General features: G+C 42.4%; 4 protein-coding genes, 1 non-coding gene and 1 pseudogene across 11 annotated transcripts in view; 5 read left to right on the top strand and 1 right to left on the bottom strand.

Moving 5' to 3' along the window:
• Window positions 1-6,730, top strand: part of LOC127206330 (calcium-activated chloride channel regulator 3A-1-like) — a 22,994-nt gene extending 16,264 nt beyond the window's left edge. Inside the window, exons 11-13 of the mRNA XM_051165612.1 lie at window positions 2,476-2,643; window positions 3,197-3,433; window positions 6,073-6,730. Of these exons, the coding sequence (XP_051021569.1) occupies window positions 2,476-2,643; window positions 3,197-3,433; window positions 6,073-6,395 (728 nt within the window). The 3' untranslated portion in view covers window positions 6,396-6,730. The remainder of the gene's footprint in view (window positions 1-2,475; window positions 2,644-3,196; window positions 3,434-6,072) is intronic.
• Window positions 3,938-4,015, top strand: Trnaa-agc (transfer RNA alanine (anticodon AGC)). Its single transcript has one exon. It is a non-coding gene; the product is annotated as a tRNA-Ala (tRNA).
• Window positions 6,731-15,074: 8,344 nt separating the features above from the next.
• Sh3glb1 (SH3 domain containing GRB2 like, endophilin B1) lies at window positions 15,075-43,382 on the top strand. Of its 5 annotated transcripts, none has more exons than XM_051165997.1 (11): window positions 15,075-15,242; window positions 22,205-22,346; window positions 24,847-24,975; window positions 27,414-27,547; window positions 29,112-29,204; window positions 32,980-33,018; window positions 34,876-34,899; window positions 37,606-37,695; window positions 38,125-38,225; window positions 41,897-42,122; window positions 42,457-43,382. In XM_051165997.1, the coding sequence occupies exons 1-11, from the start codon at window positions 15,171-15,173 to the stop codon at window positions 42,562-42,564; spliced, it is 1,158 nt and encodes a 385-aa protein (XP_051021954.1). In that variant the 5' UTR covers window positions 15,075-15,170; the 3' UTR covers window positions 42,565-43,382. The 5 variants fall into 5 exon arrangements, with proteins under 5 accessions (XP_051021954.1, XP_051021953.1, XP_051021955.1 ...); XM_051165996.1 differs by having other exon boundaries at window positions 32,980-33,066; XM_051166000.1 differs by lacking the exon at window positions 15,075-15,242 and adding an exon at window positions 15,726-15,748 and having other exon boundaries at window positions 32,980-33,066.
• A 65,598-nt stretch (window positions 43,383-108,980) lies between these two features.
• Selenof (selenoprotein F) lies at window positions 108,981-133,719 on the bottom strand. 2 transcript variants are annotated; one of them, XM_051165485.1, is made up of 5 exons: window positions 133,404-133,700; window positions 125,526-125,693; window positions 116,076-116,139; window positions 111,502-111,551; window positions 108,981-109,811 (listed from the first exon to the last, which is right to left on the bottom strand). In XM_051165485.1, exons 1-5 carry the CDS (start codon window positions 133,476-133,478, stop codon window positions 109,680-109,682), a joined length of 489 nt encoding a protein of 162 aa, XP_051021442.1. In that variant the 5' UTR covers window positions 133,479-133,700; the 3' UTR covers window positions 108,981-109,679. The 2 variants fall into 2 exon arrangements, with proteins under 2 accessions (XP_051021442.1, XP_051021443.1); XM_051165486.1 differs by lacking the exon at window positions 111,502-111,551 and having other exon boundaries at window positions 109,753-109,811; window positions 133,404-133,719.
• Window positions 133,720-134,043: 324 nt separating this feature from the next.
• Window positions 134,044-269,627, top strand: Hs2st1 (heparan sulfate 2-O-sulfotransferase 1). Of its 2 annotated transcripts, none has more exons than XM_051165987.1 (7): window positions 134,044-134,468; window positions 241,618-241,856; window positions 253,786-253,871; window positions 261,382-261,520; window positions 267,291-267,388; window positions 268,491-268,648; window positions 269,367-269,627. In XM_051165987.1, exons 1-7 carry the CDS (start codon window positions 134,345-134,347, stop codon window positions 269,594-269,596), a joined length of 1,074 nt encoding a protein of 357 aa, XP_051021944.1. In that variant the 5' UTR covers window positions 134,044-134,344; the 3' UTR covers window positions 269,597-269,627. The 2 variants fall into 2 exon arrangements, with proteins under 2 accessions (XP_051021944.1, XP_051021945.1); XM_051165988.1 differs by having other exon boundaries at window positions 134,048-134,468; window positions 269,370-269,627.
• On the top strand, window positions 143,120-143,474 carry LOC127206647 (cytochrome c oxidase subunit 6C-2-like; annotated as a pseudogene).
• Window positions 269,628-288,358: the final 18,731 nt, after the last annotated feature.

The following is a 288,358-nucleotide window of genomic DNA, read 5'->3' as shown; positions in this document are numbered from 1 at the left end:
TGAATGGTGCTGCAGTCAACATCAGCATTTAATGAAGTCCTTTGTGTATATGCCTAGGAGTGCTATGGCGGGAATATGCTGTTCTTCTACTTTTAATTTTCTGAAGAACTTTCATACTGATTTCTACGAGTACTGACCTAATTTACATCTCCAAAAACATTGTGTGAGAGTTTTCTCTGATCCTTACACACACACACACACACACACACACACACGTGTTTTGTCAACATTTTTTATTAGTTGTTTGCCTAATAACAAACATTCTGACTGTGATGAGAAAAAGAAAAATGGAGTGTCAATGTACTTTAATGTACTTTAGATTTGCATTTTCCTGATGACTAAGGATATTGGACACTCTTCATGTGGTCATTGACAATTCTCAATAAATGTTAGTACTTCAGCTTTGAAAATAACCCATTAATTGAGTTGTTCACTTTGGTAGTTCGTTATTTAGTTATTTATACACTCGCGATCTTTATCCTATCAGCTCTATAGCTAGCAAATATTTTTTTCTGTATGACAGGCTTTGTTTGGTTGCTTACATGTTTTTTAATTTCGTGTTCCACTTGTCGGTTCTTAGATTTATCACCAAGTTATTTGTGGCCTTCAAGAAAGTCCTTTCGCCAATGCCTATATTCTGAAGTGTTTTCTTCCAACAGATTTAGATTTTCAGATCACACACACTAAGGTTTCATTCTTCTACATGTTTCTGTTCAGTTTCCCCAGTACTATTGGTTGACAAGGCTTATGGTACAGGAATTTTAACTCAGAACATGGCTGCTCTGGCAAAAGATCATATTGAAAGACCTTCTAAGTCTGTGTGATCCAGCTGGAATACAAACATGCCTTTAATCCAGGAGACAGAGGCAAGCAGATCTGAGTTCAAAGCCAGCCTGCTATAGAGCAAATTTTAGCGGGGGGTGGGGGGGGAGCTTAGGTATAGGCATGGTGGAACACACCTTTAATCCCAAACAATGAAGGTGAAGTTAGTTTGTAGAAGGAAGCACCCATGTTTGAAAGTGATGTCTAATTGAGTGGCGGAAAAAAAGAAAGTGATGAATCAGAGATGACCTAATAGGACACGCTCAACTCTCATGAGAAGAGAGAGGAAAGGGAAGCTAATTAAGGGGCAATGCAGAGAGAGAGAAGGCAGTTTCACCAGGACAGTAGTAAACGGGTTTCAGAGAGAGAACTCAGATGCAGACAGAAGGAGCCAGAGAATGAGAAGGAGCCAGGAGATTAGAGCAGACTGCTGAGTAAGTTTGAGGCCAAGCAGAGCAATTCAGAGGCTGAGAGAAAAGCCACATTGAATAAATTACCTGGGGGAGGAGTTTGAGTCAGAACAGCTGAGTTGAACCAGGCAGCCCAGAGCTCAGGAAAAACAAGAAAGGGGTGAGCTTATCAAGCCATAAGTATCAGGCTGAAAACACTCTAGGCCTAGGTTAGATTGTACGGAAGCTAGAAGCTTCCAGGACTAGGCCTAGGTTAGCAGACAGAGGCAGTGAGCCTAAGAAACAATAACTGAAGCAGGCAAATAAAGGTTCATTTTATAGCCTATCTTTCTTCAGCTTTGTCATCTTTGTCAAAAAAAAAAAAAAATCACATGGTTTTACTATGTGTAATGCTAGGTTCTCTGTTCTGTTGCACTGGGCTGCATTTCTCTCTTATGGCAGTACCACGTTACATGGTGACACCGCCAGGATTGTTCATTTTATTCAGCATGGATTTGGCTATTCTGGGTCCTTTGTGTTTCCATGAGGATTTTCTAATTGTTTGTTGTTGTTGTTTTTCTATTCCCGTGAAGAATGTCATTGAACTTTTTATTGGGATTGAATGAATCTGCAGATTGCTTTTGGCTATGCTGCCATTTTCACAGTACTAATCCTGCTGATGTGTAAGCACGAAAGAACTTTCCACCTTGAAGTGTCCTTTTTTTTAATTTCCTTCTTCAGTGTTTTAAATCTCTTATTGAAGAAGTCTTTCACTTCCTTGATTAAGGTTATTCCTGGGTATTTTAAAAGGTGTTATCACTTTCCTGTTTTTTTCTTTTCTCTCAGCATGTTCATTATTGGTATATGGGGAAAGCTACTGACTTTTTAATCGGTAATAATTGCACATCAGATAAGCTTCATTGGTTACACTACTGTCATTGCACAAAAGTTGGCTGCTTTTTTTATATTGGTTTTACATCCTGCTTCTTTGCTAAATGTCTCTGTCTGTTCTGAGAGTTTTTTGGATACGTTTCTATTGTGAAATAAACGTAAGTGCTAATGTTAACTGAATGCCTACTGTAAGTTATATCTTCTAAGACAACAGCATTTGCACGTAGTCAACTCAGGCTTTGTAACAAGGCACTATGATCCAGCATTTAAACTATGCTATACTCTCTGTCAAACTCGTCTCACCAATGCTCACAAACAGTTCAACTTTCATTTTAATTTACTATGTGATGAATTTCTGTGTTTCGTGATCAAGGTGCTGACACTGTTAAAAATGATGGCATCTACACAAGATATTTTGTAGATGATCGTGGAAACGGTAGACACAGTTTAAAAGTGCGAGCCCAAGCAAGAAAAAATACAGCCAGGCTAAGCTTAAGACAACAGAACAAGTCTTTATATCTACCTGGCTATGTTGACAATGGTAAGTATCATTAAAATAGATACTCATTACCGGCTTCCATACATATATGCATGCATATGTATATATGTGTATATATGCATTATGTAGCAAATATACTATAACATATATCAAACCCTGAAAAGGGTAACATACATGGTAAACCCAAGTATGAAATTATGGAGTCATTCGTGTGATTCAAAATAATATCCATGTCAGTGGACCCAGCATAAATCACATTTCCACATATTTTGTTAACATCTTCCTCGGTTTGTTTCATTTCCAATGAAAAATACATTTCCCGACCTCATGAAAGAAGCCTTATAATAAATACTACAGCCAGGGAGTTGAATGAAACCCCATCATTGTCACCACAGAACTCACACGGCGAAGACGGTGGGTTAAACGGGGTTAAAAGTTAGTTTGAACTTACATTTCCAAATGATGTTTAAGCAAGCTTTTCTTCCTCTTTTCATGCCTGTGGTCAAGCTACATGAGTCCTGAACGGATGTAAGGTCAGCAAACGATAAAGGGCAGACAACATGAGAGTCATAAATACCTGGCGGTGTTTTTATAGGTAAAATTATACTGAACCCACCGAGACCGGAAATCCAAGAAGCAGCAGAAGCTACAGTGGAGGACTTCCGTAGACTAACCTCTGGAGGGTCGTTTACTGTGTCTGGAGCGCCCCCTGATGGTGACCACGCTCAGCGGTTCCCACCCTGTAAAATCAGAGACCTGGAGGCTGAGTTTATAGGCGGTCTTGTTCACCTTACATGGACGGCCCCTGGCAAGGTCCTCGATACAGGAAGAGGTAAGTTTGATAGTGAGTTATAAAGCATTCTAAATGAAATCACATGGGTATGTTTTCTTAAAGTTTTCCAAGTGTCTCATTTATAAATATTATTTATGGAGTGGCTACTATAGGCCATTATTCATTTGTTTTTAAATGTAAAAACTGAACTTCAAGAAAGATAGAATTGGCCAACATAATTCCTGTAATTGTAATTTAAAATTCTAGACCCGTCTTTAAGATTAAGTACCCCCAATCTCTACTCTCTGTCTGATTGACGTTAAAATAGATGAGTGAGACAGACAGACAGTTGATAGACAAATCAAGGCAGCCATACTGACCACAAGGCATGTGTGGGGAGCAGCAGATAGAGAGATACAGCTTATCAATGGGCAAACTAACTGTTAAGCAGGAGGCTTTAGCTAGGCCCAGGGCAGCAGTGCGGATTGACACAAAAAAATGAAAGCTTCTCACCACATACCTAAAATATCTTCACATTTCCCGAAAACATAAAAAATAAACTCTTGTGAACAGGGTGTAGCTCAGTGGTAGAGTGCTTGCCTAGCGTGCACAAGGCCCTGAGTTCAATTCTCAGCACCACATATAGGTAAGAAATAAGCAAATAAGCTTACTTAAATAATTAAGTCCACACCAAGAGAGGCCACTCGATGTTTTCCTCTCACATTTCAAAACGTGAGATATTTTAAATTAATTTATTTATTCACTTTACATGCCAATGGTAGCCCTCTCCCTCTCTCTTCCCCATCCCCCCCTTTCCTCAGAGCAGGGGAGATCCCCCACTACCATCCCACCCTGCTCTCTCATCAACTAACATCAGGACTGAGCACTTTGCCTGTGGCCTGGTGAGGCAGCACAGAAACTAGAGAGGACGCCCTCTAACTAGACAGGACTCCCAGTGCAGAGAGGGAAAAAAACATTTTTATATCAATGACTTTGGTAGATTGCTAAAAATCAGTGTGTAAAGCCTCCTGCTTTCCCTTCCTGATAAAATAATAGTGTTTTTTAAAGAGGAGATAAAATCATTTCAGACTGTCATTAACTACTACTTATTAAATAGCAAAAGCACTTTCATGCATTTATCACTTATAATTCTCACCACTTAAATAGTAGGCATTCCAAAGGGCTTGCCAAGTGGATTAAATTACTAAATCTGTTTTATACATTTAAAAACTGAAGCTGGGGGGATAGGCTAAAGAGGTGGTCCAGCAAGTAAGAGCACAGCTGTACCCCACAGAGAGCCGGGGCGCAGAGCAAGGCATCTGGGGGATGGTTGTCACTGCACAGGTATTAGAGCTAAAATAACTAGTTCTAGGTGCGATTTTTTTTTTTTTTAATTCAAGCGAAAAACTTAAAACATAGGAAACGCACCAAGTTCTACCTTGCAATTCAAGCCAACAAACTTTTAAGAAGTATAGAACAATGGAGGAAGATGTCCAAAGTCAGTCTCTCACCTACACACAAACACACAAACACACACACACACACACACACACACACACACACACACTGAAACTGGAGATGAGAAACATTAAAGAATAGGAGAGGGGCTGTAGAGATGGCTCAACAGCGAAGAACACTGGTTGTTCTTCCAGAGGACCCAGGTTCAATTCCCAGCATGCACAAGGCAGCTGACAGTCAGTAGTCACCTGTTACTCCAGCCCCAAGGGACTCTCTTCTGACCTTCTTCACACCAGACGTGCACACGGAGCACAGGCATTACATGCAGGCAAAGCACCCACACACATAATAAAATAAAATACTAAAAATAAATGGAAAAAGCAATAGTGGGGTAGGACTAAGGTGCTGGTCGAGGTCGGACTAGGTCCTGAGCACATGGTTAGTGCTCAGCAGGCTTCTGCCCTTTAACTCACCCTCATCTGTTCTCCCCTGTCTTTCACTGAGTGCTCTGTCCTTCAACATAGAGACCGTTATCATTAAGAAGGAGATGCCACGCAACAGATATGAAATGGAGAGATTTATCTGGGGGAGGGAAAGGAGAAAGGAGTTGGGGCCTGAGTGGGCTATCAGACAGAGGATAGACAGATAGACAGACAGACAGACAGACAGACAGGAGGAAGGGGGGTTCCCCTTAGGGAAATAGACAGAGAGTGGGAAGCTGAGGAAGTGAGAGTGCAAGAGAGAGACCAGGTTGTTCCTTTTATAGCCTGGCACACACCTAGTGGCAAGTAATGATGTATGAGGTTGCTAAGCAACCTAGGGCAGGCTAGTGGATCTGCTTGTGAACACATACACACACACACACACACACACACGGTGGGGGAGAGAGGGGGAATAGGATACCATGGTCTTTACTGCACATGAATATTATGTTCCTTGTTCTAATTAAGACTCAGTTTTGCTTTTTCTGCCTTTCTAAAAGGAAACCTGGATTCTGCGTGGAGGACTGCTAATATATGATACTGAATTAAGTTTCCTGTGATTTTGAAACTGGACATTTTAAAATAACTGTTCATATACTTGTCTTTACAGGCAGTGACATAGGATAATCAAACACAAAGTGTATCTGGGCTCTCAGGCACTAAAGCTCGCATGCGCTTCTCATAACTCCCGCGCAGGCGCAGTGCAGTGCCGGAGAACAACCTCATGACTCTAATAAACATGATGTCTCTCTTTTCCAGCCCGTAGCTATGTCATCAGAATGAGTCAATTCTTCCAAGAAGATTTTAGCAATGCCGCTTTAGTGACTACTTCTGGTCTGATCCCTAAAGAGGCTGGCTTAAAAGAAACATTTAAATTCAAGCCAGAAACTTTAAGCATAGGACGTGGCACCGTGCTCTACTTTGTAATTCAGGCCAGAAATGAAGCAGGTCTCACCTCCGATGTCTCCAACATCGCACAAGCTGTCAACTTTATTGCTCCAGACAGTATCTCTGCACTGGGTCCTGACATCTCTGCAATCTGTCTGACAATTTGGGGGTTAACTGTTTTTTTCTTTTTTTAAACTTTATTTTAAACTAGAAAATATATTAGAACTAAAAGCCAATCTTGTATATACTTGTTAAGTGTTTCTTTAGAATGAATTTACTAAACCCAGTGTCTGCTAATCAGCAATTATAATATAGAAGTTCATATTCAAAGGTGAAAATTCCCTGAGTTAACTAACACCACTTTTCTTGCTTTATATAAGTCAAGATTAACATTGCCTCAATCGGTTTGTTAATTGTTCCATTTACTATGGAAATAAGATATCTGTTCCGTTTTCACTGCGTGATACAAAATTCCTTTTGCATATTAAGAAAATAAAAATCCATACAAGCCACTTGAAAGTAATTATACATATATGATAGCAAATTATTTTTTAGTTGAGTTATTTGTAAGAGAGATGGTGGAAAAAATAGTTTCTGTTTACACAACTGAAATCAAAAGAGACTATGGAAGCAATTTGTAAAGAAAAATGGTCTAAAGTGGTCATAAACTCAAATGCCCTTTGTCATCGACTAAAGGTGTTTTAGCAGTACAAGGCACAAAACGCCTACCAAGAGTGCCTTTGCCTACGAATTGAGGGCATCACGATAATAGTTTGTTTCATTTCTGGAACCATCCTTTGATCTTAAGAGCATCACCAAGATGTGCAACTAGAGCAGGGCAAAACTCGATATGTAGTAGATATCCAATAAATATTTACTAAATAATTAATACTTTTACACTTTCAAAGAAAAAACAAATTGGCCCAATCACATCAACAACACACCTACAATATTATGTGAATGTGATAATGTGAGGACTTAAAGAAATACAAAGTATCTACTTTATAGCATTAATCTTAAAGCGTAAAGTTTCAGAACAGTATTATAAGCTAATACAATGAAAATTAAGCTAGTAATGTTGTTATGGTATTACCTTCCTGAAAGAAAGCTTTATTAGAGGAAGCCCCTTTTTATTGGTTTTTATTTTATGTACATTGGTGTTTTGTTTGCATGCATATCTGTGTGAGGGTGTCAGGTCCCCCAGAACTGGAGCTACAGATAGCTGTGAGCTGCCATGTGGGTGCTGGGAATTGAACCTGGGTCCTCTGAAAGAGCACCCAGTGCTCTTAACCCCTGAGCCATCTCTGTAGCCTCTTGAAAGCCCTTTCTGTAGAGGCAAGATTTCAAGAACTTTTTAACTAAAAGAAGGACCATGAAATCATGAAATACCAACAAGGCAAATTCAAAAGCACATATGAAAAAACAATAGTACCGAGTAGACTTCATGCCATAATCCAAAAATGAGTTAATATTTTAAAAAATCTGTACATGACCACATTAATCACTGAAAAAAAATGTGTCAAGTTTTGATTTAAAAAAAAAAAAAAAGAACAGGAACTTTCTGGTGGAGGAAATTTGGTTGTATTTGGTAAGTATGAGAGCATGCACACTGCTTACAGGTATGTGTGTGTGTGTGTCTGTGTGTCTGTGTGTGTGTGTGTGTGTGTGTATGTGTGTGTGTGTTTGGATTTGTGTTCCGGAATCTGTTAAGGAAAGTACTCACTAGATCTGGATATGATGGCAGATGCCTGTAATCCCAATACTCAAAAGGCTAACGAAGGAGGATCACAAGATGAAGACCAGTGCGGGCTCCACTTGAGTGATGGCAAAAACATCATCTTAAACATCAAATAGACAAATTGCAGATTGGTTTTAAGAATCGGGACCAGAAGGCTGGAGAACTGCAGCTAAGAGCACTGGGTAGGTCTTGCAGAGACCAAGGTTCAGTTTGCAGCACCCACATGGAGGCTCATGGCCTTAGGAGCTCCAGCTTTCGGGAATACAGCACCCTTTTCCCACTGCTGTGGGCAGTGTACACATGAGCTGCACAGACATCCGTGTAGGCAAAATATCAGTGCACATGACTTTTTTTTTTCTGAGATAGGATTTCTTTTCGCCTTGGCTGTCCTAGACTCACTTTGTAGACCAACCTGGCATGGAACTTACAGAGATCCACCTGCCTTTACCTCCATGAGAGTGGGGATTACAGGTGTGTGCCACTATGTCTGGCTTACATTTAATAATTTATATCTCTTCTGGTGTATCAACTTGGCTGGGCTACCATACCTAGTCTCTTCAAACACAAGACGTGGCTACTGAGGAACTTTCTTGATGTGATTAGCATTTATAAAATGACCTCCATAATGTAGGTAATGACCTTAAAATGATTGATAAGCTTAGCACAAAATGCAGAGAAGAGAAGAGGCGTCTCTACCAGGAGAGTTTTACAGAGAGAGGCTAAATGTAAGAACAAGCTAGACACGGGTGAAGACAGAACAAGCCAGAGCACAGGGAGGATCCAGAAGATTAAAAATGATTGCTGGAGTTAGTCTGAGGCCAAGGAGAGCAATTCGGGGGCTGAGAGAGAAACCAGATTGAGGAAGTCAGCTGGGAGAGGAGTTTGAGCCAAAACAGCTGAGTTGAACCAACTAGCCCAGAGCTCAGGAAGAACAAGAAAGGCTTATTAAGCAGTAAGTCTCACAGGCTAAAAATAGTCAAGGCCTAAGTTAGACTATGTGGCAACTAGAAGCTTCCAGGACTAGGCCTAAGTCTTCAAGACAACAAACAAAACAGGCAAATAAAAGTCCCTTTACATATGGTGCAGGCCTTTAAACCCAGCACTTGAGGAAGCAGAGGCAGGTGGATCTCTGTGAGTTCAAGGCCCACCTGGTCTACAAAGTGACTCCAGGACATCAAAGGCTACACAGAAACCCTGACACACACACACACACACACACACACACACACACACACACAAGATGTGCACCCTAGCCACACATGGCATTTTAAAATTAAGAATCAAAACCAAAACCAACTCTAAATGTCAGAAGGAACTCAACAAGTAAGATGGGAACTCATTGACCAACTCTTATACTGCCCTGGTTACTTTCTGTGGCTATAATGAAACATTGACAAAAACCAACCCTGAGGGAAGGAAGGAAAGGGCTTAGTTGGCTGACATGTGCCCTTCCCAGTCTAGCACTGAGAGAACCCAGGGCGGGGACCATGGAGAAAAGCTCCTTACTGACTTGCTTGTTCTGACATGCTCAGCTATACAAGACAGAACCACCTGCCTATAAGTGACGCCATCCTCAGGGGATATGGGCCCTCCCACATCTATCATCAGTCAAGAAAACGCCCTCAAAGACAGCTCAAAGGCCAGTGTGAAAGAGGCAAGTCTTCAGTTGAGTCCTCCTCTTCACAGGGGACACTAGTTTGTATCAAGTTGACAACAAACAAACAAAAGCACCTTACCAGCAAAAGCAAAATTGAAGGAAATACACTGAACATTTCAAACGTATAATTCTGAGTAAGGAAAACTGAAGAAAGACAGGCGATTTGTTATATAACATACAGAGATTAAATACAAATGGTACTATATTTGTTTGTGACTAGAAATAAGGAAGAAACATACTAAATTCTTCATCAAGATGCTTTGCATGGGGACAAGAAGGTGATTTAAGCTAACAGTATTGGAGGTTTTTTTTAAGTTTTATTTTTTTTAATTGTGTGCATGGGGCAGGGGGTTATACGCACTAGAGTTCAGGTGCCAACAAAGGCCAGAAGAGGATGTCTGATCTCTTGAAGCTGGACTTGCAGAAGGCTGAGAATCACCTGATAGGGGAGCCGAGATTCGAACTATGGTCCTCTGTAAGAGCAACAAATGCTCTTAACTGCTGAACCATCTCTCCCACTAAAAATGATATCGGTTTTGTTTCCTTGACTTAAACAGATGTTGGTTGAGTGTAAAATAAGTTATTGTAATTCTTAGCTTTCAATGGAAGCATGGTTGTTTGTTTTGTAAAATTAAATATTAGTTTTTATATGTAAGCTGTCTATTGAAACACTCAGACATGCATGGGCACAGACACTAGGTCAGCTACCATAACTCAAATAGTAGGGGTTTTAATCCATAGTAATTTTGCTTTGCTCTCAGAGTCACAAAAATAATACACAGACCTACTAAACTATAAATGACCACTACAGTAGGTAGTATACATTTTCTTATTTAACCTTATTTCATCTTCACAGAGCAGACGTTAGGCCGTATCTCCACTTTATTAATAAGAGAACTAAAAATCAGGCGTATGAAATGACTTGCTCAAATCAGATGCAGGCTACAAATGGTGTTGCTGACAATCAGGGTCTGTCTAATTACAAACACGATGCTCATATGCCACAAGTCAACAGCATCATCTGCCTGACACAAACACAATCCTGAGTATTAACAAGTCTCGCATTATTAAGATATCTTCAGTTTTTATAAATATGTATCCATTTTTATAAATAATCACAACAATAGGTTAAAGTTTCTAAGACTAGTTATTTGACATCTTTAAAATCTAGTTTTCAAAATAAATTATCTCACCCAGAATATTTTATTGAGATTTACTGTGTGTGTGTGTGTGCACGCGTGCATGCGCACACACACACACACACACACACACACACACACACACACACAAATTTGCTTGCAAGCAAACATAAAGGTTAGAGAGCACCTTACAGAAACTGGTTCTCTCCTTTCACCCACGTGGGTCTTAGGAATCAGGGTCAGGTCATCAGGCATGGCAGCAAGCACCCTTACCCACTGAGCCATCTTGCCAGCCTTTGAGATGCTTTTAATTATTACCATGACTTGAGGATAAATTATGACACAACATTAAAATATTAGTAAAGTATCTGGCTTGTATTGGGTACTCAATAAGATGTTAATAGCTTTCATGTTTCATAGCCATCTTACAGTTGAGAGTTCAAGGCTTAGTGAAAACCCCACAATATATATAACACAGGAGAACAATAACGTCCATACTCAGAATACAACCATAAAACATGTACAACCTCAGATTCCGAGGCATTGACAAAAGAAGTCTCTCTCTTCATTAAACTAACAGAAACGTACCCAATAGCCTAACTGCAATCTCACTCAATACTTTCATTGTATAGCAATTAACTTTTTAAGCTACTCTGACATCTAGTGGAATGATTACAGCCACTCAAAAGATAGAAGATACGCACTTTTTTTTTTTAACTAATAGCGTTCTAAGACTAATCATTTAATCACTAATGATATTTTGCTTGGCTGTTTGTTGTTATTGCCGCTGCTGCTGCTGTCATTGTTGCTGTTTGAGACAGTTTCACCGTATCACACTGGCTAGCCTGGAACTTTCTGTGTAGACCAGGCTAGCCTTAAACCAACAGAGATCCACCTACCTCTGCCTCGCAACTGCTGGGATTAAAGGAATGTGCCACAACACCTGGCCTATGAAAATTTTAATACTATAGATTGTATATCAACTCAAGATAATATGATATATCACTTAAGATTCTTATGTTCCATTCCATTGATATGAGTGAGTGGCTAAGCCTTTAAATAAAATATGGATGGCCTTCAGTCAGGTACCAGATTTTGTTCTTTATCCTAAGACTAGTGAGAAGACATTAGTGGTTCAAAGCACAAGATTAACTTGATAAGAACATCAGTTGTTTAAATTTGGAAGGATTTTGTTAGGAGATAGTTGGAAAGTTGCCTTCTGGTGGGCTATTTGCTAACACTGAGTAGCAGTTGTTAATCTTCTTTAGGTGTACTGATGGCATTACAGTAATACTTAACAAGGAAGTTCATATCTTCTAAAGATTTCATGGATAATATGAGAGAAAATGTTATAAGCTCTGTGTATAAACAGACACTTGAATGGAAGCAATAGTGTTACAGAAAAGAAAGGTGACAAGTGAGATCTTGAGAAAGTCCATCAAAGTCCAGAAAACACACATGTGGAGGGAATCAGAGGCCCTGCTTGAGATGGAGAGGGCTGTCAGTAGACGGCTGTATCATGCCGGCAAAGCAAGAGAGGGTCTAAAGCAAATACTGCACAGAAAGGTAACACACCAACGCCGCATCCGATAAATTCTCAACACGTGTGGTTCTTATGGTAATGACCAAAATGGAACAGTGGAGAAAAAAATCACTGCTAACCTAAAAACAAACAAACAAACAGTTCTTGGAAATAGTGGTAGAAGGACCCCATTAAAGAGATCCAGGGTAAATGGAATATAATAGGCACAGAGGCAGTATTGGTAAAATCTTTCTTTCAGGGTTTTTGGCCACTATGGGAAGGAAGGAGACAAGAGTGGGCCAGGGTCGTGACGGTGAATATGAGCAGTATTTGAGACTGTGACAGTGGAGGGAGATGGGGTTAGAATCAGGAGATCCTGAAGTATAGTTAAATTCTGGTAAGGATTCTGTGGAAAATGAAAATATGGATATGTTTGTAAGCTCTAAAGTGGGAGAGGTAGAATTCAGGCCACTCAAGGAAAGGACTGATTGGGACAGATGACAGAAGGAAGTTTTTATTATGACAAGAGAGGATAAGCCATAGGATCAAATGTAAGCAAGATGGAAAGGATGTTTACACTCCCTTCCTTGGGAATAAACAGAACGGTTGTCTGAGCTGAGAATATGGTAAAAAATTACTTGATGAACAAGTCCTGCATCCTGAGCGTGCATGCCAAACCACAGCTAGGCATGGCCACAGCTAGGCATGGCCACAGCTAGGCATGGCTACAGCTGGGCATGGCCACAGCTGGGCATGGCTATTTGCTCCTATAATGCCAGCACTGGGTACAGAGACAAGAGGATCCCTGTGGCTCACTGCATATTCCTATGGCCTTGTCATGCATGAGCATGGGTTCATGTACCCACACATACACAGGTACACACATGCATGGGCTCATGTACCCACAAATACACAGGCACACACATGCATGAGCTCATGTACCCACACATACACAGGTACACACATGCATGGGCTCATGTACCCACACATACACAGGTACACACATGCATATGCCACACACAAAAAAAAGTTCATTTTTAAAAAAAGAATCCTTGTTTCTCTACTTCTTCCAATAACACTGAACTCACATAACATTTTTTATATACACACACGCCCATCGTAGATGTACAGAAATTGAAAACACCTGCAGTATAGAAAGACACAGATGCAAAGTCAAAGCTCCCTGCCCGTTCTACTCCCCATCCCTGCACTCTCTACCCACAGCCACCACGGCACATATTCTTTCTTTCTTTCTTTTTCTTTCTCTTCCTTCCTTCCTTTTGTTCTTTTTTTCATTAAGAGAAGCTGAAGAGCTGGCTCAGGGCCAGAGTTTAGTTCTCAGCGCTCCAGTGTAGGCAGTAACTGGGGGTTACAGCGTCTGTCCCTCCGGAGGGTCTCTCCTCTGGCTTCTGGGTGCACCAGGCACACGTGTGGTCCATGGACGTGCGTGCAGGCAAAACACCCATATACACACATATTTTTCAGTCCTTCTACACCATAACTTACCAGATACATTTGTGTGCTATTGTTCTTTATTAATATATAGTGTAAAATTCACACAAATAATTTACCTTTTCAGTTTTTGTTTAGAATGGCATTAAATAGCAAATTTTAGAAATACTACCACAAGTCAAAAGATAAACAACAGAAGAAATTACAGTTTGTCCTGTTGCCTTTTAACAGGGTTCCCTTGCAGCCCCCACCCCCGGTAAGTTTTGCTTTCAACTATATAACTGGCCTAAAACCTGAAGCAAAGTTCCGGGGAGCATAAGACCCTTTAGTTCTTGCCCGGCAACAGCAGAGCAGATGTTAACGGTTGCCTGTCCTGCGACTACTCGCTCCTTCTTTGCTTAGCACAAGCTCTATTTTGTTCAAGATGACAATATGTACTGTTAGAAATAAGAGCTACTATTCTCTCACAAATGCTCGTCGTTTTTTAACAGGGCACATTACATTTATTAGATTGAATTGCCATTGTGAAGAACCAATGGGCCCGGTTCTAGCTAATGACATGAAAATCAATGTTTGCCAGCTGTGGGAATGGAAATGCTTGACGTCAGAAAGAGAAAGAGCACTGAGCTGGTGTGTGTAGCCCTCGACACCGAACCCTACCCAGGAAATCCGGGCCAATGATTCTATAGTGGCGGCTCTGCATCTCCTCTTACGGAACTTTTCGTCCACGTTTTCCTGTCAGAGATAACTCACTGAGGCTCCCTAGGAGAATCGCAGGTGAACCTCAGCCCAGGAGCCTCCCCGGGTCCTGTAAGAACTTCCACTGACGCTCTGACCCTGGGCTGGGACTTAGTGGCGCCTCCAGGGGTCGCTGTTCCCAGGACAGCCTCTGCAGGGACTCCACCCATCCACCAGGGGTCGCTGTTCCCAAGACAGCCTCTGCAGGGACTCCACCCACCCGCCAGGGGTCGCTGTATCCGCGAGGCCATCCCCGCCCACACACCCACCCCCACACCCCCACACCCACCCACCCACCCACCCACACACACACACACACACACACACACACACACACACACACACACGCACACCAACCCGCGCTGAGGCCACGCCCCCCGCGCCCGGCTGTTTTCCGCCACGGGCGAGCCGGCTCCACACCGCGGGGCGGCCGGGCCTCGGAGGGCGTCTTCCGGGGCGACCAGCATCCCGGCGGCGGCGGTGGCGGCGGCTACTCCGCGACGCGCACGCTCGCTCGGAGGCGCCCGCCCTCCTCCTCCTCCTCCTCCCCCGCCACGCCCTCCGCCCCCCCTTCAGGAAACGACAGCTGCGCGGGGCTGGCGCCGCCTCCCGCCGCCTTCCACGTCCGCCCCGCCGGCGCCCCAGCCCCAGCCCCGGCCCCGCCGCGGCGCTCTCCGCCTCCCCGCTAGCACAGCCGGCGGCTCCGCCCGGCTGCCGCCCGGCATGAACATCATGGATTTCAACGTGAAGAAGCTGGCGGCCGACGCAGGCACCTTCCTCAGCCGGGCCGTGCAGGTACGGCGATGGAGAACGGGTCGGTGGCGGCGTGGCGAAGGGGAGGGCCGGCCGGCTGGTCGGGCGACGGCGGCGCCCCCCCGCTGGGTACCCGGCCTGCCGATGGGCGCGGCCCGGAGCCCCAGCCCCGCCGGCCGGCCGGCCGTTTCCGCCTCGCTCCGCCCAACCGCCGCTGCGCGCGGAGCGAGGCGAGTCGGGACGCGGCCTGCGGCGTCCTCCACCCCGGGGACACCTTGGGTTCACCCCGGGGCCGAGGCCTCGGTGTCCGAGCCGGCGGGGCAGGGGGTCCCCGAGCACCTCTGCGCCACCCCAACTCCCACCCCAAGCCTTCCCTCTGGCCGCCCTCGCTCTTGCAGCCGAGTCCAAGAAGGGAGGTTCCCTTTCCTGCCCCTCATCCCTGAGGAGCGGCCAGCTCGGTTCCCACCAGCCGTCTCTGCCCCGGGAAGGGCGGGTTGCCCAGGAGCTTAGCAACCCGTGGGGGAAGTGGGGATCGCCGATCCCTGTAGGTGACCAAACTTTACCAAGGACGCTGGACGCCTGGGATTAGGGGTGCTCTGACCCATTCCCCAAATGGGCTATAGGGCAGGGGTGAGAGAGAGGAGGGCAGGATTCGTGGTGTTGTGGCCGTGGTCACATTGGTATGCTTCAGGCGCACTTGGAGGGGAGGGGGGAAAGTTCACTGCGTCTCCTCATTCTGTAATCAAGGAAGTGTCAGCAACAGGGAACTTGGACAGATTTTTACAGTCAACACCCATATTATGCAAACTCAGTTAAATCTATGGACAGATGTTAAGTTTCACAACGTGTCTTTATAAACAGTCTGGTATTTAAGTTAGCTACATAGGGTAACAACAGCATTGTCTTCCGTACGGAGAAAACAAAAAACATCCCATGTGCCACAATTACACCGAACTATATTTTTAAAAAATGTCATGTGTTGCTTCATTTCTGGTTTCCTTTAGTTTTATTGGCACCGTTGATATCATGTTGCATTCTCCTTGGCAAAAGACTCGAGAGTTCCCCCCAAGGAATGAGTGCCTATCATATGAAAAATTAGTGCGGTGAGCAGTTTGCTGTACATTTGACTTTGGCTGCAGCCCTCTCTGTCACTCTGCCAGAAAGACATTGTTAGCCCTCTCTTATAAATAAGGAAGCAGCCTCCCGAGTGGGTAAATAACTCCTTTGACTTGGCGAGCTGCTAGTAGGAACGTAGTTGCCCTCTGACCTACTACACTAGACGCTGACTCTTCTCCCAGAATGAGCTCCGCAGGTTCTAAGATCTGTAGAGAGCAATACGATGTGGCCCGGAAAGGACCGAAAGATCATTTGGTAAACTCTGAACATTTTATTATCAACAGCGAGTACCTCTTAGACATGGGAAATATCATCTAGCTTTTGATTTTCTGGACCGATGGCATGAGTGACAAGCTAGCTGCCATACTTAGCCCCTTATCCACCGTCCTCCCCCGAAATGTGTGGTTAAATATTTGGGGGACGGGATAAAAATTTTTTAGACTTAACATTGACTTCAATAGAGGACCACAGACTGTGGTGGTTTTGTTTAGTGCTGTGTAGCGCTTAACTCTGGTAAGAATTTAATACAGTCAGCTAGGTTTTGGACATAATACATTCGGCCTCAATGGGGCACATTTACAGAATTCAATCTAAATTTTTGAAAGACTCAATTTTAAAAAGTAAACCTAGAAAATTTTGTAAAAGTTGCACTTCCCAAATGAATTTTAATTGTTTGTTTCCAGTGCTTTCTAAAAAGGTTTTTAAGTTGTACCCTAATGTGTGAGTCGGCAAATGATTTTCTCTTCAGTCAGTCAAGACCGTGTTCCATGGTTAGCTTCAGTGTTAGGAACACCACTGATTGGCAGTGGGTAAAGTCAGTGCTTCTCCGCATGAGGCTTACCATCCGGCAGAATGCAGACTGTGACTGTCCAGGTGGTGGTAGGTCGCCATGTTGCAGCAGCTCCAGCAGAGTTAGACATGCCATTGTAATGGGATGAGGTCCCAGGAGGCCTTAGTGAAGTCATGGAGACACAAGTATGTGTCATTTTTGCTGTTTGGTTGGTTTTTATTTTTGAAAGAAAGGTATTCCAGACAAAAGAAACAAGTCCAAACATTCTGGGTGCATAAAGTACTGGGAAGAGCGGACAAGCGAGAGCTGTGGCCCAGGGACTTAGTTGGCAGTGTCAGCTGTCAAATTAGCCCTGGAGTATGAGAAAAATGACTCCTTGGATTGTAGCTTCACCATTTATTAAGGAGGAAATTAAAACTGAGATTTTAATTGTGTCCTTCAGTGTTAAGTCTGTCAACATTACATAGGGAAAAGATATGGTGAAACTATAGTTTTTCAGAAGAAAAGACCAGGTAGTTAAAAGCAGATTAGCAGAATGTTGGTATTTGTTGAAGCTGAATTTGAATTCTGGGTCAGGGCTTAGGAAATTTCGTTACACTGCTTTTCACTATACTGTTAGTCTTTTGTTTGCTTAATGTGTTCCACAGTGCTTTTTAATTAAATTTATGAAGAAGAAAAAAGGGGTGTTTCTAAAATACAACATGAAATCCAGAATGCTAGTGTATTAGTTTACAAAAAAAAACCACTATTTTCTTATTCCAGCATTTAGTCAGTAACTGAGTTACTACTCTGAGCTGTGGTGCTACAGTGCCAAAGTGCCAAGTTTCACACTAAGAATAGGTTAAGAGCTGTGCCAGTGACTCCTTAGAGGCAAAAATAGTAGAGAGAATTAAGCTTTCTCATTTCTAAATAATTTCCTTTCAAATCAACTTGTACTTTTAAAAATGGGTAATTCTCTGGTTAACTTCCATAAGTGCTTTCATTTTACTTAGATGTTTTTATTAGAAATTATTTTTTGTTTTAAAAAAGAAACACGAGTTCAAAAGCATTAAGTATATAAATAGATAGGGAAGTCTGGGCACTTAAAAATATTAGGTTAGAATATATAAGTGACTGGATTTTATTAACTCCTCCAATGCCTAGGGTAACGTTCTCATCTCAGACCATCCCTTCCTTAAAGCAGTGTTTAGAGGGACTATATAAGGGATTACACTTTCTAACCTTGTGCCATTGCGCTGGGCTGCAGATGAAACAGTATGAAAAACTGTGCTTATACTTTTTGAGAAGGTGGACCCCTAAATGTAAGTTTATGGAAAACACTCTATTTGTTTTATAAGTTTACATCTTGGTAAAGACATTTATTTCAATTTAGAAATAAACCATTAGCAGTGTTACTATTTATCGGCCCCAGTCCCTCCCTGTCTCCCCCCCCCCTCTCTAATAATTCAGGATAGCAATTAAGCCATCCTTAATTCGGTAATTAACTGAGTGTCCTGTAAGAAGCAGAGATAGGTCTACAATAACATAAGCAAATACACAGCACAAGGAACCACAGAGTATGGTATATTTGGATAATGGGAGTAAATGAAAAATAACTAACTTGTCGAAGTCAGCATAAATCAAACACGTGATTATTCAGTCCCCGTACTTAAACATAGTATTTAATCATTCCAATCCTTGAATTTATTTATCACTAGAACTATTGTTCTAACCTGTTTTTATTTAAATATCTGATATAAATAAGATACATACATTAGTATATGGAATTTTTTAAGACAAACTAAGCCCTGACATTAGGAAGTTCATAAGCATGACAAACATGCATTATCTTCTTTTGGGGTTGGGGAAAACATTTTAGAAGTAAGCTGGGTATGGTTGACTGAACTCAGGGAGGAAAGGCAGGAAAATTGAATTGAAGGCCAGTCTAGGTGCATATAGTATGGCTGTCTGCCTCTCCATGGTGGTTCAGGTAGTAAATAAATGTGTTAAACCTTGAAAACTGAATAGCAACAGTATGTTCACTGAGATGTGAGGCACAGGTGTGCGTATAGTCGAAACAACGATGAATGTGAGCATGAAGTAGAGTTTTCTGCTGGTTCTTAAATACCTTGCTCATATGGGCCTCCCCCACCCCCACCCCCACCCCGAACCGTTTCCTAAACAGGTTTGTACATTCACACTCCTGTGGACAGTTTCCTATTAACTAGGAGGAGTTTGCTGTTACTGTCTTTGAGGGTTTGTTTGTTTGTTTGTTTGCTTGTTTGTTTGTTTGGTTTGTTCATAGTAACTGAACTAAAAAGTAAAAACCTACTCATTTGTGTAGATTCTTTATTGTGTAAGGCACTGCTCTAGTTTGCTTTCAGTTTCTGTGATAAACACCATAATCAAAACCAACTTGGGAAAGAGGGCTTATTATCTTAGAGCTCACAGTCCGTCAGCAGCTCTTCTTAATGATTAGCTCTGAAATACTGTCACATAACTTGCCTGAGTCCTAACTTGTCTCAGTGCACTCAGAGACTGTTTCTTGAGTGACTGCCATAAACATGTTTTAATAGTTTCTAATCTGTACCTTTAAGTCTAGTACTCAAAAATATGTTAGAGAAAACTGACGTTCTACCTTCTAAGAGTTAGAAGAGTACCTCACTCAAAGACTGGCCTAGTCATGAGTGCTGAATTAATGATGTTGATTTCTCTGGCATTAATCTCTTCTTTGAAAGTCTATCCTTAATTATAATAGAGATTTCTATAAGGAAATTCATGGTTAATATGTATGCATAAACATGGTAATAATAAACCTATAGAAAGAGCACCTGGAAATCATCAGAAAAATAGCATTGTATGCCCTTCCCCCACTTAGATCTTTGCTTAGCTCACTTCACTGGCAGATGAGCTGTTCTTCACTCAGGCTATTCGCCATCCAGACTCCCCAACCCAGGCTGGTATCCCTGCTGCTTCCAGGCCCACTCTTTCCCCAGTGAAGACAGTCCCTGAGTCTCCTGATCCCTCCTCTTCCAAATGACTACACTTCTGGACTTAGGCTTATTATGTCACTCCAGAAAAAATAGAATCACCTATGTTGGTCTCTGTTCAACATCTTTAAACCTTTGCGCCCTTATTCTTGAATACTTAGGTTTCGTGTCTTCCCTATAAAATTTTAGATTCTTAAGAACAGAAATTTTGCCTGGTTTGTTGGAAATGCAAATGCTTATCCTAGTACTAGCACATATATAGTTCCTTGATGTTGTTGAGGACCAGAGAGATGGCTCAGCCAGTAAAGCACCTGTCAGCAAGCTGATGATTGAGTTCTGACCCCCAGACCCACATGGTAGAAGGAGAGAAGCTATGTCTGCAAGTCGTCCCCTGACTGCCTCTTACATGCATATGCATACACACACATGCACACACTAAATAAAACATAATTTTAAAGAAAAACAAATGCTTGTTGGAGTGAATGGAATAAAGAAACAAATGGCATGTATTTTACAAGCTAGGAGAAGTGTTTCTTGATCTTTTCATTGTGTTTCCTGCCCCTCTTGTGCTTTCTGAGGCTTACCTAACACTGAAGGGAAAGTTTAGTGTGTAAGATTCTAACATCTGCATGCCCCTACAAAAGGTTTGCTGCTTAGAACCCTTAAGAACAAGTAAAGAGCGGGGCTCCAGCCTAGCAATGAGATTGCAGTTCACATGACTAACCTTGGGGCATGGGTTTGCCATCATTGCTGCCCCTCAGTTACAGTGCATGGCCTGTGGATAGTATATGGCAAGTTTGGGAGTCTTGAGGCTGTAGCTTTGGAACTGCTGTTCTCAGCTAACTCACTGAGTTCATCTCTGGCCCTACATGGGGCCTTTGATGAACGATATGACTAGGGCCCTTCAGCTAAGAGTGCTAATAATCCTTTGAAAGTATTAAGCCGAGGAGAAGGAGGTCCAAAGAGATGGACACAAAGGAAAGGACTGTAAGAAATGAGAGAAGGGGAGTATATTCTAGAAAAAAAACTACATGTGACTCAGAGCCTCAGCTATCACATCTGTAGTTTAACTGGATGTATCCAGAAGGCTCCATATGATCAGAGACACCCCCCCCCCTTTCTCTATTATGTAGACATACCTTCTTTTCCTTAGCCACCAGCACAGCATATATAATAAAAATGGCTAAGTTCAATGTATTCAACTACATTTTCTAGCCTTTAAAGAGAACACCTCCACTTTAGGGCTGGAGAAATGCCTCTGCAGATAAAGGTGCATGCACTCTTACAGACAGAGGACCTGAGGTCAGTTCCCAACTCGTGTCTGGTGCCTGACAACCCCCTCAACTCTAGCTTCGGGGGGTCCAGTGCCCTCTTCTGGAATCTGTGGGCACCTACACTCTCACATGCACATATACACACTTAAATTCTTTTTTTAAAATCTTAGGAAAAAAATACTTTTCCTGTATGAACAACGTAGCAAAAAGTAGCCTATAAACAGAGTGTTAGAGCACACCCTGAAGAGACAACCCAAGTGGTACTTGCTAGACAATCCCGTGAGTGTGCAGCTTGAGTGTGCTTAAACTGACAAATATGTAAGTTGTGAAAAATTAAAATATATTTAATTTGAATAATAATTACCAAGCCCTAAGCAGAGAGATTTGTGTCTATAGACTGTCTTACTTCATTTTCAAAACATACATTGTTCGGGAATCTAAGGCAGGAAAAAGAGCAAGTCTCTGACAAGGATAAGTCTATTCTGTCACTTTTATGAAAGAGGGTATGAAACGAAAAAATACTGAAAAGCTTGCCCCTGTCAGTTAGCATACATTCAGGATATTTAATCCCCAGTCTTTTTGTTGGAAATATTTATATACCATGAAATACAGAATTCACAGCATGCTACTTAGCAGAGGACATAAGAAAGTCGTAAGTGCTGGTAGGTTGTAGGAGGATGGATAATTAGTACAGGCACAAAACAACATTCGTAAGCTATGACTTACAAAGAAACATGGACTATAATCATTTACATGTTTGGGGTTTGGATTTGAATTTGATGTTTACTCACTGATAGTTTCCTATGTATGTGAGGTGTGTTTATATATTTATGTATTTGTTTTAAATAATCACAGTTCACAGAAGAAAAGCTTGGCCAAGCAGAGAAGACAGAATTGGATGCCCACTTGGAAAACCTCCTTAGCAAAGCTGAATGTACCAAAATATGGACAGAAAAAATAATGAAACAGACTGAAGTGTTATTGCAGCCAAATCCAAGTAAGCCGCTTTACTCTCCTCTGCCCTAAGTACTGCTCCTCAGTGCTTTTCAGCTTGGAAGCGGAATATTTGTGTCTTCAGGGTCTATGCTTTTTTTATGTATGTGTGATTTAGCTTAAAAGAGATGATGAACACAATGTACTCCTCCAAATGCACTTACAAATAACATTCTGAGGGCCTTTTTAGAGACCTGAAATGTAAAGTTTTATATTTTCCCTAAGTTATTACACTTGATTTTCAGACATCCACAAAGTGTTGAGGACACGCACACAGAAGCCCTGCAGACGTGCACTCATTCTTACTGCTGAGTGGGCCTCTTATGCAACACAGCAAGCTAGCTGAAGTGGAGCTTCACCTAGAACCAAGTATCCTTACATCTAGTCTTTTAAAGGTCCTCTGTAAATATCTGTGCTAAAGGGAAAAGGGAAGAATGCACACTGTCCTTCCCTAGGGCTATCATGAGCACATTGTAAAAATGCCATAATCTAAAATTCAAGTATTATAGGAATACTACTAATCGTGTGTCGTTGTAGCCTGGGGTGAGGCTTGTTGTGGACACAAGGCAATGTTTCTTGCTCATTAAATGACATTTAAATCATACACAACTAGACTTTACAACTACTTCTTGTTCTTATTCTACCCCGGGGTCCCACGTGTGGAGAGCAGTCTACATACAGTTGGCTTTTCTGAATGGCCAGGAAGGCCAGTGACTGGCAAGTAGAGGAGGACAGCACAGTGTCTGCATTATCTTTCTCTTCATTGTTTTCCAAAAGCAAATCAGGTTGATTGTTTTGTGCTCAGTTATAAAACTATGTGGACTTAAGTAACCTTTTATTTTTTCCTGAAAGTCCTATAAATTAGATATTTTAATGAAATATGCATAAATTTATAATGTTATCGAAGAATACCTGCATATTTTCAGATCTAGTAAGTGACCTAATGAAATGACGCAGTATTTACTAATATATATTTACTTACTGAATCAAATCAATGTAAGATTCACCTTTAACTCTTAACCACATAGGTAAAAAGCAATTAAAGCTGAAAATCTCAATCAGAAATTTGAACCCTGGTCAGCATTTCATGGACATTTACTTCAAAATTACTCATTTTGGTTTTTCATCGAGGTTTTGGAGTTTTTGTTTTTGTGGCAGGGTCTTACTATGTAGCTCTGGCTGTCTTGGAGCTAAGTATATTGGCTTGCCTCAAACTCACAGATATTCTCCTGCCTCTGCCTCCACAGTTCTGAGGCTGAAGGCATGCACCTCCCTAATTAAAGGTTTTTTAAGCTCTGCTTTAAAATTATTGTGGCTTTGCAGCAGACTGCCAAAAATGCAAATATTTTGAAATCTTCTAATTCATATATTTTGTGTATATCAAACTAACCCTCTTCTGTATTATAATTAACATTTTAACCAACTTTTAGACCATTTTCATTACCAGTTTTTAGAACTTTTATAAAAAAAACACACACACAAAAAAAGACTGTACTATAATTTAGAAAAACACCAACCATCAACCTCTGACTACCACATGCATGTGTGTGTGTGTGTGTGTCTGTGTGTGTGTGTGTGTGTGTGTGTGTGTGTCTGTGTGTGTGTCTGTGTGTGTCTCAAACAAAGGTTTTAGGTTTCACACTGCTGTTGATCTAAAGACTATTGCAAACCAGGATTGTTGTACCCCTTAAGCTCTATCTATGTTTAGACTTATAAGAGAGAATTACTTGTTCCTGCCAAAAGGTGACTGTTCCACCTTAGATACTTTGTGTCCAGATTTCCCTAGTTCAATATCTCTGATTTTAACATCATAAACATAACTTCAGAATAGATTAAATGTACCTTCACTAAATATTAAGTTTATAATTTCTCTTCTAAAACTTAAAATCTCAAAGAATACCCAAATAACAAGTTTAACTTTAGAATCTTTTCTTCTTCTTCTTCTTCTTCTTCTCCTCCTCCTCCTCCTCCTCCTCCTCCTCCTCCTCCTCCTCCTCCTCCTTCTTCTTCTTCTTCTTTTTTGGTTTTTCAAGACAGGGATTCTCTGTATAGCCTTGGCTGTCCTGAACTCACTTTGTAGACCAGGCTGGTCTCAAGCTCACAGAGTTCCACCTGCCTCTGCCTCCTGAGTGCTGCAATTAATGTTGTTGTGCCAAGATACATTCCCAGATTTCTGAACTATAAACTTTTAGAGATTATATAATAGTCAATATATAATTTTACATAGTTAGGCTTAAAGATACATATTTTAATAAATGCTAGTTCTGTGTTTTTAAGAGATAGTAAAAGACTGGAAGATGAAAAAACTATTAAACAACTTCGGTCATTTGAAATAATTGCTAATTTATTTAAAATTGTTTTCATAATTTGGGTTTCAGGAGTCAAGGTCTTCACTGTGTAGTGGAGTATGGCCGTGGACTCCTCAGAGCCAAAGGCACAGGCAGTGTCACCATGCCTGGCTCTTTACTCTTTGGAAACACTGATATTTCTAACCTCTCTCCTAGATGCCAGGATAGAAGAGTTTGTTTATGAGAAACTGGATAGGAAAGCACCAAGTCGCATAAACAACCCAGAACTATTGGGACAGTATATGATTGACGCAGGGACTGAGTTTGGCCCGGGGACAGCTTACGGTAAGTGAGAGTGAAAGGTTCTGAAACCTATAGTAGAATCAGGGTTAACATCAAATTTATTATGTGGAAATGTTGATGAGAAAATATATACTTTTTAAGAGTAATCACATCTTTCTTAGATTTAAAAAATAAATGAATTCCTGTTCTTATTGGTCTTCTATTATCTCTGTTGTGGTACTAATTGTTAAGGCTTACATTACAACTTTAATTGCTTATTTATTTTATATTAAAAGTACTTCGCACATAGTTAATGTTTGGCCAGACCACGTTGCCTTTGTTTCACCTTTGCGGTGCCAGCACCCAGAGTATGTTAGTAGTCGTCCTCTCTGGATCCATAGAGTGCATTGCATTTCTAGCTCATGTTTTCTATCATGTGTTTACAGGTAAACTGTACTGTTTACCATATTTCTTTTCTTTTTTGCTCTGTGTACTAGTGTGTGAGTGTGTGCTCCTATATGAACGTGTGCTTGCCACAGTGCTCACGCACAGGTCAGAAAACAACGTGCAGGAATTAGGTCTCTTCTTCTTGCAAGGGTCAAACTCGGGCTGTCAGGCTTGGTAGCAAGCACCTTTACCTATTGAGCCATCCCTGGCCCTACATGGACCTCAACTTGTTTCTATTACCAGACCTAATTTTCTTATGACATAGGACTACTTGAGGTTGCTATGGCTAGTAGTCTCTATGTCAGAAGGAAATAAACCTAAATATCATTTAATGCCATTAATCAAATTAAAGAGCTGTGTGTGTATGTGTGTGTATAAAACATTAAATTATTTACAGTATATTCTTTATAACTCTTGAGAAATCTGAAATGATTACATTTGAAATTAAATTGTAACTGCTAATTTAAGGAAGACTTCATGATTTATATGTGATGTATTGCTGTCTTGTTATGCCCCCCCCCTTTTTTTTTAACCTATCAGAGATCTACTAAAATATAAATACTAAAATATTATAGATTTTTCTCTTTTTCTTAGTCTATTTGCATGTCTAGTAATTCTGGTGAGCGTATCTGGTATTTGGAACTAGACTTTGAGAATCTATTACTAGAAAATAGTGGCTAAAATGGCTAGCCCAGGCATTAGGCTAAGCACAATATAATACATTTATTTGTTATTTTGGTATGTCCTTGGTTTATTTTGTTTTAGTAATTTTTGGAGTTTTGAGACCGGGTCTTGCTATGTAATGTTGTTAGTAGTAGAAAGTCTGCAGTGCTCCCTTTAAAAACAAGGAAGTTTAGGTTGAAGAGACTAAATAATCTGTGTCCATACTGCTAACAGATGTCTGTAGCCAGAGACAGGAATTCTTAACTCCGTACCAATCTGGACCTAATAAAAGGATTACGATCTACAGAGCCCAGGCTTATTGGAGGTGGAACTGGAAATAGAATCCTGATTGCATGTCCCTTTCTGTCTGCTCTAATCTCTAAGTCTTTAACTGTTAAATATGAGGGCTTACGTCATCATGTGAAACATGAGGTCACTCGTTCGTTTGTCCATCCTTCCTTTTCAGGGCGAAAGGGTTTCTTTTGGCTCACACTTGCAGATTACAGTGGGGTCATGGCAGGAAGTTGCAGCAGCAGACTCCTAAGAGAGATGGAACATTGCATCTGCATTAAAAGCAGAGATGAATCCTAGTATTTAGCTCATTCTGTTTCAGAGCCTCAAGTCCCTACCCAGAGAAGAGTTCCACGCCTCCCCAGGCGTGCCCAGAGGCCTCCTCCCAGGCACTTACAGATTCTGTCATGTTGATAACTAACACTAACCATCACTCTAGCATATGATAACAAAATGTAATGGATCTCACATAAAGCTTTATAAATGTCTTCAAGCTTTCCAGATTTGATGTATAGGGTTTCCTTTGAGCCCTGTGACAATCTAGTGAGTCCAAAAAGGTAGAAATAACCCCTTGATTTGAGAAAAACAAACCAAAACAGAGGCCTATGAGTGCATATTGCCCATGGGCACATGCCTAGTGAAGGGGTCCGAGAGCTATATTCTGCCCTCATTTTGTAGCACCTCCAGGCTGCCCCCCTGGTGCCCAATATGAGCTTTTTTAGGTGCAAACTCTTAGTTATGGAATTTGAGATGTGTATAGATATAGAAACAAGACAGATTGTGACTTGAGGTACTAGTTACAGTACTCTGTTTTGTATTGGGTTATATCCCCTGCCAGCTTTGTGTCTTCCATTATCTGTCCTCTTTAATCTCATTGTTAAAAATTATAACTATTATTGGCAGAAAGTTTATCATTTTTGTTTAGATATTTACCTTAAATTTACTTTTAAGTAAGTGTACCTATCACATAATCTGTTTGATTCTGTTGAGGTAAACAGGCTCACAATTAACTTTTAAGCAGATAAAGTAGGTAAGTTGTACGATTCATTTTATGATATTACTAGACCACTAAAAAGGCACAATTTTTTGTTCATCTGCAGGCAATGCCCTTATTAAGTGTGGAGAAACACAGAAGCGAATCGGAACAGCTGACAGAGAGCTAATTCAGACATCAGCCTTAAATTTCCTCACTCCTTTAAGAAACTTTATAGAAGGGGATTACAAAACAATTGCAGTGAGTTGGAAAATGTTCCTTTTGTCACATAATTTAGATTTATGCTTCATTTTAAATGGATAATCTACCTTCTTAGTGATGGTGAATGTTGCAGATTAAAATGTTTAAATATTCTAAACAGGTGCATATTCATCAGAACACAAACTAAGCCTCAAGAAAGGGCTGTTAGTAACGTAAGCCCCAGTTTCTACTCCTACCTTGCTCGTATGCCTATGCATTGATTTTTCATGTTTTACCAACACTCAGATCTATGGAGAAATTCCTGGAATAATTAGGAAAATAAAATGTCACTGTAGTATACTTGCATGTTAATTTAAACTGGAACTAGAAATCTAATTATTGAAAATTGTATTTCTGCTCCTCTGCTTTAGGAATATATTCCAAGAACTGTATTGTTTTTTAAATGCTATTTATTGCTGAAACATTATCATTTATGTTGTCACTTTCTTTGTACACTTAATCTGTTAGTCCAGAAAGCTTTTCTTATTACTGACAGAGAATGAAGCTCTTAATGAATATTTCTCCATAAGACTTTCTTGGTGCTACTCACTGTTATACACACAACCCCCAGCTCTAATTTGTGTTTTCCCTACTACAGAAGGTCCTAGGAAGTTTCATGTGCTTACCAGGGTTTCATCTCTGTGTACATAAGTAGTTTGGGCTTTACTTAAATTGAAATAACTAGCTTAAGCCAACCAAGACTGTGGCTCAGTGGTAGGGTGATGGCCAGCAAGATGAAATAATAATAATAGTATGTCAGGAGGATGAAGTCTGATATATGAAATATAAAAATTTAAAAAACTATTACAGTTAGTATAAAGCATTATATAGTAACTTGAATCACTATTAGGAACAATATGTTTATGTGTTATTTCGTCTGTAAACTTGAAGTTGTGTTTTGGAGGAGCTGAGGTACATTTGCTGCTGAGACATACTAAGAACAGCCTGCCCAGTCTGTATGGGAGATCACACAGGACTCCACAGAACCATGTCCTCGGCCTCTAACAGCCTGAAGTAGCCTGTCAGCCTGGCCGCCTCTGACACTGGAGGCCGCGGGACTCTTGGGTGTGGGAGCTGGACTGCATTGTAGGCTGGTTCGCAGCATCCCTGCCTTCTGCCCAGTAAATGCTTTTAACACCCCCTAGTGTGACCACCGAAGATACTGTCAAATGTTCCCCAGAGGGAAAGCTGGTGGCAGGGGAACATGGCAAGATACTAAAACTAATACACCTTTGTTTCTGAAACATCTTTTCCATATTTCTCCAATTCGGAATCTGGAATGTTTTTGAGTAGTTTTAAAGGGGGAAGGGAAAATGGGAAGTATAATGTGCCTATAATCCTAGCATTTGGAGACCAGAGGCAGGAGCCACAAGTTCAGGGCCATCCTGGTCTGGTCTAGGTAGTGAATACCCCATTTCAAACAAGAAAAGGAAAGGTGCCTGTGGGGTCCCTGCACAGCCCTTGTCAGCTGACACCAGAGTCCACGTGAGGTGTTCTTCAAGTGTGGATGGTCTTGTGGGGTTTAGCATCTTAGCTTCACGTTGTGCTTTTTGATTATTTGTAGAAAGAAAGGAAACTATTACAGAATAAGAGACTGGATTTGGATGCTGCAAAAACAAGACTAAAAAAAGCAAAAGCTGCAGAAACTAAAAGTTCAGTAAGTAGTGCCTGTTTATCTATGTCTACTATAGAAACATTTCAGCTTAACAGCTTCAGAGATGGGGCATATTTTACTGCTGCACTGTGTAAGATACAGACTGCAGAATAGGGTGTGGCGTTCAGGGTGTGTTTCCATCTTGAAACAGTTTGGTCAGAACTGAATGCATCCAGCTCATTATCAACAGGGGTTCACACCAACACAGAGGTGGCCCCTAAAGCTGCTCTGTGCTTTATTCTTAGTGTGCATGGATAATATGCTTTTTTTTTACAAGATAAATTTATTATGGTAGGAAATGGGAAAAGTGTTTTTTTTTTTTTTTTTGGAAAAAGATTTTTTTAATTAACGTGAAAATGAATCAAGTTTGAGAATATTTGCCTATGGCTTAAAAAAATAAATGAATTTTCTTTTCACATCTAACTCAAAGGAATTGTCACCAAAAATAGTTCCAAAAAGATTAAATAGTATTAATATGCTCTCCCAGGTGGCTCTTTTGAAGAGGAAAAAACCTGTATGGATAAATAAATTTTTGGTATATTTTTTAGAAACCAGCCTTAAGATAGTTTGGTTTTTTTTTAACCCCACTTAGATGTAGCCAATAAGCAGCTCTGTCTGTATATGGGTCCCCTATTAAGGAAAGCAGGGGGTGTCCCTGCCATGGACTCTGTTGCCTGCTCTGTGATCACTTCCCCCTGGTGGGCAGCCTTGCCAGGCCACAGAGGAAGAGGATGCAGGCAGTCCAGATGAGACTTGGTAGGCTGGGGTCAGCTGGTGGAGAGCATAGGAGAGAGGGAAGGAGGGGGGAACTGGGAGGAGACGAGAGGGGGCTATGATTAGGATGTAAAGTGAATAAATTTAAAGAAAAAATAGGGTTTTTTTTCAATTGCCTGTGTATTAAATGTGATAGTACAGTGTTTGATGTGTAACTTTTGTTGAAAGGCTTTAGTTTTAAACTTTAATTGATATGCTGTCTGTATTTTCATTCCATTGTGTACAATACTTAAATCGGACTTGAATTGTAACAGTTTGGAAATAGTATAATATAAACATTTTGTTAAAGGAAGCTGATATCTCAGTTAGCATAGGGATGTGTGTTATTAAGAGGCATGGTATCAGGACTCCCCACCACAGCCACGACCATTGCATGATTAGCACACAGCTTACAATGCCAGTGGTGTCCTTTACAGCCACGACCATTGCACGACGAGCACACAGCGTACAATGCCAGTGGTACCCTTTACAGCCACGACCACTGCATGACGAGCACACAGCTTACAATGCCAGTGGTACCCTTTACAGCCACGACCATTGCATGATTAGCACACAGCTTACAATGCCAGTGGAGAAAGAAAGGTTGAGAATTACTGTATAGTGAAATAGATACTTTGTATTAGCTACTGCTGGGGAAGGGCTAACTTTGATAAGATATTAATTGCAATTTCACTTTATTTTCACTTCTCATTTTATCATGGCGTGCTTTTCATTAAACAAATTCTCTGATAATTAAAATTGTATAAATGAATTGCTTAAATGAAATGCCAAAAGACTCTAAATTAATTTACTGGTTTCTAGTTGTTATGATAAATTAGTATGGATTGACTTTTAAGATACTAATTTTTTAATTAGGAAAATCTTAACAAAGATCACTATTCTGTTAACAAAGTGAAAAAATATTTGGAGTAGAGAAAAATCTTTGATGATTGTGGCATAAGGTTCTAATACAAACACTTATTAAACAAGCATCATGAGGATGCTCTGCTTTTTAGCCTAGAAAGTGCTAGGAAGCACACATTTAATAACTGCCCTGTGACTATGCTGTTTAAAGTTATACTATATGAAATACTGTAGCCCTGCTCTTAATACATAGAAATTAAATGTAGTTGACACCTCCTCAAAAACGATTCTTCTTGATACATCCGGGAGAGTTGTTGGCGGTTGTTACAGCCGTGAAAATGCAAGTTCAAATTTAAAAGATGATAAAAGCAGTATAATCCACCAATCTGATTTATGTAAAGTGTCTAGAATTACGGCATTACACAAAATTTATATGTAGCCAAATAATAAAAATATTAGCCCAAACAAAATTTATATTTTTATTCTTTTTGCTACGTGATTTATTCTTCAGACTTTATTGCCACATGTCTGAATAACTTTAGGTAAGAAAAGTCCGCTTAGTTAACTACTGCGAGCAGCCTTGAGGGGCGCTGTGTGCTGTTCTTGGTGAGCCTTTGGGTTTTGCCCTCTTTGTCTTTCAGGTAAATAAAAGTGATAGAGACCACTGGAACTTTAGGGGTTTTTTTTTTTGTTTTGTTTTGTTTTTTCTTTTCCTTTCTGATATATTTCTTGCTTTTTAATTGGCAAGAAAAGAGGGTATTTCTTATCCTAAATATTGTTTAATTTCACTTTTTGTTTGTTTGCATGTGTGTTTGCTTGTTTTCTTTTTAACGTGAGTTATTTTGTGACTGCTTATAAGGTGATGAGGTTTGAGAGTAGTTCTAAAATACTTCATTCACTGTTTTCCTGGATTTGTCCTTTAACTTCCATTTGTATTGATTGCTAATTCTGTGAAATGTACTCTAATAGACTCAAATAAGCAAAACATCTGCTACCCTTAAACCCTCAATTCACAAATTAGTAGACTAGACTTTTTAGTGATTTAGCCCTATCAGTTAAAAAAGAATTTATCTATATCCAGTATTGTCTACCTTCTGTTTGCTGGTTAGCGTAGTAAAGAAAGGTAAAACACCAAAGGCATTTCCCAACAATGTAGCACCAGCTCAGTGAAAAAGAGAAAACGTAATAGCTTTTGATACAATAAGACTTCTACTGAGAGTGTGGCTCAGCCATAAAATACTTTCCCTGGACTCTGTTCCCAGCATCACAAAATAAAGAAATAAATAATAATTAAATAAACAAAACCAGACATAGATAGACCTGTAATCACAGCCCTTGAGAGTTAAGCGCCCCTCAGCTACATGGTGAGTTGAGGAGAGGCCAGCATGGGGTGAATGAGAAACTGCTTCAAACACAAAACAAAGAAAATCAGTAAACAGTCGTGTCAGAAGCAAGGAGAAAATGGAATTAGTGCATTTAAATTATAAGGTACCTATATTTGTTAACTTAATCATAATATTAGCTTTTTATAATGTATGTTTAATGAGAAGAAAAATGTTTTCTAGCATTTAAAGGTATCTGAGGGGGAAAAAATGGTCCTTCAAATAACTCCTGTAGCTTCTGTTCTGTGTGTGGATGTAAGTATTTCCACAGCAGTCTGGATCTTTAACCTGTAACCCCAGTAGGTTAGAGCACCGTCATGGAACCTTCACTCTACCTGTGCACATTTGCATTTGCAGCTAATTAGAAATACAGGGATTACGTGTCTTTAATATCTGTAAGCAAGATCTGGCTGAGAACTGAACCAGAAGATGGCTGGAGGTGCCAAAAATTCGCAGGACAGAAACAAGCTTTAAATAGGAAATGTGTTGGTATAAAGTAGGGTTACATAGATTAAAATTTAATAGTGTTACTTAAAAGAGGTGTGTTTCCCTAAATGAGTGTTAAATATCGACTGGTTCTTGTTTTGAAAATTCTATATCTTTGGGTAGGCATTGTTACATGAAATATATAGAAGAACAAATGATTTGTTGGTTTTTTTAAGTAGAAGAAACATGGGCTTTTAGTGCCTGTGGAGCGTGTGCTTTGTTGTGCAGAAGTAACTGCTTTCAGTGTGCTCATAAGTATAATATGTTCTCTGTCTCTCACCTGTGCGCTTAAGCAACTAAACTCCGCCCGCCTTGAAGGAGATAACATTATGGTAAATTTCTCTTACATGCTCAACTTCCTGCATGTAAAATGGCTGAAGGTTTGTTGGCCTACTGTGTTTTCTACATCTTACATAAAATGTCTTCTCTTGCTATTAGCTGCATGTAAAGTCTAAATGGCTGACGTTAAGCATTGGTAATGGCTGAGCACACATGCCAGTTGAAGTGACACTGAAACTTAAAGAAGAGCTAATACATTATAATAGCCACATTTATTGGTCATACCAAAAAACAGATTTTAAAATCATGAGTAAAACATCTAGTAAAAGATGTTCATTTAGTGTTAGCTTAGGCTAAATTTTCATATATTATTACTTTTAGCAAAGAAAAATAACAAGACTTACCTTACTTGGACTTCAGGGATTTTTGTTTTGTTTTCCTTTGTTTCATTATTTATTGTGTTGTTAATGAAAGTCAACATAGGATTTTTTTCCTGCCATTCCAGGGTGAGACAGATTCCAGTGGCCAGGCCTATTCCATATCCAGTGCTAACTCACTTAGAATTTAAGAATGATGGTAGCCTGGAATAAGAGAGTAAAAATCACTTCTTATAGCTAATATACATATTGAGCTCAAATTGAAGACATGTGAGATACTACAGTTTGTTTAATGAAATGATGGTGTGACTACAAGCAGCTCATTCATGTTAGCCTGTAGCAGTTGATGATGGTTGCGGCTGAGAACATGGTTCAGTCAGCACAGTGCTTGCCATGCAAGCGTGGGGAGCCGACTTCGCATTCCCAGCACCCACATAAAAATCCAGGTACTGCGGTGGAGACAGGGTAGAGGCAGGAAGATCCTGGGGCCATTTCATAAGCTCCAGGTTCAATGAGAGACCCTGGCCAAAAAATAGGGTGGAGAGTAGTCAAGGAGGACATGTGGAGTCAGTCTCTGCCCTCTACATGTATGTACCACCACACACAGGCACAAACACACACACACACACACAAGTACATGTACTGCATACACACACATAGATAATTCTTGGAATTATATTCTAAGTAAATTATTCCTGTTAAAAGTGGCAAGAAATTGACAGCATACTTAATAATTAATGGGCCGTTGATTGATTACTTTTATACTATAGCATTGAACTAAAAGCAGGAAAAACATAGCTGAGATTTTGGTATTAAGCGTTGTTTCCAGCTATGAACTTTTACAGGCTAATGGTACTTCTCTTTACATAGCAAGAGAATGCATTTCTTTAACTTCCATTGTCTTATCTATAGGTAAATGAGAAGGGTGAGACTATTTCAGTCACTCTTAATTTTGTATAAATCATAGGTTTCCTTCTGTCTATAGTAAAAAAAAAAAAAATCCTAAACAATTAGCAGGACTTTGTTTGATTTATTAAAGCATTTGTATTACAGCTGTTTATCATCTACCTACAATAAGAAATTTAGCTGGCAATCTTAAATTTATTCTATTTAAAATTGTTTCTCAAAAAAAAACAAAAAAAGGTTGTATCAGTAGCATTCAGTGTCTATATATCCTTGTTTTGTTTTTATTTTCTGAAGTTTTAGAATTTATACTGAAATTAAAAATCATTTAGTTCAGACCTCTCATTTTACATGAGAGACTGTAGGTTCTCTGTGATATGTCAGATACTCTCAACTTGAGAAAGCTGTTGTTCCTGTTTGTAGAGTTATACAGTTTTTAACTTGGTGGTAAAACAGATTTCATAATGTATTCAGCAATGCTGATTTAGATTACTAGTGTTCAGCTTGTAAGGGAGAAAATATGCCATTTAAATTAAAGCACATTTTTCTATACTAGTAAGTTGTAGGAAATGTTAAATTCCAACTTTATTTCATGTTCTATATTTCTCTCTAATTTTTAATGCTGCTTAGATTTGGGCAGAGGAAGTGACAAAAGTAAGTAAAATTTTAAACTACTGAATCGTGAAATAAGCATTTGTCATTCATTCATTCATTCAGTAAACATTAGATGGGCATCAGCCTTGGAGACACTCATAATTATGTTACAACTCTTTTAAAATCTGAAAACGAAGGAAATTACCAAGTCTGTTTACTAACAGCAGTTCCATATGGCAGTGGAATTATGCTCCAGAATCTATGTACACCATGAGGTTAAACAAGGGCTGCTCATACAGTGCCTTGCTGGGAGACAGGCGAGCTACTTCATTTGTTCACTGACAGCTCAGTGATATTCTACATTTAAAGACTACTGAATACTCTGACCTCTTATCTTTAGAGAACTGAGTTTCAGGGAACTAAAGGTGGTTCTCATGAGAACCAAATGGGTTCTTTCTGTCACTTTATAGGAAATTCCCATAAAATATGTAGCTTACAGCTGCATAAAACACAGCATAGTAAATATTTTATAGCCAGTGCCATAATTACAGATATCCAGCATTATACAGTGTGACAGTTGGGTCTTTGGATTTTTGTTTTTTCCCCTTAGTGTCATACTGCTTCCTGTAAAGCTTATCCATGTGCCTGTCATCAGCCTCTGTTACCGTCTTTCACTTTGTCTTGGCTGGGAATCAAGTTGTAACTCAAGAATTTAAAGAAGAAAATTGTGATTTTAGTGCAGATTCATTTCATTTTGTTGTTGTTTGGTTTTTTTGTTTTGTTTTGTTTTTGTTTTGTTGTTGTTGTTTTGTTTTGGTGGGGTTTTTTGTGGGGGTTGGTTTTGGGATTTTCTTGTATTTTGTATTTTGAATTTTTTGTTTGTTTGTTTTTTTGTTTTTGTTTTTTTAAGACAAGGCTTCTTTGTGTAACCCTTTTTAGATTATTTTCAGACATTTGTTGTTTACTCCCCATTCTCAGGCCTACCAAAGTTTGCATTTCAAATGACAGTAATATTAGTAATTGAAGGCAGGTACAAACCATGGCCTCAGATATTTAAATAGCTTTATGAGCCTTAACATTTATTGTATGACTTAGAAAATTGCTGATTCTACAGTGTGTTTCCTGCATAATTTATCAAACTGTTGGTTGTGTTTGTCAGCACAGTATGAAATGCTTGACTAAGGTCTCAGCCTCCTGTGTGGTCCCACGCTGGCTTCTCATTTCTTTTGAACCTCTAGCATGAAAAGAAGGCAGAGCACCATGTGAGAGAATGTAGGTTAAACCACAGAATCAAGAGGTAGTAATAAGAACACCACGGCCAAAAGCAACTTAAGGTAGAAAGTCATTTTGGCTTGTGACTAGAGGGAGAGTCTGTCACGCAGGAAGCTGGCTGATCACATTTTCATCCATACATAGGAAACAGAGAAAGAGAACAGGAAGTTGCACTGCTAACAGTAGGATGTTAGAGCAGCTGGTCATTCACTTCCTTGTCAACTGGCTCATGGGGGGCGCTTTTGTCACCAAAGAGTGAAAGAGATAAAGAAGGCTATGAAAGGAAAGTTCTTGGTCTGGCTTTATTACGCCTTGGGAGTGATGTCAGTTGTCTGCAAATGGGTGATTACTTAAGGTAGAGTCTTACTTGCAGTGATTTCCAGTAGTGGGGTTAATAAGCTCCTTATTTCAAATAAGCTGTGAAGTTTTCTTTTTCCTCCTCATTTTCCTACCAACTACTTACAACCAAAGTTTTGAGTGTTTAATGCCAGTTTTTAGTATGTTTAGATTTTGTTAATTTTTCAGTGAACTATTTTGTTCCAGCAGTAAACAGAAGCCGATAGTGCTGCCTACTTCTCATTTTCGAAGTCAGTGACTTCATCTTGGTAACTTGAAACCAACCGCAGCAAGTATTTATATCATGCAAATCAGGATGTTAGAGCACTTCCTTTTTCCTTTGAAATCTGTGTACAAGCAGCACACTGAAGACCAGCTGTAACTGGTGGAAAAACTCTTTAGCCCTAAGCTTTCCCCCGTTTGGTTTTTCAAGACAGAGTTTCTCTGTGCAATAGCCCTGGCTGTCATGGAACTCCCTTTGTAGACCAGGCTGGCCTTGAACTCACAGAGATCTACCTCCCAAACACCAGGATTAAAAGCATGCACCACCACACCTGCCGTAAGCCCTAAACTTAATGATGCTAATGTCTAAAGCCTATTATGCACAATTTAGGGAGAAATTACAAAAGAAAGTTAAGGTGTAGGAGGAAGAATCCCATGAAGGAAACCAAGATCCTGTTGTAGCAACAAGGAACTAAGCACAGAGATGGACATCTACGACTTCAGACTGTTGTTAACTAAGTGCGAAAGAAAAGCACACAGTAATAATTTGAAGGGTTTTGAAAGTAATATTGCTTTATTCTTATAAAACTATGGTACTCTTATGATTTTATAAAACACTCAATTTAGTAAAATACTAGGAAAGGTGTACAGATAATCTTGACTGCCATAATATGTCTTTGGTATGAGTCAAGTGTTGGTAAGGCATCAGTTGTGTCGGTTGTGTTTGGTGCCATAGAAAGGACTAGAAAGTAAAAACCAATTATGACATATGCACAAAATGATTAGGGTGTCATCAGATCTAATTTCGGGTACATTGGTGGGGAGATGACTCTTTTTTCTTTTTTCTTTTCTTTTTTTTTTTTTTTTTTTTTTTTTTGTATATATAAAATGGACTGAGTCTTCTAATGAGAGCCTAAAAGTGTGTTCTAATTTCAGTCTGAACAGGAATTAAGAATAACTCAAAGTGAATTTGATCGTCAAGCAGAGATTACCCGACTCCTGCTAGAGGGAATCAGCAGTACACACGTGAGTGTTCAGTCATTTCCAGCAAAGACACTGAGACAGCATGAGGCGGCTGAGGAGGAGCTTGTGAGTTGAAGGCGCACTGAACTGCTTAACAGACGCTGCCTTTGAACAGAGCTTCTTGTGTCAGTTTTCTGTCAAGGAGAGCTAAGGGTCATAGTTTACATGGGATCTGAAGAAATATTTTAAATTTTCTCTTACATCTCATCGCTCATTTTTCCCACCTCATAAATCCTTATGTTGGTTCCTGTTGGCTAAACAAAGTTTGTCAATATATTGTTAACCAGTAACTAGTCTTAATAAGCCTGATAGGAGTGTCAGTATTAGCACACATCAGGTTACTCTCCCTCGTGACAGTGCTGTCCTTTATTCTCCTTTGGCCTGTGCCACTTGAAGAACTTCTGAGAACTGACTGTAACTTTTCCATTACAGGCCCATCATCTCCGCTGTCTGAATGACTTTGTAGAAGCCCAGATGACTTATTATGCACAGTGTTACCAGTACATGTTAGACCTACAAAAACAACTGGGAAGGTAGCAGTTTCCTCTCTATTTATGAAAGTCATGGTAAAGAAGGGTGGAGTCCGGAGAGAGGGCTCAGTGGGTAGCACGGGCACACAAGCATGATGACCCAAGTAAATCAGACACAGTAGCCTGTGTCCGTAATCACAGCATGTGACAGCGAGATGGGAGGCAAAGACAAGAAATCCCCACTTCCTAGGCCAGCTAGCAGGAACATGAGGAGAGCATTAGAGAAGAGAAATGAAGGAAAACAAAGCATGACACATGTATGAAAATGCTGGGATAAAAGTGATGAAATATGAAATATGTTCACATTTTTTATATGTGGTGGCTGCTGACATGGCTCAGCCGAGTTCAATTCCCAGGACCCACATAGTAAGAGGAAAGAACTGACTCCTGAAAGGTGTCCTCTGACCTCCACATGCCCACCTTGGCACATGTACGTGCAAATACACAGAAAATCAATTAAATTTAAATACCCCAAAGACCTCAAGCTCTTTACATAATTATTTTGAATTTGGTAATGTACTCTTAAACAAAATAGTATACAATGCACATAACTACATTAATTACCAAATACTTATGGAATACCTGCCTTAGGTCCCAAATATGTTCTGGACTTAAATCAGCAAACAAAACAAGCTAGGGTACTTGCCTTGATGCAGTTCATATTACAAGGTGGCATTGGCAGTAAAGCCTGCAGCAGACAGTTGAAGTCTGTGATCAGCCATGTAAAAAGGTAAGAGGAGCAGGGTGTTGCGAGGACATCTAATTATGGTCCAGCTGAATCCAGCAGAGATTCCCAGGTGGTTATTTTAGTGAGAGCCTTCTAGGTGAAGAACAGGGCAAGCATGGATGTTGCAGGCAAACCAGGATACAGGAGAAAGAGAAGCAGCAAGTTTGGGTAACTGACAGTATTTCATGCTAGTGAAAGCATAGTGTTTTAGTGGAGAAAGGAATCGTTTGTGAGACTAGAGGAATTGACAGGGTTGCACCATGAATGATCTTGAAAGTAAGTCATAATAAGGAGTTTGGCTTAAGTAAGAGGAATGATAAGTGACATTTGAAGGAAAAACATGAAAATACTTTTTCAAGAAATACAATTTAGAAAGAGTCACTGCAGTGTTCATTCTGCAAATTTATCCTTCTGATTTAGGCCCAGACTAAAGTTAGGCAACGTGACAAAGCTAATTTTGGATCTTCAAAATAAACTGCAGCCTGTTAGTCTTCTGGTAGATGGGCCTGGCTCATATTTCTACGTACTTGGTGTTTTGTTAGTACTGTCTAAAGGCAAAACACTTTAAGCCTGAGAAACTTTGACCCTTCCTCCCACTTCGCCTGGACAGACACTCTGCAAGTGCAGCAGCAGGTGGGCTGGGCTTACCTTGGCACTCAGCCATTGAGACAAAGCATCACTAGTCTCTTCAAGGGAAGCACCTTACACAGTAAAGCCAGTGCCGCCTAGGGAAGAAAGACTTGCCTCTCTACCTTCAGTAACTCCTGTTACTGCCACAGGAGTGGGGAAATATTAACCCTTCAGTGTATTTCAAGACAGAGAGAGTCGGATGGCACATGGCCTACCATCCTTGCACTTGGGTTCAGGCAGGCCAACATGGCCTACAGACAAAACACTATATCCTTTTATGTACATAGGCTTTTATATGCAGCCCTTAACAGTAAGAAGGAAAGTGCTTGGCCTGGCTTTATTACACCTTGGGAGTGATGTCAGTTGTCTGCGTATGGGTCTGCATATGGGTGATTACTTAGGGTAAGGAGTTTTACCAGCAGTGATTTCCAGTAATAAGGTTAAGCTCCTTATTTCAAATAGCTGTGAAGTATTGTATTTCCTCCTCATTTTCCTACCTCAGTCTCCTGACACAGTAGCTACACTACTACTGAGTCCATGTATTTCTCCTGACAAGTGGCAACACTACTCCGTGGATTGGGGCGATTTTGCCCAAATGAATATAGCGGTGTAAAAGAATGTGCAAGCACAGTGTGCTTACAGTACTTGGCATGAAGAAAGAATGGTATGTATTGGCCGGCTGCTTTAAGTGGAATTATTACAGGAAAAAGTGATCAAAGAGTAGAGGCTGGAAACTGCTTAACTGCCTTACAGGTCCTGAAAATAAGGTCTAGATGTGAGTGTGAGTACGGATAGCAGCTGGGGTCTGGTGTAAAGCTCATGGATATAAGGGGCTAAAGTTCTGGAAGATTGTCCATATAGCTATTAAAATCACCAAGAATTATGATGTTTAGTCATGAGTTATGTTTTAAAAATGAAACACCTTCAGATGTTGGCAACAAAAGATGATGAACAGTACATAGCTGAGTAATGTGAAGATCTGCAGTCAGTGAGAGGCAGTAGGATGAGGCGCACAGGTCCCTGCGCTGTTCGCCTTAGCGTCAGCCATGAGAGCAGTGCAGGACAAAAACGAGACATAAGGAGGTAAGAGTAATACACAGAGTGTTACTTGCAATTGCTGGTTTTAGATGGCACAGTGGTCATAAAGAAAATTTCATCAGGCTATAGTGATGGCTCAGTGGTTAAGAGACCTTGCCCTTGAGTGGACCTGGGTTCAGTTCCCAGCACCCATGTGGTAGCTCACAACCATCTGTAACTTCAGTTCCAGGGGATCCAGCAGGAATGTGTGGTGCACATGCATGCATGCAGGTAAAACATCCTTACACCTGATGTAAAATAAAAATGGAAATTTAAGAACAAATGTTATTTTCCAGAGGCATGAATTTCATACATCTTACCAGATGGAAGGCCTTACATGTTTTACTTAATAGATGGATTAAAGTGTACATATGGGGCAAGATGTGTGGCTTGGGAGGAAGAGCATCTGCTTAGCATGCACAGGCCTGCTGGTTCAGTACAGAGTATCGCTGCACACAGTCTTAAAGTGCATTGGAAACTCTACACCGTCACTTTTCTATAGTAGGACTTTTATTTTTCCTTTAAAAATAATAGAAAACTTAGCTTGTGAAATCTGCTGTATTCTCCTGTTGGGTCTTATATTTCATCGTAATTATCACTCATAATAAGTTAATTTGAATGTTTTATCTCTAAGTTTGTGTGTCCTTTAAAGTAACTGTGACACCAGTTCATCTTACGTCTTGAGCTTAAAGTAGCAATGCATGGTAGATAGTTTGTTACTTGGCTCATAGGAAAATGTGATATATTGATTTTATGAAAAAGGCAACCAAACAATTGCCAAAATATTAAGGAAACGTCACTTTTACAGTATTATCTACTATTTAGCTTTTCTTTGTTTTTATTTAGCAAATCATAGAGAGGAAAAAAGATTACTATTACACACTATCTCATGCATATATACATATGTATATATGTGTGTGTGATAATATATTATATATTATGACAATATATATATTGGCATATATATTCTTGGCAGCATTTAAGAATAAACATCCACACACATACATTCCAGGGATGAATGATAGCCAAAATGTTCTTTAAATTTAAATCAATAGAGAGAGACAGCTTTGAGGTAAACCTTTAAGGATTTTACATTGGCACACCACTAAAACCTGAGTGTCTCTAGATCTTTCCAATGGGGAAGCTGGTAAAAGGTGCCACCAAGTGGTGATAGTGAGGAACCTTTAATCGCTTAAAAAGAATAATAATTGAGGTTTGCTTTATTTTGTTTTTTCAACAGTTTTCCATCCAATTATCTTTCTAACAACAATCAGAGTTCTGGGACACCTGTGCCATCTGCGCTGTCAAATGCAACTGGTCCCTCTCTGGCCCCAGTGGGTAGCCTAATAATGTCCTCTCCTTCCAACCTCAATGACCTTAAAGAATCAAACAGCAGCAGAAAGGCCAGGGTTCTCTATGATTATGATGCTGCAAATAGTACTGAGCTGTCACTTCTGGCCGATGAGGTGAGTGATGTCTGTACAGGAAAAAAATTACACACCTACTCTAATATTTCTCACTACTGACTTAGAATAGTTTTTTATTTCATGAATTTCAGTTGTTAATATTGGCACTTTAAAATATTTATGTTATATAGTAGATAATAGAAATAATATTTAAAATTTTTAGTTTTACTTATGTATGAAACTGCCACTGATAAAAATCTGTAATTTTTCAGCTAAATGGATGTTTATAAAGTCCTTAAATAGTGAATAATTTAAACATTTAATGCAAATCTGGTTTGCTTGCTATACACTTATTTTTGATATAGTTAATAATTGGAAATATTATATTTTGTAGGTAATCACTGTGTTCAGTGTCATCGGAATGGATTCAGACTGGCTCATGGGGGAGAGAGGAAATCAGAAGGGCAAGGTGCCGATTACCTACTTAGAGCTTCTCAATTAACCAGGGAGGCCGCGGAAGATTACCATCGTGACGCCATATTTATATCGAGTAACTCTGAAACAGGTTCAAGTATCTTTCATGTAATGTTATAAGAGACTGAAAAAGAAATATTAGAAGCCATCAGAAACTGGCCATTCTGCCAATAAAATTGCATGGTTAATACTTCATTACAGAATCTATGTTAGCAATTTCATGACAAGACTCTTTTCTTATACAATTCTTTCTACTGAGGTTTCACTAACAACTTCTACTTTTGAACCCAAACTTAAAAGCAAAAGGATTGTTTTCTACTGAATTTTTCATTAACGGCAAGCTTTTTCTTTTATGCAAATAAATTTATCGTGCATGATACCAGTGACTCATTTATTAGGTACAATAGCCAAAGAATGAAGTAAAATCTCATTTTTACCTTGCTGCTCAGTAGGAATCGGATGACTTAAACACTATGCTTTAGTAGGGTCTCTTGGCTTTGGAGTTTTGGGTTGAGTTGGATTGAGTTCAGTTTATTTATGTTTTAAACACTACTGGATATTTTCTTTTTAAACCTGAGTCCTTGAAAAGTATTACCTTATTTCATAATGTTAAGGTTACAGAACACTGGGGACAAATTCATTCACTCAGAATACTCTTAAGATTATTCAGTTGCCACAGTTTGATGCATAATTAGAATTGCAGCCATTAAAAACATACTACACTACGGTAAAGATTTGTTGTTGAACAAGAAATGTGTGAATATGTATAAAAATACGGATTAACACAACAGCATTCATTACAGGGGAAATCACAGGCAGTGAATGTAGTTTATATTCATCAGGATCTCTGGTTGTGAAATAACATCTTCTGAAAATTATCAGTGACACATTTCAAACCAGAGAATGCTGTGAGGACCATGCTGTGTGTCAGCAGAAGTTGCCATGAATTGCCAACTGAGAAATGCTCTTGTTAGGCCGTCAGTCTCATCCATTCATCATCCATCCATCCATTCAAAAGACATTGTTGAGCGCTGGGTCCTTTGTTGATCAACCAAGTATACTGCTGTGAACAAGATGCTCCTAAAGGGGGGAAAAATGACCTGTGACAGGATTAATACTGTGAAGAAATCCAAAGTACTGAATTACCAGTTCAGATCTGAGAAGTCAGAGTTGTACTAGGCCTGGAACCAAGAGAGCATAAGTTTGTTCAGAGTAGCAGAGCAGTGAAGTACAAAGGTGTAGCTCATACAGTCAGATTCCTGAATTGTAAACTTTTGAGCTCTAAAAAGGTGGATGTTTAAATAGCACTTTAAAAGATCCATTTGTCTTAAGAGCTCCTAAGAGCTTGGTATACATGGAAAACATAGTCCTTGGTCCCAGCATTAAGAGCCCCTTTATTCCTGTGCTGTAAGAGAAATTCCTCTGCAGGTTCTTAGTTGTGTAAGGCTCTGACTCACAGCTGAATTATATACTTAAAGAACTCCAAAGACAGCTTGAGATGGCTAGTGTTCTGGAGAATCAAGTGAATAAAGTTTTGGTTTTCCTCCCTCAGAAAGTTTTATAGCCTCAAGTGCCATCTGTTACATTTGTCCAAATTTAGGTTTTGAGGGACTGAAAATCTGGGTGAATTTAAACAGCAGCTTTAGTTCTGCAGATTAAGTGTATGGGAAATTGAACAGTACAGGAGAAAGTATAACCATGGGCTGAGTTGATCCTGTGTTCGTACCCTCACATATTGGGCTCCTTGGGATTCAGCTCAGATTTAGAGCTGCCATTTTTTATCAGTAAAATGGGATATGTATGCCACCTACCAGGAAACTATTCCACAAGTGTCACTTTGTGTTTTGTGCTCTTAGGCAAAGACCTGGCACATACAAACATTTTGAAAACACAGATGCCCTTTTCAACGCTCCTGACCCTGTGCTGTGTGGGCTGTGACTGGGCGGGGGGGAACATGTCCTGTGTCTGCTGTCCTTACTTCTGCAACCCATTCTCCACCGTGGTCGGTGCAGGCTCTGCAGCAGGAGTGCTGGTTCCTGAAGCCACACCCACCTACTGCATACTGTGGTATTAATAGGAGCAAAGGCTGCTTGTACCTTTGTCTATCACAGATCCAGCACAACCCTTATGCATGTTCTTTTGTTTAATTTTGTTGTTGTTTTAATGAGGTTTTATTGTTTGTTTGGGTATTTTGTTTAACTTAGGTTTTGACTTAAAGTTATGTGTTTAGGTTTTGCTCAGGTAAAGGCCCAAGGAGATTGTTAAGCATGGAAGAAAACTCTTGTGAAGCCTATTAATTCTTGGTGCAATTCAAAGTTATTTAAATAAACCCTTGACCCTGAGCATAATTCAATAGCACAGTAATGTGTGAAGGTGCATCTATTCATGAAATACTAAACAAGGAGGTATTTATAGGCTCTCCACAAACTGAAAAATAAATGGGTTTTATCTACCTTTGTCTTTAAAGGAATCTAACCCACAAGGTTTAGTTAAAACATTTTTCATGGTGCTAACCAAAAAAAAAAAAAAATCATATTGCAGGAGATGAGGTTCCTAAAATGAGAATGTACCTCACTCTGGGGAGCAAGGAAAATCAACCTCGAGCAGCATCCCCGCGAGCCACAGCCCATCCTCCCAGTCGGTTAAACCTCACAATAAAGGAATAAAAGAAAGCTGGTGTTAGAAGGGTGTGTCCGAGGTAAAGGTGATAGGATGGGACAGTCTTCTTTATGCAGGGAGGTCTCACAATGAGCTGCCTACGTGCACAAGCCAGAGTGAAGAGCTGTCAAGGGGAGAGTGCCTGGCATCTGGATTTGCTCTAAGTCCTCTGTGTCACTGTGTGGCACCTGTCTCATCATAAAACTATGAAGCTAGAGAAAGTTTCAGACTTGCCCTTCTTCCACTTTATCCTAATTTGAAATGTTGTCTAAGTACGAGACTTTAAACTAGCATTGCCTGCAAACTCATTGAAAATGTTAATTAAACTGTTTTCAAATATTCTACCTTATTTATACTTTCGTCTACATGGCCCTGTGGAATTAGTAGTGTTAATCTTCCATGTGACAGCTTTTTAAATACTCACTTTCTTTACAATGTTCTATTAATTGTAATTATGTTATTTTTATAATTTATTTATTTAGCATGTACCTGTCACACTAGAATGTAGCCTTTCTAAGATAGAGACTATAATTCTGTTAATCATAAATTACTCTCATCACACAGCTTGGCTCTTGTTGGGTAAAAGAAAAAAAAATGCTAATACCTGTGTCTTAACCCACAAGACCTACTGAGCCAAATTCTGGAATCAGGGCCCCACAGTTGTACAGTAAACCATAAGGTCTGAGAACCACTACAGAGCTACCAGAGCTGGCTTTCTCCCTCAGGCGCCTGTGATTGGCAACACTTGAACATTTCCCCTTGCCTTCTGTAAGCCTTCCCACCACTCTAACTGGCTGAGGTACTGAGAGACAAGTCTAAGAAGTGGATATGAAGGTAAAAATGTCACCAAGTGTCAGTAAGAAAAGTATTGTTTAAAATGCCAGGGCCTGGGTAACATAGAAGGTTTCTAGGAATGTGGACCCATCATCTAAAGCAGTGGTTCTCAACTTGTGCATGACCCTTTCACAGGGGTCACCTAAGACCATCAGGAAACACAAATATTTACAATATAATTCATAACAGTAGCAAAATTACAATAACAGCAACAATAATTTTATAGTTAGGGCCACCACAGCATGAGGGGCTGTACTAAAGCGTCACAGCCTTAGGAGGGGTGAGAACCACTGGGCTAAAGATGCGCTCTAACCACCATATCCATACAGTGCCTTTGACCTGGTGTTTAGCATCAGAACACCTGACACACCACTGGAGCAGGATCAGACTAACGTCTGTACATCTCTGTACCTCAGGTTGCTAAGCTCTACTTAATCCTACGTCAGAGTAGCCTTTTTAAGAATTGTTAATGCTTTTTTATTAATACAAGTCATAATATGCTGACAAAAAAAACTTCAGCAGTAAAAACACAGTGGCCTACAGTTCTACCATCTGAGGAAAAGTGCTATAACTGAGGTGTGTGGCCTCCAGATTCTGTACATTTATAGATTCTTTTTCAAATGGGATCAAATTGTACATGCTGTTTTGTAACTTTTTTCCCTCGACAGTACCATGACTATCTTGCTGTGTCATATGTATTTCTACATCTTTTTTAATGGCTGCATGATATGTCTTCATATGTGCCACATTAGACTACTGTTGAACTTTTAGGTTTCCAGTTTTTTCACTAATAAACTGCTTTGAAAAACACTGTGCTGCTAACCCTTTGTGTTCCTAATTATTTCCTTGAGTGCTATAGAATGGGATGCTGGTAGAAACAGTATACCAGCCTCTAAACACTTCTGCCACTGCCATTGCCCCCTCGAAGACGCTTAGCACTTTAGACTCTTCATCAGCATTGTATGAAGGAGTAATGTAGTTAGAGATGGGAGGAGCCTTCCAACTGGATGATCTTTGGTTTGAAAAGGAAAACTGAAACTCAACAATACTCATTCTTCCTTTTTCTCTCTCTTCTGGTATGAGCTTTGTGATACTTTGGAAGTGTTTACACTACTAACCTGCCTGTAGCTTCTACTCAGCCCCCTGGAAGTTACCTCTCTCTCTCTCTCTCTCTCTCTCTCTCTCTCTCTCTCTCTCTCTCTCTCTCTCTCTCTCTCTCTCTCTCTTTCTCTCTCTCTCCTTTTTGCTGGGGTGATACTGGAATCCTCTGGTGGTTTTGAGACAGACCTGATGTTTTAGAAACACCACCCAGTGCACTTGGGGAAGCAGGTGGAGTGCTGCCTCTTCCCCTTGGTTACCTGAGGTGGTGTTAGTCATTGCACCTCTTGGTGCCCTTGTCTCTGGAATGAAAGTGATATAAACTGGCAGAATTGAAAAGGTCAGCTATATTCTAAGTAGAGTAGGTGGTACCCAATATGTAATGGATAACTTAGGTTACCAGATAAGCTTATCAGAACAACTGCTGTTGCCAACCTCTGGAGTATCAGTCACTGAAAAGAAAACGTGTGAAAGTTGTCACAATGACTGAACATTGTCTTGTATGTCCTACGATACCTACCACGTCTGTTTACACACCCTGTCTTGTTTTGCCAGTCAAGGTTCAGAGTAGTCTCAAGTGTATAGTGGGACCTCCAACTCCGATGCCTCTGCAGCAGTGGGTTAGAGTGGTCGTGGGCTTTGTAAGGGGAGGGGAGGGCATCAGCCTGCCAAACTCCCTGCAGCTGCCCTTCGTGTGTGCTGGGGAAGGCTGGGCCTCTGAACACACCTGAAGGTAATTAAGAATGCATAACTGAGTAGTCCGTACTGAGAGAAGTGGATGAACTTAGCTTACTGGCAGTGTTTCCAGAAAGGTACCCGTTCTGGGGTTAGAGCGTCAGTACAAATGAAGCCCAGAGAAGCAGCTCATTTTAACAGTTGGGTGGATCCCAGTGCACTTAAATTACCCTTCTGGTTTGTTGATTATGAGCCAAACTGCTCAGCTGATGAGGGCCAGTAAGAGACATGTTGGGCTTGGAGAGAAGGGAAGCTGTGAGAGGCTTGAGGCTCATGAGGACAAGACAAATGACTGGGCTGGGACTGGACTGATGTTTCTAGTGGGCTTTATTTTATTAGAGCCCGCCTCCCAGAGCTTTAGGGCAACTACATCCTCCTGGTCTCATTTCCTAGTGAAATGTCTGAACTGAGCTGTACCGGGAAGTTCCCAGCAGTGTGTATGTTAAAGCCTGTTGCCTTTTGCATGTAATTTCTTCTGTCAGTCTCCACTTAAAACTGCATTGTCAAGGGTAAGTTCAAACACTTTATGAAGATATTCTGGATTCTCTCCCAGAATTATATGCACAAACACGATTGTGGCACACGCTGCCTTAAGTTACTTGCAAACTTAGCTGAATCTTAAGGACAAGAACTTTGCATACCCTAGCAACTAGTACACCCATAATTCCTTACTCTTCCAATTTACATAAAAGGTCTATTGATTCTGGTTAGGCGCTATTATATCTATTTGGCTTAAAAAACAGGCCGTGTGTGTGTGTGTGCGCGCGTGGGTGTGTAACATACATATTGCTATTTATGGCTATTTGGCTTAAGAAACAGGCCCTGTGTGTGTGTGTGTGTGTGTGTGTGTGTGTGTGTGTGTGTGTGTGTCCAGTATATACTTTTTAAAGAATCAAACCCCACTATCCACATTCCCATTGACTTGCCTATTTTTACATGCTTATCACTAACTTAAACGTTGCAAACAAAGTATTTAAAAATGTCTTTGTGGGGGCTGGAGAGATGGCTCAGAGGTTAAGAGCACTGGCTGCTCTTCCAGAGGTCCTGAGTTCAATTCCCAGCAACCATATGGTGGCTCACAACCACCTATAACATGATCTGATGCCCTCTTCTGGCCTGCAGGTGTGCATACAGGTAAAGCACTCATATACATAAATAAACCAAGGAGGGGGGGGGGCGAGTGAAGGCAGGGCTGGTGAAATGTCTGTGCAGGCCCAAGGGCCTGAGTTTGGATCCCCAGAATCACTCAGAGCCAAATATGGTATCAATCATCTGTAATCGCAGTGTCCAGAGTGAGATGGAAGGTGAAGACGAGAGGTTAGCAGGTGCCTGCCGACCTGCCAGATGCAGCAGCCAACAGCAAAATAACCTAGTCCCAAAGTAAACTGTAAAATCCTCTGGGCTCCGCACAGTCACTGTGACACACCTCCCACACAAAAACACAGGCACATAAGTATATACGTTGTGTGTCTGCATGCACACGCATGCATGCATACTTACACACTAATGGGAGCCCTCTGCCTTAGCACTCTCATGGTGACAGAGACTTTGCCCACACACTGCTTCTTACTGACCCAGCCCCTCGCTCACCCTTATATGGCCCCCGGTGCCTGCTCATTACAGCCTCAGACTGGTTGAGGTCAGAGCCACAGTTCTCCTTTGCTCAACCAAGGGTTCTCATACTTCGTAAGTACAGAAGCACTTAAGTTTTACACACACAAAGCTAGTTCTCCCAGGAGAGCACCTTCACAACAATGGCTAGTAAAGATAAGTGCCATAGCACATCTACAAAGCACTCCCACACCTAAGACTCAAGGAGCATTGCAGAAGAGGCAGGAAGACAATGGCATTTTTTTTAAAGGTTTATTATTTAAAGTGTTCTGGCTGCATGTACACCTGCAGGCCAGAAGAGGGCATCATATCTCATTACAGATGGTTGTGAGCCACCATGTGGTTGCTGGGAATTGAACTCAGGACCTCTGGAGGAGCACTCGATGCCCTTAACCTCTGAGCCATCTCTCCATCCTGACAATGGCATTTTTCAGAAGAAAAAAAAAGTGATAGTATCCTAGTTAGTGTTCTAATGCTGTGAAGAGACACCGTGCCCATGGCAGCTCGTATAAAAGAAAACATTTCATTGGGGCCGGCTTACACTCAGAAGTTTATAGTCTATTGAATTGTCACAGTGGGAAATATGGCAGCACACAGGCAGACATGGTGCTGGACAGGCAGCTGAAAGTTCAACATCTCGATCAGCAGGCAGCAGGAAGAGAAAGACTGGGCCTGGATTGAGCATTTGAAACCCCAAAGCTTACCCCCAAAAACACACTTCCTCCTCCAAAAAAGCCAAACCTACTCTAACTAGGCCACACCTCCTAATCTCTGTCAAGTAATACCATTCCCCCTAATGGCCAAGCATTCAAATATATGAGCCTACAAGGGCCAGTCCTATTGAGACCACCATAGAGATCTATATAGAAAATCCTACCTCCTTAAAGGGGAAATACTAGAGAAAGTTTGAGATTTTTCTCAGAAAACAGTCCAGAATTTGCTCCTACACAGGGGAAAAAAAAAAATTGGGAGATGTTAAACTTTAGCTTCAACATGCTAAATCATAGCTTGCAAACATGATCAGGTTAGCTTGGAATTGCTCAAATGACACATAATTGCAAGGTGTTTTGTAAAGCAATCTCATCATGTATGCATGACAGGACGAACAGTATTCCATGAACCCTCCTGACAAAATTCATAATGCAACGCTAGAAAAACGAATTTACCTTCAACACTGGGTGTCTGAATATAAACCAGTTACATGTTGCAGGGGATTAAAATGATTGTGAGTTTAGAACAGTTTGTCATAAGCCATTCTTTTAGAGAGTATTGGACAACAAGTCCAGCAGGAAATCTGTGGTTATGTAACCAAAGGCAAATTATTCACTTAACCTCATAGGCCCTAGGATTTCTCACTGGTAAAAGAAAAATAGTAAACCTCAGAACGCTAAGGTCTTTCTAGCTCCTGTGCCCCAAGATGCTTGAGAAAAGCCAAAGTTGTTCAGGTTTCATAATAACTAAACTAAGCCAACTTACACACTCCAACAGTATGCACTGTGCCAGCGGCTGCAGTTGGGTGGAGTTATTTCCCTTATCTGTTTAATTACAAAGCTGCTCTGTCACATGTTCGCTGGCAAGTAACCTGTGGTAAGAGACACTTGAAAATCCCTCTCTACCAGACCTCACCTCAGAGGAATAGGACACCCTCCATGCTCAGACTTTGTAGTGGTCCTAATGGGCCCTTGTGAACAGTGGCAGTGGTCATCGTATGTACTCAGGGCCTTCTGGATCCCCTTAGAAAACATGGGTACTACATCCTATGCTCCTAACATCTGACCCACTGCTAATGAACACGATCTTCTCTAAAGCTTGTCACAGGAAGGCGTGCCTGCCCCTGTTCTGCACTGAATGAGAAGGCAGGCAGCAGAGATAGGTCTTGTTTCCCAGCTCAAGAGCCCAGTCGTCATTGTCTTTCTTTTTCTTCTTCTTCTTCTTCTTCTTCTTCTTCTTCTTCTTCTTCTTCTTCTTCTTCTTCTTCTTCTTCTTCTTCTTCTTCTTCTTCTTCTTCTTCTTCTTCTTCTTCTTCTTCTTCTTCTTCTTCTTCTTCTTCTTCTCCTTCTTCCATGTGTGCACACATAAAGAAATAGTCATGTCATGACACATGCATGTGGAGGTCAGAGGACAACCTGCAGGAGTCAATTTCTCCTGTCTGTGGTTCTGGGGATGGAACATCCTCAGGATTGGTACAAGCACCTCTTCCCACTGAGCCGTCTCGCTGGCTCAAGAGCCCCAGCTTTAATCAAGGTATAACATAATGGTTTGTGATGTATTAACCCCAAACATGGCCAGTATCCCCTTATTTCCTAAGCTTCTGGCTTAGAAATGTTTTATGAGGCAGAAAATGTGATGCTTTTAGCTATGAACTAAATTAAAAATACCTGTGGTTCATCAAGCCAAGTGGGGACCTGCCAGCCTCACTAACTACCACATCTGAGAGAGCAGAGAAAGCAGCTGGTTTGAGTTAGAGATTCTCTAAATACTATCCCAAGAATCACGGGTCACGGTGAATCCCAAGGTCACGGGTACCCGCCCCTAGCCCATAAGCATGACTGTATGTTTAATATTCTAAACTCCATATTCAATTAAACACCAAACACATCAGGGCTATAAGCCAATAATAGTAATGTGCTCAGGCATCCCTGTGTTATCTTACATACACCATTTTAGTCAAATCCTTCCTCTTCTAATTGACCATCTCTTTCCCTATTGGTCCTTTCATCTACCCTCCTCCATGAAACCAACAAGTGCCCCCCCCCCGAGGCCTTCTTCTCACTTTGGGTCTATTAAACTCGGGGGCAGCTAATGTGAAACTTTATCAGACATCTGGTTCTTACTTCAGGACAATTAACTGTGTCATCACCCATATGTTCTCCTTAAAAAAGGCATCTCAATGGTATTGGGCGGAATCATCCCGTGCCCAGCACAACTGTAGCATCACACGTCTGATTTTTTTTTTTTTTTTTTTTTTTTTTAATTTTTAGGATGCTGTGACTCAGCATAGCTGTCAAGGCATGAAGGACAAATTATCATGTAGCTGGACTTTGGGTTTCATATCATTAGTACACATGCCGATGACTGATAGAGTGTATGTTCAATGCTGGAATGTTCTTCTGTGTCGTTTCGAGAACTACTTGTTCAAATAAGGATGTGGAATGAAAGCTTCCTTTCTGTCTCTTCTTTAAAACTGCTTCACCTGAAAGAAAAATCACCTCAAGCTATTAAAGGGAGATGCAGTAATACCCATTTACTGGCCCTATCAATCATATAGATGGAGTTATAGTGCTAATGAGTAACTTGTTGAGTAAGTGGGAGTACACACACATTACAATTTTGCCAGAAGAGGGGAAAGAGTTCACTCCAACAGAATAGAAGTTCATTTAAGCAAAATAGAAGAGTGTTCTATCTGCCTATTATGAAAACATGGAATCTGTGTGATTTTTTTAATTAGGATTTTGTGTGTTGGGGTGCTGTCCCAGGTCTGGGTCCCACGCCCAGCAGGTTGGTCTGGCACTTCTTGCTTCCAGATGCAAACAGAAGGCCCTCCAGATCAGAGGCCCCGGCTTCCACTCAGGGGTGCCCAGAGTGCTTTAGGGGTGAGGCTTGGGCACAAAGCCAGGTTCTCAGACTCTCTGGGGAAGGTGAAAAAATGAGTTCCCACGCCAGGTGTTACAATCAACTCTCTTCAGAATGAGACCGCTGGCCTCTACAGGAAGTGGAGACTCAGGAACTCCACAAGATCTAAATATCACAGCCCTTTGATTTGCCTACCACGCCAGGCACAGCAGGGGAGGCGGGCAAATGCCTGAAATCTGCTGGCAGACAGGATGAGACACGTTCTCCATGGGTGCTTTCCCAGCTGTCAGCACCGGTCTTGCCATGATGGCATGGAGTGGGTATTCTGAGCGCTGGCAAGAGGTAAGAAGTCTTGGGAGCACTGCACGTCCCGCAAGAGCCTTTCTTTTTCCAAAATGATGAGTCTGAGCCAGTTATGGTGGAATGAGAAAACAAGCAAAACTTCACTTGTAAATCAGGGATGTATAAGCCCTGGACAGTGGGGGTGACATTAGAGTGAATGTGCCTGATTCTGTTTCACTAGGGCTAAGGATGCCAGGATACTTCAACATACAGTGCCACTGGGTCCCAGCACAAGAAGGAGAAAACGGTGCTTGATTATCCTATGTGTGAGGTACAGTTAAGGCCATGTGCTGGAGGCTAGGGTCTCAGCACAGGGTGGGGTGCTTCTCGGGACTCCCTGTGCTTGTTAAAATTCCCTGTCAGAAAGGGGTCAGGCCTGTATTTTTCTCTTCGGACTATATAACACCCCTTACAAAATCTGGAATTACCAGAGCAGACAGAATGAGGACCCCCCCTAAGAAAAGGAGTCCATTCTTCATAGACCTAGCACGGAAGTCAGACTTGGACCTTACTCAGCAGAGTCCCACATTGGGGGAATTTTGTTTGTTTCTTCGTTCATTGCCAGTATGTGGTAAGGCACTTCACTGCCCCTGCTCAGTGGGATAGGAGTATATCATTTAAAATAAAATAGTCATGTCACATGGCATGAACCAGGCGCCAGCCAGTGCTGGAGCACTTCGCACACACCATCCCACCACATCCCCGTAACACACAGCACTGTGTGCTGGAGACTGCTGTCTTCCTTAAGATGCAAACTGCAGCTAAGAAAGAGCCACTCTGCTCAGCTCCCCCAAGTCTCCTGATGCTGCAGTGTCCTGCACTGGCCATCCCTCCCTCCATCTCTCTTCTTGAGATGCTAAGTCCTCTCATTGCTTTTCCCTCCGATGCACAGTTAGCACTCTAGACCTCCCTTCAGGGCCCATTCCCACTGTTCCTTTAATTACCAACACTACACCCACCCTGGATAACTTTAATTTCTACAAACTTGAGCTCAGGAATGGCCAGAGAGCCTCCCTAAGGGGGAGGGAGGGTTGTTGCTGAGACTCAAGGATGCATGGGGACTAAGGGACAAAAATGTCCCTGAGAGGGAAAAGGAAGATAAGCCACAGTGTAAAAGGGTGACTTAAAAAGATGTGAGAAAGGGCTCAATGGAAAATACTGGCCATGACAGAGAACACCTAGAAGAGAAGACAATGGAAGTTAGCAAACTGCAGTCAGCTTTGAAGAGATCTGAGTGTTTCTGCTTCACTCTTCTATGTGGCAATTAGCATACAACTCAGTAGATGATTATGTTTGAGTTGGATCGACCTTGTGGGTTTAAATAACTTTGAGGTTCAGTCCTCATTTTCTCGTCTGTATGTGTGCAGAGGCCGGAGGACAGCTTTTAGGAGTTGGTTCTCATCCCTCCCAGGGGAGCTGAGTGCGATCACCTGTCCTGCCCGGCAAGCGCTTTTGCCCACTGAGCCATCACACTGGCCTGTTTTGTTGAAACAGTGACTTCCTCACTACTCTAACTGTGCTACACTGCAGAGCTTGTTGACCTCACAGCAATCATATGCTCACTACTTCCAAGTTGCAAAGACCATTGATGATTTCCGGATCAAAGAACAACTACTTAAAATGTCCTGTACGTTCTAATGCAAAAGCTTTCCATTTTATTGACTTATTTGGAGTGTGTGTGTGTGTGTGTGTGTGTGTGTGTGTGTGTGTGTGTGTGTGTGTATAGCCACATGTGTGTGCAAGTGTATAGAAACCAGAAAGAGATCTCTAGTGTCCCACTCAATCATACTCTGCCTCATTCCATTGTGACAGGGTCTCTCACTGAACCTGAGGCTAACGAATGGCCATTGAACCCCAGAATCCTGCTTTCTCTGTCCTCCCACAGTCCTGGACTTGCAGACATGTGTCACCACACCCGGCCTGTCATGTGGGCTTCGGGGATGTGAACTTAATCCTTCCACTCGTGCATCGTGAGCTCTTTACCCATGGAGCCATCACCTCCCTAACTCCCAAAGAGGGTCAACGTGGTTTTCTGTTTTGTATGTTTGTTTGTTTGTTTCTTTTACGTGCAAGGTACCCTACTACTAAGTGTGTCCCTAGTCTCCAAACGCTTTCTTAAAAACTCCTTTAGTGTTGTAGAGAACCAATAGTACTGACCCAGAACTTACAAAGCTCTCAGCAGACCTGTGTCCACATTAGCAAGGCAGCAAGCTGCGACAGAAGCCTCTTCCATTTGTGGTCATCCCAGGGACCACAGGAAGGGTCGATGTCCAGACAAAACTTCCTTTGCCTGTCTCCCCTACCCTTCTCTCAAAAGCATCACATCAGCAGAAACCTTGCACGTCAAGAGAAGTGAAATGATTTAAGCTTTAACTGCAATGCGGCAGTGGGCTAAAGGTGATTACACTCATCTCATTTACCTCTCTGGGGGAGGGCGTCCTCTTATCTGAGCCCCACAGAAGGGGAAATGACTCTTCACTCACACAGCCTAGGACAAAGGCAGAGACTGGGCTCTGGCCCAGGTCTCCTCATTTCCAAGGCATTACCCTAGAGAGCTCAGCAGTGGACTCTTAGATCAGTCAGCGAGGGTTAGAACTACAGGGACAGTGACTAATCGCATCAGCAATGCAACTGACAGATGACTCACGCAGTCTGCTGTCTGCGATCCAGGGAAGCTCCTTCCATTTCCTCTCATTCCTTAGCTTGTATTTGTTCCGTCAGGAACCTGCAACACGTAAACAGGTTGCCTCTTGGATGAAACTTCACCATAATAACCTAGTACAGTAATACCAGCATGGTAATTCACTATAGAGATTTCAATATGGTAACTTCAGTACAGTAACTCAGAATAGAAGTGTCAAAATAGAAATTTCACTATGGTAGCTCAGTATAGAAATTTGAGTATAGTAACTCAGGATAGTAATTTAGTATAGAACCTAGCATAGTAACCCATATGGAAAATCAGTATGGTAACTTGAGAATAGTAACTCAGAATAGAAATTTCAATATACTAACATCAGTATCCCAACTCAGTATAGTAACTCAGTATATTAAGTTTAGTATAGTAACTCAGTATAGTAAGTTGACTATAGCAACTTAGTATAGTAAGTTTACTATAGTAACTCACTATAGTAGCTCAGAATAAGTAACTCACTATAGTAACTCAGAATACTAACTTCAGTGTAGTAACTCTGTATACCAGGAAAAACTCTTGTCTCCTTTCTTGTGTGCTCAGCTCAACTTAGTTGTTTGTGCAGAGTCCCTTGAGGGTCAATTACTTAAAGCACAGAGCAAACTACAAGTGTTGATGAGACTCCTAGGCGAGCGCACCAAAATCTATTGACTCTATAATGCTCCTCAAAATTGATAGGACAGCCAAGTAAGAATAATGTTGTGCCGGGCATGGTGTTACATGCCTTTAATCCCAGCACTCGGGAGGCAGAGGCAGGTGGATCACTGTGAGTTCGAAGCCAGCCTGGTCTACAAAGTGAGTCCAGGACAGCCAAGGCTACGAAGAGAAACCCTGTCTCGAAAAAAAAATGTTGTAATGTTTTTTCTCTTAAACTCTTTTATGGGTATTTAGGCCTCAACCTCCCTTCTTATCTGTAACCCTACATAGGAGAAAGAACATTAGTGGGGAGAGGAAGCCCCTCTAGTTCTCCAGTCTCTTTAGAGTCAATTGGGTTTTTTTGGCCATGCCTGTTTCTGTCAACAGCAGATGCAACCAACAGTCTCCTCCAAGCTGCTGGTCTGTTCATCCCCATCCCCTAAGGCAGCCAGGTACTCGAACACCAGGTGCATGGAGCAGGCCAGGGCGGCGAGAGTGGGGACTCCCGTTTTGAGTTACCACCAGGTCTGAGCACTTTTTCTCCCTTGATGCTATTTGTTTCCCAAGTGCTTCCATCTCGACCAGTAAACTGCCTTTGTGGACCACCATCTCTGAAATCCTTTCCAGAACTGGAGACTTGAGCGACACTTCTGACTTTTCCTATCTCATCAGTTATTCTCCCAGTCTATTTTAAAAGAGAGTACAGAAAGAAGACAAAGCAAAAAAAAAAAAAAAAAAAAAAAACCTGAAAATTCCCACTGGGAGCAACTCTGGAGATACCCCAGCGGCAGCCGCTGCTATAAGCCTTTTACCAACATCTGGGAACAGTACATTCTTTCCTTCATAACCTGCCCTCTCCTGTTTAGCATTAAAGCCAAGTTCCCCATTATTTATAAGCCATGTCTGGGTGTCACTTGTTAGCCCTTTTTTATCTTACAAACCATGTTGGGCGCCACCTGTAGAGCTCTTTCTTTTAAACTCTACTTTATTTGGGGTGTTTAGGCCTCAGCCTTCCTTCCAACTTCCCAACTCTACATAGGGGAGAGAAAGTTAGTAGAGAGAGGGAGCCCCTTTACTCCTTCTGATTATTTAGAGTCAAAGGGTCTTTTGGGCTATAACTGTCTCTGTCCACAGCAGGCTCAACCAGCAGTCTCCTCCGAGCTGCTGAGCCCCAAAGCGTTCCTCTCCCTCTGTCTGCTTCAAAGCAGGACACCTTGCATCTCTTTCTCTTTCAAACTGCTACACACCACATGCCACACACCAACACAGCAAGCCACGGGATGCTCTCTCTGTGATCTTATTTATATCCTCAGAGCCCTACACCATGCCCCTCTCTGTGCTGCACAAGGAAGGCCTTATCAGCTGGCAAAAGCCGCATCCCTCAGGAGACAATTCACACGTGTGGACAGGCTAAAGCTCAAACTAAAATCCCACGCTTGGCATTAGAACAAAAAGATATTGTCATAACACAACTGAGTTTACAAAGAAATCAAAACTTCCCTTACACAATGTAGCATTCTGGAGAAGCCTTCAATTCCTCTGAACCTTTTCACACTCCTTAAATCTATGCAAAGACAATATAGTAGGCAACGGTAACATCTTTGTAATTTTTATTTAACTTTTTTCACAATTTCACCCATGTACATAGCGCACTCTGATTACTGTCACCCCCATATTATACTGTCTTTCTCCTAATCCTATTACCCCACCGCCACCATCACCCACAAAGCCTTTCTCACACTAATGTCTTTTGTAGTTATTTTCTCACCCAGGGGATTTAACCAGGGCCACCTGAGCGAACATGGATTTGGAGCTATTCATTAACCCTGGTGAATTCGCCTAGACCATAGTTAATGAATACTTCACAAATGCTCAACAGCATTCCACACACACTGTTGCAGCTAGGTAGGTAGATGCTGGCCAGCACCTAGGCACACACCAGCATAAAGTGGGCTGTACACAGGTGGGCACAGGCACGCATGCAGGCTGGCACATAGGCTTAAAGCACAGACAGGCAAAGGAAAAGAGTGAAAGTGAAGGCACGCCCTTCTGACCTCAAGGCCGTATTTATACAGAACTACACAGAAGTAGCACTTTACCAGGAATAGTTATATAACAGATTGCATCACTGTTTACTTTTGGGTCCCCCAGACGTCTGATGTCAGTCACTGTGTACTGACTCATAACCGCAAGGTGTCTAGCATCTGCCATTTTGCACCGTTGTACATATCCTTATCAGTGCTATGCTGTCTAAACCAACTTCCTTGAGCAGCCCTCTGCTCCCTTCAGATGGTAAAGAGGGTAATGCTCGCCACACGAGCTGAAGACTACTTATGGCAATGAAATGAGACGTCTGAAGTAACTAGCCCTGTCTGGTGCTCTATCCCTGTCCCCACTCCCCGTGTGTGCCCTCCTGTGACTACTCTCTCTATAATTGTGCCAATTCCTTTGACTCTAAAAAAAACAAAAACAAAAACAAAAACAAAAACAAAAAAAAACAAGGAAAAAGTCGAAAGCCGGGGAAAACCCTTCTCAGATGACATGACTACAGCAAACTGGAGCAAAGAAACTTTTTACTTTTGCTTCTGAACTTCAAGGCAGAACTTCCACTGCCTCTGTCAGTCCCAAAGATGGGAGGTGAAGGACCACCATCCCAAGGCACCATGGCCAAACCAACCAAAGCAAGCTTTTCTATTCTCATACATGGGCTGCCTCCACCTAAGGCAGGTTCAGACATCAGCCTTGGATGTGAGGAAGACAAGGCTTCTATGGAGCTCAAGGGTAGGAGTTTTCCAAAGAGCAGAAATAAGCGGAGTTTAAAAAAATAGACTATAACAGGTGGTCAAAACAAGGTAATCACAACAGGTAATCATAATAAGGTCAAAGGTCAAATATAACCCTTTGAAATAAACGTAGAGTTGCAAGATGGTTATTTTAAAAACTTTTTTTTTTTTCCGAGACAGGGTTTCTCTGTGTAGTCCTGGCTGTCCTGAAACTCACTCAGTAGACTCAAAGAGATGTCACCTGCCTCTGCTGAGATTAAAGGCATGCACCACTACAAGCCAGCTATAAATAACTTTTTGAAACAAAACCATGATTGTCATTTCTGGAACAGGCAGTGCGGAGCCATTTGTAGTTGAAGTTACAGGCGGGGCATAGCTCAATCCTTGAGAAACAAGTTCAATCAATAACAAGAACAAACCTAGTTTTTTGGTTTGGTTTGGTTTGGTTTGGTTTTTAACTACAAGATGGCTCTTCAGCCTAAAATGGAGGCAGCTGGTTCTTCACCTCCACTGAGGTAGAACTAATTCCAGGCAGCCTCACCAATGGGAGACATGACAAACAGACTCCACCCTCCCTTGTTTCTGCTTTGGTGTAATCAAAAGTTAAGGCTATGATGTTGAGAAATGGAAGGAAGCAGTTGGCCAAGGCAGGTTGCAGGGGGGGTGGGGGTAGGGCGGTGCTGAAGACTGCCAACCCAAGCAGGCCCTGAGTGGTTAGAATTGAGAGCAGAATTCACTGTGAGACGGTCTCTGATAGGTGTCGGGGGAGGGGCTGGGACAAAATCAAAACAAAAGAGAGGAGCTAAAATAGATGCCCTTTCAGGGTTCTTGTTAAAAATCCAATGGCCCATACTTTGTGGATGCAATAGCGTTTACAAACTAAGCTACAATGCTCCATGCTGTCTAGCACCAGAGCCTCTCTTTTCCATCCCACAGCCAAGAGACGCACTGCTATCTTTACCACCACCCATGTTCTTACTTGATTGGCTTTTTTTGTTTGGTGGTGGTAGTGGCGGCGACGGTGGTGGTTCTGGTGGTGGTGATGGTGGTGGTGGTGACGGTGGTGGTGGTGATGGTGGTGGTGGTGGTGATGGTGGTGATGGTGGTGGTGATGGTGGTAGTTTTTAAAGTAGAACCCCGAGGAATGGAGCCTAAGCTTGACAGCTGGTTTCCTCCTCCCTTGATGTATAGAAGCTGCAGAGGTTTCGGGAAGACACAACAGCAAGATGATATGTACATCAATAACAATTTTTCTTTTGTGCCCAAACCCTGAGTACAGGCTATCTGGGTTTCATGACGTAAGATAAGTGAGTTTTATGACCCTGTTCCAATTCAATTATTCTTCAATGTTTTAATTAGCCTAAATGATTTTACTTTTTCTCCATAGATTTTATTTTTTGCCAGATCCCTACATTTTCATCAGACTGTCTTGTCACAGCTCAGTGCAAACAGCGGAGACAGCTAGGCACCGTGGAATGAGGCAGACAAATGGAGAACTGGGTAAGGATAGGACTGACCAGGATCCGTGGACACAGTTGGAAAGGCAGGGGAGCAGACCCAACCCAAGTGGGGGAACAGTTGGCCAGGGATAATACAGAAAAGCAACAGACAGATAAAACACAAACACGGGGCAGCAGTTATAATAGCTGAGGGTATACTAAATTGGATTTCCCCCCAAGGAACACAGGATCATCCAGGAAAAGGGAGTGGCTAAAATCTCCAGGAAAAATCTTTATGTTTTGTTTTGGTTTGTTTGTTGTTTGTTTTTCAAGACAGGGTTTCTCTGAGTAGCCTTGGCTGTCCTGGACTCACTTTGTAGAGCAGGCTAGCCTCAAACTCACAGAGATCTGCCTGCCTCTGCCTCCCACTGCACCTGGCTCAGGGCTAATTCTTAATCCAAGGTAAATGAGAACCACTAGACAAATGCCCTGTGGGTGGATTACTCCGGAAACCATCATTCAAGACTGGGTGATACAAACAGTCCAAGGTGGTGGTCCAATAATTTAGCTTAATTAGCTGCTTCCTTCTCTCTGCTTTCTCCCTGTTCCTTCACACGTGCTTCGGACCACCTTGCAAATAATGGCGTCCGTCTGTACATCCTTTTCTTGAATGCTGTTTTTGGATAAACTTAAACTAAGAGGTTAATGCTTTGGTGAGGTAACAAAATTCTGAATATGTCTTAGTTGTGCAGAAATTATCACCAGGTGTAGTAGGCACAGAAGGCAGGTTAACTACGATACATAGAAAGCATGCCTAGTTGAATGCCTGACCATCATAGATGCTTACTCAGTTATCCCTTTATCCATCTGAAGGCACACCTTGTCTTTCCCATTTTAACTTTTCTAGCAATAAGAAAAAGCTCAGCCAAATACTTAGATCGCTGACTCCAAGTGAAGGTTGGTGGACTTGTACTTTTGCTTGTTGTGGGAGGTTTCTGAGGAGGAGTAGATGGTGAAAGGAAAGGAATTCTCACAACAGACATAATGAATCCGAATGTTACTCCTGGCATGAAGAAAAGACCGGGGGACCGGAAGGTGCTGGGACACCCAGCTCATAAAACATTTTGGTTTTCACGTGTCTGTAGTACATGCATTCTAGGCTCAAGATAGAACCTGGTCAAGGCTTATTCATGCAGTGTGTGAGATGCAAAAGTGTTCTGTCCTGGAAGTACATAGAGGAAGTGAAACATCCAGAGCAAAGACAGAGGGGAGGGCAGCGGGGAACGTCTTTAGAATTTCAAGAACATGGGCAATTCTTGGCCAACTGAGGAGCTTGAGTGAGCCCTTCAGAACAGTCCCTCGCTTCCAGCTTCAGGTGTGAGGAAACAGGTAACCTAGCAACCGCTGTATGGCCATCCTCTTCCTTCACTTTCTGGGGCTGGGAGTGCTTCCTTTTTCTCCTCCCAGAATGTAGCCTTTTCCTCTCACAGTCTGGCTCACTCCTGGCATACCTTAAAACCTGCCCATCACCTCGTTTCTCTCCAAAACTTAATATCTCTACTTTTCCTCTCTTTAGGCTTAGCCCACTCTCCAACAAACCAGATGGATGCATCTGGCATTCAGGGCTGACGATAAGTTATCCCTGTTAAGGACCATTTGTGTTGTAATAGCACTCTATGCCTCAAGCCTTGGAGAATGAGCAGACGCTAAGCATTTGCTAATGAACTCACAAGGGTACTTTGGGCGTATTTTTAAAATTCCAAGGGAAACACAGAGGCATCTGTCAGACTGTGTACAAATTACTACTATTAAGTTATTTGGATTCACCTACTTAACAAACACAACTGTCAGAAATGTCTTTTGGCTTAGAGCAGGCCTGGGGGCAGATGTAAATGTTCTGAGAACAGGAAGTCTGGACACCATAAACCTCAAGCCTAAGCAGTGGGGAGGAGTGCGTGTGAGGTGATAAACGCTCTTGGCAGAGTCTACAGAACAGAGCACTCCTTCAAGTGTCCCAGATCACACATCCTGGTGAGTCCATCCTTCCTATAGGTCAAAATGCCCAGTTCTGACACCAGACTCCGGGTATCTTCCTAGGAACGACTTCAAACCTATCTATTCTGAAGCTCTTCTTGACCATGACCCCACGGATGGAGAGATGTACACAATGATCATGAAGAGCAGAAAATAGCTAGGTCCTGGACCATTTCCTCCCTTTCTAGTAGGTTGGTCCCATCTTTTCTACAATATTTATGGATAGAGCTTTTTTTTGTTTTTTGTTTTTTGTTTTTTGTTTTTTGTTTTTTGTTTTTTGTTTTTTTTTTTTTTTTTTTTTTTTTTTTGACACAGGGTTTCTCTGTATAGCCTTGGCTGTCCTGGACTCTTTTTGTAGACCAGGTTGGCTTTGAACTCAGAGAGATCCACCTGCCTCTGCCTCTCAAGTGCTGGGATTAAAGGCGTGCACCACCACGCCCCGCTTTGGATAGAACATTTAAAGGGGGAAAAAACTATTTATATTAAAGTCTTCATTAGAATGTAAGTTCCATTAAAGCATGGTTTCACATGTACACTACTGTATAACCGGTACCTATAAGAGTACCTGAATATGATAGGCACGCAAGAAATATATTGAATAAATTAACTAGGGCTCCAGGGAAGAACTAAGCCCGAACACCCTAACATCCACCACGTGCATTATTTTCTCTCCTATGCATCAAGAATGGCGCGGACTGTGCACCTCGGAGGGACAAAGAACATGGTCGCTCAAAGTAATGTCTGTGCACTTTGGTTCAGAGAAGAAAAGGCTGCGTCCAAGAGCAGATCAACGGCTGGAGATTCCTACTCCTCTCAGCAGCCTACTTTGACTACCCAATCCAGTCTTCCTGCCTCACTAAATACTTCTGGGTTGGAAATGGTTAAGAGCCAAAAACTCCTGCTTCCAGGAGTGAGCACTTAGGGGTGATGCTCCCCATCCCTGGAAGGTGCTTGTGGGACCCCACAGCTAATGGCTCTGTAAGCAGATCCAGCCTTTTAAAGGCCTCACAAAAGAGGACGCGCACAATTGAGGCTGCAGTCTGAGTACCGTCTGGTACTGATAAGGCTGCCTGGGAACTCCCTGTCCAATCCCTGCCCCAAACCAAAGGCTCTTTGAGAGGCAGCCAAGCATGTGAGACCAGCCAAGCAGTACTAAGTGCATTATCTTGTCTAAGCAAAGCATAAAAAGTAAATTAAGGTCCTCAGTGACCTCGCTGACTTCACATTTTACAAAAAGAAGAAAACAACCCCTCTGCTTTTACCTAATGCATGACCATCACCCTCAATAGAACTGCCCCCCCCCACTTCCTTTAAAACTGTATTTAGCCTTTTAAAAAAATAAATAAATATATCTGGCTGGCCACTTCTGCCATCCCATTTTGTAAAGAACCTTCTAGCTCATCTTCCTCTAGTCATCACTAAACCAATTACTAGAAATGGGCATGGGGTCGCCATAATTAGCTTAGACCCATAAGATCTCCCCTGCCGCTAGAAAGTAAGGGTGCAGACCCCTAGGCTTAGGAACGACAAGTAGGGAACAGAAAAGAAAATTGGGGTTCTCTAAGGTTAGAGACCAAGAAGAAGCACTGGTGTGCAGCCAGCACTGTGCACAGCTAGCACCTCACAGCCAGGGCAGGGCGGACCTTTACAGAGACTGCACTAAGTGTTACTATTGTTGGTCTGATGTCTCAAATGCCCTCCCAGCAGCTGCAATGGTCAAGTGGTTTAAAGGAAATAAAAAGACACCACACAAATAGCTGTTTCCTGAAAGTGCTGCATTGTCACTTCCGCACGTTATTTATGTGTGAGTCACACAGATGAGCCGGGCTGGAAATCACCTGAGGGCGTGGTGGAAATCCGTGGAAGATCCCACACCAGGGGGGAAATGATTGAGCAAAGCTTAAGAGGCTGGCTAGAGCACCATTTTCTTCCCACTGGGGGAACTTAAGTGAGGCCACTAAGTGGCTCTGAGGCTGAGCTTTGATAACAGGCATACCAGCAAGACTGGAAAGCATTCAGACCCTGAGGGTAAGAGGAACAAGACACACAAGGGAGACACAGGAGTGAGGACACTGTGTTGGTTTTCTCTTGCTCTGTAACAAGTGACCATAAACTTGGTGGCTTAACAAAATGGGTCAGAAGTCTGACCTGCTTGTCGCTGCGCTAAAACTAAGGACTAACAGGACTGTATCCATTCCTGAATGCTCTAAAGGAGAAACTGCTGCCGCTTCATGGCCTGATCTTGCACTGTTGACACCCTCTCTTCTTTCATTAAAATCAGCAGGAGTTGGGTGGGTCCTTTTAATGCTGCCATCTCTGGTTCCATTTCTAAAGACTCGTGTGGCTAGACAGGACCCTGGACAATCTGGCATGATTGTCCCATCTCAATTCCTGTCCTTAATATTTGCAAAATGCCTCTACAGTGAAAAGATACCCTATCGCAGGTAGATTAGACATGAACATAGGTAGGTGGGGGGCAGGCAATGCTACTTAACACAGTGCCCCAGCTGAGAGAGGAGTGGAGAGGGAGGCAGGAGGAAATCCCTATTTATTTGTGACAATTTTAGCTCTAATGATACTGAATAATGGATTTTTCTTCCTTGCTTCTCAATTTATAGTCACTTCACTCCATAGATCTTGCTCACTAGCCAGGAGCTTCTTCAGAAGCTAACTGAGAACAGTGTATTTGCCCTTTCTGGTTTGGTGAGGATGCTACCACCTCTCAGTTAGCCTAGGATGCATTTGCTATGGCGATCAGCAATCTCCAGGTCTCGGATGCCGAAGACAGTTTCTCTCTTGCTGGTCCAAAATGATCACCAAAGGCTGCCCAGGGGGCCCTGACCCCAAATCCCCTCAGAGCTCAGACTCACAGAAAAAAAAAAAAATGGTACTTTAAACCTTTCCAGAGTCCACACACACAAAAAAAGGAATGAGACTTTTAAAAGGTCTTGTACCAGACACTCGAGTCTAAAAGAGACACGCGTCCATTCTGCCCATGGTTCAGTGGCCCAAGCTCTTCACATAAGGCCACCTGCACAGACGATCAGGCAGAGAAGCCCACAGTGGCCACCAGCAAACAGATGGAAGCATGTGACAAAATGGCTAATTCAATTTGGCAAGCATTGGACCAATATGCTTCAACATTTTCTGTGCTGAGGCATGGCGAGATCTTGACCTTAGGCAATCAGATGCCAAGTCCCTCTAACACTTGCTTTCACAACTGTCCTGTCGCCGTCAGCTGTCCTGGCTTGCCATGCCTGTCATCTCTGTTGCTACCAGGCAGCAAACTGTGCCCCAGCGTGGCTAAAACTTGTCACTGTGACCCACCGTTAGAAACCCACTTTTCGTTCAGAGCAAATACAAGTGCATAACTATACATGTGTATACGCACGTGTGCATGTTAACTGAAAACAGATGTCCATCTCATCCACTCACACGCCCTCTTTTCACAGTGATGATTCTGTCCTAAGGTGTTGACTTCACGAACTACTTTGTTCCGTTACCAAGAGTCCCCTGGTCCCTGGGAAAATGCAACGCTGGTTAGCTCTTTTCTTATGCCATCCTTCTTCATCTTCCTTTTGGATTTCTTTTGTTCATCCCTCCATCATTAATCAAAACTTTATTAAGACCGCGTCACCGAGGGGAGATTGCTACAGACTAAAATTACGAAGATGGATAAGACAGAGCCCACGCTCTTAAGGAGTTTATAGACGAGAAGAGACTGACATATAAACGAACAGTTGTCACAGCACGGGAGGCATCCTATAATTAAAGAATGGAAATAGTCCCATGAGAATTCAGAGAAAGAGCAACATATTCTACTTAGAAATGCGGAGAGAAGTTGATTAAATCCACGTGACTCCCTGGGGTTTCAAAGTCTTTTTTTTTTTTAAGTCTCTTCACCACCCATTCAGTTGTCACATTTGCCTTCCCTTTGCTTCTGAACAAGTAGGATATTATCTCTTAGCAGGCTTAGACAGGTGCCGGAGTTAATGCCCTTGACATATGATCTCTTCTTGCCCCAAGATGAGGCTGGTCACCACCTTGTCCCTCAGTGGGCAATGCTGGTACAACCTGAACAACAGCACATGCTCTGGACATTGGACCAGGTGGCCTCCCCTGCCCACCCCCAACTACCTTTTTTAAAAATAAGAAACCAACCCTATTTTTCTTTAATATGAATCTCAATCTTACTACTTCAAGAACCTTCCCCAGGTTGTTTCAGCCTAGCCTATTCCCTTACAAACCCCTAGGACAGTTTTCTCCAATTTTTTTTTTTTGCATACTCTTTATTTTATGTACACTATACAGAATTTTAAAGTATATCTAAAAATGTTCATTGTAAGTCTAATTTTCAACATATATCAGAGTCTCTATTGGATCCGAATGTGTTTTTAATTGTTAGACATATATACTTAGATATTCAGTTTATAGAGGATATCAACTATAAACGTGGCAAATCCACTTTTCCTTGGAAACCAATCATCAAAATCAGACTTATTTTCTGTCAGAAAGTCTAACTTCACTTTTCCACTCAGATGAGCATATTAATGAGCGTCCTGAAGACAGTCGTCTCACTTTTCAATATAAATCAAAGATGAGTGGGTGGGTGGGCACAGAGGCAAGTCCTCCCTTGGCCTTGCCAAAACTTAACCTCTGGGATAACAAAGGGGAGGCTCCCATCTGAGCTTCCTGCTGGGACCGGCCCTGCGTTGGAAGTAAGGCATCCATGCTATAGTTGCCCCTCTTTGCCGCCTGGAGCAGGCCACATCAATGAACTTTTAAGATGGGAGAGAGACAGTTCTTCACCAAAGGGAATTAAAAGACTGGGAAGAACCAGCTAACCGCCTGCTTGGCATATCAGTTTTAGGAAAGGGTGCAGTTGGAATTGAAAATCTAGAAATTAACTCCCTTCAAATTAACTAAGGGCTTCATAGGGAAGCCGTTGGTTTCCCTCTAAGAGGCCAGCATCCCATTTGTGTTGAAGACCCCACTTGGAGCCCACAGGAACCAGAAGTGGAGATGGTGTTGGAATACTGGAGTTTACCAGCTCTCTGGTACACATTCCAGTTGTATAAGATCCCCTCGAGACCATAAACTCGGTTTCTCTTAGTTCCATAGCATCAGAACCTGAGTTTGATCCCTAGAACTCACATGGAACGCTAACATTAATGCCAGGCAGTGGTAGCACATGCCTTTAATCTCAGCACTCAGGAGGCAGAGGCAGGCAAATCTCTGAGTTTCAGGACAGCCTGGTCTACAGAGTGAGTTCCAGAACAGCCAGGGCTACACAGGGAAACCCTGTCTCGAAAAACCAACCAACCAAACACATGAAAAAGAAATAAAGAAAAGCTGACACTGGCAGCAGTTGCTTATAATTCAAGCACTGCGGACATGGGCACAAGGAGGATCCATGTGGCTCACTGGCCACGCTGCCTAGTCTAACGTGAGGCTCAGGTCCCAGAAAGAGAGTAAGAGGTCCTGTCTTTAAAACACATGGAGGATGGCTGTTATGAGCAAGAGACCCAAGGCTGATCTCTGGCCTCCACATGTACACACACACAGACACACAGACACAGACACACACAGACATGCATTGTAAAGAAATGGTGAATAAACCATCTTCTATTTCCATCCAAAAACATGTTATTAGGAGTTATAGCTCAGTGGTAGAGCATTTGATTGCAAATACATGTTTAAGTACGATAGTCATAGTGCAAAGATTAACACATCAGCCTTTATGAGCATAACTATGACATGTTTGTACCCAGAAGGTCTGACTCAGATGACTTGGCACTTTAGCTTTTCTTGAGATTTTTTTATTGCTTAGCGTTTGATAGGCATCTCAAGGTAAATCTTACCTGATTCAAACCAAAACAAAACCATGTGCTACCTGGCAAAGATATCAGCATTCAACCACATTCAGTCTAAAAGCAGAAGGGGCTTTGCTTACTCTTTGAAAACAAATATGTAACCAAGAGAAAACATTAAAACACTTTCCTCACCAGCTCAGCAGGCTGAGAAAGAGCCAGGTGCAGACTCCCTTCCCTCCCCACCCCCCCCCCACTGCCGTCTTTCCCTAGCTTCTGTACCTGATGCGAGCCTCTCCCCTCCCAACCCTACAGAAAATAAACAAAAACTTTGCTACAATTAAAGGCTACAGAGCGAGGGCAGGTGTGTAATTTATACACTTGACCTGTAGAGCAGATTGAAAGCCGTTCAACACCCTCCTATTTCCCTTCTGAGGCATCTAGCAAAGTCTCCCTACAGCCAGGATTGCAGAAGGACCCCGGCCTTGCTCTCTCCCAGGGCTGGGGGACCACGCCTGGCTTCTGGTGGCAGTTTCTGCAGGAGCAGCTGCTGAGCCCGGTGTCCTCCCTCACCAGGTCACATTCCGTTGCACATTCCCAGGCAATATTTCAGAAGCTTACTCATGCTGCCGCGCACTTCCCCCACCCCTGCTCCCAAACAAGACATTAGGAAGGAAACATGAGAGATTGTAGTTTAGCCTAATTGAACAATAGCCCTTATTTCGTCTTGAGTAAGATAAATGGGCTGTCCAAGTTCACTTCTCACTTTATCTGTAATGAGGTTTCTCTCCCAACTGTTTACTAAAGTATTAAAAAGCACTTTGCAGTGCCTGCTGGTATATTCCATCAAAGAGAGTCAATAGAACAGATGAAGACATATGAGAAAGCCAAGGAGATAAGGTGCCTTTTATGAAAGTTCAGATTCCAAAACCATTAGAAAGAACAACCTCTCAGTGATGAATTCGGAGGAGGGGGGAGAATAGGCTTTTTTCTCTCTCTTTGGCAACAATGTGGCTGTTTTATAAGGCAGGACAGCACCTCACAGGCTTTTTCAGGGTCAGACCAAGGTGGATAACTAATTGCAATCATTAACAAGGTAAGAAGCTGCCAGAACTGTGGGGTCCTAATAGGCCATCAGTGTCTCCGTGGAGCACAGGCTTCTTTGGACCATTAGCATCTCTGCAGTGGAGACATTTCTGTGGACTCCTCTCTCACAGTGATGCGATGCATTTCTGTGCTCGCTCTGGCTGTCTATGACTGTTCTTGGGCCACATTCAGATATGGGATGCTACAAGAGCGAGCCCAGAGAACAGACTGCTTGAGGATTTTGACACCGGGTGTGCTGAGCTTACCCAGTTCATTCACCTTTACTGCAGCCCAATGTCTTCCCTTACAATGTGGAAAGCAAATGCTTCATACTGGTAAATATCACGGTATGGAGGCTGATCGCCGATCTGTTTGATGGATTGAAGTTTTATGAACAAGTTAAGCATGGATTCTTTTGCATTGTGCTATTTAACAGTTTCTCCTAAGATTAGAACACTCCATTCCGCAGGAAAGCTCCTTAGGCAGAAAGGTAAACAACTCAAAGTAGTTTCAGGAAGTCCCTGAAGCTGGCCAGATTCACTAAGCCCCTCCCCTCCAGAGTAAGCTACAGAAGCTGAGCATCTGGGACTAGTGGAACGCAGTTGCCAAGACGACGCTCAGAGGAGAAAGGTAGAAAAGACTCTGAGACCAGTTCAGCCGTCTGGAAGAAGCAGAAACCAGCTGAGCTGCCTTGAAGGAGTTTAGAGCGAAATCAACTGAAAGGAGCTTCAGATTAAGGGACACCATACCAAGGTCCAAGCATCTAACCTGTCGTTCTGTAAAGGTCTTACTTGGCAGTGGGGTTGGATTCATGTTGGCAGCCACCGCGTAGTGCTGTAGGTTCAACCTGAGCCTGTGATGTGGGCTAGAACAACACCCCTGTTTTTCAATGTAAGCTAAGTCAGGAGCTGTTTAACAACAGGAAAGTGCAATGAACTATTTTAAGCCTACACTAAGGTACAATTTGGAATGAACTGATTCCAATCTTTTAGTTAGGGCCTCCAGATTCTGTCAGCTAAAACCATGATTGTTTTCCTTCTGTCTCTGTGGTGGTTTGCATGAAAAATACTAAACTCTATATTTCCCCCCTCCCCGACCTCCACCTCTGGAGTGAGGGGCTGGGGAGATGGCTCAGTCTGTAACTCGTTTGCTGTGTAAATGTGAGGACCTGAGCTTGCATCCCTAGATCCAAGGAGTAAGATCCCAGGAGCAGAAGTGCGCATCTGTAGCCCCAGAGCTGCTGGGGTGAGGTAGGGAGTGGAGGCAGGAGATTCCCCCAAAAACTTGATAGCTGGCTGCCCTGGCCTGAGGAGTGTAACACTCAATAACAAGATGGAAGGCAAGAATCAACACCCTCCAGGCCGTCGCACCAGCGTGGTGGCACACCCGTACCCCCAGCCAATCTATGGACTCTTGATTTCTCATAAGTCTGACATTTTGTTACAATCCCAGGCATGAATAACATACGGCATATGAAGAAAAGACAATTTTGTTTGGAAATATTTTTTAAATGGTGCTGTATTAATACTTGTTTTCTTTTATAATGTGACTTTTCAATTTCTTCCATAATGTGGCTTTGTTTCTTCAAACTGAAATCTCATGTAATATGAAAGCAATAGGCCAAATGAAATTAATGGTCAGTGAGAGTTAAACTAGCTTATGTATTAAAAAACCAATCTTCTTTAAGATTAGAACCAGTCCCTCCATATGAGGTTATAACTATGGAACAAGCTGGCCAAAAGAAAATATAAAATTAAAACAACAATAAATGATTTCAAATACTCCAAACATCAATATTTCATAAAGAAGGCCTAAGGAGAAAACATGCAGTCAATCTGGCCGAGAAGCATGTGATCACACACAGTGTTTCTTGTGGTTTCCTACCGCTTTCCTCATCTTTTCCTCTACTTTCCTTGGTCATACTGTGTCCTTGGTCATTGTAAATATAATGCTCCTAGCACATTAATGTTTCTGTTAGATGCAAAAGGTAGGAATGGAGACACAGTTAGCCCTGGGTGGTGATGGCTAACGAGACTGATACCATCCAGGGACTTTCCGTTCTTGGTACCATGGAGTAAAACATCTGGACTCTGCCTACCCAGATGTAAGGTGAGACATGAGGAATCCTAAGCCAAACTTCCTAGGGAAAGGCTACGCCTGTGATGAAGATTTCTACAAGGCTGAATGATAGATTAAAGCTCCACGATCCTCAAGGGCTGCTTGCATGGGGCTGGCAAGATGGCTCAGTGGGTAAAGGCGCTTGCCATCAAGCTTAAAGATGAGAGTTCAATCCTTGGGATCCACATGGTGAAAACAAACAAACAAAAACAATTCTTGCGTGTTGTTCTCTGACCTACAAACATGCACCATGGCACAGACGCTCCCACACAAATGCACACACACACAAGATAAATAAAAATGTAATTTAAAAAAAATTTAAAGCTTTGCTTGCAGATCCCAAACCAAGTTACCCTAAATGATTCTAGTCACCTTCACTGACATTAATGGCTTTCTCATGCCAAACTAACTAGCTACTGGGTGTAAGACTTGGAATGCATTCGTGTGGGGCTAGGGAGATGGCCCAGTGATTAAGAGCACTTACAGCCTGGTCTACAGCGAGTTCCAGGGTGGCCAAGTCTACACAGAGAAACTCTCTCTCACTTATGTTCCCATGAAGAAACCTGGTTCAGTTCCCATCACCGACATGTGCTTCGCAACCAACTGTACTTGCAGCTCCAGGCGTGGTCTATGCTCTCTTCCAGCCTCCATGGACACCAGGACACATACAAACACATGCTAACAAACATATACGTAGGCAAATGCTCATGCACATAATAAATACATACATCTTAAAATAAATAAATCATTTTTTTCTTTCTTTTCTCCCCCCACCTCCCAAGACAGGGTTTCTCTATGTACCCTTGGCTGTCCTAGACTCGCTTTGTAGATCAGGCTGGCCTTGAACTCACAGAGATCCACCTGCTTCTGCCTCTCAAGTGCTGGGATTAAAGGCATGCACCGCCACCACCCGGCTTAAATTTTTTTTCTTTTTAATAAACCATTTTTTTAAGATGTGGTGGTAGCGCACCCCTCTAATCCCAGCACTTGGGAGGCAGATGCAGGTGGATCGCTGTGAGTTCGAGGCCAGCCTGATATACAAAGTGAGTTCAGGACAGTCAAGGCTACACAGAGAGACCCTGTCTCAAAAAAAAAAGATTTACTTATTTATTTTTATGTAGTGTTCTGCCTGCACATACACTAGCAGGCCAGAAGAGGGCACCAGACCTCATTATAGATGGTTGTGAGTTAGCCATGGTGTGGTTGCTGGGAATTGAACTCAGGATCTTTGAAGAGCTGCCAGTGCTCTTAGCCTCTGAGTCATCTCTCCAGACCCAAGAAATAAATCTTTACAAACAAAATTTATTCTTTTCAGACACTAGCTTCCACAGACCCATGTATACATAGTCTTGTAAAACCTACACAAATATTCCGTTTCTCTGCAGTCTATCTTCCTGTCATCACCAGGAACCGTTTGGTAAATTCCTTGATTAATGACTTTGTGTGTCTTGTAACTAATAAAAACCTTGTAACTGCTCTCTCAGTGTATTTTGTAACTAATAAAATACCTTGTAACTGCTTGCACAGTAGAACATATCTTTCCTGGCAACCTGAATCTGTTCCCAGGCCATGGAATTCATGTTTGCTTCAAAGATGAAGTCTCTCTTCTCCCCTTTGAGATGAGGGCAAGGCTTTAATTAGCAGTGCTGCTGCGACCAGGACAGGTCTATTTCAGCACTAGCCATGCCACTTACACTAGGGATTACAAAACATCAAAAGGAAGCTTTGGGAAGTTGTAATCCTGACTGAGTTAGTACCACATTTTTATTAGTGTTAAAAAACTAAACTAAATTAAACTAAAATCAACCAACCAAACAAAAACCCAGGCTTTATATTTAACACAGTTTTAGGTTCTCATAAAAATCAAGAAGGTCCAAAGAGTCCCATATGCACATGCGTGACCGCCCCCATAACCATATACTCCAGCAGGCGGCACATTTGTTGTTATAACTCGTGGATATGTATCGGCCATCATTTGGTGAGGACTTCTTCACAAATGTATGTATCAGAACTTCTCAGACTGTGCTCTTTAACCATATACAGCTCACCAGACACCAGATACAAAGCTGCTTTTTTAAAAAGAAAAATTAGGGCTGGAGAGATGGTTCAGCAGGTAAGAACACTGTCTGCTCTTCCAGAGGTCCTGGGTTCAATTCCCAGGAACCACATGGTGGCTCACAACCATCTACCCTGGGATCTGATACCCTCTTCTGGCATGCAGATGTACATGCAGACAGAGAACTCATATACATGAAAGAAATAATTAAAATCTAAAAGAAAAAAGAAAAATTAGCAGGGGTATTACACTGTTTCAAAATGAGAATGGCAGTCACTTTGTTTACTGTGCCCCTTAGGCAGACGTCAGCACTGTATGTTCTGGTGTTGACCTCCATGACCGGTAATCAGTATTCTGGACATCTGTTGTACCGTCAGGGTACACTTCAACAGCTGCTAGTAGGTGGTACCCACGCAGGCCCATCAGCAACTGTTCCAACAGCTGAGGAATGCTGGAGGGGTGGGCAGGAGTCTATGAGAGCTTTGGCCTGCAAAAGTGGCACCCACCTGCCACAGGAAACCTTATCCCTCAGTTGGGGGATCAGAAAAGGATGCCTTAACCAGGATAATAATGTCTGGTGGGCGGTTCTGTTCCTCTCTCATTTCCTATTGACCTCTCAGGCTGTAAAGCATTTGGGAAGCTGGCTGTATTGTCTGTCTGTCATTAACGTACATTATATTTACAGACACGGGCTGTTTAGCAGGCCCATGCCTTTGCTCCTAAGAGCGAGGAGAGTCTTTGACCCCCCGCTTCTGAGCATAGTAAACTGGCTCCTGTGGCTGCCAGCAAGCTCCAAATGCTCATGAAGCAACAAGGGTTCCGGCCAGTAGCTGGGTGACAGCATGGTCCCTCCTGGATCCAACTAGACATAGAAGTCAGGTCATTCCATTTATAAGGAGCCAATGCTCCCTTCCCCTGCCTGCTTCAGGCAGGGCTTGCTGGTCTTCCAGAGAGATCAGCGAGAGGGGGCTGTCTGAACCTGCACTTTGAGAGCATCTCTTACACGGACTGTCTTAATGCCCAGAGATATGTAAGTCATCTCGCTCCAAGTGGCTGTGTCAGAGAGAGCAGGGGCACTCCCCTCTTCCAATTCCTGACTCTTCAAATTATGCACTTAACAAGCCGTGGCAGCGGCAGATAGGCCTTATTAGTTAGCGCCGAGACAACCCTTCACGTTCACTAACACAGTACAAGAGGAAGGAAAGAAATGCTCTTTTTCATCTTTTAACACCATTGATCGCAATATGATGAGAGGGAGAAAAAGACACTAGAGTCTTAAAGAGGTCCACTCAAATTTCTTTAAGATGAAACAAACAAACAAAAGAACAATTTTCAGAGACCACTGATCTAAAGTCTGTCTGTGTTCTTTTTTCTTTTCCTTTTCTTCCTGAAGTTTTCAAAAGGATTCTTTTTTTTTCATGCCAGTTTTTTCTTTTTACATTTTTATTAAATATTTTTACATATGCATTTATATTATTACACATATATACAATAAACTACATAAACAAGAAGAACCACAAAACAATCAGAAATTATATAAATGTTACTTTAATAGTGTTTTGGCTATTTGTATTTGGCAACCTTGAAGAAAACATCTTTCCTATCTTGGTGAGTCTAAAATTCTGAATGTAAATCAATATCTATCATATCTCATCATTATCAACTTAAAATATCTATCTAGACCTAAAAATATCTTAACCTCTGAATAACTAAGTTTAATTGTAAAACTATCTGGGGTCTTCAACCCCATCAGAGACTTGAGAAGGAATAAAATTAATTACCTGAGCATGTAGGGATTCTTTAGGGTTTAACATTACCTGACTTATGAATACTAACTATCAGAGGCCTAGATCTTCTCTGAGTCTAAAAAATTAGTTTATGTGATGGCATTTGTTCCTATAAGTGATAATATAATTTAAAAGTTATGATTGTTTTTGGCAGGTTTCTATTACTATAACAAATAATTTGAGATGATCAGGGATTTTTTGCTTTTGTTTTAATTTTGTTTTTGTTTTGTTTTTCAAGACAGGGTTTCTCTATGTAGCCTTGGCTGTCCTAGACTAGCTTTGTAGAATAGGCTGGCTTCAAACTCACAACAATTCACCAGCCTCTGTCTCCCAAGTGCTAGGATTAAAGGTGTCTATCACCATACCCGGCCTTAAGATGGTGGGCTTTTTAAAGGGTAAACTTCTGTAATTTTCTGCCCTTGGTCAGTTGGTTCTTTGCACGGGAGACTATACAGAGAGCACATATCCATCTTCTTTTATGGCTAGGAAGCAAGAAGAAAGGAGCATGTTGGGCACATTCTAGTGACCCAGCCCTCTGTGGTGGCTAATCTAGTCAGCTTGGCTGAATCTGGAATGAACTAAGAAAATCATCTCTGGGTATGTGGGGGGGGGGGGGAGCTGTTTTCACAAAGGTTTAACAGAGTTGAGATGCCTCACCCTCAACTTGGGCAGCATCTGTAATGATGAAAAACAAGATGCCACGCAACCGATATGAATATGGAGAGAGTTATTTAGGGAAAAGAAGAGGAGAGGAGATAGGTTCTGACTGGGTCATGAGGGTAGAGAGATAGCAAGAGACAGAGAGACAGTGGGGGTGGGGGTGGGGAATGCTCCTTAGAGAAAGTGCAAGAGAGCTAAGAGAGCAAGAGAAGAGAGAGTAGGTTTGCCCTTTCTATCCTGAGCAGGGGCACACACCTAGAGGCACACAGCCTGTAATGATGTCAAAGGTCTAGGCAGCCTGGGGGCAGCCTTGTGAAGCTGCTTATACACCAACAGTACCACCCTATTGGCCCCCATCCCAGACTGAAAAAAAAAAAAAAAAAAAAGAACAGAATTGAAGGCCAGGGTTCAACTTTCTGCTTCCTGACTGTGGACACATGTGGTCAGCTGCCTCATACGCCTATCACTGTGCCTTCCCCACTAGCCGGACCCTCAAACTGTGAGCCAAATAAAACTACGTTTCCCTGAAGGCACTTCTCAAAAGGTGTTTGGCCCAAGCAATAAGAAAAAGTGCATAACACAACCTCCCACTCCAGCCACCACTTCCCAATAGCACCTGAAACAGAACGTAAGCCTTCCATGTACCTTTGGGGTACACTCAGATGCAAGCCATAGCAACGATGCTGTCACCTTGTAGATTATGATCTGGTCTTCCGTAGGATTTAATGATCTTACCTCAACACTCCTTAAATCAACAACTGTACACATTGATTGAGTCAGCTCTGTCATCTACCAGTTCTCTCCTAAATGATTTGAATAAGCCCTTGCCATGTGCTGTCTATTTATCTAGTCTAAGAACTAGAGATAATAGTTTGGACATTCTGCTTTGACACGCTACCAGCATTTAACGTTACAAACTTGAAATAGCAGGTGATCCTTATTTTGAACAAATTGATCAATATTAGTTTGGTTTCCCTAGAAGTAAATACTAAGACAGAGACTTGAGAATACTATCATATTTTGGAGGCCCAGAGACTCCTGGAAAGCATGTAAGAAAGTGACGCAGGAAGGAAAGGCAGCTAGCCCAGCCTACTGGCATGGTAGGTGACGTGCAGTTCAGTTCCACAGGTAACAGCAGCTGTAAACACACAGGGAACTGGGATGATTAGATGCTATAGAGAGCGATGATGTGACCAAAGGTATGGTGGAGGGGGAGGAGGGTCTTTATTATGCATAGACAGAAGGGAGAGTAGAGCCAGAGACATCGAGAGAGGCCAGAGCAGGGAGAGCAAATAGTAGGTTAAACACGCCCAGTATGAGAGGAGAGAGGAGAGGGAGGGGAAAAGCTAGAGAGGAAAAAACAGAAAGTCACTCGGGAGGCAGAGGCAGGCAGATCACTGTGAGTTCGAGGCCAGCCTGGTTTACTAAGTGAGTCCAGGACAGCCAAAGCCGACACAGAGAAACCCTGTCTCAAAAAACCAAAGAAGAAGAAGAGGAGGAGGAGAAAAGAAAAAGAAGAAGAGGAGGAGGAGAAGAAGAAGAAAGTACGGACAAAGGAGGCCAAGAGATGGGGCCAGAAGCAAGAAAAGAGGGGGCAAAGAGAGAGCAAAGAGGACCAGGAGGACACATGGCCACAATGGCAGGGTTATATAGGTCCGAGCAGCTGGGGGAAGGAGGTGTCTAAGCTGGAGATGTTTAGGGTATAGGGTAGGGTGAGGAAAGTCAGGAAGACCCAGGAGGTCAGTAGGGACTCTGTAATTGGTACTTGTGATGCAGAGAGAGCTGGAGGCCAGCGTGAGCTTTGGTATGCTAATAGGCGCCACGGTTAGCCATTTGTCCTGAGTTTTTTTCTTTCAGGCCTGACACATACCAATTGTGCAGTCAGTCTTTGAGAACTGTTCCTGGGTGGTTCAAATCTTCCAGGGTCTCCTGCCGGATAAATGCTAGCTCTTCCCAGAACCACAGTACCTTCTAAAACACCAAGACCAGGCGACTGCAAAGCCTAAGATTACTGATGGCTCAACGGGTGTGAGCAGGGTGCTCAATGTGTATTTTAAAATCAAACAAAGCAAAATGTTCCCATTTATTAGGAAATGACGTCATCCTTAAGATAACAGAATGCAACTTGAATGCACTGACTTCCGCCTAGAGCAGACAAACTCTTTTTCTCTGCAGCCAAAGGATACCAAAGGATATTTCTTCCAAAGTAGTCTCAAGTGCAGCATTCCCAAAGCACAATAAAGTTAGCTTTCTAAAGGAAAATCTATCTGCTGACCCTGGGAGGCTTCTATTTTGTACACTTGCCATCAGAAACAAGCTTATCAGCTACAGGTGATGGTAAATGGTCTTATGCAACTTGAGTAGAAATTGATGGTCAATTATTTCAACATCTGGCTTTTCTCATATCTGGGATTTCTTACAAATTTATCAATTACAATTTGTCTTTTACAAAATTGCAAATTTTCCTAAATTACTACAAGGCCACACAATCAGGTTTATTAAAAAGAAAACCTAGATTTTCCTGGCTTTTAAAAAACACTACTAGCTGGGCATGGTAACACATGCCTTTAATCCTAGCACTTGGGAGGCAGAAGCAGGTGGATCACCGTGAATTCAAGGCTAGCCTGGTCTACAAAGTGAGTCCAAGACAGCCAAGGCTACACAGAGAAACCCTGTCTCGAAAAACCAAACCAAACAAACAAACAAAACAAAACAAAAACACCACTGCAAATCTCAGGAAGTTTTATCAGCGATCCAGATCTTACATGGTGCTCTGGGGCATTTGGGGCCATTCTGGGGCCATGTAGGTATGGTTAGATCGTGTCTTGTGTACCCAGAGAATGAGCACAAATAAGGGCCAGAAAAATGTTTGCTTCATGCGTTCTCCTTTGGTCTCTGACACAGGGTTACTCTAAAGACCAGCCCTTCACCCTAGAACTTGAACGTGAGTGTTGTTTGCATGTGTCCAAAGTACAATGGCGTGAATCTTTATCCAACCCTTCCTGCTCATATACACCACACACACACACACATACACGGGTGGGGGTGGGGCACGGGGCGGGAGGGAAGGAATTCAGTATTCTCCCTTAACTCTTTCTTCTGCCTCCAGGCATTCCTAAAAGGGGATGATCGCCAATGTGCCCATGAAACACTACCAGCTTCAGGCACCCACAACAGCTACCATGACTTTCCCTTCCAGTGTGGCTCCCACTTGCACCTTCTCCTATGAGCGGTTCTCAGCCCGCCTTCATCTTTCATCCAAGCCCCATAGAGACGTGCTAGAAAATAATGCCTTAGATTTCCTTTTAGTATGGGGCCAACTAGGAAGGAAACTGGGCAATCCATCAGTCACTCCTTCTCCTACCTTCCTACCTTCCTTCCATGTGCTCTCTGCCTTAACTCTTCTCTTCTTTTGAGCTACCAGGTGAATGTTCCCTGACACACCTAGAGACACAAACAGCCGCAAACGGCCATGGGAGAAAATGTCTCCGGCACATGTGTCAGTGACGCTGACCTGCTGCTAGAGTTTACTCACTAACACCTCTGATCACCAAAGCAGCAAGAAACACACCAATTAATGCCCGGGTGATACTAGCTTATCTGGCTTCTGTGCCATCATTCAGCTGAGCATCCTAAATAAATCAGGCTCCATACTAAGACGGAAGTCCCACACAACTGCCCCTTCAGTTCTTACTGCTACTCCCTTGCTTCCAGCTACTCCACCTCGAAGAACCCGACAGTCAGTTTTCCCAGACCCAGGAATTCTCCATATTATTGCTAGGACAAAATTTCCAATACAGCACCTCATCCTGACCCTCACCTCTCTTTAAACAGTCTTCAGGACCAGGGGCTGGAGAGATGGCTCGGTGAAGTGTTTGCCTGGCATGCACAGGGCCTGAGACCAAACCCAGAACCCACACAAATCTTCAAAACGTCAGTTACAGCGCTGTGCACAGTGCGAAAGAGGCGGAGGCAGACAGGTTTCCCGGCTCACTGCTCAGCTAGCCTAGACTAATTGCTGAGTTCCAGGCAGGTGAGAGGAACCCTGTCTAAAGTGAGACAGAAAGGAAAAGGGGAAGAGAGGAAAGGAAGGGCTGGGCACCTAGGAAACAACAATCAAGGTTTCTGTCTTTCTTTCACATGTACATTCATATTGGTACATGACTGCTCTTGACTGCGCACACGCACACACTCACACACACATACACACACACACATGCACGCACGCACGCACACAGGCACGCACGCAGGCACACACATATGTGCACACACATGCACGAACACACATACACACACTTGCACGCACAGGCACACACAATTTTAATGCTTTCCCTAAGAACTCAAAGTGAAGACCAAACTGTTAGGTCCTGCTGCAGGGCGTGGCTGGCATAGCCCGCCCTCTACCAAGGGGCACGGCTTCCCCTCTCCCAGAGACTCACTTATATAAACCAGACATTTTGGTTACAGTCCCCTCCCCCTTCTCCCCCACCTCTCTACCCCCTCTCCCCTCCACCCCCAGCTCGCACTCCTCCTTCCCTTCCCCCTCCCCTGCCGCTTCCAATAAATCTGTGTTTATATAGTATAGCTTTGTCGCCAATTAACTCAGTCTGTTTATTTAGCCCATCACAAACAACGAGGCCTACAAGACTCTGGTCTGTACTCTCTGCTTCTCTAAGCATCTTGCGGGCTTCCCTGACATCTCCAAAAGTGCCACAATCTACGTCCCTATGACAAGGGGGACATCCCCGTCCATCCCATCACCCATCACTCTCACTACACTTCAGATTTCCAACCAGACATGATGTCCTAGGGCCTGTCCTCTGACTCCCGGCGAGGCAAGCTACTTTGCCTTAAAAATCTCAAGTTCCATCTCTTTTAGGGTTCTCCAGTCAGCACGTGAGATACATTGTGTGGGAACCGAGTGTCTTTTGCTCCTTTCTCACAGTTCAGTCTCCACACTCCACCAGAAACCATATTTCCACTGTGACCGTGTCAGTCTGAGCAGGGATGCACCAAGGAACTAATCTGCCTCCTTCACCTAGAAGTCTGGCATAAGAAATTAAAGACAGCCATCGAGCCTCTTGCTCAGTGAAAAAAAAACAAAACAAAACAGGGGGCGTGGTCATATTCCCTTGGGGGTGGCTGGGGCCTAGTTCACAGAAGGCACAAGCAGCAGCAGCAGCCAAGGAGCAAAGAAAGGGTGTCTGAGGCACGTTGGGAGCATTCCAGGGCCTGGTGTTAGCCCCACTCTGTCACGTGTCTATATCCTTATTCTTCCAAATCTTTTCCCTTAAGAAATCTCACTTATCTTTTATTTCTAATAAGAAAAGGCCAGAAGAGGATGCTGGGTGTTCCCGCTCTGTCACTTTCCACTGCATTCCTTTGAGACAGGCCCCTCACTGAACCTGGGAAAGACCAGTGGCCAGCACGCCCCAGGGATGCTCCTCTGTCCCTCTTCCACACAGCACTGAGATTACAGGTGCACACGCAGCCATGCCAAGTTTTTTAACACGGGTGCTAAGGATTTGAACTCATGTCCTCATGCTTGTGTCGTATGCATTCTTTCCCAGGGAGCCACCTCCCCGACCCATAATGTTATTAATTCTTATGTGGCAATGTCCAAAGGTAGGTGCTTCTCGTTTATAGATATTTTATTGCTGTTTCCTACCTCTCTACCTCCCTTCACCCCAATCCCTTCCAACACTCCAACATCAGGTAGGAAAGAAAGAAGGTTAGCCTCCTTTGGAATTCATAACCTGGATTGTTTCTTCAGGAAGCACGTTCTTCAGAAAGTCCCTGTGCTTAAGCTCAGGCAGGAAGTTGGGTAGGTTGCTGGCTCATGAGTTTTCCCAGCGGCACAGCTTCACTTTGTCCGTCTCCACCAAGCAGCTTCTCTCGCTGTTTTGGGGAGTCTAATTCTACCCTCGCACCTTTAGCCTTTGAGCACCTGAGCTAGCTTTCATTTCTCGTTATTTCTCACAACGCCACGCTCTGCAAGGCTGCTAATACTTCCTGAGCACTGTCTGTGGAGAGGTCACAGCTTGGGGCTTCCACTTCCCCATCTGTGAGGGACTGACTCTAAGCCCAGCTGATGAAAGAATACCTGTTCATCCGGAATCTCAGAGAGAGGGTCCACAGTTTGTCCCTCGGCGTCTAGGCCCCTATGTCTGCTGCAGCAGCAGGCTTCCGCTCGTGGCTCGTCTCTCTTGCTCACGCATGTCAGGTGTGGAGAAACAGTTAACTGCATGTTTACTGTGACTGGCTGAAACCTGACTTCTCATTAACTAAGTGCTTGAGAACAGGTGCCGAGGAATACTGTTGACAATGTTGGTCATACGTTAGGCTGCAGTAATGGATCCCAGAGCAGTGGCTTAAACAGCAAACATCTACTTCTCACAGTTCTAAAGGCTGCAAGTCCAAGACCAAGGGACTGCCATAAACACTGTAAAGCCCACTTCTGGTTTGCACACAAGACTTCTCCTTGTAGCTTCACCCAAGAGGTAGGTGATACAAACTGTTGTTTGTATTGTTGTTGTTGTTTACTTTCTGAGGTGGCTGGCCTTGAACTTACAGTCCCTCAGCTTCACCTTCCCAAGTACCATCCCGTGTAACTGTCACGCTTCCTCTTACAAAGGGACTGATCTCATTCATGGTGATTCCTCCCTAAACACACGGTCTATAATACTGTCTAATGATGTCTTGCCATTCATTTCACTCTCTACCCAACCTGACAAGCGTTTATGCTTTTATATAACACCTGTGCTTTCCACCAGACTATTCTATGTCTGATTCACAGATGAGAACACCAAATCTTGGCCACATGTCTCCAATCTCCCCTTTCTCAGTTGATCCTGCAATAGAAATGACTCTCCAGTCATATAAATAAAGTGTGTGCATGTGTGTAGATGTGTATACATATGTGTGAAGGTACAATTTAAATAGTAGCTACCATCAGGCATGGTGGCACAAGCCTTTAATCCTAGCACTCGGGAGGCAGAGGCAGAGGCAGGTGGACCTCTGTGAGTTTGAGGCCAGCCTGGTCTACAAAGTGAGTCCAGGACAGCGAGGGCTACACAGAGAAACCCTGTCTCAAAACAAAACAAAACAAAACAAACAAACAGAAGAAGTAGTTACCATGGGTCACATCTGTGGTTTTAAGCTGATATCTGTTCCTGAGGTAGATGCCATTGCTTCCCTTAGCTGTAATGGAACCAGAGACTCAGGAGTCTTGTCATCCTTGAAGCTGCTCAACTGAACTGGATAGAGGCCATCCTGACCCACAGCACTCGGGAGGCAGAGGCAGGCAGATCGCTGTGAGTTCGAGGCCAGCCTGGTCTACAAAGTGTGTCTAGGACAGCCAAGGCTACACAGAGAAACCCTGTCTCGAAAACAAACAAACAAAAAAGTATGTGCATGGATGCACCTCTGTGTGTGTATGCAGTTACGAGTTCCCCTGAAGGCCACAGGGCACCAAGCCCACTGGAAGGTCCAAACACTGCCAGCCACCATGGTACCGAGTTAAGGGCAAGGAACTGTGGATTTAACTCACACACACACACACACACACACACACAATAACACAGCAGTTCCTTCATGCTAAGAGGGCAGCGGCAGCCTCAACCTTTATTCAGCGTTCAAAGAGCCTTCTTATAGGCAGCAAAACAGGAATGCCACTCGCAGGTGAAATCCCTCAAGAGGTGATTGCGCACAGGAGGAAAAGTCCCTAGGAGGGGAGGGGTGTGTTCTCAGAGCAGTAAACATGACCAGCTGACCAACACGGAAGCTGCTAGAAACAGGACATGAAACAACAAGACAGGCAGGCAGCCCAGTCGGGCCTGGGTCTCACACCAGTCTGCAGGCAAAAGATGAATCACGTGGTCCAGAGTTCTGCTTCCCTCAGGAATATCAGGCTTGGGGGTGGCTAGTGGGGGATAGGGTTGGGGGTGGGCAGGTGTGGATCAAGAAACAAGGTCTGTGCCACAGGATTTCTAGTCAGCTGGAGAAAAAGATTTCCCCATAACAAAGTGTTAGCGGCTCTTTTAGTTGGACTCCTGACACCAGAAGACAGCAGAGGCCAGCCAGACCTGATTCAGGTGAATAGAACTGCTGCTTCGGGAACAGCAGAGTTATGGCTTGGCTAACCAGCTGCTTTAGCCGCAGACGGGGTGCAAGCGAATGTAGTTCACCTGCGCGTGATCAGGTTCCAGCTGGAATGTGGATTGCAGCACTGAGCCAAGCGGCAGCAGCAATCCGTGTGGACTCACTGATGAACAGCAGATGCCCAAGGTGGTTGGGCGAGCTTCTTCGGTGGTCCCTCAGCGACAGCCTGGCTGGCAGTCAAGTCTGGCGTTCCAGTGATGAGTCCTGTGGCGAGAAGGGGGCCCTTTCTTTCCCCAATGTTACAGCTCAGAATAAAGCAGCCGGTCTCAGACGATCTTCGGTGAAAAGTTGGTACGTGTGCTTTATTTCCTGTGAAACAGGGACTTTGGGCAGTGGGAGGGGTTTTGAGGATGGATGTGTTTCCTGGCTGGAACTAGGATGCTGACAATGTTCTGTTTACATGGGGAAAGATAACAGGTGACAAGTTCACGCGACTGACCACTTGTAGGCGCCTTGGAGTTATGTCACGTGTTCCTGAGGCACACCTGGAAACAGAAAACACGCTTTGTCCCACACCTTCCTTCTCAGAATGAGATTTTAAATCTCAAACTTGAGATTTCTGGGGTTTAAACATGCTCCATCGCCAACAGTTCCATGCCAGTCCCTCTGGAAACAAGGTCCATGAGCTCCACATGTCCATAACCCCACACGTGTGTGGGGACCAAGGAGCTGGAGTCATAAGACGCTGTGAGCTGTGGGTTGTGGAAAGCAAACTTGGGTCATCATCAAGTGGTCTTACTGGCCAAGCTACCTTTCTAGCCCCCCCCCCAATTTTATTTTTAATGAGGACAATAAATAAACCTGCACTACAGGGTTTCCTCACAAGCTTGCTGTAAGGGTTAACAGAAACCAAATTGATAGAACACAGAGAAACATTCAATGTGTAAAAGCATCAAATGATAGCTTTATATTATTATTATCATCATCATCATTATTAGTATCATTATCATTATGTCTTTGATAGTTGGTGATTCCAGGAGAAATGAACATAGACTAACAAGAGCCCTGGGATCATCCAGGGGAACTCAGGGCTGTTGCTCAATTTTTTCTTTTTTTCTTTCTGTTTTCTTTTCTTTTCTTCCACCCCGCCCCCCTTTTTTGGTGTTTTGAGACAGGGTTTCTCTGTGTAGCCTTGGCTGTCCTGGACTCGCTTTGTAGACCAGGCTGGCCTTGAACTCACAATGATCCATCTGCCTCTGCCTCCGAGTGGGATTAAAGGTGTGCGCCAACACGCCCGGCTCTCAATTTTCATCTAGAGAAAAGAAGGCTCTGTACAGGACAGGCCTGTCTCTGCAAGACGTCAGCTCATGAGGAACAGCTACTTTCGCTTACACTGCCAGAGGTTTCATTTAGGGAGCAGGTCATCACAGTAAAGAGTGATTGTTAGTGCAAGGGTGCTCACCTCCCGGCAACCAGGAATCAAAGGAGAACAGGAAGGAGTTGGGGTCCCCATGTCTCCTTTAGGCATGCAGCCCCAATAACCTACCTTTCTTCAACTAAGTACTGGCCTCTTCAGAGATCTACCGCTGTGCCACAGGCTATCAAGCCCTCGGAGGGATAGTCACGCTTCAAGAATATGCACAGAGCCCAGGGAGTCATCTACAGACAGAGAAGCATCAGTGGCTGTGACCACAGGCCGCTGTCACCACCATCCTTGCCTGGGACAGGCAAGGGTAAGGGAGTGATGTTTCTAAAAACCCATTAGTGGCTGAAGTTCAGGAAGAAATGCTGAGCTAACGGAGAATTCAGGTAGCGCCCCAAAATTCCAGCACAGTGAGGGAGGAGGCCACAATCTGTGGGGTCTTCTCTTAAGAGAGAAACCTTCTCAGAAGAGTCACTTTCCCTTTTGTGTCACAAAGCCAAAGCACAGAACTGAGCCTTGACAACAGTAATGCAGGTTTCGTGGTGGCCAGAGGAAGAGGTGGGGGGGCAGAGAAAAGATATGGGGAAGGACAGGCTATCGAATGGAGGAATATTTATACCCGGTCCTGAAATAAGCAGGTGTTTCCCAGAACACTTTCACGGTCTGAGGTTTCCTGTGATGGTGATGGTGGCTGGTGGGCACGTCACTTAGCATGATGAATGAAGTCTGAGGTCTTCTAGAAATCATTTGAGTGTCCATTTTGGATCTAGGTGGGTTTCAAACCTTGTGACTGTGAAGAGCAACTTCTGGCCTCCAGGCATCCTGTTCTCAACATAAACACAGTTAGGGTAGGTGGGCAGCCAGGCAGGGTGTGCAGACAGCAGACTGGGTGCTAGAATAGGGTCCCAGCCCATCTCTCCTCCTGACCACTCATTTCCTGCTGGTGTGTTGCTAGCTAAATCTACCAGAAATGATATGGCCAGGAAGCCAGTGTACCACACGGGGCTGTGGAGGATGAGGCGGGCAGAGTAACCAGCCCAGCAAATAGACATCCGCACGTGTTTCAGAAGCTCTGCCACTTTGCTGGGAGGCTCCACCCAGATGGATGCTGTGTTAGGAAAGTTCAGTCATTTGGTGATAGCACCCTAATTTCTTTTAGGGAAAAGAGAGTGAATGAAAAAAAAAAAAAAAAGAAATAAAAAGGGAGGACACGGCTGCTCCTAGGTCTGGTGGAGGAGAAAGTTTATTGTAGATAAAAGGGAGAGCATAGCCAGAGGCAGGGACATCTGGGAGGGTCCAGAGTGGACATGACCCTGAGCCAAGCTATGAGGGGAAAGAGAAAAGGATAGAGGGGAGAGGGGAAGGAAAGAAGACAGAGGCGGCCGAGAGGGTAAAGGGTAGACCAAAAGGCAAAAGGGCTGGGTGACCAAAATGGCTGGATTATATATCGAAGGGCAGCTGGGAGGAAGAGCAGCCTGGCTCTTGGGCTTGAGAAGTTTAGAGTAGGGGATGGGGTATGCCAACCATACCCAGTAGGAACTGGGGGATGCTGGGGGAACCTGGTGGACAGGTCTGCTTTGATATGTTAAATAGGCACCTCAGTGGTTTGTTCCAGGTTTGGGACCTCACAGGGAAGCCTAGAAACGGAGACACGCCCAATCCAGATGAGCCTTGGGATGTGAATGCTTCTAAGACTTTCAGAAGCAGACGGAAGAGCAAGAGCCAGCCAGATGCAATGGTGTACTCCTGTAAACGCACTGGGAGGCTTATCTGGGAGGCTCACTTTGTTCCAAAAGCCTTTCAAAACATAAAAGAAGAAACAACCCCCCTGTTTTAATTAGGGTTTCTATTGCTGCAACAAAACATCATGACCAAAAAGCAAGTTGGGGAGAAAAGGGCTTATTTGGCTTACACTTCCACATCTCTGTTCATCACCAAAGGAATCAGGCAAGAACTCAAGCAGGGCAGGAACCTGGAGGCAGGAACTGATGCAGAGGCCATGGAGGGGTGCTGCTTACTGGCTTGCTCAGCCTGCTTTCTTATAGAACCTGGGGCCACCAGCAATGGGCTGGGTCCTCCCCCACAGATCACTAATTAAGAAAATGCCCAACAGCTGGGTCTTATGGAGGCATTTTCTCAATTATGGCTCTTTCCTCTCTGAGGACTCTAGCTTGTGCCAAGTTGACATAAAACCAGGTTTTACAGATATCTCGGTCAGCAAATCATGAATGGTTAAAAAGAAGAAAATTCAGAGCTGTGTCCTTCACTACAAGCCAAGCACTCCAAGAGGGCTGCTAAGTCATTCATTCATTATTATTTGGGTTGTTGACACAGGTCTTAGTGTGTAGCTAAAACCAGTCCTCAAACTCATAATCTTTTTGCCTCAGCCTCTCAAGCGCTGTGATTACAAGAGAGGACCACCATACCAGGCTTAAATGATCCATTTAAAACCACCTGAGGCACTCAGCTATTAAACACAAGGAAATCATGACATTTGCAGGCAAATGGATGGAACTAGAAAAGACCATCCTAAGTGAGGTAACCCAGACTAGTAAGACACAAATGGTATATACTCAGTTAGATGTGGATTTTAGCCATATAGAACAGGATAAACATCCCACAGTGCACAGACCCAAAGAAGATAAGTAACAAGGAGGATCCGAGGGAGAATGATTGACTCTTACTCAGAAGGAGAAATAGAATAGACAGAGGTAGTGGCTGAAGAGAGAGAACAAAGCAGGAGAGGAGGCTCAGAGAGATCAGACCTGGGGAGAGCAGGGGTGGGAGGGCAGAAGGCCTGCAGAGAACAGAGAAACTGTGGGTGGGGGCATCTCGGTGACAAGCCGGAGACCTAAGTCAGGGTGGGCTCCCAGTGGGATATGAGGGGGACTCTAGCAGAGACTCCTAAACAGCAGGGGCCATGGAGACTGAAAGGGACACTCGCTAATTAGACAAGTCTCCTAGTAGAGGGAGGGGAACACCAAACACCTCAACTCAAAATTCACCCTGCCTACAAGATGTGCAGGGATAAAGATAGAGCAAATACAGCAGAGATTGAGGGAATGTCGAACCACGCCCGGCCCATCCCAAGACACACCCCATGGGAGAGAACCAACCCCTGACATTATTAAGGATACTCTGCTAGGCTTGCAGATAGAAGGCTGGTACCGTTCTCCTCTGAGAGGCTCCACCAAGCAGTGCCTCAAAACAGATGCTGAGACTCACAGCCAAACATTGGGCAAGGCATAGGGAGTCTAGTGGAAAAGTGGGGGGAAGGAGAAAATGACCTGGAGGTGACAGGAGCTTCACAAGAAGACCAACAGAGCCAACGAACCAGGGCCCAGAGGGGCCTGCTGAGACCAAGGCACCAACCAAGCACCTTGCATGGACTGGACCTAGGCTCTGGCCTCTGCTGTGTATGAATTCTTGGCCAGCCAGGCTCCCTGACTCCAGCAGGCAGAAGAAGCAGCAGCACTTTGCCTCTGTGACTCTCCAGACGGGGTTTCTGAGGGAGGGAAAAGGCTGGTGCTTTGTGCTGAGCAAACGCTTTCATCCTCAGTGGCAGCTGCTCTTCTGAGCGCTCCATCACTTCCTAATGCGTCCTCTGAAAGGGCCCAGCTGTTCCTTTCCACCAGGCCCTAAAAAGCATGGCTTTCATTTGAGGAAAGCACGCATGCATTAGGACTCTATGTTTTGGGGTGGGCGTGGGGGGTGGGGCGCAAAGACCGATTTTGACATTTGCTGCCGGAAATTAGGACCAAATAATTATACCTATTAGAGAAAAAATGTGAGCACAGGAGTGCCGAGGCAGGCCTGGAAGCCAGCCCGCCGCTGAATACAGCAGCCATTCTTTTTCACTGTAAAGCTCAGAAATACTCCATTTTCTTAGCCGCGTGACTGCTAGAGTCTGAGTATTTGTACCCCAGATGCAGATGTTGGAATCTAATCCCCAGGCTGGTGGCACCAAGAGGTGGGCTTCTCAAAGATCGAAGGGCTTTGCCCAGCCTGGATAGGCAGCCCAATGGTTAGAAGCTCTTGCTCTTTGCAGAGGGCCCTGGTTTGTTTCTGAGCACCCTTGTGGTGGTGGTGGCCCACAACCACCTGTAACGCCAGCTCCAGGGCATCCTATGCCTCTTTCTGGCTTCCATGAGTTCTTGCAAGCATGTGGTGTGTGTGTGTGTGTGTGTGTGTGTGTGTGTGTGTGTGTGTGTGTGTGCGCGCGCACACGCGCATGCGCGCACATATTCAGGCATGCACACATACACATTTAATAAAATAATTTTAAAAAAATGAAGTCTTTGCTCTCATGAAGAGAACTTAAGCCATTATAAGAGGATTGAAAGGGCTGGCTTGACCCTTTCAATACACGAGGAGCCCCCCAGGAAGTGTTGTCTACAGTGCAAAGAGGCCACATTACACAGAGTCTGATACAGCATCACTTTCCGCTCTCTAAGTCACAAAATAACTAAGCCAATTCCCCAGCACACACATAAACCAATAAATGATTACAAATAAACTCTGGGATGGGGTGATAGCTCATTGGTATGAGGTCCTCGGTTCAGACCCGAGAACCCACAGAAGCAGGCTTTCTAGTCTGTCTCTGTAGTCTTGGTGCTCTGGTGGGAAGACAGGAAGTGGAGCAGCCATTGTCTTAGGCCCTGGGGCCTCAATGCCCAGCGAGCAAGGCAGGTCCTGACCTTCTTCCTGAAGTGTGAACTTCCATGGAGAACATGCCTTTAATAATTCATAGCAAGGGTGGTAAGAATGAGTATCTTTTTCTTTCCTTACAAAACGGTATTTCCCCCCCCCCCCCTTCTTCTCTCTCCTCTACCCCTATCCTAACCTTCTGAAAAAGGCATCAGGTGAGGCCAAGCAGAAGAGGGAGCGGCCCAGCAGGACCATAAGCTATGGGAGACTGATGTCCTAGTCAGCCTCAATGGTCAATGTGACACAGCCTAGAGTCAGCGGGGAAGAAACTCTCACCTGAGGGTCTGGGTTATTGCCTGGATCAGACTGGCCTGTGGACATGTATGGGGGCCATCGTCTCAATTGGTAACTGATGTTGGAGAGCCCACTGTCTGACACGGTATTCCCCTGGCAGGTAGCCCTGGGCTCTATTTTAAAAAGCAAGCTGGTAGGGCCAGCGCATGGCTCAGTGAGTGGTTAAAAGCACTGACTGCTTTTCCATGTGACCCAGGGTTCAATTCCCAGCACCCACATGGTGGCTCACAGCCATCTGTAGCCCCAGTTCCAGGGGATCCGGCAAAGTCTTCTGACCTCCCAGGGTTTCAGGCATGCAAATGGCATTCACAGATACATGGACAATCATCAAAGTGATCCAAACCCATAGCATCAGAAACACAGTGTGTCACCAGAGTCAATGCAGTGAAATGATCCCGGGTCTGTTACATTTTAGCCAGTAACGCATACATCTGGCTAGACAACATCAGACTGACGGAAAGCATTCTGTAGCATGGCCTGCGATTGCTTACAACGTTAACACCGAACATCGCATCTATGTGGAAGACACTAAGACCAACAAGAGAAGAAGAAGAACGCGTGACCCTGGCTTGAATCCAATGCTTGTAAAAAGCTGCTGATTCCGCTGGAAAAACAGAAGTGGGCTTGGCTGGACGAGGCTGCGGAGGAATCCTTTGTACTCTTCTTGTAACTTTTCCATAGGAAACTATTTCCAAGAAAATCGTAAGCAGCATGTGGCTGAAGAACGGCAGGTGCCACTGGATGGCAGGTGAGCTGGGGATGAGAAACAGGTGGCTTTGGACAAGAGAGCATGCTTGTCAGGTAGGGGCAGGATTCATGGTTTGGGTTTCCCTGGTTTGAGTTGTGGAGGGACTCCTTCCCAGCTATGTTTGCCTGAGGACCTTGAAACTCTCCTGTTGGCCTGCCTGCTGGTACGGTCTGTCGTTGAAGATGCCTACGAGGTGAGAGGAGGCTCCTGTAGAAACTTAGAAGTCAGTGTGATGACCGCCTTAACATCATATGGCCAGCAGATGGCAGCAGGCAATTCTGGGAAAGAAAGTTCTCCTGGAGCAAGGGAGGTCTAGAGAGGTCAGGGCCAGGCTTGCTCTGCTGTTGGCTCTCTGTGAATTACAGGCCCCTGCCAGGCAACAGAACTGTCCTACAGCCCAACCGCACTCTCTATGGGAGCGAGGAGGAGGAGGAGGAGAGCTGAAAGAAAAGTCTTCATTGTGTTTTTAAAGAAAGATGCTTTTATTTCTTTCAATACTGTGGGAGAGAAAAAGAGAAACCATCATTTCACAGAACTTGAATGAAATGCCTCGAGAGTCCTAGAAGTTAATAAAAAGAGTTGGATTGAGGCATGCACCATCAGTATTTGTGAGGAAAAATTAAGCACTAAAAATTTTTTTAAAAAGAAAGAAAGAAAAGGAAGAGAGAAATAGCTGCAATTGTTGCTACTTACTGGTCACATATTAACAGCAAGTAAATAAGCAGTAGCGCCAAGCCGAGTGTTCAGTGTATGCAGCATCGGCATTTACAATTTCTGCCTCACATTTAAAACTTCAGGCTTAGACAGTTTAAGTCATTGACATGAATTTGTTAAAGTGTTTACTGTGTGCCTACTGGGGACACAGTGACTACAGCAGGGTTAAAGGCACATATGATCCCTCTCTTCCTGTAATGTACTGTCTGGCTGGGAATCCAAGGGCTGAGAACAGGAACTTGATATCAGTTGGTCTGATTAAAAAGTCTTACTTCTAGGCCAGGAGGAAGTGGTACACGCCTTTAATCCCAGCACTTTGGAGGCAGAGATAGATGGATCTCTGTGAGTTCAAGGCCAGCCTGGTCTACAAAGAGAGTCCAGGGCTACACAGAGAAATGCTGTCTTGAAACACCCCCCTCCCAAGTCTTACTTCTACTGTGTTTAATAATAACAACAATGTCATGTGTGGCGGTGCACACCTTTAATCCCAGCATTTAGGAGGCAAAGGCAAGCAGATCTCTGTGAGTTCAAGGCCAGCTGGGTGGACAAAGCGAGTCCAGGACACCCAAGGCTACACAGAGAGACCCTGTCTTGAAAAGACAAAAATAATAAATCATAATAACAACAAGAACAATACCCACAATAAAGCTGTGCTGTTACTCATTGTTTTACATCCCACTTTTTCAGAACAAGTTTTTTTTTTATTAAACCTCTCATTTATAAAGTAGGAATTAAAAATGTGTCACTTATAATTGTTTGGAGAATAAACAAGATAATGCCTAATTAAGTGCTTGGTGTACTCTGACATGAACACTTGTCAATAGCAGGTCATTGTCATAAAGAGGACTGCCTTGGGGTCTGAGATGATACACAAGCCTCATTACCACGCCCTGGGAACTGTCAAGGATTAGAATGTGCTCATCCTTGAGGTGGGGGAGAGTTTTCATACTGCAGATGCTGGGTTTTTGCCTGGCTAGGACTTTTCCTTTGCGAGAAACACTCCATCATTCTCTGTCCACGTGTCCTGGATATGGCCGGCCCCAGCCCCATCAGGGCTAGAAGGGTAACTCAGGCTAAGCCATGTAGGGTACTTTCTCTTCTCTGTGGGTCATCAATCGAAGGATGACTATCTCATCCCAGTTGAGAGTAACTTTAAGGGCTTTTCAAAGAGTTACCAGAAAAGAAATGATCTTTCAACTGAGGCAATTTGCAGGAAGGGATATCAGAACAGGATGAAGCAGAGAGCAAGGTCATCTGGGAGAAAGACTGTACTCAATGGCTGCGATGAGAATCCTGATGACATCATCTAAGCCCTGGAGCCAAGGACTGGCAAGCTTTTACTGGAAAAAGCCAGATCATAAATATATCAGATGATTCCTGCAAGGACCCGGTGCATTATGGCTTGAGAGCAGCCCTAGACAGTATGTAAAAGAAGACGTGTGGCTCTGTGCCACAAAAACTATTTACAAAGCAGGTGATAGGGCCTGGTGAGATGGCTCAGGGCTTAAGAGCATTTGCTGCTCTTCCAGAGAACCTGGGTTTCCTTCCCAGAACCCACACCAGAAGGTTGATAACCCCAGCTCCAAGTGATACTGCATTGCCTTCTGGCCTTTGCAGGTACCCACATATATATGGCAGACACACATATTCATAAATAAAAACTAATCTTAACAAGAAGCAGGCAAGGGGCTACTGTTCTCTCTTTTCTGAGGCTGTAGGTAGACCCAGATACCACTGGACTCTTCAATTAGAGACTTCCTTTCTGCATCAGGCCAATTTGAGTGAGATTTATATCATTACAGTGGAAAGAGCCCTGCTACAAACTTCAATCTGATAAAATATGACCTTAATTAATCTGGCATGTCACAGATTACCTAATGGTAGAGGAACAAATTTATCACTTCTATCACCAAGTGGAAACTTTCAGGGGCAGCCATTCTTTTTCTAAGTCCATGCTGCAGTTGCTCCTGTTCGAGGTCATGTGCTGCTGCTGAGGAAGTTGAACGTTAACGGCCATTAAATCTCCTCCAGGGGAGGAGAGGAACAAACATCAGCCTGAGTCCTGGCTTTCGAGCAGGCAGCCCAACAGGAGAGGACAGTAAATCTCTGTAGACCAAATGATCCCAGAAGCATCACTGGAGAGGTTCTTCTTCAGTGATGGTAAAAGGGGGTGGAGGTGGGGGTTCCATTCAGGGTGAGGGTGGCGTCTGTGGAAGAGAGAGGCCCGAAAGTTCCCATCGGTGGAATTTATTACCCTCCTTAAGAAATGACTTTGCTGTAGGGAAGATTTCCGTGGATCAAGGCTGCTTGTTCTAGCTCTTTAATTTCCAGCAGTTACTCAGACTTTCCTGGAATTAAGCTGATTTATTTGAAAGCTGAACACCGCAGTTCTCATCTTTAGAGCTCGGTAGAGCTCTTGATGGCAAGTTGCGGATAATCAGATTTAAGAACCTGCTTCCAAGGAGTGCAGTGTGTACTAAGCAACCAGATGTCCTAGGAGTGGCAGAGGACAGCCATCAGGGGCTTTACCTGAAGATGAAAAAAACCAACAACAACAACAAAAAAACATCACTAAGTTACACAGTAAGAATCTGGTTTTTTTGGTTTTTCAAGACAGGGTCTCTCTGTGTATCCTCGGCTCTCCTGGTCTCTCTTTGTAGACCAGGCTGGCCTAGAACTCACAGCGATCCACCTGCCTCTGCCTCCCGAGTGGTGGGATTAAAGGCATGCGCCACCACGCCTGGCACCCACAGTAAGAATCTGAACAAGAGGGGGCTGGTGGGGGTGAGAGACACTGAGAAGGCCTCCTGCAGAATGAAAAATAAGGAAATCCCAAGTGGAAAAGGAGCAGGTCATAGCATTAGGCAAGCGTCTATAAAGCTCCTTTGTGCTAGACACTGGACTGAGCCCCACAAACACAGAAGTACCAAGAGCAGAGTCCAGCTCTTGTGATACCTGGAGTCTAACAGGCGACGCAGGCAACACCAAATCCAGAGGAAGGCTGCATTTGTGACCACTGTTAGAGGTCAGTTGGAGGCAAGGGCAGGCCAATGACCTGGAAGAAGACGGAAATACTGCAATCTGTTAGGCCCACTGTTAGCATAGTGTTCTTGTGCATGGTGTACAGTTTACCCTTGTTCATTCAAACGATTTCTATACCCAGCTATCTGTTTTCAATTTGGATATTGCATTATGATATTTATTCTAAGTATCTCCTGTCTCAAGTTTGTGTAAACATGTCACCATATGTTCTCTGTATTGCCAATAAAAACCAACTAACCGATGCTAAGCAAGACAGAGAATAGGATGGGGCATCCTGGTCCAGTGAGGGGAGGAGAAAGAGCAGGAAGGACAGGAAGGATGCATGAGGAGAGGGTCAGGAAACAACCAGGAGAAATGAACTGGACCTAGGAGATGAGTAAAAAGCAAATATAATGAGGGAAATCTGAATGCGAAGAAGAAGCTATACTAGCTTGGAGGTTTAGGATGAAGTAAGCATTGCTTAGCATTTTGCTCTAGGCTCATTAAATATATCCTAGTCTCTCTGTATGGTTATCTGGGTATATAGCTGGTTAAGGAGTAACTGCTGAGTATACTAAAATTATGAATTATTAAATATTAATAATCCTTCAATAGCACAGCTTGATGGGGGATACACAGCACATTAATCTATGGCACATGGACGGGACCATGGATGGAAATGGAGAAGTAGAGGTCAGAGGGTATGGTGTATGTGTGAGGAAAGGAGAGGTCAGGCTTTGTGTCCCAGCCCTAACAACCTGCATCCTCATTTCTACTACACACAGGGCAGTGTCACTGCTAAATGAAAGTCAATAGTTCCCTCTCTCTCTCTCTTTAAAAAAAGATTTATTTATTATTTATATAGTATTTTGCCTGCATATGAGCCAGCAGGCCGGAAGAGGGCACCAGAGCTCATTATAGATGGTAGTGAGCCACCATGTGGTTGCTGGGAATTGAACTCATGACTTTTGGAAGAGCAGTTAGTGCTGCTTAACCTCTGAGCCATCTCTCCAGCCCCAGTAGTTCTCTTTTTAGATGACGTTTTATCTATTTATTGTGGGAGGTGGAGATGATGTGGGTTATGTGCTATGGGATGTGAGCTCAGAGGACAACTTCTGTTCTGCGAGACTCAGGTTGTCAGGTTTTGTGTGTGATCAGCCTTTACTTTGGAACCATCTCCCTGACCTAAGAGCCAGTAGTTTCTGAACCGAACCGAACTGGCCCCACTGACAACCCATGGTGAGAAAGCATGAGGTCTTGCTAATCTCTGTCTCAAGAGTAACTCTTCTGGCATCAGCTTTAGCCAACCTGAAACTGCCCTGCAACACGGTTCATCACCGCAGGCATTTTATCAATCACACATCATATGCTCCGAATGATTGAGGAAGACACTTGACATCAACTTCTAGCATCGATGTGCGTGCTTTCTCACTTGTATGTGCACTGTCACATGTATGCACACACACAAACAGTTATTCTCACACACACACACAAAGAATGTACTCTATCATTATTTTTTTTTAATTGCTCTGAATGTGTGGAAAAGAATCTTTAGATGTAAGATTTCCCTTCAAATTCTTCCTTTAAGCAAAATTTCCCATAGAAAATAAAGCTTCTGTGAGAAAGAATGTTAAATAATGATGTATTTGCCTTTGCCAAACACTAGAGAATAGAGTCCTCCTAATACTGTATAGGATAAATGCAGGGAGCTGACTTCGAAGGTAAGAGCAACAGGGCATGCCTGTAATCCTATCATTAGGAAGCAGAGACAGGAAGCCACAAGTTCAAGACCAGCCTAGATACATGATGAAATACCATCTCAAACAACAACCAAACCTAAAGCCAAATCAACACCACCCCTTAAAAAATTTCTAAAATTTCTATTTAGAAAGTGAGTTTTTCCTGTCATGGGAGCTCTGACGGTCCCTTTAAATCACATACAAATAAAAAAACCAGCAGTAGTAGTAAACCAGGGTAAATGGCACATAAGAGAGACCTCCAGGAGGTGTGTGTGGGGGGTGTGTGACACAAATTACAGAAATAGAATGCGTTCTCTGGAAAAGTTTGGTGATAAAACGCGATGTCAGTTTGTACAAGGTCCTTTGTATGATGGCAGGTGTTTTCTCTTTGCCAAAGTCCCCAGCACATCCTGTTAGTTCTAGCTGACCTTGGTGTTACCTGCCTGGAGTGCCATCGCTGCCCTTTGAGTTCTGATATTTGACAGATAAGACTGTGGGCAATGGGGGCTGGAGAGATGGCTCAGTGGTTAAGGGCATTGTCTGCTCTTCCAGAAATCGAGTTCAAATCCCAGCAACCACATGGTGGCTCACAACCATCTATACTAGGAGCGGATACCTTCTTCTGGTATGCAGGTGTACATGCAGATAGAGCACACACACACACACACACAACTAATTTTAAAAATAAGACTATGGACAATGAGTTAACCTTTGCATCAACTGCAATAGCAGAGGATAGGCACAGAAGGAGTGGACAGTAAAGGACAGCAGGGAACTGGGAAAATGCTGCTTTAGCAAGCAAGATGCTTCAGCATAGAGGTGACAAGTGGCAGTGCAAGCTTAAACTGAGCAAAAGTAGAGGGTTGGTGGCTAGACTACAGAAAGAGAAGAGAGGCTCTGTGGCAAAGTTGCAACAGAGACCAGATTGCAGTCGGGCCGAGCGACGCAAAGAGCAGAAACAGGACCGGTGGTGCAGGTTTTACTACATAATTGTGATTCAGACTGGACGGCAACCCTCCCACCGACAAATAGCAACCACCCAGACTAATACATTGCCAGAAAAAAAAATAAGCCTTCAGTGCTGAATTGTAGTCAAGTTGTTATCCTGACTCTGGGGCTGCTGGGAGGATGTTAACCAAGGCCCTAGGGAATGTCAAAGAGCTGCTAAGCTGAAGTCATGTTAATTCCTCAGTGTTCTAGAAGCCTCAAAGTATCTGCATGGTTGTTGGTGTCATGAAATCCTAACTCAGCACTTCCTCAGAATAAGGAGCAAAGCCTGGCCTCAATATCTTGTCCTGAAAACCAGTTTTTAGGTCGTCCCTGGTAGAAACATGTGCTTAATGCTATTTTAATTAGAATGGTATGCTTTATGTTCTTGAAGGGAAAATAGGTATTATTTGGGATGCTATGGAAACAGTTTAGAGTCAAGGCGCAAAGTACCACTTTAGTTGTGAATGGGAAATAGAGTACTGTTGTCAGCTCTCCACAGGTCACTGAGGCCTTGAAGATTAAGGGGAAAAAATGAGAGAGACGTTAGAAACAGCTTGATAAACAAGGATGCAGGTGTTGGGCAATGCAAGGAGCAGAATGCTAACAATGCTACTGAAAATGTAACCATATTCCACATGTGCAGAGTGTGGTCGATACGTAATGATCAGTACTAACCCTGGTGTCACACAGGATAGTGACGTGACAAAGAATAATTAGGTAATTTAGCCGTCATGCAAATCACTGAAAACCCAAAGTTAGACCCTAACTAGTAAGACAATCCACCTCCAGCTCTGTCTGTTTCCTCTTGTGCTGTGTTCCACAATGATTCCAAATCCTTATGCAGCCACAGCTCAGCCCTTGTCTGCTCATCAGGCCTGGTGAACCGTCTCATTGCATCTGTCGCTGAGAAGTTGAGGTGCATGTTACCCTCTGTTGTAGTTACTTTTCAATTGCAATGAAAACACCATGACCAAGACAACTTAAAGAGCAACAGTTCTGTTTGTTTGTTTTTGGTTTTTCGAGACAGAGTTTCTCTATGTTATCTTGGCAGTCCTGGACTCCCTTTGTAAACCAGGCTGGCTTTGAACTCATAGCAATCTGCCTGCCTCTGCCTCTGGAGTGCTGGGATTAAAGGCCTGGTCCAGCAGGCCCGGCGAGAGCAGCAGTTCTCAAGTTGTGGGTCATGACTTTTTAGAAGGTTGTCTATCAGATATCCTGAATATCAGATATTTACATCAGGAGTCATAACAATAGCAAAATTACAGTTATGAAATAGCAGCAAAATAATTTTATGGTGGTGGGGTCTCCACAGCATGAGGAACTGTATTAAAGCAGTAGGAAGGTCGAGAACCATTGTTATATTAGTTTTATGGTACAGTTTCAGAGGGTGAGTCCATAAGCACCATGGCAGGGAGCGTGGCAGCAGGCAGGTGTGGTGATGGAGCAGTCGCTGAGAGCTAACATACTGATCCATAGCAGGAGGCAGAGTGGGTGTGAGCCTGGGCCTGGGGTGGGGCTTTTGAAACATACCTCCTCCCAAACAACAAGCAGTCAGCCATAGGAGCCTGTAGGGGCCATTCTTATTCAGCTATTCAGCGCGCTCCGCCGCCCCCCCCACGTCGTCCCCCCTCGTCCCCCCCATCCCCACCCCGTGTGGCGCTGCTCTAACCAGCCCCACTTCATCTTCTCCAGACTCTCCTGTTTGAAGCCACCCTGCTCCATGGCTTTTACCCGTGGGCTCTTCCTTACACTTTCTCTTCTTTGCTGGCTTCTTCTTAGTTTACAAATATACTCAGTGTTCCCTCCGGATAAGCCACACCTCCTTTGGCTTTACAGCCAATCCAGCTCTTTCCTAGAACTGTTCTGACTTCTCCAAACTGTCCCTTCTTCCCTCCAGCCAATTTCCTTTCAACTCATTTTCCTACACCCCCTCCCCCAATCCTAATGTGTGGCACTGTTGTAGGCTGAACTTTGTACCTCATTAGTATGTTGAAGTCCTAAAGCGCAGTATCTCAGCACCGGGCTGCATTTGGAGACAGGGGCTTGAGAGAGAAATAAGTGAAAATCCAGTCATTTATGTGAGCTGTAATCCAATATGATCAGAGTGTTATAAGGAAGTATTATTAGGATACCTTTTTATGCCCAAAGGGGAGCCCGTGTGTTCTATACGGTCCAGAGACTGATCTATGGTAGCCGTGCTATCAGGTTATCAAGTACAGAGCAAGCAAAAGAAAAAGAGTAAATAGCAAGTGGCAGACAGAAACAGCAGCTAGGGAGCAAAGCATTTTCAAATCGGGAGTTGAGAACATCCAAGAGCGATGAATAGAGACCTAAAAACATCTTAACCCCTAACCAACTAAGCTTAATTGTAAAACTAAACTACCTGGTCTTCAATCCCGTCAGAAACTTGAGAAGGAATAAAATTAAATTACTTGAGTAGACAGAAAGTGCAGGTTAGCAGCTTCCAAATTGAAAAAAAAAAAAAAAAATGACAGAGTTTGCTGCATGAACAGTCACCCAAAACTCTCTATAACATTGGAGCATCATCTTCAGCCTTCTGGCCCAGTATATCTGACAGACATATTTGTGAGGCAGGAACTATTGAGGACTTACTTACCCTGTCTTGGCAGAATTTGGCCATCAACTCTACCTGCATCCAAGCTTGCCTATTTTTAGGCAGAATTCTGTCAGTGCAGCCAGTACTCTTAATCACAGCCCTTCCTTTAGCCTCCCGCCTCTTCTATTGAACTCAGTATCAAAGTGATTGTTTTTACTTTCCTTTTAAGTTGTAGTTCTGAATTCTGCTTCAGCATCTATGAGTTGGTTGGCCATGCCCCCCTTAACACCTGCTCCTGTGTCCTCCTCACCCAAAGATTTGGGGGCCAGCTGTAGTGCTGCATACCTTTACTCCCAGCACTTGGGAAGCAGAGGCAGGTGGATTTCTGTGAGTTCAAGGTCAGCCTTGTCTTCACAGTAAGTTCCAGGACAGCCAGAGCTACCTAGTGAGACCTTGTTTGGGGCTCCAGAGGGAGGGTATGAGCACTTGGGGTGAAACTGATCTGTGGTGCCTAAAATCATCACATTTGGCTTCCATTGAGTTTTGGAGAAGAAAAGCAAATCTGTTGCTACTCTTTGAAAAATTAGGAAGTTTCACATTTAAAATTCCAACCTCTTATTCTCTTGAGAAACTAGCTATTTGGTAACGCTGCATCTATGCCCAAGTACTGCCATGAGCTACAGAGAAGCAGTTATCTTCTTTAGATGGCACACACACTACACATGTGGCACTAGTGGTGTTGGAATCCCTGTATAGGCTTGCATAGCTATTGTAAACTTCCAATCTATTTTATACATCTATCCTAATTGAATTATTATATAAATATCGTTATTTACTAATACCTTGCCCTAACCCCATTACTGCTTTCTTGGGCTATAACAAGTCTCTAACTAGTGTCTTTTCTTATTCATCTGGAGTAGCACCTTCTGGATAATTCTTAGGCTTTGCTACGTAAGCACGCCGGGTGCCCTGAGAGCAGATGTTGCTTAAAACAGTACACAATGGTCCAGAAAGGCAAACACTTGCTCAGGGTCCCGCATGGTTCTGGCCCTACAGCTGTGGTATTTTGCAATGATTGTTAACAATGCAGTTCCTAGGGCTGGAGAGAAGGACCCAGCTTTGATTCCCGGCACCCACATGGTGGTTCCAGTCCCCAAGGGATCAGTAGCCTCTCCTGGCCTGCACAGTCACAGGAGACCAACACACATAGATAGATGGGCATGCTCGCACAACACCCACACACGTGAAAACAAAGGCAATTGCTGTTCTAGCATAGTGTCACTGCACTGGCAACTGCGGGTGGGGGGTGGCAACAATGATGATGATGATGATGACGACGAAGAATGAGGGGACTGTCGTCTCATGCTCTGCACTTTGTAACAACTTCCACTGGGAATTCTAATATACCCTAAATTCTGAGACTCTCTGATCTGTAAGGGGTAAGCCTCAAGATTGCATGGATTTATTCGTTCTTACAAAGTTGCTTGTTTAATTGAACTTTTGTAAGCTATGCCATAGTTTAAATATGCCTTGGCTTGTAAAGATGGGTTGTCTTCCTGCAAAGAGTCTCTTCAGAATGTAGCTCATTTCTAGCTTCTCTGCTTAAAGTGTGGGCGGTGATCTTAAGGTGGCATGGACCAACAGCAACAGAGCATTACTCAGGGTAATGGAAGGAGGAAGGACTCCAGAGAAGTCTTTCAGCACTAGGTTTGAGAGGGCTTTCTCTGAGGACATAAGGAGGCAAAGGCCCAATGTTCGCTTGAAGATCAGCATTGTGGGATACCAAACATAAAGGCCAAGGCATGCCTTTGTATGGGTGGCTGGCAGCAAGCGTGAGCCTCAACAGCCACTTGTAGTCTATTCTGAAACTGGCAGGGAGAGGAAGGAGCAACCTCAAGCGAGCACAGGGATGGCTGTGGTGGCACATGTCTTTAATCCTAGCACCGGGAGGAAGAGGCAGGATCTCAGGAGTTCCAAACCAGCTAGCTCTAACATAGTGAGAGCCACTCAAATGAAAATAAGAAAGAAGCATTAGTAGAAGCAGAAACACCAATGGGGAAATGAGTAAGACCATTCTTTACCATTGACAGCCTTGCTCCCCCTCCGGGCTGATTCTTCTAGCAACAGCCACATTACAACGGAAGCCTGGAGGTGCCACTTGCGTGGTTTATGTTGATAGTGATCTCCTGAAAGTTACTGAGAACAAACCTTTCAGCATCCTCAAATGTGTCTACTTCAGAAGCAGGGAGTTAGATCATGTTTTTTTTTTCCTAGTTCCCAAACAATTCCATAATGTCAGGCAGAATAAAATGCCTAGCTGTAGCTGAAGAGGCATTGCATTTATCACTTCCTCCTGTTCTAACACAGTGACTCTGTCGAAAAAAATTACATTAACTTGAAAAGAGGTTTATTATCCAGTAACTTTTCCATGTCTGTTTGCAAGTCAACCACAGAACATATTTTATACACTATTGTTCTGTTTAGAGTCTTCTGAGCCAATCGACATTATTGTTTTTACACACATACACACACACACAAATGACTTCTTTTAAGAAAAATCTGCTGTCTTTCCTGGTAAAGTGTTAAGTGGTTGTTTAATTAGCTGTCAGTATATTCTGTGTACAGCCAAACACAAACACAACCCCATGTGTCATTCCTAATGAGGAACACAACTGTGGTAAAGATACCTTGGGTAGGTGGCTTTAGGAGCTCAAGTCACAGATGGTCACTCTTGGAACACAGACTGCACATGGAACCTACAATAATAGTTCTTGTGTGCACTGTTCTTTTCTTTGCAATCCTTACGTGAAGGCTAATCAACCACCACACACACGATACTGAGGCTGTGAGTCAGTATCCTCTGGAGAAACAGAAACAATGGAACATATTATGTAAATTCTATGGACAATTCTTCTATTTTAAGGACTTGACTCATGCAGTTGGGGGAGCTGGATAGTCTGAAACCCATCACAGGGCGGCCTAGCAGAACAGTAGCGCTGTCTTAAGTCTGGGATTCACAGAGGTCAGCAGTCTAAAATCCCAGGCAGGGTTTCTATGCTGCAGACTTAACACAGAATTCTATGAATGGGAAATTTTATCTTTGTGCTAAGCTTATCCAACCATTCTTAAGGTCATTATCTATGTTATGGAGGTCATTTTTATAAATGCTGATCACACCCAGAAAGTTCCTCAGTAGCCATGTCTAATGTTTGAAGAGACTAGTGTACTGCAGCCCAGCCAAGTTGATAGATCAGAAGAGATGTAAATTATTAAATATAGACTGTATCCCTGAATATAATGTTCATATACAAATTACAGCTCAAGTGACAGATATGCGCAACTCCTGACCTGCGCAGGGGTGAATGGATGTCCCGCAACCTTGTACTGAGCACAGAGACTTAGGTCACACCATGAGTTTCCCTAGCAGCTCAAAGCCAACTAAGTTGCTTTGCTTACATTAGATATCTGAAAGGTGATTTATGTTCCTGCTTGAGTCCTCAGAGTGCCCAACCAGTGGGCTGATCTGGAGTTGGATGTTAGAGACTCAGGGTTTCTCAAAGTCCCACAAGGGAGAAAAATCCTGAGAGCAAAAGAGAAACAAGCACTTACGCTGCCCACGCTCAGTGGAGTTCTGGGCAGGGGTTGTGCAGTGTATGCTTCTTAAATCGTTCCTGATGCAGCCAAAGAGACAGATGGCTAACAGCAAGACATTCTTCCGGCTCTCGCAGAGGAAGGACTTCAGTTTAGTTCCCAGTACCTACACTGGGCAGTTCATGACCCCCTCACTGCACTTTGTGAATCTGACACTCTAATTTGGTGCTCCTGAGCTCCTGTATACACGGGTGAACATACAGTCATGGAGGCTCACACACATACACACAAAAAAGACAGGTAAATCTCGCAGCTGGTGAGCTGGCTCAGAACAGAGGACCCAAGTTAGATTCTCAGAATCCACATGACAGCTCACAACTACCTGTAGCTCCAGTCCCAGGGGATCCGATGTCCTGCTCTGGACTCTGAGGGCACCCCTGCATTCACATGTGCCATGGCCCTGCCCACATATATACATAATCTAAAAAAAAAAATCTTTAAAAGACACCTGCTAAACCTGGCCCGAGTACAGTTGGATCCTGAATGCCTCCACAAGCCCACGTGTTGAAGGCCGAGCCTTAGCTTGTGGTGCTCATTGGCAACATGCCTAGAAGGGAATATTGGGATCCTAGGGTTCCTTTTTGTTGTCACCTCTGAGCCACCACAAGATGAGCAGAGCTCATTGCTGGGTGTCTCCTGTCACGGGCTCTAACTCAACAGGCCAGACATTGCGGACCACAATTATGAAACCGTGAGTCAAAATATCTTTCCTCCTATGAGTTGAATAGCTCAGGCATTTTGTTATGGTGACAGAAACCTAATAATCACAGTCCTTCACCGAATCCCTGTTCTTGCCCCTGAACCTGGGTTTTAGAAGCCTTTAGGTAGATGTGGCATTTTGGGACCCACACATTTAAAAAGGGCACTGGCCCTCTTAGCATGCTTATTGTTGGAGCCCACTCACCGCCCTGCAAGGAAACTCAGGCTCCTATGGGAAGGGACTGATAGCTAGTTCTGTAAGCCATCTGGGTTAAGGCTCTATCTCTGAAGAGGAGTCTCACAAACAGGTGGCCTGCTCCATGGAGGCCTACCAACAGGACAGACATGTGAGTACAACAAATTTTGATTACGTTTTGGGGCATTCCTGCTGCAAGACTCTTAGCTATAGAGAGTTTGCTTAGGGGGCTCAAGCCATTGCTTATTGGTTCCCACTGGGCAGGAAAAGGTAGGAAGTGCATCAGTCTGGGCTCAAGATCTTCATCCAGATGCTCAAGGCAAGAACCAGAATACAATTCAGCCAGAGTAGATCTCTGTATCTGGAGAGGCAAAAGGTTCACGATTCAGATCAGACAAGACTTGGGATCTTGGGTGAAAACACTGGCTGTACTGGCCGATGGGATGGTGGGTGCATGCTTGTAATCCCAGCACCCAAGAGGCGGAGGCAAGAGGATTCCAAGGTCCAGGTCAGCCTGGGCTACATGGTGAGGCAGATACATTTTTGTGGTCCTGTTGGTAAGGTGATAAATGTCTGACTCAGGAGGCTACAGCAGGAAAGTCCCTTTGTTTCACAAGGTTAGTGAACATTCCAGGGGCTGAGCATATACAAATGAGCACTGGAAACTCAATTTAATATTTATGCTTAGGTTTGTGTTTTTCCTCAAGGGAAGTTGAGTACTTTTAAAAATCAAATTGGAAAGAGCAGACTGTCCATGAGAACCCTGACTGAGGAGACTGCCTTCAGTGAAAGCAAGAGACAGGCATCAGTGCGATTTTGGGTGTCCATGACCTTTACAGCTGAACCTGGGTTGCCATTCTCTTACTTGAGGCTTTTTTGAGAAGTTAGAATACAGCTAAATTCTAAAGATGGTATGCAATGTGCCACCTTTGCCTCCTTTCCAAGGTCATTTCTTATTTCCTTCCTGACTCCCTGGGCTCTGTCAGACGCGTGGAGCACTGTTTGGTAGGCTTGGGCTGGGGAGACTGCTCAGGCGGTAAAGTATTGCATGCACAAGTAACCTTAAAAAACAAAACAAACAAACAAACAAAAAGCAATCTGAAAAGCCTGGGTGTGATGGTGGCCTGGTTGCAAGCCCAGTGCTGGGGAGGTGGTCAGGTGGATCCCTGGGGCTCAATGACCAGTTTTTCTAGAGTGGTCCAGGCAAAAGAGACTGCCTCTATAGTTAGGTCCTGTACCCATTTATGTACACACACACACACACACACACACACACTCTGTCTCCCCAAGGTCAGAGTGGTTGGCTGTACTGACCAGAGGGCACTTTCCATTCACGCTTTGACAGCTTTTGTTCATCTTTTAGACTTCAGAGCGTCACATTCGCAAAGATCCCTAGCCACATTTGTCTCCTTTGTGTTTTTCTCGTAGTAGGAGTAGTAGTAACTTTCTTTGTTATTTTTACCATAACTGTGTGCTTTGTTTCGAGCTGTTTAAAGGTTGCCTCTGACCAGAGAGTGATTGCAATCCTATGTGAACAGCTCTGGACTCATGACTGAAGCTGGGGAAAAGGTACAGTAAAATAATAGAAAGCAAAGAAGGCATATAAAACACCAGTCAAAGATCTCAAGAAACCCCTGAGGTCCACTTATTGGGAAATGAAGTTCTTTTCTTTTTGGTTTTTCAAAACAGGGTTTCTCTGTGTAGCCTTGGCTGTCTTCAACTCGCTTTGTAGACCAGGCTGGCCTTGAACTCAGAGATCTGCCTGCCTATGCCTCCCTGAGCAATGAGATTACAGGTGTGCACCACCACGCCCGGCTGGAATGGTGTTCTTAATGCATCAAACACCTATGTCCATATGAGTATTCCCTGTAAGAGATCAAGAAATGCCAGGAAGCTGGGTGGTGATGGCCCACAGCTTTAATCCCAGCACTCTATGAGTTCAAGGCCAGCCTGGTCTACAGAGTAAAATCCAGGACAGCCAGGACTCCACAGAAAAAAAACCTGTCTCCACCCCCCCCCCCCAAATTAAGAAAAGAAATGCCAGGATATGCAGGAATAGACACCCTCCCTGTTGGGAGTGCAGGATGGAAATAAGCCACCTGGGAAGCTTTTGACTCTTCCTCAGGGAGTCAAGCTGAAGGGTTGGAGTTGTGCCTCGGTGTTAGGGGACTTGCCAAGCACATTTTGCAAAGTTCTGGATCATATCCTCAAACAACAACAAAGATAAGCGGACAATTCTACTGTTTACATAAGGAAAACCCAAACCCCAAACCGCATTCAGACTAACAGTATATGATGGACCATGTACAGTTACCATCAGGCTATAGAGACATTAACTTTATTATCGCACAGTTGAACCCTGATGCAACACTGACAGAGGATGTGTGCTGAGGCAGGCATGGGGAATAGTCGCTAATGCGATAGGATTTCCTTTTGGAGTGATAAAATGTAGAAAACGGACACCACAGTAACGGCTGTGGGATTCTGTGCACTGTGAATGGTACTTTATTATGCGAACTCCACTTCAGTGAGACTGTGTAGCACAGCTGACTCCTGGGTTCTGTGGTGTCAGTTAGTGAATACGGAACCTTTGTTCCTAGAAGCGAGCAATTATGTGCCTGGGAGCCTCGGGCCTCACTTCTGTCAGCCTATGTGCTCACATGTTCTGTGTCTTTAATAGAGAGAGAGAGAACACTCTGCTTTTGATTTTGGAATTGCTTTCCAGCCCAATCCTCCTAACAGAATGAGGCAGTTCTCACTCGCAAGTCATTATTAAAAAGGAAAAAACCTCTGCCAAAATTGGAAGTAACAAAGCAGTAAAGTTACCAATCAGGCACCAGGAATTGGGTATAAAATGGCGTGCTTTTTAGATCATAATGTATATCCCTTTCTTGGTAATCAATAGTTTTGTTTCTTTAAAAAGCTGTTCTTTGATTTCAATTGGCAAAACCCACTTTGAATTGGCTGATTAACATGTAGGATGGAGCAGATCCCAGCAGCCACAGCTCTGAGCTTGCAGCTCTGGATGCTGTGGGTGTGGCTTCTCAGATCTCTCATCACTTGAAGACAACAGACTTTTCAGGTCTCTTTTTAGCAATCTTGCTCCCCTCCCCAGTCAGACACTCATTTAACTGGCTCTTCCTGCCCGGAAACCAGTCCAATTTATTTTCTATGTCAATGCCAAAAGTTCTTTTTTGAAGTTTCATTCTTCAATACCTCTATTCTTCTGTCTGTGGTGGCAGCTTCTCTGTCCACAACTGGCTAAATCTCCCTCTTGTTCTAAAATAGCAATAACCACTAAGGAGCACTGGCACATTCACCAAGACCTGCACTGTCAAAGTGCCGCCCTTGTCGTTACCACAGTGCTCAAAGGCAGACACTCTTTTGCCAGAATTTCTTATATTGTTCTGATGGCCAAATCAAACAGGCTTGTCCTCACTGTCTTACTGACTTTAAAAAAAGCTTCATTTTAGATGTTACCTGACAAAAGATAGTTGATAATTAATAACTAGTCTTCACTGCTTACATAAGAAGTTATGAAATTCTAATTAGTACAGTCATTTTTGTATTTTGGCTGAAAAAAGAACTTATATGGAAAACAAGAACGCATTGAGAATCATGAAAGGACAAACTGAGTAATTTAAAGACAAACATGTTTTAAAGTTTTTATTTATATTTTGGTCCAATAAGTGAACATATGTAAACGGAACTCTTCTGTAAGAATATTTTAAAAAGTTTGCCAATTATCAGATCTACACAAATCCTTAAAGGTTTTCTGTGTAATCCTCATTAATGCAAACCTTTATGAGTACTACACTCTTACTGTAGATCTTCAGTCTGTTCCATAATAATAAGGCTACAAAAATTTTATGTGGCACATTCATTATAAACTACAAACACTTTTACTAAAAAGAAAGTTGAGCAATACAAAAGATCTGAGAGCTCTGGGGAGCAGGCACATTGTTGAGGCTCAGTGTATCCTACTTGTTTTGTAGCTCTCCGTCAATTGCTTTCAAAAGAGCACACAGCAAGGGAGGCATCTCCTTTATTAGCTTCCCTTATTTAAAATTCCTTTGTTTATAAAACTGGACCAATTATCACAAACTATTATTTGCATAATTGACCAGAAGCCTCTTACAAAGCATTTCACTGATGATATCAACAAGTGCAGAAGAACAGAAATTTCTAAGAAACGCGTTTGTCAAGCTTGCCAGATCCTTGCATATTATGGGCTGTGGTGCTACTTCAACTTCTAATTAGAAGACTGGCCAATGTAAGCGTGCAAAACTAAATTATCTTCTAGGTGCTGTGATAGTTCATTTGATAGTAACAAAAGTACAACAACAGAAGGCTTATATGCGTTCCAACTTCTCGCTCAGGAACTCTTCCACACTGTCTGTGTTCCACTTGAGGATGCTTAGTTCTTCAGCAATGTTCCCGTTGTCGTCCAAAAGCTTTAGTACAGGGTCTGAACCTCGAACATACTACAAAGACCAGAGATATCATCATCATTGTCTGCCTAGAAGGAGGCTTTTCACTCTCAACCAAGATCAAAATGGCTGGATTTATTATGCTAATAATTTAACAGCTTTTACATACAACGTAACAATCAACAGAAAGTCTTTTTCAGCACACTCATGTGATTTCATAAACTATAATAACTAAGAAAACTACATGTTACTTCAAAGAGAAAAGCATGTGTTGGCAGAGATGATTTGAGCCAAATTTAAGCCCATTGTTGGATGTGGAAAGTACTTATTAAAGACACAGCTCTCTCAGATCCCGTGAACTTAACACTTTATGTTAGTGACAGACAAATGCTGAACAACTGATGACAATAAATTGAACACACTTACTGAGATAAAATCCACTTCCACATTAAGTAAAACTACAACTAAACATGTAGTAGTGGTGAGTAGGACTTTATAGTTTCTGAAGGTGTATTTGTTTGTTTTGTGGGATATACAGGTGAGTGTAAGCCATGTGTGTGCAGTGTCCCTGGAGGCCAGAAGAGGATACTGAGTCCCCAGAGCTGGCGTTACAGGTGTGTGAGAGCAGCTAGGCAGGCGTTGAGAGCGGAACTCGGGTGTTCTGCAAGAGCAGCAAATGCTCCCCACTGCTGAGCCAGCTCTCCAGCCCCTACACGCTTCAGTTTTAAAGTTTTAACTCTAGGAATGGAGGTGAAATCTGGTATTTTTATCATGTTTTTATTTTTTTGTGTTACTAAAGCCTTGGACATGCTAAGCACTTAGCTTATTCTCAACTACTTGTGTGTGTGTGGGTTAACAGTAACACTACAGAGAACAATACCTAAACATTTCTGATTAGGCTACTATATAAACTATTTCTAAAATTTAAAATATTTATTTCAAGTTAGTCTTTGTCCAAAAACACACATAGGTTAGCTAGACAATAATTCAGTTTCTCAACAAAATTTTAGCAACTCAAACCACTAAGGTGTAGAGAACTGGGGCTGCTGAGTGCGTAGCACGCGCATGGCGGCACGGCACCTGGAGATTAGTTAGAGCACCCCTTACAATTAGCAAGTAAGACAAGAACAGTCATAAAAACAGATATACAAAAATATTTCGCAAAATAGAAAAAACCCAACCCCTCCCCTTAACAAGTGGCAGAGATGTTAAGCGTAGAATGGCTTCCTGTCAGTCACCAGTGACGCTGTCTGAGGCCTGAGCTGAGCGCTGACTATGGTGCAAGGACATGTGCCTCAGCTACTTGAGAGCACAGCCAGCAGTCTTACAGACCCTAGAACTTAGCACTGGTCCTGCTTGCCGAGGCTCAGGGTTATAGTCATTGCCTTACTGGCTTTAGAAATCACATTTACTTTTAAATATTACATGACAAAAACTGTGGGTAAAGATTAACGAACCATTTATTGCCAATAGCCAGAAGTTGTAAGTTTAAAACAGTCTAGCTGCTTCGTATTTTAGCTAAAGCAAGCTTACATGAAAAGTGAAAACACACCATGAAACAGTGTTTTTAAAAGTAGATCAGAACAGTGATTTAATTTCAGACAGTGCACCACACCACCTAACCCAGGGTGTTATAGTGAGAAAGGGTGGGAGAAAAGGGTCAAAGTCTGTGAAAACATTCGACTCAGCTCTTATACAAGTCACACATGACTCTTTAAGATAAGGCCTCAGCATGGCCCCTTACCTTGATCTGCAGACCTCTGAACAGTTTGGGCTTGTCACTTCTGACAAAAGCTTAAAAGAGAAAAAGATTCAAATAGGTCATATCTAAATCCAAACTAGCTCTGAAGATTAATCCAGATGTTGAAACAAACCAAACATGCCCTATGTGAAAACCAAGGAAATTTAAACTGATGATGAATAAATGTAGAGGCATCCCCATAAACTTTAAGATCTTGATTCAAATTAACTAGCACCCCAAATTCCAAAGGGAGTTTTGTGGGCTTGACAGAATGATAGCTTAGCTTAGCTGGGAACAGCTGGGCATCTCAAAAGAAATAGAAAAACGAGTTTGCCGATACCCGATCCCACCCTACAACAACGAGCTGAGTCAAAAACTCCAAAGGAGAAATAGCTAAGACTCTTCATGTGACGAAGGTACCAGCCAGAGACACAAGGGTGGTGGGAGCAGTGGGATATGTGCACTCGAGGCATGTGCTTGTGTGGTTATTCAGTGGAAACTGTCAACTATTTAGAAAAAACAGGGACCTAAATCATCGCATATTTAAATATATTACAGATAGAGTAAAATTAAAGTTTGCAAAGATTTATTGGATATCTACTATGTGACAGATAGCAAAGAGAAAGGTATGATACATTAAGACATATATAATATATAATCTCCACCCTTATTAAATTTATAATCTAGTGAAGAAAAAAAGACACTAAGCAAATAATCACCTAAGACTGTGGTTAAGTACTAAAAAAGGGGGGGGGGACTTGGAACATTATCAAAGTTATAATACAAAGAAATTAATGAACATGAAACAAAAGTATTCTCTCTTACATGTTCCCATTTTTATAGAAAAATAGGAATTTTAGGGCAGCAGAACACTGCCAGTGAGAAAATTCAAGAATATATATATATATGTAAAAACTGTAATTTAACATATAAGAGATTTTGCAACTAAAGAAAAACAAAAACCCCCAAAAAACCCAAAGATTGAAAATAAAATAAAAATGTTACAGCCAATAACATTGTATCTTAGATTACCTAAGCGGCTAATCCTATATGTCTCAAAACACCATCTAACCCACTTCCAGCTATTCAGGCCATTTTTTCAACTCTGTAAGAAACCACTATGGAAAATGGACTAATAAGCCCTCCCTGTACAGAGCAGAGCTGTCTGTACATTTAATGACTCCACTCACTCAAATGCCTTTTCCTGGCCTGGACTGAGTGAGCAGGCTCAAAGGAATGCCATGACGAGTCTTTGCTAAACTTAGACCCAGAAGCACAATTATGAAAGAGGAGAGTACTGTAACAGGCCAGTCATGCGCTACAGGCAGCAAAGGAAGCTTTCAGCAGTTACTTGAGACTATATATACTCATGGTATTGCACAGACCACATGGCTGCATGGATTCTTTAATGCCATGAAAGCTAGGACTCTCTTAGATCTCCAAGAGATAAAGATAAAGGCACCCATAAAAATAGTGCATTAGGTGAACTGATGAGTCAGTCAAGAAGACAAACATTGTTTGCTTCCTCTCACTTGGTTCCTAGATTTTGTAGATAATATACAACTACATCTATAGATGACACAGAAACAGAAGGGAAACTGTCTAGGGGAACCAAGAGGACCAATGGAGGGAAAGAGGGGCTGGGGTAGGAGTGGGGACATGTTCAAAGTATGTTATGTATCTGTATGAAAATGTCATGCAGCCCAGAGCTGTGTGCAATAAAAACCAACCAACCAACCAACCAACCAACCAACCAACCAACCAACCCACCCACCCACCCATGTTGCTGGGTTGAGAATCAATCCCCAGCACCAAGACAAATAAACATGAAGGTTCTCACTCTCTTCATCTCCCTCACCTTGTCTGATGACAGTGATCAAAGCCAGCAAGACCTCAGGCATGCACTCTGGGTAGCTACTGTATCACTAAGCTATACCTACACAAATGCTGTTAAATTAATAGGTAATAAGCATTTTTTAGTTCAGAGAAAGAGTTCACTATATTGAAGTGACAAAGATACATGAAAAGAAGGAACTAAAGAACCAAAAACTTAAACATTAACTTGAAGATAAAACAATGTCCTTTCTTTAGCATAAATATTTTTCTTTTTAATTCAAGTTTTAATTGATTTTTTGTGGACTTCACATCATGCACCCCAATCCCGTTCACCTCCTGTCCCTTCATACCTGCCCTCTACACTTGTAACCTCCCCCTCAAAAGCAAAAAGATAACATAAATATATTAAGGACTCCAAAAGAACCATTGTCTTCTCACTGTCAAACTGTTTATTAGTATAATCTTACATCCTGTAACAGTCAGAACAGCCCCCATGTTTTGATGGAGAAACTGAACTGAAAAGGTGCACTGAAATGCATGCTCGAGGGCCAGACACACGGCTCAGCAGCAGAGCGCTGGCGTAGCTTGCGCAAGCTCTCAGGCCCCATCCTCAGCACAGACTAAAACAGTAAGCTAAACAAAAGGCCACACAATGTTTGAGCTTTAGTCAGTCAGGAAAATACTGACAGTTTCTCAAGTTCAACGCTCTTGGTTCTATGCAGTAATGTACTTAGACTACCAATGCAAATATGGAGCCTAGTCAGTCAGGAGCGAGGAATCTCACAAAGCTTTGCAAGTTACAAGCACAATCCTATCAGTGAGTTTTATAAAGGTTGCATTTGAGTCTGTGACACTGTTCTTTTCTGTATCCTCTGGCTAATCATTGTACATTATAATCCTGCTTCCCCTGCTAGGGTTGTTAAAAGGCAAGCAGCAAGTGAGACCCAGGAAAAGCATGGAACAACTGCATCCTTTCAAGATGGGTCTTATTTGTTTTTTATTCTAATTATCTTAACTTATAGAATGTAGGGACAACACTAGTGGTCCCCACTTCCCACCTGAGATCAACAGACCCACCTTGTACTTTTGTTTCGTTTTGTTTTTTGACACAGGGATTCTTTGTGTAACAGCCCTGGCTGTGCTGGACTTGCTTTGTAGACCAGACTGGCCTCGAACTCAGAGATCAGCCTGCCTCTGCCTCCTGAGTGCTGGGATTACAGACATGCGTCACCACGCCCGGCTCCACCTTTTACTTTTGAGGCAGTTTCATGATGAATCTTACACGGCAATGGGGAGCAGCTGAGACTATCTCTAGAACTTAAGCAGGGATGTGCATCTGTAGGCACAGCTCTTAGGAGGCTGAGGCGGTGCGTGGAGGACTGAGTTTGTGCCAAGAATCAAAGCAGATTAGGTGCTGCTTCATGCTTGTGACCCGGAGCCGCACAGCCACAGGAGAGCAGCCCTGCTGGACTACTGTGAGACCCAATCCTAAGCACCAGCCAAACCCAAAGAGGAGTTTCCTCAAGAAGGCTTCATGTGATATGCTGATCCCCCTCCCCCCTTTTGTGATTTGAGGGCAGGGTCTCACCGCGTGGCTCTGGCTGTTCTAGAACTCATTTTTATACACTAGGCTGGCCTTGAACTCACAGTGACCCACCTGGCTCTGCTTCCCAAGTGGTGGGATTACATGTAAGCACCATGGCCTGCATGCTCATAAAGCTGATTTTCAAGGTAAACATGTAAGGATAAACTAGAAAACCCCCAGCGAAGGCTTCCTGAAGATGTGGGCGTAACCTCAAGAGCACACCTTGACAGCTTCCTTACATATCTATCACTGAAATTCCCGTGAGGACACATACTGCATGAATCTGCAGTGTGCCTCTAAATTCTGTGGTAATTCTTTTCTTTTTGATTTGTCTACTCTACCTTAATGCAACATTCTGTAACTTATATAAAACCAAGGGGGGAAAAAAAGGCAAACATACTAGAGCCAAGTGCGGTGGTGCATGCCTGTAATCCCAGAATTCTGGGAGTCAGAGGCAGATGGATCTCTGTGTGTTTGAGACCAGCCTGATCTACAAAGTAAGTCCAGGACAGCCAAGGATACACAAAGAAACCCTGTCTCGAAAAACCAAAAACTAGAATATGTTTCTATTCTATTTCTTCTACTAAAAGAAAAGCCACTCTAAAACTTATACCTGACAAGAGTATCTTAAAAAAAAAAAAAAAAAAAAAAAAAAATATATATATATATATATATATATATATATAGCCCTACATGCCAGAAGAGGGCACCAGATCACAGTATAGGTGGTTGTGAGCCACCATGTGGTTGCTATGAATTGAACTCAGGACCATTGGAAAAACAGATAGTGCTCTTAATCTCTTGAACCACCTTCCCAGCCCCGACAAGAGTATCTTTTAAAGAGTCATTTCATTCTATTTTAAATCTAACTTTCATATGTTGTATTTGTTTATAAGAAATACTGTGGGGCATTCTTCTGGCCTGCAAATGTACATGCAGGCAGCACTGTATACATAATAATAAACAAATAAATCTTAAAAAGAAAGAAAGAAAGAAAGAAAGAAAGAAAGAAATACTGTGGTCAGCATCAGTTCCTATTAAAACTCCACCCCCAGAAAAAAGAATGTGAAAACATTTATGTCGTTACAGAGTGTACTTCTGAAAATCCACATTCCTAGGACTGGTTAGTGAATTCTTGCAAATGATTGCTACATACCTTGGACTTGAGGGAACCTCCCCAATTTTCATCCACAGACTTCAAGGATGGCTCCTGCATACAGCTGTAAAATGAAAACCAGGAAACTTACAAACTGGAATAGACTGATGGGCTGGCAGATGTGGCTCAGGGGAGAGAGCATCTTTGTGGGATGAAAATGAGTTCTTAGTTTAATACAGCTTAAATAATTAGTTTATTTCAAGGTTACTATGTTGTGTTTTTTTTTTTTTTTTTTTTCTTCAGTTTTTGGAGACAGGGTTTCTGTGTAGCCTTGGCCATCCTGGACTCACTTTGTAGACCAGGCTGGCCTTGAACTCACAGCGATCCGCCTGCCTCTGCCTCCCGAGTGCTGGGATTAAAGGCGTGCGCCACCACGCCCGGCTACTATGCTGTGTTTTATTGCATAGTTATTGTCACTAAAATACAATGTCTACTCATTTACTGTTTTAAATTTTACTTCATTGCTTGTTCCACCGTTTTCCGGCTTTTTAAAAATTCTGAAATGTAACAGAAACTCTTTGTTAAGACTGTATATTTATGTCACAAAACACATTAAGAAAATATGTAAACTATATCTGTTGACTGTGGATCAAGGGAGGAGCTGGATTATCATTTTAGGAAACCAAGTTGTAAAAAGAGATTTCTATACCTTTAAAATTAACCGTGTATTTTAATTGTCTGCTAAGTTCTTTCTGTTTAAGGACACTTGTGAAGTTTAAAGCACTTTCCAACACTAAGCAAACACTGTTTCTTTCTGGTTTGCAACCTCTGTACTGAGACCGGGGTGGGGGGGTGAGGGGGGTGGGATGGGGTGGGGGTGGGGCGCTGCCATTTACCTTAAGTCAGGCTCCAGAGGAGGAACAGTTCTAAGTGATAAAATCAGTATGCCACTAAAAAGCTCAATAAAAATAACACAAAATGTTGCCTCATGATTGCATTTTAACTATGAAAGCTACGGGGGAAGGACGGGGAAGGACGAGCTTCCTTCCATCCTGCGACGAGTAGGCTTTGTTCAACAATGGGGAGACTCTCCCCAAGTCTACAGGGGTATCTGGGGGCCCATAGTGACTCTGCTCACTTGACAGAAGCTGGAGTCCATGGAAGCATGCCTCTGCATGTCTGTGAGGGATTTCCATTTGGTTAGCTAAGGTAGGAAGAGACAAGGCCACAGCTGGGGCCCTGGACTTCACGAGGAGAGCAACTGAGCACCGTCACCATGTCCACCTGCTTCTTGACTGTAGACAGTGGCCAGCTGCCTTCCACAGACCTCCACCATGACCTTCAAACTGTGAGCTCAACTAGGCCCTTCTTCCCCACCTTGCCTCTGCCTGGTATTGGATCAGAGCACAGGACGAGTGCAGGGGAAGCTCACTGTCACGAGGCTTTCAGGTGGAACTCGGCCTAACACAGACATTCCTCCTATACTCTAAGGGTGTCACCTACAACAGTGCTCAATTCTCCTGACATTAGAAATACCACCCAGGAAAAGCAGTAACTTGAGAAAATGAGATTATGGTTGCCGTTTTCTGAGCTCAATTCTAGAAACATTAGTTTTTCAGTGAATTACAATGAAAACAATTAGCCCTTAGCAATAAGCTAAAATATTTGAGAAAATGGCAAATAATTATCCACAAAATATGCAATAAAGAAAAATCAATGGTTTGGGGGGTCCTAAATATTTGAAAAATACAACCTACTTCCCATTAACTTGAAGGACTGAAAATAGTGAAGAGATGAGTGACTCAAATATCCAGTTGTCTCAGAAGGCGAACCTGAAGCCATAGTCTACCGCAGCCAAAGCTGCTTTAAAAACCCCATGCTTGTGTTATGCCATTACCTTTCCCACAGTAATTCCACTCTCGCCCCCACCTGAAGTGAGTCTTTCAGGAAGGTGGCCTGTACCCAAAAACAACACAACAGCTAGCAGGTGTACTGGTGCTCATAGCACCCATCCATATCAACCTGTATGTATTTATTTATTTACTTATGGAAATCAATGCATCTGAAATTGTATGTATGTATGTATGTATGTATGTATGTATGTATGTATGTACGTACGTACGTATGTACATAGAAGAAACCAAAACCCGTCTGTATTTCACCTTCCATAAAATACATTTAAACAGTTTGCTATTGGTTCTCCCATTGGCTACTTCCATGTGGCTCTGTCTATAGTAGAAAAAAGTGTTTAGTATGTTCTTACTACGTTACAAGCCACTGGGCTTAAGGAGCTTAGCTGAGGTTCTTCGGTAGCTCAGAGTCCTTGGCACACATCTCTGTCAGGTCAGTAAGCATTAAGAGACATGCCAAGTCCCTTTTCTTTTAGTCTTTATTGTTAGGTTCTTTCTTTCTTTTCTTTTCTTTTCTTTTCGGTTTCCTGTACTTGTTTTGTTGCTTTGAAGCTCGAACTCACAGAGATCCTCCTGCCTCTGCCTCCCCAAGTGTTGGGATTACAGCTGTGAGCCACTATGCCAGGCTCTGTTTTCTTTTTACCACCCTAACTTCAGATACTATGTTTCATCCCAGTTACATGAGTCCAGTTTCCTCTATTTCTTAACTCTTCTATGGGTTTCTTTTGGCATTCTTAGAGCCATTCCAAGAAGAAACATTTAGTATATAAATGCAAAGGTAACTAGGAGTCTAAGGTAGCTGTGCCTAGGATTGGCAGGTCAATTACTCTAAGGCAGTGGTGCTCGACCTGCAGGTGGGGGTCGTACATCAGATATCCCACATGTCAGATGTTTACATTATGATTCATAGCAGCAGCAAAACTACAGCTAGGAAGTAGTAACAAAAACAATTTTATGGCCAGAAGTCACCATAATCTGAAGAGCTGTATTAGAGATGCAGGGTTAGGACGGTTGAAAGCTGCTGATCTAAGGCTTGTTCTTTTAAATAGTGTAAGCTACAACTAGGATAGAATGCTTTAATGGCATGTTTAGAGGGCTGATACTGATTTATTATGGTTTTTTTGAGACAGGGTCTCTCTGTGTAGCCTTGGCTCAACTTTGTAGACCAGGCTGGCCTCAAACTTGCAGCAATCTGCCTGACTTTGCCTCTGGAATGCTGGGACTAAAGGTGTGTGCTACCATGCCTGGTTGATTTATTAAGTTCTTAAAGACTGCATTTATTTTCCATATAAAAGTCAAGTGTAAAAACAAAGATTTTCAGTTCAAATAAATAGCTATAAAATAAATTTCAAAAATTTGTTGAATACATATGTACATACCTAGTAATTAGCTGTGTGAGTTTAGAAAGGATGTCTTAGGTAGGGCTCAACTATAAAACAAGAGATTACTAGTGTGATATTGACTTCTTATGAAGCTATTACAGAAATTAATTTGCTTGAAGTATCTTGTTTTGAGAGGAACTCTCAGTACACAGCTCTGGCTGGCTTAGAACTTGGTAGACTCTCTGACTCTGCCACCTCTGGCTGCAACTTACAGTTCTGGAAGAGTGCTTTCAAATAGTAACAAGTTAACTGATACAAGTGGCCATTACTGTGAAGTGTCTATGTGTGCCACTAGTTAGGGTGCTATGAAAGAGGTGGCTTTAGTAATGGCTACACTGAATCGGAATAGTGGCCAAGCATTCCTCATATTTAAGACCTCGGTTGGGAAGAATGCTTTTATGCTACACTTGGAATCATCTGCTGAAGATACTATTTTGTTTCCTTTGAAGAAAGCAGTGTCTGTAGAGGCTCTGGATGCTAGAAAAGTAAAGCTATTTTAAGCAGCATGAAATTTCCTTAGTGATTACAATGTCATGCAGTCAGTGTAGCTTCCTCTTCAGCCTTCTGTGTTTTACACAGCAGCAGCATTATATCTCTGCCGGTTAGCGTTTAAACTTGCCGAAATTGGCTATAATATTTCCTTATAAATTTAAAAGAATTGTTATGCCATTTATTTAAAACTTTTTGTGTGAGAGGCATACTCTGTGGTAAACAGAAAAATGAAGATTTGGTAATAGTAATGGAAGTGTATCTGCTGTACTTGTTAAGTGAAAGTTCAACAGGGACCTTAAGAAGGTCATTTGGCCTTTCATGTTTAAGTCATTCAATTTTTCACAGAAGCTCTGTGTGGTAGGAAGAAATGCCAATATTTTCTGGGTGACATCAAACTGTGTTGTGGTTTAAAACTTTGGCTCACTAGTCAAACTGGGACGAACGGGGCTCTGGCACCTAAATGCCTGAAACTTTGGGCAGGCTGTCCTCCAATTTGTTTTTGTTTGGCTGTTTAAACAGAGATCAAAGTGTATTCCAGGCTTCTTCTGAGAATAAAGCAACAATGTAGAGAAAATACATAAGATACAACCAGTGTAAACACTCAGGTGAGGGTAAATCATGAAAAAATTGAAGAGCCTAGGATAAATGTGCTAGCCCGAAGTCACAGAGAGTCAGCATAAAAACAACAAAATTAAACAAAACAAAACAAAAAAACCCAAATCCCCAAAACCAACCATAAGAAGAGGAAAGGGGATACATTTCAAGTGTATGCACATATGTTAGCATTACCCTGTACTGTCTCTGGTCTGCTTGGGATATATGTAAAGCTCAGGGTAGACTATGTGCCTAGCTGGTGAGCTGAAATTAGTCCAATCAGAAAAGCGCAGTGAAACAGAAAGGACAGGGCATTCAACTACATTCATAGACACATGTACTATGCTCTATACTGAAGTACAGCGCCTGAAAAATAACACAATAAGCATTTTTAATTGCTTTTCCATCATCTGTAAATATATTAGGGTGAACATAAAAGCCCTTTATCGAATACCTAGGTGGCTGAGCCCTGTCACAGATCGAGTAGGTGTCAGGGCTCTGGATACAAGATCTCCCAAGCCCACACAGAAGGAAGCTTTCACCTAAGCAGGTAACACACAGCTGAACAACGCCAGGTTCAAACACCTATCTGCTGTTCTTAGCACAGCAGTTAAACAAAGGGCTGTAACACTTGGTATCATCATGGGCTTCTGGAGCTCCCGAGTCTCCACTGCTGTCTGATACCAGCAATTTCATTCTAGAAGAGCTAAACCGTAACACCGGTGGAAAATCATTTCTATCTCTCCCAGGAGCCTTGCCCTAGTGACCCTGTTTCAAAGGGAAGGAACTCTAGCCCTTCCTGAGAGAGGAATCGGTCCCTCGTTCTAGTCTAGAAGCAAGCAGTGCCTGGACCAACCCACCCATTGTGGAACCCAGGCCATCCTCAGTTGCCAAATGACAATGTAGGTGCTGGGATTTGAACCTGGGTCCTGTGAAAGAATTAAGAGCAACCAGAACTCTTAATTGCTGAGCTATCTCTCCAGCCGCACACCCCCACCCCAGCAAATTATTCTGAAACCACTAAAATCTGTTACCAAGTAGGTTAAAAAGTAGGAAGGAAAAGTAGACATTGTGGTCAGTTTGAATTTTCTTTTTGTAAACCAATTATTTTTGTCTTGTGATCATATACCTAAATTCATTTATTTTTGCTCAAATGTAATTTGTAGTTAAAAAAAAAATGGTTTTCACCTGATTTGCCATTTGAAAGTATTTGAAAGGCGTTTTATTTTAAATTGGCTTCTATTTCAATTTTCAAAATATGTTTGTCCTGTGAAAATTGAGCTTTGTGCTGAGGATGTAGCTCAGTGGTAGTACTTGTCTGGTGAGCTTAGCCATGCATCTGAGCTCCAGTTTTTGTTGTTATTGTTTTTAAATGAGGCAGGCATCAGTGGCGCATGTCTTTAGTCCCAGGACTTGGGAGGCCAGGCAGGCAGATTCTCTCTATAAAACCGAAGCACTGCTAAGTAAATAAACCGCACGAAACACCACTGACATGCAAGTAAGTTTTTTTTTAGTAGTTTGCATTTTTTTCTTTAAGATACAAATGAGTATACTTTCCCCAGTTAGGTTAGTCCCCAAGTAGTGTTTAAAAACCACTCTTAGGAACACAGTTGTAAGCTTTTAAAGCTACTTAAAATAGTTTAACAAAATACTCCTTCTAAGTAATACCTGGGAAATTATTAGGTCTTTTATGAGCAGAGTGCATTGGGGCAGGCCAATCAGAAAGAGAAATGCAGCCACTACTTATAAAAATGACTTTCAAAGGATTTCAAGATACTATATGCTCTCATGTTTTTTTTTTTTTTTAAAAGCAAAAATTTGACCATTACTAAAAACGATGCCCTCATCTCTGGATAGATCTTCAACACATGGAACTAAAAGAACCAAAAGGAATGTTCCAGCAACGGAGTACGCCACCATGCCTGGCTTCCAGCAACATTTTAAGCTATATTATAAAAGACTGTAACAGCCAGATGTGGTGTACATCATCCTAACATTAGAGAGGCAGAAGGAGGATCGCTGAGCTCAAGGCCAGCTTGTCCACATGAGGAGTGTGATGCTTAATACATACAGGATATGACCCTGCCAGCCTAGCAGGACCTAGAGTCACCAGGGAGACCAGCTTTTTGGCACCTGTGAGGGATTAGGTTATGTGCAGTGAGGTGGTCCATTCTACAAGTGGGGAGCACCATGCCATGGACTGATTAAAGAAGGAAAGTGAGCAGTAAGTTTATTTTCTCTTCCTCCTGACTGTGGATACAATGTGACCAGCTGCTTCCCACTGACTGACTGTGAAGTACCTCTACCTGACTTGACTGTGACTGAACTGTGAGCCAACATAAGCCCTTTCTTCCTGATAGTTTGCCACTACAACTGGAAAAAAAAGAAAAAAGTAAAAAAAAAAAAAAAAAAAAAAGTAAACAAACTATTTTCTAATAGGGCTAATTTTTGATAATTTAACTTTTTTTTTTTTTTTTTTTTGAGACAAGGTTTCTCTGTGTAGCCTTGGCTGTCCTGGACTTGCTTTGTAGACCAGGCTGGCCTTGAACTCACAGTGATCTGCCTGCCTCTGCTTCCCGAATGCTGGGATTTCAGGTCTGTGCTACCACATCCAGCGATAATTTAACTTTTATTAAATGCATGTTCTGGTTGGTTTTTTTTATGTTAATGACACATGTTAGTCATTGGAGAAGAACCCTCAGTTGAGAAAATGCCTCCACAAGATTCAGCTGTAAGTTTCTCAATTAGTGATCAATGTGGGAGGGCTCAGCCCACTGCAGGTGCTGCCACCCCTGAGCTGGTGGTCCTGGGCTCTAGAAGAAAGCAGGCTGAGCAAGCCATTCAAAGCAAGCCAGTGAGCAGCACTCCTCCATGGCCTCTGCATCAGCTCCTGGATCCAGGTTCCAGCCCTGACTTCTTCCAATGATGGACTATGATCTGAAAGTGTAACAAATAAACCCTTTTCTTCCCAACTTGCTTTTTGGTCACAGTGTTTCATCTCAGTAATAGAAACCCGGACTAAGACACTGTGTATTGAATTTAATAGTAAGTGCAGGCCTAAGCAGAAAAAGACAGAGGAGCATTTATTACCCTGAGTCGCCTGCTTGCTGGAGCACTCATTGCTCTCTACTGGACTGTGGACCAAGTCTAACGGGCTCACTCCACACGCCACTTTCAAGTCTCTCTTAATACTTTTTTCTGGTTTGCTTCACTAGGCCTATAAAAACTATTCCTTATTATGCATGAAAGGTGCTAGAAAATGACTAATAGGAAATACATCTTAGAGAGTTGGGCTGGCAGCAGAGAAGTACTAGGGTATTAGGCCCCAGACTCACTTGGGCTTGGCTATATTAAGCACTTTAGCCACAATAGCAAATATTAACTGCAGACTGCTTGCCTCTGCTACTGCTAAGCTCTAACAGCTGAAAACAGTTTAGATGCAACACAAAGCTCAACTAATACAGTACTACAACTAATACAATCATACAATTAAGTTGAGGCATGGGACCCAAATTCAGTTTCATAAAATCTATATAAAAATGGGTATTTTGAAGGTGTACTGACAAAAAAGCAATAAGTAAAAAGAGCTCTTATATGAGCTGTTTATATTTTAGAATTATTTTATATAAACAAAATGGTAGGATCTCTCCATTTATCCTAAATTACAAAGGGGGCTTGTGGGATAAGTTGTGTTAATGGCACTACCCCTTTTTACCCCGCCATTCTAAGTCTGGGGTGTTAGTGAATAAGCCTTCTGGCTGAACAGTGCGCAGCCGCGGGATGACGAAGCGTTGACTCATACAGTTCCCTTCAGCAACCTGTCCCATGTGACTGTCTCCCCATCTAGGCAGAGGGGAGTCAGAGCAAACCAGCTACATCTGCTCTTAAGCCTCTTAAATCAAATCAAGCTTTAAAAACTTGTTGCTTAGATTTTTACATATACAAGGACTATCTTACATGTCTGGGAATCTACACACAAAACACACTGGGGTTTATGCCAGCCAAGAAAGTGAAAGGCACGTTTCACCCTGTAAGCCCATTTGAGACACTGGAACCTCAGGCCACTGAACTGAGGGATCAAGTGTTAAACCTGGCTACCACCAATTTTAAATTATGTGTTGCTTTCTTTTCCTTCAAAAACCATAAATATGTACTTGATGTTGGAAATAAACCTTATCTAGTCATGAGAAAGCATTACTACTTGAAGGTTTTACAAATAGTAACAATGCCTTAATTCAGCACAGAAATTGGAAGAGTAAGAAAAGGGAACTCAACAAAGCAATGTGGGATTTTGAAATCCCATTAGGTCACTTTTAATACAGTCCTTCTGTTGTGAGAATTACAGACAGATCCCTGGACATACTAGGTGAGCGCTCTATCACCGAGCTACACCTCAGTCCCTGGCCTCATTCCCCTTTATGGAATAATATATGTACTTCAGGTAGAGGTACTTCACAATGTAGAAGAAAAATCTAAGAGTGTTATTGAAAGACAACGATTGAGCAAGTTTGAGCTAGGCAGAGGTGCATACCCGTAAGCTCAGCACCAAGGAGGCTGAGGAAGCGTGCTGTAAGTTTGAGTCCATCTTGGGCTACACGGCATCACGGCAAACAGCCAGCCTATCCTTCCATCCAAACAAAACACGCTGAGCACGTATCTGAACAGTGGGCTCAAAACAACAGATTTTATGGGTACAGCTACTTACACTTGACTTCTCAGCTAGGAAGGGTAAGGCTATAGGTATCTGGGATTTCCAGTTATAGGTATATAAACTGATAGTTCTGTTAACCACATCGTGCCCAATATCATGCACATTGCTTTCATCTCAGATTTCTTTGCACAACTGGCTTATGATCACAAATAAATCCAAGCGTAATTAATTGGTCCTTGCTTTAATTTGGCTAGATGCCAAGGAAGACTAGCTCATTATGGGACACAGGCACGCTATGGTGTATAGTGACTGTCATGGCCTCTGGTATGTAAACACACTTTTCCTTTGACCTGGCAAGCAAGTGACTGAATTTTACTAAAATTTGAAAAGCAAGAGACTCCTGCACAAAATGATGAGGCAATCTGTATTTTACCTATCTCAGCTAAGGCATGTAAGGGAAAGACACAGTGGGAAATGTTACCTTTCTGGTTTCCAACTGCGCTTCTTCCTGACAGCACCCTCTGCAATCGGGATCCAGCTGAAGCAGGCTAAACTGCCCAAGAAGATCACAAGAGCTGCAGAGCAAGTTGCTGGAGAAGCCCAACTCTCTGCACGCCTCTGAGGAAAATTCTGCCCTGAAAGCAGACACCTGAAAACGAAATGAATAAAACAGTTCCGGATTTACATGAACCTTCCTAAGAAGAGAAAGCAGGTGGTCAACACCAAACACAAGGAAGACAAGGTCTTAAATACTTCTGAGCTCCATAGCTTCATATATTTGGTTTGTCATCACTGTGTTGTCCTTTGAGACAGTCTCATGAGGTCCAGCTGGCCCTGAACAAGCGAGGCGCTGAAGATGACCTGTCCGTTTAAATGCTGGGCTTACAGACATGTGCCACACCACCGGATTCTACAGCTTTTACCGCAGTGAAAATGAAGATCAACAAAAAAGTACAACTTTAATAATATGAATATTACATATCTCTTATTAACATCCAGTAGCCTACAAAAAGGAATTTTCTTATAAGTAAAAATATTCTTATTTCACTTTAAGGACTTAGTACCTATTTATATGGATCAGTGGAAAAAGAATTAACTTATCTGCAAATACATGACTTGCAGGAAGGCAGGAAAAGGGATGGGGTCAGGGAAGACAAAGGAGATGCAGAGAAACCAAACCTTTGGCTTTGGGTATCACTCTGCCTTAACCAGGTGTTGGCTGTGGGAAGCTCACCTCCTTACACTTTAGTTTCTGTACCAGTATGTTAAGGGAACAGTATTCTAGGCAAAACGGATGGCTTTAGAGATCCAATCCTAAGGGTCACAAAAATAGTTTCCAACTAAACTGTTTGAAGAGTTTTATGTGTATGCGTCTGTGGCTGTGTCTAGGAACCTATGGTGGCCAGAAGACAATTCCTTGGGGCTAGAGTTACAGGCCACTGTGAGCTGCCAGATGTAGGTGCTGAGACCCACACTTGGGTGCTCAGAAAGAGTAACACTTGGTCTTACCACTGCTGTGTTTTGAATGAGAAATGTCTCCTGTAAGGCTTGGGTATTTGAAATTTGCCTAGATGGTGGCAGTGTATTGGGGGTGGATGGGACAGATTTATTGGGGGAAGCATGTCACTGGAGGCAGGCTCCATTAGGCCATAGCCTAGACCTACTTCCAAGTTTGATCTCTCAGCCTCTTGCTCTGGCTGCCTGTGGCCATGCTGTCCCTATTATTATGGACCCTTGGAACCATAATTCAAAATATCTTTCTTCTGTAAATTGCTTTGGTTATAGTATTTTATTACAGTGACAGAAAAGCAAGGAAGCCAACTGTTGAGCCATCTCTCCAGTCCCCTCTTCACTTTTTGAGACAGGCCCTCATTCTGTTGTCCAGGCTGGTCTTGAACTCAGTCTGTAGCCCAGACAGGCTTTAAACTTGCCATTGTACTGAGTGGCTGTGTTTACAGGCCTGGTCTATGCACTTAGTTCCTTGATTTTTGAGAGACTGCAATTTTATCCAGGGCTTCAAATACCATTTTACTTAACACTTCCTCCTGTCTCTGAGTTTAGGCTTCCAAAGCCAACAACTCACTTAATTTTCGTTAGATGGTCAAAGTCTCCTAAGATGTAATCTGTCTTTGTTTCTGTACATCTTGCACTCCAAATGTACCCAGTATCTTAGGAAAATGGTACTACTTCCCAGGTCAGTGGTTTGCCAGACCAAAGGCCTCTAGGCGCTTAACTTTCTTATAGCTAGTTAAGATTTTCACAGTTTTGTTCCCTGGAGAACTTTCAAATCTCTGACAATCTTTAAGGCATTTTAATTCCTTTAATATATGTGTATTGTATGTGGGTGTGTGCACATGTGTGGGTGCCTGTGGACACTTGCACTGTTGCTGGTTGTTCCCAGTCAGACTCTGGTGCTGGAGTCGTCTGCAGGAGTGGCACAGCTCTTAACTGCTGAGCCATCCCTCTAGCCACTTAGCTTGTAAGACTTTTCCTGCTTATGTAGCTTACGTTATCAGTCAGTTCCACCTCTCCTCACTCCCTGGCTTTCCCACTTTCCACCTCTGAAACCCTGTGCTCAACATGTAAATATGGTCCTCACACTGCTGTCCACCCTTTTCCCTATGTTGAAAATGCTCTCCTCACTTTTACCTTGTTAGTTCTACTTATTTCCAAGAATCTAACCAGGCTTCTAGGAAGCCCTCTCTGTAAAACCTTTTACTTCCCTTTAGCCACTGTACTTTCCTTCTCTGAGACACATATGCCCATCTGTAAAACAGAACCACCCAAGAACACTGCACTATGTAAAACTGAGGTTTCCTGACTCTCTAACATATTGAGTGATTCTGGTGACAGGCATTAAGGTGTTTATTTCTAGGACATACACTAGCTCTATTTTATTAAACAAAAGATCTGGTAAAAACCACAGTCTCAAATAGGGGAAATGTCAGACTGACTGTATTTGGTTGATCTTCTAGAACAAGGAGGGGTCTGCAAACTTCTAACGGCCAAAAAGCAATTTTGCTTTGATAGCAAAATGGTTTCTTTTTAAATACTCAACTTAGCCATTGCCACACAAAAGTAATCACAGACAATGCAGAAATCAACATTCCAAAAATGACAGGGTTGGCTGAAACTGGCATACCAGCTGTAGTCTGTCAGCTTGCTCTTAAGACTAATCGCAAGATTAAAACCCATTGACATTGCTAGTACATACTACAAAATGCTGACCATCTCATGGGTCTTTATCAGTCAACAATCTAATTTGTCATCTCATGTGTATTTTACCCTACCTCTGTAACAGAAAATTTACATAATCTTCAGCTGAGTGGGAGGGACGTAGGAGTTTATGGCTGCGTTTTCTGTGGCTGATTCTAGTTGAGCTGTTAAGATACTTGCAACTCCCCATCAGTAAACTAACTTGTAAGATCTATTTCACAGGGTATCTTGAAAGCAGGGACAGCAACATGGCAGATTAGAGACAGCTGCACCAATATGTACACATCACCCCACATATTCTTATAATGTGGTTGGCAATCCTCTAACGTGTGTGCTCCTGTGCTGCTATCACCCTCAACCCCCAAGCATCAACTTTGGAACTTGGTCATCATACTGCAAAGAAGCCTAAATTAGAGACACAGCCCAGACAGAACTATACAGAGGCCCTGAGCTGACATTATCATCAACTATCAAACATTCCAGTTCAGAGCCTTCAGATTCAGACTACAGCCTTTCCACTGAGGTCTGAGGGACTAGGGGGCAGAGGAGGTCCTGCTGTGTCAGTCTGAAAACTGAGAACCCACTAAATCTGAAAGGAAAATAAAGCATTTACACTATTACATTTAGAGGAATTTATCTTGTAGCCAGTAATTGAAACATATAATAAAAGCAAATTCACTTTGAAAACTGCAAACTGCTTAAGAATTTTCAGCAACTGGGTCTAGAGAAATGGCTTGGGGTGATGTGCTTGCTGAAGGAGCTTGAGACCTGAGTCTGGATTGCCAGTGCCCAGCTAAAAAGCCAGGGGCGGGAATGTACACCTGTAACCCCAGCACTGGACAAGGAGTGAAAAGCCAGGTGGACCCCAGGAGCTCAGTGGAACCTAGGTTAAACAAAGAGGAGCTCCAGATTCAGCAAGAAAATCTTTTTCAAAAGAAGCCCGGCATGGTGTCACACACCTTTAATTGCAGCACTCGGGAGACAGAGGCAGGTGGATTGCTATGAGTTCAGGCCAGCCTGGTCTACAAAGTGAGTCCAGGACAGCCAAGGGTGACACTCGAAAAACTGGGATGGTTGTGTGGTGGTGGGGGGTGCAGCAGTGAAGAGAATGACAGAAGGCCCTCAACAGACATTAGCTTTTGTCTTCCACACATATACAAGTGCGCGCGTACGTATGTACACACACACACACACACACACACACACAATCCTTTCATCAATCTTTACTCTTAGGACACTTGTGGGTTTCTCATGTAATTCTGAACATATTTCAGATGGAAAACAAACGGGTGGGGTTAGAGAGGATGAATCTCAAGACAATGAATGGCAGAAGCACTGCCGTTGCTGGGAGTCCTTAGACACCACCATGCACTTTGCCAAGTCTTTACATTATCCTTCTATTTACTATTAACTACCACACCCAGGAAGGGAACACATGGGATAGTAAGAAAATTTGTCTAAGGCTACACAAGAAAACAAACAGAACAATTGCATTAAGATTTTAATCCTGGGAATGGGGAGATGGCCCAGTTGGTAAAGTGCCTGCCACATAAATGTGAAGACACAAGTGTAGACTCTGAGGAATGGATGGATAACTTTAGCTTGCTGGCCATCTAATCTAGCCAAACACTGAGCCCAGGGCTCAGTCAAAGACCCTGTTTCAAAATGAGAGCACCAAAGGAAGACACATGATGACTCACCTCTGGTCTCTGCAAGAACATATAGCTATGCACTTGCATATATGCACGCGCGCACATGTGCGCGCGCGCGAGCACACACACACACACACACACACACACACACACACTCTCACACTAATACAGCCTCACACTGTTCACTTCTGACCTCTGGAGAGCCAGTGTGCCTGGCTCTCACTTTCTAAGTCTGGAAAGTAGATGAAGTTCAGCACTGCATTCTGGCTAGTCACAGAGAACAACAGAAGAAAACTAAGAATTAAAGTAAATCAATCTACTTTACAGTTATTAAAAGTTAAAGTTTGAAAACACATTTACCTGAAGTCCTTTTTGAAAATTTAAACTAAACAGCACAGCATCATGGAGACAGAAAGACATTATAAAGGATGGTTTGGAGTATACCTAAATGGAACGATATAGTGGTGACTAAGGACCTGCCATCTCACTTATAGATTATTATTATAAGACAGTATGCACTTATTTGTGGCTCTCATTCACAAATACAGGAAGTTGACCCCTGTCCTAAAAAGGTTTCAGTCTAATATATACTTAGTATCAAGAATCATGTAATTACCAGGAAAGTTTTGAGTGTGAATCTAACATCTGGATTTTAACACAACACTTCCATCTGCACTGCAGTTGTCAGTGACCCTTCCGGTTGGGACCACTTGTAACAGACCTATACAAAGTTAGCTGGAATTGAGGGTCAACAGTGACTTAGAAGTAGGTGCCATCTGTCCACACTCTCAGACCTTTGTTTGTAGATCCCCTAGTTCAGTACTGAAACATTTCACTTAGATGTCAAAGTATTGCATTCCCCTCTGTAGGTCAATAGAATCAAGGAGTAATCAGGAACTGGCCCTTCTTTAAGGTGAGGTCCTGTTAGCTCAGTAGGAAAATGACAAATTTCAAGAAACTACAATAAAAAATTTGAAAGGTCCCGAGAGCTCAGGACAGATCACCACTGACATACAGAATGGCTCCTAACTTACTTTTGGAACAGAGACTGATTTCTTGGAGGAAGTGATTTCCTAGCTGAAAACTGAAGGGTAAGGGGTGGCAAGATGGCTCAGTGGGTAAAGATGCCTGCTGCCAAGTCTGAGGACCTGAGTTTGATTCCTAAAACTCACATGATGGAAGGAAGGTTAGATGGTAAGTAGATGACAATCATTTTTATGGGTGTAGGGGAGAGAACAAATAACCTATCTGAAACTTAGCACAGCAAGTGTACCCAGCTCTTCTTATCCCTTTGTTTTTCCAGTAGAGTAAACAAATACTGGGAAATAAGCTAAGGAATGTTTAAAGACAAACTATCTTAAAAGCAAGTGAGAGTTTTTAAGCACAACAGATTTAAATTTCAGAGTACTCTAGATACACTGTAAGGCTAGAATTAGATGTGGAAATCAGCTAATGAAGCTGTTATGGTAATCCTAGCAAGCCAATATATTGACCTGAATTATCTGTGGCAAAATTAGTCACTGGCTTGGAAACTTAAGGTCTTTTTGTTTTTCAAGACAAGGTTACCCTGTGTAGCCCTAGCTATCCGGGACTTGCTTTGTAGACCAGGCTGCCCTCAAACTCACAGAGGTCCACTTGCCTCTTCCTCATGAGTGCTGGGATTAAAGGCGAGCCTCAATATGGCTGGCAATTTTTAAGGTTTCAATGACTAATTCGATCCACGGAGTTGAAAGTGCTGAGAATTTAATAGAACATATTTTTGGCTTTGGCAATCAGAAAGCTGGGAAGGACAATTTTTATTTAGATTCTCAATATAGAAAGAGGCAATTCAAAGAAAAAGCTGGGGGCTGTTATTTCCAAGTAGAAAGGTTTTGCTGTATCAAACTGGTTTTCAGGTATATTTAGGAAGTAAAAATTAGTAAGGCTCAGTAACTGTCAATGTACAGGAAGAAAGGAGTCAAAAATAACAACTGAGTTTCGAGTTAGATTTGCTGGCCCACGACTAGCCATAACCCCCTTTCTATCTTGGTCCTGGTGTGGGCATTCTTTGCTCTGCAATTCCGTCACTCGTCTTGTATGGCTGCGGAGTCGCTTTATCTACCTGTGGCCTGGCCTTGGGACTTGCTTTGACAAATATGTCATCTGTTCAGACAGTGGGAGGACCCTGCTTTCTATTTTTAGCCCTTGTCTCCCAGGAGGGATGTGGATTTCCACAGCAAGGTCTTAAGAGGCTTTTGCTCTTTGGGAGTGTTGTGAAAAGTAAGTTAGTCTCGTCTACTGGGAGATGAGAGGTTAGAAGCCAAAGAACTAAGTGGCCCCAGTTAATAGCACTGATTGTGAATTAGTTAAATTAACTGACTAGCTCAAATCAGTTCATACATGAGGGAACAGCTTCACCAGACTAAAGGATGGTTAAATTGCTTAAAACATTGACTTGGTTTGGCGGGGAGTTGGGCGGGGGCGGGGAAGTATTTACAGAGCCACTGTCTACTGAAACTTAGAAGGTAGATTGAAACATCACCCTTTTGTAACCTTTGGTAGTGGTAACAAATTTAAATCACCTACAATGGGAGATAAGCAACCCACTTATCTCTAGGGTACAGAAAGGTTAGAGGGATGTTCCCCTAAGTGATAGCTTAAGTAACAGATGCCTCAATAACAACATTGTATTGTAATGTAAGACTCCAAGAACCAACCTTTTGGACAAAGTAACAAAAGCAGAGACAATACTTGCAAACTACCAGATGTACGAAAAGCGGGGTAATTAGTGGACTACGGTATAATCTTAACCTTCCAAAATCTTGGACAAATCACTTAAATACCTTAAGTACAAGACATGTAGATACGGGGAGGGAGTTAGGGGCGACGGGACTGACTTCCATAGAGCAGTTTACCAAAACCTTTCAGAGATTCAGAACGCATGCATTCTTGTTAACGAAGAAAAATATCTGTCTGGAACCAAAACCAAGAAAATGTCCCTTTAAGGTTTGGGAGTCTTGTCGTAAGCAGTGGTAGTTTCATTCATGTCTGTCTTATTAAAAAAAACAAAAACAAAAACTGGGGCTGGAGAGATGGCTCAGAGGTTAAGTGCATTGACTGCTCTTCCAGAGGTCCTGAGTTCAATTCCCAGCAACTACATGGTGGCTCACAGCCATCTATAATGTGATCTAATGTCCTCTTCTGGTGTGCAGGCAGAACACTGTATACATAATATGTAATAAATAAGTAAATCTTTAAAAAAACACCTCCCTCCTTCCTAAGCGTTTATGTACCCACTGTGCTCTTGAGAAATCGATTTTAGCTGCCTGCAGCGAGGAGACCATCGCCTCTAGAGCTGCGGCTGGAATTCTGCCACGTTTCATTCCGGATGGAAGCGGCCACTACGGAAGCCCGTTCCAAGGGCGGCTCCCCTGCGTGGCCGCGGGTCTGACCTTCCTCATCTGAGCCCTCCGACCGGCCCCGAGGCGGCCACAGAGGAGGCCCGCACTCACCGCTTGAAACGCAGTCGCCAGCAGCAAGCGCAGCGCCAGAGCCGGCCGCAGCCACCCACCCTGCTCGGCCGCCATCCCTGCGGTCTGCCGTCAATCTTCAGGTGCTTGAGGACCCCTTATGCCGGGGTCGTCCACTGCACTGCCTGATGAGAAACCCGCCGCAAAGGGCCACCGCTACAAGCCCATTATCCTACAGAGGCGAGTAATACTTAGGCGACTTTAGGGACATGAAAGTGATCGATTATTAGACAGTCGTCAGGCTCTTTTAGAGACTCAAATCCGGCCTTTCCCTAAACTGCCCACACCTGGGCTTCTCATTCACGACCTTACGTCGGATAGCCACGAAGTCCCAGCTTCTCCACTACTAGTCCCGCCTCCTTCCCCGAATCTACCCAATAGGATAGCGTCTTGCTTGAGTCCGGAGACAGGGGAACCCAACTGTAAATCGAACCAAAAGGGCACTAAGCGGCCGCTCTTCGGACCAATGAGCGGCACTGTACCGAATGGGGGGTGGAGCCTCTGGTTGCCCGGCAGCGTGCGTCAAGGCGTGCGCGTGGTGGCCGAGGGGGAGGGGAGGGGGCGGGCCGAGGGCGGCGCAGCCGCAGCCGCATCGCCACTGGAGGAGCGCGCGGCCGCGAGCGATCGAGGGAGGGAAGGGAGGAAGCGAGGGAAGAGGGCGTGCGGCCGCGGGGTCCCGAAGCCAGGCAGCCGCGGCAGGAGGGCGGCAGGGCCGTCGAGCGGGCTGAGGAGAAGCGTGCACCCGGCGTCCGGCGCTGGCTCCCGCGGGCGGGAGACCGGAGAGGAGGAGGAGGAGGGGGCTCTCTGCAGCGCGGCTGTCCGCGCAGCTCCCGGGTCGGGGTCTCCTCCCGGCGCCTCGGTCGCCCTCGGGGCCCCGCTCCCCGCCCCCCCGCGGTATGTCTTGATCGCGAGCAGCGGGTTTCATGGGGCTCCTCAGGATTATGATGCCGCCCAAGTTGCAGCTGCTGGCGGTGGTGGCCTTCGCCGTGGCGATGCTCTTCTTGGAGAACCAGATCCAGAAGCTGGAGGAGTCCCGGGCGAAGCTAGGTGAGGCAGCCCGAGCTGTGCGCCGGGGTCGGGCTGGCGGGTGGGCATCGCCGGCTACAGCAAGTGGGTGTCCGCAGGGGGATGGCGTGGGGGGCTTGGAGAGTCCGTAGATCTGGGACCCAGGCGCGTCGAGCTCCCGCCACCGAGGAGGGAGGCTGCACGCGCGAGGTCTCCGGCCAGAGGGGCTGCCCCGTTGGCCCTCCACGGGGAGAGGGGACCGAAGTCTGCTGCTGCTGCTGCTGCTGCTGGACGCTAACGCTCTTCAGAGTCGTTCTGGAAAGCCCGGGTCATATGCGGACATGGGGACTGGAATTTGAATTAGGGACACACCTGGACACAGCATCGTTTGTGGACGGTGGTCGTGGGGGGCGGGGAGGGGAGGTTCATCGATGGAGATGGGCAGAAATGGAAGGAGACTTCGGGAATGGTGGGGAGTGAAAGCAGCTCACTGTAGTGAGGGGCATGCCTGAGCTGGGGGCAGCAAGGGACCTTAGAACTGCCAGTACAAGTAGGCTGGACATGTGGGACAGCGGAGCAGAAGAAAAGCCTCAGAGGGTACCGGAACGAGACACCTTGGGGACTTGAAGTTCTTTATGAGTGCGCTAAACCGGTTGATTTGGGCTTCGTAGTAGTGTTGTAAATGTAGGTCGATTACACATACAAGAGGGGAACGCTGAAGGTTCGGAATTACAGGGTTTACCTTGTGAAAGGGAAGGGGTGGGGAGGGCGAACCATATGGGTATCTTAAAGCGTTTTCTGTCACTGCTGAAATGGGTAAAGGTGCTTGGAACACTAAATTGGAGTGTGGAGTTGTGCAGCAGCAGGCGAAAGCGCGGATAGTCGGTGCTTCCGGATAGTGGAGAACTTTTAGTGCTCTAGAAACAGGGAGACTTACAGATCGACGCATTTCGATTTAAAAATGTACTTGACACTTGAAAATCAGCTCAAAGGATGTAATTTGAATACGGGAAGCGCCTTTTGCATACACTTCGATGTAGCCAGTTTCTTAAACAGGATTTAATGTTACCTTGAGGAACAGCTAGATAAAGTTGGGGGTGAGGATTATTTTTTAGGATCAGAAGTATCAGAAAATAACTTAAGTTTTATATGTAGTAGCTATTTCCAAGTTTTGGTAGATTTTACGGAAGCCTTGAACACGGTTTAAAGACTAGTGTTATCAAAGAGTATTAAATACATTTGATTGATTTACTGCTAAGTGTGAAAGAGGAGCCAAAGGTACTTCCAGCCCTCTTTTCTAGAGTGAAATTTGAAGAACTATTTAATTTATTTACTGGGTTTTAAAAGGGTTTATATACTAAAAATAATTCTCTTTAAATATTGAAGGTTGAACAATATATACCTTCGCTGTTTACATGGCTCCATCTCTATAGCATTTACAGCCATAGCCTGGCCTCATTCGTGATCCAGTTCTACAGGGGGAAAAAAGTGACTCATCTTACAATAAGTTAAAAGTTAGTTAAAATAAGAATTTGCATTTATTATTTCTTGTATTGTTATTTGGAAATCTCTAGATGTAATTTCTTGGAAACACTACAGAGGCTAAACATGCTTAAATTTGTTGATTTCTTTTTTCTTCCTTGCCTAGCATTTTTTTTCCTGCAGTGTTTGAAAGACGTTTCTATATACCAACTGAATAATTTAAAAATCACCTGAAGATGTAGAAGGCCACATGTAGCACAGTGCGCATCCTCATGATTATCATTCATTTTAGAAAAAAAAAAAAGTCTTCTGCCAGGAACAAGTGCATCAAAATAAATAACTATAAGGGAAATAGCAAATATGCAGCAGAGTAATTCTGAGAAATAACCTAGGGCTGACCATGGTGGCCCAAGTCTGTAGTTCCAGCACTCTAAACACCGACACCGAGTTCATGGCCAAGTGTACACATAGCACTCTCCCACCTTTATTAAAAGAAGAAAAAAGAAAAAATAGCTCTCAAATGTAAAAGCACTCAGGGATGCAGACATGACCGAAAACATAAACTTTGTATCAACTGGTTAGATTTTTTCTAAATATTTTTACTTTTAGAAGATACAGGTGTCTATGCCGTGTTGCCAGGCTGGACCAGAACTCCTGGCCTCAAGTGTTGTTCTTTCCTTAGCCTTGAGCGAAATGGTTAGTGCCCCTCACCGTCTTCTCACTCTTACTCTTATAAAAAAATAAGTCTTACTTAAAAGGCAGACACTGCCGGTTATCCAATTCCTTAGGAAAGAAAAACTAAAGGGTCAGGCTGTCACTAGATAATTTTCATCTGTGATATTCTTATTTAATCTTCCCAAAACACCAGAGATAGCTCTTTTTCAGATATAGATTATATAATTTGCCCAAGACTGTATTACTAGTAAGTGGCAGAATCAGAATTGGAACTCAGGTATGTCTGATTCCTAATTGAGGTCTCCTGTAATTACACCAGGCAGTTTGAGACTTGCTACTGACATTAAACTACAATTGAGCTGTTTGAATAGCATTTATAAATGGTGTTATCAATGCATATATTGCTGAGAATGAGTATCATTCTGAGAAAACTCAATTTTTTGACACAAAGGAATTGGCTTAATGTCTTGCCCTTTGTTTATATCCATGTAATGAACATAATTATATTACTCAGTGAAATGGACTGAAATAGCTTGCCCCTGATACTGAAAAAGAAAACCTTGGGTTGTTTGCTGTAATTATAAAATTGCAACATTAAAAAGCATTTTTATTTTGGCACCGGAAGGCTATTGAACATTTTCCCCTCAAAGATAATTATTATTGTTTATTTTTTCTGTTGTGGAAGATTCCAGAGAGTTGTAATATGTGTTAATGACTGTAATGCAGCTTAGTTAAAGTCAACAGTATCCTGATGGTGAAATCTCTAATAAAGTTATAGGTATATTAAAAAATAAGGTCTGTTCACTGGCTTCTTGGGAAATTATCTAAATAGAAATTCCTAAAGCACCCAGTATTACAGTTTTCTATTTTATAGGTTATTTTTTCCTTAAAACAAATATTCCTACAGCTGATTGTTATATAGTATCCTACAGCTTGCTATTTTCATGTAATATTATAAAACTTTTCCATGTCATATCTGACATGTTCAGACCTATTCTAATAGCTGTTAAAATTCTCCAAATTATGCATGTGTCCTAAATTACTATGTCAGTAATAGGTAGTCGTCCTATCTCCACACCCTCCCCCACTTTTAAGGCTGGTTACTATAATAAACAATGTTGGAAGCATCTTTATGTGTGTCCAACTCTTTACCCATTGGTGTCACTTTTGATTAGGGGAATGTCTGGGCCAAAGGATACATCTTACTTGCCAGTTTTTACCCCAAAAGTTTCCGGTAATCCATATTGCCAGAACACGCAAGCACTAGAGGTGCTCAGGTTTTAATTTTTGTCACTCTGAGGCTGTGAACTGATATGTTATTAAATTAACTCATATTTCCCTAATTTTTATTTAAAATCTTTACATTGTTTATTGTTTTGTACTTGTTAGTTCTTGTTCATTTGGGTAATTTACTGCTCTTTAGCTATTTGGGTTTTTAAATGTTACTGTAAATAATTTGTCCTTTATATCTGTTTTTTTCCTAAGTCTGCATTTATCTCTCAGCTGTAGTTTGTTTTGCTTATACAGAAAGGTTAAATTTTACACAAATCTTATCAATTTAGGCAGGTATTTTCATGTTAAGACTGTCCTAAACCAAGATAGTGTATATTCTCTATACTTGAGTAGAATAATTTATAGTTTTGATTTTACATTTACCCTTTAAACCACTTATGCACAGAGATTTACTATGTCTTTTGATGAATAACTATTTATGGCAAAAATATTAATAACTCAACTTTTGTTATGAAAATCCTGTTATTCATATGCTAAAGGTTTGTGTTCTCTTAACTCAGTTGGCTTTGTACTTCATTCTTTTTTGCTAACCTGAAACTCTTCAGACTTCAGGAACATATACGTACACACACATCAGGATGTTTGAGTTTCCTAGAACAATATGTAGCCTTCATTACATTTATAAGGGATGATGTTATTCCCTATTCTGGTTTAAAAAGAAATAAAAAATATTTAATATAGTTTGAGCAACCCTAGACAGAACTTCTGGAAACCAAGTGCTTCCAGGTCAGACTCTTTGGTGCTGATATGCCGCTGCCAAGAAACACGTCCACATTTTGGGTCATTTTCCAAATGCAGGAACACTGAAAACTTAAGATCTGCGGCAGGCTATCCCATAAGGCACATAGGAGAGAGACTGAAATGAATTTTGAGTTGAGATTTGGGTTCCACTTCTAATATACTCTGTAAACATTCCCAAGTCTGAGAATAGCCTGGCATTTGAAGCACTTCTTGTTCTGGGTTTGTGTTTCAACCTGTAAATATTTCGTGGTAAATAAAGTGAGTGAATTCTTGATAATAATTTTGACGACATTTGTCTCATTGTTTACACTAACAGGATAAGTACCTTAGTTATGAAGAACTTTCTCTGGGAAGGTATACTTGGAAACTTTATTCTCAAAAAACTGCAATCCTAATTTTCTGGCAAGATGGGTGTGTTTAGGATGGCATGGTTGTAGATTGTATACTTAATTTTCTGATGAAAATGTGAGAGGATGGGGAGTTGAAGTGAAAATCAACTTAGCAATGATTCCGAGCTGTAGGTATTAGAATTTGCTGTTTGTGAAAAGTAAAGCTAGGCCCCTCGAGCATGCTTGCTGCTGCTGTTGACTGATAGAACACTGTAATGAAACTGCTTCTCCTACAGACTTATGTGCTCAGTGATCTAATTCCCTATAGGGCCTAAGCAGTTTAAATAGTGTATGTCAACCACATGCTTATGAAACCCCTGAGTTTAAGAATGTGTTAGGGTGCCATCTTTTAAATGAAAAATGTAGTTCCATATAGGTTATGTAGCGATCTCCATTGGTGAAATTGTTACCCTCTGTTTTCTCAAAGCTCTACTGAAGAACTAGTTCCAGGGCCATGGCTGAGACTGTTCTTTGGAATTTGGTAGTTTTTGAAAAATGCTTGAAACCACACTGATACTACCTGTAGGAAAACAGAGCAGCCGCTACTGTGGAGAGGCCTTTGGGTTAATAGGGAACCGGATGTTTTAGAAATGCTGGGAGACACGTCACTTACCACGTCTTGACAAGGCTGGTCGGTGATGTAGTCATCACTTGACGTTGCTGTGCTCAGGATAATTCCAGGATGTCTATTTCTCACCCCAGTAAGCTTTCTAATAGCTTTTGATGTTGTTGTTGTTTTTTGTTTTGTTTTAGCATTTAGTAAATCAAGATTGTAACAAGTATTCAAACACTAGTCTCTAGAAAGCACTTCAGAAGAGCATACGTATAGAAGAATTTGATAGGGTTCATAATAACCTCATTATTTACTGTTTTCTCCCCACCCATAAGTGTCTGCACTTAATGTCCTCTTTCTGCCTGGAAACTACATGTCAGGTAACTGGGCATCAGATCCCACCCTCCTCTGACTCAGGACATGGTTCTAGAAGCTTTCTGTCACTCTGCCATAATCAACACACACACACACACACACACACACACACACACACACACACACACACACCACCCTACCCCACCCCCGCCAAACATTCTGTTGGATTCTTTGTGAGCATATTTCTCTCCAAGCCCAAAAGAAAGGAACCACCCAGCGAACCTTCATTCCATAAATCTGCTCCCTTAGTAGTCACCAGTATATTTCCTGAAGGCTGTTGTCATTTTTGTTCATCTTAGTGTATCAGCAGAATTGGATGCAGCTAATCCCTTCTTTCTTCATAGGCCTTGTTTGTGAAGACCCCAGATACTGACCATTAGTTGTGCATTGACCCTCCATTTCTGCTCTGGTGCTAGATTCCTCTTTCTAACCACTTATTTTTGAGAGCTTTTTAGAGCAGCTATTGGTTTTACATGTTGACAGCTTGTAAATACAGTAGTGTTTCTAGCTCATACCATTTTCTAAACAGTAGGCTTACATAATTCAGCTGCATTGGCATTTTGGTGGAAAGAGGGTTAACAGACTTATCAAATTCATTATCTCCAGAACAGACCATGTGATCTCTCTGTTCCTCTCTCACCCAAACCCAGTTCTTTCCTTCTCATTTTGATGACATATCCATTCTTTAAGATTCTAAGCTTCCTGTGACCTTTTCTTTTACTCTGCATCTAATATATCTAATATTTGTAAATATATAATATAATATATCTAAATATTTGTATTGTTATTTACCACATTATTATTCTCACTCTAATTAAGGATACTATTGTATCTTCCTTGGATTACTGCTATATTTTCACTCATCTTTGCTTTTATACTTGGCTTTTCTGGCTCAGTACAACATAAATAAATGAGTCAATTCTTTACTTTTTTGATGCAGGGACTTATAGTCCAGGCTAGCATCAAACTCCTTATGTAGCCAAATATAACAATAACCCAGATTTATACAGTAGTAGGAATCAAATAAGGTAGGCTTCCTTCGATCAAGGCAGGCTACCAGCTAAGTACATCCCCAACCTGAAATTTGAGCTAAATCTTGTCATATGGAACAGAAGATTTTCACAAAACATACATCTGATAAGAGGTTAATGTCTAAGATGTTTAAGGAACTCAACTCAGTAGTAAGTAATAGTCTGATTTAAATGATCTGAAAGCACATTTCTCAAAAGATAATTACCAATTCTTGTATACACAAGACTATTCAGTATTATTGACAGGGAAATATGAAATGAGATGTTACCCATATTCCTTAGAAAGGCTGTTATTGGAAAACAACAAGTGTTGGAAAAATGTGCAGACAGGGAAACACTTTACTCTAGTGATGGGAATGTCAACTAATCAGTATAGAAGAAAGGATGGAGGTTCATCAGAAATTAAAAAGAATTGCCTTATAATCCCACAGTTCTACTACTGGTTCTAGGTTCTTAGAAAGTGAAATCAGTAGATCAAAAAGATTTCTGCACTATCATGTTTATTGCAGAATTATTTACAACAGCCAAAATATGCAGTCCATAGATGGGATGAAGAAAAGAAAATTGTCACACATGTACAATTGAATGCAACTTAACGATGAAAAGAAAGCAAGCCTGAGATTTGCTCCCACATACAGGAAGTTATGTTAAGTGGGATAAGCCAAGCACAGAAAGCAAGCACTGTGTGATCTTGCAGATGTGTGGAATCTAAGAAAGTTGAACTCAAGAAAAGCTGAATGTGGATTGGTGCTTACCAGAGGCTTACGTCTGGATATAGGAAGAATAAATTCAGGATTCGAGTTACAACTTGGTAACTATATCAGGTACTTTTCCTGCTGCTGTGATAAAAGCAACTTAAGGGAAGAGTTTTTGTTGGCTCACAGTCTGAGGTAGGCACAGTCAGCCCATCATGGCAGGAAGTCATGGTGGTAGGAGCCGGAAGCAGCCGTTACATAATCCACAGCTAGGAAACAGTCACGAATGGCATGGCTCAGCTTGCTTTCTCCTTTTTATTCTGTCTGGGATCTCTCTCAAGGAATAGTATTGCTCACAGCTAAGACCCTAATCTAGATGATCCCTCACAGGCAGCTCAGAAACTGACCTAATCTAGATGAGCCTTGACTGCATGCCTCGAGGCGTGTCTCCCAGGTGATTCTTGTCAAGCTGACAGTGGTAACCATCCCAGTGACTGGAGTGAATGGCAGGGCATTGTAGTCTTCTTACAGATTTGTTAAGAAATCAAGCATATCATAACAGAAAATAACTTTGTGAAGTATGGCGTGTGATTTGTTAGCTTGATTTAGCCATTTTCAATGCACACATATTTTCAGAACAGCATGCTTTACACAGTAAATATATAGTTGTATTTATCAGTTAAAATATACTTTAAGCCTGGTATATTAGTGCATACTTGTAGTCCCATTAACTCAGGATGCTGACACAGGATGATTGCTTAAGATGAGTTTAAGGCCAGCATGGGCAACATAGTGGAACTGTCTCAAACTATGTAAATGAGGGAGTATTTTCAAAGAAAATGATAAACTTTCTTGGTGTTCCAAGTGAGAAGGTTTATTCTGTTGTAGGGTGGTGTGTGCTGTAGACCTCTGGTCTGCGATGTTTTCCCAGGCCTCTTCATCTTGTATTTTCCTACTGCTTAATTTGTCCTGTCAGATTTTGAATTCTTTTGTGATGATGGTAGGCTACTGTCTTTCTTTTCAGTTCGCTTTTTGCTTAATCTGTTCTGAGGTACCGTGATGAGGCGTGTAAATGTTTAAAGATCATGAAGTTTTCATCTGCCTCTCTTAGTATAAGAGAACCTTGTTAACATCCTTTGCTGAGACAGGTGTGTGTGTGTTGGGACTCAATTTGCAGAGCAACAGCGTTGGGAGGTGGTCTCCTGGTACCCCACCCCACCCACACACCAGGCTGGCAACAGCGTTGGGAGGTGGTCTCCTGGTACCCTACCCCACCCCCATACCAGGCTGGCTCCTAGATTTTGTGCTCCTAGGCTTCACAAATTTGTCAAAATAAAATTCCCTTTAGACATTATTCAGTCACAGGTGCTTTGTTATAGCAACGTAAAATGGTCTAATTCGGGGGCTCTTTGTTTCTCTGAGACCCGGGAAGGATGTGGTGTAGAGGACATTCACTGCCATGAATTCTGGTGTGTTGCTGAAAAAACAACGTGCGATGTGTGCTCTTCTGGCCAAGTGTCTGGGTTCATATTGTTGGTGCATTTCTTGTGGCCCTGGGAGTTGATGCTTCCTATAAGTTTAGCGTGGCTGAACGAAGAAAGAAGACATAAGTAGATTTCTACAGAAATTGTGATTCCATGAAAGATTTGGAAGAGATGAGGAAGGCTGCTGTCTTTCAGAGTGCAAAGTCATTTCAGAATGCAGAGGATTCTTTGGATAGCACTGCATGGAGCTTCCCCGCTGACCTGTGTTCCTGAGCTATGAAACATGAATTTGTGGGCTAAGGAGTAGTTTCTATCAATAAACAATTAACAGTTATATGGGGAAAATGGCCTAAGTTAGACGTCTGCCTTGTGTGATGTTACTGTAAATGCTTTTCTTTTGATGGATGTCAGTATATTATAGGTGGGCCACTGAGTCTAAGCAGGGTTTCCATAGGTTCTGGTGATCTGAACTCTAGTCGCTTTTCTTGAGCCATTTTTCTGTGCCTCCACTTTAGTTTTGTGGATAGAGTTTGCAGCAGTCAGGGTCCTCTAGAGGAACAGAACTGATAGAACAAATATACTGATAGAATGAATATATATATATATATATATATATATATATACACACACACACATATATAGTGTGTGTGCAGTTTATAAAATAATACATTACTATATATACTACACACACGTATGTGTTCGTTAGAGCGGCTTACAGGCCGTGGTCCTATTAGTGCAACAATAGCTGTCTCCTGATGGAAAGGACAAATATCTACAAGACTGGATGTCTCAGCTGGTCTTCAGTATGTGTTGGAATCCTGATTCTGACACCAGCGAAGGGATGCCTCAGTGGCAGGATAGATGAACTTGCCAGTAGAGTGAGGACAAGCATGAGATAGAAGCTTCCTTCTTCATGTTGTTTCATGTGGGCTGTCACCAGAATGTGTGGCCCAGATCTTCCTCCACAAACTATCCAATCAAGAAAAACCCTAGCTGCTTGGGTTTTAGTTGATTCCAGATGTCGTCAAGTTGACAACCAAGGTTACACATCACAGGGCGTCTCACTGAACTTGTAAGTTTGTGTTTCTGGTACACTGTCTACCTAGTGAGCTCTGGGGATCTGCCTGTCTTCCTTCCCAGTGCTGGTGGTCAGTGGGGACTGGGATTCAAACTCAAGTCTTTGCTCTGAGTAAACACTTGACCCATTGAGACATCTCAACTACTAAAAATTTCTTGTAGGCAGCATATAGTTGAATCTTGTGTCTAATCTTACAATCTCCTTTGTAAGTGGAATGTTTAAAGCATTTACTTTTGATGTAATTCTTGATGTCATTACCTTTAAATCTCTGAATTGCCTTTGGTTTCTTTGTTCCATCTGAACTTTTACTTTTTCTGCTTTTAGACTGAAAGCAGGTCTTTTCTTTTTCTTTGGTTTTTCTTTCTTTATTTTTTTTCTTGTTGGATGAGACACTCGCACTGCATTGTTCATGTGAATGTAGTTCCTTTATGAATTATGTTATAATATGTACCATACATTTTATTATAGTTGTCATACATCTACAGTACATTATTATTTTTGCTTTAAGTAACCAATAATCGTATAAGAAAATGCAAACATCCTTTAATACTTCTGTGTGCTTTACTTGTATATTTACCATAACACAATTGGTATTTCTGATTCTTTTGTGTTCACGCAGATTTTCAGTTTTCTTTCATTCTATAAGATTCCTAATCATTACGTACACCAAAAAAGTCAGGTCTGATTTCTTTTCATTTTTGTATGTCTGTAAAAATGTGCCTTTATGTTTGAAAATATTTTTTGCTGAGTATAGAAGTCAACATTAATATTTTTGTCAAAGCTTTGAAGATTTGTTTCCATGGTCTCTGCTATGCTTTGTATTTTTGTTGCGCTATATGTCTTGCTAGTGGCTTGTATGGTTTTTCACTAGATCTTAAGTGATTTGATATAGTGGCCTTTGCCGTTGCTTCCCGTGGTTCAGGGATGAGTGTTCTCCCACAGCCTGTGTATTGAGGCCTTGGTACCCAGCGCTATGTTTCCAGGATGGTTGCGGGGGACTGTCTAGATCATGGGTACTCTACCAGACACGTGGACTGAATCCACAGATGACTGCAGATTTAATGGCGGTATGGGAGGTGGTGGGAACTGGGATGTCAGGCTCATTGGAGGAGTGTACACTGGAGGGGGCCGGCTTAGTGTGTGCCTTGAAGGGTTGTTACCTGCCTCCTCCCTCTTTCTCTGCTCTGAGGCCCCTGTGAGTCCACAGCCTTGCTCTCCTGTGCCTGCACCTAGATGTATTTTAGCTTAGGCCCAGAAGGAATGGAGTTAGCCAGCCATGGCCCTAAACCTCTAACCCCTCAGCCAAAGCAACCCTTTCTTCTTTTAGTTTGTTTTTCTCAGATATGTTTTCACAGTGATACAAAATTGAATAAAACCCTTGGGGCTTATTGACCTTTTTTGGGCCTGTGGATTTATAGTTGTTATTATGTTTGCATATTTGGGCTGTTCTTCTTGAAATCATTTTTCTGTGTTCTTTCCTCTCTCCTTCAGAAACCAATATATAGGTTGCATGGACTTGTCCTGAGCTCAGTGATTCTGTTCATTTCCCCAGACCTTTGAATATATCTTCTTTTCAATAATTTTGACATTGTCTTCAACTCAGAAATTCCCATTTCTATACTGTATAATCTGCCTTTAATCCCAGACTGCACACTTCTCTCCCTACAAATTCTAGAAGTTCAGCTCGGATTTTAATAAGTTATTTTCTGGTTACATCCTGAAGAGGTGCTTGCTTTCCTTTATTTTCTTGAACAAGTGGAGCTCTGTTATAATTTGTTTGATATCCTTGTTTATTAAAGCCCGTCTTTCCTTTCATTTCTGAGTAACTTTTTATTGGTTTGCATTTCTGTTTATTATGGCCAAGACTTTCTTACCTCTATATTAAATAATCCAGATGGTTTTTACTGGGAGCCAGGTATTGTAAATTATGTTATGTTAAATATTGCATATTTTCATATTTTTGTAAATTCTTAAGCTTCATTGCGAGACATTACTCAAATTACCTAGAAACAATTTGATTCTTTTGAGGTGGCTTTTGATTTTGTTGAGGGACTCCTGTGCCCTGTAGGCTCCAGCTGATTCTGCTCCGAGCACAGGCAGTGTCTGCTGGTTCCTTCGGGTTCTCTGCAGTGCTCTGTGTGTTGCTAGGGTTTCCAGTGTAGCCTGCGGGAGCACTGCAGAAGCACTGCTTAAGGCGGTACGCCTGTGTCTTGAATATTGCTGAGTTTCTTCTCAGCCGTAGCTGTTTGGCCTTCTGCTCATTCTGCAGCTGTGTCCTCTTTAGTATTCTTACCAGCAAACTAACGGCACGATTTCCCTGAGTTCCAACTCTAGTGTCCCACTCCCTTGTTTTTCTTCCCTTGCCTTCCCTTCCCCTCCCCACCCCTCCCCTCCCTTCCATTCCCCTCCCCCCTCGTTTCCACCGTTCTCCTCCTCCTCCTTCTTCCTCCTCCTTCCTCCCCCCCTCTTCCTTATTTAACCTGGAAAGTCATTTTAATAGAAGTGATTGCCACAAAGCATTACTCAGATGGCAGAACGAAGTGGCTTTCCCTGTGTACCTGTAGAAGGAATGAGTGGGGCCATTGGAATCTGGGGAGATAAAGACTGAGCAGGAGGTCATCTCCTAGTGACCCAACACAGTCAGCAAGGTGCTGTAGATGTGATAAGTGGGGTCATTGTGTTTGCTGAGAGTGGGCAGAGAAAGCTTCAGGACAGAAAGATCAAAGGAAGGCACCCTCTCCTCCCCCTTTTGTTTTCTCATTAGGTTTCTTATAAATAGCTGCAGCCCTCCCTGCCTGATGATGCAGACCAGTGGCCTGGCTCCACTGGACTCCTTAATTAAACCACCTGAGTTTAAGTTTCCCTCCTATACTATGGCCTGGAAACTCTCTCCAGGCTTCTTATAGGCTCCACCTCATTTTCCTTTTCTGAGAGGAAACATCCTGCACTGTTTAATATCTAATGTCTGAAATTGTTACATACATTACTCACTGTTCTAAAGTAAGTGAGATCTGTTACGCTGTCTTGGTGAGAGGTGAGAGCTGGGTACCTCTTGGTGCATTCCCAGGTCGCCTTAAGATAAGACAATTAGCTTACAACTAAAGCTAGTTCTGTAAGTTCAAGGAAAGGCTCATGCTTTGGCCTTCTCTGTTTCTGAGCCTGGTGCTGAGGTCAGGCTCTTAGTAAATTGCTAATTCAAAGGCAGAGGAGGAGTTATTCATAGCTCAGCATCACTCCCCAAGAGACTAACTGAACATGAGTTAATTCACGGAAGTGCTACCAGTCTTATTCTGATCTCAAGAACCAGCTAATTGGATTCCTTAGACACAGATGAGCCTAAGATCTAAGCTTTCCGACTAGCCTGTGCAGCACTTGGGGCAGGAAGAGGGCCGTCTGCTTTTCCTCTTGGACTGACTTGTGTTCTTCCAGGACATGTGTGAGACTAGTTTTCTTCAGGCATCTCTTTTCTGTGTGTCTTTGGTAATAGTAATTCCAAGCTGAGCAGTAAGGTAGGAGATGAAAGGGGATGGTGGTACTAGCTGTAACCAATGTGCATACTATGTAGTGGCAGTTCTAGCAAACATGTTGCCTATATAGAAAACACACTTGTGTTACCTTAAGGAAAATATTATTATAGGTCTCAGATGCTCAACTTTGTGCCATGATTCTAGCCAAAGATAGATTGTGATACAGGCCAAGGACAGTGCTTTTTAACTGGAATTGTTGGATCCCATTGTTGAAAGGTGGAGTTTGAAGTTGTATGTTGGTTCGATGTTTATATAGCAGTTTTAGTATTGCATATCTAGGAAAGTTAAGTCTATTTTCCTGAATCTCAGTACAGTTTAGAATGGGTCCATTTGTATTAAGGGTCTTTTTCCCTAACTTTGTGACATCGCTAGAAATATGGTAAGCATCAAGATGACCTGAGAGTTATCTGTTGGAAACACTGGGGGCTTGTTCCTTGTGGCTGTGGACTGCGGTTCAGTGTGTGTGCCGCAAACCAACTCGGCACATCTCTAAGCATAAATTGTTTGAGTTGGGATAATGGATGACTTAGAAATGTTATATACTCTGGTGTGTATTTTCAGTGCTTTGAAGGAAAACACTATGAGAAATAGGCCAGTGAGTTCAGTCTTTTTGTGCCAAATAGATGAATAGGTTTTGGCATCAGAACCTCTGCAGCTGGCTTTTCCATCACGGTTCTGTCATTAGTACTCTTCTGCTGTTGTGTTTTCAAAGTGGTACCTAGTGTAGTGTGCCTTTTAGTTAATAGTGACTTTAATGTTTTAAAAGAACTAGCTGTATAGTATGTACATATCAAAAATCTTACTGACTTTAGAGTTTTATTCAGTATCCAATAAAGCCTAAGTTCTACTGTGTTTTCATCCTAAGAGCTTAGTGGTTGATTAGAACTCTCTTGTTCCTTTGGGTTTTAAGGTATGATGCAAAATATTTATTTCTGAAATATTCAGTGATGAGAAATATTGGCATGAGATTTGGAGCTTGGAGTAAAATTGAATTATTGGCTTAAAATATAAATCATAGAGCCTGGTGTAACAGCATGCCTGTAATGCACTCAGTAGGAGGCTGAGCCAAGAGGACAGTGAGGTCTGGCCTGAGCTACACAGCAAGGAAGACCCTACCTCAGTAAGGTTAAAAAAAAAAAAAAAAAAAAAAAAAAAAAAAAAAAAAACCAAGGGGAATGCTTCCTCAGCCTTTCACGTAGCTTACTGTTTAGCCTTGTGGCTAGTAGTTCTGCAGTCAGTTTTGACACTAAGATTCTTAATCACATGATCTGCGCTTGTGGATATTCTGTGTTCTAATGGCTAAGAAGCTGCCTCCGGTTGCCAGCACTTTAACTGCAGCACCGTTTTAATGCTTTTTAATGAAACATACTCAGGTCTTTCATAAAATGTGGGGTGTTCTTAGTGTACTCTATATCCTTGGCAGAGCACCAAGTTAGGCTAATCGTTTCTTCCATAGAAGAGCTAATTAGGAAGACTGGCTTGACACGATCTTAGGTGTGTTTTAATAGCTTCTTCATTTTATTAAATTGGCTCGAATAAAAACCACTCACCATTGCACTCAAGGACGTAAATTCTTATGCTCATGTTTTGAAGGTTGAAACAAATAGAAAACGCAAACAGACTTGTGTGGTGATATTTTAGTGTCCTGGAAGAGGTTTCATAGCTTGGAAAATTAGAGGTGCACGTGCCCTTTGCTGCTGATACTGGGAATTGGTTGTGAGAATGTCCATCAGACCAGCCTGTCAGGGATGACTGAGAGGTTGGGTGGTGCTGTTTGTCCTTTTTCTTTTGTTCACCATCAGAACTTTGTGATTAATTAATCATGTGACTATTATCTGGTCTTCCCATTGGTCTCTTTCCTTGTCATGGCTCTTGAATCTTTGATATCTGCCTCATTTTTCTTGAATGGTTTTTCATTTTCCCCACTGTCACCTTTAAAGCTTTATCTGTAATATGATAACACTGGTCACTGTCATATACTAGGCATGTGCTATAGTTTTTATTTAATATACATAAGCGTTACTTTTTGGGGTTGCTGTGAAGATCAGATAGAGAATGTGAAGATGTTTGAAACCAAGGAACAATATAGTTTTGAGTTATTATTAATAGTTATGTTAGTGAGCTGGCTCTGGGTGTAAGGTCATTGCTTCAAGGCTAAGGACCTGAGGACCTGTTTGATCCAGGAGCCCACATGCTGGAAGGAGAGCGCTAACTTCTTAGCTGCCCTCTAGTCTCCAGATGCTTGATGGGCTCCATGTTCTCTTTCCTCCTCAGTGGATAAATAAGTAATCGACTGTGGTCACAACAACCACCATTACTCTCTCTACTGTTGTCTCGCTGTAGACTCCCCTGGTGCCCCAGCTATAGGGCTGTGTAACTCAGGCAAGTGCTCAGAGAAGAGAAATGCTGCTGACGAGTTCCTGACTCCACAGTCATTAGCTGGTTTGTTTTAAGGGAGAAGTTCTAATCACTGCTAATTCATATCATTATTTGTTCCTAATGACAGTAATATATTTTTGTATATATTATAGAAAACCTTTAAAACATATTACTGAATTCTTATCACTGTTTCCTCCTAATCCATGACAACATGACAATTCCAGAATAGATTTTTATAAGTTACAAATTAAGTTGTGACGGGGAATTGTTAGGTGTATATGTACATATAATGCTTGATTCCTTGGTGCTCTCATTTTTATAAAGCATTACTGATAGCTATATTTTTGAAAGAAGGAAGAAACCCAGCCCATTTCCCCCTTTGGCAAGGTCCTCTGAGTGAGTTCTTTCGTTTGCTGTCAGTTTCCTGGTGGTTCACCATTACAGTAGAGGCAAATGTACAGGTGGACTCTGTGCCTTAGGGTTAGGGAGTTCAACCTTTCCTGTTTTTCTCACACAAATACAGAATATCAAAGGTTGTACCACTATGTTTATTGCCAAAATTATGAGAGCAATTATAGAAAAAAATAAAAATTTTAACTCTTACAGTTTTAAAAATTAACAACTCAGGGGAGGTACTCTTAAGTCCTCACCCCCAGCTGAGGTGGTTTCTTGGGAGGGGCAGTTGTGTGGCTCTGGTGGCCAAAATCATGCACTAGTGAATGGCCTCCCACCTAGGAGGATATGGGCAGCAGCACAGTTTGGAATCAGTAGGGTGTGCGTGTGTGCGTGCGTGCATGTGATCATGTGTGTGTGTGTGTGTGTGTGTGTGTGTGTGCGTGCGCGTGCATGTGTACTACAAAATTGGAATGAGGTGGGAGGTGAATATGATCAAAATACATTCATGTATTAAATACTCAAAAAATAGTGTAAGCACTATAATAAACTATTTAGTCATGTGAACAATCACTTTCCAATCTAAAGTTAAGAAAGAAAACATTGGGAGATTGGTTGGCTGTAGTTGGGCAGCCTTTAGCATAAGCTGTTAGGGAGGTTGAGGTAGGAAGATTGGTTCTAAGAGTTCATGGCTAGCTGGGGAACATAGCATGACTCAGTTCTCTGTGAAAAAAGAAGGAAAGAAAGAAAAATTGGGAAGATTAGAATACTAGAGACTGTGAGAAATAAATCGTGTGATTACCTCTTTAATTTCTTTTTTTTAAAGAAATGTATTTATTATATATACAGTGTTCTGCTTGCATATACACCAGAAAAGGGAGCCAGATCTCGTTATAGATGGTTGTGAGCCACCATGTGATTTCTGAGAATTGAACTCAGAACCTTTGAAAGAGCAGTCAGTGCTCTTAACCTCTGAGCCATCTCTCCAGCCCTACCTCTTTAATTTCGTTGCTACTTTTTTAGTCAGTATTAGATGATTCTTAGGTACAAGTCATCCTTAATGAAGACTTAAAATATGGTTGCAGAACATAGTTTTATGTTGTTTGGTTTGTATGTAATGTATTATAGTTATTTCCTTGTATAATTTCCATAGTTAGTAGTAAGAACTCTTTTAAAAAGATGCTTGGTTTGTTCCCTGTACTTGAATTTTTAGCTATATTTTAAGACTTTTTGGTGGTATTGGGGATTAAACCCACCGAGCTATACATGCCATCATCATCACCATGATGATGACGATGATGATGATAATAGCAGCCAGCCCAATAATAACAATAACCACAATAATAAAGTATTTCTTAGTGAATTTTTCTATCTAGAATTGAGTCTCACAGGATTTAAGAACATGAACCTTTTTTTACATCTCGCTATCCTTCCTCTGCTCTGGGTGTGTGGCTGTGTGTGAGGGTTTTGCCCGAATGTAGGAACATGTCCCGTATCTGTGCCTGGTGCCTGCAGAGGTCAGAAGAGGTCGGAGGATGTGGTGAAACTGGAGCTATGGATGCTGGGAGCTAGGTGCCTCTGTAGGAGCAGCAAGAGCTTGTGAGGACTGAGCTTTATTTCTAGGCCCTCTTCCCCTGTCCCTACGTGAAATCTAGTACTTCCTGGCGGAAACTGCATCTTAGTTTTAAATTCTGTTCTGAAAACATAAGCATCTGTTAGTCTGGGCTTTGGGCAACTGCCTTCTCGAGAGCAAAGAGGCCCTATAATTTTTCAAGAGATTTCTCTTAGGTTTATACATATTGTGGGAGAGTAGGCTTACTTTCTTTGCTTTTTCTATTTAAACACTGTCATGAGAAACCATATTTTCCCTCTTCCCCTAAGTTAAATTAATTAAAAGAAACTTTTACCTTCCTGCATAACCATGTATGTATGATTTTGTGCTCTTGCATGAATTAACAATCTCTCAAACATCAAAAATTGAACATTTGTTCCATGTTCCATTCAGCTAGGTGATTGTGGCAGTGCTGGCATTGGCAGAGGTGTGAGAGGCAGAGCTGAGAAGTCTTCCAGACTTAGTGAGAAGATCAGAGTGTGACAGCTTATTGAATAATGATTTTTAAAAAGTCACCAAACAGTGGGAAAAATAATATTTTTGTCTCCATAAAGAATATTCTTTAAAACGAGAGGTAGTTAAGAGACACTAAGAATAGGTTAGAATAGTGTATAATGTGAGGCACATAGCCAGTTTTGAGAATTCCTTTTACTTCTCAGTGGTTCCCAACCTTCCTAATGCTGCCGACCTTAATACAGTTCTTCATGTTGTGGAGACCCCAACTGTAAGGTTATCTCACTGCTACTTCATACCTGTCTTGCTATTGTTGTCAATTGTAACGTAAATATCTGGTACGTGACTTCAGTGAAATGGTTGTTTGACCTTCAAAGGGACTGACTTACATGGGGTTGAATATCGTTTGGAAAGACCATCCATCTAATCACCAGGAACAAGTGAGGGTGGTGGTGTTCTTGCTGTAATGCTGTAGACTGTGAGTGAGTCATTGTCCATGTAGAATCATTTGTGTAGTAATTATTGAGTACCTTCTGACAGACTTTCAGACTATGGTAATCTTTTAGAGTACATTTAGCTTCTGATTGAGATTAAAATAATAGTTCATTGAAGTGTTGCTTCTTGCTTTTTTTTAATTTTAGGAAACTGTTTAAATAATTCATAATTTATTTATGTAGTCATGGTTGCTAAGAAAAATATGGTTTAAGTTGGCTATTCCAAGACATAGTGTTCAAGTATTTAAAATATGCATTGCTAGATTAATACTAAAGTTAAAAGGTGAAATTGCTGACTCATAAATAAAAGAGGTTTTAGGACGGCTATTGGTTTTTAAACTATTCCTCAGGTCATCCATAGTATACCAAACACAAGTTTCATACACCTGTTTCTTTGAGAAGGGCCTCACTAGATAGTCCTGGCTGGCCTGGAACTCTCTGTAGCACAGAGGTCTTCCTGAGATTGTGTGCCACTGCACCCAGCAACAGTTTTCAGTGGCTAATGAAGTGTGCACACTCACCGTTAGTGTGGCAGGTGAACCTGCTGCGTGTGTCCTTTTTGCACAGCTGTGGCCAGTGGAGAGGGAGGACTCAGCGTAGCTCATGGTTTGGGGTTTCACTCCTTAGTCCTTGGCTGTTTATTCCGGGGCCCTGGGTGATAGTTGGGCCTGTGGGTTAGAAGGCTCTTCACCTCAAAGTGAGTAGGAAGCAGAGAAAAAGGAAGGAATGAGGCCAGGAATAACTCTCAGAGGAATGATCCTACAGACCTTCTCCCTTCTAGGCTCCCCTCCTCAGGTTTCCAGTATGCAGAAGTGCTGCTGGTTGGTAGTCAGAGGGTCAGCAGGGAGCCTGCAGGGGACAGTGCTGTGCACACCATAGCTGGCTGGGAAAGGTTTGAGTAAAGTGATGCCAAAAGTCAACATGGTACATACTGAATGATGATTTCTGATTTGGTACGTTGTGTCACCTGCCTATCCTCTTCTCATATTAGTGTTAGTGATCTCATGTATGCCCGAGAGCCACTAGTGCTGTCAGATATGGGCGCTCTTCCCAAGGCGGGCATGGCCAGCAAGGGACAGAAGAATGTGCAGCCTGCAAGTCAGAGCAGGGCCTGCTTCCACAAGAGCTTCCCAGCACAGTTCTGAGTAAGGACACGTTTGCGATGTGCTGCTGAAGTAACAGAGCAAAAAGGTGCTATTACCACTGCTGTGCTCCTGAAGCACATTCCTGCCAGCCTTCCCTGCCGTCCCTCTGTCCTCTCCCTTTACCCTCCCATCTTTGTCCTCTCAGTCCTCTTAGTAGGAATGTTGTTAATTTTCAGCAAGATGCTTTGCTAATAGTTTTTTTTTTTTTTTATTGATTTTTCTTTTCTTTTCTTTTTCCGAGACAGGGTTTCTCTGTGTAGCCTTGGCTGTCCTGGACTCACTTTATAGATTAGGCTGGCCTCGCACTCATAGAGATCGGCCTGCCTCTGCCTTCCTGAGTGCCGGGATTACAGGTGTACACCACTTTGTCCTGCTTATTGAATTTTAAATAATTTAATTACATTTGCTGATACTATTGTTTTGTTTTTCAGTATCATGCCATATTGCTTTGGCTGCATTAATAAATTGCATTATTTTGAACAGAATTGTCTTTGGCTTTACCTTTAACAGGAAAATTAGCTACTATGCATATTATTTGCATATTTCTCTAGTGTCTGTATTGAAATTAGTTAATATATAATGAGTGCTTTTACTGTGTTTTATAGTATTTATTGTTCTAAATCATTGCATTAATTTTTATAGTCTTCTGAGGCATCAGGATTATTTCTGTTTATAGATGAGTAAATTGGATTACACTCATTAATTTAACTGCACAAGGTCACGTGACAAGGAAGTAATTTACACTTTAGTGTTTGCATACAGTACAATCTGCACACACATATACACATGCATAGGTGTGCATGTGTGTGAGACTAGAGGACCATCTTGTTGCCCCTTTTTCTTCCTGTTTAATTTCCCTAGTATTCATATTACAAGACTGGCCCCCATACCTGGCTTCCTCTCTCTTCCCTAGCCCTGTCCATGGGCTTTAGGGATAAAATTTAGGTCCAGCACCAACCTAGCTGCCCCTCTAGCCCACACCCACATGTTTATTTCTTTTGTGCTAGTTAGATGGATTTGTGTCTTGGGCAGACATCTGTTCCATGGAAACGGCCTGTTGAGTAAGTCATGCTAAATACTGTCTACAGACTAAGACTCCAGTGTTTTAACAGATGTGCCAAAACACATACTTAACTGTGAGCAGTTATATTGCTCAGCTGCCCTCTCTCCCTCCAATCGTCCTGCCTTCCTCTTCCCTCTGAACTCCTCCTTTCTTCTCTTGCTGAACTTTGAATCCTCCTGCCTCAGCTTTCTGAGAAGCTTGTATGACTAGGCTGAATGCTTTACTTACAACAGATCACATAAAACCTAAAACGCACACGTATTTGTGCTTTTGGAACTTAGCCTCAAAGTAAACAATACCAACTTTAGTGTATTTTCGTCAGTGAGTACAGATGTGCAGTAGTCACCCCGGCCTCTGACATCCTTCTTAGCCTCTTTAGCTTGCAGACCTTGCACTGATCTTTTAATGGGCTCTTGGCACTCTGCAGTTCTCTGCAGAAGGACAAGAATTCATAGTGTTTCTTCTGATGGGGGACTCACTGGGAGAACAGTGTGTGTAAGCTGGCGGACTCCTGCTTCATGGTTGGAGATGGCTAGGATGTGGAGATACCGGCATCCCCAGCTGGGCCCTTGAGTCCAGAGGTTGAGTGAGCAAGCTTATTTTCTTACAGAAGTCACCTCTTGAGGCTTTGAAAAAAAGCATGCAGAGGCTCTTCTGTGAGGACCAAGAACTTTGTAGACTTCATTAAAGCATTGTTGTCTTTTCTGTGTGTTTTTTAAATGATGGATTTCTTTTTAGTACTTAAAATGCCAGTCACTTTCAGTTAAATTAAGTTGCTGTGAATAATTCTTCATGCCCCCCCTCCATTTTCTTCCCAATTAATTATTTATCCTTTCTCTGCGTTGGCAGTGTTATTACTTTGCTTTCTTTGGGAAGGCAGAACTCCCTGCATGGCTTTTGTGATGGCCCTGTTATAGAAACAGTGGGATAAATGTTCACATGCTATAACTTTTCTTTGGGGCCCGTGATGGGTAGGATTACTGGAAAAAAAAAAAAAAAAAAAAACTAAGCCAGTGAATGTTGGCGAGCGTTCAGATATTTATTCTTTTGTTCACATGCTAGTAACTTTTTACAAGTAAATTTTTCACACGGTCTCTTTGAAAACTAAAGGATCTGAGATAAAGTGTGGATAATTGATTAGCCTTCACCGCACAGAAGTGCAGGATGCATTAATTAGTTGTAGAGAGCCCAGGAAACATCATACTAGGAGTCTGACAGCCAGTTTTGAAAGTCAGGCTCTTTAAAGGAGATGGGATCTTCTGTTGCAGCTTTGTATTCTAAACCTTGGTTCATGCTTGAACATATGTAAAACTTTAAGCGGTGTGTTTTTTTTTTTTTTTAAATACAGCTGTGATGTACTTACGCAAATGAATTCAATTTAAATTTCTTGGCATATAAAATGTGTAGGAGGGCTTATTGAAAGCTTGCCTCAACTTGTTTATAGGGCTTAACCATTTTCATCATTATCATTTGGACTTTTAAAAATATAGATGAGCGTAAAATTTTATAAAATAAAAGCATTTGTCTTCCCAATTTGAAACAAGAAATCACACTTACATTATTTTTTCAAGTATTGGAAGCATTTGTAATTATCTCTCAAGGTTTTTTGATTTTGGAGATAGTATTTTGCCATGTTGCCCAAGCTAGCGTTGCCTAATTCATAGTCCCCTAGACTCAATCTCCCGAGGCAAGGATTACAGGCGGGCCACCATGCCCAGACAATTACATTTTCTTTTCTTTTTAAAAATGTATTATAATTTGTTCAGATTACATCCTGATTCTTTTCCGCTTGCTTGTATCTTCCTGTTCCCACTCTCCCTCCTCTTCCACTCTATTCCCCTCCCCTAGCCCTCTGACAGAAGGGGACCTCCTCCTCCACCTTATGACCACAGACTATCAGGTCTCATCTGGATAGCCTGCTTCCCCTTCCTCTGTGTGCTGGCCAGGCCTCCCCACCAAGGGGAAGTGAGCAAATGGGGAGACGCAGAGTTCATCTCAGAGGTAGTCCCTGCGCTCCCCACAGCTGTGAAGAATGAGTGTCCATTGGCTAGATCTAAACAGGGGGTCCAGGGTTAATGCATGCATTGTCTTTGGTTGGTGCAGCAGTTTGTGCAGGCCTCTCTTGAGTCCAGATCCCTGGCCTTGATGGTCTGCGGTCCTGAACCCTCTGGGTCCTTCTAATCCTCATTCTTCCCTACCACTCTCAGCTCTGTACCCGGAGTCCAGCAGCGAGTCCCAGCATCTGTCCTGCTCCCCGACTGGGTGGGGTCTCTCAGACATCTATGTTGGGCTAATATCCACCTACTTATGAGTATATACCATGCATGTCTTTCTGGGTCTGGGTTACCTCACTCAGGATGATTGTTTCTAGTTTCATCCATTTTATCTGCAGATTTGAAGATTTCCTTGTTTTTAATAGCTGAGTAGTATTCCATTCTGTAAATGTACCACAGTTTCTTTATCCATTCTTCTGTTGAGGGACATCTAGGTTGTTTCCAGATTCAAATGGCAAGAAACACCTAAAGAAATGCTCAACATCCTTAGTCATCAGGGAAATGCAAATCAAAATGACACCGAGATTCCATCTTACACCTAGCAGAAGGGATAAGATAAAAAGCTCAAGCAAAAGCATATGTTGGGGAGGATGTGGAGAAGGGGGAACACTCATTGTTGGTGGGAGTGCAAACTTGTACAACCACTTTGGAAATCAATCAGGTGCTTTCACTGAAAATTGGGAATAGTGCTACCTCAAGACATAGCTATACCACTCCTGGCCATATACTTGAAAGATACTCCACCATACAGTAAGGACATTTGCTTGACAATTATATTTTCTAAACATTGACTTTGGAAAGTCCTCACAGAGGCTGGGTGGTGGTGGTGCACATCTTGAACCCCAGCTCTCGTGAGGCAGAGGCGGGCGGATCTTTGCATCCAAGGCCCGCCTAGTCTACAGCTTGAGTTCCAGGACAGCCAAGGCTACAGAAAGAAACCCTGTGTTAGAAGGGGGGTGGGTAGGAGAGAGGGGAGGGGAGGGGAGGGGAGGGGGAAGGAGAGGAGGGAAGAGGAGAGGAGAGGAGGGGAGAGGGATCTCAGGCACCCCATAGCTGTGATGGTGTTCATTGTTTCGTTGTTTGTTTTCCCCTGTGTGATGCCATCTGGAGCTGTGTAAAAGACTCTTACTTCAGGGTGAATTTAAATCAATTACAGCTGGGTGCAATAGTGGGTTGGGAAAAGATGCTGTATTATTCTCTAATTTTGATGCTATTGCTCTTTTCTGATCAGATTACTATGAGGTTATTTCTATGGTGGGAAAGTTTATTTGTTTGAACTAAATTGTATAAGAGTTGCTGTAATAAAACACCACGACCAAAAAGCAAGTTGGGCAGGAAAGAGCTTATTCAGCTCATCCTTCCATATTGCTGTTCATTATTGAAGGAAGTCAGGACAGGAACTCAAGCAGGGCAGGAACCTGGAGGCAGGAGCTGATGCAGGGACCATGGAGGAGTGCTATTTACTCCCTGTTTTACATAGCTTGCTCAGCATGCTTTCTTATAGAACCCAGGACCACCAGCCCAGGGGTGGCACCACCCACAATAGGCTGGACCTTCCCCCAAAGATCACTAATTGAGAAAATGTGTTACAGCTGGGTTTCATGGAGGCATTTCCTAAACTGAGGCTCCTTTCTCTCTGATGACTCCAGCTTGTGTCAAATTGACACACAAAACCACCCAGTACAGACAGTGAGAGAAAAGTTACTATTTGTTGTTACACCCCTTCCCCCTCCCCCGAAAAAAGTGTGTGTGGTTACTTTGCTTTTCACACTCCCATCATGAATTTATTTGTGTATTCTTTTTAGAATACTGAATCAACTTTATACTGTTAGGATCTTAGAGTTGTTTCTCAACCTGGCGTATACATTGGGGGTCCCATCAAAACTTTAGAAAAGCCTGGTTCCTGAGTCTGTAAAGGTTGAGTCCATTGGGGTGTGGCTTAGTCTTCACTTCTGTAAGTACTCATGTTATATTCTTGGTGAGTGTTTGGGAGACTTACACAGAACCTACTACTCTCATACATTTTAGTTTTATTGCTTCTTAAAAGTCTATCCTAATTGCCTCCCCGTCCTTGTGATTAAAAACCCTTACAAAAACTACTTAGGGGAAAGGATTTGTCTCACAGTTCCAGATTACAGTTTGCGATTGTGGGAAAGTCAAGCAGCAGGAAGTTGAAGCATCTAGTCACATGGCACCAACAGTGAAGAGCAGAGAGCAGTGGACGGATGCTCATACAGTCCAGGCTCCCTGCCCAGGGAGTGCTGCCGCCACAGTTGGGGGGTGAGGACATGGCCACAGGTCATCCTCATTTACACAGTCCCCACTGAGAGTCCCTTCTTAGGAGCTTCTGTGTTTTGTCAACTTGACAATTAAAACTAACCATTATAAAGTTCTTGATATAAAAGACCACTATGCCTTGCATGCTTTATATTCAAGTTATAGTTGAGTGTGTGTGTGTGTGTGTGTGTGTGTGTGTGTGTGTGTCCCCGTCCCACATGTACTTGTATGATCTTTGCCTTCCATGTTGCTCTCCAACTGCTGGCATTACAGAGCCAGTACACTGGCATTACAGCTTTGAGGGATTCTGAGCATTTGATCTGAGGTCCCCATGCTTGTGTGGCAAGCACTTTACTCATTGCCATCTTGCTAGCCACTTTGAGTTATAGTCTTGTGAGCTTTGGGAGCCAATGGGATGGTTCTGTGGGTAAAGGAGCCTATTGCACAAGCCTCGTGACCTGAGTTCTAGCCCTGGATTCCACATAAAGGTGGGAGGAGAACCCACCTTGTCAAGTTGACCTCTGATATGCATACGTATATAGACACTGGCATGCACACACGTGTGTGGGAGTACCCACAAAAATGAACTTTTTAGTGCTACATTTATTTTGAAAATTTTTGTCACATTTGACCCAAAGACTAAACAATATAAAAGTGTAATGATTAACCTACATTTAATACTGAGCTATCATTTTCTTCCAAATATAAGGAGAAATAACAAGGTATATAACGAAATACCATTTTCTTAGCTCAGGAGATATTTTTAGAAGATGAATAAAATTCCAGCTAACTTGTTTCCTGCTAGCAGCATTTTTTCATATAGATTTTTATCACTACTATATTTTTTGCAGTAGTTTTTCTGTCACATTCTCATGAATAAAAATTTGAAGTTGCATGTGCATATGCTATTAAAGTAGACCCATCATTCTACTAATTACTATTTAGGTGATTTTTGCATGTTATTTTTAAATTCATTGGGCTACAGTTGAAAGTCTGTTAGATCTAACATGATATTTAATCTTCTACTCAGAATAATTAATGCCACTTGGAGAGTGTGAGAGTACCTTATCTCATCATGTTTAGATGTCTAAAAATAAAGTCCAAATTCTCATATCATTTGGGAAAGTCACGGTTTTATAACACACCATGAAACAGCAGAACTATTTCCAAACAACCTCGCTAAGACGCGTGCTCCTGACGCTGGAGTGTGCTGTAGATTGTAAGAAGACATGATGGACGGTTTTAGAGCACTCATTTTATAATTTCTGATCAAGGGTGATATCACTGGTCATTTTTGGTGCCTGCCTGATTTCAGAAGTCCTGAAAAATTTGTTTCCTAGTGTGACATGCTCTCCATAATACACCTTGTATAGGACCACCCAGGGTTACTTTTCTGTGACATAATATGCTCAAAATATGTTTTCTCCTTTGACTACATTTTGTTAGCCATGTAGGGAAGAGTTTAGGGTTGAGACGTGGACAAGGAGACGTACATGATTTCTCCTCAGTTATGTGGTTAGCAGATGCTTGTGTGCCTGTCCCATGGTTTTATTAAATGTTAAAGTGTTTCTCCGCATAGGAAACCTCTGGTAGTCAACACTGACCCCATTCCTTTTCTTTCTTTCACAGGTAGCCTTTGTGTTTACCTCTTTCAGTAGAAACATTTTCTCCAATATCAGTCTCTGTAGAAATGTGTCAAAATTAGTGAGAAGAATTTGAGAGGGGAGTATTATGGCTAGAAATTTAAGACCAAGACCGTAGTTAGAGGTTTAAGTAGTTGATAAGCAATTTTGCATCTGGGTAATTTTTCTTCTGTATTTGAATGTTGAATACTGATTTTTTGAACTCTTATGTTAAATTTGTAGGTCTTTGCAATCCTAGACTACAGAGACACAGAAGATGGATTGATTCTGTTGTATAAAAGTCTGCTAATGTGTGTTGTAATGTGACTATGGCTTGTTGACAAGAAACTGTTGGGTGGACAGATTTCACTGTTGGCAGTCACTATTAGCACTGCCAGGATCATTTACTCCAGCCAACTCTTTTATCTGTGGCAAATACTCTGTCAAATCAAACATCAGTCCCTTTAAGTTTTAGGCAATGAGTGAAATTAATTTAGGCTGTAATGTACAATGCACAATTTCAATAGGGCTATTGATCAGATTATCTTAGTTCTTTATCCTGTTCTGGTTGGCTCAGATAAAAAAGGGCTTAAGTAATACTGAAGAGTATAAAAGATGGCACTTGTATTTTCAGAATCCTACCATACAAGAAATTATTTTAGAAATAATGTTATTTGTTTTTGTTTTTTAAAGAGAAATCAACTTTGAGAGAGATTCTGCTTTTCTCGAATGCTGATTAACCCTTTGTGGCAACTGAAAATGGGTCGTTGTGCTGGGGTGGAAAGTGAGAGCTCCACAGTGCTAGTTGAGGTGGTGACTGATAACCTTTGTCTGTCTTCCACCTAAGAATAAATAAGCTTTTCTTTATAAGTAAAGTTAATGCTGTGATTCATTTAAAAACATCACAAAGACTGTTCACTCTACTTTTTCTACTTCTAAATCAACATCCTATCTGAGTTCTCTAGTTGGTGATTTCCTTCTGTTTCCCTGTCTTTTACTGGGGAGTCGGTATGTATGTGTGCAGCATGCAGGGCTCCACTGTTCTGGCTTCAGCTCGCCTGCCCAGTCCACCTGAAAAGGAAAGTATTCTCAGCCCTCAGGCTTGAAGACTAAGGGTCATCTTTGATTCTTGTTTCTATTTTGTATGTTTACTTACTAAGCATTTCCATTCTTCCTCTGTTTCTTCAAGATACGTGTTTAGGTCTGTGTCTTAGCTAGCAGGCGACGGTATGGCTAGTATGGGTGCAGGAAGTCCCATTCCTTTAAAGATAATGCTGGCCTTTGAGGCCTAAAATTACATGTCAGAGTGTACAATTAAAGCTTACTATAGGGCTGCTAATAATAAAATTGGAAGATAAAGTACTAATTTTCGAGTATCATTCCCTAGTGAAAAGATGGGGAAGGTTCAGAGTAAGACCTTTAGAACTTCATGCTTGGTGAGGAGTTGTGCTGTTTACTTACAAACAAATCACTGAATATCTGTATTTTGAATGTCTCAGTCTGAGCATTGCATCTATTTATTTTAAAGAACATTTTTTTCTATTTATTCCAGACTGACCTAGAATTCACTGTATATCCTGAGCTGACTGCAGACTAATTCTGTGCCAAGAATGGTCTTGAACTGGTCCTCCTGCATCTGTCTCCAGAGTGTTGGGGTTGCAGACATGAGCTACCACACCCAGCTTTAGAATAGGAAACTTTGGAGAGTAGGATGGCCAGTAAAGTTTGAGTAGATTAATCAGAAAATGTTAAGTGCTGGAATGAGTTTATTTTACTTAGTAATTAAAATGAAATATTAGTTTAAGATGATAATTTATTCTAAATGGGTTTTTTTGATATCTAAGAAATATTTGTTTAGCTCCTTTGTCTCCGTTTTTCATGAACAGTTTAATGGTCACAACTTTAATGTTCTTTTAAGCTTACATTTCAAATCAAGCCAGTATCATGCTGGTCCATCTGTTCTCCCCTTTACCCTTTCACCCTCTTCTCTTTGCTACCTCTCCACCCGCCCCCTTTGCAGTTCCTAATGGTCCCTCTTCTGTCTTCTATATTACAACATTATATGCAGATGATAAGATTGCATTCTCATAGCCAAGTAATAGTTCATTGGCTACATGTGTGTCATGTTTTTATCCATTTGTCTGTTGATGAGCGTATAACTGATTCTTTTGTGATTATGCAGCCATCTCTGCTGATGTTACAGTTCCTGCTGTGTATAATACCCAGGAGTCAAGACTGCTTTCCAGATGGAGCTATACTCATTTATAATTTATGTTCCCAGCAACAGTGTGTAAGTTCTTGGTATTCACTCATTTTTACTGACATTGTTATTTTCTAGTTAGTAGTTTCCTTCCTTCCTTCCTTCCTTCCTTCCTTCCTTCCTTCCTTCCTTTTTTTTTCTTTCCTTCCTTTCTTTTCCTCTTTGAGTCATGTTTTCTCTGTGTAGTTCTGGCTGTCCTGGAACTTGTTCTGTAGACCATGCTGGTGTCGAACTCAGAGATCTTCCTCCCAAGGGCTGGGATTAAAGGTGTGTGCCACCAACCCCAGCTAGATAGTTAATTTTCTTAATACCCACTCTGGGGCCAGTGAGATCGCTCATTGGGTAAAAGAACCAGCCACCAAGTCTGCAGACCCAAGTTCAATCCCCAGTATCCACATGCTGAAAGAGGTAACCAACTCCTGCAGGTTGTTCTGTGACTACCATATGCGTCTTGTGCTATATACCCACACACATACCTATACACACACACACACACACACACACACACACACACACAGGCAGTAAAAACTTAAAGAATAATGATACCCATTGTAACAGGGAGGAGATAATAACTTAATATAGTTTTCATTTACATTTCCCAGATGTTTGAAGTTTATTTCATGATTTATCAACTATTTATACTCTTGAGGTCATTTGTCTGTATATTTGATTGAGTTTCTTGGTGTTTTTGTTGTCAGACATTTTGAGTTCAGTCCATGTTCTGGATATTAACCATCTGTGTGATGAATAGTAAAGACTGTCCCCTTCTGCAGGTTGTCTCTTTTTGGTGACAGGGTGCTTACATTTGAAGCAGGATCTCACTATAAAGCTCAGGCTAGCTTGGAACGTGCTGTGTAGACTAGGCTATCCTCCAGTGGATAGCCCTCCTGCTAGGTCCCAGGACTGCAAATAGGAGGCAATACACCTGGTTAGAAGTTAACTTTTGGTAATGCCAGGGGCCCAGCACACATGCCAAGGGAGTCATTGCCATTGAGACCCCCAGCTAACTTTTCTTCATGGTAGCAAAGGTAATTGCCCAAAGCCTGTGACGGCTAAGGCGAGCCCTCCAAATAATGGCGACAATCACACTTCCTGTATACAGCCATAAGTCATGAAAGATAAGATTTTTAACGTTCCAAGTCTGTTTTGTTTTTATTTTTTATTTTTTATTTTTATTTTTTTGAGATAGGGTCTAATGTAGCCCAAGTGGGCCTGGAGCCCAGTCTTTGTCTTTTTATCCTCATAAACTCAGAACATCATAAAGCACTGTGTATGTTTACTGGCCAGTGCTGTCTTGGCCCTGCCATCATTTTAAGTTTAGCTTCCAGCTAAAGCTTATTTCTTCGGTGTATTTCTGGTAGTCAAGCTGCTGCATTCTATTTTCTCCAAAGCCAGTACTTACTGTTTTTATAGCTCCTTAAAGTATCCTTGGGAGATTGTGTAGTGTGCTTCCCTTTGGAGTACCACTAGCAAGCAGCAGGGATCTCAGAAGAGCCAGAATTGGAAGTGCTTTTGAAGGCAAATGGAATCTGAGAAAGCATTTTAAAGAATGGGTAGGAATTTGTCAGGGAAAATAGAGGCAGAGAGGATGGCATGACCAAAGGTGTGAAAATGAGGCATGCAGTGTGTTGTGCAGTAGAGGTGCAGTGTTGTCACACTGTCCTGGTGGATGCTATAGGAAGGATCATGACATTTACTTCAGGTCACTTAGTAATGTGCTCTGTCATACAGTGAAGACAGACATGCTTGCTACATGTCTAGCCTCATTAGGCCTTTCATGAAAAAAAAAAAAACTCATTTAATTTTTTTTACAAGTAACAATTTATATGGCAGATATTCTCTGAAGACTCTGTTTTGGGACTTAAGGAACCAACAAGTTACATTTGAATTCACACCTCTTTAAAAATAGGCTACCTTCCAGGGTACCTCTGACTAATTAGTATTGATTTCATGACCTCAGAACTTTACGGAAAAACCTTAAACGATCTTAAACTTGTTCATGTACTAATATTGTGTTATCGAAGAACCATTACTATTAGTATGTCAGACTTCGGAACTTCAACCATAAGTCCATTATTATGGCAATAGAAGCCTGAACAAGAAGCCTGCGTTTGGTTTGCTATCTGAGGCTCTACATATGCTGAGCAAATGCTGTATATGCCCAGCCTCTGAGGATCTTGAAAACATAGTTCAGGGATGGTAATGTTGCTCATTGGTAGGTTCCTTGTAACTGTAAAACCCAGGTTCAGTGTCTAGAACCAGTGTTTTGGGTTTTTGTTGTTTTAATTAAAGTCTGTGCATCAGATGTTCAGAGCTATATGTGTCAAGCCACACACAATTTTACACATTGATAATAATATGCATTAAAAAGAGCTTTGGGTATGACTTTTAATAATTGTCTAGTAAAGTCTTGTACAAGTAAGCCTAAGACTAGGCGTGATCAAATGCTGCGCTGATCTACGTGAAGGGGATTGCAGCTAGTCAGTTAGTCTGTTAGAACTAGGCTGGGACACCTTGTCACCAAGCTTTGCTTCTGGTGTACCAAGCTATTGCTACACTAATAGCACACAACATCTCTTACTGGTTATGAGGCTGCCTGGCCTAAAGCTCTGGTCATAGTTGGCTGAGAGAGAGCAAATCTCTTGGGATTCTTTTGCAAAATGCACATGCCAACCCCTCATTGAAAACCACTTAGTTAGAGAGGCCATCAAATGAAGAGCATCTTTAATCAGTAAGCACAGGCCCTGCGGTTAGAACAGCATGCAGAATATCCTTACATTGTAGAAACAGGCGTCTGGAGAATGTGCCACCCGGCAGCCCAGTGATACATTACAGGTACACTGCTGCTTACTGCAGACCACATTTGCTTTGGTTCCCATATGCATCCTTAAACTATGTTACTAAGAGTTAAGCTTATGAAAGCATAGTTTTTATATTCTTATTTTTATAGATATAATTCCCATTTTCAAGAACTGTGCAAGCTGACATATTACTTTACTGCCCTTTTTATGTACTGTGTTAAGGAGACACAAATCAGCATTTTTGTACCAGCTGTCTGAGTTCCAGCCGTAGGGTGACACAAAGTAGGCTGGATGACACTGTACACGTGTAGCACACATTACTCAGGAAGAAGCCTGAGTTTAGGCAGCATGCATTTGGGCTCTGCAGAGACACTGTTTGTAGTTTCCAATGTCATTGCTGTCTGACCACCCTGACAAGGCAGTCTAGAACCAGAGCATTCAGTACCTAGCTTACAGGTACCGGTACATGTTTTTCCCAGGAAGCATCTTATTATGGTAAATAAACTAAGTCATTTTTTTCTCCTAGCATTAATGAAATAATATACTGATTAAAGACACTTTTCATTTTATGGCCTCTCTAACTAAGTGGTTTTCAGTGAGGGGTTGGCATGCGCAGTTTTCAAAAGAATCCCAGGAGATTTTTACTTTATTTTTATAAAGGCAGGGCCTCCTTTCTTAAGCCAGCTTGGAATTCATTCTTTAGCTCCAGCCCGCCTCCATTGCACAGCTGTCTTCCTGTGTTATCCCCCAAGTCGTGTATTTTAAAAAGTTCTTAAATAAGATGTCAAAAGCTGAGCCTGGTGGTACAGGCCAATAATCTGAGCTGCGTCAGGGTTGCAATTTCCATGCTAGCCTGTGCAACTGAGAAAGACCTTGCCTCAATTAAAATAGCCAAGGCTGAAGATATAGCTCAGTGGCAGAGCCCTTGCCCTGTGGTTCAACCCCTAGTAATCCCTACCCCCAAGTGACTTCTATGGGTTTTTTTGTTTGTTTGTTTTCGTTTTTTGGTTTCTTTTCTTTTTTTAAAGATTTATTTTGTATATATGAGTGTTTTGCTAGCATGTATATCTTTGAACCATGTGCATGCTTGGTGCCTACAGCGGTCAGAAGAGGGCACCAGACCCCTTAGACCTAGAGTTACTGATGGTTATAAGCTGCCACGTGATAGCTGGGAGTTGGACAGGGATTCTTTGGGAAGATCATTCAGGACTCTTAACCATTTAGCCATCTCTCCAGTCCTGCCAGTGTACTTTCTTGTTCATTCCAGAAAAATTCTGTTTGCCCATTACATGTCCAGATAACATGAAAGTTAATTTTTTTCTTTCCCCTAGAACTTGCTATGTAGACCAGGCTAGTCTCAAGTTTGTGGAGGGTCTCCTCTATAGCGCTCAAATTACTGATATGTGCCCCATCCCTGACTAACTTGTTTAGTTTCTGTACATTAGTCTGGTGACTGGGTTTCTTTTTGTATATCCAGGACCTCTAGTTTAGCCAGACCGCTTATCCCCTGTGTTATTTTAATTTCAGCAAATACTTGCTATCAAGTTTCAGATACTGTGTTCTGTTTACATGGTTAGATAGGAAAGACTGCATGTTCTTTACTCCCAGTTATTATGGTCTAGGTGCTTTAAGTTTTTAAGTGTTGCTAGATGATTTCCTCAGTGTTACAACAGGCGGGACTTTTAACATAAAATATGAGACAAAGTAAAGATTGACAATGAAACTTTTTCTGTAGAAGTATTTTAGATATAAAGCAAACAAAAAGAAACTATCAATTAGGTTGAACTCCTGTGTGCAGAGCCAGGTATAGTGAACAGTATTATGTAACAAAAGAATATAAATAGTTGTTACAATACGAGTACCGCAGTGATTATATAAGCAAAGCCCACACGTTAAAAGGCTGTGTATTGATACTAATGTAACATCAACACACTGAAAAGTAACTTCCAGAGAGCTCAAACAAAAAGAATTATGAATATAAACAGAGGCAGAAAATGTGGTGGAGCATTAACAATTGGGGACAATGTTGTTGCTATGGCGACTGCCCGGTCCAGATCATTTACATGAAGGATCTGTTTCATTGTGCTGCTTTGCCCAACTTTTATTTTAGGTTTGAAAAGTATCTTCTCACCATTGACTCACTTACTCCACAGGCAGCACACACAGCACACACAGTGTGAACACCACTGACTCGCTTAGTCCACAGGCAGCACACACAGTGTGAACACCACTAGGCAAGAAGGTAAAATACATTTCACTGGGCAGAGCTAGGTTGGGAGGTGTCACTCTGAACAGCTACGGTTTAAACCCAGTGAATGACCTGAAGATTTTTCTAGGTAGGATTTCCCAGCAGTAGTTGACTTAGGTAGCTGAACCCACAGGAAGTGAAACTGTAAGGGGACTGCTGTCTTCTGTGTTATAGCTCTACCCAGCAGGTGCTGCCACTGACTGTGACATGGAAACTGACAGCAAGAGGTTGTTTCTGAATACACAGTAGCCAGGAGTTGATCACAATGGATTGAGTAAAGAATCTAATGTGCTTCTGATAGCATGTACCTATGTTGTTCACATGACTTCACTGCAGCCTTGGTTCTGAGCACACTGCATGTGTGATTAGCTCTCTCTGCACGTCCCGTTTCACCATATAGCGCCAGTGAGCGTTGCCTCACACACACTGGGCCTCAGATTCAAGCCTGCTATGTATTACAAAGTACAGTGTGTTTTCTGGACATGTGCTGTTTGCTCTTACAGAAACTACAGGTTATTACTGAAAAGAAAAAGTTAGTGTTTTCTATTGCCATTTTCGGCAAATATCAAATAACTACAATAGGTTGCAATGTGTTTTAAATAGAATGTTACAGTGTTAAGTCACTGTTTGAATTATTGACTTTTTCTTATAAAATCATTATATAACTTTTGGCTTGGGATTAGGACTTTTAAAATAGTCTGGCAACTTCTAAAATATTTTTAAACATACTTGTACCATTTTGTACTACATATTTATGTGAAATGGTGTTCTCAGCATTGAGACTTATAAAAATCAAAATATTGATCAAGTTGAAAAATATCAAAGGTATACCCAAGTTTTAATTCCTTTTTTTTTTATTTGGTTTTTCAAAACAGAGTCTCTCTGTGTAGCCTTGGCTGTCCTGGACTCACTTTGTAGGCCTTAAACTCACATCGATCCCCCTGCCTCTGCCTCCCAAGTGCTGGGATTAAAGGCGTGTGCCACCACACCCTGTGCAAGTTTTAATTCTTGTTGCAAAAATAAACACATCCATCTCATTAGAATGCAAGTTAGCTTTCATGCATAATAAATTGAAAAATTACATATTTATCAAATTTAAAAATTTTTAAATGCCTTATTATCTCTAGATGTGTGATTTCATTACCTGTATTTCACGCCCAGGTTGTGTAAAAGTTTCTCAAGCAAACTGGAGTTTAAGAAGCCCTGTTAGTACACACACACCTGTAATCCTAGCACTAGGAGGCAGAGGCAGGCAGATCTCTGAGATCAAGGCCAGCCTGGTCCACAAAACATGTCTCAAAAAGCCAAACAAACAAACCAAAAAACCACCACCACCACCAACGACAACAACAACAACCAAAAATAAAAAAAAAAAACTCCTACCGAACACAAAGAAGCCCTGTTAAGGATCTCCTTTGTCTAAGAAATTGATGATAATAACTAGTTTTGCAGGATCCACTAAAGCAAAATTCCAGGCTATTACTGTGCTCATGTATATTGCAAGGCCTGTTCTGATTTGTTTTGTTTTTTCCTTTAGTATCTCGGTGGGGAAAAGAATATGATCAGGTTAAGATATGTGTTAGATGACAAAGCAATGGAGTTAAGATTAGGAAGGCTAAGTCATTTACAAGTCGATTATTTTTATTTTTAAGTTGAATTATAATTTGTCTAAGGAAAATGTACTTATTTTAAGTGTACAGCTTGAATTTAGTTCTGGATTTCCGTCTGTGTGAAGCTAAAGGTAAACCCTCCAGTTTTTTAGAGGAACTCCTTTTCTCAATGCTGACTTGTGGGTGAGGCCCTGAGTGACACAGTTGGCTTCACAGTCCAGAACCTGAAGAGAAAGTGGAGGTCCTGCTGTGAGGCGCTACTTTCAGTGGCGGTGAGAGGTTGTAGGGGCTCAGAAGCATGTACCCCGCAAGAAAACCTAGAGGATGGCAAGGCCCCTCAGGGTGCGCCTTCTGTGGTGAAACTGGTCTCTTTTCATACCTGTGTTTATGTATCTATGCTATTATATCTAACAGTTGGTGGACACACGGCCAGCCACGTGTAGGTTTTTTTATTCATTGGGTGGGGCTCATGTGTATGCAGTGTATGTAGAAATCTTAGGGTGCTGGCTCTCTCATATCAGATGGGTCACAGATCCAACTCAGGTTGGTGATCAAACTCAGATTTTTCAATCTTGACAGCAACTGGCTTTATCCACTCAGTCTCTCTAGCCCCCAATGTTTCTTTTCTTTCTTTCCTTTTTTTCTTTAAAGATCTATTTATTTGTTATGTATACAGTGTTCTGCCTGCATGTGTACCTCTACACCAGAAGAGGGCGTCAGGTCTCGTTATAGATGGTTGTGCGCCACCACACGGTTGCTGGGAATTGAACTCAGGCCCTTTGGAGAACAGGCAATGATCTTAACCTCTGAACCATCTCTCCAGCTCCCCTGAATGTATCTTTTGATAAGAAATGATCAAGTAAAGGTCCCAGGGAACAATTATTTGGGGCTATTTACTAGGGTGGATCCATTGCTTAATAAACAAGTGGCGATATTGACTCCTTGTTTGAAAGTTTAAGATGCACAGAGACATCTTGTTTTGTCTATGGTGCCTTGAATTGAGCTCAGGTTTCCACTACCCTCCAGTCCCAGGAGTGAAACGCTACCCTCAGGCTGTGCCGCATCCCTAGCCACAGCCCCAGCTTCTGGCCTGGCATGCTAACCACACCCCTAACTGAACTATGTCTCTGTCTCTCCCTCTTCCCTGCCCTCTTCCCTCCTTCCTGTGTTTTTGCTTTTATTTGGGTGGATGCATGGGCAGGGTCTCATTTTATAGCTGAAGCCTAAACTGACCCGAAATTCTCAGCAATCCATCTGCCCCAACCTCAGAGCTGAGGTTACAGGAGTGAGTGCACCATACTTGGCAAGATTGTCCCCCATTCAGAGGAAAGTGGACCATTCTATGGTAATCCAGTTTTGTTTTTGTTTTTTGTTTTTTTGTTTTTTTTTAACAATTGTCTGATTCAGTGGCTGGAAAGGAACCCGTCAAGTCCTTAAAATTCTTTGCAACATAGTAAGGCCTCTGTACTTTGAGCTGCAATGTTTAAGACAAATGTTTCCAGGTGGCCATGTTGGCTGTAGAAAACTTATGTGTAATGAAAATCTGGCTTGGCTTTAGGTGGAGCTAGGGAAATCTTCCCAAGAGGGTGAGGAAGGACTGTAGTAGCCAGAAGGGTCAAGGACACCAAAAGACCATGGCCCACAGAATCAACAAACCAGGCTTCATAGGGGCTCACAGACACTGAAGAGAGCCCGCATGGGTCTGACCTGGGTCCTCTGCGTATATGTTATGGCTGTGTAGCTTGGTCTTCTTGTGGACTCCTAACAGCAGGAGCAGGGACTGTCTCTGACTCCTTTGCCTGCTTTTGGGACCCTTTTCCTCCTACTGGGTTGCTTCATCCAGCCTTAATATGAGGGGTGCTTCTAGTCTAATTGCCACTTGATGTGCCATGCTTGGTTGTTATCCTTGGGAGGCCTGTCCTTTTCTGAAAGGAGGAGTGATCTGGGTAAGAGGGGAGGGGAGGGGTGGGGGGGGGGAGTTGCTGAGAGAAGAGAGGGAGGAAAACTGCAGTCAGGATGTAATATATGAGAGAAGGAAAAAAAAAAAAAACCCAGGAGTTTAAAAAAAACAAACAGGAAGGAAGAAAGGAAGGAAGGAAGGAAGGAAGGAAGGAAGGAAGGAAGGAAGGAAATCTGGCGTGAGCAGTGTGAGCCCACACAGAAAGAAGCTGAAAGAAGCACACATTCCCCTTCAGATTCTCTTTTGTTGTTCTGCTGCTTTGATCTTGTGTTCCTTAGAAAAAGCTGTAAGTGCTGCTTGTCTTTTGATGGAGTTTATTCTGAGGAGCCTTTGTACATAAGTACATAAGTACACACCTAGCCAAGCTGGTACCACAGCAAGAGCAGCCTGTAGATGTGAGTTGTTCACTCCTTTATATCAGCTGTCATCTGCACCGTGTGGTACTGTGTATTGCTATGCAAAATTTGAAGTATGTTTTTTACTGGATGTGCCATATAATACTTAGAATAGTAATTAATAGTCATTGTCATTAAAGAATCTGGAGCTGTGTTAGGATTCTATAAAATAGACCCTCTTTGCTATCCTTGAATCTTTGGCCTAAGACCTTGCATAACCCTCAGTCATTCACAATTTTGCCATTTGAAATTCTACGTGGGGATGCTGTGAAGAGAAGTGGTGCCCTGAGGTGCAGCGAATGCTTGCTGGCCATGCAACAGCCAACCAAGCCCAAGACGGGTGCCCAGTAGAGCACGCACAGCCAGCAATGTCAGATACCAAGAATGTCAGATTTACGTGGATGTAAATTAGCAGGTGGACCGGCAAGGATGTGGTGGCCAGCTAGATATCTGAGATCTCAGATGACTGCTAACTGACGTCTAAAGCTGTGAATCTCTTCGCGTTTTCTCCTCAGCTGTGGAGAAAACTGGTGCAACAGAAAAGGGTCATTGGCTTTTTGTTTGTTTGCTTTTACCAAAAAGTACAATCTGGTGTTATGGCACATGGTTGTTACCTAGCACAAGGATGGCTGAGATGCAAGGATGGAAAATTGAGGCCAACTTAGTTTACCTGGTAAGACTATTTCCCAAAGGTTGGGGGGAAGGACTAAAAAAGTATGTGCTCAGCAAGCTTTAAGGCTCAATGTACTTCAGAATATCGTCTATAAATCCCCCCCTTCAGACACACACACACACACACACACACACACACACACACACACACACACCAAGTTTAAGTGGGTGTACTGATCTACATGTAGAGATGCAGCGAGGGAGTTCAGTTTGTTTTGTTGGATGGGTTGGTTTGGAGCAGTAGTAGTGGCAGCAGAAGAAATACTGTCTAAATAATAATAACAACAACAACAATAATAATAATTCTATATTATATTGTACACTATAATAATAATAATAATTATTATTATTATTTAGATTTCTCTGTGTAGCCATACAGAAGATGGCAGGATTTTGTGTGCATACAGCTGTTTTGTAGTAATCAGGATGGATTCACACTGGTATTCTTGTGCCGATTGAGTCCTTTGAGCATTACATCTTTGTCTCATGCCTGCGACGTACTAAATGGGCTAATAGCAAAGATTAGAAAGTCTAGGCCATATTTTAAAGATTCATATTTAAGTGTGTGTGTGTGTGTGTGTGTGTGTGTGTGTGTGTAGCTGTGTATACAATGAGTGCAAGTGCCCTTGGAGATCAGAGCTGTTGGATCCCCTGAGAGCTGGAATTCCAGACAGTTGACAGCTATAAGGTGCCTAATGTGGGTTCTGGGAATCGATCTCAGATCTTCTGGAAGAGCAGCAAATTCTCTTAGCCCCTGAACCACTTCTTCAGGCCTGTATTTTAATTGATTCTATTAATCAGCCTCATTTCTTTCTATTTTTTAAAGTTTTAAAAAATATTTATTTTTTTATACAATGTTCTGCCTGCATGTGTGCCAGCAGGCCAGAAGAGGGTACCAGATCACATTATAGATGGTTATGAGCCACCATGTGGTTGCTGGGAATTGAACTCAGGACCTCTGGAAGAACAACCAGTGCTCTTAACTGCTGAGCCATCGCTCCAGCCAATCAGCTGCATTTCAAAAAGAATTGTAGCTATCTTTCCATGATACAATAAGGTGAATAACTAAGAAAGTCAGAAAGAGTAGAAAAGTAGTGTGGGGAAAATAAACAGATTTTCAAGTAGTATTAATGATCACTATGTCTTAGCATTCACTCTTAAAAGAGTTAAGCTCGTGGATTTCTAATGGTCAGAGCAGGGGGAGAGGCTTTTGTTCCCCCTCCCCCTTTCCCATGCTGTGTTACACATCCTAGGTAAGGGCCCGCATTACACACTCAGTATCTTCTAGAATACTAATGTTTGTTTCCATTGCTGACATCATAAAGTTCTGATTTAAAAATGAGGATCTATCCTTTACTGCGTATGACTCTGATAATCAACCAGTGCTTCTTTTTGTTGTTCTGTTGTAAATTCCTTTAACTACCTGTTTCCTTATGTCATTGCACTTTGTGATTTCGAAGCTATGTCTGCAGCCTCTCACCAGCACTGTGGCAGCTGAGATTGTCACTGAAGGTTGTTTCAGGAATTGCTCCACCTTTGTATTCTTTTGTAGTCACCTTCTGACACATAGTGGCTCTTACCTTGGGCTGTCACTGAGAAGCTTTCTCACCAGGCCCTTCCCTGACTCCTGGCTAACTCTGCTTGCTGGCCCAGTTCCACTTGGCTTCTTAGAGGTCATTCATTACTTCTCACCTAAGGCAAGGCATTTCTCTGAGACTACTTAGTCTCTAATGCCCTTTCCCTGAGAACACTCCCTACTCACTGTCTTATGTTTATTTATATATTTGCATACTTAGCTTTCCAGAATAGCTACCTGCTGCCCTCTTCTGGCCTCACATTAAGTTGCCCTTAAGCTAATTTTAGTTTTTAATCCCTAGAATTCCATCAGTGTCTTGGAGAGACCAGTAATTCCCAAACCTGGCTTGCTTGTGAGAGTCATTTAGGTGGATTTCTTTTAAACTCCCAGTATAAGGTTTTCTACTTTTTGAGAGTCTTACTTAATTAAGTGTGGGGGAAGGAGGCTGGTTATTGGTATATTAAAAAACAAAGCACTTGAGTGTTAAAGTGTCCAGCCAGTGATTAAATCTGGCATAGGATAGGTAGTCCTTAGACGCCGGGAGGACTTGTACGGCTTAGCTGGAGTCCTCACACTTAGAGTATCATGGATAAAAAAGGAAGATGAAGAATACAGGGCTTTATCTTCTTCAGGGGGAAAAAAAAAAAAACGCACGCCCAAAACAACATAATTTAGGCCTACATAGTGTCTGCCAACTTGAGCCATAGCATATGCTCCTGTCCGCACTGGATTGGTAACTCTATCCAGTAATGCCCACTGGAATTCTCAACAGGGTTTATAGCAGTCAGGACTAAGGGAAGTTGACCCTAATTTATGGACTCTTAACCCTCTATGTTTTGCCTTTTGAAAGTAAAAAAATACTGATCCTAACATCTTCCTTATTAGATTGTAACTGGAGTTGGGAGCAAAGGACCCAGGTCCAGCAGCTCAGTCACCTCCTAATACACCAGCTGAAGATGAGCACTGCACTGCTGAGAGGTAGCGAATGGAGATTTAACATGCTGGGAAGAACAAAGAAGCTGGTCCAGTGTCCCTAATTGAATCTTTGGGTACCAACATGGTCTTTAGGTTCCATTAGAAAGTAATTTGGGGGCACATATGCATAATCAAGCAGTTGTGGCTTGACTATGGGCTAGTTGATTACTAGTTCTGGTTCTGCAAGATGGCCCAAAGAGTTCTTACAACTGTGTCGTCATGTGGAAGGATCAGTTGCAGTGTGGAGCCTGCACGGTGTTTGCTTCCATTCCCTTGTCCTTAGGGATGTTGGCCTCCGTAGTGGAGGGCCCATCCTTTGAGGATGTGATCTTCTTGGAGTCCACGATGTTGTCTGTCTGTACCTGCAGCCGTGGACGGAATGAGACAGGTTGGCAGACACTGCTTGAGTGACTCTCCTGCCTGTGCCGAGTTAAGCAGGAGTCTGATCAGAGTCAAGGAGACAGAACAAATAAGAAAGATGCCAGGCTTCATCTTGCCTTTTTAAAAGTCACCTTGGGGGTTCAAGTGACAAGTCAATGTCTTTAAACAAGAAACCCTAGTGAAAAATACATGAATACAAACCAAACAAACAAAAAAACCAGGGTGTGTGCATGTGTGGCTTTTAAAGTTCTGACTGGGAGATAGTGGTGGTGCGCATATGGCTTGGGATTATTTATTTCCTTTTGTCTTTGCTGCTGCATCATCATTATCATCATCATCATCATCATTATTGTTAATATTGACAGAGCTGCTCTGTGTAGTCTTGACTGTCCTTGAACTTACTCTGTAGACCAGGCTGGCCTTGAACTCAGAAATCTGCCTGCTTCTGCCTGGGATTAAAGGCATGTACCACCACTGCCTGGCTGTATTACTTATTTTAATTCTCCAGTCTTTGAAAGATAGTTCTTCTAATCTCATCTATGTCTGTAGACTGTTTAAATGGTTTTGGTTTGCTGTGTTTTTTTTTTGTTTTTTGTTTTTTGTTTTTTGTTTTTTTTTGTTTTAAGATTTACTATTTATGCAGAGTTCTGTCTGCATTTATGCTTGCACACCAGAAGAGGGCACCAGATCTCAATATAGATGGTTGTGCGCCACCACGTGGTTGCTGGGAATTGAACTCAGAGCAGCCTGTGCTCTTAACTGGTGAGCCATCTTCCCAGCCCCTGACTAGCTGTATGCTTTAAGATAGATAAATTCACATACTAACTTATAAGACTTACGGTGTCGGCAGTCATTTGGCCAGGGTTGTGTGCAGCTCGCGTAGAATGCTGCAGAACATGCACGGGGCCTGGCTTTCATCTCAGCATTACAAACACCACAGCCATATATTTGGAAATTTAATTTCAACCTCATTGAACTCATTTCATTCTCTTTTATTTGCATAAAGGATATGAAGCAATTATCCAGTTGAATAATTTATAAATTAATGTTTTTAAACTGAAGGAACGTAATAATTATGTATTTTTAACTCTTTGTACTAATTGCACTTAAGGTTGTTCCAAATGTGTGATGCTTAGAAATGTATGTTCTCCTTGAGGATCGGTTACTGCTTCTCTCTCATTTTAAGCCATCTTTTCCCTGCTACTCTTCTTTCCTATCAGATTAGCTCCAGAATTCTGTTACTACAGCCCTCTCCTCCTCTCAGTCTCTCTCCCTCTCCTCTCTCTCTCTCTCCCTTTCTCTCCCTCTCTCCCTCTCCCTCTGTCTCCCTCCCTACTCCTCCCTCCCTCCCTCTCTCTCTCTCTCTCTCTCTCTCTCTCTCTCTCTCTCGAAGTTTTTCTTCAGTAGCTCTCTTCAGATGTGTCTAATTCACTGTCTAGTTCATCTAATTTTAAAAAATCTTTTTTTCAAGGCAGGGTCTCACCGTGTAGCTCTGGCTGTCTTGGAACTCACTGTGTAGACCAGGCTGGCTTCTGCTTCCCAAGGGCTGGGATTAAAGCACTAGGCCTGGCCCAGTTCAATCTTATTTTTAGTCATTTTGTGTTTATGTTTTGATTTTTTGATTGTTCTTTCTCAAATGCTCCTTTTATTTTTTATTTTGCCATTTTATTTCTCTTTCAAATGTTTCTAATCTTTAAGAATTGTTGCCATAGTAAATATGCTTACATAAATGCTTGCGTCTCTTCCATCACTAGGCACGGTATTAGCTATTCAGAGGAGCTGGTGTGAAGGACTTGGTGCTGTCTGCCCTTGGGTTGTCTTGTAAAGTTGTGGTGTTCTCCAGGGAAAAGGGATTGTCTGAGAAATGCCAAGGCAGTGTCCTCGTGGGATGTGATGAAGAAAATAAACTGCTTTCCTCATCTACCAGCTAAAAATTCTTAGCTCTCCAGTGCAGTTACAAACCCTCTCTGTACTTTCGTGTTGGTATTTACAACCTAATAGGTTTTTGCAAATAGGATACAAAGGCCCTGAGTGACATTTACTAAGTTACGCTTACCCTGTAGAGCTGGCCAGTACCAGGTGAGCTCCCTTTGCTGGCCTTTGCTTTCTGAGGTCCTAACACAGTAGTTCTGTGAAACATCCCCATACACTTTCCCATGGCTTACCTCCTAACAGTTTCTTCTTTAAAATCTTAAAAGTGCTTTCATACCTACGGTTTTATTTCCTAGATTTATAAGTCACTAGCTAAGTTTTCGGAACCTCAGTTATGGAATCTTTTAGGAACAAAATGCCTTTCCCAAGAAAGCATCTTGTTTTCTTCCCGAAGAACAACATTCTGTAGAGCTTTCTTCTCTGCTGTCTTGAGATGTGTTTTATCAAGTGTGGAGGGCTGCTGGGTGGCACAGCCCTTCTTAGGGAGGGCCAGACAATTCTTCTCATTTAAATGGTGGAATAACCTAGTGGTTTCTAAGGGCTAGACTTTTGAAGTTATATATGTTAAATCAGGTATTATAAATACATATTTACATTAGTATTTCTGAAATTTAGAATTATGATTTGAAGAACAGTTAACTTAAAATTTTATAAAAAACATCTTGATATATTACTCTATTTAATTGGCTTTTTTAAATTGATAGGTAATAATCAGATTAAACTTACTTACTGACAGTTCTTTTAATTAAAAGTGCTTTAAATCAGAAAAAAAGACAGTTTCAACATTTTATAACAGCATGATTACATCTTCTTTAGCTTATTCTTTCTATCAGTACACATTTTATAATTAATGTCTTAATGCAGATAAACATGATTCAAACAGTTTCCTGTGTCAGCAATTTAATGATACCAAGAAGAGCTGGAAAGAAATGCAGGTTGGTTGTGACTCAAAATGCTTTATGAACCCATCTATACAACAAATAATTTTAAGCTTGCTTTTTTTATCTACAGGGAATGGCATTAGCCTGTTATTTGGAGAAAAAAGGAAAATTATATAAGTAAATTAAGACATGGCATAAATACACAAATTTAGAAGCCTTTGCAGTGTTCACAAAAATTCCTTTATGCATTAGAATAATGTGTAGATTAAACATTTTAATATTTACACATAAAATGGAGGCCAGGTAGCACCACTAACATTTCCCCCTAGAAGAGCTCCCCTAAACAGCTTCACCTAATGCTAGATCAAATGATTGATCCTAGGTGTGGATACTTGAAGTAAGCAGGACCAGTGAGATCTTCTTATCCATTCCTTTATTAGCTAATTTTCCAGGTCCATTTGGTCATAAGTATTTATTATGGACAGTTGCATAGTAGACATTATTCTAGTTACTGTATGGACACCGGGTTAAATACCTATAAACCAGCTCAGTGGTAGCAAGATGCGGGTGTAATGGCAACCAACATGTTAAGGCCATAGTATGCATGGTAAATTCTTTATAATTCAATCACATATTAATTAAAATCTTCAGGCATGAAGCAATGTAAAGAAGTTAAAAATTAATTGATGAGATGTAGCCAACTTCACTGGAAAAAAACTGGAAGGATATGAGACCAGTTTATAAAAATGAAAAAAACCATCTGAACCACAAGGCTATGTGATTTGGGTCAGGAGTGGGTTTATACAGGTCATGTGTTTACTCCTAGATTTAACTAGAGTATGGCTGTGAAGATGCAGGATTTGAGCACATAGTTTTTTTTATAGCTCCAATCTTAGAGTGGAAGATGAGCATTTCATAGCAAAACATATTGCTCTAGCCTGACAAAATAGCAAAAATTAATCCTGTGGACTTTTGTGTTGGGATTCATTTAAATGTATTCAAGATTGCAGAATTATGAATTGTGTGAGAGTCAGACAAATATTCAAGGACCACCATCCCCTTTTTAAAGAAGAAATTAATTGTTACCTTACTCCAAAATATAGATGAGGAAGAGATTCTCCAGACCCATTCTGCTAGGTGGGATTTACTCATTGCCAGGTGAAGACACATGCACATATAAGAAGACCAGAGAGTTAGAAAACCTTGGTAAAATGTATATCTATTAAAGGCATTTATCAACAGTACAGAAAGAACTACTGAGAACCAACGCCAGAGGCAGGCATAATGGCACATCTTGTTATACCAGCACCCAGAAGTCTGAGATAGGAAAATTGAGAGTTCAAGTACAGCTGAGTTGTACAGGGAGACCTTATCTCCAAGAAGTAAATAAAACCCTCATTGATAAGACAATTAACAGTGACAAAATAAAACAAACCAGGGCAAACAATCTGGGTAAGCAGTTCACCAAAGTGGCCATACAGATGGCAGATAGATACACGGTGAGATGTCTAACACATGTGATCTACGTCTGCCTAATGGCTGAACCCCCTAATTCTGACCAGGTCATGAAGCAGTAGGTATTCTTCATTGCTTCTGTGAGTTAAAGTCCACAGTAAGGAATGGGCAGCCTGTGGTCATCACTGATGAAACTGGTACACGCACAGTGGAGTGCTGTTCAGCAGTGAAAATGAAGCTCTGTCATTTTCAGCAACACGGGCAGAGCTGGAGGATGATATATACGTTAAGTGAGATAAGCCAGACTCAGAAAGACAGTACTATGTTCACGTGCAGACTCTGAAAGGGTAATTTAGGATGGTAATACCAAGCTGGGGAACATATATTGATGTTCTGGTTACTGTGACAACGTACTTGACCAGAAGCAGGTTAGAGCAGGAAGCTCTCTTTCCTTCAGTTAATTTCATGCAAATGTGAAAATGAGTTGAGACCCAGACTCTGCAGCTGAGCAAGAACACACCACACTTGCATTTCTGTGTTGGAGTGCTTTGCTTTAGCCCAACGATAGCATCCACAAGGCCCGACTTTAAATCCGAAACATGCATCGTGCAGCTCTTGGAGGCAGTGTGCGTTGTTTAACTTCACTGAGCCTCAGATTACCATGAAGTTATAAGAAAGGTTACCCTTTATGAAACTTAAAAAAGCAAAACAAAAAACAAAATAACAAAAACTCTAATCTGTAATGAAGGTGCATTGTTGTTTGTTTGGGGCTGAGCAGGACCTGCTTGGGATGTTAGTTTAAAAAGACCTTTTTGAGATTAAGAAGATACCATTTTTTAAGTCTGGAGAAAGGGCTCAGTGAGTAAAGCCCATGTAAGATCAGGTGAGGGTGCCTGAATCCCAGCTCTTAGCGACCCAGCCTGCTTGAATCCCAGCATATGGGGACCCAGTCCCCAGAGCAGGATTAGCCAGACCAACAAACTAGCCTGAATGATGGTGGGCTCCTGGTTCAAGGAGAAAACATGCCGATCATATAAAATTGGCTGCTATCCATTACCTTAGAAAGGTCAAAGGTTTAAAGGCAGAAAGTAAAACATTGGCATGGTATTTAGGAAGTAATGTTTAAATAGAAATTCTGAACCTGATTAGGACATAATGACACATGCTAATGAGGTTGAGACAGGAGTTCGAGGGCATCCTGGTCTATGTAGCAGGGTCTTAATAATAATAATAATAATAACAATAATAATAATAATAATAATAATAATAATAATAATAATAACAACCACCACCACCACCACCACCACCACCACCACCACCACCACCACCACCATGCATAAGCTGGTAAATTAGATTCTTTAAAGCCAAGAGCAGAATGTTTGATGCATAATAGTTCCTGTTTAATAAAATTTTGTTGGGCTAGAGAGATGGCTCAGAGGTTAAGAGCACTGGCTGTTCTTCCAGAGGTCCTGAGTTCAATTCCCGGCAACCACATGGTGGCTCACAACCACTTATACTGAGATCCGGTGCTTTCTTCTGGCCTGCAGGCTCCATGTAGACAGGGTGTTGTATACATAGTAAATAAGTAAATCTTAAAAAAAAAAAAAGGACTTTGTTAATGAGCTCAAGATGATCTACAGGTGTGCTGAATAAATTATAAATGTATATGCTTTAACCTAACCCTGAGTTTCTAGTTAAAGGATTGTTTATTTTATACCTGTTCCAAATAGTGTGTTATCGCTTTACATTTATATACTTTGCCTGTATACATGCGTACATGTCTGATCGAAGAGGGCATCAGATCACCTGGAATTGGACAGAGAGATATGAATCATTTTGTGGATGGTAGGAACTGAACCCAGGTCTTCTACAGGAGCAACAATTGCTTTTAATTGGGTGTCATTTTTCTAGCCCCTTCCTTTACTCGTGTGTGTGTGTGTGTGTGTGTGTGTGTGTGTGTGTGTGTGTGTGTGTGTGTTTTAAAGCATTTCTGGCCTGGTCATATTAGCAAGCTACTGCAATTTCAGAACTCTAGAACCTAAGGCAGGTAGATGTCAAGTTCTAGGCCAGCCTGGGCTATACAGCAAGTTTAAGGTGCTGGGTTAATTAGTGAGGCACAAATAAGGAAGGAAAGATAGGAGGAGGGGTAATGGGTAGAAAAACTGTATAGAATTTGCTCTCAAGACTTGTTGCTTGAGACTGACTCCTGTAGGGTGGAGCACAAGGACTGCTGACTAGATGTCATGGTGCTTGTTCTGGTTGCTCTGCAGGCCATAGGTGGAGGGTTCAGAGAGGTCTAGTGATTCCAGTCTTACCTAAGAGTAAAGATGTCAAATGCCATGGTGAAAGTATCTTGGGTTTTTTGTTTGTTTTGCTTCGTTTGTTGGTTGTTTGTTTTGGCCCTAATTCCTTGACTAAAGTCAACACACATAATCCACCATGAGGTGACTGGGTCTCTGTAGCTGAGACCGTTGCCTGTTGCATGTCTGAGGCTTCTGGAGCACGTGTTTACACAGTTGGCCCTGGAGACCTTCCTGTGATAGATTTTGACTGGGAACTTGTCAGTCCTCCTAGCAGCTGCCTTAGACTAAGTAGAAGAATGCGATCTGTTCCACATCTTTGTTGTTGCCATGGCAAAGTAAGCTGTTCTCTCCTCTCCTCTTCACTATTGAAGTGCTGAGCTTGGCTCTTGTTCCCAGGAGGGAGAGTGGACTGTTTGTTGAAAGCCTTCCTTCTATAGGGTGATGCTGGGTACTTACTAGGGATGCAAGAAGAAAAGTATGAGCCTAATTGAACAGTACATTTAACAAACCAAATGAATAACATAGCCAAACTACATGCTATGGACAGAACCTTATTTTAGCCCGTTATTTCTATAGTATGAGGCTACCTGTGAATTGGTCCTGTTTTTGTAAAATTGTGCGTGCGTATGTTTTTTAAAGAAAATAACATGCTTTGTGTCTTTTTGCTGTTTTTGTTTTTATTTTTGCTTTGTTGTTGTTGTTTTCCAACACATTCTCTTGAAAGCCAGTGGTAACACTCTGGTTGATATTGGGAACGAAACTTGGGTTTTCAACAAGGGCATTAAGTGCTCTTAGCTACTGAGCCAGCTCTTATTAGGCTTATAATTAACGTGGAAACTGACCCTAAACTAAAGCCTACTTTTTCCTTACTTGATTTTGTCATTAGACTGTAGCGCTCTTTCTTCTAAACTCTATTTGGGTGTGTTAGGCCTCAGCCTCCCAACCTTACATAGGAGAGAGAAGGTTAATGGGGAGAGGAGACCCTTTTACTTCTCCCAGGTGTTTAGGGTCAATCACGTTCTTTTGGGCTATACCTGTCACCACCAACAGCACCAGCCAGCAGTCTCCTCCAGCCCACTGCTCCCTGAAGCTTTTCTCTCTGTGTGTCTGCTCCAAACCACAACACCTTACACCTTCCGTCCCTGGTCTCTTCCAACTGCTACATGCCACATGCAAACACTGCATGCCACACCACGCTCTCTCTGTGCTCTTATTTATATCCTCAGAGCCCTAGACTACGCCCCTCTCTGTGCTACCTACCAGTTGACAAAAGCCACACCTGTCATGAGACAGTTCACAGATGTGGGACAAATTAAAGCTGAAACTAAAATCCTACACTTGGGATTAGAACAAGAACTGAGTTTACAAACCCACAACTTTTGTTACATTAGACAGTGTACAACTCATTTTACTACTGTGAATAGAAATTAGTTGACTTGTTTATGCTTTACTTTGGGAAGACTCTGTTGGAAAAATGTTATCACTGTTTGCCACAACCCTCAATTTGTGTGTCTTGCTATTGTGTACCGTGAGCTGTGTACAATTTGCTTACATTGTAAGGCTTGGCACATCTTTGATTACTTTGAGATATTTTCATATTATATTGACTTGCCAGAGCCAAGACATAGTGCAGAGATTTATAGTGTGATAGCCTGGAATAATGCAGACATTGTGGTGACAAATATTTGTTGAGGCAGAATTCTGAATCCTTGAGCAAAAGCAATGTTTAGACTTGAGGTTTCAACAGCCCCGCCATTAAGAAGAGTCTTTGACTCCAGTCTCTTTCTAAGACAGTGCTATGACCCTTATCAAGCAGCATCTTTCTGACCTATCAGTTATCTGGTAATGTTTTTATGCTGTTTATATTTCTAGTCGAAGGCTGTTCCTGTGAGCTACACCCTAACACCTCAGCAACTGTTCTCCTCTTTGAATGATGGAGAAGTGCAGAGAGGTGGAGAACTTAAGAAGCTGAAGCAGAACCCAGAGAATGTGCAGGGCATTGGCTTTTGTGGCTCTAACACACGTAGAAAAGCCAATAAAAAATCTTAGAGAACCAAAAATTACTAGTTTTAGAGAATTTTTAAGAGTTTACCAGGTCTTACGTTCTAGGCCTATTTGGCTCATGTATCAGACAGTGCTACAAGGTGGAACCTACTACAGTGTGTCTGTTCTAACTGCCATGTAATCCAGCACCACCAACTGGGCATTCATCCAAAGGGAAGGAAATCGTGGCTACAGGACTGGTCACAAGAGTCAAGATATAGAGCCAACCAAAGTGTCCATCAAACTGATGCATGGCATTTAACACAGTGGAACGCTATCCAACTGTAAAAATAAAATTCCACAATTGTGCCTAGGTGAGTGGAACTGCAAGATCCTATGTTAAATTAAATAAGCCACACACTAAACAACAAATACTATATATTAGCACTCATTTGTGGAAACTACAAACTTGACTCATAGGTAGAGAATACAAATCACTCCAGAGTAGGACATATTGGGAGAGTGGGTGGTGGGAAGGAGTTGGAGAAGGGGCTCAAACAGGTATGGGGAATTGGTTCTGGGTGGGCAGTCCCCAGCTACCCCAGACACAGTACAAACACAGAAGAGTACAACAGACCTTCCAAGCACATGTGGGTGATGGGGGAGAGAAGTCTGTTAACGTCCCAATTCAATTATTATTCATGTGTCAAGATTCTCTTGTTATACTTCATAAACATATAAACATATAAAATTGCATCAGCTAAAAATAAGAATAAAGAACCATAAGTGTCTCTTACTGGACACGTTTACTGTAGAAGAGGAGGAGCAGGGATTATTCTCTCCCTTTCTGGCTCTAAGCTCCAGTTTGGACATGGCAGTGATAAGAACTGTTCTTTTCTATCAGCCTTCTAGCATCTGTGGCCATGAGTCAGATTTACTGCATTTCAATAGACTAGTGTTTAAATGATCAGATACAGTGTAGTTAGATTAAATGTTGAGTAAACCAATGGCTGTGTAATTTCACATGTTGCAGGATAACTAAATGTTTGAGAATATTTTATTACAGCTACATAGGAACTACATAATTACAAGTGCATTTCAATCCAGAACAGTTTTAACTAATAGTGATAACGATTAATAGTTATGAAATATAGCTGTTTATCTCATTTCTCTTTTGTCTAAGAGATGATGAAACATTTTCTTTGGAAAATATTAATTATTAAGGGGCTTATACTAAAAATGTTTTAGCCATGTTTACCTTTTAAGAATTGTGGTAAAAGATGCATAATAAAACTTACTATTTTCTATTAGTTTAAGTCAATGGTTAAAGCAATTGATTTCTTTTTCAAGCAACATTGTTTCATTGTTCTGTATGGCTGAAGAAATAAAATCTCTCTCTCTCTCTCTCTCTCTCTCTCTCTCTCTTGCACGCGCGCGTGCATATGTGTATGTGTGCATGCATGCGTGTGTGCATGTGCATCTCATTCTCTTTGTCCATTTTTAGGTTGGTTCTATAACCTAACTATGGTTAATGGTGTAACAATACACACTGGCTAGTGTGTAAATATTTCTGTGATACACTGGCTTAAATTAATCCTTTGGGTAAATACCCAAGGTGATATAGCTAGGTCATGTGGTAGATCTAATCTTAGGGTTTTATTTTGAAGAAATCAATACTGATTTCCATATGGCTGGGTTATTTTCTATTTCCAACAGGACTGTATAGGGTTCCCTTTGCTCCATGTCATCTCCAGAGCTTGTTGTTATTTGTTGTCCTCATGACTGGCCATTCTGACTAGAGTGAGATGGAATCTCAACATAGCTTTACTTTGCATTTTGCTAATAGTGCATTTCTTTTTCATGTTTATTGGCCATTGTATGTTAGCTTTTGAGAACTGTGTTCAGTTCATTACCTATTTTTAACTGGTTTAAGTGTTTCTGACCTAGCAAAGATCATCACTTGTATCTTCGGGAAGTTTCATTGTCCCATACAAGAACTCTTTACCCACTGAAGAATAACTCCCTAAGTTTGCTCCTCCAGCTCTTGGTAAATACTTATATTCAGCGTCTCTGTAGATCTAACATTTCCAGGTACTGTGTGGAGTGCAATCCTGCAGCATATGTCTTTTTCACTTGGCAGACTGTTTGTAAGGTTCATTTGTGGTCTGGTGTGCATCTGAATTTCGATGTTTAGGGGGTGGGGATTTTGAGACAACGTTTCACTCAGTAGCCCAGGATGTCCTGGAACTCATGATGTTCTCCTGAGTGCTGGCTTTACAGGTGTGAGCCACCATGCCTGGTGGAATTTTATCATTTTTATGCTGAGCATTGTTGGATTGTGGCTTCATACCATGTTTTGTTTGCCATTGATCCAATGGCAACATTTTTAACCCTGTAAAGTGTATAGATATTAGACAAAAAAACCTCCTCAGAAGTCATTTTATTGTTCCAGTCACTTCTTGAACAGGAGATTAGATTGTTAAGAAGAGAAAAAAATGTAAGGTAATTGCCAGGAGATCTTGGGGATGAATATTTTTGTAGAGTTTTAACTTCTGACTTAAAATTAATAGCTGAATGTTGACCTGGTTGCCTGTTCTACAACATGCCAGTCTTTGAGTTCATCTTGCGCTCAGCAGTTCCCCATTGCAACTAAGAAGGGGATGACGTGGTAGTTCTGTTTAGCCTAGTCCTGTCCTCTTAGAGGATGTAACTAGCTTCCCATGAGCTACATGCTCAGAAGAGATAGGTTATACTGTGCCTTTTCTCACACGAACAGTGTGTCTACTGGAATAAAACTTTTTGTAAGGATCTTTTAAGAATTTACAAGAGATTAAAAGAGAAACCTCCCTAGTGTCCTAAATATTGGCATCCTGCCATCTTTTTTACAATTTAATATTGGTATTCATTGATTGCAAGTTAGAGACATTGTAGCTTTTAGAGGGTGCTTAGGTGCTTATTGAAGCAGTCATTGAAGGGCAGGGCCAGAGCTAAAGTTCCAAGGTGTCCAACCTTTAGGCCTGGTTGGACACTTTACCCACTTTACCACCTTCTCTTACTTGCTCTCCTTCCTTCAGTCTTTCTCAGCTCACACCAGGTACAGGTTGGGTCTGTGACACCATAGATGGGAAACTACCCAATGGAAGGAAGAGCTGACACCTGCTCCTGCATTATTGTTTGTTCATTTATTTGTTTTAAAGAAAGCATGAATCATTCTTGCTTTATGACAGTCACTAAGTCTAGGAGCTCCACCTAGCATATTAAGATGGCCTTTACTGTTCTTAATGTAGTAATTTTTGTACTATATGATTATGTCACACAACATATATGGTATAAGGAACTTTATTGTGGGAAGGGGGAGGGGCCTTGCAGAAGGGATAGAGTGAGTAGGAGGGCAGAGAGGGAGGGAAAGAGGGCACCCATGACAGAGTGAGAGAAAGAAAGAGAAAGAGAGCTGGGGTAGAGGACGGACTCTCTTGTTCTACACACACACACACACACACACACACACACACACACCTACCTCTACCTGGCGGTGTCAGCAGGTGATGAAGTAAGACAGTGCGAGGACCCTGAAAGCAGGCCAGCTGAGTCGCTTCTACACTAACAGTAATGAATTTGGCTTCATTCTTTTCAGAGAATTTAAAAAACCATTTCCAAGATCCTTGGGTTGTTTTTGTTTGTTGTTTTTAACCACAGTCCTAATTTCTCAGAATAAAGGATTACTCTCTCTGGTATGTTTAGGCCGTGGGTCTGACTCTGCATCGGCTTCTGGAGAAGTTGGTGTTGGTGTGCCATGACTCTGGAGCTGCAGTTCTCCCCAAGGTGATTCCTTCTGATCCTGCATGCTGCCTCAGCACAGGTGGTTACCGCCATCTGGGAAATGATCTGTTTCCAGGCCTGATCTTGCCCTTGTCATAAAGATATATATATCTTGTCATTCCTGGAGTGCAAGGGAATTGCAGAAGAGAGTGACTTCACAGGACAAATGGTTTTTGTTTTGTTTTGGTTTGGTTTGGTTTGGTTTTTTGAGACAGCGTTTCTTTGTGTAGCCTTGCCTGTCCTGGACTCACTTTGTAGAGCAGGCTGGCCTTGAACTCACAGTGATCCGCCTGCCTCTGCCAGGGCAAATGTTTTTGAAAATGGAAATGAGACTTTAGTATGGGCGCACTGTCTTCCAGCTGATTGTAGACTTAGGACGGATGCTCTTCCAACCAGTACTTGTTTGTGTATTTCTGGGACCCGTTTTCTGATGACCCGGAGGCTGTGTACTTCCTACCTTCAGCCAGATGCCACATTGAGCTGAAGCCTTGACTATCTTGATTTAAACTGCAGTCGGATTCCCTTAGCTTTATTGTGCTTTCTACTGTTAATCTTTTAATATGGTAAGCAGTTTTTTTTACTTGGGATATTATTAGTTCTCCTTCTACTACTGTGATTATTTTTATTCCTTCATGCAATTTCAGATGCTTAGAACAGTGTCAAGACCTTCTGTAGGTTCTGTAAAAATCTGAAGGAATGAGCACATCATCCTGAGAATTGGAAATGTTGGGGTGATCCATTGTCTTTATAAATCTATAGAGATTCTTGATTCTAAACAAAATTTCCATTGGAATTTTGCCACTTTAATATAATCTTTACTCTCTGGATAGTGGTTATTAATATAAATATAAATAGCTCACCAGAATGTCATATGTGTGTTCATGCTAGAGGATCTGCTTTAAGTTTTATTTCTACAGCTACATTGTACATAGACTCTGCATTTAAGTCTTTCTGCTTAACAGAATGGGGTCACTTTCCAGTCTCTGCAGATAGTGATGCACAGACAGTGTAAAATTTCTCTTCATCAGTGCAGAACAGGAATGTTTCTTATTCACTATAAATTGTCAAAAAATAAGATAGATTTTGAACATAGATTTTGAGAGATTTAAGTTCATGATTAGATGCAGATATCTTTAAAAATCGCTCACTCTGGATTTATAGACAAATTAAGTAGACCATTGTGTGTTTGAAGACTGCCTGTTCAAATTGTCATGTTATCTGCTGAATGCATATTGTTTCAAGGGTTAAGAATCAATGAGGGGGGGGGCAGTTTCCCAACCTTACAACTTGCAAGCAATTTTGATGAAAGGTTTGGCATTTCATCATGTCATGGACAATGGAGTTGGTCACAGGAAATGCGTGCCTCTTATTCTAGCTCAGTTCCTTTTTTCAGGTTCCCACTTGTTTTCACCAGTTATATATTCTATAGTTGAGGGAACACATTGCCTTATCTTGTTTATTTTCTTAAGAGGCTTGCCTTGTAAGCAATGCTATCTGTGTGAGCCAGAGAATTAATGATCAGAAACAGGTTTTGTTCCAAATCTCCCTGAAGTACCACATGTACCAAATAATTAAGCATTCAATGCCAAGAGCTATTTGTTTCACAAACTCCTCAGAAAAGGAACGAGCACCAAACTGTTTTTCCTCTCTCCTTCACCACTGCTTTCAAAGCTAGGTAAGGTTGACCTCAATATTAGTTTCTTTGTGAATGAGGTTGGTATTGAATACTTTGTTAAGAAAGTGTTACACCCTGTAGTTGTGGGCCCTGAGGAAGGAGAGAGAAAACACCAATGGGCTGGTGAAACAGCAAAATCTTTTATTATTCCCATCACGTAAGAGGAGTAGCTCACCCATCAGGGCCACCAGACACGGATTCGGGAGCCTTATTTCTTCTAGCAGCTCTGAGAAGGGGTTGAAGTAGGCCTGCTAAGCATAAAAACTACAAGCACCTGGGCCAAGTTACAGTTATAATTTTTACCAATCAGAACTCAAGGATCATGAACTTTCCCCAATGACGCATCATTGTCAACTGACATAAAAGGTGAGTGTCTTTGCCCAACCAATCAAATTCATTCATTCTTCCTGTTAGGAGAAGGCATCAGGTTTAGAGGAACTATTGTTGCTTAGAGAGGGGATTGGTCAGCTAAGGTAAAATGGAGTCTGAAGTCAAATTGGCAGTACTTAAGGCAAGTTTATTTTATCTGCTCCCAGCAAAAGTTTCAACCCCAGTTTGGCTTCACCAAGTAGCTATCAAGGCTTCTATAAGGAGTCACGGTAGGTCTCATGCAGAAAGAATTTCAACATGAATAATCCCACTTTATATGCCTCCAGTCCATAAAGTCTTCTTACTTTTAATCTTTCCAGACACATTTTCAACTTTGATCCATCCCACAGCACAGCTGTTGCTCACGATTCCTGCAGGTGTGCCTATTTGCACTGCTCTATTCCCCCCCCTCCAGTGAGGAGGCCTCCTTGGCTTCCCCGGGTCTAGCCATGCTACCCCTTCTGCTTCTCTGCTGAGACGTAAGATTGATCTTAGCAACCCACCACTGGAGCTGTTGTAGCAGGTGACTCATTGGCTCAGCTTCTAAGATGTGATCGCTCAGATGAGCACACACAACCACCCCCCTCCCAGCCTTGCCACTTCCACAATGGCCTTTTTTTTTTTTTTTTTTTTTTTGGTTTTTCGAGATAGGGTTCCTCTGTGTAGCCTTGGCCAACCTGGACTCACTTTGTAGACCAGGTTGGCCTCGAACTCACAGCGATCTGCCTGCCTCTGCCTCCCGAGTGCTGGGATTAAAGGTGTGCGCCACCACACCCGGCACACAATGGCCTTTTTGATTCTGTGGCCACTGGGTCGTTCTTAGTTATCCAGATTATGAGGAAGTGAGTGACTTCCCATGCTGCTCAAACAAAGGCTGCCAATTCTGTCACCCCAGCTCCGCTTGCAATGGAGGTCTGAACCTAAGGAAAGATTGAATACTTTCTTTTCACATCATTTATTTTATTTTATTTGTGTATGTGTGTGTGCACACAAGTGCACACATGCATGCCATAGTGTACATATGGAAGTCAGAGAACAGTTCCCTTTTCTACCATGTGGATCCTGGGGCTCACACTTAGGTTGTCAGGCTGGAAGGCAAGTGTCTTCACCTGCTGAATCATCTTGTCAGCCAGAACATTGAATACTTTCCCCTTAAGGTCATGTCAAATAGATAGAGTTAACATTTTATAAAAAGGATTTTCTAAATCTTTTGATGACTGAAACTTGGTGTGGTGATTTGAATGAAAATGGCGTCCAGAGACTCAAAAGGAGTAGCATTATTGGAGGAGTGGCCTTGCCGAAGGTGTGGCCTTGTTGTAGGTGTGGCCTTGTTGGAGGAACTGTGTCTCTGTGTGTGGCGGGGGGGGGGGGGCTTTGAAATTTTAGAACTGCCTCTTCCTGCTGCCTTCGATCCAGATGTAGAACTCTTAGCCATCTCTCCAGCACTGTGTCTGCCTGTACGCCACCATGCTTCCTGCAGTGATGATAATGGGCTAAACCTCTCAATTGGAAGCCATCCCAGTTAAATGCCTTCTTTTATTAGAGTTGCCATAGTCTTGGTGTCTCTTCACAGCAATAAACCCTAAGACAGTTGGTAACTTCATATTAGTTATATTTCTGTTACTGTGCTTAAACACCTGGCCAGAGCGATTGTAGAAGAGTTTATTGAGGCTTACAGTTCTACAATGTTGGAGTCTGTGATGTTGGGGACAGCATGGCATCAGGTGTGACAGAAGGAGGAAGCTGAGAGCTCACATTTTTAATCTTAAACACAAAACAGGAAACTGGAGGAAGCATGATGCTTTTAATTCAAAGCCAGCCACCAGTGACATGCTTCCTTAACAAGGCTGTACCGCCTGACCTTCCCCAAGCACTGCCATCAACTGGACACAAGAGTTCAAATGCCCAAGTCTGTGGTGGACATCTCATTCAACCTCCGCATAACGGAGTAGAAATTAGATTTTGAAAAGTCAGGCACTAAGATCAACAGTAAATGGACCTCATGACACTGATTTAAGAAAAGGTGTTCGAAGACAGTTTACCATGTGTGCTGCCTCTGAAGATTTTGACTAGTCATACAGTGGATCTTCACTATTGAATCTTTTTGTAAATACATGCCAGATAAAAGCCATGTTAATAGTATTTTTTTAAGGGAGGCAATTTATTTATCAAATAAAGAATTTATATTTGGAGTTAAACACTAGGTTTAAATATCAAGTGTGTTACTTCCTTTGTCAAGAACCATGAGTTTTCAAGACTTTTCTCATCTGCAAATGATATAAGACCTATCTTTTTTATTTATTATTAATTTTTTACATATACATCTATATTATTATACCTACATAAAACAAACTACATACAAAAAAAGTATAAGACCTCTCTTGAACAGTTGTCTTATAACATAAATGAGAAACTATATTGAAATTCTTAGTAGCTTAGTTTTTTAATATCAATATTTAGGTGTTCATAGAAGAGGAAAAGTAAATCCAGATATTCTAAGACTCTAAATCTTAGTAATCAAGATTAAGTTTAGCTTGCATTTAAAGATAGCTTTAGCAATCTAAAAAATTCTCCTATCTTGGGTGACACTTAGAAAGTTTAGACTACTCAAGAGTTTATGATACTATTATTTTCTATTCCCCAGCTTAGACTCATTAAAAGACAGCTAATGAGACAAAAGTGTAGTTTTAGGTGACACAGAAACTTCTTTGTGAATTTCTTCTCAAAAGTAACTGAAACCGAGTGTTTTTTGTGCTGGCTTTCCCTAGGTAGAAGATTATGGAAGCTTGTCCCAGGACAGAGTGGGAACTTAATGTCATAGACAGGCATTTACCTGGTCCCCTTGGTTTACATTCCTCTTGACACCCATGTCTGTAGAGATAAGGCTAGTTCTTTCCTCTCTGTGTAGGTGTCACCCTTTAGCTGAGTGTCCTTTACTCAGTGGGAGTAGAAATCACAAGGAGGTGAAGTGTAGTTTCCAAGGCAGTATTAGCAGCTTGGCCTCAGTGACTGTGGTAGCTGCTTGACAGCTGGTGCCTGGCAGCTCTCTGGAGGTCTGTAGCCGGGTACTACCTGGTCTTCATGCAGCCAGCTCAGCTCACTTTGCCTAAGATAAATGATGAATAGGCAGTAAAGCCAACCTGATGTGGTTTAACTGGGACCTGTGCTGTAAACCAGAGAGAGGCAGTGAATGGTGGGTAGACTCCTAGACTCCTGATGGCAGTGAGCAGAGGTCTCCTTGTCTGGACAGCCAAACACAGGCCTCCAATAGCTCACTACATACTTTCAGTTAGCCATGTCAGTATTTGGAGGAATACCTGACTTGCATGTCCATTGTCTTGGGTTGGGGGAGTCCTCCCCAAAATGTAGGGAGAGTGAGTGCATCCAGGGCAGTTGAGGTCTGGGTCATGGGGAACATCTGTGACTGAAGCAAACTCTTAAAGGGGAAGTTTTTACAATGGGGGCTTCTAGAACGGTGATGGAAGTTCCTAGTAGCTATGGCAGCTGCAGTGGTTCCTTTGAGTGGAGTGAAGTCTCCCTGGGGCATGCCTGGCTGCTGTTGTCTTCCCCAGGGCATCTTTAGTGGGAGCCCAGAGTCTGTGAGCAGCTGTGGGGCTCTTAAAGCAACAAAGGCAGCTGGCAGACAGCTCTTGGGATCACCAAAGGAGCGACTTCTTGATGAACAGCTTCTGAGGCTGGTACAGAAGAAGCAGGGTTGCAGTTGAGCTTGGCACCACCTCCAGTGGCACTGAAAGCTGGTGGCAGTGTTACACACAGGTAGCCAAAGCCAAGTCTAATGGCACAGACACACTCTTTCCCTGTGCCTGCCCTGAAATGATGGGGACTCAGAAAAGGGCTCACCGGCTCTCAGTCGGGCAGCTCACTCACTTTAACCAGTTTTTGATAGCTTTAATCATTTAAAAGAAAGACAAAAATGTTAAAAAGTGTCTGAAACTAAGGCTTATTGTAAAATTTACTTACTTTATCAGAAACATTATCTAGGATTTAACCCTTAGCTAATTGCTTTTACAGAAAGGTATAAAAGAAGGCAATCTCATCTGTCTCACAGGTAGAATACCATCTTACAAACCCTGTCGACGGGAGAACCAGGGGGTCTTTATGTACTGTTTCTCAGATTCCTTCAGTTTAAGTGTTCTACATGTCAGTTGTCATGGTTTCAGCTGGCTTTCATTTCAAAGGTTTTTTTTTTTTTTTTTTAACCTCTTTGATAAGAGGTCCTGTTATATGTAGGCTGTACTGATTAGCTTCCTGGTATTTGGAGGTAGTGGTGTTGTTGGGAGGTGGTTTGGTTAGGGTTTTTGAGACAGAGCCTCACTCTGTAGGTTAGAATGCCTCAGAACTCAAAGAGATCTGCCTTCTTCGGTTTCCTGGTGGTTTTCCATGTCTGTCTGATGCTGGGTAGTTTTTGTCAACTTCGCACAAGCTACAGTCATCTGGGAAGAGAAGCTTGAGATGTTGAGAAAATGCCTCCAAGAGATTGACCTGTAGGCAAGTCGGTAGGAGATCCTGAATAGTGATTGATGTGGGCGGGTCCAGCCCACTGCCAGCAGTGCCACCTCTGACCACGCTAGGTTGCAGAAGAAAGGCGACTGATCAAGTCATGAGGAGCAAGCCAGTAAGCCATGTTCCTCCATGGTCTCTGCTCCAGTTCCTGCCTCCAGGTTCCTGTCTCCAGTTCCTGTCCTGACTTCCCCTCATGATGGTCTGCAGCTGTAAGCTGAAACAAACCCTTTCCTCCTCCAGTTGATTTTGGTTGTGATGTTTTATCCCATCAAGAGAAAGCAAACTAGAATGCAGGCATACTTAGAAATCTAAAATCCAAGGATGATGGGGAGGCAAGGAGGCTCCTCTCTGACATTCTTGTCTAGTGCTGAATATCAGAATTATTTCCTTTGCAAAAACATAGCAGCGCTCTTTAGGGTACTCTTTCATGTTTGCCAGAACATACATTATAAGGTTTTTATTATCTTTATTTTTAGATAATTTAAATTTTGATTAGAAATGCTTTCTTGGAGGATTTAGATAGTTTTATCACTAAAATGAATGCTTATACTTTATAACCTATTTAGATTTTATGTAGATGATGTCACTATATCTTTTTAAAGAATTAAAAAAATTTTAACGATTATTTTATCTGTTGGGTGTTTTGCCTACTGGTCTGTATGTACATGTCTGTGCCTAGTGCCAACAGAGTTCAGAAGAGTGTGCTGGGTTCCCTGGAACTGGGGTGAAAGATGTTTGTGAGCCACCACGTGTGTGCTGGGGAAAACCCGGATCCTCTGGGAGGGCAACAAGTGCTTTTAACTGACAAGCCATCTCTCTACTCCAGTGCACATGTATATACCATATTGATACTTAACACTGAATAAATGTGGTGTTCTAAAAAGGATGTTTTAAAAGTCCCTTCCATTTCTTTGAAAATTTGTATCTGTGAAGCATCATTACACATTTACATAAATTCACATTTGCCAAATTATACCAAGAGGGAAAACTTAATTGAATCATTTTACAATCATATAATCTATTCAATATGATTGCATTTGCTCATGATTCAATTTGGTAAACTGGTGATTCTTGAGATGAATGATAATGTTCCAGAGATAATGTAGTTTTCTATATTTTGGGTTTTAATGTTCTTCAGTTAGTGTATGTATGTGGTGTATGGCTTCTCTTTGGAGGACTGTGTGTCTGCAGTGTTTTCTGGGATGTGTAAGAGCTACGTCCTCCAGGGTGGCACTTGGAGTACCCATAGGAAGGGGCCCTCGGGCCAAGCAGACGCTCCTGTGGAAGGAGGACTGTACAGCACTGACAGAAGGAGTCACTCCTATAGTTAACCACTGACCAGTTGTGTAGCCATTTACTGAGGGAGAGAAGGTCAGCCCCAGGTGTGACCAGCAAGAGTTAAGTACTGCCCTTCTGGGGGGTATCCAGAGTGCAGCTGTGACCATGGTGGGAGAGGGGCTGCTCCACTGCAGGACCGAGGGCAGCCTTAACAAAAGAATGCATGGAATTGGGGGCTTGCTACAGTCTCAGAGGGCTAGTCTGTTCTCACCATGGTGGGAAGTAGACAGGCATGGTGCTGGGACAGTCACTGAGAGCTTTACATCCTAATGCATAGGCAGCCGGCAGAGAGAGAAAGAGACACATCTCCTTCAACAAGCCTACATCTCCTGATCTTAAACAGTTCACTGACTGAAGCCTAAGCCTCATTCTCATTCAAAATCATAGACATCAAGAACTAAAACTTGCTATTTATACAGCCATAACACTGCTTGAGCAGGACAGGCCACACTTTTGTTATCTTTTCTGTCCCCCTTATAATTGACCAACAGGACAAGACAGTTTTTTTGTTTGTTTGTTTTTTGTTTTATTTCTTGTAGTGCTAAAGATCAACCCAGGGACATGCGTATACTGGACAAGCACTGTGACTGAGCTAGCCCAGCTGGAGGAGTTTGAATAATGCTGCCTATTTGACAGAGAATTACATTCTTTTAAAAATGTATTTATTTATTAACTTACATCCTGGGTGTAGCCCCTCTCCCTCTCCCTTCTCTCCTCCCAACCCCACTCTCCCTCCTTCCCCCTCCCCTCCCCTATTCTTCAGAAAAGGGGAATCCTCCCCCCTACCTACCCACCCCAGTGCATCAAGTCACGTTAGGACTGAGGGCATCCCCTTCCCCCAGGGACTGACAAGGCAGCCCCACTCCCCTTACTAGGGAACTCACATGAAGCCTGGGCTGCCCACCGGCTACATCTGTGTAGGGTGTTTAGGTCCAGTCCATGCAAGGTCCTTGGTTGGTGCTTCAGTCTCCACAAGCCCCTCTGGACCCTAGTTAGTTGGCTCTGTTGGTCTTGTGGAGCTCCTGTCACCTCCAGGTCCTTTTCTCCTTCCCCTACTTTTCCACAAGACTCCCTATGCTTCACCCAATGTTTGTGAGTCTCAGCATCTGTTTTGAACCTCTGCTGGGTGGAGCACCTCAGAGGGCAGCTCTGCTAGGCTCCTGTCTGCAAGCACAGCAGGGCATCGTTAATAGTGTCAGGGGTTAAGTCTATGCTAAATCTTGTTCTAGGGCTCATTCTATTTCCAGGAGCCACTATGCAGAAACTCAAAATAGGCAGCAGTTCTCATTTGTTTGGGGCATAAAGTGGGAGCAAAGAGCACAGCTGTGTGGCACCAGCTTTGGAAGTGGCTTTCTGTAATCTCATGCCAGAACTGGGTCTCAGCAGGAGCTAGGCGTTTAGTCAGCCCGGGAGTCTCTCAGCCCCTTGATCTACACCTGACAGGGAAAGAAGCTGCATTACTGAGAAAAAAGGAAAAGCTGTTTTTCTTCCTGTTATCCATTAGTGGGATATGGGTACTACAATAAAGGGGGTGTGGAGAATGAGCAAGAGAGTGACTTTAAGAACCCAGAGATGCCATTTGGCAGCAAATTGTAGACTCCATATTCCTCTCAACATTGATCTCAAACTATTACTTAGTTCCCAAAGATGCTGCCTGGAAACCAACTACCCCTAAAATTCCTAAATAAGCATACCATAGTGTGCGCCTAGAAACCAAGGCACAGGTTCTGCACTTACTGGCAGATGTTATCCAGAAGTGGCTGTGCCAGCTGATGCTCAGCTAAAAGGGTTCATAATCTAACGATCTAGGAGCTTTAAGTAGGGACACCAGAACAGTGCAGTCACTCTGCTCAGATGAACTGGCAATACACTGATGACCAAGGCCCTAGGATGGAAACTGGAAAGAGAAATTATCACTATGTCTTTTTCTTCCATTTCCCAACCCAACAGAGTGTCTGGTGTGTCACTTGGTAGATTCTAAGCATCAGTGAATGAATGACATTGGCACGTTGGTCTGAGATTTCACCCCAGCTAGTTCTTAAAACTCAGGAGTCCAGCAAGGGAAAGCACCAGAGACAGCAGCCTGTCCAGACAGGGAAATTGTCTATCCCTGACTGAGCTAAAGCTGAGTCATACCTCCCTGAGTAGAGAGATGGCTCATGAGACCAGAAACACTAGAGGGAGAGGGAAGGATTCAAGGTAGACACTAAATGCCTCCTCTTAGATAGATGAACAAAAATTACAAAGGCAGCACAGCTCTCCTGGGCAAAGTGTCACCTCCCTTGGTGCTTCCAATCTTGTAGCTGAAGCCAGCTCAAGAAGAAGTTTAGCATCAGACTCAGCTGACTGTTTGAGAGATGATGCTGTGTGTGTTTTGTGCTATGAGATAATGGACAGCCTACCTGTGGCTCCAGTTTTCCGGAAGTCCTGGTTCAGGTGGAAGTAGTGCGAGACTCCTAACAAGTCCCTTTCCTGAACCCCTTGATTCCGGGCTAGCTTCCCCACTCTTGGTAAAATGTGAGCCCAGCCTCTTAATATTCAGTTGCCTCTGCAGACTATACAGGCCACAGTAGAGGACAAACCAAGTAACCAACCCTATTGCTAGGGTTTTGACACAAGGGGGATGCTCTCCCTCGCAGCCCCCTGGGACAGATACCTTCATGGAGAATTTCTCATGGCTTCAACAAATGAACAGTGAAAGAAAACAGCCATTTACCATATAGAGTCTGAACCTGTGAGGCCTCTTAGGAACTAACAGGAGGATGTTGTGGGACATATAAAAGACTCAAAGAGCAAGAGAACCAAATGTGCTGCTTGTTAAGCCAAAAGGTTTGGGCTGAGTCTATGGATACTGCTAGGCAGTGCGCAATGGTCTCAAGGGGCTTATGAAAGGGTGCAGTGGTGAGATGGGGCACATCCTGCTCTCTGCACTCCCCAGCATCAGGAAGACAGAAGCTGTGAAACGGTTGCACTCAGGGACTCACCTCCAGCCCTCCCACTGCTTTCCTGGATGCAGAGCAGAAAGACTGACATTTTAATTTGTCTATTATGTAGATAGCGTGAAGACTCAAAGACAGGAATTAGGTTTAACCCCTTGGGATTGAGCTGCTAGAAACTACAGGTTTGTCTAAGGAGAGAAAATTAGATGAAATGCTTTGGGGAGACATAGTGCTTATGGCAATGTCAGATTTACATCTTACAGATTTAGTGTATGTTAAATATCTATTGGAATAACTGAATATTTCAATAACTCTGCTAGGTAAATCCTAGGGGAAATAATAGACATGAATACAGGCCTGATTCCTGTCTCATTGGAGCTCAGCCGTGCGCTGAGGCAGTAAATAAGGACCCAAGTCAAGCTCATAGGGAAGCACTGCTGTGAGAGAGTAGCACAATGGCGCAGCCGGACTGGGAGCTGCTGCAGACTCTGCTCAGCGACAGTCTGAAGAGGTGACCGTCAGGGTGATGAGAAGACACTGTGCTGTCATTTTCTTGAAACACTAACCTGAATCACAGCAGCTTGCCTTTTTTCAGAAGCCAATGAAATACACAGAAGAATATATATTTTTAGTGCTTTGAAAATACACACTGAAAAAGATGGTCATTGTTTACACAAGAGAAACCTGAAAGAGACTAAAAAGAGGACCCCCCCCCCAGTTTAAACTATATTCCTTTTTATTTAATTTTTAAAAAATTTTCTACATGTCCTGCCTTTATATGATTTCCATCTATCCCTGTCTTCTTTAATTGTTGTGGTTATGTCTGTGCATGTGTATGTGTATGAGTCTGTGTGCATGTGTTTGTGCACATGCATGTGTGTAAAACCTGCTGAGCCTATTTATGGTGTGTGTGTGTGCGCGCGTGCGTGCACGCATGTGTGGGTGTCTGTCTGTCTGCTGGTGTGTTTAAGGCATATTGCTTGGGATTGTGTAATTTATGGGGGCTCATCCCCCCTACCATTTAGCCTGTAGCTCTTTTTCTTTTAATTAATTTATTAAGATTACATCTCAATTGTTTTCCCCTCACTTGTATCCTCACATTCCTCCCTCCCTCCCACTTTCACATTATTCCCCTCCCCTAGGTCTGTGACCAAAGGGGACGTCTTCCCCCACTATATGGTCATATAGCCTATAGCCCTTCATCTAGAAGTAGGATATAGTGATAGTTTTGAAATTTTGGTTTTTTAAAAAAACACAGAAATATTATAAGAATCCATTTTCATTGTAATCCCAGGTGTGGGAATATGGTGCTGATGTTGCTTTGCAGCAGCTGACTGTGATTTGCCTCATGCTCTAGGAGAGGCGTGATTTTGCCAGCTGCAGATAGTTTTGGGGATTGTGTGATGTTTGGAATTCTGGAGACTTTTCAGAGGGTATATAAAGTTAGTCCCTGAGAGTGTTGGTTGGTTGTTGGTTGCTGTTTGTTAAGTAGTCATGCACAAAGAAGAAAGAAGAAGCAAAAGGAGGAAGTTAGGAGAAGTTAGATATCCTCATAGTGAAGATCAAACTTGCCCCCAAGGAGCTCAATGCCTCTAATCAGCAGGGAGTAGTAAAGGATAACGCCACCCCCTTTCCAACCCCTGACTTTATTCAGGAATCTCTTTCCTTTCCTTTCCTTTCCTCTCTATCCTTTTTTCTCTCTTATCTAATGTTAGAAGGGTACAAGGGCAGAAGAAAGGAGATAGAGGAGCGTTGTTGGCTCTGTTTCTTAACAATTAAACTTTATTATACAACCCAACTAGCTTACACAAAAGGGAAAAAAGTGAACCTTCTGGTGTCTGTTCCATGGGATGGGTCCCTAGATGTCTCTGGCCTGCGCGCTGGTCCAGCCTGTTCGCTGATCCTCTTCCTGATCCATGTGTGCTCAAGCCTGGTCTGACGCTGCTGTTCCTCTCTCTGTCTCCTCCTCTTGCCTGTCTGTCACGTGCAAGTGATGGTCTCCCTCTCCCATTGAGGGTCGGTTAGAAACACAATAGTCCAGGTGGAGTCCCCAGGTCCGCTTCCTGAATTCCAGGCCCAGGATGGCTCCACCCAGTCTATCTCAAGGTTAATCTTAGGGAGTATCCATGGTGTGTCCAAGGGCAAAGCCCACCACGACTGCTTTCACCTGTGACAAAGCTTACAGTTCTTCCCACAAGCGTGGAAGAAAGAAGAGCCCACAAGGTAGCAAACACTGGCTACAGTGAGATTTTCCCCATTGCATCAGCCGATGCTGTTATTATCCAGGGTCCTATTGAAAGAACCCATAGTTTTGAGGTTCATGGATGTAGCTTCCAAGTCATTTATAGAAGATACTGCCTCACAGTAGACATCCTCGTTCCCTGACTCTTAAAATCTTTCTTTCTTCTGCAGTGTTCCCTGAGCTTTACTGTAGTGTTTATGCTGTAAATGTACCATCTGGGGTTGGCACCCCATTGTCACTTGTTCTCAGCATTTTGACCAGTTCAGGATATCTATGACAGTCTCAATCTGGTGCAGAGATAAACTGCTGTGATGAGAGCAAGAGCTGTACTCGTTTCTGGTTATACAGCTAAGTTTTTAGAAATTATACCCATTTAAGAAAGTAGAGTCTCCTCTAGGGTCCATGACTGTATGAGCCTTGGGTAGATGGCTTGCTTTACAGTACTAGACAAGCTCTTACTGTGCTTTCCTTAAGTCCAGTTAGGTAGCTGTTGGTTAGCCCCAAGCTAAGCGTGTCTTTGTTGTACTGTTTTGCGGGAGCTGCTCATCCTTGTGGTCCATAGGCTTTACAGCTGGGTAGGACTATACATTGCTTTTCCTCCTGGACAACTTGCATAGCACCTTCGGATACTATGAGAGCTAGTAAGAGGGATAGCTTTAACGTTGAGCAGCACAGAAAAATATAACAGATGAAGCCACAGACTGCCTTTCACATGTAATTGCTTTACAGGTGTGTGTAGCCCACTTTGGCCAGAGGCAGTCCCATCTGTGGATCCCTAAAACAAATGTAAGATGATCCTTAAAGCAAATGTAGGCCTCTACACTAAGTCGTAGTGCCCTGGGCCACAGTGCACATTTACAAGGGTATTTTTATCCAAGCAGTCCAAGGGTGGGAAAAGGCATATGATGAAGTAGACATGTGATCAAGAACTTGCAAAAATAGGTAACAAAGTCAATTCCACAGATGTCAGGTCCTGGTTGTTAGACATGGTTTAAGACAGTTACACTGAGCCGGGCGTGGTGGTCCCCGCCTTTAATCCCAGCACTCGGGAGGCAGAGGCAGGCGGATCGCTGTGAGTTCGAGGCCAGCCTGGTCTACAAAGTGAGTCCAGGATGACCAAGGCTACACAGAGAAACCCTGTCTCGAAACCCCCCCCCCCCAAAAAAAAAAGACAGTTACACCAAGGAATTGTGACACACAAAAATAGATGTAAAAGTTGTCATCAAAAGTAACAGGGTTAGTAACACGAATATGAATGGAAACCATAATAACTAACCCTGAATGAGCCTTTCGTAGCAAGTGAGTGTTCCTACTTAAGTACTGTAAAGCTGGCTCTGACTTATAAAATGGCCTGTGACAGGCTTGGAGAGCCACTGGCATAGGCTTCATGAGAAAGAGAAGCTTCTAAAGTGATTTCCCTGCTTATTCATTTTGACTTTCTTTTTGAAAGATTTTAAAATTCTCAGTGTTTAGTGGAGCCTAAGCAAAAAATTAATTTTATGTAGCCCAGAAGCCCAGAAACCAAATCTCTGTGCTGGAGGGAAAAGAACTGGAGGATTTGAGTATTTCACTCATAATGTCTACTGGTAAATTCTTCCCCAAGTATGGCAGAACTCCAGGCCCAGAGCAAATTCCAGCAGCTTTGGGAATACACATTGGAGTTTGTGATGATTCAGTATTTGAAATGTTTTGTTACATTTTTATTTTATTCAGGGAGGGGCCAGGAAGCCTTTGCATGGAAGTCAAAGGACAACTTGTAGAAGTTGTCTCCTTCCATCGTGTGCTTCCCAGGGGATGAATTCAGCTCTCCAGGAGAGGTGCAGACACCTTTACCCACTGGTCCTTACCTGCCCTTGATGATCTGGTACTGCATTAAGCAGTGAGACAAATAGCTAATACAGAGTACAAATCCTCACAACTAATAAGTAGGGGCTGGAGAGGTGGCTCGGTGGTTAAGAGCACATTTAGCTCTAGCAGAGGACCTGGGTTCAGTTTCCAGCACCTACCTACGTGGCAGCTCACAGACTACTCTTAGCTTCATTTCTAGAGGGTCTGATGCCCTCTTCTGGCCCCTGCGGACATCAGGCATATACACGGTGCACATACAGGTACACAGGCAACACACTTAGGCATATAAAATAAAAGCAAATAAATCTGTAAAAAGAACTTATGGTGAAAACAAACAATAGCACCCTGCTGCCCTTATCTCAACATACAGCTCCAGCATATATTTACCTGTACATGATTGCTTTGTCCCTAAGAGCTAAAGTTAAAAGAGAATCTCTTCAAAGAAATATAGTAGAAGGCCAGGGACTGAGGCCTTGTATACATACATGGAAGAGTTGCTTAGCATGTTACATAAACACAAATAATGTTTACAGCATTAGAGATTGTGCAAGTGAGTACATCCTACATCCATTACCAGAATGAAGTAGGACATGGTTCTTATTGACTTTTCAGTAATTGTGCTATTTTGTGCAGGAGGTTAACATCTTTTAGAAGTGGGAAATACCCTTGTATTGGTCTACATATAGCTCTTTAAGTCATAGCTGTGTTTTTATCTTGCTAAAGGTTACCAGCGTCTATGCTTTTATATGCATCTATCTAGCTTTTTAAGTGCACAGGGGAATCTGATGTAAGTAAGTACTAAAGCGTCTTCAGAATCGACCAGTGCACTGTATGCATGGCCAGATGCATTTAGCATCCATGGGGGCATACAGCAGCCCGGAAGCATGCTTTATACAGGTCACTGGGTTTTCTTGAGAGCAGAGAGTCAGCTTTAAAGTAGCTTCTCCTTCTGCTCGTCTGAGTCAGTCAGTACACTGCACTAGGAATGGCTAGGCAATCGACAGAGCAACTGCTGTAGTGTCGGGGGCCATGGCTGCGTTTCTTGCTGTGCTACTAGTTTTACTGGGAAACAAGGCTACCTCTTTCTGTGAGAATTGTTAACTCTGGATTTTTTTTTTTAATGAGATGGATGTTACTCAATTTATTCTTACATTTCTGTTCCCATTCACACGTTCATCATGGCTGTTTAAAAACTAATGCCCCTTGGGACCAGCAAAATGGCTCAGTGGATAAAAAAGCTTGTTGCACAAACATAACCTGAGTTACATCTCTGGAACCTTTGGAGGGAGGAGAGAGAGCGCCACTCGAAAACTATTCTGACCTGTGCGTGTGCCATGGCATGTGTGCGCCCCTCTCAAACACCACCTCCTCCTTCCCTCCCTCCTTCCCTGCCTCCATCTCCTTGTTTCTCTGTCTCTGTGTCTCTGTCTCTATGTTTCTGTCTCTGTCTGTCTGTCTGTCTGTCTGTTTGTCTGTCTGTCTCTCTCTCTCTCTCTCTCTCTCTCTCTCTCTCTCTCTCTCTCTCTCTCTCTCACACACACACACACACACACACACACACACACACAAATTATACATGTTTGAAAAACTAATGTCCTTTAAGCCAGACTTTTAACTTTGCTCCATGTTTATAACATCTGTTGAATTGTTCATTGAAAATCATTAAAACTAGTATTTTGTTACTTCTTTACCAAAATACAGTTTAGTATCTAGGTCAATGTTTAAAAGTTCTCATATAGCCTTGGGCTGACATTCTCTGTCATCTGCAGAAGTGTTAGAGATACAAATTCTTGGACCCCATCTAAGGCCTATTCATACCTGCATTCAGTAAGCTCAAATGATTCGTGTGCACATTAAAGTTTGAGAAACATCGATCTGAACTCCGGCAGCCTGTTCCCTGGTGCTTGTATTCCTCTAGCCCTTAAAGGGAAAGGGCCTGCTCCTTTAGGAAGTGTGTGCAGCAGTGATCACGGGTGGAATCATGTTCAGGCTAACGCGGAAATGTCTCTAGGGCTCGTGTGAGCACTCTTCTTAGACGATAGTAATTACTGATTTCCTCCTGATGGTTCTACCGTGTCAGTATCTATGTCATCATCTTTTGTCTAACACAGTTTCGTCTTCAGCTCTCAGAAGTTTGCTATGCACTTCTGTAAGCCTTAATACATAGCTCCTATGCAAACTTAATGTCTATTTGGGCTTTTACATTGGTTATAAAATACAACATTGTCTAGCAGATTATGTCCTCTCCCCAACGCCCACTTGGTAATCGTCATACCATGTTAGGCCTAGTGAAGGCTTGTTCTCCACAAGTTTCTAAAGACATGTCCCCCATACGGTCATTTCTTCTTCTCCCTTTCCCTTACAGTCTTCTCTCGCATCTTCTGTATGAGACGACAGCAGAATTCATGTCTCCAGTGCAACTCTGTTTCCACTATTTCTATTTCTAGTAGTGATTTCAGAGAGGAAAGTGTGTGGTTGGAATGCACTTTATAAAAGTAAAATGTTATCTTAACTTGCTAAGTTGAAAATAGTCATGCTAGTAAGCACATCAGCTAATAGTTTGATTAAAACATTAGTTTTAATGCTTCTGTGGTTTACAGTTAATTTAATTATCATAAATAATAATTAGCCTTTGACAAATTTTAGGTCATTAGGAATGAAAAGCTAATGAAAACTGCAGCATTACTGTTACTATCTCCAACATTAGTTTCCAGGGCTTTCCCCTTTGTTCAGCGGGTACCAGGAGCTTCATCTTAGGCACTACTGAAAACTTGTGTTTATTCAAATAACTGATACCTTGATAATCTCACTGTTGTGTTCTGAAAAAATGAAATTATTTGTGAAAAATTAAAGCAAAATACATTAAAAAAAAAAAAGCCTTTGTACCTTCATGCTGCTATATTGGTGAGGCAGAGAAGTGCTGTCCGCAAACGCTTGAGCCTTACCTTACCATGTGCACACATTCCTTGGAGCTCCTAGCTCCAAAATGCCCATTCATCTCTGAGGTAAACTTTTTTAGTATCGGAAGACTCAACCCTTTGAGAAGAAATCTGTTTGAGAGATTATTTACCTTGTCTTAGTTTAAGGGCTAATGAGGCCTCTCTGCAAGGAAACTAAATTCAGTACACCTTCAAGTATTTACTTTGAAATGTTACAAGGTAGTGAAGAGAAAGTCCTTTCTGCAGCTGAAGAACTTGACATGAGAGATCCTGAACATAGTGTGCAATAGTAAGACGCGGGGAGGAAGCCACTGTCCGCTGCTCCTTACTGTGCTTAGAGAATGTGTGCTTCTAAGTCTCTTGGTAGATGATCATGGAACTGCTCTTTAGATTCTGAAATGTAAAACTTGTGCATTTCACCAAATCTTTCTAAACTGTTTCTACATAAAATTCTTATTTTTCCTTTTTTTTTTTGTTTTTGTTTTTGTTTTTGTTTTTTCAAGACAGGGTTTCTCTGTGTAGCCTTGGCCAAACTGGACTCACTTTGTAGACCAGGCTGGCCTCGAACTCACAGCGATCTGCCTGCCTCTGCCTCCCGAGTGCTGGGATTAAAGGCATGCGCCATCATGCCTGGCTTTTTTTTTTTTTTTTTTTTTTAAGAAAATGATTATCATTTTTTTTCCTACCAAATATCTTTAGTATACTTGTTTGGCCCTTAACAGTGGTCATGTCTTTCCAGTGAGCTTTGTTCTTTGTACTAATATCTCTAAGTCAATATCTTTGCTATAAATCTCACATTCAGAAGGAATTTTTTTAGTTGCATGAAATTTTTTTGCCTGCTGAGAGGCAGAATTGTCTTCTGTGTATGTTGTTGTCTTAGTTAAGGTTTCTTTTTCTGAATTTATCTCAACTTACATCTGTCGGGTCACATATCTATTACTGAGAGAAGTCAGAGCAGGGGCTAAAGCAAAGGCCATGGAGGAGAGCTGCTTGGGGGCTTGCTCAGCCTGCTTCTGTAGACTCAGAAGCACCATCCAGTGTGGCACATCAAGCACCAGCAACGAAATGCCCACAGGCCGTGTGGTGGGGGCGTCTTCTCCATTGAGGTTCTCTTCCCAAATGACTCTAGTGTGTGTCAAGTTGACATGAAACTAGCCAGCTCAAGAAATTCTAGAAGACCCAGTCCTGTGGCTCACCTGCTGCTGTAAATATTTTGATTGTTGAAATAGGTTAATCCTGATGCCTTTTCAAAATTAGTCATTTATATTCATTACATACAAACAAATTTATGTGTGATAGTGATATTTCCATACATGCCTATACTCTGCTGTGAGTGTGCTCCATATTTCTGACTTCCCCCTGTCCTTTTCTATTTCAGGTTCCTTCATGTTCTGCCTGCCCCCCACCACCAACTCTCATCTCCCATATCCTATCTCTATCTCTGTCTCTGTCTCTCTCTCTCTGACACACACTGTCTCTCTCATGAGATAAAAATATACAATTCTTTACCTTTCTATGTCTAGCAAGTTTTGTTTAACATAATCACAATTCTATGTAATTTTCAGAAAATTGCATTATTTTGTTTTTGTAACTAAGTAAACTTTTGTTGTGTATACATGCCACGCTTATTTTTTTAAGGCATCTTTGGCAGGCATCCAGGCTGACTCTTGGCTCTTGTGAATATTATTACAATAAACAAGGCTACTCAGGGCTATAGTGATTGAGAAAAACATCTACAATATAAGATAAAAGTTGACTGATATCAAATCCAACGATAAATAAATGTCAGTGATTGGCACCTTTGACAGAATAGTGACATATAAAACAACGACTCCAGCAATGGTGGGTTCAGTAGAGATTGATGAACATATTTTTCAAACATCTACTAGGAAATTGGGGAAAACTCTGGACAAGGAGTGTAGGAAGATGTGTAGAAACCGAGGGGAGAATTTTAAAAGCCCCTGGAGCAGCTGTCCGCCTTAATGATGGAGTTCTCTGCCTCTGCTGCTTTTCCTTCTTCTTGCTCTGATTGCGTGAGTCTGAGATGCACATGTCTAATAATATCCATCCACTATAAACCGCTGCTGCTCAGTGCTGCTCTGGCCTGCTTAGGAGATTCTCTTTGCAAGGTTAGCTGAGATGGCCTGGAAGGGAGTGTAAAACCTCACAAGCTGCTGCTTGTCTTCTGCCCACCCTACTACAGTTCAGTGTGTTTGGACTGGAGCGTCTGTGTTAACGTAGCCCTATACTGGGATGCTTCGGAATGTGGGTAATTAGGGAAAAGCATACATTCTACTAGTGGTTTGGGGAACAGTGCTGATTGCCTTAATTTTCTGACCCTCTATTTTTCCAAGGTTAAAAAAATTCTAGTGCACATTTAATTAAAGATATATATATACATATATATATATATATACCTTAAATCTTTTGTGTAAAAACAAACAAAGCTTAATACTATTTAAATGTTAGGTACAAGGTGTTACTCCTGTTAAATTCTGTTGAGAACACACAGTTATACATGAACATATTAATGAAATTCTTCAAACACAACTGGCAAGTGCTGCTGTAATAGGCTATTTAGTATCCCAGTGAAGTCTAGAGAGATGTTTATTGGTTTGAGTTTTGTTGTTGTTGTTTTGTAATGTTTCCCATTGTGTTAAAATGCATTACTAATACCTAGAAAGAATAATGACTTAAAAACAAAAGCTTCAGCATTAGCATGACATACTCAGCTTTGTCATTTTTCCCCCTTTTTTCTGCCAAGAAACTCAGAAGCAGACATTTGGTTGTCCTGTGAGCCATAGTGAGCCAAGTTGCTGAGCTGGCTCACTGTCCATAGGACAAGCCAAATATATGCAGGAAAGGCATCAATGTAAATAGTGCACAGAGCCTTTAGTAGTCTAGGGAGCCTGGTTTGCATGGGGAGGCTGTGCATGCAGGTTGATGGGCCTGTTATCCTGAGATTGTATTCATTCAAGGGAATGTTTTAGCAGCATGCTCCTAAACCACTCAGCCACCTCATCTGTAGTCAAGTGAAGATTCTTAGTGAAATCAATCAGATTTTGTATTGATTTTATATGAAACTATTAATGTTTAAGATCACAACTTAAATTATGTTGTGATTATTCCAACTAGAGTTTGAGTCATTTTGATTAATTCTCAGTATTAGAAAATTGTGACCAAAAATTGATCTTTGAGTGTCCCCTAATGTAAGATATTTGTTTAATCCATTTTTTAGCAATAACTTTGTTCACTTTGGAGTTAAAGGCAACTCATTATTAACATTCTATTTATAACTCTTCTTATCTTTCTACTAGTAATTTTTGTCTACAAATATGGGTTGAGTAAAGCATGAATTTTATGAAAGAGAAAGCATTTTAACTAGTTTACAAACGTATTGTTATCATTTTATGGGTATGAGAGTTTTGTCTTCTTGCGCGTCTGTGTGCCACCTGTGTGCCTGGTGCCTGTGGATCCCAGCAGAAGGTGCTGGGTCCCTGGAACTGCAGGTACAGACAGTTGTGATCCTATCATGTGAGTGCTGCGAATTGAACGTGGGTTTTCTGCAGGAACAACCAGTGTTCTTACCCTTCGAGTCATCTCTCAAGCCCCTGGAGCTGGTTCTTAAAACAAAACAGAGGTGATGCTGTGTATGGAACCAGGGAAAAGAGTTGAATTCATTTTTTTTAAAATAATAACAATATCTTGTTGGTCAAACTCTGTATAAAGATACAGCTGAAGCCGGAGCCAGGCAGTGGTAGTGCACGCCTTTAATCCCAGTACTTTGGATCCCTGTGAGTTCGAGGCCAGCCTGGTCTACAATGCAAGTCCAGGACAGCCATGGCTACACAGAGAAACTCTGTCTCAAAAAAAAAAAAAAAAAAAAAGATACAACTGAATGACCTTGTGATGCCTTTTTATAGTCCTATGGGCACAAAGAAACTGAAAAATGCCATGTAAAAATTTGGATTCACTGGTAGATTAGAGGTGACTTCTAGGCTCTTAAAAAAAAAAAGTTATATTCTAGAATACCCTTTTGTATGCATACTTTGTGACACACAGCCAAGTAAGATCCTAAGAACTACATGTGTGTTTTGTTTGTTTGTTTGGTTTGGTTTGTTTTTATTGTTGTTGTTTTTTGGTATGTGTGTCTACCTTTCTTATTTTTTTCTAAGATAGTACCTTACTTTGTGCCCTTGGCTAGCTTGCAGCTTGCTATCCTTGCTGTCCTGTGCCTTAGCTACCTAAATGCTGTAACTACCTAAATGCTGAGTACAGGCGTGTGCCATTGTGTCTGGTTTTTACCATTACGTTCTGTGTTCTTGGCTTCTTGACACATGGATAAAATAGCTGCCAGATGTTTGGTTTGTGGGCCGTGCCACCACCCCACCACAACTAGATTTGGCCTCCGGGTGTTTGTGAGGATGCACAAAGACACATAAAGGCACGTACTGCAGGAGAGCTATGCTGATGTGCATTCCCTACCAGTGTAGCACGGTAGGTTGAGTATGGTGGAGATAACTGCATCTTCTGCCCGCCACCCCACACTTAGCTTCTGTTCAGGCTTCTTGGTTCTGTGTGTGTGTGTGTGTGTTTCCTACCGTAAAATACTTAGCACTTCTGACATCTCCAATGAGATGTAGCCTTACAGTGAAGTTTTTCTTACTAAACCTATACAGTAGCCGTAGTTTATCATTTATGCACAAAACTAATACATTGCTCTCTCAATGCTCATATCTATCTCAGTTGAACCATGCACTGAATTCTGTTTATTGTTTTCTGTGTGGTCCTTTATATCCATAAAAAAAGTCAACATTCTCAACTTTATCTTTGCTTTCAATGGAATACACGATATAAATCCTTTCTATCTTCTAACCTTGTGTACAGGATTAAAGTTTTGCAGCTTTAAATTGTAATATAACAGGTAAAAATGTATTAAGATTTCTGGATTATGTAGAATAAGAACCAAATAGTAATAGAACATTGCTTAAATCAGGAATTTCAGATACTGTTTTAGCTGTAGTCTTTTTGACAGTGGTTTAAGTAGAATTTTTTTTGTGTGTGTTAGATTTCACAGAAACCAAGTCCAGCTTACCTGAAATCTTCCCGGAATATGCATGTTGACAAAATTATATAAGACAATTCCGACAATTCCTATGCAGAATTCTGCCTTATTAATTTTCTTTTCACAATTTATGATCTTAGAACAAAATAATCATGGCATACTAAAAGATGTATCATATTAGTTAATAGTTCATATTGAGAAGTTCATAATTACACTGTTTCTACAGAAATGAAGGGTGATTGTGCTATGTTCTGACAGAACATTTATGCACTGTAATATTCTGAACTATAATCACTAGGCAAAGTGACATATAAAAGTGTTGCTTAGGTCATCTACACCCCTGTCGCTGTCTAGGGGCTTCCATCGGTCCTTGAGTGAACGTGTCAGCAACAAATAGCCTTTAGTGCCACTTATAATTAGTGTCTTCAGCCTTCAGGGTGAGGAGGGCCAGAGCTAAGTGGCAGAGCAGGACTCAATGTGCACAGGTTCTGGGCTCCATCCCAGGTATCACATAGTAGCCACAGTTGTCTGACAGGTAGGTGAACCTATTAGGAAAAAATGTGGATAGAGTTTAATCTTTGGGCATAATGACATTATTCTGTGTCTCTTAAGGAGGCTTGACAAGTCCTATTATAGAAAATGCCCTTTTCAGCTAATGTGTAAAATCGTTAAGTCTGGGTAAGAATTCCCAAGCTCCCTAAATGCCACTGCTATCCATGATGTGCATCATGGTACCCATCCTCATCCCTGCCAAGCATTCAGTGTAGCAGGCATGCTCCTTGGGAAGTACCTGCAGCCTCAGACGTGGGACATCCAAGAAAACGAGATTAAGTGGCCTCAGCATTCCACTAGACGCCTGTACCTTGCTCAGCACATGGGAACACAGAAAACCACTTTATTTTCAGTAGTTGCCATGGACATATGCACACAAAGCTTTTTTGATGTCTGTTTGCCAGAATACCAGTTTTTCTCTGACTCACTATAGTGAAGACAGACAACTCAAATTCAGTGGCTTACTTATTTTTATACCGTGTGTGCAGTGCTCTGGATCTGCTGTTGTTGCTTTGTGCCTCTATAGTGTGAGAACAGGCTGAGAGAAAAGCTATGATGCAGAACTTGTGTGATAGTTCTTGAAGTTTCTGTTTGCATAATGGTTGGTAAAAGCAGGGTAAGTGAAAGTAAGACACGTACCCTTTTTGTAGGAATTGACCCAGCAGAGCAAATGTTAGGATGCTAATACAGTCTGCATATGGCGATAAACGTTTCCATCTCCCAAGCCCACTGTCCACTGCACCTGCCTTTCCTGCTTGTGCTGCGGAAATAGGTTTGTTTTCACTTCTTTGTTTTTCATATGACTCTTGGGTTTCTTGTAGTTACTAGTTATTTAGAACAGGAAATAAGAAGAAACATTAAAGTTAGTGATCCCATTCATAGACACACTGGTGTCCTGTTGGTTGTAGTTAGTATAAAAATGGTTTGACAGAAATATAGAAAAAATTATTTGTATAGAGTGACTTTGTGGTGGATAAGGAACCAATAGAGAAGTTTTGAATAGCGCAATGTGAGTATCTCATGATCTGTATGACATAAATACACTAGAACTAGGCCTCTGTGTCTTAGGGTTTCTATTGCTGTGACGAAACACCATGACCAGAGGCAGTGCTGGGAGGAAGTGTTTACTTCAACTTAACAGTGCTGGTGCAGTCCACCACTGAGGGAAGTCAGGGCAGGAACTCAAGCAGGGTGTTCTCGGTCCACAGTGACTCTAGCTTGTACCAAGTTGGCCTATGACCAGCCAGCATGCTCTGCTGCTGTTGATTGGCTCTGAACCCAAGTGCTGTGAAGCCCTGCTGCACGTCCCTGGCCCTGGGCCTGCTCTCACATGGTAAGCCTGCACCAATCTTCCTGCCTCTGCTTCTCAAGAGTTAAGACTACACCATGGACCACCACACGGAGCATCAAAGCTTTCAAAGTATGATGTTTTCTTTACTTAAAATGCTCTAAAAACATAAAAATAAAAGACATGTTTTTCACCTTGATAAAGGAATATACAGTGTACATGTTTTCTCCTGAGTATTTGATTTTTGTATTATTATTCACAAGCTAATGTGCATTCTTCAGCTAAGGCACATTATTGTTGAGCTATTGTGAACTGAGTCCACGATACTGTTGTGTATACCGTGCCAGTATCTTCTGCCTCTTCTGGATCGATGTGGGTATATTTCTTAATGTTAATTAAGCATTGTTCTATTTGTAAAATGATGGTACCCCAATTTCAGTAGGTGCATGTATCAGCCATACAGATTAGTGACTAACTGCTTAAGGTCCAAAGCACTATTCCTTGGGAATTATTGAGGATAACTATAGATACATATTTTAAAAGCACACTTTATATTGCATCTCAGTATATTTAGGGGTCTGCTCCACTTGTGGACTGTGAATTGTAGCTCCAGCACTAGAATAGTTCTCTGTAGTTTTTGGATCCTGTTCCCTTATCTAGTTTGGATAACCTGAGTTTATTTTTAATTTGAAGAATAATATTTTAGTTTTGTGTGATCTGCCTTTATTTGGTTTAAAAGCAATTGTCTGGGTTTGGAAGGTAGACTCTTTCAAAGTGTTTTATGTAAAACTGTTCATTTATTGAGCACAGACTGCTTCTGATACGTTGGTTCATAGATAGTTCGTGCCTGTGAACACTCTCTGAGAATGTCAGATAGTAACTACACACTGTAGTGTACAATGGAAGTTTGTAGTGGCTTTATATATTATTAATCCAGGTTCCATTTTAGCTATAACCTTTCAGACTGTGACGACATTATTTATCACCTCACACCTCAGCATGAGCTGCTCACACTTCCTCATTAAAGCGTGGTGGCTGAGGTCTGAGACACTAGCTCCACGTGGGCTTCTAGTGCATTTGTCCTCCCACTGTAAGGGGAAGTCTTTCTCCTGTCTGCACAGGAGACTATTGTGCTCAAGTTGCCAGCAGTCACTGTGACAGGAAGGAACTAGGGACTTGGTATCGCTGCTTGCCCATCTTTTATTGAGACAGAAAACCCTGGTCATGCTTTGTGTCTTTCAGACAGTTTCTCCAGCTTAGAAGGAAAGGTCTCAGAATAATTGGAATATGTTGACAACAAAGCCAGGGACATCAGAGTAAGACATGGTTTGTTGGTTTGTGTGTTTTTTGAGACAGGGTTTCTCTGTGTAGCCTAGACTCTTTGTAGACCAGGCTGGCCTTGGACTGACAGCGACTCACCTGCTTCTGCCTCCATGAGTGCTGGGATTACATGTTTTAAAGTATGTAATCATTGGGCATTTTTGTTGGTGTTTCAGTTAACTGATGCAAACACATTTCAAATGTGCTGATTAAATAATGAATGCTGGGTTCTGTTGCAGGGCTCTTGACGCAGGGGCTGTCTGCCTGGTGCAGGCCGTCCTCTCCCAGCTGAGCTCCTCCATTCCAACCTGTTTTGCATCACTGCAGAACAGCATCCGTTAGTCCAAACTATCTGTGAAAATTAATTTATTCAATTTATTATAATAAATGTGCAAAGAACAACTTGTAGACAAAGGAAAGTCTAAATCACAATAATAAATTACAGTAAGACAAAGGTGAAGGGAAGGAACACAATGTATACTACATAAAACAGTCATTGTAGATACCTTTCAGACAACAAAAAAGATGTCTAAGAATTGCATAAATGGCTTTTTGCATTGTTAGGTGTTACAAACTATATTTTTAACTATGTTGCCTAGAATTGTAAGTATGTCATTAGTAAATATTTGCTACCTACTGACTTTAGAGAATGTAGGTTCTGGAATCTCAAATGACATGATATGATATGATCTAAAGAATGGTGGGAAGTTTGGTGTAGAATATGTATTCATATCCTAAATAAAAATAATTAAATGTTAGATAAATAAAATGCCAATTTAATTAGAACATAATACTAGACTGTAAGCTTTACATTACTGTTCCAGAAACAGAAAATAGTATGAAAATTTTATGTGATACCAACATAGTTGAGAAATCCTGGGGTAAAAATAATACCGTTTAAAGTCTACATTTTAAATTAGTATGTGAATACTACAGAATTTATCATAGAATTATACTTTTTAAAATTATTGTATCTGTGTGGGTGTATGCGCATGTGCATATATGTGCCATGGCCTGCATCTTGAGTTCAGAAGACAACTTTTTGGCTCTCAGTCCTCTCCTTTCGCTTTGGATTATTGGACCCAAACTCAGGTCACCAGGTCACCCACAGCTCTACACCCTCCCTCTAAGAACTGAGATGTATTGGATTCTCCATATAATTGGGATTACCCTGCATTTGTCTTCCTCTGTGTGTTTATTTAGTGTAAGTTCTCCACCTCCAACTATATTGTCTCAAACGACAAATATCTTAGTATTATACTGTTTGGGTATATCACATTTTCTTTATCCATTTGTCAGCTGATGGACATTTTAAAGGCTTCTATGTTTTGACTATTATGAGTACTGCTGTAATGAACTGCTGTAATGTACAGATATCTTTTTGAGATAGTGATTGTCTTTACTTTGAATGCCCCAGTATGGTGTTGCTAAGCCATATAGGAATTGTATGGCCTTCCCCCCCCCACACCCCCCCCCCACCAAAGAACTTCCATACTGTTTTCTGTAGTAATGTAAAATGCCGTTGTTTTTATTTTATCACGACATTTTGACTTGGTAATTCTAATAAGGTTGTTTTACTGCATATATTGATGTTCAAACTCATGTTTCTGGTGGGGAAGGCCCAGGATGTTCTGTTCCACTCCTGAGCTCCACACCACTACTGCACTGTTAATCCTGGACAGTGAGCGTTAACAATGTTCCTACTGCACGCAGGTTCCAGATGTGACACTTGAGTTATAAAGATAACTCTAAGGACCACCTATGGTATAGAAATACATGTAAGATGCCTTGTTTTGCCATCTTAATGCAACACAGTTGTTACTTAAATTCCTAGAGAAAGGGTGGCTGCTAGAGATGTGAAACAGGACTTTCTTTGGACTACCAGCTCCCAAATAATGACACAGAGACTTTTTATTAATTATATAAACTTGGCCTTTGTTTCAGCTTGTTCCCCAACTAGTTCTTAACTTAAATTAACCCTGTCATGCTAATGTCTGTTCTGCCACATGACTTGACTCATTGCCTCTCAGTCTCTTAGTCCCAGCAGTGTTTCTTCCTCCATGTCTGGCTGGTGATCCTTCCCGTGCCTGATCTATTTCTGCACAGAAGTCCAGCCTTCCTCTCCTGCCTCTGCTACAGGCTGTTCAGCTCTTTATTAAACCTTTCAGAAGGTGCTGGAGAGAGTGTTTACAAAATATGATGCAGCCATAGAAATAGCAATATGTCTGGCCTGTACTCAGCTCTCTGCTGGTACCAGCATTTGAATAATACAATCTCTCTACAGTGCACCCCAACAGAGATGGGTCTGAAGTTTAGAGGGTGTTCAGAAAGAGGGAGCAACGTTTAAAGAGGAGGAAATCTTGTATGTGTAGGTAACAAAATGGGAGACTCTACCAAGGTAAGGGAAACAGGAACAAGTGACTGAGAATAGTACTCATGTAAGATTACAAAGGTGCATTTGGAGGCAGAGGCAGGTGGATCTCTGAGTTCAAGGCCAACCTGGTCTACAAGCAAGTTCCAGGATGGTCAGAGCTAAGCAGAGAAAGCCTGTCTTAAACAACAACAGGTGGTTCATTTGCTAAGTTAAATAGCTTAGGCTTTTTCCTGTGTTGTTGGTGGGGGTGTGGTGGGAATTTGGGTTTGGTTTATTTTTAAATTGGAGAAAAAAAAAACCCACAGCTGTTTCTCTCCATATGCGTTCAAAGGAGTACTCTTAGCCACTCTTACAGAGAATGACTAACATTTACTGCTTGATGAACTGGTTGCAAAATTCGAGGATGAAAAAAAAGGTGTCACGTGAGAGCAACCTTATATTTGGAAAAACAGAATAGGGATTAGGCCAAGAATTGCTATCAATAGCTGGGAATCGGGGAACGTTTATAAGGTGTCTTAATAACATTGCAAGTTGGAGCCATGTGGGAGTCAGAGGGCAGCGAAACAGGAGATACGAACAGCAAAGTGACAGCAGATCCTAGGACATCCGAGGGAGCAGCTTTAGAAAAACACATTTCAATTGTTTACTCTAATTTTCACTTTGTTAACCTTCAAAATGAAAGAAAGCAGAGAATGAAATCAACCCTGAATTAGTATTTGAACCAATATTAATTATTTTACTATATGCTGCCGTGCCTGGCTCTGCTCAAGCCCTGACAGAACACCTAGCCATGTTTAACTCCTCCCATATTAGCAGGTCAAAGACGGCTGATAGGACCAACTGCAGAAAGAGTCCCAGCATGTGCAAAAAAGTTTTGAAATGTTTGCTACTCATTTATAATTCAAAATCTGTTTTACTGTTAAACTTTCATTTAGCTAAATCTATGATTTTTCCTAGAAAGCTAACTGCCATTGAGAACCATGATACTGTATAACGGCAGAGAACCAGAAATGCTTATGTCCCTCCTGTGCCGTAACCAGCTGTGCCGTATTGAATAAAGTCCTAAACATTTCCATGGTGTGCTTCCTCATCGATGAAGTAAGGGTGAAAATTATGCCCACCTTTTAAGGATGTAAGGTTTGCTTGTTTGTTTTTTGCTTTGGTTTGGTTTTACTTTTTCAAGACAGGGTTTCTCAGGGTAGCCTTGGCTGTTCTGAAACTCACTCTGTGGACCAGGCTGGCCTCGAACTCTGAGATCCGCCTGCCTCTGCCTCTGCCTCCCGAGTGCTGGGACTAAAGGCTTGTGCCACTACAGCTAGCTAGGATGTCTGGTTTTTGAGAAAAAGTTTAGGATAGTCTTAGTGGTAGCCAAGTGAAATTAAAAAATGAGTTACTGTGTGCAAAGCCGTGTTTAGGATGCAGAAATGGTGGCATTTCCTCTGTTAGTCACTTCTCTGCTGCTATAATACAGTACCATAACCAAAAGCCTCTTAAGGAAGAAAGGGTTGATTTTAGTTTATGATTCCTGAGGAAGACTCAGTTGTAGTGGGGAAGGCATGGTGAGACAGGACTTGGTGGCAGGAAGCTAGTTAATTACATTTCATCCACAGACAGGAAGCAGGCCAGGCCAGGCTGTGAGCCCTCAAGCCCATCAGTGACAAACTTTCTCCAGCAAAGCTGGAGCAAGATTCAGATTCACACTTTCCTTAAAGCCCTATAACCTCCCAAGCAGCACCACCCATGGGGACCAGGTGTTGAAATGCACGAGCCCTTGAGGGACGTTCTCATTCACACTTCATGCTTTCAAAAACTTGTTTAGGTTCCTCAGATTTATGGCAAAAAAATATTCCTATTAATAAACACAAAATCTTCTGAACACACAATAGACCCCGAGTCTTCTTCATATGAAATCAGCTTTCATTATTCTTTTGTTCAGTCGTCAATCACATTCTGTCAAAAAAATTGGCCCTTTATTCTTAATACTCCTTGAAAGGCTTGATTGTATAGACATATTACCTCTCCTTTTCATTCTTCAATTTGCTCATCAATAATAGAATTAAGGCATTGCATATTGCTCCTTCGTAAGGCAGCCATCTGTCTTACGTAACTGGATTAGCATAGTTTAAATCTTAATAACATCCCAAGCACCCTCTCCAAGTGAGAAGACAAGAATTCTCTTTGTCTAGTAGGACTGCTGTCCAAATCCAGAGGTAGTTTGTCAGAATGACAGATTTAGGTCTAAGATACGTGCCTTGAGAAGTTGATGCTCTAAGTCTCTTCTTTATGTGTGATTTTGGAGAGGAAAGCATACCTAGAAGGGAATTTGTCTTAGTGGCTGAGGAGGGTTAACCTGAAGTCTGACTCAGTCATTTAAATCACATAGTAACATAATTACCAGGGTGTTCCTTCTGTTGTGCAGTCATTCAGTCACAACTGATTGATTCCTCCCACCACAGCATTATCTCTAAGGTTAGAAGCTGCCAACAGTGCTTCTCAGTTACACATTTTCCCCTTAAGTTTAGGGATATTTCCCCATTAGGATTTCACCTTTTAGTTTTCCCTGGAATCTAAGTGCAGACTTTTCTGTCACTGTCAGTGTTCATTCTGTGAAATGACTGTTCAGAACATCTATCTATATAATATGCCTTTATCAACAGTGCGTGTCTTTGCTATGTTTTTCATGGGATTTTTTAGAAGGACATTTGAAGGAAATGAACAGTGCATCTTAGTGTTACAGTCATTGGAAGCACTATGTTTACTGTAAACCTGTTGAAGACATTGTTCATTTTTATATATAATTGCACATATGAAAAAATTCTGTGCTTTCTTTGGGGAAATCCTTATGTTAAAGGTGTTGTATTTTCTCTATTTTCGTTACAAAGATAGATACCTGGATGTCTATGAAAATTGATATTTTTCTTCTGCTGTGGCCTCTTACAAGCGTCACACTTAATAGCAAATATATGGACTTTAAAGATAGATAGTTACTTTCTTTTTCCCAGTTCACTTTTCTTTTTTTTTTTTTTTATTACTCTCATTGCAAATATGTTTTAGAAATAAGCTCTTTGGGAAGAGAGGGCATGTGGAAAAGCCTTGAGTATCTGCAAGTAGAGGAGGCAGAGAGACTTCTAGTGAATTCTAGCACTATAGGCATGGAGTAAAGACAAGGACATGTGTGGTAGTCAGGACTTCATCTCTGGGGACAAAAGCATCCTGCTGCTGTGATCAAGAGCACGTGAGAATAAGTTACGTTTTTATGTCTGATTCTCTCAAACCCGGATGAGGGTTTGCAAGTGAAGTTACTACATTTGGTTTCATACAGACTAAAATTTGATATGGATTTGGGGTTCTGTTTTCTCTTACCTGTTAGTGTAGTAAATTATGCTAGAGGATTTCCAATGAGTAAATCATCCTTAGGATAAACTTTTCTTCATTTTTGCTTATTATTAACACTGAATTTAATTTGGTAATCTTTTAGTAAGTATTTGTCCACCTGTATTCATTGAGCTATATCTGCATTTGTGAGTCTTTTCTTGTACTATATGAATCTAGTTACTGATGTTGGAATATGATATTGTTCCTCATAAAACACCCCCCCCCCCAAATATTGTTTGTTTCTTTCAAAGCTAGATGTGGTGAAATCCATGTGTTAAACTGTCTGGACCACCATTTTGGAGAAGAATTGATTGCTGTGGCTGGTAGATTTTGAACATCAGATTAATTTCTCAATTGGTTATTGTTTTTTCACAGCTTTGTCTTTCTTTGAGGGGAATCAACATATAGAACATTTTCCTAGGAATTTGGTCATTTTGTATAATTTGTTATATTTAATATGTCTTAAGAGTCTGGAATTTAAGAGACATTAGCCTGGAGATGAAAAATTTGTCATCAGTGTGGGAGGAAGTTTGATCTCTAGGCCAAAGCTATCAAATTAAGAGCATAAGGCACCAAGGACAGCATTTGCAGGAAGTGCAGAAGCCCCCTCCCTCTGCTTACATTACAGTGGTGTAGGTTTTCTATTATACTTACGAAAGAGCTGCTGTGGCTGTTGCCTCAGCTTGCTGGGCAGGCGTGGGAGCAGCAAGGGGTTGCTCAGTAGCTCTCATGATTCAGAAGAGCAGCGAGTTAAAGGTGTTGATGGTGAATCTATGGAGTAACTGGATGTAGGAAGTGTCCTGACACTTGTCTCAGTGTTGTGAAAAAATCCCTGACAGGAGCAACTTAGAAAGAAACATTTTGGCTCCCGGTTCTGTCTGAGGGTGTCATGGCAGGGACAGTGAGGTGGTAGGACTGTCCTGCTCAAAGTGGATGGGTCAGGAAGCCAAAAGGGAGCGCTGAGCTGCCCTAGCTCAGTGGATAGCTCTGCTTGCCTGCAGAACAAGTCTTAGCCATGTTGTCCTCTCTGGCATACCCTGCACATGTCCAAAGATGTGTCACAACTGGCAAACTACCACAGCACGAGCTTCTTGCTTTTGTAACGACTATGTTCTTTCCCTTGGCTTAAAATAAGTTTCAGAGGGGAAAAACAGATTGCAGGCAGAATCTTTAACTTTTGGGATATTTATGATCAGCAAAGGTATCTTAAATATGATTTCCTTCATTATAAAGCTAGGAAAACAAAGGTCCAAGAAATAATTTTAGCTAAGTTTTCCCATACTTGAAAAAATTTTTTCAAGGTGAAGTGGTTAGTGTTTAATAATTGCGGCTTAATCTGCCACTCATCAGTTCATTATCTGTCCCCTTCTTACTAATCTTTCATTGTCTTTAGGAGAATAGAAATTGACCCTTTAAATATTGTCTCCTACAATCAGGTAAAGTGTTTTTTGTTTTGTTTTGTTTTTTTAAATCAACTGAGGATGCTAGAATATTGTCACTGAGGAAGGAAGAGCCTTCCTTCCTGCTTAGAGGGTGCTTCTGCCTGTCCTGGCTCCGCGTAGTGCCCAGTAGTCACCAGCACGCAACATTCTGCGTTAGCTTCTCTGCACCCAGAGTTCTGCAGAGGGCTGGCTCCTACAGCTGCTTCTGGATGGTTTTACAACGAGGTGGAATGGTTCCTTGAACAGCTACCATAGGGAACAGATTCGTAGGAAGTTTCACTAGCACGGGACCACTGCAACTCTGGTGTCATCCAGAATGTCTAATGTTACACATTCAATTCCAGGAAGGTGTGAATGCAGGTTTGCTGATCATAGACAGGAGACCAGTGACAAACTAAAGGATCCCACAAAAGTACAGCTTGATGAGTTTTATTGATGTTACGTAGAAGAATGTGATAAGGGGTTGTTTTCAGGAGCGTAAATTACTCAAAGATGGTTTAGGTCATCAAAGCCCACCCCAGCATGAGTGACAGCTCATGAAAGCTAGAAACCTGGAGCATGCTATCCAGTTTTCAGGCTGATGAACAGGAAGTGAATGTCTCTTACAGGCAGCTGAGATAGTCTGAGCCTCTTCTAGATACATCTTGTAGACAGCTTGCTGGTCCAAGCAACTCCTGAGCAGCTCAGCTTGTTTGAAACTTTTCTAGGCAGCATAACTTGTCTAAGGAGAACTTAACCTCAGCACTCCTTACTGCCTTTGAATGCTTGGGGAGGGACTGGCCTAGTGAATTGGTCAGTTTCAGAGACTGCCTGACACCTTTTGAGTTTATTTCTGGGGCTTAAAGAGTCTCTGTGCAGGGTGGGATTAAAACATCCTTCCTTCCAATATCTGGATCTTAGTGAAGGACCCTGGAGAAAATTGCTGCCCAGCAATGTAGTAGCTGTGACCTTTCCAACAGAGTCTGGCCCTGAGCCTAGTGGGAGCTCCTTGCTGGCTCTTTTAGTCCTAGTGGGTGTGGCTGCTTATTCCCACTGTTGTTTTGTTGTTTGTCAGAGTTCTCCTTTCCAGTAGCTAGTCTCTAATGATCTGTTCATTTTATAGTTGTTGGAGGTTGGTCTGGTGCTATGTATTCTGATGCTAATTACTGGCTCCCACGATCTAGTTGCTGTCTTGATGAACACAGTCTCACTTACTGAATGAAGTACTGCTGTATAACCTTGCCTGATTGGCTGAATTTTAAAAAGGCCTACACCAGGGCAGGAAAAGGAAGGGTGGAGTGGAGGGTTGGAGGGTGGGTTTTAAGGAGAGAAGGCTCTTGGGAAAGAGAAGCTGATGGTACTGGAGAAGGGGAAGGGAGCGGAAAGGAGTAGCCAAGAGGAGGAACTCAAAAGTCCCACGTGGCCGGTTAGTGGTGGCACACGCCTTTAATCCCAGCACTCGGGAGGCAGAGGTAGGTGGATCTTTGTGAGTTCGAGGCCAGCCTGGTCTACAAAGTGAGTCCAGGGACAGCCAAGGCTACACAGAGGAACCCTGTCTTGAAAAAAATAAAAAAGTCCCACATGAAAGAAACGGCCCAGATGAACAGCCTTAGCCATTAGCAAGTATTTTGGGATTATGGATGGGAGGTAGCCCATATAGAAATTATTAGAAGCAGATGGCATGGGGTGGAGGCTGGGATGTAAATGAAGATATCTGCCTTGCCCCAGGTGAGAATAGGCTATTATAAAAGACATCAGGTGTCTGTGTCGTTATTGATTGTAAAAGCAGGTTAGATAATACCACTGTAATAATGATAAGCCTAATAATAAACATTTAGGCCATACCATTAAACTCACAACAACATATAATTTGTATCTTTACCTGTTTAAAACGAGGTATTGTGGGTTCACAAAATATATGGAGTTGAGCATATAAATTACCAATTGGGTTTTCCTCTTAACAGGTGGGAGGTGGAGGAATGTGTGCTTAGCATGTGTGAGGCCCTGGACTCTGGATCCAGAGCCCAAACTACAGATGCTTGGCACTTGTCAGAGTGTGTCACAGACTAGTGTTAGTTAGAGAAGTCTATATGTGTGCATGAAGAATGTAATCTTGAGTCGTTAAAAAGGTCTCTGCTGGTATTGTTTGGAATATATCACAAGTGTCCTTCTGTTATCCAGAGTGTGTGACATGCATGAGGCCCTGGCTTCAGCTTGTGCAGTGCCTGCTGAAGATGCCTTGCACATTGCCTGCTCTCTCGGCCCTCCTTCATCACATCATGACTAACTTTGTGAAGTTCCATTTTAATATTCTCTTTTCCTGCTGAAAACTGCAATGCATTAAAATGAAGACATTTATATTCTGCGTCACATTACCAACACTTTAGCTTACTAGATAGTATTGTGTTTCTAGTTGGTTGCAAATGTTGAATTTTTTTTTTTTCCTTTTTCAGTTTGCAAAACTGTGTGACAGAAAATCTGTAGCTAAATATCACTTTATGATTTCCATCTGTTTGAGTACAATGGTGTTTATGGCATAGTCCAGATTGCAATGTCATAGAAATACCCTATTATAGCAAATAGAATTTAAATGATCATTGTATGTTCTAATGAGAAAACATTTTTAAAGAAGTGCTTCACTTAATTTCAAAGTAGAATAACTGAACTCTCAACTTGCTGACAGCATCTGTTCTTCAGAGTGTTTGTGCTGTCACCAGTGAGAACTTGCCTGACTAATAGAAACACATCAGTTTGCTGCTCATGTGGGAACCAATGATGCAGTGCAGTAGGCAGAGACCATATTGTTAAAGTCAGTGGGAATAATCTTACAATTTTATTAGCATATTCATTACCTTCCATTCTTTCTGATTGGAGATGTTATTTTGGCCTATGACAGTGTAATTTTGACAAATTTCCTTGTGAAATAAGAGTCACGTGTATCAAACAAAAGACTTTCTCATTATCACAAAGAACCCTGGTCATGTCTAATCTCATTGGCTCAAAACTGAAGGAACAGTGGGGGAGGGGCGAGACAGGACAAAAACCATGCTCCATGGAGTGTCGTGTTGGGAGATTGGGGTGTGCTTTTCTCTGTGACCAACGCAAAGCATCTCACTCTTGTGTCTGCATAGATGCTGTTATCTTTGTGGGGAGGGCGGGGAGGCATCTGCCACTAACACCAAGCCTGATAGCTCAGGTCCTCCTGAAAGCGTTTCTATAAGTTGTCCTTGACCTCTATGTATGTGTGTGCATGCAAAATAAATGTATGGTTTAAAAAAGAAAGTGATGTCTTTCTTACTATCGGGTGTCTAAGGTCACACAGTGATTAGAAGGTAGACTGTCATGCTGTGGATGGTAGGATGAGCTAGTGGACACTGCACTATTCCTATGAGGGATTGGAACAGCGAAAAGTAGACTGTTGCTGAGCATCTGTTTGTGCTGGGCATTGAATTCAGGGTCTCTGGCATAGTCGCTGAGTCTTCCACTCCTGAGCTGTAACCTCAAAGCCCAATAGACTGTCTTAGTTTGAAAAAAAAAAAAAAAAAATTGCCTAATCAGAATAAGTGGGGATATCCATACTTGTATATTTAATTTTTCTTTAAATTTATTTCTGTATATGAGTGTTTTGTCTGCTCATGTCTGTGTGCTACATGGCTGTCACATATTTGTGGCAGTTAGAAGAGAGTGCCCAGCCTCTGAAACTGGAGTAGCAGATGGCTGTGAGCTGCAGTGTCGGGACTGGGACTCAAACTCAGGTCCTCGGCAAGAACAGATGCTTTTAACCACTGAGCTATGTCTCTAGACATGTATTCTTTTTTTTTTTTTTTTTTTTTGGTTTTTCAAGACAGGGTTTTTCTCTGTACCCTTGGCTGTCCTGGAACTCACTCTGTAGTCCAGGCTGGCCTTGAACTCATGGAGATCTGCCTGCCTCTGCCTCCCAAGTGCTGGGATTAAAGGCGTGCGCTACCACGCCTGGCTAGACATGTATTCTTAAAGATAATTTTTCCTTACATAAAAACTTAAAATGAAAATGTTGATCCTTTGTCTCTCATACTATGATTTTTAAAGTTATCAACACAGTTTCTGTGGTGAGAAAAAACAGGTATTTTCATTGTTTTGAGAGAGTATAGTTTTCTGGAAATAAGACTTTAAAAATGTAGACAATCAAACTTGAAGTATGACTTCACTTTTGCTGCCATAGTTTATCATTTGAGCAAAACTGTAAGCATGGGGTTTAGTCTGTTGAAATTAGAGCAGAGTGGACTTGCAGAGAGTGAGTTGCATCTGTGGTTTGGAAGGCACTGTCTTTAAAGAACAGAACAAAAGGAGGCTGTGATCTTGTGGGCCAGCAGGTGACAGCTGCAGCCAAGAACAGCATGCGGCACTGTTTGGAAGTGCCTGTGAGGTTGCTCTTGGTTCTGTGACTGTGAGCATCTCCATGAGCTTAGTGCAATGCTTACTTGAAACTAGTCTGAAAGTTTACATTTACAATATTTTTGCAAGGAAATATTTAAGTTGCATGGAAGTTCAAGGGGGAAAAAAAGCATTGACCAGACAGATTAACACGACTCAACACAGGGGCAGGGCTGCTCATTAGGCATGCAGACTTGGGTTACATTTTGAGCAGCGCCCTTTTCCACTAAAATAAAAAATAGAGTATTAGGTAAAATTTGCTTTTAGTTAGACTGGCACTGTGGGTGGATCAGCAGTTACACGCTTCTGTTTTAACCTTGTAATCTTATAGCTAGTCCTATGCCTGGCTGTTTCATTACGTCATCAGGAAACATGAATAGTGTGTGAGTAAACAATAGGGCTGTGGGCCTGTATTAGGTTATCGTACATTGCTCAAGTCAGACGTCGTGGTGACTTACCCAAGTCAGCATCGTCTCCTACTGAGGACCAGAGCGCACTCCTCGCTGGGTTTCTCTTTCATTTTTCCTACCATCATTTGGCACACACTAGCCACGCGTTCCTGTAAGTCATTACACGATGTTTCCCACTGTTCCACTTTAAAATGCTGCCTCCAGTTTGCTCATTTAAAGTCTTGCCTTATAGAACTCCTGCGACTTCAGAAGTCCTTGGCGAAGTACATATTTAAATTATCTGAAATATTAGCCTATCAAGCCTACCAGTATTTTCCTAATAATTTAAAAGCAAATGATATGCCTGGAGTGCTGGGATACTTTAACCGTAAGTATTCTGCGTAACATATTCACTATATTAGAAAATTAAAGAAAACATAATTATATGAATCATGAGAATTTTTCTGGGATCATTTGCCACACAAATTTTAACAGTAAATGAAAAGAATCAGTGTCATGTCTATTGCTCACCATTAACACCAACCCCTGTCTCTGTGTTAGAATTTCTGCAAGTGAGCTCAGTATTATTTTACAATTATGTTTAAATTTTGTTTTTATTTTAAATGTGCTTATACTTTTTATCAAGGTCATCTAGTGCTGTAAGTAGTACTGAAAGCTCATCCATAGAAGTTGGTAACTTGAGAAAAGTTACGTAAATCTCATAGGGGGAAAAAAACTTTTTAAACTTTTATTTAAAGAGGTGTGTATGTTTGTGTGTGTTAGATCCCCTGGAACTGGAGTTACCATGTGGTTTTGAGCTGCCAAACCAGTGTCCTCAAGAGCAGTAAGTAACTAATGAGCCATCTCTCCAGTCCTCAGAAGGGGGTAGTGATCAAGGCAACATTCTGACATGTAATGGCTTCAACTTCATTTGCTCTCTATTTACCTATACTTTATTCTCTTTTTCCTGTGGAAAAATTAATGTTCTACACTGGTTGATTAAGTATCGAGAAACAAATCTTTTTCTTTTTTTCTTTTTCTTTCTTTTTTTTTTTTTTTTTTTTTTGGTTTCTCAAGATAGGGTTTCTCCGTGTAGCCTTGGCTGTCCTGTACTCACTATGTAGACCATGCTGGCCTCGAACTCACTGCGATCCGCCTGTCTCTGCCTCCAGAGTGCTGGAATTAAAGGCGTGCGCCACCATGCCCGGTGAGAAACAAATTCTTAATAAAATGGAATGCTGAGCATAAGGAAATGCCTGTTTGGGAGGGGCCAGGTTGGCACTAGAAACAGTGAGCAGAGTTATTCAGATGAGGAAGCTGGAGCCCCAGGCAGCGAAGAAAGAGCCACAGACGCGTGCAGATGGGTAAAGGCAAGCCGGGGAGGTGGGGGTGGGGGGTGTTCGATGAGGATGGCCCCTCATTTGAATGCTTGGTTTCCAGTTGGTAGAGCTGTTTAGGAAGAATAGGGGGTGTGGCTTTGGTGGAGGCGGTCTGGCACTGAGCTTCGAGGTTTCAAAAGCCTACATCCTTCTCAGGTAGATCTTCTCTGCTCGGGGCTTGTGGGTTAGATGTAGGTCCTCAGCTACTGCCTCGGCCACCTGCTTCCCTCCATGATGATAATAGACTCACCTTCTGAAACTCTAAGCAAGCCCAACTAAGTGCTTTCTTTTTATATGTTTCATTGGTTTTGATGTTTCTTCCCAGCAATAGAAAAGTGATTAAGACAACCAGGTTTAATGGTTGTGGTTATTTTACCAGTATGGCCTAATAATATTTATTAATAGGCCTATAGTTACTATTACAGTGGTATTTTCTAACCCGCCAACAATCAGTCAAGACACAGACACCTGTTATATTTTAAATAGCCTTAGTTAATCTGGGACAGGGCAGGTATAGAATACCTGTCCCACTCCCATGCCATCTGCTTCTAATAATTTCTATCAAGACCATAATCCCAAATACTTGCTAATTATCATTGTCTGGGCAAATCTCCATCCATGCCAGCCATGTGATTGTCCTCCATCTAACCCATGACGCAGCCTTCTTATTCCTCTCCTCTCCTCCTCTCTCTCTTCCTCCCAAGATTCTCTCTGTCTCCTCAAGACCTGGAACCTTAGCCATGCCTATCCCATTTGCCCTGCCCAGGTGTGATGGCGTTTTATTGGTCAAACCAGCGAGGCTTTTAGGCAAGGTACAAGGGGAGCAGAGATAGCAATTAGTAATTAGCATCAGAATACATCAGACCAACCTCCAACAATGGTCTTTTTTTTTTAATGTTTCAAAACTTACCATTTTGGTTTTTTCTTTCTTTTTTTTTTTTTAATTTTAATTTTATTAATTTATTCAGATTACAACTCAGTTGTTATCCCATCACTTGTATCCTCCCATTCTGCTCTCCCTCTTTCCTGATTTCACTCTATTCCCCTTCTGTAAGTCTAAGACCGAGGGGGACCTCCTCCCCCACTATATGGTCATAGGCTACCCACTACTTTTTGTTTTTTGTTTTTTCCAAAAGAAAACTATTTCAGTAAAAAAAAAAACAAAAGCAGATTAGTACAATTTTCCTTGTCGGGACATAAGAAGCAGAGTAATCCAGCAGTTATAAGTACTGGTGTCAGCCAGGCATGGTGGTGCACGCCTGCGATCCCAGCACTCCGAGGCAGAGGCAGGCAGATCTCTTGAGGGCAGCCTAAAAAAACAGAAAAAAACAAACAAAGAACAAGTAACGCTGTCAGGTTTTTTTCTAGCTGTTTTCTGGAGAATGTTTAGGGTTTGCAGAAAAAATAAAACAAAACCCAAAAACTACAGGGTCCTTTTTGTGACCAGGATGTGCTGGCTAACTGATGACGATCATTGAGTCAAGTGAGGAAAACATAAAACTTGTTTGGTCTTAGGTTTTTAGAATCTTTTCAGATTGGAAAAAGCAGTGTCTTTTCTTTTGATATTAATTTGTTAATAAAATAATTTCCCTTAGTCGAGGTTTTGCTTTCTTAGCCTTCCTTCAGTTACTTATAGTTACCTTGTCCCACAATATTAAATAGGAATTCCCACGGGCAAATAATTCTTTCCTTTCCTTTTCTTTTTTTTGGGGGGGGGCGGGGGATGTGATTTTTCAAGACAGAGTTTCTCTGTGTAACAGAGCCCTGGCTGTCCAGGCTGGCTTTGAACTCAAAGAAATCTCCCTGCCTCTGCCTCCTGAGTGCTGGGATTAAAGGTGTGCACTACCACTGCCCAGTGGAACAATTAATTATTTTTTATTATTAATTTGTTTATGTATTCACTTTACATCCTGGTAATAGCCCCCTCACCCCTCTCCTCCCAGCCCCACTGTCCCTTTCCCATTTCTCTTCCCCTATTCCTTAGAAAAGGGGAGTCACCCCTCCCCCTCAGCCCCCCAGCTCATCAAGTCACATCAGGACCGAGTCCATCCTCTTCCCCTGTGGCCTGGCAAGGCAGTCTTGAACAAATAATTCTTAAACTGTGATGAATTGGCTTCTGTTGAGTAGCATGGCAGTTTCACACATCCCACCCCTTCCCACTCAGATGTGGCTCATGGGCGTTACTCGTCCTCATCTCCTTATCACATCAGCTGCCTGGTATTGACATGCTGTGTTCACGGAACCTTGCTTTACCTAATATCTTTCAAAGGCACAAAAGAATTGATTCGGGAAGTTGTTCTAATTGCATTAACCATTAAATATTATCCTACAAATGATTGAGAATACCAGGCTCATAAGGATGTGTCCACCCTCATAGAGTAACATTTAAAACAATAGTATGTTATAAGCCCTTTGTATTTGATGATAACAGTATGTCTCAGGATTTTGTGATGCCAAGTCTCTTCACTATGTGTATGTGCTTTTATTTGTTCCAGGTAAAATTAGGCCTAAATGTTAAAATGGGGGATTTCTGTCCTTATAGAGGACGGTTTCTTCTTTAATCTGACCTGCTTTGTTTGTTACAACTCCATGTCATTGCTTAAATGTTCTAATAAATACTAGGAATTGGGTTTATTAATAATCATTACAGATATGTTCAGGATATAAATAGAATTATAAATGGCTCCCTGTATATTTCTCACAAGCTGTGGCAATCGTCAACTCATACTTGGTCACATTTCACCCACGTCTTTACTTGTGGCATATCTCAGGCTTCATACCATTTTGTTTGTAACTGTTTCCCGGGGGAAGAAAAACAGCAAATTAGTCCAAAAATCCTGTTGAGTGTTTATAAGCACAAAGTAAATGGGAGTCTTTGTAGGCAGGGAGCTTTCTTTTGGATGCAAAGACTCTCACGTAGTAACTGTTTCACTAAGATTCTGTGTAGGGTCTTCCCTGATGGCACCAGAAAATGCCATGCAAGCTTCCAAGGGAGGAAAGTAACCTATCTATAGTCTACCCAACTATGGTGCCTGTTGCCTTAGAGTTCTGTTGCTGTGAAGAGACACACGACCAAGGCAGCTCTTACAAAAAGAAGCATAGTTGAGGACCTTGCTGATAGTTTCGAGGGTTGGTTTGTTATGGTGTGGGGATCATGGTAGCTAACCTGCAGGTCTGGCGCTAGAGAAAAGTAGCTGAGAGCTGCTGGACCTCTCATGGGTTTTGAAACCTGAAAGCCTACCCTCAATAACACTTTTCCTCCAACAAGGCCACAGTTCCCAATCCTTCTAATCCCTCTCACTTTACCAACTAGTGAGTAAGCGTGCAACTATCTGAGCCTGATGTGAATGAGATGGGGCCATTGTCACTTAAACCATTACACTTTTATGAACTCTAACAATGACAAGCGCGACACAGTATCCTAAGGGAACAACAGTGGCGCACACACCTTGGCAGTAACCAACAGGTACCTAATTGGACTTGAGGACCACTCAGCAACCAACAGGCAAATCATGCCCACAGAAAATTATAGCTGTCACTCCTCATCAAGAAACTCTTCTTGCAACAGATAGAAACCGTTTCTGAAAACCACAGCTGATCAAAATGTAAAGAACAAGTAAAACAGCACATTCACAACAAAGCTCCCATACCAAAGGCTTAGGGAAGGGCGTAGGCGAGGAGGGGCACAAAGATTTCAGGAGTCATAGGAACGGAAGCTTGCTGTGAGACTACATACAGAAATATCACAGAAGCTACATGCCTAAGTCTCACCAACATGCCTGCTAAACATGACTTGAACAAGGGTGACACCAATAGACATATGATCATGGAAGGGGAAAATCTCATGAGGCCTCAGTCCTAGACAGAGTACTGTAGGCAACTATGGAATGCTGCGAGCCTGAGAAATAGTCTTCCTCAGGGAAGAGCCCCCACCCCGGCACCCCTCTATTGGCTGGTTAATACCAAATGGCCAGCCCTGAAAATGGATATATAATAGTATACATACTGAGCAGGTTACATTATATTTAAGAGTATGTATGTATGTAGCAGTAATTAAAGAAATGGAGATCACGAATTTGAGAGATAGTAAGGAAGGGTACATGTGAAGGGCTGGAGGGAGAAGAGGGAAAACGATGTAATTAAATTTTACTTTGAAAAAAATAAAGTTTCTGTGTATTATGAGTGAAATCTCACAAGCTTCTGGGATTCATCTTTCTCTGAATTTTCTATGTGTTATTTATTGATTTATTTTGATTTTTTCAGACATGGTCTCACAGCTTTGGCTGGCCTGGAATTTGTGGTCATCTTCCTGCCTCTGACTCAGGAAGGTGGGGGTAACAAATATATGTTACCACTTCTTGCTACAAATTTTCATTTAAGATGACTGATTTGTTAGCTTACATAAAGCTTTCAGTTTTGTTGGGTGAATTTGCAGTTCCTTGTACTGATAGAAAATTACTCTCACAGAGAGTGCTTTGAGCTTAATAAGAAAAGACAAGAATGAGAGAAATTAGTTTTACTGGCTTGTTACTTGAGATGATATTTCAAGTTCTTTTTTCCTTCCTTCCTTCGTTTCTTTCTTTCTTTCTTCCTTTCTTTTTCTTTCTTTTTTGTTTTTCGAGACAAGGTTTCTCTTCTGTAGCCTTGGCTGGCCTGGACTCACTTTGTAGAGCAGACTGGCATTGAACTCACAGAACTCTATCTACCTCTGCCTCCCTGAAGGCTGGGAATCACAGGTGTGTGCTGTGCCCAGCTGAGGTAATAGTTCTTAATCATATGCAGATCTAAAAACCTAGTAGACTACCTACTCCTTACCTGTTTGAGAGCATTAAAACAAGAGTGGGATTTGCATTGGGAATGGTTGATTACCAGTGAGGAAGCACACAGTAAAATGCTGCACAAAGTCAGCGTGTCAGCTTCTGCATCACAGACACTAACACCCAGCGTGTGCATGGAGACCTGGCATTCTAGAGCACTGGAGCCTTTCCCTTTTCTGTCTGTGGTCTGGGGTCACCAAGATGATCGTTATAAATGGGTCCCTTGGATTCTGTGGTGAAAAATTAAATTAACAGTAGATCGATAACCTTCTTGTACAAGCTATATTGTGCTTGTTGGACAGGTGCCACAGGGTTAGGAGTACTTGTTGTCCCTGCTTAGCACCCAGGTTTGGTTCTCATCCCCCACGGAGTGCCTCACAACATCCATTTGCGTACATGTGGCACACGTACATACACTCAGGCAAAGCATTTGTGTATTTAAAGGAAATATGGCTAAAACAAAAATTTTAGATGTAGACATTTCAATATGACTGCAATTCCTGAGTTATAAATATGTTAACCTGTGTGATTATTCAAGGAACTGTAATTTCAAAACTATTGTTGTAGTGTGTCAGCCTGGCACAGCGAGTCTTAGAAATCAGAATCATATTGAAATAATATCAGGGTTTAAATTTTTCATCTCAGTCTTTTGAGAAGCTGATATAATATTAGTGTGTGTGTTAAGCTTTTCCCTTTAGTATACTTACTATAGGATCAAAGAGTAAAAGGACCAGAAGCTTCGTCCAGGAGCTAAATACGTCCTTGTGAGCTGACTTGTGTGTTCTCTTAACATTTATATTAAAAAGAGCTACGTAACGTTGCTTACATATGCATGAAATGATCTCCGAACAGACAAGTAATGGTGGTGGGTGTCTGTTGTAGAGGATGAGAACAGGTCAGATGGGGCCTGACCGGGGAGAAGCGTCATTGTGCACACATGTAAAAATACTTCAGAATCTAAGCACTGTGGAAGCTGGGGCCTATCTGAGCTGTAGAGGAAACCACTGTTTCAAAAAATATACGTATTAAAGAAATGATTGTGAATACTTGTAGACTGCCTTTCCATGAACTTAAATAATTTGTTTCTTTCACTTAAAATAATTTTCTTAAAGCATTTTATAAACGAATCTCTTATTGTCATATCTTGCAATCTCTTCATTAACATGTATGGATCTTTTACTAAAAAATGTATGTGTGAGTGCACATAATGTAGAGGTCAGAGGACAGCTTGTAGAACTTGGTTCTGGTTCTCTCGGCTTTCCCCTCTACATGGGCTCCAGGGGTCAGGCCATCAGGCTGAAGTGGTGAGCACCTACCGAGTGAGTCCTCTCCAGCCTGCACCTTTTAGTGCTAATGTATAAATATCAACTTAACAATTACCAATGAGATTTAAAAGCTGAGTAATTTTCATCAAATTTTCTCTCTAAAATTTAATGTTCATTAAGATTACTATGTTACATTTAGATTTATTTCTAAGTTATCTTAGACTGCCCACCCAAAATTAAGAAATTGATGTACATTAAAAATAAAGTGGGGGACTGGAGAGACAGCGCAGCAGTTAAGAGCATCTACCATTCTTTCAGAGAACCAGGGTTCAGCCCCAAGTACCCCCATCAGACAGCCCGCACACATCTGTAACTCCAGTTCTAGATCTGATGACCTCTGTCCTCTGCAGGCACCTGCACGCACATGCATATAAACTTATGCAGGCACATTCTCATAAACATAAAATGCACAGAAATAAAAATAAAGTAGCTTCTAAAAGTGGAGCTTTGTATTAAAAGGCAGTCAGTGCTATGACTACCTTGTTTTTAGATTCATCTTAAATGAAAAAACTTAGCATAGATTATCAGCTAATGGGAATACCGCCTAGTTACAGGAAAAGAGAAAATGAGAGTGCGTTATTAGATAGCCTGCCGCTGACAAATACTCACTAGAAACGTTGATTCTTTGTATTCTTAGGCCATTGTAGTGTCATCTCCTGGGTTGATATGCCATTTCTTAGGCCACGGGTGAGTAAGCAGTGAAGGTGGAAGGCAGGAGTCTGCCGCAGCCACTTCAGATGACCCTGATGGAGGCTCATATGGAGAATCTCGGCTCTGGAGTGGGTACGTTTCAAACTCTAGTGAAATATCGAGCTTTCAACATGCTAACTGATTTTGAAACAGCTGCGGCATTAAGTTTTAGATAATGAGCCGAAACCCAGCTGGAATTGAGTCCTAGTTACTCCTCATTCGTGTTATTTATTGTAGTGAATGGAAAAGCAGGTGCAGCTGCTGCACTGTGAAAATAATTCAGCTTTGTAGACAGTCCTGGCATTTCTTTCTTGATTTTTAAAAAGGCTTTAATCTTCCAGTGGTATTTAGCTCAACAATCAAAGCACATATACTTAATGACAATTTGTACTTACACTAAAAATGAACAAAAATCTCTGAATCTTTTTGCCAATTTAATAAGAAAATTAATATTTTAACTAGATTACAAAGCTTACATTTAATTGGATCCACCCCACTGTTGTGTCTTTGCATCAGTGTTTGCATCGTAACAACTTTTAAGTGTCTTCCCAGCGTGACTTATTTTGTGCCTCTCACATCCTTATTCTTACGTGCAAGTGGTGTGGTTCACAGTAGCTGTGTGTGGTCTGTAGCAGTGAGAGTTTCTGTGCCTTCAAAGACCATCCCGAAACAGTACCCCCGAGACACAGGGCACGCCTACATCCTGCACGGTGCTCCTCTGCCTCATACACTGACTGTAGGTATGTAATGTGGGCAGTAAGTAAACTTACAGTCTTCCTTGGTAAGCACGTGCTGTCACTGTACACTTGTATCTTGTCGTATCCCAGATTTGGAACAGTAGTGGTGAGGGTGGTAGAGGTCTTTGGCCCCAAAGCTGTTGCTCTCAGAACCCTCCTTTGAAGCATTCTCTTTTGACCCCACCTTCGTGAACTCATTCACTCCTTTGACATCAGCTGTGTTGTGACTTTTACCCGTCTGTCTTTAGGTCAGATGTACCCTGAGATGTGTATCTTCAGAAACCCACACGTTACCACGCAGACATTGCATAGCTGTGTGAAAAATCACTTTATCTAAAACCCTTGATCCAGCTACCCCCCACCCCACCCCCACTCCCCCTCGAGCTCATCCTGAGAATATGTCTGCTCTGGTTGACAATAAGAAGCTCATTTTGTCTTGTCTTGAGCATAGATTTTTGCACAGGACCTTCTTCCCCATTGAAAGTGCCTTTCTAGTGGAATGTCTGCAAATGGTATGTCTCCTGTGTGCTTTCAGTAACGAAAGAGCAGAATTCCCTTTGCTTCTGAGCATCTGCTTAGTCACCTGTTTGTCCACAAGCTTCCGGCTCTAATCAGGCATTACTATCCCTGCCACTGCCCCGAGAGGAAAGGCTGTCTGCCACAGCTCTGCGTTGCCAACACTGGCGCTGTGATTTCTGAAGGATGGTCCTGTTCCTGGACCTCTTCGGAAGCAGTGTCTTTTGTTTGAACTTGCTGTGTGGCCTGTGAAGAGTCTCTAACTATATACTAACTGCATTGCTCCTCATAATGTGTGCTATCAGGAGGGTTGTTTTTAATAGTGAATTCTAAGCCAGCCTAGGGTACAGGTGTGAGACCTTGTTTTTGAAAAAAATGCATGAGAAACAAAACGTATTCCTGGCAGGGCATTTATGACATTGTTATGATGATAACAGCTGCCCAGAGGTTCATCTCATGCCCCAGTTGCTCTCACCCCTCCCCCATGCCCAGGCTTTCTGAGAGCCACTTCCAGGGCTGTTCCCTGTGCCAGAGTGTTACACCAAACCTGAATTTGCCCTCCTCAGAAAGGATTTTCTTTTCTCAGCCATCTCCTTGGAACCCTTCCGTAGCCTTCCTAGTTTTGCAGCTTCTGTCAGAGACAGCATCTTGATGTGTTACCCAGGCTGACCTCGCACTCCCCGAGCTCACGTGATGCTCTGGACTACAAATGCATACCATTGTGCTTGCTCGTTCTTGCTTTTATTGTAAACACTCCATCAGATTTCCCAAGGATAGCTTTGTCTCCAAAAGCTGAAACAATACTTGAGCATTAACAATTAGTTAGTAAACCTGGTGCACAAATGGCTTGATTATAAGTGGCCACAACATCCTCCTTACCTAAGGCTACCCAGAGTGTTGTGCCTACTCAGGTCCTCAGATTCTTACAGTACTTACTCATGAGGCCGATCGTCTTCAGCGTGCAGATGTGTCTTATGAGGCAGATTTGGAGTTTAAGAGAAGGATTTAACGTAGATGTGGGCATGGGCATTGGGAGCAAAAGGGAGGGAGGACATGAAGTGTGGCTTCTCAAGCTACGTGGTCCCAAGACCAGCTTGCCTCCAAGTCACTGCATAAAATGTCCTTTCTGTTCGTCATGCAGTGTCTGTAATCACAGGGACTAGCAGCTTGACCCTGCCCTGCCCTGGAAAGCTGCCTTTATTAATTACCTAAAAGACTTCTGAGCCAGTCTGCTGAGGACACTACTGCAGACATGGGCCTTCCTTTCCCTTCACAGTAGCCTCAGATAGCTCACCATATGCTCATCCTACCATACATTGTGTAAACCGGTCTCTCTGCAGCATGGTGCTCTATTTCACTCACATTCTAGATGTACTAGAGGCTTAGTGTGTAGCTGAAATGTCACATATCCCTGTGCCACTGAATACAGATGTTCCTTCTTGTGATTTAAGAAAGTAACTACTACATTTTAATGGGAATGTAGGCTTCAGTGTCTGGTGGAGATCTGAATTCTGACAACTTTGGACTTATTCTTCTTGAATCCAGCATTATACAATATTATAATGTACAGAATTTTTTTACAAGTTAAAAGAATTTATGTTTGCTTAAACATGTGGGATTGTTCCTGGTCCATCGAAAGGCCATCGAAAGGTATAAATGCGGTATTTTATTTCGGCTGCTTCCCCTTACTGTTGTTCTGTCATTCTGTAGTGATTATAATAACGCGTGTCATTTATTAATGACCTCCTGGGCTGTACGCCCTCCCCCATTTGTCCATTGCCACACTTCCCCTCCCCTCAAGGCTCAGTTTATGCAGGGTGTTTTCCCGAGCACCCTCCTCGTTCTTGGATTTGGAAGTATTTTGTTCTCATAGCATTTGTTACAGTGACATTCACTCAGTTCTGTACAAGATGGTAACTGAAATAAGAACACTTAAGATGTTCCTAAAATTCAAAAAATAATTTGAGATATGATGTTTGTTAAAGCTCATGAGAAAGAAACAGAGTAACTGGTTATGCATCAAAGTATTCAAGTCATTGAAATGAGGAAAGAACAGTGATTGAAGCCAACACTTGGTTCTTTACAGTATTTTACATTTAAAAAAATGAATGTGGCATAATTACTGACTGGTAAGGAGAGGTCTGGAAAATTCTTTTCCCACAAGCACCCACCTCCTTTACTGTCCCTGTAGTATTAATCACCACCCACAAGAGAAAACACTAACTGGTTTCCTAAATGCTCATGAGTGGTGCTTAGAATATTGGATACTAAGTGGATTATTAAAGTAGTAGGAATTTAAGAATTAGATTGCTTTGGCTTTTATTTTTTTAATATTAAAATTTTGGAAATAATAATACATTAAAAAGTTGCAAAGATAATGCAGCATTTTTTGGTTTATAGTTCCTAGAAAACAGGCGAGTACTGTCCATCTGTTTCACTGAAATAACCACAAAGAGCTTTGCAAATTCCAGAATAAAAAAACTTTTCTCTAAGTATGGTAACTAGTTTAAAGAGTGTGCTTCTGTACTATGTCCCACAGTATTTGCCTGTAAAGTTGTGCCCTGTTTTCTCTAACTGCAGTGAGAAAAATAACTAAATTTTAGCCACTGTAATGTGGAGCACTAAGTCTGGGGTCAGACTGACCTGGGATTGTGTTCTAGCTAGCATCAGCAATCAACCAGCGGCCACATCATTGACATCAGTCTCCCGACTAAGTGGAGATAAGAATGGGCTTATTCGAGTTCTTTCAAGACTAAATGGTGAGGCAGGTACAGTATGGAGGCACATAATGAGAAATAGGTTGATCACAAACTTAGGACAGACCTGAGCTCCTAAGGCAGCCCTGTCTCAAAAAACAAGAATAAGCAGCTTGTAAATTTTTGTTGTATTACCAGGTTTGCTTTTTATATCATTAAAATGAGCTAATATTTTAAGATTCCTGTGTTTTGTACTTCTTTGTTTTTGATTATATCCTAAATGAAGTTCACATTATATTAGCCATTTTAGAGTGAGCAGTCCACTAGTGTCAGTGTTACGAGCACTACTTTTGTTGACTTCCAGAATATTTTCATCCCTGAGGGAAGCGCTGTAACATACAAGCAAAGAAGTAGTGTTCCCCATTCCTCCCCACCCTGCGGCAGCCACTAGGCTGCGTTCTGGTTAACGAACCTACCTGTCCTAAGTACTCCGTCGTGATCTTTACTTACTGTCTTGCCATTTTTACTTCTAGATACATGCTTTATTCTTTCTAAGGAGGAATAGTATGATGGTTTATATACGTATCATGACGTATTCATCTATTGCTAGGTCTCTGGACCGTTTTCATCTTTCTGCTCTAGAAAAAAGTGCGACTGTAGATAAGTATTTGCTTAAATACATGTCTTTAGTTCCTTGGAGCAGCCACCTGGGGATGGAATTGCTAAGTCATATTCTGTATTTAAAATTTTGAGAAATTTCAAAATGTTTTCCATTGTAAATGCACTTACAGTCTTATGAGCAGTGTTCTGAGGGTCCTGGTCCCTGTGCTTTCTCGTGAACACTTTAATAGTAGCTGTCCTAGCGATGCAAAGTGGCACTTTATTGTGCGTTCCATCTGTGTTCCCCATAGCTGTTTCAAGCCATTTCTTCATGTGTATCTCCATTTGTATATCATCTGTATTGCTTAAATGTTATTCTCATGTATGTGTATTCTCCTTTACTCTTGCTCTACCTATCTCTCAAATATCAATACTTTAAATGTATTTTTAAAAATTATTTTTGACATTTTGCTTTCTGTTCTATGTTATTTTCTGGACTCTTGTACTTTTTTGTGTTTCTGTTTTCTGAATTCTTGTGTATTCTTTAAAACAATTTTTTTCTGGGGCTGGAGAGATGGCTCAGAGGTTAAGAACACTGACTGCTCTTCCAGAGGTCCTGAGTTCAATTCCCAGTTACCACATGGTGGCTCACAGCCATCTATAATGTGATCTGGTGCCCTCTTCTGTCATGCAGGCATACATGCAGACAGAGCACTGTATACATAATAATAAATGAATAAATCAGAAGGAGGAGGAGGCGACATGTTCTCTAGATGTGGGGCTTTTAGCTTCTGTTCTCATGCTGTGTGCTACTGCCCCATGGTCTGCAGTGGGAGTGTGTGGTTGATGGCTCCCACATGTTTTTGTAGGTACAGCTTTGTCTTCTCAAGTTGCTCTCACATTTTCTTGTTGTTGCTGATTCTGTTATGTCTTTGGGCTTCATCTTATTTGGGATTTCTTGGCTCTGTTTCTGTCTCCTGCCTCCTTTACCTCTTGACTGTTACAGAGTGTTAGACTGCAGCTCAGGCTCCCATAGCCTCCCTGGTTCCTGCTTCGGGGTCTCCTCCATCCTGCTGCTGAGCCCACTCACAAGGTTTTACTTCAGTTACTATACTTTAGTTCTAAAATTTCCATTTTTTTTGTTTTAATGTTTATTGTTTATCTTACATGTATGTGTGTGCACCACATATGTGCCTGGTGCCTGTGAAAGCCACAAGAAAGCAGTAGAAAAGGTACTTTCTTTGTCCATGGTAACTAGTTCTGAATCAAAATTAAAGGCATATGCCACCATGCCTGGCTGTTGGCAAACTTTAATAAACTAAGAAATAAATAAATCCTAAGTAGATTTCAAATAAGTCTCCATAAAATAATTTCTTTTCTAGATACATTTTATTTGTGAAATTTCTGCATTTTTTAAAATTCCCTCTTGCTGTGACCAAATACCTGACAAGAAGCAACTTAAGAAAGGGTTGGTTTTGACTGACTGTGTGAAGGAGACACAGTCCACCATGGCAGAAAATCTTAGCAGCCAGAGGAAGAGACTGTTCACATTGGCGTCTTACCTCGGGAACAGGAACGGAACAGAAAGTGGGGCCTGGTTGTCAAAACCCTAAAAGTCCATTCATTTCGTTCAGCCAGGCTCCACCTCCTAAGACTTCTGGAACTTTCCAGAGTAGTGTTTTGTGAGCCATGGGGGATGTTTCATGGTTTAGCCACAACACGTGCAGTCCATCTGTTGTGTGTTCGGGAATTCCTTGAGGCAATGGAAATTCTCTTAGGAAATGTGGTGAATCTAGAGCTGTGGGTACTCCTAGCCTTTGCTCTTCTGTACTACAGTTTGAACTAGTTATCCTTTTCTTGATTTGCCTCTTTTTATCCTGCAGAAATAGTTCTGAAGGTTTGACCTTTAACGACCATTCTTCCTTGGCTCTTGGGAAGGAAAGGTGTGCCCTGTGCTGAAGCTGTTATAGAGTGAAACTAGCTTATCCCCTTGGAAGCCCTGCCTGCCTGTGCTCCTTGGTTCTTTGTTTTCGTTTTCTGCTTTCTTTCCCTCGCCTTACGATGATCAGAAGTTAGATGTTCATGATTGTGTAATGCTGTCAAGAACTCAGCTCGCTCTGAATGCTGTGCAAAGTGTACAGGCGATCATTGGGAAGTGTAGACTTTGGGTGAGGTGGTTAATTTTGGTGTGTGGTGTGTTTTTATTTGTAAGGCTTTTTATAGTAAAGTTTGTAAAAAAAATAAAAATATTTAAAAATGTAAAGAACCTGGTTCAGCTTTCCTTTTCTTTGCAGAAAGGGCAATTGCAAGACATGAAGTCCGAGAAATTGAACAGCGACATACAATGGACGGCCCTCGGCAGGATGCGGCTTTGGATGAAGAAGAAGACATAGTCATCATCTACAATAGAGTCCCCAAAACTGCCAGCACCTCCTTCACCAACATCGCCTATGACTTGTGTGCAAAGAACAGATACCATGTTCTTCACATCAACACCACCAAAAACAACCCAGTGATGTCACTGCAAGATCAGGTAATTACCATGTGGGGAAAACACAAATGCTCTCTGCTTTCTCCTCAACCTGATATTACAGGGATCAAGTGTTTTAAAGGAATGTGTGCACTCTTACCAGTGAATTGTATGTGGGATTTTAGGTAGAGGGCAACCAGTTTTTTTCAAAATTTATAGTTTTCCTAATATTTGACACGTTTCTTGCATATGTCTATGGTTAAAATTTTGTAAAATAAGCGAATTGGTAAATACCTAGAAGTTTTGGACACAGTTTTGATATTCTTCAGTATGAAATCTCTTTGTTGTTGTTGTTGGTTGGTTTGTTTGTTTGTTTGTTTGTTTGTTTGTTTGTTTTAAGACAAGGGCTTTCTATGTAGTGCTGGCTATCTGGAGCTTGCTATGTAGACTAGGCTGACCTTGAACTCACAAAGATGTACCTCATGCCCAGCTTGGAATTTTTTTTTTATAATTTAAGAAGGTTCCTGTAGCAAAATTTATTTTATTGTCTCGGCTTATAATCAGAAGATACCTAGACACAGTTCTGTGCTAGCGTCCTGAGTTTCATCTTCAGTAACTCCTACAAATATTAGGCATAAATCAACCTCCTGGAGAGCAAATAGTGGCTGACGTCTTTAGCAAAATCTTACTTTCTAATTCCCAGGAATTTTAGATGAACAAATGGATAGGTAACTTTATGGAATAGTATGTTAACATATTGGATCTTTTCAAATGAAATCTAATTTATCCATATCTTCAAAACGTAGCTCACATTTTCCACACACCTGCAATGATGATTATAATTATAAAGTTTGCATTGTAAAATTTGAAGGTGGTGGGTATTTAGCCATCATAAAAAGACACTGAACTCCTAGGTAACCCCAGATGCCATATTGGAGGAGCTCCATGAGAAGGCATCTGTTGCAGTCATGCTGTAGCTGGTTTTCAGCTGCTTGGAAGCAGTGGAGCACTCCTCATATCGTCACAGAAGTGACCATTTGCCCATTATTAAGCCTGTCTATAACCTTTATACTAAACCGGGAATAAAATTGATAGGTGTTCTTGCCCAAGAGCTGTTTTTGAACGCTATTGGTAAATGGCATATCATCTACCCATCTGTTTTTTGTACTGTCTATAGGGTCATTTATTATTATTTTTTTAATAGAACCAAAAATATATGTCAAGCTGGGGTGGTGGCACATGCCTGTGCAGGTGGATCTCTGGTCTTCAAAGCAAGTCTATGGCAGCCAAGGCTACACAGAAAAACCCTGTCTCCAAAAAACAAAACAAAAATGCATCACTGTTAGCCAAATCAAATAATTCTTCTGTAAATGAGAGGAAACACAAGCTCTTTTAAACTGCTGGTTGTTTAAAAAAAAAAAAATTCACAGTATATCCCAAGGAACAGCATACTAAATGTTACTTCTGCACACTGTGTGGTCAGGTTTTATTGGCACATTGCAGAACATACCTTGATTTAAAAGGAACATGTCTTGGTTCTCACAGAATAAATTCAGATTCCCTTAGCAGGATTTTTAATGTTAACTTGTTTATTCAATTTTTACTTTATTTTGTATCCAACCTTCCAAAGTTTTCTGGCAGCTACAAGGCACTTGGCAATGGCATGTGCCTTTTTTCATTAGTGAATGTAAGTGTGGAGACGCTCACACACATGACATCAGCAGCCCCGTGTAGATGCATTTCCCAGTTGCATGTGGGTGGGGTGCCCCCATCCTGAACAGGACTGCTGGTCTATGGCAGCCACTTTATACAATGAGCAGCACTGAGAACTTCTTCTGTAGAGCACTCTAGGTACGTAGTCTTAAGCATTAAATGACATATTCTGAATGTCAGCTGGTAGTTCAAAACCTGGTCCTAATCGGGAGTGGCTTATACAGGGCTTGTGTGATATGACATGTGTAAACTTTACTGATCTCATGTACAGAAGCAAAAACCAAACCAAAACAAAAAACACGTTGTGGCACCCCGTCCTTAGCGTGAAATGTTAAAAGGGCTATAATTTCAAGGCCAGTTCACAAATATCTTCACCTTCTAGACTGTTGTTTTCATGTCGTGTCTTGTTGTGTTAGTGTAGGGGTCTGGATAGTTGTACTCTTTTCTCTAAGCAAATACTTCACATTGGTGTCTGATTGAGTAATATGCTGCTGTGAGAGCCTCTCTATAAAGCCCAGTTGGCTCATAAGAAAGCTGGGGTTGTGGTAGGAGCTGAGATGCTGGTCCATTTGGATCTTCATGTATCAGCCTCTGCAGCTTGGCCCACTCTAGCACTGCACGTCTTGGATACGCTGCTAAACTACTTCCATGCTCAGTTACTTTTCTTAAAGTTTAGAAGCAAGGCCTAAGCAGAGCTGTTCAGTGAGGTGACAGCAGTGTCACTCAGCCAGCCTTGGAAAGTTGTCAGCTTTGCTCTCAAGCGTCTCATTTACTTTACTGAACATGTGACACATACAAAGATTGTGCCACATTCTTTGGGAGAAATACCAATGAAATAAAAAGCATGTCTTTCAAAGAGCTTTTTATACTTTACTTGGAAGTCTAAGACATAGAATCAAAAACTGAGGATACTTAAGACATCAGTGTATGATAATCTCGCATGTGACAGACTATCCTGCAAAACAACTCTCCTTGTCTTCTCTAAAGTTCTAATGTTGTGACAGCTAAACAGGACACAGGGCTAGGATGGAAGCTCAGAGTACAGGAGACTAAGAAAGCCAAGATGTTGTGTGATCGCTAGTTGGACATTTGACTTAAAATGATACGGTCCTCATTCGTAAACAGTGCACGGTGGGGTAGTGAAGAATGAAGTGTGGATGTCTGCCACTCTCAGACACTTGACAACAGTGAGTGTGTCTGAACGTATAAAGAGAGACCACATGCTGGCAGTTGCAGTAGGCTAACAGTTAAAGAGTCTAGGTGAGCAGTTTATGTGTTGGCACCATCCTGTTTCTACTTCTGTAGTGTAGAGTGTGTGTGGAGGCAGGACCAGAATGGGCTCATATGCAGGGCTGCTGCCCCAGCCTCCTGTGTGGAAGGAAGCCACTGGGACAGAGGAAGAACAAAGGCTTTTAAGGCCATTAATAGAACATAGGCATAAGAAACGAAGTGGTTAAAATGACTTTTGTTAGAGTTAGGTTTTTGAGGTGGCCTTTAATTTAGATGATTCAAAAGAATTGACAAGGGCTAGAGAGGTGGCTCAGTTGTTAAGAGCATCGACTGCTCTTCCAGAGGGCCACGTTTGATTCCCAGTGCCACATGGCGCCTCACAGCTATCTGTAACTCCAGTTCCAAGGGCTCCACATCCCTCTTCTTGCCTCTGTGGGTACCAGGAATGTACATGGTGCAGACAAAACATTAAAAAGAGAAAAAAAGGTTAAAAAAAAAAAAAAAAAAAAGAATTGCTGAGAGAAACTGCTCTTCTAATTAAAAACAGCTTTTACATCAGAGAACATCTTGTGACTGTGCCCACTAGGTGGGATTGGCAGCATCCTGTGTTCTCTTCCTTGAATCCATTCTGTTCTTATATTTTTAAGTTGATTATATGTGGCCCATCTTGGTTTAAAGATTGAAAATATCTAGCCCTATAGGACAACATAGTAATATATATTATATTTGTGTTTCTTTAACTTAGTCTCATGCTGACTTGTGGTCATTTTCATTAGAGCCTATAGTTTGCCAGGTGCTGTAGATACATCTCAGAGCAGCACACTAGCTAAGCTTCACAATCTATTCTCTGTAAGCTAACCATTGGTTAAAATGTAAGCTCTTACTCTAAAGGACCAAAATGGAGCTTGATGTTCTGAATTTTTAGAAAGCTTCTTCCACTTGATGTTGCAGTTTATGGAACAGTGATTTAGAACACAGTTTAGTAGCAATATACAGAGACACATATTGAGATCTTTCCAGGAAGCTTTATTCATCTTTAAATTCATGTTTCCTTTTTCCTACAACATCCAAATTTCTTATTCCGGTCAACATAGCCATTCTAATGCTGCTCTTGGCCTTTGCATCAACCTCTTATCCAGTAGATAGCCTACTTTTGGTCGTTGGCTGTGCCAAGGCTTTCTCACTTTGAGACATCTGTTCTTACCTCCTTGTAAAATGTTATCTTCATGTTGTCCGTGTAGTGTTCCATATTAAATGGCAGGCTCTTGACCAGCCATCCTGTGTTGTGTTAACTACTCCTTCCAAGGTATTGGGATCACATCACTCCTGGAACTGATCAGTTTATACACCTACCTTACATGTTAGTTTGGTTTCTTTCTATTTTCCTCTATTATAGTGTCAACCCCTTGAGGGCAGATGTCTTGTTTGTCCTCTGTAGGCCTCATGCCTTGTGCTTCCAATGGTGACCAAAACATGGCAGATACTTGATGCATTTTTTTGTTGAACGATGTAAGCAAATGAGCCAACCTAGATTGTGGTGGGAGTCCTCAGCCGAGCGTAGCGGCATGGCTACAGATACAGGCAGAGCACACTCCTCGTTTATGAAAGCTTGGTCTTCTGTACGTCTTGGGTGAGTCGGGACTGCTCCATAGCTGAGCAGTCAGGTCTGAACCTCAGTCGCAGTGCCCTGTATTGTAGCTGAGCCCCTTGTGTTTGTGTCTATACACTAGTTTTCACGTTAGTCTAGAAAACCTTCTCCCTGATTTAGACTCAAATAATATGCCTATGGCTATACGAGAGATGTTTATTTAAAGTAAATTTATCAGTAGGCGCTGGTGTATAGTAATTACACAAGCTAATAGTAGTCTTCACCTCAATAGATAGTAATTACAAAGCTGGAAGTAGGCCAGGGCATTCAAGGCTATGCCTACTCCTTCAGATAGTGGGAAGGAGTCCTTTTGTGATCACTGAGAATTGGTATGTGGAGTTGAACCTGTCGAGAGTGGAGGTCTGCCTGCTACTGTCTGTGCGATGGTGCCTTCCTGGCCTTTTCCTTTACTATTGGTTCAGGTCTGATTCAACAAGCAAATAAATCATGTACCACCACCTACACTGTGTTTTCCCCAAAGGTGTATTGTGATTACTTGCTAGCCTGGCTCTGCTTGAGTTATAAAACCTGACAGAAGCCATAATTTAGAATCTGCTCCAGGCTAGCCATAAAAGCATTATTTTCATGTACTGTATCTAACTACTTTTTCTGAACCATCCTTCTTGGTAGCATGCTTCAATCAGAGTATGGAGACTGTATTTGAATTCTCTCCTCTACCTCTGCCAGTATCCAATGCTTTCAGCCTCCTAAGCGTCATTTGATGCTGTTGGCTTTTATTGCCCTTTACTGAGCACGTAAGGAAGCATCTGTAAAGTGCACCGGTTGGCTCACCCAGTCCCTGTGAGCAGCATGCCCCAGCAGAGAGCACTAGAAGAAAAAAACAGATGACAGAGCATGAGGTGCAGGAGTGAGAAGGTGAAAAATGATGGCTGGAGAGCTGACTGGACCACGTTGAAGGGGGAAGTGGAAGTGGGAGCAGGAGCATGTGAGAGCTAGAGGGTAAGACTCAAGCATGGCTAAAGGGAACGTGCTCAATGACACTGCAGAGAAGAAGCCTTCAGACTGGAAATTTATTCAGATTACAACTCAGTTGCCATCCTATCACTTGTATCCTCCTATTCCTCCCTCCCTCCCACTTTCACTCTATTCATCTATCCTAAATCTATGACCGAGGGGGACCTCTTCCCCCACTATATGGTCATAGACTATCAAGTCTCATCTTGGTATCCTGCCTATTCTTTCTTTGAGTACCAGCAGGCCTCCCCACCAAAGGGAGGTGGTCAAATATGGAGCACCAGAGTTCATGTCAGAGTCAGTCCCCTCTCTCCACATAACTGTGGAGAATGTCCTGTCCATTGGGTAGATTAGAGTAGGGGTTCGATGTTTACTATTGTATTGTCCTTGGTTAGTGCAAAAGTTTGAGAAGACACCCCTGTACCCCGATCCACCCATCATGATGTTCTTCTTGTAGGTTTTTAGGACCCTCTGGGTCCAAGTTGATTAAAGACCTTAACAGAACTGCCATTTTCTTAAGGGCTACTTACAGCATCTCCATGGAGAACAGTTTTGAGAAAGTGCGTATGAAAGTTCTGTATGAGCTTGGCACTCTGGCATGCTCCACCCGCTTTCCAGAGGAGAAAGTGTGAAGGACACTCAGCTCTGTGGCATCATTTGTGTGCTTATTACTACTTCTGTCCTATAGAGGGATGGGAAATTGCAGCCCCTTTTGTTTATTGGAGATGGTAAATCAGCAGCTTTATTAATGAGACCTTGACTGTTAGTTGCATGGTGGCCACCTAAAAGCAAAGACACATATGCACGTCCTAAGTACCTCTATCGTGTGTCTCTTAAGGGCCCCAGGGCCTTGTGTATTGGAGGTGTGGGTCCTGGGAGGCATATTGTGGAAGTGGGAGAAGCTCACAGCAGTAGGGCCAGGTGGAAGTGATCCTCCAGGGATTCTGGGACCTGGCTCCTCCCCTTTCTTACTTTTTGCTCCTCGTGACAGGGACAGCTCTTGTGGTCTGCCATGGTGTGCTGCTTCTCTTCAGACTGATTATAAATTAAACCTCCAATGTCAGAAGACAAAATAAAATTCCCTCTTGAAAAATGAGTAAGTAATCTGTTGAGGACTAGAAAGCTGACCAGCACAGGTTCTATAGAAAAGAGGTCTTGGAAGAACTCAACAGCAACAGTCTGGGGAACTTAAAAGCAATAACAGTCTGCCTGAACCCACCTCAACTGTTACATCAAACTTAGGTAAAGCTTAGGGTCCTACACAGATATTTGTACTTGGTCCCTTGTTTTACTCCTCAGTGCTCAACAATCCATTATTACTGAAAACAGTAAAACAAGTGAATCTCCTACGTCACAGCTAGAGTGTCTGTCTGTGGGGCTGAGACATTAATGATCATAGTGGATTGGAGGCCGAGGTATGATGGAATCAAGGATTACAGCAACAGCACTTGGAGGCTTGAATGCAAGGAATCAAACGTAGGGCGGCGTCACACACGGTAGACAAGTATTCCATGGTGGTTTGAATAGGTACGATATCCATAAACTCATGTTTGAATGCTTTACCCATATTGAGTGGCACTGTTAGGAGGTGTGGCTTGTAGGAGGGCGGGCTTTGAGGTCTCCAACACTCAAGGTATGCTCAGTGTGGCACACAGTCTCCTGCTGCCTGCAGATCAAGATACAGAACTCTCGGCTCCTTCTCCAGCACCGTGTCTGCCTGCACACCGCATGCTTCCCACCATGATGACGATGGACTAAACCTCTGAAGCTCTAACCAGCCCCAATTAGATAGTTTTCTTCATAGGAGTTGTGGTCATGGTGTCTTCACAGCATTGAAACCCAAGCTAAGTCACGCTCTTATCACTGTTGTATACCTCCAGTCCAGTGGTGAATCTCCAAGAGATCGCTGAGAGATTACCATGGTAGTGATCAAAATCTGAAATTTTCAATACCCAAGTTGCATTGGTGGTGTTTTGATTTTTCCAGCACTGGAGATTGACCCCAGGGCTTTGCATGTGCTAGGAAGGGTCTGTCCCTCACCTTTACCCTTCTTCTTCTTGTTTGTTTTTCTCTTTAAGTTGTACTATATAAGTGGGAGAGGCTGTGACAGGGTTGTTGCAATAATAGAGCAGTTGCCTAGTGTCTGCAAGACCCTGAGTTCAGCATCGCTCCCAAAACACACACGCACACACACGCACACACACGCGCGCACACGCACACACACGCACACACGCATGCGCACAGAGCTAGTTGCTTAGGCATATGAGTAAGTAATCTAAGATAATGTGCTTTTCAGTGCCTTTGTAAAAGTAGAGGCTACAGAATTCCCTTGCTCTCTTCCACCTCCAAAATTCTGATTCCAACTAGAAGTACTTTAATTTGTTTTCTGAAATGCCTGCTTGTGTGCTTCAGGCATCGCTGGAGAGGTGGGAGTGAAGGAAAGTGAGTGTCGGTAGCCAGGATTCACTGCTTCGGTCTTCCTCTTTGTTTTATATACTATAGTAGCTTATACAGTTATTGAAAACCTGCTGGATTTCAGTGTATTTTTCTGAAACAGCTCAAGGATAACCTTGCCCAGGAGTTTCCGTAGCCCTCAGGCCTTTGTTGGAAGTGCCACAAAGTAAGCCTCGCATTAATAAAGTTAGCTGGCTCCTAAGCCCACGCCTTCTGGAACAGTCTTCTTTACTGTGGTCCAGGGGTGAGCCACACCACTTCCCGAAGGCTTACTAGAAATGCAGCGGTCAGGTACTATCTACATCAGACCTGCCGTGTCGGAATCTGTCTCAACAGCTATTCTAGGCGGTTCGTTTTGCACTTTCAAGTGTAAGAGGCCTAGCAGCAGCCTGACTCCGCCTCCTGGGCTTCCCTCATGCTAAAGAACACAGGCTGGATGGGTCGCTCATGCTCAGGATGCTTCAGGTTCATATTGACCGTCCTTAGAAATGTTGGCAGAAAGAGAGGATGCTGGAAGTGTATGTCTGGCTCCTTTTTCTGTGAGTCTCATCATGTTCCACTCCGTATTTGCATGCTCTGGTCCTCTCTGACATTTGCCTTCTGCAGCAGCATTTCCTTAGAATTTAATGTAGCATCATGTGCACATTAAATCTTAGCCTTTGGAAAGAGTGTGCCTTAAACTCTGAAAATCGCCTCCTCTTTGCCCCCTCCACGTGTTTATGGATGTTCTGCCTGCATAGATGTCTGTGCACCATGCGCATGGCTGGTGACCACAGGGCCAGAAGATGGTGTCAGATCCCCTGGAGCTGACACAGGTGGTTGTGAACCACCATGTGGTTGCTGAGAATCCAACCAGGTTCTCCTGGAAGAGCAGTCAGTGCCCTTAACCACTGAGCATCTCTCCAGCCCCTCTTTGTTTTTGATAGAAATAGTGTGATTGACTTTCATAGGACACAACGTAATTAACTGTAACAAGTACGTTTTATGTCACCATGCATCTGTCTTTACAGAGTCAGGTTTTAGATTATCTGATATTTTTTCATTTGCCATTTTATATTTTTATCCTGCCTTGTGCTTAATTTCGTAGAATGATTGGGAAAGAATACAAGAACTTTCAAGGCTTTTCGCATTACTGTCATTTACATCAGTGTATCAGTTAATAATGTGTCCCCTTAAGACTAAACTGTCCCAGGACCTGTTTTCCCCACAGGACACTCTGATGTGTGACTGCATCTGTCCTTTGCCTAACCCAGCAGCTGGCCTTCTGTAGAAAGCAGCTGTCCTCAGTCATGTTACAATGACAGCAGCTCAGGGACAGTGCTGTAGAACAAGCAGGTCAGTGTAACTCACATCTAAACTGTAGACGAAAGACTGATACATCGTCCGAAGTGTAGACTCGGTACTTCTGGGACTGATGTCACAGCTACCTCCCCTCAGTGTAGAATGGTGTGCCTGCCATTTCCTGTGTGTCTACATCTCTCCAGGAGAAAGTCCTGACCAGTTGCTGCTTACTGTACAGATTTGATTTCCTTTGAGAAATTGTGTAGCTGCTGGCACCCAAGCTCTATAAGTTGACCAGTTGTTTTCTTTTTCTTTTTAATTCTCGCTCAATTCTTTAAAAATAATTAATGTATACATACAGAATTTTCCATGTTATACTTTATTATATACTTCAGTTCTGGTAAATTAAGAGGTATTTTGTGACTGAGAGTTGCCTCAGCAGCTGAGGGCGCATACTGCTCTTGCATAGGCCCTCAGCTCAGTTCCCAGCCTCCACGACAGTCTAACACAGCTCCAAGACAGCGAACCCTCTTCTGCATTCTGTGAATACCTGCAGTCACATTCATGTGGCACAAACCTACATACCAGAACATACACATACATTCATAATTTTTAAAATTTAAAGAAAATTTTAGATATTTGAATAGCTTAAATGTTTTATTTGAAGAAGCTTATATATCCAGTCTTTAAAATCTTATAATCATCTTCGTAGTTACATTTTAATTTTTGAAGCATAAGTAAAAATGAAACAAACAAAAATTAAAATGTCTTTTGTGTTATTGTTGTTTTTCTGAGACCAGGGTTTCTCTGTGTAGCCTTGCCTGTCCAGGACTCACTTTGTAAACCTGACTGGCCTCAAACTCAGAGATCCGCCTGCCTCTGCCTCCCAGAGTGCTGGGATGATTTCCTTTTGGATAATGTGTCAGAGAAGAAAACATTTAATATATAGAATAAACTCAACATGGTGGAATACAGCTATAACCCCGACCTTTGGGAGGTGGTGGCAGGAGGACCAAGAATTCAGTCACACCTGGGTATGTGATGAGCTTGAGTTTAGCCAGGGTTTGTGAGATCCTCTTTTTAAAATATGTACACACACACACACACACACACACACACACACACACACACACACTTCCTTACATTGGAATGCTTGCTGGGTTCAGTGTGTATTGTTGATAGGGGTGTATTTGTCTTGCATAGTGACTGGTATGTGCAAGCCTATACCATTGTGGGCAGCACCACCCCTGGGCAGATGGTCTGGGGTACATAAGAAAAGAAACTGAGGGCAAGAGAGATGGCTCAGAGGCTAAGGGCACTGACTGCTCTTCCAGAGGTCCTGAGTTCAATTCCCAGAAACCACATGATGCTTCACAACCATCTATAATGTGATCTGATGCCCTCGTCTAGCCTGCAGGTGTACATGCAGGCAGAGCACTGTATACATAATAATAAATAAATAAATTTTAAAAAAAAAAAAAGAAAAGAAACTGAGCAAGTCAGGAGCAACAAGCCAGTTAAGGAACACTCTTCCGTGGCTTCTGCATTAGTTCCTGCCTTGTTGAGTTCTTGTACTGACTTCTCTTGGTGATGGACTGTAATGCAGAAATTCAGTGACATAAGCCCTCTTCTCCCTTAGCTGCTTATGGTCATGGTGCTGTGTCACAGCAATAGAACACCTAACCAAGACAGCAGGGTCCTCTAGAGAAACAGAATCAGTAGGATGAGTGTACACACACACACACACACACACACACACACACAATTTTTACAGTGTACATACACATATAGTAAACGGGGATCCCATTGGAGTGCATCTGTGGTTAAGAGTACTTGTCTTCTTCACATTACCTGAGTTTGGTTCCCAGCACCCGCCTTGGGCACCTCATATCACATATCCATCTCCATGAGACCCAACACCTTCTTATGGCTTCTGCACATAGATGGCTAGAAACACACGGGCATATGCACACACATCCACATACACACATCCACATAAATAAAAACCTTATAAAAGAATAAGTATTAGAACGTCTTATATGGTGCTGTCTGGGTAGTCTAACAATGGCTGTCTTCACACTGGAGCTGCTGGAACCCGTAACTGCTCAGTCCATGAGGCTGGGTGCCTCAGGAGCCTCAGCCAGGCTCAGATAATCTGGAGGACTCCTAGAGACCAGCTTATCAGTCCACATTCAAAATGTGAAGAGCCCAAGTTCTGACGAAGCAGCAGCAGCAGTAGTGGCGGCAGCAGCACAGGCCGCTAAGGGAAAATGAACTCAGCAGTGAGGTGCAAAGGCAGAGAGCAAATACAGCCTTCTTCCCAGGCCTCCCTAGTCTGGCATCCCCTGTGGCTTGTCGCACTGCACATCACAGCTGTGCCACTGACTTACCTTGTAGTTGATGCTAATTCAGTGAAGTTAGCAGCCAGGATTTACCCTCCTGGGGGGTGAAATGCACACACCCCTGACCCCTCCTGCCACCTGGTGTAAACGCTCTCCACTGTACATGGCTGTGCTAAAGTAGTAGTGTGTACGGATTGCACCACCGGCCCTCACTTCAAACCGTCTTCTAGCTCCGCAACTGTCAAATGCCGGGACTGGATCCTGTTCCGGAGTGGGAGGTGTTTTGCTGTTGGCAGATACTGTTTTCTTCAAATTGCAGTGAGGTGATGAGTATGTCCTCCTTTTTTAGGTGCGCTTTGTAAAGAATATAACCACCTGGAACGAGATGAAGCCAGGGTTCTACCATGGACACATTTCTTACTTGGATTTTGCAAAGTAAGTAGCATCCAAAACGATGTACTGAAGAACGCTTTGTATGTCATCAGCCTAAAACAGAATGGGTTCGTTGAAAAGTGTTAGGAATATGCTGACGTGCCACTTTCAGACCTGTAATTTAAATATTCCTTCCAGTGCTTTACTGCCCTCTAGTGGTCCTAAATTGAATTACAGGAATTCATGTTCTGTTAAGCTAGGGACTACATGACTACCTACTCCATGAGTGCCTAATCTGTTAGACCGTGGCTCACCAGGTCACTGAGAAAACAAAGAAACTCAACTTTTGGTGCCTTAATGTGCTTTTCCTTGAATTGCTGTGTTTCCATAAAGTTATTGTATTAGAAACTAATAATTTTTTCTGAAGTTTGGATGTGATTGTGTTAGTCATGGTAATTTTGTCTTAATTCTCTTAAAGAAAAAATCAAAATACTACAGAATACAATGTTCAGCAATCTGTGGCCCCCCTCGAGAGCCCTTGCATCATTAAGGAGTAATCAGAAAACTGGTTAAGAGGAATAGTCTAAACATAGGATCCATTTGAACATTCTCTGTGGAGTGAGCGCATGGCACCATTACAGTGAAAGGTCACATCCAGACGCCCTGCCAGTAACACTCTGTGTTAACTCAGGGATATCAAAAATGTATTGCTACTTGTAGGTAAGTTCAACTCAGTTCTTAAGTTAGTCTGCGCCTTACAAGAACATGTACATCCACTGTCAACTTTAAAAGGCATTCTTTAAAGTGGTAACCCACTCTCAATTTAACTTTTTAAGTTTGAAAAGGAAAAACCAGAAAGGTATGTCATGGGAGCAGAAAGGAACTCTTCTCTGGAAATCATATAATTAAAGAATTGCCCAAATATTACATAATAAATGATACAAATACTGATTCCCCTCATAATTCCTAAGGTCTCCCAGTAAAATGATAGCTTTCCAGTTAAATGTACACTTTTCTGTAAATAGTTCATATTGCAATACTGAAAGCATTTTATACACAGCTTTAAAATAAACTAGAAATTCTCTCTGCAGAGGCACTGAACCAGTTTCATAAACTTTATTCATATACATATTTTCCCTGAAGGCTACACTATGCTTCAATGAGTGTTTGTTACCCTTTCACCTAAATGATTCTTTTTTTTTTTTCCTTTGCATGGCTTGCTTTCTGATACTGTAGGTTTCCATTATTAAATTGTGTATTGAGTGCTGTTGCTTTGGGGACAGTCTTGTACACAGAGCAAAGCACTGGCGTTTGCTGGAGTACTTGGACCTGAAACAAATAAAGCTTTTTTTCTTTTTTTTTTTTAAAGAATAATCTTACTGAACACTGGGTTCAAATATTTTCATAGTGGCTTGTGTTATTGGAAATAAGTAATATGTGATGAAAATTTTAATAGACTAACAATTATAAACAAGCAGCTAAGCACAATCAATTAGAAGAAACATTTTGGTGCATTTTAATGTGTGTAGTCAAGAAGTTGTAGGTGTGACTATTCCTTAGCTTGGTAGGCTTACAGTCCATGATAGGGAAGGAAGAGAGAAACATCATTTATCAGTTTTAAAGTACTTTATTCTTCAAAACATATTATTGAGCTGAGAATGGTGACATATGCCTGCAATTTTAGTTACCAAGGAGGCTGGTACAGGAGGATTACATACATGTTTGATGCCAGCCCAGACAACTTAGTGAGATCCTGCATTACATTTTAAGATGAGAGTCTAGGAAGATGGCTCCATAGGTAAAATTGCTTGCGTCACACTTGTGAGCACCCAAGTTTGAATCCATAGAACCCGTGTAGAAACCAGGCATGTAGCTCAAGCGTCTATAGTCCCAGTGCTTGTGTGGGGAGGAGGGGGCCAGAGACAGCAGGAAGCTCAGCAGCCAGCTGCAGCAGCAAAAAGACCCTGTCTCAGAGCAGATGGAAAGAGAATTGGCATGCAGGTTGTCCACTGGCTGCCATACACTGAGACACATGTGCCCCTGTGTGCACACACAGCACATACGCAAAACAAACAATGAAATACTTTTTAGTTTAAAAACAAATTTCTTGAGATGTGTTTCTGTAGTAGAATAGTCATCTAGTTATGACAGAAGCCCTAGGTTTTACTCAGTCCCTGATACTATCACACACACACACAGAGACACACACACACACACACACACACGGGGTGGTGGTAGAGGAGACAGGCACTGCAGGGTGGAGAGATGGTTTAGGATGGTTAAGAGCACTGGCTACTCTTCCAGAGGACCTGGGTTTGGCTCCTGGCATCCACTTGGTGGCTCAGGACCATATGTAACTCAAGTTTCAAGAATTTGATGTGCAGAAATGGCAAACAGACATTTATATAGGGAAACGCCTTCCACATAAAGTAGATAAAGTCTTTAAAAAAGACAAAGAAGCGAAAACAAGCTCCTGTGTTCTTGGCTGGAATAGTCCTCTGCTTGGTGGAGGGCGTGTCTAATTTTTCAGTTTATTTAACAGATATAAAAGATTGAAACATAGTTGAATTTTCTGGAAACCCAGGAGAGAATGTGGGGAAATGACAAGTGAAAGATCCTTCTTATTTGGACTGACTTCTAAGGAGTTCACATTATTAGGTTTTAAACATCTCAGTCAAGTCCCGCCTTTGTATTTTTTCTACAATTTTAGGATAGAAAAAAAATACCTTTTTACCTAGCAGTTTTGATTTCCTATTCTACTTTGCACCCTTTGCTTTATCCCTTCTGACTTTTTAAAGGCATTTTATTTTACCTAATTCTGCTTTTCCTCTAAGTGCTCAGTTGCTGTTTTTTTTTTTTCAAATAGTTTAGCTATGACAAATTAATGCCATTGGCTTTAATACTTTCTATTTTAAAATTATATAGGTTAGACATTTTCAAGATGTCAGGATGAATATCAAATTGAATAGGTTTCAGCTCTTGACTGATGAGTTTATTGAAACTTCCTTTCTAGAATGAAGAGGTTATGCTTTACTGAAAATTGAAAGTATTCATGTAAATGCCCTATATAAACTCATGCTGTTAATTTTTCAGTAGCATTTTTTGGATAGGAGTCATCCTAACAGATGAGTGTCCTTGATGCCATATTATCAGCAAGACCAACAGATGCCAACAGGTCATTCATTCACTTTTTGTTTTAAACTAAGCAAAGGCAGTCTGCCACTGATATGAGCCATTTATGCTAAGAGTCCCAGACTTAATGACTGACAGGATGACTCAGGTGTAAAGGCACCTGTCACTAAGCCTGATAACCTGAGTTTGAGCCCTGAGACCTACATGATAGGAGGGAAGCTTTTCCTGCAAGCTATTCTCTGACCTAACACACACACACACACACACACACACACACACACACCACCACCACCACCACCACCACCAACAACAACAACAACAACAACGCTTTTTTAAAGATTGGTGCTTAAATCTAGTATTTTTCAGGAGTCTCAAAATATAGTTTTTCCCAAAGGCTGTTTTCCCTCTTACAGCTTCATCATCTCTCTTTTAGACTTTGGCCAGTAGACATCCTTACAGATGTCTCACATATGCCCTTGTTTTTTAAGCAGTTCTTGGTTAAAGCTATGTGCGTGTAGTTGTAAAGAAATAATCCTAGTGTTTGTGCACCACATATCTGACATGGCCTAGATCTTCTTTCTTTCTCCCTCCTTCCCTTTCTTTCTCCTCCTCCTCCTCCTCCTCCTCCTCCTCCTCCTTCTTCTTCCTTCTTCCTCCTCCTCCTCCTCCTCCTCCTCCTCCTCCTCCTTCGTTTCTCTTGTAGTCCTTGCTGTCCTGGACTTGCTTTGTAGACCAGGCTGACCTCGATCTGCCCGTCTGTCTCACAGTGCTAGAATTAAAGGCGTGTGCCACCACACCCAGGTATGGCCTAGATTTTTAAAGTGTCTTTTGACAAGCCTGCTTGTAGGTAGAGAGCCGTAGACATAAATGTATTACAAATAGTCATCTGAGCCAGGTGTCCTTAATCCCAGAACTCAGAGAGTAGAGTCAGGTGGATCTTTGGGAGTTCAAGGCCAGCCTGGTCTACAAAGCGAGTCCAGGAAAAAGAAAAAGAAAAGAAAAGTCATCTGCACACCCGCCAAGTATACTCCTCTTCCAGGAAGACTGTTCTCGCTGGTCAATATTTTACTCCCCTCCTACGTCCTCTTCTGATTGGCCAGCATTAAAGGAAGATTCTCCAGCCATGGAGTTTGCTTTTCTCCCCATATCAACTAGGTGACCAACAGGGTTAAACTAGCAAACCTTGCTACCTTTATCTCTTGCCCAGCTGCGCGCTGAGGCCCTGATGCCATTTTTATTGCACTTGTTTTCTGTTCTACTCCCTTGCCCCCAGCCCTTAGGGCCTATATAACCCTTCTGCAATTACATGTAATAGTTCATTCCTATGTTCAGAATGAGTTCACAGGTTATCTCATTAAAGTCTTGCTTCACACATAACAAATGCCACCCAGAGTGTTCACAGATGTTGTACATGGGTCAGGCAAAAGTTTGTACTGTGCTGTGTCCTGTTCGTAGCCCTCTGGCCCATGTGTCCAGGACCAGGGAGATAAGGAAAAGTGCAAGCCTTTTGGAGAGGAGGTCTGGGGAGCAGTGAGGGCCTGCCTTACAGTGGGACAGCAGCCACTGAAAAGTATAGGAGTTTCCCATGACGCCAGTCAAAAGAACGCCATTGTGCCTGTTTTCTCTCCTTGCAGCTTCTACTACACGACTGTTCTGTGTATTCCCAGTGCCTCCATGCTGAGTGTGCTCCTGCAGAACAGTGTAGGTGGTTAGTTCCCACAGTCTATCCACACTAGCTAATTAATACCTCACACCTGTGTGCTTGGCTGGGCGCTCAGCACTTGTGATAAAGTCCCAGACAAAAGCCAAACAGCTGCAGCCTCTTTGTAGCCTCTACTGGCTCTTCACGTCATAGCGCTTGCTATATGTCTGCAGCGTTACTGTTTTCTCTTTAATCATTGCTGTTTCTGGATGCTCAGAAGACTCCATGCAGCTGGGGCGAGCCATGAGCAAGACAAGCTGAAAGTTGATTTTATCTGAGCCAGTAGCTCATGGGCACTGCAAGTGTCTGATGAAGACCGACAGCACTGTGTGGCCATTGGGGCCATACACACGTGTGTCACAGCACTGTATGCAGTGGCCATCGGGGCCATACGCGTGTGTCACAGCACTGTATGCAGTGGCCATCGAGGCCATACGCGTGTGTCACAGCACCGTATGCAGTGGTCATCAGGGCCATACGTGCATGTGTCACAGCACTGTATGCAGTGGCCATCGGGGCCGTACATGTGTGTGTCACAGCACCATATGCAGTGGCTATCAGGGCCATATGCGTGTGTCACAGCACCGTATGCAGTGGTCATCAGGGCCATACGTGTGTGTGTCACAGCACTGTATGCAGTGGCCATTGGGGCCATACGCGTGTCACAGCACTGTATGCAATGGCCATCGGGGCCATATGCGTATGTCACAGCACCATATGCAGTGGTTATCGGGGCCATACGCGCGTGTCACGGCACTGTATGCAGTGGTCATCAGGGCCATACGCGTGTGCCACAGCCCTCTTGGTTCTGAAACAGTAGCCACTCGCCCTGAAAAGATGACTCATTCACTTCTCTACTGAAATCCCTCACTGGGCTCATAGAGATGAGTGCTCAGTGTCATCTGCAAGGCCCTCATGCCCACACTTGCGAAGCCTCCCAGCCTCGCTCCTGTCTCATTCAGTCACTCTCCCTCATGCTGCGGCCAATTTACTGTTTCTCTAAACAGCTGGCTGGAGAAGCATCAAGACCTTCACCCTTTGAGGGTCCCTCTTCGCAGAATGCTTCTCCTCACGTATCTGGATGTCCCTGTCATATGTAACATCGGCGATGGCTTGGTAGAAAGCGGTTTTGAACTGTGTTCTCTGTTGAGTCTCTATCAGGGCCCTGCAATCTCCTTGTTTCACTGAAGTTCTCTTCTCAGTGTTTTACCGTCTGAGCTCACTGATACATGCTGTTCTTTGACACCAGTAAAACGTTAGCTCCAGAAAACAAGGTCTCTTCTTTCTTTTTTTCTGCCCCTCCCTACACATCCTGCTGTATTTGTACAATCTGGATTACTCCCTGGCATGTATTTGGTGTATTTTTTTTAAAATGGGAAAGGTATTGGAGTATTAAAAAAACAGAACCAAGGCTAGCATTGCAGATAAGGATGAGTAGGGAAGGCAGGCCTGACCGTAACCAGAAATGCAGCGTCTGCCTTGAGGAAAACAATAAATAAGGCGGCACCGAAGATGTAAGAAGCACCAATGTCAGGTAAGCAAGGAGTTGCTGTAGGGTTGTCACCACTGTTATTTTTGAGGTGCTAGGGATGCAGCCTAGGGTGCTAGTCAAGCTATACCCCAAATCCCAGAAGTTAAGGTTCGAGTTGAGCTGCCAATGAGGTTTATTTTAGGTTTCTGAAGAGCATGTGATCTAACAGGTGGTGTTTAGGAAGCCAGTTGAGAGTTGGTATGCGAGGTAGACAAGGGAGAGCCTGGACACAAGACAACAATGCTGCCCTCGCCTGGTAAAGGAGAGCTGGGTACTGGCGAGGTCAGATCCCTTTCGTTGGGGCTCGTGAGCGGTTTTGTTCGGCTTCTCCACACTCCTGTTGTGCACCTGGCACGTCATCCTTTTCTAACATTTTGCAGCTCGACCGTCTCCTGGCAATATGTCCTAAGGAGGGCGTGCATCTCATAGGCTGTTTGTTTGGTTCTAGGTGGATTCTAAATGTAGTGTTGATGTTGCTGTTTCAGCTAATCAATGTCTGTGATGTCCTGTGTGTCCTACAGAGGTGGTGGGACAATACTAACATAGAATGCAATTTTCTTAAGAAAGCTGGCAGGTGGCCTGGTGATCTGGGTGTAGTGCATGCAGCCTCAGGTGTGGGACACCTGCCGGTTTCTACAGATTACCATGGTGGGAGGACCACCATGGTGGCCTGACAAATAGGGCCCCATAGGATGGCACTCAGGAGTTCTAAAGGCTGTGTGGGGTTAAACTTGTCACAGTGTGCCCACTGATGGGGCGACACATATGTCAGTGTCTGAGTCCACATAGGGCTCTCTGGAATCTGCTCTCAGGGCCTCACTGGGCAGTCTTGTAAACGTGGCCTATGTGGCTGCTTAAACTCCTCAGCAAGTAGAGCCACTGAGACGTATAGAGTGCGCAGACGGGGCCTGGCAGAGCCACACCTCCCGGGCCTCTGCTGCACCTGGCCCCTCAGGACAGGCTGCCTCCTTACTCTTTCATGGCATAGGTAGGTAGGTATTCTCCATTGTTTCTTGAATTATTTCTTATTTGCTTTATTGAGTCCTAAGTATGAAATATTTTCCAGTCTTCACATACTCGGTTTTATTTTAATTAATTCATTTTATTACTTCCATATACCACCAATATTTCAGACTTCTGTATATAATTCAAGGCATGCCTGAATTAACGAAAATGCTGACCTCACCACTGGAGTTCTGCTGTTTCAGATTTGGTGTGAAGAAGAAGCCAATTTATATTAATGTCATCAGGGACCCTATCGAGAGGCTGGTCTCCTACTATTACTTTCTGAGGTTTGGAGATGATTACAGACCAGGATTAAGAAGACGGAAGCAAGGAGACAAAAAGGTAATATCCTCAGGCTTGAGAGATGACTCAGAGGTAGAGCACTGGCTCCTCTTCCAGAGGTCCTGAGTTCAATTCCCAGCAACCACATGGTGGCTCACAACCGTCTATAATGAGATCTGGTGCCCAAGTCTGGTGTGCAGGCAGAATACTTTTTTTTTTTTTTTTTAAGTAAAATGCTTGCTGTTGATCACAAGTGTACTCCTCGTTCAGTGTTGATGTTTTGGAAGGAGCTCAGGACTGCAGAGAAGCAAAGGTGAAGTGTAGCGCAGCTGCTGTCTTGTAAGGCGGATAGTTCTGTGATGTGTGTGTTTGCTTTACTGTGCTCCTGCTGTATGAGTTACTGTTCTCGCTGCTGTGTCGAAATACATGACAGAAACAGCATAAGAAAGGGAACTTGATTTCAGTTCCTGGTTTGCAGCTGTCCATCAGGCCGGGAGGCGTGAGGCAGGAGCGACAGGCAGCTATCACTGCATCCCAACTCAGGAGGCACAGACTGGCAGGTGCTATGCTCCACCTGATCCCTCCTTTTCTATTTGGTCCAGGGCATGTAACACCCACACATGCATACACTGTGGGGTCCTGCTACACTTCCTTGGAAATGCCTTTGCAAACACAAGTTGATAATCAATGTTAACCATTACACCTGCCAACAATTTTCTAGGTGATTATCAATAAATGTTTTCATAAACTGTTCTGATAAACTCATGATTACAAGTAAATGCAGATTGCCATCATTAAGATTAAGAACATATATATAATATATGTAATATGTATTTGCATTCTTCCAAATGCCCTTTGTTTACATTAAGATTGAACTTTGACATTACCTCTGCCATGGAGTGTTCTCTGATGTTCCCACACTGTTACTCACTTCATTCAGTTCTCTATTTTAAAGCATTCACTTTATGTCATTTGGGTTCTGTATAAATTTATCACAATGCCTAGTTAACTTGTGAATTAACAAGCAGCCAGATGTGTGCAGTGTGCACTTATTAAAGTGCTGCAAAGTTGGGGTTCTGGGTACTTGGCACAGTGTGACAACTAGTGTACGTGTTTGTTCTAAGTTAAGAGTTATTCACTGTTACATGAAAATAAAGGACCCAGCTCTGAAGAGGTGGCTCAGTGGTTAAGAACATTTCCTACTCTTGTGGAGGGCCCAGTTTGGTTCCCAGAACCTGTGCTGTATACCTCACAACTATGTGTAATGTGTAATGTCAACACTATACATTATCAAGATTTCACATTTGTTAACCTCACCACAGACATTATCTGCAACAACTTGCAGGGACTGGTAAACTCTAGGATTATGGTAGCAAATACAAGTTTCCAAAAATTTAATTTCTCCCTTGGAAGCTTAACTTTTCATGGGCTCCTGTAGAGTCCTGAACAGCAATTCTTATACTGTTTGGGGATAGTCAGTATCCTGGGCCCAGCCTGTATTTTGGAGGCTGTTTTAAGATCTGTGGCCTCTACTTAGTAGCATCTTCCACATCTCAGAGAAGAGTTCAACATGTCTGCAAGCATGACTGATGCCATCCTAGAAATGCCAGTGCCATCAAAGTACAGAGAAACTCAAGGTGTGGACCACATACTGATCAGCACTTAGTTATTTCCTTTCATGTGACACAGCTGATTCCTTTTAAGAAAACATCACCAAATACCCAAGCTAGAGTACCATTGATCTCAGTTGTTTTCAGCAAAGCTGTTATGTGGCTTCCAAACATCCAGTACCGCTAATTGTCACCGTTTATGATTCCAGCTTGGCATTGCCCTCACTTCTGTGTGGTTTGACTAGGAATGGCCCCCATAGCCTCAGGGTTTGCTTGGCGCATAGGGAGTAGAGCTGTTAGGAGGTGTGGCCCTGGGAGGAAGTGTGTCACTGTGGGGTGGGCTTTGAGCACAGTCTCAGTCCCCTTCCTGCTGCCTGTCAATTTGCATGTAGAACTTTAAGCTCCTTCTCCAGCACCATGTGTGCCCGCATGCTGCCATGCTTTCCACCATAATGATAATGGATTAAACCTCTGAACTGTAAGCTATTTCCAGTTAAATGTTTCCATTTATAAGAATTGATGTGGTCATGGTGTCTCGTCACAGTAATGAAATCTTAACTATGACAGCTACTATTACTTTTATTATTTCTTTTTCAAGTGGAACACAAAGGGGATGCTAGCTGTAAGAAGAGTAAATATGTACATATTGTAAGCAAAAATTCAAAGAGAACGGTTTTAATTTCAATAAGGTAATTGAAATGAAAAGTAAAGACAGACTGTATGTTAGATTTTCTTCATAGTGAGACTATTGGGGACCTCAGAAAGGGGTTTAAGTAGAATCCAAACGATTGAAGGGAAATTGAGAACTGAAGTTGAGATTAAAGTAAAAAAACTCCGAAGACAGACGTCTGACTTTGAAAGAAACTTAGATGGTGGGTACCTAGACATAATGCTGCACCTGAGGAGCCAAAGTGAAGGATGCAAAAACCTGAGTGGGATGAGGAGCCTTGATGTGGCCATGCTCTCAGGAAGAGGTAAAAATGGCATTCAGAGATGGAAGGAGTGCCTCTGTAAGATGGGAGCAGAAACAGCGCACCATTTCACTCACCATATACTCATTTAGAAATGGGAGGGGTTCTCTTGCCTGTAAGACCAGAAACATACGTGTGCAACCATGTTTTGATTATTCATAGGTTAGTGTGTTGTCGCTATTTTGCCTAATGTCTTCTTCACTAGTGACCATTTCGAGGACGAGTTGACAGGTAAGAAACAGTTGCCCAAAAGATTAGAAGGAGCCATAGAGAAGGTATGTTAGCTAGGGTTTCTGTCATTGTGATAAAACACTGACCAAAAGCAACTTGGGAAAGAAAGCTCATTTTACAGTTTGCATTCTGTTATCCAGGGAAGTCAGGGCAGGACCTAGGCAGGGCGGGAACCTGAGGCAGCAGCTGAAGCAGAGGCCAGAGAGAGGTGCTGTTTACTGCCTTGTTCCTCATGACTTGCTCAGTCTGCGGCCTTACAGAAGCCAGGACCGCCAGCCCAGGGGTGGCACTGCCCACAGTGAGCTGGGCTCGCCCACATCAACCATCAATCAAAAAAATGTACCACAGACTTGCCCACAGGCCATCCAGGGGAGCATTTTCTCAGTTGAGCTTCCCTCTACCTAAACAACTCTAGTTTATGTCAAGTTGACAAAACTAGCTAGCACAAGCCAGGCGTGGTTGCACGCCTTTAATCCCATCACTTGGGAGGCAGAGGCAGGCAGATCACTGTGAGTTTGAGGTCAACCTGGTCTACAAAGCAAGTCCGGGACAGCCAAGGCTGCACAGAGAAACCCTATCTGAAAAAACAAAACAACCCAAAACAAACGAACAAACAAAAAACAAAAACCTAGCTAGCACAGAGGACATACCCAACCCATTTTTCCACATTTAGTGTGTAAATTCCATCAGATGTTATAAAGCAACTAAAAACAAACAGTTCAGGTAATATTCTCACATACAGGCCTTGTGTGAGGTGGGGGAAGTCCTAGCATTTATTTATTTGAGACAGGGTCTTACTATGTAGCCTCACGATGTAGATCAGCTTGGCTTGGAACTCACAAGAGATCCACCTGCCTCTGCTTCCTTAGTGCTGGGATTAAAGGCGTGAGCCAGTATGCCTGGCTGACCCCCCCCCCCTTTTTTTTTAAGTTATTACTGTTTTTGTTTCTTTTGTTTGCTTGCTTTGCTTTGCTTTTGTGTTTTGGCAGAGTCTCCCATAGCTAAGGCTAGCATCAAACGCAGCTGTGTAGCCCTAAGGATGATCTTGAACTTCCAGCTTCCGACCGCCCAAATGATGGGGTTGCATGCACATATTTAGCACTCCTGGCAAGATCTAGGCTCTTGGAGACGCTTTGTGGCACACTGTCCTTCAAGTGTCCAGTGTCCTCATATATTGCTGCTCTACTGTTCTTCAGGAGGTTTAATGTTTTCCTGAATTCAGGCCACTATCACATCTGCTTTGTGGTCTGGGAAAAAGGAAGAGAGAGCAAGCAGTTTTCTTCTAAGCAGGTCACTCAGAAGTTGCCTGTATATTTGTTCTGCCTTCAGTCCAGTAGCAAGCCAGTGACTGTCTGGCCACACTGAGTCCCCTTCAAGAGAGGCTAACAGTCTGACTGTAGAAGATTTGGTTTAGGAAGTAGCTTTAATCTGCCTGAGTCAGGTAGCAGATTTAAAACTACTGCCTAAAAACAGGTTTGAAAATCTAAATTTTCTTTGCCTCGAGGACTAAAATACTTGAAGAACACAGGAACCAGAGTTTGCTAATTAAAGAAGTGAGTTAAAATAGCCATCCGGTATGATTATTCCGTTTTAATTCAAATGGTATGCATGAAACCCCCAAAATGTCTGCATATAGTCTGCATTGTCTACATAGTAATGTTATGGAAACTTTTAATATTGCAGTCTCCTAACAGGCTACTTTCTTATATTAAAGCTAACCTTAAAGTCTTTGTCTCACATACACAATCATGTGCACACATGGAATAGTAGTGAAATGGTGACTTTCTTTAGTAACTTACTTATCTTCTGCCCTGTACTCTAGTCTGGTAGAGGCATAAAGAAGCACTCCATCTTTAGTACCTCTGCTGTCCTAAATCAAAGTCTTTGCAGCAGCACTTACACATACTAATTCTGCCCGTTGCTGTTGTCCACACAGGGTGCTCTGAAATTCATTTGCACATGGCATGATCTTTCCAAGCTCTCACCACAGTTGAGGAGCAGGACACATGACATAAAAATACAGGAAGCTTGTTATGAAGATAAGGTAGCACATGCAGTTGACCATGCCCCTCCCTGAGAGCTGGCTATTAGCAAAGCAATGTATACAACTCAAAAGAGGAAAACTGACTTTCAGCCAGAGGAGAAACTGGAAGGCTGGTCCTCGTGTGACCTTGGGTGGTAGAGTCAGTCTACCAAGGAGGAACATTCTAGCAGAGTTACATTATGGGTTACCATAACACAGATAAGAACCTGTGGAACAGACTGATGTAGTAGGCACGTATGCTTCATGTCAAAATAAGTAAAGCTGGTTTGTTGAGAGCATGCCAGGCAGGGCAGTGGGGCCTCCTTAGTTTCTCACAGAAACCTGCAACAAGCTGCATGAATGGTTGGAAGCCATATGTGGGTGCTGGGAACTGAATGCAGACCCTCTGCAAGAACAAGTGTTCTTAACCACTGTACCGACTCTCCAGCCCTCACCACCCCACCTGCGTGCACCTATTTACTTTGTAACTTGTTAAATTAAAACTTTGAGAGCTGGAGAGGAGTCCCTGGGTAACACACGTGCACGCAAGTGTGAGGACCTGAGTTCAGCTCCCTAGAACACAGGTAAAGCTGGGCACAATAGTGCACATCTGTACTCAGTGTCCTGTGGTGAGCTGGTCACGGTAGTGCACATCTGTACTCAGTGTCCTGTGGTGAGCTGGTCACGGTAGTGCACAGCTGTACTCAGTGTCCTGTGGTGAGCTGGTCACGGTAGTGCACATCTGTACTCAGTGTCCTGTGGTGAGATGGGAACGGAAGAAGAGAGACTTCCGCCATCTTGTGGGCCAGGTAGCCTGACATCCTCAGCAGCAAATAAAAGACCATGTCTCAAACAAGACATAACGGAAGGACTGACCCCAGGTCTATTCTGACCTACACACACCATGTCATGTGCAGGCCTGCACTTAGCAGTACACATACATATGGCGACTCAAACCTCTTTTTTAACTGCCCATGCTCTTCTCTTCACTCCAGACCTTCGACGAATGTGTGGCTGAAGGCGGCTCAGACTGTGCTCCAGAGAAGCTCTGGCTTCAGATCCCGTTCTTCTGTGGCCACAGCTCCGAGTGCTGGTAGGAAACTAGACTCAGCTAAGGTGGTCGTCTTCTGTATCTCCAGAGCTCACATCTCAAAAGCAGGAGTGTGGTGGGCAGGACTAGGTAGAGATTAACGAGAGAGCCAATACTACACTTACCATGTAAATATCTAGATCTGTTTTTACTTAAGTGTTCTTAAAAGATTGATTGTACACATAGTACACACAGTGTTTTATCAAGTGCAGTTATTATTTTTGGTTTTGGGATTCTTTTATTTTTTATTTTTTGGAAATAGACTGTCCTGAAGCTCAGGCTCTCCTTAAGCTCTGGACTCTCCTGTCCCCACCTCCCAAGTGTCCGGATAACGGGTGTGCACTGCCACAGCTAGGGTTTGGGGTTGTGCTTTTGACTTTGTTTTAACAGTTAAGAACTGTAGAGATGGCTTTGCTGTTAAAACTAGCCTCACAACCAAAAATATAATAGTTGAGACAACAAAGAGAAGCGAGGCCACCAGCTCAGGATCACATTGGCACTTAAAATGCAGAGCTAGAGCTAAGGTAAAGAACTTTGGTGCTAATTAGATCCCAGAAGGACAGTCTATTTAGGATGCAGCCTGTTAACGGCATTAGCTGACACTATAAACAGAAAGATTTTTAGTAGAGCCATTTCTTACCTATTTTCTGTTTCTCAGGATTTCAGGAAACACTAAAGCTTATAGAAAGAAAAGAAACAGAGTCTACAAATTAAGAAAAACACTAAACATAAATTGGTTCTACATTACCAAAGGGGTTCTCAGGATGAACAAAGTTTCAGATGTGTTTTAAAACACTGGATGCACACTAAGTCAAATAAGAGAATATAAGGTACAGGTGTATGTGTTCGAAGCTGTCCTTAAAAGTTTGCTCATTTCAAGAACTCCTTAGTAGAGTCTGAATTAACTGCTGGGAGCGGAAGCTGGATGTGGAAGTAAAGGAAGTTAGGAACCGGCATACCTCCCAAAGATGCCACTGTGAGTGTGCTGAATCTGCGGTGGCCGCGTGTGTGCCCGCAGGCCTGCTCCCTCCACAGAGTGTACCAGCAGCATGAAAACCCCTGGTGGGTGTCACAACAGTTTCTGATCCCCTTTCTGTGTTCCCAGGAATGTGGGGAGCAGATGGGCTATGGACCAAGCTAAGTATAACCTAATCAATGAGTACTTCCTGGTGGGGGTCACTGAAGAGCTTGAAGATTTCATCATGTTGCTGGAGGCAGCTCTGCCCCGGTTTTTCAGGGGTGCCACCGACCTCTACCGTACAGGTATGTGCATGAAGGGTTGCTTTCTAAAGCTGTCCCTAACTTCTGTCTGTTTGCAAGTTGACTCTGTAGAAAACTAGACTACAGTTCTAGAGTTGGGGCGGGGTGGGAGGGCTGAGCACCTGCTGTGTCTGCTGCAGTTTGTCTAAAAGTGTACTTCCAGACCAAATACTGACGGTTTTTTCCTTTCAGTCATCTGCCCTCAGTTCTCCATCACTGCAGCAAATATAGGTGGAGAGAAATTAGATAAAGTTTGGTGATACAGGTTTTATCATATTTTTTTAAATAAAAAAGGGCCAGCAAGATGTCTCCACAAGGTGAAAACACTTTCTGCATGAGCCTAATGACCCCAGAACCTGTAAGGAAGAGGACCAATCCCAGGAAGTTGTCCTCACCTCCACGTGCAGACTCGTGCACACTGATTTTGTTCTTAAAAAATCAAGGAGCTGGTGTGGTGTGGGCGACAGCCTCCACTTGCTGAATGTTGGTCCTTGTGTTTGCTGTGTGGGCATTTCATTACCTCTTTGAAGGCCTCACCTTGTAGTGGGTATGCCCCGGATGAGATTAGCTTCCTGGTTTTTCTGGAAGTATGTTAATGTTTGAGGCATGTGTTACTTGCCCTTAGTGTGTCATATTAACATAAACCGTCTCTTCAAGTAAAGAGACATGCCTCTGTGTGTTCTGTAAGAATTACTTACTTTCCTTATTTTTCCATTGTAAGTAGGAAAGAAATCTCACCTTAGGAAAACCACAGAGAAGAAACTGCCCACAAAGCAAACCATCGCAAAGCTGCAGCAGTCTGACATTTGGAAGATGGAGAACGAGTTCTATGAGTTCGCCCTGGAGCAGTTCCAGTTCATCAGAGCCCACGCTGTCCGTGAGAAAGATGGAGACCTCTACATCCTGGCCCAGAACTTTTTCTATGAAAAGATTTACCCTAAGTCGAACTGAGCGCAGGTGTGGCCAGAACCTTCTGAACCAGAACTTGACTCTGTTGTGTTCTCAGCTTCCACCAGTATTGCTGATGGGTGTGCGAGCCCGGTCACTGAGCTGAGCTAGGGAACAGACATGAGTGTCAAGAAACTAGATACTGGCTGGGATGTCAGCCTTCTAAGGAGTTTTTATGTTTCAGGCATTTTTATTTTTTGTTGTTATCACTTTCGTGATAGGTACAATCTCCTCCCAGTGTGGTGCGGGGCGGGCCGGGGACACTGACCTTGCCTAAAATGCACACATGCAAGTTTAATCAGAAGGCTTAACTCTGTTTCAGAAGAGATTCTGATTCTCTGGGTTTTCATAAGCATTTCTTCACCTTTCCTTGAATGACGGTGAGTCCGTTTGCCACTCCCTTCTGGAGTCTTGTGTTGCACACCTCTCCTAGATACTGCTAAGAACTGTTTTGACAGTTTGGGGTTGTTTTTGTGAATCATGTCTCACAAAGGTTATTGGGATGTTTGATCATGTTTTCTCAGCAATTTCTGCTACAGTTGGGCTTGCCCATATTTATATATGCCTTTATTTTATTTTATGATTATTAGTGTTAAAGAAATCAACTTAAAACCACAAGTAATACTGTAAAAAGATAAAAGAATTAAAGCAGTATTCTGATTCCTGTCTCCCCAGTATCTAATATTGGGGTGATATTTCTAAGAATGTTGACAACATTATCTGAGGCTTTCTTAGGGATTTCCACACATTACTATCAAAACCGTGAGTTTAGTATTCATTTCCCCATGGCTTATCTATAACCCTGGTCACTGACATATCCATAATTCCATATGGCGACTCCATCAGTGAGCTGTGATATGGGTAGGGTTTTCCTACTTCTGTACTTTTACCTGTAGACTATTTTTACTACGGTGCTTTATAATGTGTTTTAAAGCATTGCATTTACAAAAAAAAGGAAAATGCTGTAAATATTGCATATTTTATGTATTTGGACCAAAAAGTTACAAGTAGACAAAAGTGGTTTTGCGCCAGTTTTATTATGTCGAGTAAAGTCATCAGACCTACTATTCTTGTATTTCTCATTCAACTTTCCTGTTATGCTGTCGCTGATGTGAGCTAACGTAGCCTTTTAACTCTGATAGAGAACATTACTCTCCCTGAGCCAATAGTGAAAATGCAAGAGTCCCAGACAGAGCCTGGGGGCTGATGTCTGGTTCCGGCTCTGTACCTTCCAGCTGTGTGACACGAGGCAAGTCACGTGCCCTCTGCTTGCCTCGATTTCCTCATCTTGAGATTGGGATACTAATACCTGCTGTACCTACCTCACAGGGCTGTTGTGAGGACCCAGATGGCAAGATGAGAGCACCTGAAACCACGGAGTGGTGTTGAAATGTACGGTGTCATCCTAGAAGTACCTCTGACATATAGTTTCATACTGTCTGTCCTTTTAACAACAAAAAGGGAAAAATCCACTTTTAAGCTTTATGAGAAAAAAACAACCCCTTATCTTGATATAAATTTGTGTTTGATAAATATCTTCTCAGTGTTTTATCTTCCATGTTTTAGCAACTATTGAAATGTGAAATACCTGTGAACTCCAGCACTTAGGATCTTTGTTAGCTGATGAGAGCAAGAAACCCTTCTGCAAACTTGAAAGATGTTCTTGTTTTTTATTTGACCTTGTCATTCAGAAATGGTGGCTATTTTACACCTATGCTTGTTAGAGTGTGTTCTCTAGAGTTTAATTTCTCTATTCACCTTCCTCTGCATATTCAGAATTCAGATTCCTCTCAGACAGACTTATCTAAAGGAGTAATTATTCATATGTTTAGTTTAAATATTTCTAAACAGGACCTTATCAAGCAGTGTTTTCAACAGAAGACTTTGAGGTTTTACGTATTATGTAGTAAGGGGAGGAAAGAACACTGCTACAGTGTACAGAAAGCTCGTATGAAGACTAAAGGAATGGCTGTATCACCCTGCCTCTCCAGTATGAAAATACTAAGAGAACATGGTAACATTTTTCCCCATCCCCCCCCTCCCTTTCCAGTGAAAGTTTCTGGGTGTCTGCTAAAAACAAGTTGTTTTCATGCCCAAGCTAAAGAGCCACTTCCAAGCAGACATTTGGCTGTTGAGTAAAACTGAGGTTATTCTTGGGAATCTGATAAAATCTTTTAGGTAATTAGTGTAGCACTTAGTACACTAACTGGGGCGTTCTGTAAACTTCTCGTAAAAGACTGGAGTAAATACATCAGGTCTGTCACAGCCATTCTGATTGTTGCAAAGAAGCTGTCACAGGCAGTGTGAAAACAAATGGCCCTGGCTGTAGCACAGTGGAGCCTTTATTCACAGAACAGAAGACAAGCTGACAGGGAGCTGCAAGCCCCTGTGTGGTGAGGGATCATCACTGAGGCCAGTCTGTGTCTGAACCAACTTCCCCAGAGTGTCTCTGCCCCCAAGTCTCCCAGGTTACAGACCCCAGAACTGCTTGCTGATTCTTCTGTCCTACGTACGCTGCCAGGTGACCACATTGTCCTGGTTTAACATTTCAAAATCAGGATATTACTTTATCACTTTTAGCGGGGAATGTGTTCAAAGTGTCCTTTCTGGAGACTGTTTGATTCAGTGCAGTCCTAGTACTCTGAGTCCTTAGAGTACATAACTTTATAATCAAATAAACAGAACCACTGAGGCAATGCATATTTTTAAATGTGGCAAATGCTTTCCTTTTTTCCTTTGTTCCCTTTTTCTTTTTCCTTTTTGTTTTTTCAGTAATTTGACCATAGGAAGATTGGTTTTATATGATAGTAAAGAAAATTAACCACTTTGAATTTTGAAAATAATGTATATGTGTATATGTATCTATATATCTATGTTTATTTCCTACAAAGAAGAGGTAGCTTTGTGTTCAACTTGTACCAACTGTTTTCTTATTGCTGTGAAGTGGCAACTGTTGATAAGCCATTGTGTTTTTAAATGTAGTGTGGGGGATACATTTTGATTTTACCCAGCTTTAATCTGTAAAGTGTCACTTAAATATATCTAATAGCAACACTTGAAATACTGCATGGGAGTTACTTCTGTGCCCGGCTCCCCCACTCAGTCGCACAGTCTCTAACAGCCTGCTGCTTCTGGACTGGACTCCTAATGATGGGGTTTAAATGACCAAAACCCACAAAACTGAAAGTTACTGACTTTTTAAACACTTAGCTTCACTTTCTTTTCTGAAAATTCAGCTGACAGCTGTAATTTAAACTCTATTGATCTTCCTCATTTTATGTCCCATTGGAAATTCTGAAAATTGTTTGCTCCATCAGGGAATTTACCAGAGTATTTTGGTGTTGTATTTGCATAGATAGATACAAAATAGTTTGTAGATGACAATTCTTTTTTTAATAAAAATGACATTTTTGAAAAACTTAAAAGCACTAGAGAACTTAACTACCACCCGATTCCCTACCGCATAGCTGGTGCTTTAATTTACACTGAAATTGTGCTCGAAGACCTTGTCGTTTTTCAGACACAGCTGTGGTTCCAGGGAGTATCTGGTGCCTAAGGGAGTATCTAGGACTTGTCTTTTGGAGGCTCGGGTGTTTCTGCTACGTGCTGTCTCCGTGCCATTGCTGTTAGCCTTTGCATGCTTTACCCTAGGCAGAGTGGCCTCTCTGTGGGCAGTCTCCTGAGAAAGCCACCCATTCCCAAAAGTGCTTCTACCTTGGCTCCCCAGGTGTACACGTTTCCCTCTGCTTTCCTGAGCAGGAATCTGAGAGCCTGGTGCTCATTTGCTCCCATCCATTCTATATTTTAAGATCATGTGGTTTAAAACGAATTCTAGTGTTCACGTGACACGCTGCTGCAGCCTGTGGAGAATGAGGTATGTGGGCATCTCTAAATCTGTGTAGGTTAGAGAAACAGATGTGGTTCCCTGTGCCTGTAGCTAGTCAGTGCCTGCCCACCCCAACGTTTTGGAAATGTTCCCTCCTTCCCTCACTCCTCTTCTCTCCCTGCCCTCTCTACCCACCAGGATCATTTATGCTAGATTTTCCAACTGGAAACCATTTTGTCACGTCTCTTAGGGAGATAATCACCCCTTTCCCTCAGCATTCTTACAGCTTTCTGCTGTTGGAGGGTGTTACTCTGCTACCTGGAGCAAAATCTAGCAAATCAACACTGTGGGAAGGGAGGATGTGGGTTGGTGTCCTGGCTTACTTTTTTTTTTTTTTTTTTTTTTTTTTTTCTGCTGCATTAATGTTATGGGGCAGTTTCTAAGGTGACCTGGTGTTCAGTATCACCTGCGATTTCAGCTACTGCCACCACAAAGTCCTACATCATCACCCCTGTATCTTGCCTGAGTGTATGCGTATGTACCATGTGCATGTCCGACGCCCTCCAAGGTCAGAAGAGGACATCTGGGTTTCTGGAACTGGTGTTATGGATGGTTGTAAGCCATGTGAGTGCTGGGAGCCAAACCATGTCCTCTGCAAGGACAAGCTAGTCCAACTCTCCATTCCTGATACTTTATCTTGTAATTAAAAAGTAGTAATATTTCTTTATTTGTGTGTGTGTGTGTGTGTGTGTGTGTGTGTGTGTGTGTGTGTCCCCTAGATAACCGACTTGTCTAGTCATTTCCTTTGAAGTAGGCCAAGCCTTCAGCAAATGGCTAAGAAAGAATCAGTGGCATGTTATTCAAACAAGAGTAACCAGAGACTTATTTTTCCTGTTTTAAAGTAATTTAAAAATCTCCAGAGGATTAGCAAATTAGATCTCTTGGCATAGTGTGATAATCTGACCATATCATGGAGCCTAGCAACAGTGGACCATGGGCTTTGGATCCATCCTTCTGTTCAGAGGAGGCTGAGGATATTAAACACTCTTGTGCTTACTCTGTCATCATTACATGCTGGGGCTTTTTAAAGAACACCATAGACAGGAACAGTTTAAAAGCCAGTTCTATTTTGCTTCTACCACACTGATGGCTCCATGCATGGTCATTCAAATGCACACGCAGACCCAGATGGAATTAGATGCTCTCTCTGCTGCAGTCCTGCAGTCAGACAGTCTGTGGTGTTTGATACGGATCTTCTGAGCGGACAAGATGAGATTAGATCAGTCTCTCTGGGAGCCAGCTCTATTCATTTTGTAAGAAAGTTCTATTGGAGGCCTGAGGACTGCCAGGAGCAAAGTGGAGACAGCCCAGCTTTCTCCTCTTATCAAGATCCACAGCTGGCTCCACACCGAGCAGTGGAGCAGACCACGGGAAACGGATTTGAATAATGAATTGTATCAGAAGCCACGAAGGTGGTCCCTGCCACCCCCAATTGCAATGAGAACTTCACGTGTTGTAACTTTATTTCCATTTTTGTTGTTGTTGTTGTATGACAAAGGCTGGCATCTCCAGCAGAGTGAATGTCTATTTTTAGTTATCGGTGGCTTTTTTGTGCTCTTGGGGTTTTTTGTTGTTGTTGTTGTTGTTGTTGTTTGTTTGTTTTTTAATGACCTTACTATGTGCTGAGTACTCGTTGCAGTACTGACCTGCCCCAAGCCCTTAACGCTTATAATAATACTCATATTTACTCCAGCATAATGATCTAGAACTTTACAGCCTCACAGGGCACTTTTACATCCTTGCAGCCTATTGTCATGGAGAGGGAATTCCACTGTCCTTACTGTACAACCGCTCGCAGCCACAAGGTGAGCTCTGCCCTGTGAGAGTCTGCAAGGGCTTTTACTCCTGGCCACATCAGCATCTCTTGGGAGCTCATGCCCACACATAAGAAGCCCCAGCTAGTCAGGTGGTTCTGACCCAGGCTGAATCCAAGATCTGGTTCAGAACAGTAGCTCAGATGTAAAGATTTGAAGTCTAGCAAGGTTAAAGGTGCCTGCAGCAGCACTAGTGAGCTAAGACTTGAACCCAGATCTCTCTGGCCCAGAATCCTCTGTTTCCAGCATGGGGCTGCTATATAGGCCGTAGTCATTTCCTCCCAATTTCATTCTTTGTACTTGCTGCCTAAAACACTAGTTGGGGAAGAAGAAATTAGAAGAAAGATGTCAGTGCTCTTCTGGGCCAATGTGTAAGTTTTGCCCTCTCTTATGAGTTGGGATAGACCCCAATAGTTTCTAGAATGCCAAGTTGATTGCTGAGGACCCAAACCAAGCATCCATTGTAAGCACACCACTTCTATGTCTTCCCTATAGTGGATGGGCTTGGATCTGATGTTCCTTGGTTGTACGTGATATTTGACTTGTGTATTTTATGGCCTGGCCTTGGCAATATCCATAGTGCTCTGAGTTGACTTAGTGTAGGATTGACAGCTGCTTGGAAATGTTGGTGCTGTTCTCACTGGTAGTAATTCTCAGCCCGTGGTCACAGTGGACTCTTAACAGCTGCATGGTACACAAAAGTGCTCATCTAGTTCTCATAGATTTCATCTGCCTTTGGTTTTTCTTTGTTTTAAATGAAAGCCCACAACCTAAGGTCTAGTCCATAGCTCAAGGATCTGCCAGGTAACTCAGATGTCCCCACTCCACCAACAGGCTTCCTCCCACATGTTCTCAGAAGAGGTCACCAAGAGGCAGGCCACCTGAGAGCAGGGTGCCTCCTCAGTATATTCTTAGAGAGCTGTTTTTGACCACATGTGGCCCATCTCACATGCTGGCACTATACCAAGTGCTATGCCTGTAACATCTCTGCTTCAAAAAGTTGGTCTTCTGAGAAAGATACAGTCACATGCTAGGAAGACGAGGAAGTGGGTTTCAAACCCAGGCTCTGACCACAAATGGGGGTAACTCTTAACCTTTGTGCCATGCAGGCCTTGACAGTTGTTGGAAACAAAAGGGATGTTTCCTTTTTAAAGTCTTCCCACAGTCTTTGGCCTCAACTCCACAGGGCTTGGCAACAGGAGGAGGGCCCAGTGCTGTGGCACTTGTACAGGTCCTAGCGGGGGCTGTAACTCAGTGGTGTCTCCCAACAGGAAGAAACAGGGAGTAGAACATGGGTCATTGTGTTTTCTTGTCATCTTTTTAGTCTGTGGTTCTGACTTCACACACCCTCAGGTAAGTATATGGTGGTAGTATTCTTTGTTTGTTTTTCGAGACAGGGTAGGTAGTATTATTCTTGCTGCTGTCTGATACAATGATTTGGGCCTGGGAAATGGCTCTATGTATGCCCTAGGCTACCAAGGGATGAGGGTGACGGAGTCGAGTCCAGGTCCTTGATTCCCAGGATCATTTTTTAATTTTGCTCACGTTTGGGCTTTATCATAAGCTCTACATTGAGAATTTACCTTTCTACAGCAGTCATGATGGCAGGAGGATGTCCAGGCTGCTCTCTGCTCTGAGGTGCGGAGGACCTGGGCCCAGCTTCAGTGTGGACCAGAGAGAGAGAGAGAGAGAGAGAGAGAGAGAGAGAGAGAGAGAGAGAGAGAGAGAGAGAGAGAGAGAGAGAGAGAGAGAGAGAGCGCTCCTCGGAGCCACATTCCACCTAACCTCCCCAAGGAGGTTGGAAAGAGGACTTTATCTGTACAGGACTCAGCCATCTGCCTTTGGCAAGTCCAAGCATCCTAGAGCAGGGTAGAGTGGCCACTGGGTAGGAAAGATGTCTGCCCCAGAATTCTTTAGGAGTTTAAGGATGATTTCCCAGCTTCTTTCTGGCTAACAGATCTGATCTATGAGTCACACAGAGCCTCTCGTTTAGTCATTTAGGCCTCTGGAGTCTGGGTGGCCAAGGCTTCCTGCCAAACCCACTTCTGCTAATAGCAGTCCTGTTATAGTAGCTTTTGTACTTAAATTTCTTTTCTTCCAGGAGCCCCAAAATCTTTAACAAATGCAAGAATGATGCTGCTGGCCCAAAATTAGAAACTGAAGGGAAACAGGCAAAACAGGCACCTCATTCCAAGGCTGCTCTCTCAATGGCTTGGCCTACTTGCTTTCAAGGATGGATCTGTAAAGATGTATAAACCTGGGTGGTGACTGGGGTGGATAAAAGGAGACCAGAGGCTTTCTTGTTGCCTCACGCCCCCTTTCAGCTTTCGGCATCTCTTTGTGTGATTTTGCAGCTGAGTCTTTGCTGCTGCATCTGGATGAGCAGAAGACTGGATCTGAGAACTCATGCTCAACATGTGTGTCTGCGGATGGACACGCAGGAGCAAGAGGAGGGTGCCTGTATCCGCTCAGTCCCTGCCTCATTCTCTCAAGACAGGCAGGCCTCTCACTGCTCCTGCAGCTGGCTTGGTGGCCAGCAAGCCCCAGCAGCCCTTCCACCTGCTCACAGTGCAGGGGTTACAGCCATGATATCACACATAGCCTTTTGGTTTATTTTAACGTGGCTTCTGAAGGTTTAAGCCCAGGTCCTGTGCCTGCACAGTAAAACATGTTCTAAGCCATCTCCCCAACGTGTATTCAGTTTATCTAATTTGGTTTCTTTGTGACATAGTTTGCGGCGTATTTTGGTCTTGTTCATACCCCATTACTCTCTCATCTCCCTCTGACTCGCTGACTCTGTGTCTCTTCCCAGCTAGTCTCTGCTTCTACTTCCGTGCCTATTTTGTGTGTCCTTAAGAGCTGTACACTCAACAGTCAACTTCTTTGCACGTGGGCAGGTTAGGAGTCTCTGAAGTCATTCATTGTGAAAAAAAGAAGCTTCTCTGACTAAAGCAGATGGTAGCACCACTCAGTGCTCATAAACCTAGGTGAGCACATCACCAGCCTGCTCATGTGGAGGCCTAGCAGGTGCTAGCCCAGGTTTTTGTCACATGGCTCAGGACAGACAAGAAGGACAGTGTCAGTCTAAAAGGCATGAGTGACATTTGGACTGCTGCATCTGTGAGGATCTCAGGGGGTGACAGAAAACACCTCCCTTTCTTCTGTACCCACCTCTGCTGGTCCAGAGAAAGGCGCTGGAGGTAGGCTTGGCCAGGGCCTGCCTTTCTTCCATGCCATTGCTGGGAAAGGGTGTTTGTGTTAAAGTTAGTGATGCAGCTTCCGGCTGGTTTTGGTTGTGCCCATAGGCTTTGCTTTGTGTTAAGGGAGAGAGTTCCATTTCCATATAAGTTGAGCTTCCCTAATCAGAATACCTGAGCTTGAAAATGCTTCATAATGAAAACGTATTTGCACACATATGTAAGGCGTGCCTTACATGTCCCGGGTATACAGACTTGGATCGTCGTCGTCTCCTGTTCAGTCACTCACCTGCCGTGTCATTTTTGGAAAAGCACTAATTTGTTTACTTATCCTACAAACCCCACTTGACCTTATGTACAGACTGAATGATGTCACATCTACAATATTCTTTAAAGAATTGTGAGTGAGCTGAAGTGTCTCCCAATGCATCCCCCATCAAGGGTGTGCAGCCTTCTGATACCAAGGCATGATGTTAGCACCTACAGAGTTCGTGAACCACACAATCAGCCTGGCATAGTGGGGCACGCTTTTAACCTCAGCCAGCCTTGGCTGTGTAGTGAGATAGATAGTAAGACCCCATCTCAAAACAAGCAAACAAACAGAACCACACAGTCCAACCACACACAAAACAAAACAAAACACGAAAATCAAAGTACAGGGACTGGAAAGATGGCTCAGTGGTTAAAAGCAGTCTGTTCTTCCAGAGGTCCTGAGTTCAATACCCAGTGACCACATGGTGGCTCACAACCATCTGTACTGTGATCCGATGCCCTCTTCTGGCATGCAGATGTACAGGCAGATAGAGCACTCATGCATAAAATAAATAAATTTTTAAGTACAATTTTTTTAGTTGTGTTTGGTTTTGGTTTTTTTGATTGTTCCGTCTTTTGAGATTGGTTGTCTCTATGTAGCTCTGACTGTCCTGGAACTTGGTAGGAGACCAGTCTGGCCTCAAACTCAGATACCATCCTACCTCAGCTTTCCAAGTGCTAAAATAAAAGACATGAGCCACCAGGCCTGGCCAAAAATCTTCACAACATTTTAAGTAAGTTTATGATTGTGTGTTGGGTCTCATTCATAGTGGCCTGTGGCGCGGGCTCCGCACAACTGCTGGGTCATGTCCACCTGTCTTTCTCACTAATGACCAGCTTGACAATGGGCCAGCTCTGCCCATATTGACAGGTTCCTCAGCTAACCTCAGTAGCATCTATGTGTATAGGTGCTCTCCTTAAATATGTAGAGCGCAGGAGCACTGGACGTCTTGCTTCTTAGGTCTCTCTATCTGGACAGTAATTTCAAAAGCAAACATACAAACAAAAGAACATTCTGGGCTCTGAAGGGAGCTCTTGGGACAGAACCTATTGTTAATTGGAAAATAAATTGCTCCCCTTTGAACTATCCCTTCCTTTCAGGGACACTTCCCCCCATGAGGTGGGATGGGAGACAGTTACACCTCCTTTGAGGATAATAGTGACTGCCCTAAACGTTTTTGAGGAGATGAAATGAGACAATACACCTGACAGTTTTTTAAGCTCCCTCCTTGAAACATACCCTTGAAATCCAGGATCCAGGTGTGCTTTGCTTTGACTTGTGAATTTGGGGACTTCATGAAAACCTAAACCTACCAAACAGGCAAATTATGGGGTGAAAATTAGCATCACAAGCAGCCTCTTGGCTTGACAAAAGGATTCACAGCAGGATCCCTTTAAATCGCCAGCTCCCCTGGTGCATTTAAAATACGACTCCATTTACAGAGACTTTGATTTACATCTGCTCAGTCAGGAACAGTCTATTACAGAAGAGCGCGTATGTTTCCTATAATAAAGATCGATAACTGTGGGATTTAAAAAATACAAAATAATTATTCTCATCATCTCAGTTGTGCAGTTAACACTTCCAATGCCAGGAAGTGGCTCCGAAAACTACAGCTGTCACTGGGGGGTTGGGTTGGGGGTCCTGGGCACAGCTATGGGGGTGGCAAAAAACTGCTGTCAGCTGTCCTGCCAGGTTAAAACAAACACCTGGGTCAAGGTTGCTTCAAAAGGCAACATTATATGCAGCTCCTAATTGGGATAAAGTATTTCCTTGTTAATAAAAGATGAAAAATCAGTACATGGTGGGTCTGATGGGGGCTAGAGAGATGGCTCAGTGGTTAAGAGTACTGCCTGCTCTTCCAGTAGGTCCCGAGTTCAATTCCCAACAACCACATGGTGACTCAAAACCATCTATAATGTGATCTGATGCCCTTTTGTGCAGATAAAGCACTCATATACAATAAATAAATAAATAAATAAACAAATCTTTCTTTTTTTTTTTTTTTTTTTAAGCCTTATATAGAAAAGAGACAAAATCCAATGGCTACAGAAGGCAAAAGGAGTGAGTGAGCTCGTTGTGCCATTTTTGTGTCTGGGAGCACATTGAGGGTGTGTGTGTGTGTGTGTGTGTGTGTGTGTGTGTGTGTAGCCACATGTGGGGAGCAACACAGTGCTTGCTTGGTTGGGTTGCAGGGAGTGTGCTGGTCAGACTAATTGAATCCCAGAAAAAAAAAAAAAAAAAAAAAAAAAAAGTTAATACCCAATCTCTAAAGCCTGCCAATATGCTGTTATTGGTGAGGACAAATGAAGACAGTGAATAGAATTAAACTTACTTAGAAGTTGCCCCTAAAATACAGTGGTTTTGTCCTAGATTTTCCAGATGGGCCTGGCTTATACAGTACAGGCACTAGAGTCTTGAGAAGGTAAGAACTCAGCTGATGTCTCATTCTGCAAACAGCAGAGCCTGAGTTTGATCCTCAGGATACCCAAAAGTGAGTCACTGCAAGGCAGAGACAGTAGGATCCCCGGAGGTCATTGACCAGCCAGTGTGTTCATTGGTAGAGCCCCAGGCCAACCAAAGATTGTGTCACAGAGGTGGTTGTTGGAATTTCTGAGGAGGACCCCCAAGGCTGTCTGCATGCATGTGCAGGCACATACACGTTTTTCTTTTAATGCTACCAAGCTGAGTTCAAGAAGTTGAGGCCTGTATCTCATAAAACTGGGAATAGGGCTTCCTCAAGACTCAGCTATTCCCCTCCTTGGAATATACCCAGAAGATGCTCCAGCACACAGCAAGAAAATTTGCTCAACCATGTTCATAGCAGCCTTATTCATAATCGCCAGAACATGGAAACAGCCTAAGTGTCCCTCAGTAGAAGAATGGATAAAGAAACTGTGGTATATTTACACTATGGAATACTACTCAGCTATTAAAAACAAGGAATTCCCGAAATTTGTGGACAAATGAATTGAACTAGAAAAGATCATAATGAGTGAGTTAACCCAGAAGCAGAGAGACTAAAATGATATATACTCACTTATAACTGGACACTAGCCCAAGGGGCAGGTCCCATGAAAGTCTGTACCTACCAGGAAAGTGGGATACAGGTGAGAACATCCTATTGAGACTCTAGGTGAGAAAAATATAGGGGATAGGGAAGTAGGTGGATCCTGAGGGTCCTAGAAACCTACAAGAGGAACATTATGATGGGTGGATCTGAGCCCAGAGGTTCTGCTTGATCTAAGGCACCAACCAAGGACAAAATGTGCAGTCATCATCAAACCCCTACCCAGATCTAGCCAAGGGACAGAACATTCTCCACAGTTAAGTGGAGACTGGGGACTGACTTTCACATGATCTCTGGTGCCCCATATTTGGCCACGGCCCTTTGTTGGGGAGGCCCAATGGCACTCGGAGGAAGGATAGAGGACTACCAAGAAGAGACTTGATACCCTAGCATCGTATTCAGGGGGAGGAGGCCCCCCTCAGTCACAGTCATAGGGAAGGGGGATTGGGGTGAAAGTGGGAGGGAGGGAGGAATAGGAGGATGCATGGGATGGGATAGAAAATGAGACGTAATATGAATTATTTTATTTTTCAATAAAAATGTGTTAAAAAAAAAAAAAAAGAAGTTGGGGCCTGGATGTGGTGACACGCACCTTTAAATGCCAGCACTCAGGAGGCAGAAGCAGGCAGATCTCTGTAGGTTCAAAGCCAGCCTGAACTGCATAGTGAGTTCCAGGACAGTCAGGGCTACATCAAGAGACCATGTCTCAGAAGGAGGAGGAGGAAGAGGAAGAGGGAGAAGAAAAATGATGGTGGTACCTAGCTGGAGGGACTGGTGGACATAAGTCACCAGGGAGAAGATTTCCACCCCACCCCACCCCTATTCCGTGCCTTCCCGCCAAGAAATACCATGCCAGACCCTCGAATTCCATCCATTAAGTTGCTTCTTGTTACGTATTTAGTCACAGAGATGAGAAATGGTAACAGGGAATCCTGAGCCATGGACTTGGAGCAGTCCCTAGAAGCTAGAAACAAAGCCACCTCTCTTGGGCCTCCAGAAAAAAACAGCCCTATTCGACTTGATTTTACCCCATTTGAGACCTATTTCAGTCTTCTGACCTCAGAAGGCATAAGACAATAGATGTGTATAGTTATGTCATTAAATTTATAACATTCTTATGGCGGGCATAGGAAAGGAATATGGGGAAGTGGGCTTTATAGCTTCCCTTCACAGTCATGCTTTCTGGAAGCCAGACACAGCTTTAACTGAAGCACTGGGGAGGCAAAGGCAGGCAGCTAACTCTGAGTCGGGCCAGCCTGGTCTACTTAGTGCGTTCCAGACCAGCCAGGTGACATAGTGAGACCCCCGTCTCAAAAGTGTATCTCTGAACCTGGACACGATTTCACAAATGCTTCCGGCCCGCGTAAACCTAAGCCCCAATTCTAATCTTAAGTCAAGGTGTAGAACATAAGAGCATTGTGGGCTGGCTGGGCCTTGAGCCTTCTTCTGAACCATGTAAGGCCTGGAGATGTAAATTCTCCTGAGAGTGCCTCTCGTCGTCCAGGTATCGTTCCGCTTGCTGGGAAGCCCCTCAGAGTAGATGGCATCATTTGAGCTACTCCAAGTTCCTCCCTGCAGTGCCTGGACACTCCTCACGCCTCAGCAGCTTTCTTCCCACTCTGCTTCTCATTGGCCAACTGTTTCAGACCTGTGGTCTCTCAGCCTGCCCGTGTTGTCTCTGGCAAGAAGGCAGATGCTGTAAGCCTGCTGGCCTGGAACAGAAAGTCAGCAACAGACATTGGAACGCTGTCCTGATTTGAGATGGGCCTTTGCACCTCGCTTCCATTCTGTATGCTATTCCATGTGGCCAGTGGTAGAGATATAGTGGGGTCCAGTCAGCTTAGAGGGCACAGGGCAGGAATCATAGTTCTGTTTGCTTCGCTTTTCCAACCTTGCTTTAAAGAATAGTTGATGCTTTGGCCCTTGAGTAGTCCTAAATCTACACAGTGGAGGGATGTAATTGATTTACCTTTACCATGGTTACCATGGTCATCTTATTGACTGACCACTCCAAACATGAGTTGCATCTTTAGAATGTGGGTAAAACCATTATCTACCTCATGGGGTTGTCCTAGGGACACTGAGCTGCTCTAGTAAGTCCCTTGCATATTTACTACATCAACAAAAACAAGAGAGCAGCTCCTTTTATTTCTATTTTTGTCGTTATAAAACTCCAGTAAGATGGGCCCTTATCGTTGTACTTTCGGCTGAATCCTTAATGGGACTTAAACTAAATTTTGGCCACTTGCCCCATGACTGGCCAATTAAGATGGAAGACAAGGTCCTGAGACAAAGAATGGAACATTAGTCAAGAAGCCAGCTTCAGAAGAAGAGGGCGGGGCAGGCTGGTGGTGCCACGAGTGGGTTGGTGGTGCCACGAGTGGGCTGGTGGTCCTGGGAGACATACGAAAGCAGACTGAGCAGCGATGGGTGCACGAGCCAGTAAGCAGCGTGCCTTTATGGTATCTGCTTTAGTTCCTGCCTTTGGGTTCCTCCCTGTGTTCCTGGTTGACTTCCCTCAATGATTGGCTACAGCTTGGAACTTTAAGCCAAATAAATTATTTCCTACCCAAGGCGATCTGGGTCATTGCTTTATCACTGCACCGGAAACCAAACTAGATGGTCAGCTTGGCTTTGCTTTGCCTTGTTTTCTTTCTTTCTTTTTAAATAACTGCTCTTACTTAATGCGCTAGCTTCTGGATTGTGGTTAGAAATGCAATGTCCAAAAGTGAGCAAACATTTTCACTATCTATCTGAAACCTGGAGCTGATGGGACATGCTAGGCTACAGAGCCAGTCTGAATTTGCAGGGCAAGCAGAACAAATAAAGTCAGCCCTTCCCTCTTCCCTCCCTCCCTTCCTCTTTCCTTCCTCTGTCCTGTCCCTCCTCCTTCCTCCCTCCCTCCATCCCTTTCTCGCTACTTCCTCCCTCCTTCCCTCCCTCCCTTCCTTCCTCCATTCCTTTCTCCCTCCTTCTTTTCTCCCACCCTCCCTCCCTTTCCCACCCCTCTTTGCTTTCAGATACTCTCATTGTTATGTTGCCTGGGCTGGCCTTGAACTTCTGTGTTCAAGTGATTCTCCTGCCTCCACCTGAGCAGCAGGGACGACATGCACGTGCGGTCAATCATTTATGATTACATCCTCTCTTGTTTGCTAGCCCAAGACAGCGTTTACGCTGTTCCATCATCTTCCTCAATGTTTTTAGCTGTGTTGGTGTCTAAGCAAATGGACATGGTTTCTCACAAGAACTTTGGCCTCAGATGATTGTTTCACCTTCTGTTCCTCTGAGTTGCCATGGGCCTCAGGTAAACATCTGAGAATTACTTTGAACTGAAAATGGAAGGTGTAGACTGGAGCCTGGAGATGCTGACCTAAGGATTAAGAAAAGAAAGAGAGAGCCAGGTGTGGTGGCATAATGCCTTTAGGCCCAGCACTCAGAAGGCAGTGGTAATCAGATCTCTGCGAGTTTGAGGCCAGTCTGGTCTACAGAGCAAGTTCCAGGATACACAGAAACAGGTAGGTGTAGAAACAAAACAAATGAGAGAGAGAGAGAGAGAGAGAGAGAGAGAGAGAGAGAGAGAGAGAGAGAGAGAGGGAGGGAGAGAGAGAGAGAGAGAGAGAGAGAGAGAGAGAGAGAGAGAGAGAGAGAGAGAGCCCAGACCAAAAAAGCAGGCATGGTTGTTCAGGGTACAACCTACCTTTACAGCCAGAGGAGGGGGACAGGGCAGCAACGCGGTGCCATCAGCAGATTCTCCATCATTTAGCCACTTGGTGTAGGATATTTATTTTGCCTCATGATTTTAGGGGCTTCAGCCCATCATCCTTGGCTCCTTTGATCCTGGGCCCCTAAGGAGGCAGTACATCACAGCTATGGGAGAGTGTGGCAAGGAAGCAGGTCAGACAGGGTTGGGGACAAGAAACAGTTTCTAAGGACACACGATGATCTACTCCCTGCCAGGCCCCATCTTCTAAAGTTCTTAGGACTTTCCAGAATAACATCATTGTTCAAACACTGAACTCTCAACACAGGAGCACAGGGCATATCCCATATTCAAACCATAACACCTTACCTTATTGCAGGGCGGGGTGGTGCACACTTTTAATCCTTGGGAGGCAGAGGCAGGTGACTCTCTGTAAGTTTGAAGTCAGCCTGGTCTATAAAGATAGTTCCAGGACAGCCAGCACTATTACACAGAGAAACCCTGTCTCAAAAAACAAAAAACAAAAAACAGATAAGAAAAAAAAATCTTACCAAGGACACCCCCAAACAAGCAGTCCCAGAAGATGAAAGGTGAGATTAAAGTAAAAAGTCAAAATCTTCCTCTTCCTCCCGTCTTATAAATGGAATGACAGAGGTTACCTAAGTGCTAATTATTCACATCCTCGTGGTTTCAAGGTTTTGTAACAAAAGTCACAATTACACAAAATTACTTGCTTGTGAGCTTTAAGCATCACTGTATCACCCCCCCCCCCAACAAAGCCCCTTTTGGACCAGTCTCCTGTTTAATGCGTGTGGGACTATGGTAAACATCTGGCAGGATGATGCAAACTATTCAAAGTCCAGTTTCAGATCTTCCAAAAACAAACAAACAAACAAGCAAACCTGATGGCATAGTATTGAGGACAACTGACGTTGGAGAATTGCTCAAATCCCTAAACGTACTGGCATGGTGGAAGCTTGCCAGGTCGAAATGGGAAAAACAAGAAGTTAAAATAGACAGTGACCCTGAGAAAAACTGATGAATCAAACAAGAGACTTTGTCAAGAAAACTCAGAGAGCTCTTGAATGCGTTATGAGATGTTCCTTCAGGGCTGGAGAGAGGCTTGCCTTGGTTAAGAGAGTGCCCCACAAGCCTAAGGACCTGAGCTTAGCTCTCTGGGACTTGTGTAAGACCTGAGCAGGTGGCATGTGACGTAACCGTAGGTCTAGGAGGCAGAGACAGGTGGATTCCTGGCACCCAGGTTCAGTGAGAGAACCTGTCTCAAAAAATTCAACGGAAGGGTTAGAGAGATGGCTGAGAGGTTAAGAGTGCTTGTCTTTGCAGAAGGTCGGGGTCCTGGGGACAGGAACTTCATGGTGACTCACGAGTTTCTAGAGTACTCCTGGCATGCGTGTGGTACACACACACACACACACACACACACACACACACACACACACACACACACACGAGGCAAAATACACATACACATTTAAAAAACAGAAAGATAAAATAGAGAGTAACTGAGGCAGACACTTGAAGTAGACTTTTAGTCTCCACCTGCACATGCACACACATGTACACACCTACATGTACATGTGCATGTGAGCATACACACTAACATACTATACATACAAAATTAATTAGTTGGAAGAAAAAAAATTAAAATGCCCCATTTATATTGTTGGCTGCAAAAGCAAGGATTGTAATGCTGTTATGCACTCACTTGATTACAAACTTCCAAAGAGGCCAGGGTTGGTGGGACATGCCTTTTTTAAATCCCAACACTCGAGAGGCACAGGCAGGTGAGTCTCTGTGAGTTCAAGGCCAGCTTGGTCTATAAAGCAAGTCTAGAACAGCCAGGTCTTCACAGAGAACCCCTGTCTCAACTTCCCCTGCCCCCAATCCAAAGCAAATGATGCATTTCTTTGTTCCAACTAAGAATTAATGCATGTTTGTAATTGTAATTTAAGTTACATTAAATATAAACTTGAAAAGCTCAATTTTTTTTAAACATCTTTGTCGCATAGTTTTTAAATTTAAACCTTCCCTCGCCTCCTATTTCGTATAAAATGGAGCCTTTGAAATACTTTCTTATTAAGTGGCCCTGTCCGAGAATTAAATAATGAAGACTTTCAGTTGGGAATACTAGGGTCTACCCTATACTCTGCTTGTGGACCGCTAGCCAGCTTCAAGGTCAGGACCAGGGTAGCACACTTAACATACGTCTGCTTGACAGGGGAGTCACTGAAAGAAATCTCTAGAACAAAGAAACCCTCTGCTTGGAGACAAGTTTACATCCCCCACATCTTTCACTGTCATCACTTGCATCTCTTTGCTTGGACAGTGCGCTGTCATAGGAGACACTAAGCACTTGTCACTCCCGCTGCCAGCAGTTGCCTGGCCCCCTCACCCTTTGTACTGTACAAAAAGGCATCTTAGGCTTCTGACAATCAGATGCCAAACTCAGGAGCCGGGAATGGGGGTGGGGTGGGGTGGGGACAGGGGTGGGCAGGGGTGAGGGACAGGGGAGGGGGGAACAGGGGTGAGGACAGGGGTGGGCAGGGGTGAGGGACAGGGGAGGGGGGAACAGGGGTGAGGACAGGGGTGGGAAGGGGTGAGGGAGTACCATGATTCTCAGGGAGGCTGAGGCATGTCCTGTCTGTGCACATGCATTACTGAGGAGCTCTCTCTGACTCCTCTTGCCTTCTCGCAGGCAGAACAAAAAGGGGTTGATTGCCCCCGTGTGTCTCTGGATCAATCTCATTGCCATCACTAGCTATTC

Source organism: Acomys russatus, chromosome 23, assembly GCF_903995435.1.
Source record: "Acomys russatus chromosome 23, mAcoRus1.1, whole genome shotgun sequence".
Lineage (NCBI taxonomy): Eukaryota > Metazoa > Chordata > Mammalia > Rodentia > Muridae > Acomys > Acomys russatus.
The sequence above is the reverse complement of the archived record's forward strand: the minus strand, read 5'-3'. Positions and strand labels throughout refer to the sequence as shown.

Coding starts and splice junctions, on each gene's coding strand:
- Sh3glb1 (XM_051165996.1), top strand. CDS start 15,171: ATGAACATCATGGATTTCAACGTGAAGAAGCTGGCGGCCGACGCAGGC. Junction 29,205..32,979: donor CTGCAGAAACTAAAAGTTCA/GTAAGTAGTGCC, acceptor TGTGCGCTTAAG/CAACTAAACTCCGCCCGCCT. Junction 38,226..41,896: donor CTACAAAAACAACTGGGAAG/GTAGCAGTTTCC, acceptor TTTTTTCAACAG/TTTTCCATCCAATTATCTTT.
- Hs2st1 (XM_051165987.1), top strand. CDS start 134,345: ATGGGGCTCCTCAGGATTATGATGCCGCCCAAGTTGCAGCTGCTGGCG. Junction 253,872..261,381: donor TCTTACTTGGATTTTGCAAA/GTAAGTAGCATC, acceptor CTGCTGTTTCAG/ATTTGGTGTGAAGAAGAAGC. Junction 261,521..267,290: donor GGAAGCAAGGAGACAAAAAG/GTAATATCCTCA, acceptor TCTTCACTCCAG/ACCTTCGACGAATGTGTGGC.